The sequence below is a fragment of the Rhinichthys klamathensis genome, unplaced genomic scaffold, assembly GCF_029890125.1.
Source record: "Rhinichthys klamathensis goyatoka isolate OS25496 unplaced genomic scaffold, OSU_Roscu_1.1 h1tg000303l_1, whole genome shotgun sequence".
Lineage (NCBI taxonomy): Eukaryota > Metazoa > Chordata > Actinopteri > Cypriniformes > Leuciscidae > Rhinichthys > Rhinichthys klamathensis.
The window spans coordinates 346,180-593,102 of NW_026606822.1; the positions used below are offsets into that span (position 1 = coordinate 346,180).

The following is a 246,923-nucleotide window of genomic DNA, read 5'->3' on the forward strand; positions in this document are numbered from 1 at the left end:
AGGAAAATAGAACATCTAAAAATATTAATAAATACTACTATACATAATACTAAAATTGCACTGATTCAGGCAAGTTGTCAAATTATTTCAATTTTAATTTATTTAAATGTATTTATTATTATTTTTTTAATGTTATTTTTTAGAAATGACATCATTTACTTTTAAACTGTGATTCATTAACACAATGCATTATATCACTTCAAACATATGAATAAATGTATGTATGGCACAATGATTTTCCATTCACATGGTTATCTAACACAATGAGCTAGAGCGTTTCCCTGACATTTGCCCAAGTAATAGTTATAAATTGCATACGCGAGAGGCGTCAGACTGTCGCCTTACCGATGTTTCACAGTACATAGTTAACACAGTCAGTGGTCAACCTTGTTTGGAATCCTGCTGCGTGTTTATGCCTGGATATCTCTGGCATGCTATCCATTATATTGTCCCTTTTCTTTTCCATAGCGCAACAAGTGCTGCCGAATCCGTTTGTCAGTGACGAATGTGAAAGGCTTCCTCAGAGCAGGAGGAAGCAAAGTGCCTGCAGCCATTTTAAGCTCTTCTTAAAGGGAATCAAGACAGTGACTCTGTACACACGATGGCTCAGAAGCCAAAGACACTGGCAAGCGACTGGTATGCATATCCTGACGGGAGGGAAAGTGAAAGAGCTTGTTTTTTATGGACTAAGATGGTGCTTTTCAATCATCTAAGAGCCGAAGCTACCCCCGCAACACAACAAGAGCATCCCCCGTGGGAAAGACAAAGAGAAAACACCCACGTTGTGCAGCCATAAGCTTTCAAACATCACTCATTTTGCTGCCTCTCCCCCAGTATGTGTGTGTGAGTGTATGCATGTCTATCTAATATCCTTGGGGAGTTTGCCATTTTACCATTATCACTGTCAGATAGCATGCAGCTGGAGGAGCTGAATATCAAATGAGTGAGCCATGTTCTGAAATATGACAGAAATGCATTAACATGTTAAATTACTTAAGGATTTTCCTATTTGTCAGCTCTGATTTACATTTTATCAAATGCGTATCTTTATTTCAGAGGGCATTGTCTTCAACGGAAATGCACTTAAACCTCACTTGCTTTGGGGAGTAAAGCACTTGTTGACTTTTAACTGTAATACAAGGGTTACAACCCTGGTTGTATATACAGATAGATGAGGATAAGCGAATGACTAGCAGGATCTATTGCATTGCGGTAAACAAGTGCTTTCCTAGCTGGTCACATTAAAGATCCGCATAGTTGTCATCTATAAATATAACCAGGTTCATAACATTACACTACACTCGATGTGCAATCGGAGTATCAGGCACAAAAACAACACAGATCTCAATTAGGATGACAGGCAGCTTTAAATAATATTAGATTGATCAGTATACAAAATGCCACCAATAACACTAGAAAATATCATAGTAAACTCAAAAAAATCTAAATCTAGAGCAGCATTTAGCTAAATATACTGTATATTTTTGAAGATGGCATACATAAAATAAAATGTTGCTAATAAATACATTAATTTAAAAAATAAAATGCTGTTGTTTTGCGTTATATACGTACGTATATATTTCAACCATGACAACTCTCTATATATTTTTAGCATATTATTGAATATGGCTATGTTCGTTTTGTCTTAGTGGACTAGTTCTGCTATGCTGTTGATCATTGCTGCTGTTGCTACTGCTAATATACACAGACATGCTGCTGTTAGCATGTAAGATATGCTGCTGCTGCAGAAACAGACATAGAAAAATCTAGCAAATCTAGACAGGTGGAGCTGGGGAGGTGGAGGGTTTCAGAGTAACTCTGATTGCGCGCTGCAAACACTGACCAACTGTTTAAACGTTGAGCAGAAAGCTCATTGGCTGCAGGATGAGCAGAGGCCAATCAGCTTGTGCCATGTGGTAATGTGACTGCTTGCAGTTTGCATGTAAATGACAACTAGGTACAACTGCATCATTCAATAAAAAAAAAAAACACACACACACACACTATATTTCCAAGTGTCTCGTTTGTTTAAAGTATGGATTGCTTTTCTTTAAAAGTGAGACATTGTGATAATGCCCATTTTAAAATCATTACTGCTAATGCTAAATGTTATCCAGTATATCATTATTCAAAAACAAAATCACTCCGATAAGAAGAAGCCTGATAGCACTTGTTTTCCTTTTATTTTGGGCTTTTCTTTTTCTCCTGGGGTTTGTAAGATAGGTAGTGAGGGAACAGCGTGTGTATGTTTTGTTTTTATGGGATTTCTAAATTCTCTCATATAGATCTCTTTTTGTTTTATTGCTTTTGGTTGTGCGGCTCCTCTGGTAATTTGCATTCTTGTGGTTCTTTCTATTTGTGAACAGAGTGAAAGGGTGTAAATATATTGTAAGTAACGAAAAAGAGTTTTGACATCTCCCCTTGAGTTTTTCCTTTCCTTATGTTTCATATATTCTTCCATTGTGTGGATCTAGAACTGGCCGCATAAGTGGAATAATCAGATGCCGTGTGCTTTTGTGAGGAAGGTGTGAGGACACGTTCTGTAAAATCCAACAAAAACACTATAACAAGCACTTGCTGGACGCCTGAAGAATGTGTTCAAGGTAAGAGCATTATGCTCATCCTGGTCTCACCTACAGCGCCATGACTCCCTCAACACAGGTCTGACGTACTTCTCTGGGCCAGGAAAAGATCAGAGAACAGCCCCTGAAGCTGTGCTTCTGCAGAAACACTGATAAACAAAGGAAGAACTGAGTAATATATGCAGTGATGGGATGACGCCCCATGGATGCAGCAACCATCTTCATGTACTGCAATGCCAGAGAGTGAGAGTACACAAATCATTAACAACACAGTGTTCCTGAGACATGTATGGACTCCAGCAGGCTAGCCAATCCAGAGATGTCTTTAGACACATCTGAATCTCTAACATATCTTCATACAGAGTATGTTCTTCCTCAGAAGGATGATCTCAATAGATCTTAGATAGGGCAGACATAATATTTAATTTGACGAGGCTGTGAATGATGTACTGTCCAGCAATGTTTTGTCTAATTTCTATTTTTGCTCAGCAACACCCCTTTAAAAGTAATATAAAAATATAAATCAAAGTCAGACGTCCCACTCCATGTAACCAGCGCTGTGCTCAGGTGAAATTGGAATGAAATTATACAGCAAAAAAACCATCACTGTCAAAAAAGAAACAGACGCTCTTTTAATTTATTAAAATAATGTCTACTTTAATGTAGCATGCATTACAAGAAATCCACTACTATAAATGTGTTAACGTATGCGAAACAGGACTGTAAAATAAAGTGATACTGATATAACATTAAAGTCGGCAAGAAACGGAAGTTTCGATAGTCTTTTTTCCCCTATTGTGACGTATTATTTGAGTGAAATTGCTTCTCGAACAAGAAAAAATGTAGGGCGGGACTTGATTTTGGCCATGGGGAATTGATTGGATGGTTGTGGTTTGCTATTGCTGTGATGTCATGTGAGTGACAGGTTGTCCTGCCCTCGCGCCAGTAAACACATCATCAAAGAAGAGAAGAGGCGTTGCTGCAAAAGGAAGGGGAGGTTATTTTTAATAAAGATTACGAGGGCACAATAATAAAAAAAATGACAATATGCACGGATGAATCATTTATATTAAATACTGCAATATTACATTAAAAAAATCCATTTTGATTTCATGGTGACTTTAAAATACAACTTCCCTTACTTGCTTACCTTTGCATCTTAGTGTGTGAGATACACACACACACACACACACACAATAGTGTGTATTTTAATGTAACGTTCCTCATAACCGGTCTTTATCATTTCTTTTATGTATAATTGTAATTTTTAAATAATAACTGCTGTAATAAAAATGCTGATTTATGTATATTAGTATGTGTGTGCTGGTTGTGTGGGTATGTGCTCATCTATGGATACTGCATTCATAAAATATAAATATGAGATACTGAATTCAATGCCTGGGGTAGATAAAATGGGCCAGCGACTAAACAGCCTTTTTCATAGAATAATTAGGTTATTTTCCAAATCTCATCACTGTTTCTAATAGAAACCATCACAACATCATTCATAGTTTCTTCTAAATATATAAAGCTTATATAATAAATAAACCTTAAAAGAAAAGCTACAATTAGAATGTCGGCGCACATTCCAGCCTCTGTTTTTCCAGCCTCTGTAAAATGATTTGCCCTTCCCAAATTCAATCAAATCAATTGATGCATGTCTATTAGTGGCATTAAAATAGTATAGATATCGAATCCTTTAAAAGAAGTACGAAGACATCAAGATATTAAAATAAATAATAATATATACATGCCTTAGATTACTGTTGTTTTGAGAGAGAAAAATAACAATTTTAGAATTTTAAAATAACTTAGAATAGTAATTGTTATTATTATTTCATGGCAATAATGCATGACCTCTTTGGGCTTCCGAATGTGCCACTATGAATTTCTCGTACTGTTTGTGGATAGAGAAATTCTCACAGCTCCGGTTTCAGTGAGAAAAAAAGAACGGAAAAATCAATGGACATTCGGATGTGCTCCAATTGAAATGCTGCCCGTTCATTTAGGTCTGATTCAAGAAATCTCTTGCTTTTTCCCACATATGTTTTGAGCCTGCCTTCTGCGGATTTGCGCGGGAGCGACATGCATGCAGTTTAGAGGGAATATTGATGTGCAGCGTTCAACGGGTTGTACTCTTGTTGTGCTGAATGTGGTGCTGAATGCTCAACCGACGCTACATGGAAAACAAATCTTTCCACAAAATGTACCTTAGAATCTTAATACAGTAGTACCTAGGGACTTTACATCTATCCCTCACAGCATTGATTTTTTTTTGTGAAATTAAAAATGGCGTCTACCCTGTCCCTGACTAAGGTCTGCAGAAGTGCGTGCACATGCAAAGAGGGAGGCTTGGGAAGAAAACTAAGGGATTCATTAACAGCGGAGAAGCCTTTTTCCTCTAGTACACTCATGACAATTACCAGGCTTCATAATGCAGCTCTGGTGGAGAATTATAGCGCAACCCTTCTCTCTAGGTTGCAGACCATGCATTATTAATTGGGGCTGCTCAAAGTAAATAATTACATCTCATTATCAAAGCTTGGGTTTCGAGTATTGAGGCATGTCCTCTCTATTTCCTTAATGAGCATTGTTAGAGTTGTTAGGTTTGAAAGAGGCAACTCCTCCCCAACTGCGGGTTTGTATTGCGAAATCAGAAGGCGAAAGAGAACAAACTGCCGCTATCAGTTCACCGGCTCCAGTTCGCCATCAGGGCTGGGCTCACATTCAAGGGCTTCTTTCATTATTTTTGCCCTAACTTCTGCCATTCTGTTACATCTAGTGAATTTGAGAGATTGACTCTGGCTTTTTTTGCTCACTTCAAGAAGATAAAGGAAACGCAAAGAAAATTTGATGTAGGTCAGGAGCATGACTAGACTCAACATGAGGAGCTGAGCCCATGCTCAATTTTAGACATCAGAGATATAGCATGACTCAACTACTGAAAATGTTCTTAGTGTAAAACATTAAATTTGGCCCAACAGGCTTGTAAAAAACAAAAACAAAACAAAAAAGTGTCTGGTAATTCTAAAATCGAAATCATGGCATTAACCAATACTGATGTAACAAAGGGGATTTCCTTATTACATTCAGCAGTTTCTGTTACATACACATACCAGGATTATGTGCCATTAGGAATTGAGTCGAGAATGGTTTTGAATTTCATCTCAGTGACTTGATTTGAATTTCATTTGAACTGGGGTAGCAGAATTGCAATGAAATGTAAGTGTAAGCCAGGGCCAGCACCAAGTTACAAACGAGTTACTGTGTCCAACAATCAACATGAATTTCATAAAATATCTAAATTATTTAGTGAATTATAACAACAATATTGACAAGGGAGTTCACCCAAAAATGAAAATGTTGTCATCATTACCCTCAAGTTGTTCCAAACCTGCATGAGTTTCTTTATTCTGCTGAACACAAAAGCAGATATTTTAAAGAGTGTTGTTAATCAAACAGTTGATGGTAGCCATTGACTTCCATAGTAGGAAAAAAAAAAATACTATGGAAGTCAATGGCTACTGTCAGCTATTTGATTACCAACATTCTTCAAAATATCTTCTTTTGTGTCCAACAGAAGAAAGAAACGCATGCAGGTTTGGAACAATTTGAGGGTAAGTAAATGATGACAACATTTTCATTTTTGGGTGAACTCGTGAGGTTTTTTGTTTCGTTCCTATTTCTTTAATTGTCACATCACACTTACACATTAGAAAGGGTATAAAACACAGCAAAGGATATTAAATGAATTGCAATTAAATTTGCTGCAGTATATGTACATAAAATTGAAAAAAAGCCAGGGCTAGTCATGTTACTACTGTAGGTATAGGTCAGTGATTTCAAAACAGTCACACTTTGTGGCGAAAGACCTTTTCTTCCATTTAGGGAAGACACATCAAGTGATTTGTGTGAAAAAGAAAAAAAAAGGAGGAAAAAATCACTTATCGCAACAGTTCAGTTGACGCACTGAAAGCGCAAGTGTGAATGAAGCTCGCTTGCTCTATAAAGCATATAGTGATGTCCGTGTTCCCAGTCACCGTGGATTCGCTTCAGATGGTGGGCGAGGAGCTGATCGTTTTCATTTAACCTGTACATGAGGCCCCTCACCCCTGGAGTCAGAGACAAAAAGGAAATACATAATCTGGCAGCGTGAGATAGGCGGGAGAATATGATCCAATTGGCAGTGTCAGGACAGCAAGTCTTTGGCTGTAAGTCTGCCCCAGCCCAGGAATGAGCATGATGCTGGTGGGCTAGTTAAATGTGCTCATTTCACACACCATTTCACATGAGGCGCTCATACGGGGGTCCGCCGCTCAACCTGACATAAGGGACCGTTCGACAGACACAAAGTCTCCGCAGGACGCAGGCACTGTTGCATTGCTTTCTTGAACATCTGGGAATATGTAGAATATAGTTGAAATCACACTGCAGGATTCGTGTGGGCTGGGCTAATAAAGATCTTTGCTCAGGGTAATTCATGCTATGTGGGTAGCAAGGACAAAGATCAATACAACAGCACAGAATCTCCTCAGGTGGGTTAATGGTGAGTTTTACTCCAGAGGCAAAATTACAGCATACAGTCAATCAGATGATGATAAACTGTTGTATAAAACTGATATTTTGACTGAGTGAATCTTATATTTTGCATTCTTTTCTGATGAAAATCCAGTTTTGTATTTGTAACCGGTCCTACTTGACCCGCTTTCATAATCAGCGTGTTTGCGTTTAATAGAATAGCCTACTTCATGCTTAAATGTGAAAAAAAGAAAAGAAAAAAAAACATTATTATTCACATATTTTACATTGCTGCAGCACCTCTCTTCCTAGGCTTTTAGTAACGTTCTGTTGAGTTTCGGTCTCTATGAAGCCCCTTTTTCCGAAAAGTGCAATGTGGTCTGATTGGTTGGCTGGACTAGTGTGTTGTGATTGGTCAAATTCAGAAATGTCACGCCCCTTAACCTAACCATGAGTTTCAACACTAATAACTAACTCTTTTTTTTACTTGTATGCATTGGGCGGGAATTATTTAAATGAGGACTATTGTGATGTACGTTGAGTTCAGAAACAGTGCTTACTGATATATAGTCAATTAACCTTTATTTATATAGCGCTTTTTATATAGCGCTTTTTACAATACAGATTGTTGCAAAACAGCTTCACAGTGATAACAGAAAATTAATGCAACAAAGATTGTTTTGGCTGTACGGCAGCTCTAGAAGATAGTCCCAGTCTGGTTTGAGTAAGTTCATCATTGATTCATTTTCGTTGTAAAAAACATTAGTTATTATTTTAGTTTAGGGGGCTGTTTACATGACGCAGATGGCACCCTTTAGCATCAATATAGCATAAAAAGCATAATAGGTTCTCTTTAAAGGATTAGTTCACTTTAAAAAAAACTTTTGCTGATAATTTACTCACCCCCATGTCATCCAAGATGTCCATGTCTTTCTTTCTTCAGTCGAAAAGAAATTAAGGTTTTTGATGAAAACATTCCAGGATTTTTCTCCATATAATGCACTTTGCTGGGCACCAAACGGTTCAAGGTCCAAAAGACAGTTTCAGTGCAAACTGCAAACTGTTCAAAGGGCTTTAAATGACACCAGACGATGAATAAGGGTCTTATCAAGCGAAACGATCGCACATTTAAAAAAGAAATAACAAAGTTTAAGTTTTATAAGCTCAAATGCTCGCCTTGCTCTGTTCTGTGTGACTCTCCTGTTCGAACTCTTTTTCCGAGTCAATTCGTACATTTCGTTCGTTAAATGAACCAAATGACTCGAAAAAAGATTTGTTCATTTTGATGAATGAGTTCGAACAGGCGAGTCACGAACGTGCATCACAGAACAGAGCAAGGCGAGCATTTGACATTATTAAACTTAAACTTTGTCATATTATAACTTTGTGCATTATATGGAGAAAAATCCTGGTGTGTTTTCGTCAAAAACCTTAATTTCTTTTCGACTGAAGAAAGAAAGACATGGACATCTTGGATGCCTTTTAAAGCACTTTTAAAGTTTTTTTAAAAGTGAACTAATCCTTTAACAACAGCAGAACTCAAGCTGACATGAAACCTACAGGTTTGTGCAAAACATAATGATCCATACAGTTTATCATGATCTGAGAATGTTCTGGAAGCAATCTAGAGCATTGAGAATGTTACATACAAAAGACCACATGATCAACTTGTTTATTTGATTAGTGATCAAGAAAACACAGAATATTCAATATTGTGTCCTCATTTTACTTGTTAAAAAACACTTACTCTAAGATTTTCAATGTCTTTTGGAGCCCACTCTATATATTCTCGTTCATTCGCTCGATTTGACATTTATAAAATATTTTGATTATACCGATACCATTTCTATGCAGACGATCTCAAATTTTTAAAGTGTAAGATGATTTATTGCCTCTTCTTAATTTGCCTGTCATTGTTTTTTTGTCACTGTTCTGCCATATGACTAATGACCATTTACACACCATTTATCACTGTGGGTACCAAAAATATCTTTTTTTGCTTTTCAAGCAAGTCCTAAATCAAGCTCCGAGTGCAGTCAAGCAAACAAAGATGATTTAACAGAAAATTTGGAGAAAGAGGAGCACTTCTGAAGAGACGCACGTGCCTTGCATCCTGACGGCCATGCAGAAACGGGCCTAATGAGTTGGCTCCACCAGAGAGGTGGACAATACCCTGCAACCATCGCTCTGAAATGAACCGATGCAGAGCGCAAGCCAGACTACTGAGTTCTCTGTTTTATACAGTCCATTGAGTTCTTCTAGGGGGGGTACGATCTTGTGCCACAGTCAGATCCTCTTACCCAAAACACTACACGGCCCATTTGCGGTAATAGAGCACATAGGAACATTTTTGCTGTGTACGCTGTGGATTGAGAAACACTGTCGGGGACGGCGACGGCACTAGTGCTGCGCTCCCCCTAGTCTTCGAGCAGTTGGCCAGGGTCGCCTAAAGCAGATGGTCTGGAATGAAGACACTCAATATGACCCAATATGTCTCATTACACACTTACGCAATCATATACCGAAGCACTGGGCTATTTTCTATTATAACCCATCTCTCTTTTAATGAATATCTAGGTCTTGTTGTTGAGTAAAAGTACCTAAACATCATTACAAGATCAATCTAACTGAGAAGAAAATTGCTTGTTTTAAACTCAATACGAAAAGGCATTCATTCGCAAACCCATTTTGCCATCGGGAAATTATTACATTTTGAAAAGTGAGCATTTCATACCACGATGGTGCAAAAACAATGCCTTAATAGCTATTTGGCTGTCAGTTAATATAAACCAATAGCCAGGACACCCTATGTGAGCGGTTCAGAATATGAAAAAGTTTCAATATTATTTTAATTATAGATTACAAAAGACACACTTTTTTCTATGGAAATCTGACCAATAAGAACAGAAACATGTTAGAGTGTTAGTTCACCCAAAAATGAAAATTCTGTCATCAGTTACAAGACAATGAGGTTCATGCTCGTGTCACTTTAGCCATTGAGAACCATTGAGGTTTGTACTCACATGTCAAGCAAATAGGTTGAGCTTCTGTTTATGATCAATGTTTATATGTGAATGAAATTTTACTATCTTTTTATGAAGGTTTTGAAGCGTCAGAGTTTTGGGTGAATAGACTTTTAATGAAGGGACAGAAATCTCTTTGTGTTCCCAAGACGAATGAAAGTCTTATGGGTTTGGAACGACAGAACAACATAAATTGACAACAGAATTAAAGGTGCTCTAAGCGATGTCACACGTTTTTTAGGCCAAAACATTTTTTGTCACATACAGCAAACATCTCCTCACTATCCGCTGGCTGCCTGTCCCCTGAACAGACTGTAAAGAAACGCGACCTCTGTAGACAGCCCAGGCTCCACAAACAGCAACAAAAACAAACTGCGGCGACCCGCTCCCCGAAACATGACAAACAGTTCCAGCCAATCACCGACAAGAAGGACTTGGGGGCGGGGTTTGGGGGGTTAGTGTGCGGATGAGGAGGAGGGAGGGTCTAGCTAGCCTCCGTTTTGTTTGACAATACATTAAACGTCAACAAGAAGTGACGTCACCCGACATCGCTTAGAGAACCTTTAAAAAAAATGTCGGTGAACTAGCCCTTTAAGAGGGCAAATTTTTATTTTCCCACCATTGACAGAATTTTCCATCATTCATGGGCAACGCTTCCCCGCAGGGTATACAGTAGGGGACGCTATTACACATCTTACAGAATCTCAGACCAAAACACAGGCAAAAAGCAGAAAAAGAGATAGCAGATGCATATGTAAAATAACACGATAATTAAACATTAAACAGCATATAAATCAAAACTGCCCAACGTTACTGAATGAAAGGTTGACCCAGGTACAGGACGGCAGAGCTTGGGGGGTGTTGACAGAAGTGATCGACTCCATGGCTGCGTTTAAATAAAAGATTTCGTGCCCCTCTCTCGCTAACGTCTCATTGACTCGGATGTACGTCACTGCTTACGTTACACAAGTGCCCACTACTGGTGGAACCCTTGCAATGTGTTTCAATGGAACACCCTAAGCCCTTGATCACTTGGAATCCCCAATGGAGCTGATTTATTATTTACATTTTTTTTTTTTTTTTTATGAATTTCATGTTGCATTGTGGTCTATGGGTCTGCCTGAAGTACATATTGAGTAGACTCGCTCCCTCAGTCTGTCCTAATAAACTTCCCTCGTGCACTTGACGAAGTTAAAAAGCACTTCAAAACGGCGGCGGGGATTAGTGCTTAGGGAAGTTTGCGAGTGTTTGTCTAAAAGTGGAGTAAAACGCAGCCCGTATATGCTGTGATCATCGTTCTGAATCCTATCTGGACGTAGTCTTTGACAAAAACACGATTTTCTCAGCTTGTTGTTTAATATGTTGCTTTTTTAATGAAACTTTCCCACATTCAAGTGTTGACTGAAAAAAAAGACTCCATGAAGCTAGAATAAAATGGGTTTTTTGTTTTGTCTTGTTTTTTAAGAAGAGTTTGTCTGTTCTTTCTTTCAACATATTGCATGTTCAGATATTCATTCAACAAAATATTCCGGGGGCTATGAAAGTTTTGTGAAAATAATCAAAAAATGCTGACGGTGGCTGGCAATTTATAGCAGTTAATAAAGCATAAATCTGACTAATTTTATTATTTAATTTTCCTGACAGCAATTTTTGCTGTGAATCTTCACGGCTAACACTTCTGACTTAAGCTGTCATGTTGCAGCTTGCATCGCTTTAAATATGCAAGACCTGTTAATATTTGGCCAATGATCTTAATTTAAATTATCTCATGTCACAAGTCTACAGCAGACGCTGAATTTACCCAGCCTGTGAAGGCCAGGGCAAGAAATAGAGGCGAGAGATAGCGCAAGAAAAGGAGATGGGGAGTCTGCATCTGATAAAGTCATGCCACTCTGAACTGTGCTGATGTGAAAAACAGATGTAGGCGATGACCTGCTAAAGGCTATCACACTACACTCAATACACTGTCTCCTCTCCTAGCCCTCTGTGCCAGAGGGTGTCATCAGATAATGTGGGCAGAAAATCCATAAGCAGGAGCCTCTGACACAGGGCTAAATTGAGTCAGAATGTGTTTTTATGCTTAGTCGGTTGGTTTAAGTCATTAAGTTGCGATATCAGTCGAACTTCCTCAAGCAAAGGTTTTTGATCCTAAAGAAGGCCGTTCATTCTCTGGCCAACGATAGCGACTTTAACACATGCACAGAAGCTGAAAAAGAGACATTACAATAGTCTTATCCACATGCATGACAAATTTTTCCACATTCAAACTGTGATATTCAATCTAGGCCTGAGCTCTGGCCCTGAACAGCAGGCAACAGATTTAAAAATACAACATTCATAGCAACAGTGAAAATACTAAGACTGAGTTCCCACATCATATCATATCACAGTATGATCCCCTGACTGGTGCATTGGAATAAAGTAGGCCTGCCATTAACCACCCTCAGCAATGTTAAAAATATACTCATTATCATTTCAAATAAAATCCTCTATTTCTTTATCAAGCAAGAGTTCCGATCCAAAAAGAAGCATCGTTATAATCATTTCTGGTAGCGTTATGCCAACCCTCCAACATCAGAAGTCAATCTGAATTACATTTAATCTGAATCTAATTGCAGCTTCATTATCGGTAGTAGCTCATGACCATTACTCATAAGTAAACTCAAATAAGAGCAAAGCTTTATGGATCTCTGCCAATCTATTTCACACCACAGAAATACCATGAGTTGTTCCTAATACAAGGACTTTAGAAAATGGAAGCTGTTCACAGAGTTATTTAGGTGCTAACAAACAGCTTTTGGCCATCTGTCAGCAGTTGGTAACTATATTCAGTAACAAATGACAAACATTGACATACTGCCATGTATGATAATTCAAAATATATTTGGCATATTTGCTGCCTATAGAACAGAATGGTGGCAGAAGGTGAAGGACGAGCATTATGACTTATTTAGTTTATTCAGTCCGCCTCTGTGTTGTGAGATGGAGATAAACAACGTTAAACGATACAGACTCTCAACCCGGAGGAAACTCAGGGTCAAATGGCATTTACAGAGCTACAGTCCTAAGAAAAACTAATGAATAATGTATAAAACCTAGTATTGTTTCTCTTCTTTTTTCTTTTTTTTTTACACCTTGCAGAACTTACATGGCGGTGCGTGATCAGACTCATAAGGAGTGCAAACGCACACTTCAGCAATTGAAGTCATCCAGTGGCTAGAGAAAAGTACAAAATTTGTCACAGGACAAAACTTTACAAGTTGGCACCGCACCAGTTTTCCTGACTTCCCTATCGCCGTGATGGAAAAGTTCATTAGCTCATTCAATTATGTAATAGAGCCATCTTGGCGGAGTCTGAAATCGCCAGACCTTAGCGTTCCAAGCTAAAGCTCTTTCCATTGCTTTAAAAGCTTCTCTGGACTAATGAAGTCTAAAGACGTGACTTCATACTGCACTATACATGCAGAGAGACATGCTTCTCTGTTATACACCCTTTTTCGACAGCAGGTCCTGATGTTGATGCCCAACCAGAGGTCCTCGAAAACTCTTTTTGCAGTGGCAAAACAGGGAAATGCAGTACTCGGTGCTGCTTTATGATCAATGGGATTGTAGCGCTCTCACAAAGACCCAGGGAGTGAGTCATTGCTGCGACAGCCTCTCCATACTACAAAAGTCAGTGCAACTCCATCACACATTGTTGAAGCACATCATGTAGGTGTATGCTTTTGCATGGCTGACTCATTAGGTCTGACAATGCCATGCCATACGGTATTGTGGAACAAAGTTACAAGTCAAGGCTCCGCGACTTCCATGCCGCCCTCTCTCTTTCTTTCTCTCTCTGACTGACACCTCCCAACTCCTTTCAGGTGTTTCATTTAACTTGTCTCTGGTAATTTCCAGTGGCAATTATAGACACATTTAGATAGCAAGAGCTTTTATTAATGCCAAAACATCCATTAATGGTATTAAGGCATTTGGAGGTTTATACAAACCCATCTAACATGCTGTCTAAACTAGCCCATCTGGTCCAGATGGCCTCAAGGTTTGACATCTGCAAGGCTGATAAAAATCTTCGCTTCCTCTAGATCTCCACAGGCTAAATCTGGGTCAATGACATGATGTCGGCATCTATTAAATTATGAAACGATACGTTAAAATGCAACCTATATCCAAAAATTATTTCTATGATTAAACATGGCTTAAATTTCTGAATTCAAGTTATTGTGATAATCGTCGTCGTGCTTAGCCTAAAAAATGTATAGTTGTACAAAGATTGTAAATGAAATATGAAAAATATGAAAATGAAAAAGCATAATTAGAAAGCTGAAATTCTTTGGATGAAAGTGATGGAAGCCATTAATAAAAAAAATTTAAATATATATATTATGTACCAACATTTTGATGTCATGTAGTAACAAAAAAAACATACATGAATGTTACATTTTTGTCCTCAAATTGAAGTCAGCGTGGCATATAAGCATTTGTATGCATACATATATATAGCAAGCATTTTTATGCATACATTTTTTATGCATTATCTTGGTACAAAGATCATATAAGAACTTGTCACGTGTGCCTGAAATTGCATTTTTAAAACATCTCCTCCTTATCTTGTACATCCCAATGTCACTGACCCATCTTCTTTTATCTAATTTCTGTAGCTGCAAGTGACCAAGAGATTCAATATGTCAGACAAAATTAAGTATTATTCTCCGTTACAATATTCTCATTGCAATGAAGCCCACCTATCCGGTAAACCTTAATAAAAACATTCAATCCTGACAGGTGATTAGCGTATGAATCAGTGATATGCATTCAATCTAAGAGGCGTTGATGCACAACAGAAAAACCTGTTGTTTAGAACAAAGTGATGGGCACAACTTCACACTGCCTTTTTCACAGAGCAACGCAGAAAAAAATCAGATGATCACAGGAAAGTCAGATTTGCCAAAGTACCGCACTACTGGCCAAAATATAGGTTGAAGCCAAACGTCTCACAAACATCGTGCCTGCGCTGTTATTACGTGTAAACCAGCAAATGTCACTATTGATATCATCAACAAATCAACATCGACGAAACGAATCGAGCGATGCTTTTCCTGCAAGGAATCCGTGAGAGATGTTCAAAGTTGACCCATTTCCATGCACTCACCTTCTTCTTTCTGCTGCCGCTGTTGCCAAACACCTCCCGTGTGATCACCTAAACACAGTCGACTGCAGATTTTTGGGTATCTCGTTAATCGTTTGCTGTACGATGGCCCCCAATTCGACAAACTCCATTCCCCACGTATGGAAATCACATTCAAATCCCCCAAAGCACTATACCAAGTGGGAAAAGCTGTTGCGCTGTCCAGTGAAAGTGGTGCTGAAACGCTCTCGGGGCCGAAGTACTTTCCATTTCTCCAAGTGTCCGTGTTCATTCATTTAATAGAGGCAAATATTGTGCGTCTTGTGTTAGAAGCTCATACCTGAAGAGATAGTAGCCTACTGCACTGAGCATAACTGAGCAGAGCCGTGCTGAGATGTAGGCAGTGCTCTTCAGTCGAAGCAGTGTGTTCAACGCCCACACAGCCCACTCCATTTGATCACACACACACACACACACACACACCAAATTGATGAAAGAGCTTTCGTGCAGCTCACTAAGGAAGCTTTAACATTTTTTTTAATTTCTTTAATGAATATATGTCAAAAATCCTAAAGGAATTCTAATTTCTAATTGTATTCATAATTTTTAAGCAACTTTAATGAGCTCAAACAGTGTAAAAGATTTAATTATAAATGCTACAGCACAAACTATGACTAGTTACCTGTACAATAGAAGATTTATATTCAGAAAATAAGTCAGAAAATGTCATTTTACTGTAAAGATTTTATGGTAACAACCAGTAGTAAAAATGCTTTTTAGAAGTAGATATCTTACAGTGTTTTTACGTTTAAAAAAAATTCCCTGAAGGACAAATGGATTTTAATAGCTAAAATATAGGTTGGTTTATTAAAATTGTATAATTTAATATACAGAACTGTAAAATATACAATCACCAAAATGTCTCCTGTAAATATTGTCACTGTATTTTTTTACTGTAAATAAAAAGGCTCTAGAAAATCAAATACTGAATAAGCAACCATGTTGAGGGGATAATATTATTTCAGATTATCCAGTAGGATCTTTTTAAAGAAGTCTTGTTTGATCTCATTAGGATTGATTCCTCAGTTTTCTTATTCTTAAGGTTTGTACTACTGTATTCTTCACTCAGGAAAGGAAATTAGTTGAATACGCTTTTAAACCCCAGTGTAAATGTCCTGGAGACAATTGTACATCTTCTTGTACATGCAATATGTAAAATATAAAGCATAAAGATTCAGGGCATTGATAACCACAGTGCAGTGAGCAAAGGAGGAACTAAAAATACAGAATGTCCCGAAGGAGACTTTTTTGGAATGCTAAATATGCCCATTTGTGTGTTGCTGTTTTTTTAAGGACACATTTGGTCTCAAAGCACGTCAGTACAAATCTGGGCTTGAATAAAAGGCAGGCAAAGTCTACATTTGGATGGTGGTTTAGTGTTGCATTTGAGCATTCTCCCAGGATATATTCTTAATCTAATTTATTCACATACATGCCTTCAATGTCAGTATTTTCCAAACCATTTCCCCAAGGGGCTTATGACTATAAAATCATTCATGTAGAGTGCATAATATCTGATATCTGTCTATTGTTAACTTGCTGCTTGTGTTGTTTATAAAGGCAGACTGACATTTTAGGTTAAACCCTCTTCACGGTACCATGTATCAGTTGTTCGCAGATCATTTTTTATTTAAATTTATTCATTGAAACTCATGCAAAGTAATTTATAAAAGTCAAACTTACATCAGTGGACATGAAGAATGAGTTGCAGACCCTTCTTTTAGAAACGAGCTTGATATGAACTATTGTTTTCTGGTGTGTCATTTCTGGATTTTCAGATATATACCTAATTGCTTATCAAATATTTTTCTTATTCATTCTAGTCCCTTTATTGCTCCTTGCATCTGCATTTAATTATGTGGGATTTGTATAAATGTTTTACTGAGGACATTTGGCATTACCTCTTGTCCCATTCAGCTATAACTGAATGTTCTATGAGTAAAGCTAAGACACAGTAAATGGTAATTCTCCAATTAAGTTTTAAACAGTCCAAAATTCTGAGCTTATTGGCGTTTTGGGAAATCTCCGAGATAAGTGTAATTTTTAATGGTACACTAGCACTCCCTAGTGGAGAGAAATGCTTACTTATGGTCAACATTATTTTTTTACTGCCATTTCCACATACCAAAAACAGAAAATATCGTTTGTCCTTTTATCACCTGGAAAAAAAACCCATAGATATTACAATATGTAACATATATGTAATTTGCAAATACAATATAAATGTGTATAAATATGCATTTACAAAAAATACATGTATATATATATAAATATATATATATATAGGCTATATAAACATCTTTTTGTAGGCTATATATAAAATAACCAACTTTGTCACCAACAAACTTCTATTATTCCTCCTAAGTATGCTAAAAAACCATCAGTACTAAAGTATCACAAACAGAGATATATTTAGTACAGTCCTGCAGCAGTGTTTTGTCCCTGTCGGACAGAGCTCATGTCTCTTTGGTGTCTAGCCAAGAAGCTTTACTGTTCAGAAGCCAAGCTGCCAAGCCACTGTGGGAACATTGGCCAGCGTGTTACAGATAAACTCCTCAAGGTGGCAAATTGCAGTGCTGCCAGAATCTCTGGCACTACATCCAGTTTTAGTTCATATCTAGTGCTTTTGGATCATTGCATTACTTATATAGTAAGAAAATCTGCTGTTGTTCCTCCACGTGCTGCCAAAACAGCACTGACCTGCTGAGGCATGGACTCTTAAAGACCCCTGAAGGTGTCCTGTGGTATCTGGCACAAAGAAGTTAGCAGCAGATCCTTCAGGTCCTGTAGGTTGCGAGGTGAGCCGGCATTCACCATCTGTTTGCTCTGACCTGGGATAGCCTTCATTGCCCTTGTGCATCGATGAGCATTGGGCGCCCAAACCCTGTCGCCAGTTTGTGGTTTGTCCCTCCTCGGACCACTGTTGTTAAATTCTCACCCCTGCTGACCGGGAGCAACCCACAAGCCTTGCCGTTTCAGAGATACTCTGACCCAGTCGCCTTGCCATAACAATCTGGCCCTTGTCAAACTCCCTCAGATCTTTATTCCTGAACCTTCTATACTGAAACCAACACGTTGATTACGAGAACTGATTGTTTGCTTGCCATCTAATCTAGCAGACCTTAACATGTGGCCTTGTTAGGCGATGATCAACAATATTCGCTTCACCTCTGACTGGTCATAATGTTTTGGCTCATCAGTGTGTATGAGTAATAAGGCCTCTTCGTATCCAGGCTTTGTATTTTACAAGGTCCTTCCTTAAAACTTTCCTAAAAGATATTCTTTCCATTTCCATAGCATCTATTTTAAACTGTACTCTATGCACCAACTGCAAAACAAAGCGCTGAAGAGAAAGCAGCACAAAGATGGAATGAAGAAAAACAGAATAGGAAAGATTAAAAACAGTCATATTTTGTTTTTCAACATGCTGCAAGTAAAAATAAAAGAAATATCCAGACGTGACATTGTTCAGTGGTCTTATATTTTGTGTGACATTTAAATAAGCCTTGGATTTATGGGGCATATTTGACAGGCAGCACAGAAAGATATATACAGCTATAAGATGGATCATAGTGAGGACCCTTCGGAGGGAATAATTCACACTTAGCAGAGCTCATTGTGGACTACAATTATTAACTGACATTTAAATGTCCCTTGCTAATATTATGTTAAACTATACATCACCAGGTCCACGAGGAGGGGATAAATAAAACAAATGGAACAGAGAAAGGAAGGATGAGGCTAGGCCAGATTGGTTCATGTAAATCAGTTCCAGCTATTTCTTCCTCCAACACACACACACACATGTATGTCTAAATCTTTAAATGATTAGTGCACAAATTACTTTCTAGCACAATAATCATCATGCAATTTAGTGGCATCAGTCTAATGCAAAAAAAAAAAAAGCCTAACATTGCTAATAATTTCGAACTAATTGATCACGTACATCCTAAAATTCAAACTCTTTGAGCAAACTGGCATACCATCAAGTACATTTTCTCTGAACACTGTCTATTGCAAAAGTGTAAACTTTAATTAACTACTTCTGCACCATTAAACGGACAAAAAAAAGAACAAAGTGCAGGATGGTGGCTGTAGGAAATGACTCCATTAAATAACTTAAAGTGAGCTGGCAGGCTGATAATGTGAGCAGCTCCAAAGTAAATTGCTTTTCTACTGTTATTTGCTATACGCATAACCCTTGAAAAGGGTGCATCAGTTAGATAACAGCTAGAAAGTGTGTACTAGCCTTAGCCATACAGCAGATCATCATCAATAATCATTTAAAAAACTTTTAGATTGTTGGCAGATCAGTAATGAAATAAATGCAGTCTCATTCATTGGGTAACTACTGTGACATTAAAAACAATGGCATCATAAATCATAACATACAGATTTTTAGCTACTTTTCCATCATCCTGTGCAGTAAACATTGCTGGTGTAAGACAACGGTTTACTCTTTGCCCTAATCAATGAAAACATTTCACAATGAGTATTTCAATCTGTAGCATTATTCTTGAAGAACAGTCAATAGCTGCATAGTTCTTAAAATCTTAAAATTCTGCCACCAATCTCCTCTATGACTGCACAAGCTTCTCGTAATAACATAGCGCTCAATGATAAACAGTCTTCAATAATTGTATTTTTATGCCCCACAGAACACAGTTTCCAAACAGCACAGAAACATGAGGTATACTATGGGTTTGTCTTAATGCCTCTAGTCATGATTTCCACCGTGTAGTATGTTAGTCATATCATTTGGGCACAACAGATTGTGTGGACCACATCTAAAAATAAATAAATAAATACAAATAGTACCTCCCCAGGCCATAAAGAAACAAACTAAATGAGTTATCACACAACATTGCTGAGATTATACAGTATCATAATCATAATATATGTTTTTATCACTTAATTATTATTTCCTGAGGTCTACTTATAATGTTAATAATTATTTTTGCATGAAAAATATAGACTAATATATCACGACCCTTTTAGCTTTCTCTGGCCCATTATTTTGCTAATGTGCCTTCTATGTAAACACCCTTTATATGTGTATGTGTGTGTCTGTGTGTGTGTGTGTGTGTGTGTGTGTGTGTGTGTGTGTGTGTGTGTGTGTGTGTGTGTGTGTGTGTGTGTGTGTGTGTGTGTGTGTGTGTGTGTGTGTGTGTGTGTGTGTGTGTGTGTGTGTGTGTGTGTGTGTGTGTGTGTGTGTGTGTGTGTGTGTGTGTGTGTGTGTGTGTGTGTGTGTGTGTGTGTGTGTGTGTGTGTGTGTGTGTGTGTGTGTGTGTGTGTGTGTGTGTGTGTGTGTGTGTGTGTGTGTGTGTGTGTGTGTGTGTGTGTGTGTGTGTGTGTGTGTGTGTGTGTGTGTGTGTGTGTGTGTGTGTGTGTGTGTGCGCGCGTGTGTGTCTATTGAGAGAGAGAGAGAGATTCTGACAACATTGGGGATCACCTTACTGTAGTTATTACAAAGTGTCACATGAGAGTATAGTTCTGAACTTCGGACTATATTCTGTGAAGGAGAACATGTCTTTCACAGTGTTTCAGAGACCAGGCGTGTCGACACGTCCCATGCCTGATCATAACAGCTTCACCAATTAGGTCCATAGCACATTCAATATTGATGAATTCATTCTTCAGTTTTTCACATTTCACCACAGAGGAGTTATATCATACTCAATATGATACAAGGAGCCAACCTTGCAGATCTGTTCTGCACAAGTTCAGCAAAGTCATATTCACAAGAATCTAAAACACGAGTACATAAGACAGTTTTGCTTACACCACACTAGCACTATAATTGCTGCAGTGTCCCTGAGTTATAACTGCAACGGTGCAGATAAGCAACTGAATCGAGCTGCCGGTTCTATAACAATCACTCTCAAAGCAAGCAATATGTTCCTCTGACATTTTCTCCATTTGGGCTAATACAAGACTCTTAGACAACTCTTAACAGCAATTTCCTTGTTGTTACGTTTCCTATGGAAGTGCCATTAAGGCAGTCAAAGTTGATAAAAATCTACATAGTGCCTTGGATGTGAACTAGAGAGTGAATTGCTACAGAATGTTCATGAATATCCCAAGATGTCCTCTCATTCGGAAGAAAAGCTGATATGTATCTTTAATTTTGTCTTAACAAATTATTTCCATCAGCCCTCGTTGAAGGTACAAGCGAGTAATCGGCGAGCATAATGAGTTAATTGCTACATACTTCATTTACTAGGGCTTTTTTCTATTAAAAAAAAAATCACATCCTGCTCAAAGTTGTCCTACAAACAATGTTCATATTGAAGGCTGAGAAAACAAATATAGTGAATGTAACCATCAAGGCTATGCTATATGTGGAAAAAAGGGTTAAAATTACATTATATTCTATTGTAATAACATTACAATCTAAAAATAAATGCGTTCTAAAGCAGAAGTTAGAATCATTAAGTTAAAAATGTAACTAAATAAAAACAAAATCACATACTATAGGCTATATTAACTGATAGGAACACACATTCACTCATCTGAGCTTAGCCTATATTAGCCTACATAAAAATTCACAGTTAGTTAATAATTGTTATCATTTTCCAACGCATTGACTGATTTTTTTTATCCTGTGTTTTTCACTATTTAAAATCACCATCAAACAACATTCTCAACATATTTGACTTCTGTAATGTGTTGAATTTCAGAGTGAAACTGGATATTCAACAATGTAGGGTGGGACTTCATTTTATTGGTGGAGGAGAGAGGTTGAAAAATAAGACTGATCGGTGACAAAAAGAAAAATCGTTTCAGAGGCGGAGCAAGTTATTACACTTTAAAAGATTAGAGAGAAAAACATTTTATCCTCTTGAATATCATGCACTGATGAATTATTCACAATAGGACCAATGTGCATGAAATAGGCCCAGTGTACTGAGAGTGTTTCTCTGGGGTACTGGACTCCACATTGCACTGTAACTGTAAATATTTTGGTAACAGTGCTTACAGACTCACAATCTGTGCTTCACATCACACATTTTGCTATGCCTCGGGGTAAGACAGCTAATCATGGCTAACCTCACTCTCTTCAGAAGTTCCCATGGTGAATGAATGCCTATGGGCTGTAATGCATGAAATCCATTATAGTCTCTTTATTTTCATAAGCAGAAATGCAGAAGGCTGATGTATGCTCTCACATCCCCTGCTGTATTTCCTGTAATAATGTTACGCCACATACTGAGGTAACATTCAAAGACGTCCAAAATAAAAAAAACATTTAGCATCTAACATTTAACTCTGTTCTTCATATAAAGCGATCGAGTCTCTTCAGAAAATTTGGACTAAACCGCTCGATTCATATGGATTAGTTTTACCAACTCTTTATGAACTTTTGAAGCGTCAAAGTGGTAGTTGCGTAACTGTCAATGGAGGGACAGAAAGCTCTCAGATTTCATCAAAAAGATGTTCGGAAGATGAACGAAAGTCTTACGGGTTTAGAACGACATGAGGGAGAGTAATTAATGACAGAATTTTCATTTTTGGGTGAACTAACCCTTTAATAGCTTTCATTTTAGTTATCTTTATAGTTATAGTTCTTGATGTGAACTAGGCCTTAAATCTTCATTTCTAAACCACAGTAGTCCGTGCTCTCCATCTAGCCTACTTTCATTGAAAGAAAAGTTTCCGTTTATTCTGACAAATATCTTATTTTCTGTTCCACAGAAGAACGTCGTACTGATTTGAAACAACAGGAAAGTGAGTAAATGATTACAGTTTTTACGTTTTGGGATAAATGAAAAACAAAATCTCTGCACTTCTCAGATTAAGCAAGAACAATCATAGATCATAAATGGAATAAGCTACTTTCTCCAAAAGAAATCTCTTCAAGCTCTTTAAAATTCCATCCAATCTAAGCAGATTCCTCACATCTGCACAAGTTATGACATACTTCGTCCTCACGCCGATTTGGTTTTGATTAGATGACTTTGCTGTACCAGTATTGGTTCACAACAAGCAAGGAAAAAAGGCACATTAATTTCACACCACCATCCCTTAGACTAGAGATATGACTCCCACATCATTCCAGAATCACACTGTCATTCATCTCTTCTGATTAAACCCTGCAAACATCGAATTAAATCCAGCCTCAATAGTCACAGATGAAATCTACAATTATTAAGTATATCCAAAAGGAAGAATCATGATAGCATGATGACTATGCAGTATGGCACTTTCCATTCAGTAGGTCTGTACACTTTGATGAGTTTCTATTGTGAGCAGTATTAGATATTCGGTGTCCCACATTTCATGCACAGCTCAGTGACTGCATGACGTTCCACCTGCTAATATAGCAAATATCGCACATTTCAGCATTTGAAAATGTAGCGAAACATAATATAAAATTTGGTTTGACCTCAGGTTGATGGTCAACATTTTCAGAAATTTTCTTAAAGAATAACTTCTTTTTTTTTTTTACATTTTTAAGATGGCAGGGCTTGTTTTTTCCCTTCGTGCCATATACAATACGTTGTTCCATGTTAAATAAATATATTTCTAGGTGATCATGTTTCTATTTGTGCGAAATTAGGTTGTTTTCAATGCTGCAGTCTGATAAATACTAGTACCTAAAATGCATAAAGGTCCTTAAAAAATGTAAACAGCAGGGGGCAGCACTGTGTCCTAGTTTTATTGTAGCCAATGAAAACAGCCCATGAAACAATGAAAACAAATGCTTGCTTAAAATGTAGACAATAAAATACTAAAACCTAGATATGAACATCCTAAAATCACTAATTGTTAGTTGACTATTAAAGTCCCTTTAGTCTTTGCTATTGTTGGGTAACTTTGTTGTGTCTGGAAAGTAGGCTATGCATTAACATAAAACTAGAAATCGCAAAACACATTTGATTCTGTGGACATGCTGCTGGAACACTGCCTAAAAACACCATTATTATTTGTAATAATGCCATTTCTCATCCACTTTCAGATTAAGGTTTAGGAATTATAAAAGAACAAATGTTTACTTTCTGTGCTTTACACATTAACGTACATTTAAAATGCTCAAACACATATAACATAACAAAATATCCACACAAAACTATTGAAAACAATGTTTTCTTTTCCAGTGTTATAGGACTAAAGAGATAATATATGCTTTTTTACAATGTGAGTTCTCAGAATGGCATCATCACAGCAAGCTGATGTATAAATGTGCATTGATGTGGTCTCTATTCTGTCTCAATCTACATTTCAAAAGACTTAGAATCATACAATTGAATAAAGACACTATACTCCATAATTACAACACAGCTCGTGGGAATGAAGAAAAGAACAGAATCGAGTGAAAGAGAGAGGGGGGAAGGGCCACACTTGAATCTATAAGAGCACAGGCATTGGCTTTATCCCTCGTGTGACACTCTCAGTGAAACAAACCTAACCTCTCACACACACACCACATGCTGCACGACCGCTCGCTCAGGATGGCGACACAGAGAAAATGCCATAAATCCTCAGATGTTGCTTTCTTAGTCTGTATTTTTGCTGTATTTTTTCAAGGTGAGTACAATCTACTTTACTTGTGTTCTACTGCAGATGTTTGGATCTAACTTTGCATCACTCAAGATGTTGTGCAGCTTTAAGAGAGGAGTGTGTATTATCATTTTGCTATTAAAAAGATTTGATCTACTCCAAACTTTTAGTAACTATTAGTTAGTAACTAGTGTAAACGTTTCAGTGTGTGTGCTATCATGATGCATGCATTTCTTTTTTCTTCCTGCGAATCTACCACACCCCTTTGCATCACAGCAATACGCTTTAAATAAAGTTGTCGAGTTCCCTCTCAAGTTAATGGCTTGAGATCAATTGATTCGCTCTCTTCCACTCAGTGTATCTGTCTGTGCATATATTATATCTCCAGGTGGCTGTGTGTGCGTCTGTATGGGAAATAAAAAGTCCATCTGTTGTTATTCCATAGGCATAAAGAGGATTTTGTTCATTTGGCGGATTATGAAGCATCCAGGTGTTTCGAAGACCCTGGGCAGCAACAGTTGTGGGCCGTATGATGTAATACACATTCATACTCACTCAAGAGACAGAAATAAACACTGATGTTTACATTACCAAAACTGCAAATAGCAGATGCAGTGGTGCAAAGTTATTTTCTGAATCTACTCAACTTTTATTCATTATTAACACATCTTGTTTTCTAGTAAAATATCTAAACTTATTTGAAAAGCAAATTTGCTTTCAGAGAATATATCTTTTAGGTTAAATTAAGATTAATTTCTTTTAATTCACTTTAAATTAATTGTATTTCTTGTTTTAAGACCATATCTAACTAAAATGTACTTGATATTTATATCTTAAAATATGAAGGAAAAAAAGTATTTCTAAAATTATTCAAGATATTATCACTACTTCTCAATTTAATGTATCTTGTTTTAGGAATCTAGTTTTTATTACTGGAAAACAAGACAAAATACCAATTAAGAAAATGTATGAGCACAGTGTTGGCAATAAATCCTGCTAAATTGCAGATATGACCCAATAGTTGTTCATGAAAGATTCTATGAATATTGAGTATTATATATATATATATATAAGTAAACCATTTTAGGTAAAGAAAATGAGTAAAATAATGATATGAATTATGATAAGTCCATGCATAAAATTATATTAAACATTTATAAAAAATACTCTTAACCATGCATTAATTTGAAGAAACATGAATTTTTACATTTCAAATCCATTAAACATCAAAATAATAATGAGCAAGTTTCTGTTTGTTTCAGTCCTCGCGTCATTCCTGTCATTCAGTATCTTGTTTATTTTCCATTTGCATGCATTCCCTTACTCACGACAACCAAGAACAGATTTTGTTCTCATTGGCATAGGTCCCATAACTCAGTTATTGTAGCTTAAAGGGAGTATGAGCTCTGCTGATAATGATGCTTTGGCAGAGAGTGAAGGGGTTGGGCTGCTCAAGAAGTGTCTGATTAGAAACATAAGAGTGTCTTTCCTCCATATGTTTGCTGCCCTCCTTGTTTGGGTGGAGACAGTGTGGGCCCCACACTCCTTTACTGGGAGAGGAAGAGAGAGACTGGGGGGGTCAGAGGTCAGGGGGGCATGCTGTGAGAGAGAGGGGGAGAGAGAGAGATCCAAAGTTACACTGCTCCTTCCCTTTAAATGGATTGTTTGAGTCTCAAATTCCAGCATCCCGAAGGGAACGCTCAGTGTTGCAGCAGACGACCAGGCATCTTTTAGTAGAGCAGTGCAGAACTGAACAAAATGTCCTATATCGTTACATTGCATCAGAGAGAGAGAGAGAGATGATGAATTACAGTATGAATTACAATAAGGTTCCATTTAAAAAAAAATAATAAAAAAACATTAGTTAAGGCACTAGCTATCATGAATTAACAATGAACAATACTTTTACAGAATTTATGGTAACACTTTACAATAAGGTTCATTTGTTAACATTAGTTAATGTATTAACTAACATGAACTAACCATGATTAACCAATTTGTTACTGTATTTGTTCATGATCTTTGTTGACGTTAGTTACAGCTGTTCATTGTTAGTTCATGTTAGTTCACAGTGCATTAACTAATTTCAACAAGATTTGAATAAAGTATTAGTAAATGTTGAAATTAACATTAACAAAGATGAATAAATGATGTATAAGTGCAGTTCATGTTAACTAATGTTAACTAACGAACCTTATTTGTAGTTACCGAATGTATTTTACATACACATGCACGTTCAAAAGTTGATCAGTAAGATTATTATTTATTTATTTATTTTACTTTAAAATTTTAAACTTTTGTCAATTTAAAAAGTGATTGTAAAGACATTTAGGGGCCGTTTACATGACACTGTTTTCAACTAAAAACTTTTGAAAACGGGTTTCAAAGTGCAAGTTTTTGCAAACGATACCGTTATTGTCTCAACGAAACTACAAAAACATGAATTTGTGAAAACGGTGACGTCTTGCGCGTACATATTACATGTTCAGTCTTTAGGCGGCGGTGCATACTTTTTCTTTACAAAGTGACATCGCCAACTACTGGCCTGGCAGCATAACACAGCGTTTTTAGTCGTTTTCGCAGATCCGTGTGAACGAGTTGTCATCTGTACGTGAAAAACGTGAATGTTTTTAATACATCTTTGTCAGTTAAACAAAGTGAAACAAGCTTTTAATGTTGTTTAAATGTCTATGTGGTGTTTTTAATACGCTTCAGACAAATAATGTGAAAATTCATCAGTCAGAATATTTTAAACTGCAGTGTAGTCACAAAATGACTGGTTTTACTGTATTTTTAATATAAAAATATTGCCAACTACAAATGTTTAAACGATGTATACATGTTTAACATTTCATGTTGTCTAACAGATAATGTATCATAGTTTTTTTCTTTTTTACAATTTATGAATGAACAGTAACCTAGATTAATAAATAATGTTTTAGTTCATGATACCTAAAAGATTTTACAACTAGATTCAAACATTTACTGAATAAAATATGATATGTGCCTGTGTAAACTTGGCTAGTTATTGATTGTAGGGTGTTCTGGACAGTTGCTAGGGTGTTCTAAGTGGTTGCTAGGGCGTTCTGGATGATTGTTTATTCTCCCAAGTCGAAAGAGCCAATCCACAAGCCTCTGACATTCTGGTCCTCCTTCATTGCAAGTCAATTAAATTTTTGTTTTCCCACCAGGAAAAAAAAAATTGTTAGTCACTAAAAAAGTTCATTTATGAATGATATTTCTTTGCCTTCGATAGGAACAAGTGACAGATGCACTTGAGATGGGGATTGGAGGCATATGCTCATACATCTGCTGTCGTAAAGCTGATCTCTCATAGCAGCTGACAAACTGTCAGTGTTATCAAGTGTGAAGCAGGGCGTGATGTATCGAGCGTGCTGTCGACTCATAGAGAAGCTGCGACATGGGACATCGCCAAGTAGCGTGAGCAGCCTTGAGGATCACAGTCCAGATGTAGAACAAATACATAGCACTTTATTGACACTCCCACCCCTTCTGCCTTTCTTTCCTCGCATGATAGCTTCCTTTATCATTCCTTCTTGCCTACGGCTTAAAAGGAATCCATCCGATCCTGTTATTCAAGCATTCCTGGGGTTGGAATGTCGAAACATTCCTTGACTGGGAATTCCCAGAGGCTTTGAGGGAATGGAAGAGACAGTAAACGAATGAGGGATGTAACTTCCTGTAATGTGATGGGAAAAGTAGAGGGAATGGGGTGAAGATGAGTTGAGGAATAAGGGGGATGGGGGTGAATAGATATAACATCTGTGTGGAAGGGGGTTGTAGGAATGTTCCCTATGGTTGTAAGGGGTTCACTTGTAACGCTGAAGGGACTAGTGCATGTGTGAATTGGTCTATATGGCTGCGTCCTCCAGAGGTCATATTTGTTGGACACATAGAGGCTGTCACATTTCAGTAAAGTAACCATTACATTCTAAAGTCATAAGGAAATTACAACAATTCGCTCCACACCCCTTTAACGGTCCATTTTTATAATGTTACTTTTCTGAAATAAAACATCCTTGATGACGTATGTGTGCGGGTTATAAATGCGACCTCCGGAGGACACAGCCTTCGAAATGAGACACAACTAACATGTTTGTTTATGTTCGTCTGGACAAGGTTTTACCTTCATCGGTCCTTTCTAAAAGAACAGTCCTTTCTGTCCAAGAACAGTTGTACAGAAAGAAAAAGAGAAATGCAATTAGTATCATGCAAAATGTCACGGAAATTTTCAACAACAAAAAAATACAAAATCGTTAAATAACTAAAATATATGATTTTTTCTTAAAGGGACAGTTCTAAAATTCTGTCAGCTCTTTCATTCTTCTATGGATGCTTGTTTCCAATTGATAATTGCAACCTTTTTATCTCTATTTTTCCTTGCAATTGCGAGTTTATATCTCGCAATTCTGACTTCTTTTCTCAGAATTGTGAGATATACAGTAACTCGCAATTGCGGGTTATAAAGTCCAATTCTAAGGGGGAAAAAGACTGACTTTTTTCCTCAGAATTGAGAGTTTCTCTCTCACAATTCTGACTTTATAACTTGCGATTGCGACTTTATAACATGCAGTTTTGAGAAAAGTCAGAACTGGGTGATGAAAAGTCGCAATTACCTTTTTTAATTTTTTCTTCAGTGGCGGAAACAGGCTTCCATATTCATCTGTGGAACACTAAAAGTTTTATATATATATATACACAGTATATTTTGGGGTCCAAACAACACTGACTGGACCCCACTGACTTTAAATGTATGGCCAAAATGTATTCTTTGAGTTCCATTTGTTTAACTTTTTTAAATGCATTTCCCATCCATTCTTCCATTTAACCAAATATTCATTCCCTGCTGTTAATTCTCTCTCACTCACTATGGTGCGTTTTTAGATGTGTTAGATTTGTACCACCAATTCACCATAACAAAACTTTGTAAAACCGAGTAAAAACTGGGTCACTAATGTACCTTCTGCCAAACTGAAGCCATGCTTTCATATGATTGTTTAAGTAATGTGCCTTATTGTGCCTCAAGCCACTGCTATTCAGAGCTCTTGAAATGCTTTAATTTACTGTCAGCTACTAAACTATGTAGAGCTTTCAGAGCAAAGTCTCAATGTGTTTGTGCTGAAACTTTTAATGCTTTCAAAGTAGTTTCTACATGATTCAATCATTCAAGATATTCTCTAAACAGCCATTACCAGACAAAGGTCATATGGCAGATAGACAGTAGTGTTGAAAACCAGACCAAAGAGTGACAATATAGATCTCTTAGGAGTGTACGCGAGAAAACACTGTCTTGCATTTAAGTCCAAAAGTCACTGGTGTAGGCAAAGTGTAGCCTTGGCCTACTGCATAAAAGTTGCTGTCACCTTCATATTTGCTTTCTATTTTTTCTGTTAGCATGCAAATCTCAATGTTATCCTTGTCCAATGGTTCAACAACCCTCTTATATTAAGAAAATGTCACTGCCCTTTTTTTTTTTTTTACTCTTCTTTGTCCTCCAACCTCCCCCTCATTCCTGATGAAAAGATTAGTTATTATTGCTACTATTATTACCATTCTTACTTTTATTATATTTTTATAAGATTATATTATCATATCTTCCTCATCCTCCGGTTAATACCTTTTTTCTTTTTTTCTTTTCTATTATTATTTAGTTAATTTTTATCACGTCTGTGGTATCTGTAAGATGTTCCTCTTTTAAGTTATTTCCACTCACACATCCAGTAATACATGCACACACGCACACACACACACGCACGCACACTTTTATGTATGTTATGTTCATGTTTAAGTGTTGATGTTTATGTATGTGGCCTTGATGTTTTTTTGTTGTATCAGTCACCTGTAAGTATTGGATTGCATAATAAAGAAAAAAAAATGTCACTGTATACTAGGGTAGAGTTGGCTAAACAGAGACAAAAGTTATTGATGTTACATTATAAGTTCTTTAGATCAACAATTTGGTTTCTGGTCTCAATAAAGCACCAGTAAATAGATGGTTTAGAAGGTTCTCTAAAACGATCTTATAAATGGTGTCCATTGACACAAGACAGTAAAACCCTCTTTTACATTAAAAAGTTTGGGGTCAGTACAATTTTTTAAAAAGAAATTAATACTTTTATTCAGCAAGGATGCATTAAATCGGTCAAAAGTGACAGTAAATTCTATTTCAAATAAATAATTTTCTTTTGAACTTTCTATTCATCAATAATTTTTTTAATATTTACATCATTTTAAAGTATATTTTAAAAAGAAAACAGTTATTTGAAATTGTAATAATATTTCCTAATATTACTGTTTTTATTGTATTTCATATAATAATGAACACAGCCTTGGGGAGCATAAAATAATCATATTAAAACAATTAACACATTTTAGACCCCAAACTTTTGAAGAGTAGTCAATGTTAAGCATTATTACTATATAATATGGCCAATTCACTAAACAGTTTTAAGCAACAAGAAAACATGAACAAAAACAGATTGTACTTTATCAGAACTGCTGAAAGTTAAGCGTCATTAAAACCAATCCTTCTGTCATATTACAGGAAGGGAGGAAGGAAGTAAAGCAGAGTAAGTGATTCCAGCCAAGGGTCAATAAAGGTTACCTCTATGTTTTCTTTGCATACCTAATATAATATTTTAGTTGAGCAAACCTACTACTGTGCAAAGCAAATCTTCAAGAAAAAACAAAACAAACAAGAACATAAGCATCATTACATCTGTGTTGGTTAAGACGTTTACACAGTTGCTCTGTTTGCAAGTGCCTCTAAATTAAATTAAACTATTAAAACAATACGCCTCTGAATACCAGACACACAGAAACACACATGCCTGATAGCACACACACATTTGTCTCTGTTTAACCTATTAATGAGCAGGGAAATAAATAAAGCCGTATCAGGCTGGTAGGAGCCCAGAGGGAGCGAGTGAATGAGTGAATGTGAGGTCATGTTAGGAACAAAGGCTCAGAGAAGCAGGAGGAGGAGAAAACAAGATCTGAATTTGCCCATCGGATGATTCAGCTCATGTGATGAAAGTAAACCCCTTGGTGGAAATGAATCTGTAATGCTGAAAATGTATGTCAGAACAGGAACATTTACAACTCGGGTTGTCCTTTCATTGCTGAAAGTTGTGGTTGGTTGTCAGTTTGTGTGTAAATGTATGTTTTTGACCATGTTCTCTACTTCTGATGTCATTTCTAGCTAGAAATGACTATTTCTAGTAATTAAATATTTGTTTAGTTCTCACCAAAGCTCGCTCTATTTTGCTGTAGATCATTAAACCATTACACTGCCTCAGAAGAGTGTCTGAAATCAGTTTTGTGAGGTACCTTCACGCGCAGGTTTTCGGACACCTCCAGGCAGGTGTAGTTGTGGAGCAACACTCTGCAGGACAGTGGCCAAGTCTCCATTGAGCTCTATTTAATCTCATTGCTGGCAAGGAGACACATTTGAGAAATTAAAGATATCACAATTGTGCTTTTTTTCTTTTGGGAATATGCAAAAAGCTATGGAAGCTTGTTTGGAATAAAACCATTTAGAAGATAATTGCAACTTTTTATCTCACTTTTTTTCTTCTCGTAATTGCGAGTTCAAGTCCAATTCTGAGGGGGGGGGGGGGGGGGGGGGTGGAAAGACTGACTTTTTTTCTCAGAATTGCAATATCTCGCAATTCAGACTTTATAATTCACAATTATGAGTTTATATAACGCAATTGAAAAAAAAGTCAGAATTGCGAGATGTAAACTAAAGAGAAGAAAAGTCTGAATTGTGAGGCAAAAAGTCACAATTACCTTTTTTATTTTTTATTCAGTGGTGGAAAGGAGCTTCCATAAAAAATCATTGCTATATACTGTAGCCCAGGGGTGTCCAAAATTGTTGCTGGAGGGCCACTGTCCCGCAGAGTGTAGCTCCCATAGATATCCATAATAAAGGCTAGATGTCTTACGGCGGAGTCTCTATCGTCATCACCGGCGGCCATCTTATCACAGGCAAGCTTTCTGGTGGGCTCTGTGGTACCTGATGTAAGATGAGTGATCGAACACAAATACTCTTATCTCGTTGAAATCTTGACGGATTTACAAACGGTTTGGTTTCTTACAAACGTTATTAACGTGGCTATAATTCTGGATGATTATTTATTTATACACTTATTATTCATAAGTATGCAGTGTCATAACTACATCTCTGACGTTTATAACAAACCAAACCGTTTGAAAATCGGTAGAAAATTGAGCAAGTTATGGTTATTTAAAAAGTACATGCACCATTAAAACACAATGTTACGAGTGAGCGAGCTGCCTGTGACAAGATGGCCGCCAGGTGCGGACGTCGACCTCCATTGGCCAGCAGCGCGGACGAGACATCTAGCCTTTATTATGAAAATCTATGGTAGCTCCAACTTGCCTCGACACCCCTGCCCGGAAGTTTCTAGTATGCCGATAGTAAGACCTTGATCAGCTGGTCCGGGTGTGTTTGATTGGTGTTGGAGCTGAACTCTGCAGGACAGTGGCCCTCCAGTAGCAGGATTGAACACACCCGCTGTAGCCTATATCTAAAGCAAATCCTAGTTAGTTTAGTTTACACTGTACATTTCCTGGTTAAAAAGAAACCTTTTTACTAAATCAGCCAGTAACAAAATTGGAAAGTGTATTACAAAGAAGTGGAATGTATTATTCTTGGGGAGCTACTTTATCCTGCTTATAAATCAAATTTACAAAACACTGAGGGACAAATTCACTAAACAGTGCCTCCACAAACTAACACTCAAAACCAGTTTAAGAGATGGGGAATTGCATTGCGCAAATTGCATTCAGTGATCATTTTTGGCCGCGCCTTCCACATTACCGGAATTGCATAACTCTTTTAGTCAAAACAAACCAGACAGAAGGCAAATTAACTCAATTTATTCTTGGTGAATTTCGCCTTGAAACATTAGCATGGAAACATCTAGAGGCTAGCATCAGGAGACATTTTAAATAGACTTTTATAAAGACATACAAATATAACACAAGCCAAAGAAATTCATCAAAGAGAGAAAACCATACTCAAATAGTGCTACTGTAACGGAGGCCAGTTCTTTACACTACCATATCACATTTCACTTCTCATAGCTATTATTATTTAAAGACAAACATGGGAAATCTTGTTTATTGACTAGCAAAACTTTGAAAAAGGCCAACATTTAGTGGGTAACCAATCAAAAGATTGATTCAAAATAATTCTCCCATTCTGAACTTGCTCAAAAGAATTATGTAAATAATGCTAAACATTCAGCATTATAATGGATGGAACGGATGTCTTAAAGCGCACTAAATCATCCTGACACCTATCTAAATGTCTCACTTTAGGTTTCACGAGTATCGTGCTGAGCATTGAGCACATGACCAAAGACAAAAAAAAAAACTCTTTTAAAATAGAATCACTCTTTTATTCAAAACATCTCTTGCAGAAATTGTGTGCAAATGACAAATGGCTCCAGAAGGATCTCTAAGACATAAGAGTCTCTTTTATTTCCTCTATCCATCTCCCTGCCTCCTTTTCTTTCTCTATTCTTTTCTTTTTAACCTCTGACTGGCACTCTCTGCGGAGTGCAGAGGGGAGTGTGTTGAGTCAGGGTCGGGGTCAGAGGTCGGGACCTCTTGTTGCACGGGGGAGGGGGAAGGTTAAGGTTTTATTAGCTCAGTCTGTGCCGATTCATTCACGCTCAATCAGTACATGCATAAGTTCAGCTCAGAAATTCATACCAGCGCAGCCCTTTAGAGCCAAATAAATTAGGTCAGTATTCATTCCTCTAAAAAACATTATGCAATTTAATGGGCTATATGCACGCATAACTTCCGCGTTTGACGCAAGGATGCTCTTGCGTTTCCGGTTGGGGAGATTTAAAGCGGAGGGAAACCGTGGAAAACGGGATTATGGCAGAGTCTTCAAAATTTACTGTCCTCCCGTCTTTGAAATGAAACTTTAATACGTTTAGATGTAATTTTATATATAGTTATGTTTATTTAATATAATAAACACAGAAGCATAAACAAAATGAGGGGTGTCTGTTTTGTCTGTTTTTGTGACTAACGTTTCTTTAGTATAGCAATAGAGTATAAAAACCAATATAAATTCTCGGTATAGCATTGGACTCTACGATCGGCGGAAGTAATCCAGCATCCTTAGACCTTCACCGGAAATACCGCCGTGCATAGAGCCCATTGACTTGAAACCAGAGTTAAGCATGTTAAGAAAATGCCAAGCATACCGTAGTTCTTCAAAGATTCACTTTTGTAAAGTGCCACTCAATTTAATTAGTTTGGATGTGGTCAACTGAAAAAAATGAGTTACGTTTTCATTCAGCTCTCTAGTCAACCAGAGCCAGCAAGCATAACCTACTTCAGCACTAGCAACAGTTTAAAAGAAGCATAAGAGGACAGAATAAGTGTCAAACAAGCCTGATTCAAACTCACATCACCCACATGAGGACCATGGCTCAATGTGTGGGCTCTAACACAAGTGAGTTTTTTATACTCGTACACTAAAGTGCTTGTGGGTGATAAAGACAGAAAATAACTCAATTAAATGGGGGGGGGGGGGGGGGGGGGGGGAACGTACGTTCCCCTGAAATGCTAATTGGGTTTGAGTCTGTGGAACTCTGCCAAGGCCACAATATTGTGACAAGAGATTTGAAATAACACATCAACGTTCATGATTTACAGCTCAGTTTAAGCCAATTCATTTTAATCTAATTATCTATTATCGATACAGTTGAGAATAAAATGTGAGTGGTGCTTACCCTTGCAAAAGTCACAAAAGTGATGCTAGGCTATTAGGCTAGTTAGTATACTGTACTACCGGTTTGGGGACAGATTTATTCATGTTTTTGAAAGAAGTCTCTTATGCTCACCAAGGCTGCATTTATTATTTATTAAAATACAAAAACCGTAATATTATGAATTATTATTGCAATATTTCTGTGTACACTGAACCCATTTTGTTCAGGATTGCTTGATGGAAATATAGAAAGTTCAAAACAATACCATTTATTTAAAATTGATTTTTTTTTTGTCTTACTGTTACTTTTAATTAATTGAATGTGTCCTTGCTGAATAAATGTATTAAAGGGATAGTTCACTTTGAAATTAATTTTTGATATGTTTTAGCTTACCTCAAGGGCATCCAAGATGTAGGTGTCTTTGTTTCCGCAGTAGTTTCAATTTTGACAATTTTAGGTCAAACCGTTCTTGTCTGTCAGTCATATAATGCAGGTCTATGGTCACCACCTCAAAGAGCATGCACAGAGAAGTCCAAATTAAACATGATTTAATGACTCGTAAATGTAAGTACACATTGATAGCCTAAGACACGAAACGAGCGGTTTGTGTGAGAAAACGAACAGTATTTATATGGTTTTTACCTCTTGTAACCACTGCCACGTCCAAGTGATCTGAGGGCGCGGGCGCTTCGGTCTGTGCGTTACAAGAGGTAAAAACGATATAAATACTGTTCGTTTTCTCACACAAACCGCTCGTTTCGTGTCTTAGGCCATCAATGTGTACTTACATTTACGAGTCATTAAATCATGTTTAATTTGGACTTCTCTGTGCATGCTCTTTGAGGTGGTGACCATAGACCTGCATTATATGACTGACAGACAAGAACGGTTTGACCTAAAATTGTCAAAATTGAAACTACTGCGGAAACAAAGACACCTACATCTTGGATGCCCTTGAGGTAAGCTAAAACATATCAAAAATGAATTTCAAAGCGAACTATCCCTTTACTTTCTTTGCTTTTTTTTTAAGGAAAACCCTTTGAATGCTAGTGTAATGTAATATACTATATGATATTCAGAGGTCTAAGATCCCTCATTTAATGTACTGTAAGTCTATGGTTGTTTTGTTGTTTTGCTCGTTCCATCATCCGCCAAGTAAGAAAGATTATTATATCATGACACTTTGGATGCAGTTCGTGGATGCAGACACTCTGACAACATTTACCTTATATTTCAGCTGTGATTTGTCAAGAAGATTCGGAAAGAATCATCCGAGGAGATGGTGATCCAGTCACTCCAGCCGGAAAGGTGCACGGCAAAGGTAAAATAAATAATAATTACATATTAAATTCAACAAATAAATGAATGAATAATGAATACATTAATTAATTTATAAAGGTGCAATTTCTTCATTTTACCCTTCTGTGCATTCTTTGTAATTAAAGATATGAATCTTTATATTTTGCTCCTTTTCTTTTCCCTTTTTTTTTTTTTTTTTTTTTTGGAGCTGATTAACTTATACATCATTAGCCAGCAAACAAGAAACTAACTAGGTATTTATGACCAAAACAGGTGATGGCATTGCTTTAAATTAAATTACCATCCAAGTTTGGATTAGATGCAATGTAAATACATGCTATTTTAATGATATAGTCTCATTAACTTGCACACCGCGCTCCATTAACTTTTCATTTTCTAATCCATTCGTGCAAATGTTTGTGATCTAATCTTATGTTATACCAGTTGAAAGTCTAAAAAGTAGAATGTACCCTTCCTCCCTAAACTATGACCATGTTCTCACCATTTAAAATTAAACTGTATGAGAAAAACAGCTTTTTTTATGAGAATGATTACAACAATATGGCAAGTAACAACAAATACATTTCCCTCACAGGAGATTCTCAGATCCAGATTGTTGTTTTCCCCTCCATATCACCTGATTCAGAGACATCGGAGACACCAGGAGCAGACAGTGGGACCACTCAACCTAACACACAGACCCCAGATCAGACCCACTCACACCCACCTGAAAAAAACAGCGTTACTTCAAAGGTTGGGGACAACAGATATTGTACCTCATTAATATTATGTCAAAACATTTAAAATATATATATTTTCCAAAGGCTATACCCAGATTGTGTGTGCCATTCAGTTAAGAAGACATCTGGTCTTATATTTTTTGTTTATTTTTGTAGGGTAATGTGGTCTGTGTGGATAAAATACCAGAGCGCTACAAATACGATGTGCTGCTGAAACTCAAGGCCTCCTCCACATGTGTAAGTTCTGGGCTGCGTTTATCCTGTGATAACTGGGGAGAGTCTGGGGAAATAATATTATATAATGGGAGAGCTGATTCTATATCAGTGACTAGATTAGAGTTTGAGAACTCTTTAGTTAAATACAGTAGTGCTGTGCGCTGATTTATACTCCTATAGAGACTAAAACAGTTGAAACGTGTAGACTAGTTCTTAAAGGGATAGTTCACCTAAAAATGAATTACTCATGTCATTCCAAACCTGTAAGACTTTCGTTGAAGATCTTTTTGATGAAATCTGAGACTTTTCTATTCCTCCATTGACAGTTACGCAACTACCACTTTGACGCTGCAAAAAGTTCATAAAGAGATCATAAAACGAATCCATATGAATTGAGCGGTTTAGTCCAAAATTTTCTGAAGACACTCGATCACTTTATATGATGAACAGATTGAATGTAGGCTTTTATTCCTATAAAAGTTTTCATCCAATTAGCAAATAGGTTGCGGGTAGCCTATTTGCACCCACCTTGTCGAGGTAGATTATTTATGGGGGGAAAAACTACCAGAGGCATTACGGTAAAGAGAATTATGTAGTGTAATGTGATCTGTGCGTGTTTTCGTGAGAATCACCCTTTAGCACACACAGCAATCACTCAGACATACCCACACGCCTTTAAAATGTTAGGAAACCCACAACAAAGAGTGATCTGCATAATCTAGAATAAAAAGACATCATTGCTGAGCCTTTAGCTTGCCACACATTATAGACAGACTCCCAGATGTGACTTCATTTTGCCAACTATAACATTATAAGAAGTTGAAGCCTTTTTATAAGTCAGCCTTTAGAGACCCTAATAAGTGTGTTATGCCATGTGCTCAAGTCTCACTGGGTGGACCATCATAGAGGCCTTGCGGCCTACACTTCAATGGCATTCCATTACACGCTATGGGCGGCGGCGGTTCGGAATTCACGCCAGGAACTCTGCCAAGATACATACAGTAGACGGGCCTCTAGGTTTAGTTTCAGAGCCAGTAGAGTACCAAACTCCCAATAGAATGAAGTATTATACAGTAAAGTAGAAGAAAACACATCATGAGAGTAAATAACATGGATTAATATTGTGTGTGTGACTAAAACAGACATATTCATGACGTCTGATGATTCCAGCTAAAATTCAGCACAAATTTGACACTTTTTTAAGGAAAGTTAGATGTAGATCGTAGTCAAAAAGCTTCTGTCCCCAGCAAATATGCCTTATTTATTTTTAATTTTTGAAAGTTTGCTCAGTTTATTAGCAATATATTTATCTATTTCAGTATTTTGATATATATTTGTGTGTTCAAAATGGCATATTCTTATAAAGCTCTTATAGGAATTCTTCTATTCACCAATGTTCCCTTGGAGAACTGTGATTCAGCGGAAAGGGAGGCTGTTGCTATGAGGGAAAACCTGAACATACAGGTTTCATATTACACCCCATTCCAGGAAAGAAAGAAATATGAAAGAGAGAGAGAGAGAGAGAGAGAGAGAGAGAGAGAGAGAGAGAGAGAGAGAGAGAGAGAAGGGGGGGGAATGAGAGCAAGGCTTGATGCATCACTCCATTTGATGTTAAATATACATGACTTTTTAAGTGTCCAACATTTATTACAAACACTTTTTAATTCAAAACCCTTTCATCCAATAGGAAGAGACTAAAGCCAGGATACAGAGTGTTCTAGAACATCTCTGTGGTGAAGATTGCAAACTTGAAATCTATCAGAAAGACAACACAGATGAGGTCATGGTTTATGGAGACAGCATTGAAGGTTTGTATCGTCTTCTTTTCATTTATTTGCTCGTTTTATATTATTACAAAATATTCCACAAACACACTATCAATCCTATGGAATCACCAAAAATCAATTAATTAATATTAATCCAAATTCAATTTAAATGACCTTCATTAGTGTGAACTGAAATGTCCCCACCCCATAAAATAACAAAAGTTACCAATTTATTAAATATGATGCAATCGATCTATCTATCTGGCTTTTTAAAGCCGAAGTTTAAAATGACCGTCGAATTTCTTTGAATTTCTTTGAATTAATTCTTACAACTACAAAACTTCTGCTTACTGTTCGCTTCCTCAATTCAAATTCAGGAATTGAACTGGAATTATAAAATTCTTATTTAAATTCTGAATGGTGCACAACTCTGCTCTACAGACTACATCTGAACAATCAGACTAAACTCTCGTCATTTTTCTGTTTCATGAAGCTGATCCTGAAGAAATGGCTGGAAAGTTCAACAATGACAACATTACCGATAAGGTCAGCAACACTGAAAACTTTATCATGTAATAAAATATACAGGATGAAAATGAGAGAATGCACATACACATCTAAAAGAAATTACTCTTAAATGAAGTATGAAATAAGGAATGTAGCCTGGTACATCTGCTATTGGGATTTTGCATAGCAGTGGTTTAATAAAGCGTTACTCCCAGATTCCAGGACATGTGAATAATATGCACTCTGTTAGGCCTCTGAAACAGAAACACTACATATTGCCATGTGGTTTAGTTTAGGGTTAAGTTTGGGTGAGGTACGGCTGTAACTCATTATGAGGTAAATAGCTGTGCTGACAAATCAGATAAACACACTCTATGATACACATAAACTTAATTCACGCAATACTGGAACGCAATGCTATAAAAACTATACAACACCTGCCAGGTAAAAAAGAGAATGTGTTGGTAATGGTTTGTCTCTATAGGTGGAAGTCGATGAGGCGGTGTCTCGCGTGGGCCAGCGCTCGAAAATTGTCCTGATCTCTCTTCTGATTACGGGTTTGCTTCTTGCTGCTTTGCTAATAGCTGGATACCTTCTAAAGACTCATCGAGGACAATCCAAAGGGCTACGACTGGTGAGTGTGACCGTCTAATCACATACCAAATGAATCAAAATGAGGCTTGGGGTAGCGCCATTGCTCAGTGTATGTATAACTCTTGTCTTCATCAAGGCTGAGGACTCCTTCCAAGTGGATCAAGACAACCAAGGCAACACACTTCTGTCTGTGGCTCCTCTGCCTCAACAGGAGCCTTTGGACAAGCCCATCATTAACGGAGAGTCTCCAGACTCACCCCCCACCAATGGACACTCCGCCACCCAGACACAGGTGGCCGATACTCCGATGTAAGAGGCTCGGAGTCAACATCAATCCAATGACCAACAAGAGTGAACAGACTTCATGGGTCATCATACACAACAACATTAGGAGTGATGAAAACTACAACTGAGATGATGCCGAGGGACACAATGCTGGAAAAAAAAAACGTAATGTGAGAAGAGCCTTTTGTGTAAGTCTGCTCCAGTTGAGCCTGAAAATGTTAGCAGCATATGAATAACCCTTCAGAAACCACATCTATTATATACAAACATTTACACTTTCAAATCTGTTTAAAACTCCAACAATGCAAACATTCTTTAGAGATCATCCATGCCAAAGCTTCTCTTAAGGAATTCAAAAACGGTACAATACTAAACAGGATTTGTATTATACGTTTAGATGAGACAAAATCTCAAGTATGCATTTTCAGTATGAAAAACATTCTCAAGTCTACAACCGCTGCTACATTACTACATACAGTAGTAATGGTTAACAATCAAGTATGTTTGCATTAAGTTTCATGAAATAACTTGGTTACTCTTTATTTTAAGGTGTCAGTGTTACTGTGTAATTATACATTAAGTACTGAGTAATGTTAATGAACTACATGTACTTACTATAGGGTAAGGAATAGTAGCGTACTGTGTTGCCACTGTAAAATAAAGTGTTACTAAAAACTTTTACAGCATTTATTAATCTAGGTTAAGGCTAATTTGTACATATACTTTCTACATATTTTAACATATCAAGTTGTATAAATGAACATTAAAGTATTATGAATAAAGAATAATTAACAAACAACAATAGTATATTTCTTAATTAACATTAACTTAGATGAATAAATGCTTTAAAATGTAAAAGTTGTTCATGATACTAAATTCATAAATGTTAATGAATTGAGCCTGAAGTGTTGTCCTATTTCAGAACAGTTTACTGTTGTTTGCATTCAACGTTTTTTAAGATTAGGATAGCATGCGGTTATCAACCCTGGCCTTTCTTTGACATAAATGCAGTCAATGGCCTATGTTAGGGTTTTCCTCTTGCTACTTTTATTTGATTTATTTCAGTAATGTTCAGGATTTTTATGCATTTCAGACTATGTATTTGGCAGATGCTTTTGTTCAAAGCAACTCGTACATTCAAAATACGTTTATTCGGTATATGTGTGTTTTCTGGAAACTAAACTCAGGACCTTGCCATTTTTAAAATTATGCTCTACAAGTTGAACTATGGAAAATTGTGTATTAAGTAAAAAGCTTGAGTGGCAGAGCGGTAACTCATTACACAAGTACTGCTAAAAATCCTTGTGTGAGACACGTCACTCGCAAAAACACATTTGCATGTACAGTAGATCTTGATGGCAATGACTGATGAATCACTGTCAGCATCACTGACCAGATAGGCCACAGAACAAATGACATTTACCTTTATGTTTTTTTGTAATTGCCTATATTTTTATACAAAGTATATTTTGTTTTATACCTTTTTGGATTGGTGTGTAATCTAGACATTCAGTTACTCATGGGGGGATTGTAGGATTGTTGTTTTGTGCATGTGGAAGTGTGTATGAGTGAATAGTTGTATTGTTTGTCTCATTTCATTTACTGTGCAAGCCAAAGTTCTAAACTGCTACAGAATAAACACAATTTTTATAATGTTTGACCACCGTATCAATCATTTAGAGTGATTAGTATAGTATGTTTATTTGCTGTAATTATTTTGACATTCTGAGGAATCCTGAAAAATTTAATAAACTTCTGTTTACATCACATTTTACTATATTTAAATCAATTCCACTTCAGAGGATTTACCTCCAAAGTCAGCGCACAAAAGGGGGAAAAAGTCCACAGATTACAAAAAACTCAAATATACAACATCTTGCTCCTTTTACAGTTCATTAACAATCAACATACATTAAGAATCAGCACATAAATAATATAAATCTTTGGCTTTGAATGGTTGTTTAAGTAAACGAGTAAGCATAGTGAGGCTAGAGCAAAGAAAACACTAGTATGGCAGTAATAATGTCCCCTGGGCCACATCAAACTTGCTACATGCATTAAAGTTTCAGTGGATTCACACGGTCATGGGATCAAGTGAAGTGTGTTAAACTCTCTGTGGAGCCCCAGAGTGGAACATTTTTTACTATGGTATTCTCTCTCTCTCTCTCTCTGTGTGTGTGTGTGTGTGTGTGTTATGCATTCAGCAACAGCAGGAAAAAAGGCCTACATTGTGATGGCAAACTGGAGGCTGAGCGGATATTTCCCTCCAACTATGAACCAGTTAATGGGTGTCAAGAAGGGGAATACGGAAATCATTCACATTGCAAATCAATTTACCCAATGAAAATAGCCAAATTAACAACGTAGAAAATAATACCAATTTTGCTGTGGACATTAAGCAAAAACCAAGCATAAAGTGAAATTTATTCCCAGTTGCTCTTAAACTAAAGTTTTAGAAATTTAACTCATTAGCAACTAAATAAACCGTAATTGTTTCGAACAGTGTTGGGGGTAATGCATTACAAGTAATGCGAGTTACGTAATCAGATTACTTTTTCAAGTTATGAGTAAAGTTTTGCATTACTTTTAAATCTACAACAAAACATCTGAGTCACTTTTTCAAAACAAGTAACGCAAGTGACTTTGTTTTCCCTTGTATTGACTGACAGCTCTCCTGTCCTCATGATGAGAGAAATCGGGAGTGCAGAGGCGTTGTGTGATGATGATGATGATGATGATGGTTATTGTAGTTCTAGACTAAATGTGAACATGCATTAACTCCTCTCACTTGCACAAATTCAGTGTTCCTCAAAATGAATAAACAGTGAAACGCAAACTCTGAATATTACGCAAATGTATAATAATTAAATTACACAAATATACTTTATGTATTTAATCTCATTTTATTAAGCAATGTCTTTGCTTTGAAAGGTTTGTTTGAGCTGCGCCCTCTACTGTAATCTGCATTTCCTTCAGCCTGAGGATTATTCATTTCACATTTGGTGTGAAAGGGCCTTTATATTTTCCGAAAATAGAAAAAAAAAAATGTTATTAAAAAACAAACCAATCCCAGCCCAGGTGAGAAAAAAGGTAACGTAAAAGTAATGTAATGTAATGCATTACTTTCCATAAAAAGTAACCAAGTAATGCAATTAGTTACTTTTTTAGAGAGTAAAAAAGTATTACAATATTGTAATGCATTACTTTTAAAAGTAACTTTCTCCAACGCTGGTTTCAATAAACAGCATACTTCCCCCATTTTACCTTAATATGGGGGATGGTATACTGTTATGCTAAAATTTGCATATGAGTTTTCTATCCATTAAATTCATAATGTTTCAAATTACTGTACAGATGTATGTAATAATTTAGATGCACATTTGTTTATTAATAGTAGATCCTTTACAGACACTCAAGCAAATAGTCGTAATACCACAGATCTAAATATAGACCTTTAGTAAGAGCCAGCTGCAAGCCTCAGAGTTGGGATAGCAATGGCACGCTCACTGACACACCAGATCTAGTTCTGCAACAAACAAAGGGCTTAATGAATAAACTAAATAATCAGAGACGACTTCAAGTATGCCACTCATAGGCTGATTTCTATGAATGTAAACACTGGTGCTATCAAAACATGACTGTTTATTATATGAACTCAACACAGCAACACTGACTTGGGTTTAGGTGGTCTGCCACCTCAAAAAGATTGAGAAAAACTTGTATAGAGTAATATTTAATTACCAAGACAGCTATCTTTGTTCTGCAGAAGAATGCCTCAACCTCCCTAACCAGGCATGGGGATACATCGATTCATTTCACACACAGATAAACCTGTCAGCTATGAGAATGAACATGAGGGGTGGTTTCACCCAGATGTCATGCCCTCCCCTAATGCTCAGTTTTACAACCAACACATGTACACTTCATGCTCTATTCCCAGACACTTCCCTCTTTTTCACATATGTGCACTACTGTATATATAAGTCACTATGCTGCATTGAGAATGACAATGAATCGGTTGATTATGTCTTTGTTTAAAATATGGCTTTTGGAATAAAACGACCATGCTGCCCTATTTTTTATTATTAAATATAACATTGCATATTACATTAGTGGGCAACCTAGAAAATAGTCCACTTTGTAAGAGTGACAACAACTTCAGCAATGGCTTTAGTGAACAGTATTTTAAGTAAATATTGCCCCCTAGTGTGCATAAAGAGCTCTTGCATGGCAAGGATGTTACTGGACAATAATAATCTGCAATAATAATTAAACTTTTTTTATTGTCACAAACACTTTCTCAGCAAGCGCTTTAGTAATGTTTTCTCTCTATCAAGAACAAGAAATATGAAAAAACAAATTGGGGTATAAAAGTGATTTTGTTTTTTTGACCAGTAGCTATTTTCCTATTGTTGTCTAAAATTCTGATGCAAAAAGTATATACAAAAAATTATAATAATAATTATTATTATTATTAATACAATTGGTAGGCATAATGAACATGAAATTATTTAATTGAAAACTGTTCTTTCCTTATTGGTTGGTCAAACTATTTTAGAATGATATTGACAATACATAAACAATAGTCAAATAAGGATTTCATTTAGACTTTTAAACATATTATTTGAACAGCTAAAATAATTAGCAATGCAAAAACTCTTCTGTAAAATGACAAAAATATATACAATAATATAGTCTACTATGGAGTAACATAGTGATCTCATTAAAGATGAGATCAAAATAATTTGAAAGTGATCAAATAATTTGTCATACGCATGTGCTCTTATTTGATATTTGGTTAGTTAATGTGATTACTAAATGTGATAATATGATGTAATTAATCTAAACATTGAGTTATGAGATATGACCGAAAATGTTATTGCCAATTTTCCTTACTATATGATTACATAAACAAGCTAAATAGTGCTTCGGATCTTTTTCAACACGATGGAATGCAACAACAGATGGTTTCATGTAAACTTCATGTAAACTGTAAGCTCCGGACCTTTTGTTCTTTTCTATGAGACGTTGCGACAGTGTCCCAGCGATGCGCATTAAATGGTGCCCTGTACCATGTGACCTGTACAATGTTTGTAAACATGCGTCAAGCACATGTGATCCAGAAGTGTTTTGGAACGTGTAACGCGCTGCAGCCAATCAGACGCCGGGGGAGTGTCTGGGGGGGGCGGGGCTGGAGAATTTCGCACTGGAAAAATCGATAGGGATCTTGTAATGATGCGAGGAGACTATGTCTCAAGAAAGGAAACTGAGGAGTTGGGTCGGACTGAAACAAGTGAAGAGTGCAGGCATCCATGGCATGCAGGTAACTAAGAAAAGATTTCATTGGAAGTCAATCGTTTGAATGTAGGCTATCCATGTAAGTACAAGAATTATTTTTGATATGTAGGCTACGATTCATTTTTTTTGTTTGTAAACCAGGATAACAGGCTAATAGTTCTTTCCTTTTAAATACCTTAATATTTTAGTTACTCACAGTTAATAAATTATCTGACAAATAATGTTTGAAGAATTGATGTCATCACTTGAAATCTGAGAGCTAAATGTTGATAATTATTCCAACAGGCATTAGATATATTACTGCGTCATAGCTATTGCGACAATATGGAGATTCGTTAGGGAATTTCGCCTGCGTAGAGATTTCGTGGAGCGCTCCTTATTTATATTAACGCGTAGCGGCTGATCATGACATAATCATAAGTGAGTGTTCCACAGTCTCATCCAACTGGATGCGTCGCATTCAAGACAACGGCAGGAATGGGATGCTGCGCGAGAGATGCGTTGCGTACGTCAATATTAGAAGTGCGCACTTTTTGTCGATTCAGATTAATCCGTTTCAAAGAGCTAGTAAAGACCGTAAGTGTTATTGTCAAGAAATAATAGTGGATCACACATTAAAAGGGGCTTAACATACATTTGTTGCCTGTTTTAACACCACAACTTTTAAAGGATAGATACTTCATTTCAATAAATTAATGCTTATGACGTCAAACTGCGACATTGTCGGTCTTATTCAGCGAGTTTAACAATAAACTTGCAGTAGTTATTTGCTAGTGCGCACTTGACTATACGAGGTAAACAAATCATTAGCGCAGTGCTCACTTTTCCCTCTAGGTGGCGCAGTCAGACCGCATACGCTTGTTGAATGTACTGAAACAGGTAGGCATGTCGTAGTAATAATCTTTTGCCCATATTTTATTTATTTACTGAAATGCAATTTTACTAATAAAGAAGACGTTTAGACGTTATATTTGTGTTTTTTAAATCCCCCTAGCTTATTATTATGTTATATAAGAGTTAGGAGAACAGAGATAAAGAGTGGGAGAGATAATGTTATTAGTAATGCAGAGATCACTTCAAAACAAAGTGTTATATTTAGTATCCTGTCTGGCCTGACTGTTGTCCAAGAAAAATATATTGGCCTCTTTCATATCCTTTGCTATAAAAAAAGTAATTCTAGACCCAACAATACAATTAGTGATACGCCATACAGTTTAAGATAGTCCTAAATCAACAAGTCCCTGAAGACATCTTTACAGTCGCCTCAAGAAATAGATATTATATTGGGAATAATGCCTGTTCAATGCCGAGGTTAAATCATATTAAAAATTCTGTATTCCAAAATAAAAAGTCTGTTTAATCTTCTAACATACTGCATGTCTCAACTGTTTGCAATCTGCTGACTGTATATTTACTGTTGTATTTTCTCTTTTCCACCCCGTTTAAATGGCAGATTCTAAGCTTCAATAAAGACGCCTTTCCCTTTAAGAGCTGGATCAGCATTACACAAGCGGTCAGGTGCGCAGTTGCAGCAAACCAAGAATAAACTGATGTACATGAGTGAAAATGAAACTTGTAAACAAATGCTCTCCTTCCCTCTAGGTCACTCCCTATACTTTTCTATTGTACTCATTCTATTGACTTAGGTCTAAAGTAATTCAAACATTACACCTCTACTTTCAGGTATGGGTATAGGTGCACAAAATCTCACAGCTTACTTTCAAGGTAAAGTATAGGAAATAGTTGCACAGCAATAAATATTAAAAGAATGTATGGTTCAGACCAAACTGTTCTCTTCAAAACTATCTTTACAGATTGAGGTCTAAAAGCTCCAGTATGTGTAATATAGCATCTTTAGCATTTTGTTTTGCAGTGCCATCTCCTCATTTGCTGCTCCTGGAAGCTGGATTCAAATGGTGCAATAGAGTACTTTATGGCATCTAGCACCATTTGAAATCAGTGTTCTTGGGTCGGTGCTGACATCACATGGGACGGGAGACCTACAGTAAATGCTGTGGACTACTGATTCTACTGCAACATTTGTGATCCATGTCTTTGCATGTCTGATTTGCACAAGCTTTATAAATTGAATAAAAAATACTGATTCTTAAGTGCAACAAGTTCATGTAATTCCTCTACAATACTGCAGTACCACTGCAGGCAATATATCATAGGATCTCTGTTATAATAACATACCCAGTATCAAATAGTTTGTCATTGTGTTCTAAGCACCTGCAGTCGTCAGATATTTGTAGTTTGCACTATAGTTTTTAAAATGCCATGTATAAATATCAACTATGTGTAATAAATATCACGGAAATATGATGATATCCTTGTTAAATAATAGTTTCCTGGTTAAAATATTGGACATGAACACCCTCTCAAGTCAAAATTTGAATGAGATGAGCTCGTAATCACGACTTCAGAAGTGGGAAGTAGGAAATTTCCGATAGCATAAATCAATGATGTGAGCTTGGGAACTAAGTTACTTGTTTGAAAATGGAAAAGTTTGGAAAGTGATGGAAAGAGGGGGGGAGATATTATGGAAAGGGTGGGTGGAAAGAGGGAAGGTGGAAAGGGGAGTTCATATCATGGTTTACGAACAGTTCAAAAAGATATGATTCTAAAGAACAACGGAAATCGCTATTTAGAACGCCTTTGGAATCTTTTTTTATTCTTCGTGCCAAAAATGTATTACAGCAGCTGTAACTTATTAAATATCTTTACATTATTACCTGATACATTCATCTAGTAGTTAACCATGGACCTCCACTGCAGCACCAGAACCGTCTCAGAACCTCGCAAATAATACGCTTCTCCGTTTAATAAAATAAAAAGGTCAACAATGTAAGTGCAAAAATGACAACTGAATATTTTTTTTTTCCACCGTGGCACATGTGTGTATCTTAAATGACATTACTAGTCTACAGGTGGCGAAATTTGCCATTTATCGATTCATAATCTGCTTGTGGAACTGGTGACATCATCAACAAGCGCCTGACGCTCACTCGACACGTAACCGCACGTAACTCATTCACCGTTTCAATTATTCACCACTGGATGGCACTGTGTGACCTCAAAAGTGCATTATTATTGCCTACCTAACAGACAGACCGATCCAAAACTGAAACATGCGTGGAAACGGTTCTTCTCAATTTCTCCAGAGTCAGACGATCATAAGAGCTAATCTCCAAGTTACTCCACTCCGGGTTTGCCAACCGCCATTAAACCCTATAGAAGAAGTTACTCCACTCTGATCTAGCTCCCGATTCCTCAGACCTAATAATTTTCGATGAAATGAGAGAACGCTCAACAACTGGCTTTCAAGACCGACACACATTTAACTTTTGAACTTTGGATCACTTTCCCAACATCTGTAACTGATGCCAGTTGATTGCATTTAATGGTCTAACGCGTGGTTATATTAAAACCGGATGTATTCTGCTGTCTTGAGAGAGCGTGACACAGCTGATTGAACAACTGAGATCCCAGCAACTGTGAGAACCTCAGCATCGTGTGCTATTGTTAACTGCTGTCAAGTGAGCACCAATACCAAATTTCACTTTAAACAGACAGTCTTTTAGATATTTTATAAGTAGGCCTATCGTATTAAAATTGCTGTCCACAATTATGAGGGACATTGTGCTAAATGTGTTCTCGTTGTATGTTTGAGGCCCAGGAAATGTGCTGCATTCATCAATGTCAAATGCTAGAAGCTCTTTCCTTCAACAAGATAGCCTACTTCAAATAAATGAATAAAAAGGATGTGCATTTCCTTTCTGCCAGGAAGAGATATAGAGCAACACTATAAAAAAAAAAAGAACAATCAACAACAAATAACTCCTGAATCCCATAAAACCTGTTGCTTGTGAACAAAATGTCGACCATATGCATGAATCGGGCAACAGCAAGCATATTAAATGTCTTGTTTTTAGATGACCCTATAAATAAAACAGCCTACTGGTTTGAGTGGTCTGGTAAGAGCTGACGTATCCTTGTGGTTTTGTTTACCACAGCATGAGTAAATACACCTCCATTCAATATCCCTTCATTAATCTACAGCTAAGCATAGCCTACACCCTAAACACTGAATCATCTGCAGTCCTGCTTCATGTAGCCTTTCAGGAAGGTGACATACATTATATTAATTATACTACATTGATTTAATGGTTAATGGTTTCTCTGTAATTCTTCACTGCAGTCTCCTTACAGATGACCAACTGTTATTGGAAGTTGTGGACCCTCGACTGCAGTGTGAAATGATCCAGTGTAAATGAGGAGGCGTACTCAAACATTTAACAAAAGACCCGGGTTAGGCTACTATGAGATAAAAAAAAAATTTAAAACCACTGAGAAGTTTTAGCACTGATAATGGGTTCTTTCTTCCAAGTAAGACTGAGAATAAACCTACTGTATATGATCAGCAATGAATTTTACTAATTCAATTTGCCCCATTTCTTTCAGTGACACAAGAACTCAAGAAACCATTCTTTGCAGTTTGTGAAGGCACTTGTCCTGCTAACTGTTCTTAATGCAATTAGCGTGTTAGAAACCTTTTATTAGATTTGTAGTGGTGCTACATTCTTTTCAAAATGTTCACTGGGTTTCTATACTATAGCATTCTTATATTTATGTGATGTTTAATTCATTAAAATTGAATCAAAATAAAAAAATTATTAAAACAAAATGAATGAATTGAAACTAAATCCATAAAATGGTCCCATGATGGGAACCTGTCATCATTTACTCGCCCTCAAGTTCCAAACCTGTATGAATTTCTTTCTTCTGCTGAACACAAAAGAAGATATTTTGAAGAATGTTGGTAACCAAACAGTTGACTTCCATAGTATTTTTTAATTCTTCCATACTATGGAAGTCAATGGGGCCCGTCAACTCTTTGGTTACCAACATTCTTCAAAATATCTTCTTGTTGTTGTTCATACAGGTTTGGAACAACTTGAGGTTGAGTAAATGATGACAGAATTAGAATTTTTGGGTGAATGTCGGCTTTATGCTTCTATATGTAACCTTTTTTTAAGAGTTACCATCATATTGAACAAACTAAGGTTAGGGATTTAAAAAAATGACTAAGCCTATAGTTTTACACTTTAGCGTGTACTTCGACCCAATGTTTGTGCTACGCACAGCTTGAAGCGAGAAGCTTTTCTAAGCGATCTGACTTACAATTTAAAACCAGGAAACAATCAAATGGGAGGAAACAATTAGCAACCACATAACAACATCTTGTCCACCCAGTTTTCCACACTTGCCAAGCAGCAAGTTTTACTCTTCAACAGTTAAAACGTAAATGAATAAATAACATTTTATCGTTTTTTTATCAATGTCAGAAAAACTATTATTTTTTATAATTTGAAATCGAAATCTTGTTACAGCTTTTTGAGAACAACATTGAGACTTTCTTTGCTTTCGTGGGATTGGCTAAGGTCTCTGTATAGCACATTGTCTGAATGACTCTACAGTTGATGAAATATTTGACTTGAATAGCAGCAACTATCTCTGCCATTGTCCTGGTAACCACATTGTTGTTTGGTCTACTGCTGACGTAAAAGGACATGTTTGAAAGGGGAGTGCAACAATTATTATTACAGCTCACATCAAGAACGTCTGCTCATTCGGGATCAGGTTTCCTCACCATATGGTCACAGAAAACCTGATCCAGGCTGTGGTGCACTATCAATATCTCACTTTACAATGTCTGACTAAAACTGCACTTTTAAAAAGTGAAAAGACGTGAGTGGAAACATGAGCCTTTTGGGAGATCATTTTGGGTGGATACTTGACTACGAGATGGGGAAATTCTGAGGTCAGGATTTAATCATACTGAGAGGGAGAACACACTCAAGTATAAACATCTTTATTAACATATACAAAAATACCATCTTGTGTTTTCATCAATAACTGGAAGCAAAACATTATATAGCAATTATAAATAAATAAAATATCTAGTTTATAAAATACAACACTGAAGTTTAAAACTTCAACTTCAAGCAGTCCACTTGCAGGAACAGCGCTAGAACAAAGGAGCCGTCCGATTGTTTGCCCTGTGGTGGAGAGTCCAGAGAAAACACATTGAGGAAAATGAAACATCGCTGTTATTCAACACAAGAACACATTAAGAATAATTAATGGAGACTAGTTTGCAACTAATGCCAGAAAAAAAAACTCTCTACCTATGAGTGTATTAGTCTGAGATGAAGGCATTTGATTGTGACTGAACAACAAAAGAAACCCAATATTAAGCTTATGAAGATTTTGATGGGTAAATACCTTGGGTTTACAGACTTTGATTTAGCAATAACTCTTCTTTTGTCCTCTGGCCTTCTCCAGTATTGTATGAACTATGCACCATCATCAAACGAGGAGATAGAGTCATTATAATACATTATTTATTGGACACATTCATTTTTTGTTAATATTCAATTAGCCATCCGTTCTGCGTGCTGTTTGGATGTAATTAGTATCTGGTCAGACATGAACTCTGCCTAGTTATTTAGTCATTTTGTTAGCAGCACCAGCCCAATCTTTCCTTTGTGACAGCAGACCTTTTAAAGGTGCTCTATGTAACTTTTCTACTAAAATAAATCCTTTTTTTATTGCCTGTGTGTGAAGGGGTTGTAATCACACATTAAAATGATCCACTTGTCGAGTTTTGCTATTACCTCTGAAGGCCAGTATTCCTATTTCTATGTGAAGTCTCCGGGTCGGATTTACCGCGAAATCCAACGGATGTGACATGCATGCGCGCTCCCGAGCCTCTCTCCTTATATACAGTCTATTGTAGACGGTCAGGGAGTTAAGTCCGGTTAAAGGCGCACGTTTTTCGGCTTATATCTCAGTCAATCTTTGATCAATATTCCCAAGACTCTAATCGTTCGTAGTGCTGGACGGGGCCTTTCGAACGAGCCCACCCCCGAGGTCCAACTCGCCCGGCTCCCCGAGTTATAGCCGTTCGAAATCGGGGGTCCCAGCGAACGGCGATCCGGTAGGGGGCATCCCCGAGGCCCGCCACTCTAGCGTTCGGGCAAGGGTTCCCCTGGGACCTCCTCCCCCGAATTTGAGCTCTCTGGGTCTTTGCGTTCCAGAGATACGAGCGATTTTCTTCTGAGATCGTGACGTCACCGGCGTCCGCAATTTTGCAGCGCTCCCGATGGTTTTCTGCTAATATCTCCGCGAAAACACCACCAAAAACTATGGAACTTATATGGTTCTTTTCAGCTCGAGATGGTCCTCGGTGCTCGCCGAATCCGTCAAGTATTCGCCGAGATATTTGCGTAATAGACGGTATTGTCTATGAGTTCGAGCACGAGCGCTCTTGTAAAATTTGGTTGCAATCTGAAACATCACCACTAGAGGCCGCTAAAAGTTACGTAGAGCACCTTTAATTAAAATGTGTTTTTTTTTTTTTTTTACATTCTGCAGATCATTATGTGCCTAGACATACTGTAATGTTTGATGGTACATCAGCAATCATTTTCTTCTTGAGATTGAGGTTACTTGCCAATAGTTAGTGAGCCAACTTGACAATAGTTAATGAGCCAACCAACCTGGTGAGCATGCAGGGAAATCCCCCCAAAAATTAAGGGTGGACAGTTTAATGGACTTCCTTGAAACCTTGAACTTCTGTCAATGTACAACAGACACTAATTAATAATTGAGAATTTAAAGTGCCCCTATTATGCTATTTTAAAGGACCTAATTTTGCTTTGGAGGCCTCCTACAAAAGGTTTACATGCATCCAAGGTTAAAAAACACATTATTTTTCTCATAATATACATTGCAGCCTCAACTATTTTCTCTCAGTCTCTCAAATGGTTTGATGAAGGATTCAGTCTCTCAAAAAACTTTTTTTGCAGAGAGTTTACAATTCTCTGATTGGTCAGACGGCACAAGTCTGTTGTGATTGGTCAACTGCTTACAGCTCGTCAGAAACAAAAGCCCAATTACCATATCTGAGTTTCCGCACAGTGAAATGAACTGTAGCATTGCTGTCGATCAAACATCAATTCGAACCTGAGTCCTCATCTTTTGAAAGTGCGTGTAAAGTGGGTTTTCATCAACATGTCAACGGCACATAGCAGACTCTTCCAGGCCTCAGCTTACAGTGTTTGAGGGCGGGTCAAAGTAGACGTCGTTCATGGGCAGCCAACAAAGCTACAATTCCCTCAATAGTAACCCCTCTTTGACCAAGGCCATTAGAAATGTCAGACTCTCCCCCACCATCCAACAACCCTCCCCCACCCCCTCCCTCGTGGGAGACAATAACTCCATTTATCCTGCACTTTGATCTTTGGAACATTGCGGCCCTTTTACATTCACAAACAGCTATTTCATACATGAAAGGTAATATCCCAACAAAAAAAAACACATAATAGGGGCAATTTAAAAGTGAGCTGCAAATCAACTACAAATCCAGCACATGTCCACGCATGAAAAAACGTGAAAACACGCATCTAAGTGAAGCATTTTTTGTCCCCCCTTATCATAAACGAAGAGCATATGAAAAGATGGGATTCATGCAAGAGACAGCAAAAGAAAGCATCAGGTTAATGCATGTCTAAAGCAGCATGCAGTAGAAGCAGAGAGACCGTCTGTCATGCTTAGGTCAGCTGAGCTAGAAGGACTTTAAAGCATACGACAGATTAAAAGATATACTCACCCTCTCTGTTTATATTCACGATACGAACCTAAAATGATGAAAACAATGCCTGTGGACATTAAGAAAATATTAAAATATTATATTATAAAATATTAAACAGTGTCGTAAACAGTAAAAGGTGTATACACACTTTCGCTCAAAAGTATGGGGTCAGTAATATTTTTTTACGTTGTTGAAAGAAGTCTTTTATGATCACAAAGGCTGCATTTATTTGATCAAAAATGCAGTAAAAACTTTAATATTGTTTTCTATATTTTAATATTTTCAAATATAATGTATTCTTGTGATGTTAAAGCAACATTTTCAGCACCATTTCTCTAGTCTTTAGTCTCACAAGATCCTTCCTTAAGTGCTACTTAATATTTTTCTAGAAACCGTGATATATTTTTTCAGGATTATAAATAGAATGGTCAAAATAACAGCATTTTGAAACAGAAATCTTTTGTAACATTAAAAATGCATTACTGCACTTTTGATCAATTTAATGTGTCCTTGTTGAATAAAAGCATTCATTTCTTTCAACAAAAAAAAAAAAAATGCAATGACCCCAAACTTTTGAACAGTATATATAAAAATAAACATAATTTTATATAAAAGTCTATCGTTTAATCCAAATCATTCAGATGCTTACCGACAATTATAGGCACGGCAATCACAGAACCTGAAAGATCAACCGTTGTGTTATTAGAAATACATGAACAAAAGGAAATAAACATTTAATTGATATGTGGCCCTCGGTTACAGTAGTCATCACTCCTCTTACTTTAGACTTGAACAAGACAAAATAACTCATTCTCATCATTGACTGTTATTATATGGTGACATATGTTGCACGTCAAACACAGCTCTGACTTCAGTAACCGCATTTCTTTCCCTGAGGGGGGATGCATTCGGACATTTCATTCAGTAGCAGATGTATCATTGGCTTTAAAGGATGACTCACTCAGTAATTTAGAATTACGCTGTTCTTCATGTCTTCCTGCAATAAAATACATCAAATAACCATTACCGCATAACCATAACAAATGATCAGGAATCAGAATATAGAATGCCATATGGGCTGGACTTCTTACCATGTGAATGGGTGGTGGCTGTGGCTGTGACTGTTGCTGTTGTTGTGGTTTTGTTTGTGTTTGTGCTAGTGCTTGCTGTTGTCTGTGTTATGATGTCTGAAAGAAAATATCAGCATGTCATCATCTACTTTGCCACCTTCTTCAATACAACATTCCACATGTTGTAAACATCTCGGCAGTTCAGTTGATGGCAACATACAAAAAAGTATACTTCTCTGATTCATTTTATTAAGTAAAGTTCAAGCATATTTTTAAGTATGCTTTATGTAGTAAGCATACAGTACTAATATCAATGTACTTGTATTATTTCAGCCACCTCAACCTTGACATCAGCTCAGTTTGACACATTTTTCCAATAGAGAATGCAGCAGAGTTTCCCTTGGAATCAGCGCAGGAAACGCTGCAGATTCTGTACGGGTCTACTTATCACTCATTTCATGAATTCACACCTTGGGGAAAAAAAATCCCATCCATTTTAGCATTCAGAAGGTTAAGCTTACCTTGAACGCAGACAGGAAGGGCAGACCAGCCACTCTCTTCACACTCGGACGTAGCAAACCCTTCCATCCTGTAACCTGGCCAGCATTCAAACGTGGCTTTACTTTTATAAGAGTATGGAGGATTTCCTTCAGTCTGGTTACCGAACCTAATTTCAGGAACTTGACATTCAATTTCTGAGAATAGAAAGGAAACTGCATTTAAGTCGATAAAAATGTTTTCTGTAAAGCAGTAAATACTTGCAGAATGTAATATGCAAAATATAGTGATGAAACCACATAAGGACACACATCAGGGCATCTGGAACACTGTCGAATGCATGGAATGTCAGTAATGTTAAGTAGAGCCCAATAAAATGTCAAAACAAGATTCCAAAACGTTTTATAAACCAAGACTATAAAAGAATGTTTCTCTGGAAAGAAACATTTACAGAAAGATTTCTGTTTTAAACATTACTGAAATGTTTATCAGTTCTTCAATATCAGGTGTGCTAATAAATGGCTCAATTAACACCCATTAAACCACAACAGTGGAACAACAGTGTCAACTGGTGACGTGGGTTTTATTTTACTTTTTACATTTTAACAACCATTCAGTCTCAGGTCATAAACAGTAGCATTTTAAGTTTAATGAGTATATAGCCCAAAATCACATCAGAGATAAAAAATGACATTTCAGCTATTTAGATCTCAAAACAATATTGCATAGATATATTTGCATTTCAATGGTAATTAATAATAATTAATGTTTTAGTTCATATTAATATATTGACATATTGTAATAATAAATATGTACAAATATACATTTTTATTGTTAATCTAATTTGATGAGCCGAAAATAAATCTAGTAAAATTAATATAAAAAATTGATTCTGCATATTGGTTAGTGAACCTTTGCTCTTCTCCTCCCACTCTTTTTTTCTTTCTTTTTTTACTGCATACTCCATAGCACTGCTACACACAGCCACCTAATACCCCCAATCTGCCCTAGAAGGATACATCTACAGATCACATCCACATATACAACTAACATAATAACTTTAAAAAAAAATCCATAAATCATAAAAGGCCTGAAGGAACTGCTGAACAAGAAAAAGACGACCTTCAGGTATAGGTTACCTAGAGATGCAAGCTAAGGCAAACATAAATAAACAGGTAAGTAAGGGAACCAAACAATAAAATGCAATAAAGAGAAAGGGCAATGAAACTGTGTTGTGCAAGAAAAGCAAGATGAGTTGGGCAGGCTACTAGAGATGTTCCACCAGTCCTGACACGCATGCTTCCGCAACACCAGAGCAAGTGAGTCCAAATACATGCTCAGACTATTTAAGGGTCAGATTGAGGCACTATGGTAAGCATATTATAAGTGTTTACATTTTAGACCTGACGGGATGGTTTTCGTGGGAAATTGCGTACATACGTCACGTTTTTATTACTCATCAGATAAGTTGCCATATGTCGCTCTCTAACAGTTCATTGTAAAGCGTTACCTATTGTGAAGGGTCTTTTCATTATGGGTTGTTGTAGCGCTGGCTAATAGTGAATGGTTAATGAGCAGCAGGATAATCTCGCACTCTTTTTTTAGTTATGAGAAAAAAACATATTCAACCGCACAGTCACGCAGAGCCGAAGCACGACTAAAACAATGTACTTCTGCATAATACATGCAGTTTTGTTTTTTAAACACTAGAGGGCCAAAAGTTAGGGTGTTTCTCAAACGGAAGGCTGCATCCTACCGAGACTGCGTCCTTCCTAGTCCAGTCCTTCTGAGGCTTCTAGGCTAGAGTCTGCATTATTTTTGTCGTACATTTCATAATAAACTCAGACAAGCTCAGTACCATCCTTTTATTTTCATGAATTTAAATGTGTGCAAAGGATTGTGGGTGATTAAAGGCCACAAAGGATACATCCGATGCATCCTTCAAAACAGCTCATGCATTCCCTAGGAATCGAAGCCATGACCTTCGCGTCGCTAGCGCCATCCTCTACTGCTTGAGCGACAGGAATGCAGCAGTGTTGAGCATTTGATGATTGTGTGTGATTTTATGCGTGGAATATGCTGGAGTGAAAACTTGAATTCCAAAAACTAACCTATGCATTCTGGAGGTGGTGAATTATATTTCCAATTTCCCCCACATCTAATGAATCTGTTTCCAGAGAGGGTGTAGTTTTCATCGCAGGAATATTCAATGACATCATCAAACTCTGGAATCGTCCTGGGCATGGTGAAGTTTCCATGCTCAATTGGAGCTGGCTTAGCACACGTTATCACTATGAAAGACATGATGACAGAGGCTGTTACAACATCTCTGACTTTTTGTAAAGTTATTCTAGACAACATTGATGTTAATATTGAATGTGCATAAGGGTTATTATAGTTCACTAAAACTGAAACTATAAAAAACATTTTCCTTCCTCAAAATAAAATAAATGTTTAAAAAATTTAAAAAATAAATAAAATAAAAAGAATGCAAAGATGAGGACTCACATATACATTCAGACTTTCCGCTCCAGCCAGATACAAGACATTGCCTATGACTTGATCCTTCCAGGTCATATCTGGTTTCAAGACAAAAGAAATAAGTCGTTTGCTACATTTTGAGTGCAATATGGACAGCAGGGGCCGCAGCAGTTCTTACCCGCTCTCACATTTAGGTTGTATGAGGGAACCAAACAACGTTCCATCTGGGATGGAGTAGCTCATATGTGGTAAAACTTCAGGTAATCCACAGTCCATCTCTGAAATGGGTGCAAAAACAGAAGTTTACCACATATACCTTTCTGGACACCATTTTGTTTAGAGGGAACGGCCCAATTCAAAAATAAAAAATTAATTACTTTTACAGATTAATTCCACGGCACTCCAATTCCCATTCGTGCAGGTGGTTAAATTTGAACCTTCCTTTCTCTCCTGTCCTTTAGGACACTCCACAATTGCTTTGGAACCCTCTGGGAAATGATTCATCTGTATGGATTCCGTAGACAAGATAAATTTGCCATTCAAAACAGGAACCTGACAATCTGCTAAATAAACCACAGACACAAGATAGATGATCAACCAAAATACTTGATTTTAGTCATACGTTCAAAAGTTTAGGGTCAGTAAGACTTTTTTTTTTCTTTCAAATAAATAAATTATTTTATTTAGGACACTATGTCTGTTCAATTCAAATAAATGCTGTTCTTTTGAATCCTGAACAAAAAAACATATCATGGTTTACACACAACATTAAGCAGCACAGTTGTTTTGAACATTGATAATAATACGAAATGTATTTCTGAGCAGTAAATAAGCATATTAGAATGATTTCTGAAGGATTATCATTGTGGCACTGAAAACTGAAGTAATGGTGCTGAAAATTCAACTTTACTATCACAGGAAGAAATAGCAATTTAATGATTTTAAAATGCAATATGCCTAATATTTCACAATGTTACTGTATAGTATGAGAGACTTCTTTCAAAAATATAAACAATCTTACCAACCCCAAAATTAGGGCAGTAATGTTCCTTTTAATTGTATTTTAATTGTATTACAAAGCCTGAAAGCAGTATGCACTTGACAGTTGTATTGTGGCTCCACCTACAGGAAAGTTCGAAAAGAATGTAGTTTTATACCGTTATCAGAACGGGGTTTTTTTTCCACTTTATTAATTTTAGAGTTTCTGTCCAAAAAAAAAAAATCACATTTCAATCAAATTCAAACAAAAAGATCAACCAAATGACCGGGTTATCTCATGGTTTTGCAGTATCCGTTTTTTTTTTTTTTCACATAAAATCGTAATGAAAAGTATTAGGCTAGTGTTGTTATTATTTTTGTTTATGCTATTCAATTACATGCTAGGCTACTTTAGAAACACAAGTCTAACTACTTCAGAAACATCTCTTTAAAACTACACTGATAAGTTAATGTAGTTTAAACTTACATGGGTTTAAAAATAATACTCGTTTCATTTAAGTCACCGGTGAGGAAAAGCAACTTACCTTTCACCACAGAGAGCAGTGAAAACGGCAGCAGAAGCAGCGGCCAAGTCTTCACACATGTCATCGTCTCTTAAATAGATTTTTCTTTTTAAACAGTGAGTGAACACTTGTCGTGAATATACAACAACTGACAGAAAATTTAGCGGGCTGAAGGCATAAAGATTAAACAACAGGAAAGCACTACACGGACAAATATATTCCCCATGATAAGTTCACTGGTCACTTTCCCGGAGAATGAAATAAAACAGTTGACAAGGAAAAGGCGCTTCATAGATCCGCATGTACGAGCAAAACATTAGAAGGCAAGCAACCATAGAAACACGCCCATATGACGTCTAAATCCCCCCTCCTAAATCTCCTCCCCAGAGATTAAAATATCATTCAAATAAATGCTGTGTTACTCGCTATGAATACTTGCGTGCTTACTGTGCAGCTCAGTACACACTTTTAAACAAGTATGTATTTTTGACAGTGTGATATATTGGTTTTATTTGGCAACTATATGTAGGTCTATCTATGTACACAACCATTCAAAAGTTTGGGCCAGTAAGATTTTTTATTTAATTTTTTTTTAGAAATTAATATTTTTATTCAGCAAGGACGCATTAAATTGATCAAAAGTGATAGTAGAGACCGTTATATGTTGCAAAAAATATATATATTTGAAATAAATGCTTTTTGTTTGAAATTTATATTCATCAAAGAACATTTAAAAATAAACTTGAATGTTTTGGTATGTAGGCTATATGGGTACAAACAGAAAATATGCATGCACAGTACAGCCATACTGGAGAAATAGTAGTAGGATATTTTGAACATGCACGTTTTACATTGTGGATGACTTTGACATGTAAAACATGGCAAAAACATCTCCAAAAGCTGTGCATGAGCATGACTAAGAGTGTTTATTGAAAAAACATATAAATAAATGACTGCTGTTGCTATTGAACGCATGTATACGCCTATTTAAATAACAATAGTGTAAAAAATCAAATGAATCCAGTCTGGTGAGGTCTTGAAGGCAGTCTCCACTTTCCATACAGATTTAAATGGAATGTGTGAGTCATGTAAGGGTGTTCCCCAGCAAGAGTATGTGTGATTATGTTTGACACTGCCTAGTTACAAATTTGTTTTCCTCCTCTGTCCATTATGGTAACTATTTATCATATGTCTAATTGTTAACATCAGCATTATGACTTATTTTGTACTATTTTTGACATCTTTCTGTGTTTTGGGGATACATGGCTAACTTCAGTGTTTGTATTTCCATAGCAATCAAAACCACGGTTTATGTGGTTATATATTATGTTACATTTTCAACCACAAAAAAAGTTGAATGATTCAAACAGGGAACACCAGGCGCAGCTGAACCACTGCTGACCCTTCAGAAAAAAGCTCTGATCATCAATGTTAATATCTTTCCAGAAAGTCAAAGGAAAATAATACCAAGGAAAATGTGAAGCACACCCACGTATGGTCAATGTATTCGGCAGTGTTTTTTTCCCTCTTTTATCAGAGAATCTGAATGACCTCCTTTCCCTCAACTATTTGAAACGGCCAGAAAAGGGGTTAGGCATTCATAACAGACTCCAAATGTGCTCTCTGCTCTTATCTCAAAAACACGCACTCCACCCATTTTCTCCTCATCTGAGCAGGGAGATAAAACCTCATTCTGCCTTTCCTTATTTAAAGCAGAACCTGCTCTGTTTTTCATCAGCTTGTCCACATTAAGGTTCAAGGTGGGTGAAGTTCAAAAATGGAAAGTGGTTAGTTGTTCTTCCCATCGTTTCCTGAACACTGTAAAAAAAATTATTGTAATTTTAACTGTAAAAAAAATCTACAGTAAAAGATTTGTTAACAGTAAGGAAAACCTACTAGATATAACATTACGTGTAATTTTACAGTACTGTTAAATGTACTGTTTTGGGGATTAAAAAGAACAAATCATCTTATAATTTATAGTGAAAAGCCGTAAACTGACATTCCCAGAAGTCCATGTGTGACACTTCACATTGGATGGTTTTTCATTTTAATTCCTTATACTTCTTCTCAGTTTTCTTCTTGTTGTTGTTATCAGTTGGGTTTTATGTTTTATGACTCTTTCTCGTCTGCCCCAGATAGTTTGCCAACTGTTGCTTTTCTTTGATGTAATCGGTTGATATTAAGTGTGTGTTGAACTGAAAGTATTGGACTGTTTATGCCAAAAATTGAAAGTGCTTTGGTATACCTTTCGCTGACAGTTTAAAGGTGCAGTAAGCAATTTCTGAGAAACACTGTTGAAAGTGGATCAGACCGAGCAGCAAAACACACTTGTAGCCAATCACTCATGAGGGGGGAGGTGCCTGTGCTGCATAGTCGGAATTTTTTAAGGGCGGAGCTATCAAGATCTTTTTGGGTAGGGGCGTGTTTGTTTTGGTGATTTTAAATATCAAGAACGTTTCTCAGAATTCGCTTACTTTACCTTTAATTTGTTATTTCTTTTCTGTTATTTGAACTGTTTGGGGAAGTGGGTGCCATTTTCTTTGTATTTCATCTTTTTCTCCTGTTTTTTTTTTTTAAAGAAGCTGTTTTTCCTTTTATTTTTATTTTTATTATAGGTCATTTTAAAAGATTAAAATTCAGTAAGAACCTTTTTATTTATTATTTTGACCTTGCTCCCTCCTAAACCCTTTGTTTCCCTTACATGTTCTGTTTAAAAAATTTTGATAAATCTTTTTTTTTTGGTTGGCAGTGTTCTTTTTTTTAGAGCTGCGACTGGAGATGAAAAGTTCCCCACAGACTCTCTCTTCTTTTTGTTACATTGACCCTTAATCTTCCTGAAGGGAGTGTTCATTGCATTATTTTAGTGTAATGTTGCCATTGCGGAGAAGGTAAGGTAGGTAAGTAATGCATTACAGTATTGTGTTACTCCCTAAACCATACCTGTCAACACTCCCGTTTTTCCCGGGTTTCTCCCGTTTTTTAGCCCTATCTCCCGGACCCCTCCCGGTTTGTTATTTCTACCGGGAAACTCCCGTAATTTGCATGGCCCAAACTCCTTTATGAATAATCGGACCAATATGTTTGTCTAATGTTGACCAGTTGCCAGATCTTGTATTAAATGCATTATGTTCTCACAATTAGGGGTGTAACGGTACATGTATTCGTATTGAACCGTTTCGGTACGAGGCTTCCGGTTCGGTACGCATACAAACCGAACGATTCCTTGGACCGTTTTCCTGCCGACAAAATCCGCGCTGGCGCGACGGCGCGACCACCACAACGTTGGGCAACCAAGGGGGTAATCCATCGACCGGAAGTTGAAGCCGGCCAGGTGCCGCCATGTTGTAGCAAAACTTCACTTGCATTAGCATTTCCATTGACTCCCATTCATTTTGGCGTCACTTTGACAGCGAATAACTTTACATCTGAGGCGTTTAAAGACTCCATTTGTCCATTATTTATTTCTAAAGAAACACGACAATGTATAAAGGGGTCCATTACCTTCTATGTTACATTATGGCCCCGTAGAAACAGATTTTGTAAAAATAGGCTAACGATTGCGTCATAACCACTCGACTCTCTGTCGCGCTGTACAGAAATGACCGTACAGACAGGAGGAGAAGCTCGCAGGCAATCGGGGGGACGTCCCGTCAAGGGAGAAGCCCATAGATAATGAGTCCATAAAAGCAACGGAATACTCTTTGCTCAAGTTCCCCGTCTCTGCAAGATTAACGTTGGCAATTTTCACGCACAGCTACTAGAAGATTAACGTCTGTCAGACAGGTTGCTCACGTCATCAAGCTTAGTTTGAGTCGGTTTGAGTCTGCGCGTCAGGAACGGAAGTGCTCAAAAATCGCTAAAAATGGGCTTCAACTGTCTCAACTGAGTTCCAATGAGATGGCTCTGTCCACTTCTTATACTGTCTATGTGCGCAACATCAAATGGCTAACATAATGAAAGCAGAACGAAACTGCGCTACTCATTATATTGTGCTTCACGGATCGTTTATCAGTTCAGACCAGCAACATCTGTGCAGCGCCAGCCGATCTCGATCAAGCGACACTGTTACTACACAGCCCTAAGAGATCCAGTGAAGAAAACATTTGAATTCGCCTCTTAAGTAATAACATCGCTGCGAGATCAAGTGAGAAGCATTCAAATTTCTCCATTATTAACCGTAGATCTCTATTAGATCAAACAGCACTGACGTGGAAACCAGGAGAAACATTGTGCCGTGAATGATCTAGTTATAGGCTTTAAGTCCACAGATCAGCAACATTCACCATGGATTTAATATAGTAACACTACCTGTAACCATGGAAGTTTGGCTGAAATAGTGAAATGCTTTCAAGTAGGCCTACTTCACACATCTTTTCCCAGCACTTCAAAACTCAAATATTATCTAAATATTATATATATAAATATAGGCCTATATTTAAAAAAAAAATTAATGTGATGACCAAAACATTATTTGTTCATCCTTCAAAGATTACCCCCATTTATAAACCTGAAAGTTTCAAGATGTAGGAAAACAAACTTATTTAAAAATATTTTTTTCTTTTAATAACTAGGAAATTTCTCTGGCATTTCTTTCTTTTTGCTGTATCAAAAATGTATTGAACGTTACACCCCTACACACAATCCACACATCCCAGTTTCGCAGCATTTTGAAAACCAAATAAACAAGTAACTAATTGTGTTACTTAGTTACTTTTTACGTAAAGTAAACTGTGACTTTTTCTCACTCGGGCTGCGCTTGCTTGTTTTTTAACAAAATGTTTAACAAATTGAAAGGCCCTTTCACACCAAAATTTAAAAAAAAAATAAGCCTCGGCCTGAAGGACATGCAAAGTGAGATTAAATACAGTAAATGTGTGTAATTATTGCAGGTTTGCATAATATTCTGAGTTTGCATTTCACTGTTTTTATTCGAGGAACACTGAATCTGTTTTTGTGCAAGTGAGATGAGTAAATGCATGCTCTCATTTAGTTTAGATCTACAATAGCCATCATGTTCACACAGAGCACACAACACCTCTGCACTTACTCTTGATTTCTCTCAGCATGCGGGACAGGAGAGGTGTCAGCCAATAAATGGGGGAAAAAAGTCACTTGCCTTGTTGTTGTAACTTGCTGTTGTAGATTTAGTGAGGTAATGCATTACTTTCTAGTTACTTGAAAAAAGTAATCTGATTACGTTACTCACGTTAGTAATGCGTTATCCCCAACACTGGTTACCATGATGCCGTTTACCTCAGCTTGTACTTGTGATGAACTTTGATTCATGTGTCTTTCTTTTTAACCCCATTTTATGGAGATAAATGTAAATGTTTATGGAGATCATATGTTAAAGATAAGCCTTTCTAATTCAGATGGGGAAAAAAGTTGTTGGATTTAGCCTACCTGCTTAAAATGATTTATATGAGTGTGTATACAGTTTCAAACTGTAAAATGTACATGTTGTACTATAAATGGTTTATATTGTTACTGTATTTTCTTTTTACAGTATTTACAGTATTTATGACAGTATTTTTTTCTATAGGCTAATGTAATACAAATTTACAAATGTATTTTGTAACTATAGCACAGGTAAACATTTCAACTTTAACAAGAATACAGCTTTTATTATACCATACAAGCTAGTGTTTTTCTCACATTAGTAGTAACATGTTTCAACAGAAACGACTCGTTAGTGACACCTGGTGGCAGTTCACAGAATCCGTAAGGACTGCGTGTTAAATAATCCTAATACATTTCACCTGTCAGACATTTATTATCCATTCTCACCACTGCTCCGGTGGTTTGTGATACATTTATCTGCTCTTTTATATCTCTACTACCGCCTAAAATACCTCCTCCAGTCTCTACGGAACTGAGTACTTTTACACATCGCTGAGCAATCATGAAATGAGACAGCAGTGTTCTGCTTAACTCAGCAGAACAAATGCTGCTTAGACTGGCATATTTCTTTACTGTAAGCCATTAAAGTAGACTACACTTTGTGTGTGGGAGGCCATAGGTTTTATCATCTCTAGACAATGCTATAGGCGTGACAGACCGGGATAATACTTTCTGTAGACAACTTGAGCTGGGATAATAAATGTCACGGTCACAGTCATTGTGTTTTTTTTAAATCGTATGGCTTCGAGTCATCTTAAAATAATTTAATTAGTCAAACATATGTCTTATCTGTGCGTTCGGCTTGGTCACAGTGCCTTTTCTTTTCCAAAGCTCAGCAGAAAATGATCTTAATTGAAATGTGCTGATGTTAAATATAGAAACGATAGCAATTAAGGAATAGCCTAATTCATATACTATGATAACATCATTATTCTGAAGCGGCAAGTCACAAAATGTCGATTTTTCTGAGAGTTGGACACATTGTTTTATAGTTCAAATGAGACCACGTGTGCTTGCCTAGTAATCATTGAAGTTCATTTTCAGTAAAAGTAGACTGTTGACCCTTAAAGGGATAGTTCACCCTAAACTGAAATGTCTGTAATTAATTTCTCACCTTCATGTTGTTCCAAACCCGAAAGACTTTCGTTCATCGTCGAAACAAAAATGAAGATATTTTTGATGAAATCTGAGAGCTTTCTGTCCCTCCATTGACATACACAACTACCACTTTGACGCTTCAAAAAGTTCATAAAAAGGGACCGTAAAACTAATCCATATGATTCGAGCGATTTAGTCAAAAGTTTCTGAAGAGACACAATCACTTTATATGATGAAGAGATTGAATTTAGGCTTTTATTCACATATAAACATTCATCAACTCAAATCAGTTGTGGTAAACGGAAGCTCAAGCATGTTCGTTTGATGTGCGAGAACCAATGAGGTTCATTCTCGTGTTACGCAGCACGTTTGAGCTTCAGCAAGAACCAATGAGGATCATTCTCGTGTTACGCAGCACGTTTGAGCTTCAGCAAGAACCAATGAGGTTCATTCTCGTGTTACGCAGCACGTTTGAGCTTCAGCAAGAACCAATGAGGTTCATTCTCGTGTTTCGCAGCACGTTTGAGCTTCAGCAAGAACCAATGAGGTTCATTCTCGTGTTACGCAGCACGTTTGAGCTTCAGCAAGAACCAATGAGGAACATTCTCGTGTTTCGCAGCACGTTTGAGCTCCAGCAAGAACCAATGAGGTTCATTCTCGTGTTACGCAGCACGTTTGAGCTTCAGCAAGAACCAATGAGGTTCATTCTCGTGTTACGCAGCACGTTTGAGCTTCAGCAAGAACCAATGAGGATCATTCTCGTGTTATGCAGCACGTTTGAGCTTCAGCAAGAACCAATGAGGAACATTCTCGTGTTTCGCAGCACGTTTGAGCTCCAGCAAGAACCAATGAGGTTCATTCTCGTGTTACGCAGCACGTTTGAGCTTCAGCAAGAACCAATGAGGTTCATTCTCGTGTTACGCAGCACGTTTGAGCTTCAGCAAGAACCAATGAGGATCATTCTCGCGTTATGCAGCACGTTTGAGCTTCAGCAAGAACCAATGAGGTTCATTCTCGTGTTACGCAGCACGTTTGAGCTTCAGCAAGAACCAATGAGGATCATTCTCGTGTTACGCAGCACGTTTGAGCTTCAGCAAGAACCAATGAGGTTCATTCTCGTGTTACGCAGCACGTTTGAGCTTCAGCAAGAACCAATGAGGTTCATTCTCGTGTTTCGCAGCACGTTTGAGCTTCAGCAAGAACCAATGAGGTTCATTCTCGTGTTACGCAGCACGTTTGAGCTTCAGCAAGAACCAATGAGGATCATTCTCGTGTTATGCAGCACGTTTGAGCTTCAGCAAGAACCAATGAGGAACATTCTCGTGTTTCGCAGCACGTTTGAGCTCCAGCAAGAACCAATGAGGTTCATTCTCGTGTTACGCAGCACGTTTGAGCTTCAGCAAGAACCAATGAGGTTCATTCTCGTGTTACGCAGCACGTTTGAGCTTCAGCAAGAACCAATGAGGATCATTCTCGCGTTATGCAGCACGTTTGAGCTTCAGCAAGAACCAATGAGGTTCATTCTCGTGTTATGCAGCACGTTTGAGCTTCAGCAAGAACCAATGAGGATCATTCTCGTGTTACGCAGCACGTTTGAGCTTCAGCAAGAACCAATGAGGTTCATTCTCGTGTTACGCAGCACGTTTGAGCTTCAGCAAGAACCAATGAGGTTCATTCTCGTGTTACGCAGCACGTTTGAGCTTCAGCAAGAACCAATGAGGTTCATTCTCGTGTTACGCAGCACGTTTGAGCTTCAGCAAGAACCAATGAGGTTCATTCTCGTGTTACGCAGCACGTTTGAGCTTCAGCAAGAACCAATGAGGATCATTCTCGCGTTATGCAGCACGTTTGAGCTTCAGCAAGAACCAATGAGGTTCATTCTCGTGTTACGCAGCACGTTTGAGCTTCAGCAAGAACCAATGAGGTTCATTCTCGCGTTACGCAGCACGTTTGAGCTTCAGCAAGAACCAATGAGGTTCATTCTCGTGTTACGCAGCACGTTTGAGCTTCAGCAAGAACCAATGAGGATCATTCTCGTGTTACGCAGCACGTTTGAGCTTCAGCAAGAACCAATGAGGTTCATTCTCGTGTTACGCAGCACGTTTGAGCTTCGGCAAGAACCAATGAGGTTCATTCTCGTGTTACGCAGCACGTTTGAGCTTCGGCAAGAACCAATGAGGTTCATTCTCGTGTTACGCAGCACGTTTGAGCTTCAGCAAGAACCAATGAGGAACATTCTCGTGTTTCGCAGCACGTTTGAGCTTCAGCAAGAACCAATGAGGTTCATTCTCGTGTTACGCAGCATGTTTGAGCTTCAGCAAGAACCAATGAGGTTCATTCTCGTGTTACGCAGCACGTTTGAGCTTCAGCAAGAACCAATGAGGTTCATTCTCGTGTTACGCAGCACGTTTGAGCTTCAGCAAGAACCAATGAGGAACATTCTCGTGTTTCGCAGCACGTTTGAGCTTCAGCAAGAACCAATGAGGTTCATTCTCGTGTTTCGCAGCACGTTTGAGCTTCAGCAAGAACCAATGAGGTTCATTCTCGTGTTACGCAGCACGTTTGAGCTTCAGCAAGAACCAATGAGGTTCATTCTCGTGTTACGCAGCACGTTTGAGACCAAAAAATCAAAGTGGTAATTACGTAGATGTCAATGGAGGGACAGAAAGCTCTCAGATTTCATCAAAAATAACTCAATTTGTGTTCTGAAGACGAAAGAAAGTCTTACGGGTTTGGAACGACATGAGGATGAGTAATTAATGACAGAATCTTCATTTTTGGGTTGAAATATCCCTCTAAAGGTGCAGTAAGTAATTTCTGAGAAACACTGTTGAAAATTGAAATCAGCACTGTGTGAATATATGCTAGATGTCTATTCTGTGTGTGTGATGAAAAATTGTGTTTGTACATGGTCCTGGCTCTGTAAATAGGAGGAAAAACAAAGTGCATTCACCGAGCACAACACTCTTGTAGCCAGGGGAGGAGAGAGAGTGAGCAAGCGCAAGATATTTTGTAGACAAGAGTATGGAAAGAGAGATGGCTGAGATATTACCAAAGAGAAAAGGGTCAGTGGAATATATTGGAAGAAGAAGGGTTATGATCAGGCAAGTGTTACGCACGTTGATTTTGGAAAAGCACCGGAGAAACGTTAAAGTGGGAAGGCCTGAAAACAGACATTGAGGTTGCTTTGTTTCTGCTCAATACGTGAGTAACATTGGTTGTTGATGTTTCACAGAACCGAGATATGTTGTTGTTGAATCACAGCTGATTCGTCTGATGCGCCAGCTGCAGTTGCCTGTGTTGTTAGTGTGTTCCATTATTTTGGGGGGCGATGCAATGATGGGAGGTGTGTTTTTCTATTGGGTAGGGGTGTGTTCGTTTGAGTGTCGATTTCAAATATCAAGTGTTTCTCAGAAATCAAAAGACAGTTCAAATAATATAGAAACTCACTTGATTTTTCAAAAATACATTTGATTTGATTTTGCATAAAACTTTACATGACCAGAACACCAGGATATGACTTTATTTTCTTTACACTGACTTTAAATATTTCCTCCCATTATTAAATAATTACTTAGAAAAATAACAGCACAAATTTACATAATTCTATTCTTGGTTCTGAGAGAGCACTCAGCTATTTTTTATAAAGGTGCTGTACAATATTTAAACATTTACATGAATCAGACCACATTATATTGAGACCATATGTATTTAGTCTAATATGAGGTGATTCTAGGCCTAACTTTTAAATATGAACACTGATATGAGTTATGTACAGCAGATGCTAACATTGCTTTTATGACATTTCTTCACGTTGTCGAAGTTTCGAAGTCTGTCATATGCACAAAAACACAATGTAACACCACCACAACTTATCGTGTACAATAATCTTGTCTTTGTAATTAGTTTGCGTTCTCATCCTTTATATCAAAGCTGTGTCACACAGCTGTTAGTTACATATCCAAAGCCTGAGGTCATAGTCACTTTACACACATATGGAATGGCCACCAGTCCTTTGGTATTGATAGATCATTTCCTATGAATTCACACCTTACACATTAATCTTGGCCACATTTCAGACCTCAAAACCCCAATAAATAAGCCCTTTCAGAAACCTCCCACAACTGATCATGTGATGCAAGCATGTACAAAATTAGCTGATGATCATCAAATAGATAGTTAGAAGACATTATACCCGCAACAATCCTATTTTTAGGAGTGAAAATCATTTCTCCCCTACTTCAGACAGTGATTCTTTTCACATTAGGGTGAATCTCTCTCACACACACAAAACCTGCCTGGGTCATATTTCACCACATCAAAAGAAAAAAAAAATAAGAAACCTTAATTTGCATAAAGACAATGAAGCCTAATGAAGTCTATTCTTAGGATTTTTGGCATTGTGATATTACTTGCATAAATGTAAGCACATTTCTCCCCTAAAAAAATCTCTGTAATTGATCCATACAGTTTGATTTTGACGGCAATGATATGTTTTTATATTCTCATTATTTAGTGCAATATTAAATGTATTTATTTTAATATTAATATTAAGTAATTAAATTATATATATATATATATATATATATATATATATATATATATATATTAATATAAAATGCATGTGTATACTATACGTATATACACACACATCTTTTTATATTTTAAGTTCAAGTTAAAGGTATAACAGGCCTCATTTTCTTAATGCCAAATATTTTTGTATAAGTAAAACTTTACTTATTGCTTTTATATAAAATGCATTATAAAATCATTTTTAAATTAATTAATTATGCCTTTTAATGCTTCTTATACTGCATTGTATGGTGGAATAATTGTAACCACAGTTATAATAGATGATAATACTTATCTATCCATTAAACACACCTTTAGGAATTTGCATTAAAACATGACAAACTACCAATTTCAGATGTAACAAGGAATCTGCTAATATAATGCATTTTAACTTTGGTTACAATTATTTATGAGAAAATATGTAATGCATTATAATGTACTGTACATTATGAATACTTTTATAATGCATCATACTTCGAGTCTTTAAGTAAAGTGTTACCATATTTCCTTTTGAATTTGAGATGAAATATGACCCCTTTACATCCTTTACGAGGTTCACCCATGTACATTGGCTTCTGGTGGTCATAAATCAAAGGTTGACCAGCATAAAGTAAAGTATAGCTTCATAACTGAGGGCTTGAATTGCTTCCACTGCTTGTATTCATCTTGAGCAGACTGGACAATCCATGTACAAGAAAAAATAAATAAAACATAAAATAAATATTTACTATATTAAATCTGATTTCATAGAATATTTAAAAATACATTTGCATGTACCATTTGTTTTGTGACAAGTCAAAACAGTTGCTACAAGGTAAAACTACCATGGTGCTTAGCAAGAGCCTGGATCTCTACACCGAAATCAATGTCACAATCTGTTATAGCTACATGTATCTATTCATATTTCAATAAATAAAACATCTGATCATCTTCTTGGTATCTTAAAGCACAAGTTTCTGGTCGTTTGCAGTTATAATATTTGGAGATCAGGGAGTCAAAGACATGGAAGAGAAAGAGAACAGTCTGAAAAGTCCCTGGTAAAGCCCCCAATCATCATAACAGTTCTTATTTACAAGGTTCGGAAACATTAGAGACAACCTGCACGGGTCTAAAAGGCATGCAACAAAACAAGGAGTTTGTGTGTTTAACTTTGCATGCAGGAAAGAAAAAAAAAGTTTCTTTGGGGTAAGGACGTGCTGTTTTTAACCGAAACAAACTTGCATTGTCGTTTTGGTGACTGATGGGGCGTGCCGTGTTCTCTTAAATTGCATAAGGAAGGATTGCATTGTGATGTCAAGAGAGTCCTTGTGTTGCTTAATATCAGCTGGCTTGAAGGAAATTAAAATGGAGCTCCATGCGTTTGACCACAAAGCCTCAGAAATTGCCTGTCCAAGATGATTAAGCAATGATCTCCATAAAGCGGTTTGGATGAAGCCTCAGTCTGTTTGTGTAACAGTGAGACTCCTGATTACAAACATTTATAAATTATTTCAATGAGAAGCTCATGCTGACCACTGTCCAAAGAGAAGGACATGAACATGGTTCACGTCATAAGCTACTGTAAGCAGAAGTAAGCCTGGACGGGAGACCACCTGGAGAAAAACAAGGTGTAAGGCCAAAAACATATTTGTGGAAAGTATGTGAACAAACGTGAGAATGCTTGGCCTATGCACTGAAGGTACAGAGCTTGCGTTATTGTGGCGGCTATAAACCTCTCTATTCAATCAGGTGATAAAGGTAAGACCTAGGGATGTCTGTGCCTTTAAACCAGATTGTTTATTACTCAGATAGCTAGCTTTAAACAAGTCAAGAGCTAAAAGTTGGCATGAAATGAAAATTCACTGTTTATTGTGAACAATTCATTGACTGCATGCTCCCATTCAGACCTGCCTCCATCCAATCAAAATTTGATGGACAGAACCAAGTCCCTGACCAGCATTTGCTTTCTATGGATGCATGATTTCAGTTGAATGACCCACAATTTCAGTAATCGGATAATATTAGACATTTTCCACAACCTGAGTATACTCAAAAAAGTCCTGAAGCTGGTTGTATACGTTTTTGAGTTTTCTCAACTTGATTTTTTACAGTGTCGGCAACCCGTTAAGAGAAGTTAGGCAATAACATTCTGCACAAGTATGCAGGTTCTTGTAACACTGAGCCATTGGACATAGACTTGTAAAGAAAACTCCCTTGAGTACAAGATGTTTAGTCTTGTAGTCAAGGGGCCAATAGTTTTCTTCAAATGTATGTGACAATAAACCAGAAGTGTTGTAATTAAGCGATAAACACGTCGAAAGTTTACTAACTTGCTCAGCAAGATTCTCTTCCAGATGTTGCTCTACCATGACAGCAGATAGTTTCTGCTAATGTGCCTTATAATGCATTAAATCTTAGCTAGAAGAGTTTGCATTCACGTACATGCATATGTTTCTGGTCTTAGACCTTCTATTCCCAAGCATCATCAATCTGCTCGGAAACATCTCGCATCACTTCCTCGTGAGTGAGAATGCGAGCATAACTAGGGATCTTCCAACGGCCATCGTTTAAGGGTCCTGGGTGATCAAACACTAGACTCGCTCTAGCGGTTACTGAAGCTGCATCTGTGGTGACAATGTCGTCATTCCGGTGTTCACTCTCATTTCCTTTTCTTTTGTTTTCATCCTTGTCTGTAATCACTTCCTTCTTGTTTTCTTCCCTTTGATCCCTCAAAGATCCCTTATCCTTAGTTTTTTTGCTCTTCCTGTCTCCCTCCTGTTTTTTCTTCTTTTGGGTGCTTTTGAGCTTAGCTTCCCCTATTGGCTCAACCGCTTCATTCTCTTTTTTGCTCCTCACTTTTCTCTCAGCTCTCAACCTCTCCTCCCGTTCTTGGGCCTCACTTCGCTTCCTTCCTCTAGATTCCTGTTTTTTCCTCCTTTCAGCGTCACTTTTCTTCTGGTCCACGCTCGGTGTCCCCTTCGCACGGCGTTCCTCTTTCTGTCCAATTACCACTTCCTGTCCTTCACGCGTTGACTTCTGGGGGCTGACTGAGCGACTGTGTTGGCAGGACTTTCTGTTCTTGTGGGAGTCTTGAGTGCTTTGTTTCAGATTTTCTTTGTAGCTGCGAGCTTTGTCTTTGTCTTTGGATGGGCTTTTGGATTTCTCTGTTTCTCCGAGATCAAGGAGATTCTCTGCGGACCGACTCTTGATGCGGCGTTGCTGCGAGACTCTGGAAGAGCTGGTGTTTCGTGGTTTGGCACTTTTCTCCCTCTTGCTGTCTTTAGTGCGAGGATCCTCGCAGGCCAGATCCAAGGAGCCAAAGGAGCTTGTCAGGTCTGGCGTTCCCTTCTTCGCTGAGGTGGATGATGGATGAAGGAGAGGAGAACTGAGAGGAATGTTGGATGTGTTGGATTCCGGCGGATCAGGAAGGATAACATCTCCTGTAGAACCTAAGGGTGAAAAGATTTGCAACTAATTAAAGCCTTATTAAAAATTATCATAATAACCTATTTTTTTTTTTGGAGTGATTTTGCATACATGTGCTTAATTCCAGAATGCTAGGTTGTTGTGGTTGTCTGCACATGTAGTTGACAGAAAGTTATGGGTGGTTGCTATTTAATTGCTAGTGTATATATTAGAACTGCACGATTCTGAATATATCACAATTTTTTTTGTTTCAAATAGAGATCACGATTCTGAACAGCCAATTAAACAAAATAACATGTAATTTACTAGAGGTTCTAACAAAATATTAAGTACTGCAGTCAATTTAAAAATGTTTAATTAATATGAATGAATTATTATTATTTTTTAAATCAGTTTTGAATTGACTCACTCATAATTTTTTCACTTGTTTCATTACTGTATGAATCAGCGTTTTTGAACGAAACTCTTGAATGAATGATTCAATGACAATACATTTTTAACAGTCACCTGTCGCCTGGTAATGCAACGATGTAATCGATACAATCGTTATTTGAAGTGGCAGTATGATTTTGTCAAAGGTTTAATAGACAGGTGAATTGTTGTCGTTTAGGAATAAGATCGCGTGGGTGTTTGAATCAAGATTGCAATATTTTAATGATTAATCGTGCAGTTCTAATATAAATGTCCTATTAATATAAACTTGGACACTAAAGCAAAAAAAAAGTTTAGCAATTAGGAAGCATAGAAAGTGTAGTGAAAGTCCCATTACCAAAGAAAAAAGACCTAGAGGAAAAGAGGCTGTTAGTGATGATGTTCCTGGGGGCAGTAACACATCGCAGATGAGCTTACACAACCTGCACAGAAAAGAAAGAAAGAAGGAAAGAAGGAAAGAAGGAAAGAAAGAAAGAAAGAAAGAAAGAAAGAAAGAAAGAAAGAAAGAAAGAAAGAAAGAAAGAAAGAAAGAAAGAAAGAAAGAAAGAAAGAAAGAAAGAAAGAAAGAAAGAAAGAAAGAAAGAAAGAAAGAAAGAAAGAAAGAAAGAAAGAAAGAAAGAAAGAAAGAAAGAAAGAAAGAAAGAAAGAAAGAAGTTAGTAACTTGTGTGGTCTTGATGTTCTTACAGTATGCTTATATATCAGCACAGCAGTATCCTGAGTTTGTGTCATTACTCACTGTTCTCTGCTAAGAGGGCTTGTGGTCGCAGTAACAGTAGCACTTTGTTTCCTCCAGCTTGGATCAGCTCAATGGCTCTAGTGTGACTGATTCCTTGTGTCTGTTCTCCATTGATCTCAACTACCTGATCTCCTACCTGCAGAGACACAATCAGGCGTAAGATCATCAAACACATGAAAAACATTGTCACCTTCTTCTTATAAGGTTGTACTCAGTGTTGTGCCTGAACGTGTGGGCGAACGTGAACTGAACGTACTGTATTCCTGCCTGATGAACGTTACTGTGAACTCGTTCATTCTGGCGTCTGTGAACGCACGCTCTCTCAGTTTAACTTCGTTCAATAGGGTGCCAGATTTCTATAGAGCCTTCCAGGCGAAAACCCGGCTAAAACACGCGTAAACAGGCCTTAATATGTAGCGAAAAAAACACCCAATCTGGCAACACAAGCCACCAGTGTCGCACCGCCGCATGCGTCATCAAAACAAAAAGCAGCATGTAGTCGACAAAGCAGCGAGCGAGGAGGCGTCGTATGATTATTTAAACGAGTTTTATGACAAGGTCGGTGAGGATGGGAAAAATCTTACATTTCTGTGCAAACTTTGCCCGTCGATAAAATAATTGCTGTCTGTGGCAATAATAAATTTTTTTTAAAAAGCTCGCAGCAACATATAGAAAAAAAGAACTATGAACTAGTTCATTTTTTGAAGTATGAACTATGAACTGAACTAGTTCATTTTAAAATTTGTGAACTGAACTTTGAACTAGTTCATGTAGAAAATGAACTTTCCCAACACTGGTTGTACTTCACAGCACTTTAAAAAAAAAACATTTCTCAAGACATCTGTAAACAACGGTTTGACATATTTAGATTTTGATAAAAAAAGGTGTAGTATTCAGCTTTCCTTAAAATTTTACTACATTTAAATGCACTGCAGATGCTTCCCCAAAATTGCTGCAGAAGATGCAAAAAGTTTGCCGATTCAATCCACAATATATGAGTTATTAAAGAGTGGTGTTCTGTACTGACGTGTATCCTGCCATCTTGTAGAGCGGGGCCGTCCTCAGCCAGCCGCAGGATGTAGAGGCCCATGTTATACTCTGTTCCCCCTCTCAGACTAAAGCCGAAACCACGAGGACCGCGCTCCAACTCAACCGCAATACAGCCCTAGGTAGAAAATGCAATTTATTCCAGTGATGGCATGAATATATGAAGTATAACCCTGGATTAAATTAATTTAGTCTTGGCTTAAATACCTAGTATATGTATAAAGTATGACATACTGTATATTGGGGCTGCATGATATTATAAAAAACTGACATTGCAATATTTTGCTTTTCCGCAATATATATTGCGATAAGACAACAATTTCACCAGATGATTTGAATGGCTCTATTTGTTGAGACTCAATCGTTCTAGGATGATTGAGGTGATTTTGTAGCAGAGCACATCTGCATAGAAAATAATAAACACATTACAAGCATGTCATGTGGATGGAAGGAGAACCCAGGCGCAGACAGCAGATGACACTCAAATGATTTATTTTGGACAAAAACAGAAAACAAAACCCACGAGGGGGTAAAACAGGACTGGAGCAGAGTATAACAAGACTAAGACACGATGATAAACAAAGACTCTGACTTAACAGGAAACGAACTCACAATACTGATTAAACAGGTCTTCAGACAATATACTCACAGGGATTAACACGCAAAGTTAGACAATGTACCGACACAGGACAGCAAACACAAGGGGATTAAATAGGGAGACACTAATGACAAAGACAGGTGAAGCTGACTAGACAAGGACAGGTGAAACTGACTAGACAATAATGACGAGACGAGGATAACAAGGGGGCGGGGGTAACGTAACGAGACAACACAAGCACGTGGCCAAACAATTGGCCATGCGCTTGTACACAAAACATGATTCTGTCATGATCCTGCCACAAGACAAGAGGAATCAAAGACATGATGGCAGAATCATGACAAAGTATAGATAATAATAATAAACGGGGCAATTCCAAGAGCGTCCTCGCACGCACCATCAGTGCTCGGGCCCTAATACATACAATAGAACAAAGATACAAATGAAATAAGCAGTGCTTTATGTTTTTCCAGTAAATCTAACATTATTCAGGTACAGAAATTGAATTATCAAATGTAAAATAACATTGCAGTCTTCACTGTATAAATTAAATATAGTTAATTCATTCATTCATATAATTTACCTTTGTTAAAGCTACAAAAGTGTTTTTTTCTCTTTCTCTTTTGTTGTCTGATTAACATTGGTGACACAAACAGCTGCGGGTATACTTTAAAGGAACACTCCGACTTTTTGGGACTTTAGCCAATTCACCTTATTCCCCAGAGTTAGATAAGTCCATACATACCTTTTTCATCTCCGTGCGTGCTATAAGTCTGTTTGACGCACCCACCGCTAGCCTAGCATAGCACAAAGACTGGATGTAAATGGTTGCAGCTAGCATTAATCCAAATAAGTGACAAAATAACGCAAACATTTTCCTATTTAAATGTTGTGATTTGTATAGTCACAGAGTGTACAAAAAACAAAGTCACATGAGACACAGACATATTTTAACAGTATAAATACTGGGAACTATATTCTCAGAAGGCGAAGCACTGCTACTTGGGCGGAGTGATAACCGCAGCACCTGAGACGCGCTCTCTCTGCTCCTCACCACGGCGCGTCTCAGGTGCTGCCTTCTTAAATATAGTTCCCAGTATTTATACGGTTAAAATATCTGTCTGTGTCTCATGTGACTTTGTTTTTTGTACACTCTGCGACTATACAAATCACAACATGTAAATAGGAAAATTTCGTTATTTTGTCACTTATTTGGATTAGTATGCTAGCTGCAACCATTTACATCCAGTCTTTGTGCTAAGCTAGGCTAGCGGTGGGTGCGTCAAACAGACTTATAGCACGCACGGAGAAGAAAAAGGTATGTATAGACTTATCTAACTCTGGGGGATAAGGTGAATAGGCTAAAGTCCCAAAAAGTCGGAGTGTTCCTTTAAGATGAATGCACGGATCCAATATAATGATACGCATACGTTTTCTTTCTCCATTGTTTACAACACATAATCGACTGAGAATACTCAGCATTTTAACTTAATTTTGCGTGCACATGTCCGTTCGAGCTAAAAAAGAAGCGAAAGAGAACTGAATTTGGTGTTCACGTGCTGTCTGCGCGGCTCTGTGTGCGTTCCAGTCTGCTTGCGCTTGATGTTTAAACTGATAGGACTTTAAAAACACATGCAAATGATAAACTTTCACTCTATGATGTTTAAACTTTGCAATTAATCTGCGTTCCGAACTAGTGGGCTGTTGGACTACGATCCCTATGTTGACATCGCACATCCTGTGATGTGCGCACATCGCGATATCGATGCTAAAACGATATATCATGCAGCCCTACTATATATAATATAATATATTTTTTATTTTGCATCATATATTACATTAGATGTGATGACTTTAGATAAAGTTTAGGTACAGTTTATGATATAAGTGTGACTCTTACCTGTTTTGAGTTGGCGACACACAACGTTCCCTGTTCACTCATGGGAAGAGCTTTATACTCCGTCCAGATGAGCTCATCCCTGATCTCATCCATATCCAAATTATATCTGCACATAAGTAACATGTATTATAGATGAGAAGGCAGGGTAAATCCTCTTAAATCCCTTAAATCCTCCATATGTGATTGGAGGTTAATTATATTGGCTATATGGTTGTAGAATTTACATGAATTTACAACAAATAGGAAATAAGCACATTTATAGTGGTTTAAATATGTAATAGTGGACTGCACCTCTCATCCTGAGTGGATTTGAAAATCTTGTGCTGAGGTGCTGGACTTTGTTTGGCCGAGCTTGCTCCTGAGGGCGGACCTTTGTACTCTAAACAGCCAATCAAAACAGATGGATTGTCATATGAAATGCTAAACTTCAAGTGTTAAAAGTCCTTTTTACCTCCGTATTATGACATACTAATGATAAATAAATAAGATCAAGAACGTTTTAACTCCAAAAGCCCCTCCAATTAATGCTTTTTGTTGTATGATATTCATACCTAGGAGCCAACAGCAATTAAACATGACAGAGAAAAATGAACTGTGTATTTTCATGCTTTGTATTTGAAATAAGCTAGTAATTGGTCTAAGTGCCCTTTTTAAAATGTTAAATTTAAATATGCATGCATAATTAATATCAAATTCTGCTGTGGATATTAGCATTTTAATTGAAGCTACATCATTGCCCTAGTGTGACAAATCAAAGCATGAGGCACAGGTTGAGAATGCAGGAATATGTACTGAGGCAGTATTTATGTGACATTTCATTTTCTCACTCACCGTCCTCAGGAACCACGGTGAGCGTGACTGAGTTCCCTGCGTCTTTGATAAGCTGAACAATGTCGTTGTGGGAGAGCTCCACAATGGACTGACTGTTCACAGCGGATATGCGGTCGCCCACATTCAACAACCCGCAGCGGTCAGTTGGACTGCCCTCGATTATTCGACCGATCTTATGAGGAATCACTGCAACACACACTTAGGCAAATCACTTAGCAGAATTAGAACGGCTTGTGTTGTATTTATAGTAATAATGAATTCATCGTAGGAAATGTAACAATTCTGAGTTTATGCAAAACTAAAAAACTGCTGGATGGAGCAGAATGGAACAGAGCGCATGGGTCCCAAGACACTCTTTAAAAATTAAACTACTGTATTTTTAACATAACATGCCAAATGAAATTCTGGTGACACAAGATGCTCAAAAAACAGCAACAAGTTTTGATACAACTGCCACGGACTTCCATTTACATGTGTGTGGCTGTAGCGGTGATACAAAGGTATTAAAGAAACAACTTTGAGATGCAAAATGATAAACATTTAAAGAACAGCACATGGTCAACATGACATTAAACCACCACTATTAAGGTCAAATTTAATTTTTTAATAAAAATAAATAAATAAATACAACATCTAAAAGTAGTTGACTTTACTAGTTGTTGATTATATATAAAATAAAATCAAACTAAATCAAATAATAAAATCAAATAAAATGTAAAAAATCAGGTAAAATATTTTACTGTTTTTAAAAATTAAATATTCATATAATATATATATATACACTACCGTTCAAAAGTTTGGGGTCAGTGAGAATTTTATTTTTATTTTTTGGAGGAAAGAAATCAATACTTTTATTTATCAAGGACAGTAAAGACATTTATAATGTTACAAAAGATTCTATTTCAAACAAATGCTGTTCTTTTGAACTTCCTATTCATCAAAGAATCCAAAAAAAAACAAAAAAAACTGTACAACTGACAGACCAACAACTGTTTCAACATTGATAATAATAATAAATGTTTCTTGAGCATCAAATCCTCATATTATACTGATTTGTGAAGGATCATTTGACACTGAAGACACTGACACTGGTGATGCTGAAAATTCAGCTTTGATCACAGGAATAAATTACACTTTACTATATATTCACACAGAAAACAGCTGATTTACACTGGAATAATATTTAATACTATAACTGATTTTTGTTGTATTTTAAATCAAATAAGCGCAGCCATGGTTAGCAGAAGAGAATTCTTTTAAAAGTATTTAAAATCGTACCGACCCCAAACTTTTGAACGGTAGTGTATATATATATTTTAATTGCCCCCAAAAAAACTGTTCTGAATGTGTATTCTAACAATAGTTTTTCAAAATATGTCTTTTTAAACAACTAATTAAAAACAACCACAATATTCATTTAGCAGTGAAATTCTGGTGCAGGAAACAGTGTCCATAGTATTATGTAGTAAAAACTGAAGATTACATCAAATATTAGTATATAACCGTTCTGAATGAGAACCGGTTCTTGACTCCAAATCCTAGTGATATAAACATTTTATGTAAATAATGTCAATGAATCTGCTGTTACCTCCAGGTGGCGGTTTGCTCTTTGAGGTGAGAATGACAAATCCAAAGCCCTCATTATCTTTACGATGGAGTGTGATATCAAATGACTCCTGGTCCTTGACACTTGGCACCTGGATACGGGGAAGCCGGGGTGAGCCATTCACAAGTGTCATTGCCCCGCTCCCAACATCCACTTGGGCATCTATAGAGCAGAAGATTACACAGACTGACCTTTAATGAAAGCTATTCAGGCAGTTAATTACACTCCAGCACTGGTTTTTATGTCTAAGGCCTGTCAGTCAGCACTGCTCACCTCTGTAAATGACCTTCCTGCGCACTGACAGAAGCACTTGTCCGTTACGTGCTGCGTTAGTCATCAGATCCAGAACTTGTTTGTGAGATTTCCCCTTTACAATGATGCCATCGATGCCAACGAGCTCATCTCCGGCCCTCAGACGGCCTTCCTTCTCCGCCGCCCCCTGGGGAATGATGGCACCGATGTAGACCTAATGAAATTAGATGGATAGGTCATTTTAGAGCTAAGACACAAAGTCGATCTGCTAATAAATCACATAAATACAGTCCATGTATACAAATATTTAGTAATGTGGTTACAGAAGTATGAAGGACTTACTGGTTGTTCTGAACCCTCTCCCCCAAGCACACGGAAGCCAAAGCCTGTGTCCTGATCTCGCTTAATGAACACGTCCAACTCCTTAGAGTGAGGTGCTGCATAACAATAGACAGATTTACACGGAGGTATGATAAATACATTGGAATAAACCACATTCATCAATTCATCACAAAAAAGTAAAACCAATTCAATTCATGCATAGGGCTTTTTCAGTGTCTCTGCATTCAGATTAAAAAAAATTAAAGGATAGTTCTCCAAAATATGTCATTGTAAAATCTTTATTTTTTCCTCTTTGAAGCTCAAATGCCGATATTAACTTTTTCCCTGCCATTGACAAAACATTCCGGCTGTCTGTGTTTTCACTGTGACACCCTCTGAAAGAGAACTGAATCTCCGGATCAAAACACAGGCGAAAAAGAAGCAGAAGAAAGCGATAGCATATAAGGAGATGCATATGTAAAATAAGACAATCATCTGCATTAAACAGCATATAAATCAAAACGGCCTAACGTTGCCGAATGAAATGTCGACCCAGGATCAGGTCTAGCACTGTGCAACCTTAGGGGGTGTTGATGGACTCGATCTACTCCATCTATGTTTTGTTCATCGTTTTAAATCCGATCCAGATGTAGTCTTTGAAAAAAACTTGATTTTCTCAGCTTTTTGCTCAAAATGTTGCTTTTTTATGAAACTTACCCACATTCAAGTGTTAATAAAAAAGAATGCATGAAGCTAGAATACTTTTTTTTTTTTTTTTAAAGCAGAGGCTCTGTTCTTTCTTTTTATATATTGCATGTTCAGATATTCATGCAACAAAATATTCTGGGGGGCATGAAAATTTTGTGAAAATGATCAAAAACGCTGGCGGTGGCTGGCAACTTTCTTAAAAAACGCTGGCGGGGAAAGAGATAAGTAGTTGCTCTTTTCCATGCCATAGTGGTTGGTGACTGAGTTCCAAACGCACAAAAAAGTACCATAAAGATATCTTCCAAAGTATAAAAAGTCTTCCAAAGCCCTTTAATTGAAATTCATTGAAAATCTTCTGCTCATTTTAATCCTGTTTATCCTGGTGCAATATATGCAAGAACAATACATTTGCCCACAGCTCTTGTTTGTATTATGATTTGAACAGTGTTCCTCAGTGTTTTGTTCTTTTTGTCACCACTTTCGTTGTAAGACCAGGGTGACCACATTGCAAAAGTTTATTTTTATTTTGTTTCTGTGAACAACATGAAGATTTGTATATGATGAAAGAATTTTTTTTTTGGATGAACAATACCTTTAAAAACGAAGTGAAATATATATATATATATATATTTCTCAACTTCAATCCTGGCTGGGGACCCACCTACTAGAATGTTTTCAACATCATGGTGCTGTAACATAAAAGAGTTTCCTCCTTGCTGTCTCAGCTCAGCAAAGACTCACCTATGCTCTCCGGCAAAGCTTTGGGCTTGCTGTAGTGGAGGGAAGCGTCTTGTTTTGGAGAGCTACATGGCAGTGTGTTTGAGTGATAGGTCAAAGCCTGGGGAACCATGATGTCATGGCAACGGTCCAGAGTCTCAGTACTGGCACTCATCCCCGGTCTCTGTTGGAATACAAGGGGAATAAAACGTGTTTTAATACCACTTCACACAGTGACTCGCAGAGTGAACATAGATATGGACCTGAACAAGCAACATTTAAAACGGATTGCTGGGTGTGTCTTTTGAGAGATTGCAAGCATGTGTATACAGATAGATAGACTACAGAAAAAATGCTATTGTTGGATCTTGCCTTCATGGTCTGGTTAGTAGAAAAAATATTCATTACAGTTTCCATTTCAAGAGTGACACTGAAAAACACTGTCTTTCACGAAACCCATAGGAAAATAAAGCCCAACACGCCCATACTATTAATGGTTTTGTTTTTGGTAAAGTTACAGGATTTTTAAAGCATTACATTTTAATCAACTACATTTTTACATTTACTGTTGAAAATATAAGTGATGTTGTCCACACCCAAAACTCACCACCATGATATTAAGTTGGTTGCCAAGGATTGGGGGGGGGGGGGGGGGGGGGGGGGGGGGGGTTGTTATTGTGTTGCTATGTGGATTTAAGGGTGTTCTGAGTTTTCTGGGTGGTTACCAAGTGGTTTCAAGAGTGTCCTGGGTGTTTGATAAATGATTTCTAAGATTTTCCTTCTGGTCGCTAGATGTTTGTAGGTGGTTTCTAGGGTGTTCTGGGTGGTTGCCAGGGTATTTCTATGGTGTTTGGGTGGTTGTTAGGTGTATTGTTGTTAGTGTTTTATTTTTGTGGTTACTACAAGGTGGTTTCTATAGTGTCATGAGTGTTTGATAACTGCTTTTTATGGTTTCTTAGGTAGTTTAGGTGGTTGCTAGGGTGTTTCTAAGGTGTTCTGGGTGGTTGCTAGGGCATTTCTATTGTGTTCTTGGTGGTTGTTAGGTGTTTTCTTGATTTTTGCATGATTACTACAAGGTGGTTTCTATAGTGTCCTGGGTGTTTGATAACTTCTTCTTATGTGTTTTAGGTGGTTGCTAGGGCGTTTCTAAGTTGTTCTACGTGGTTTCTAGGGTTTTCTGGGTGGTTACTAGGAATTTCTGGGCTGTTCTGGATGATTGCCAGGTTGTTGTTTACAGCCCAGAGTCAAGTGCCCACCCACAAGTCTCTATGATATTCTGATCCCTCAAAATCCTTCTTCAATGTAAGTCTATGGGACAGTCTTGCCTGTTTTATCATACTCAAGTGAAAATTGTAAATCCGATCACTTAAAAAAAAAGTACAAGCCACAGGATTCATTTATGTCGCCAGTACAAATGGTGTGGAATGTGTTAGCTATCACACTTTAGTACTTTACAGGAAGGAGTTTGTTCAAATCCCAAACCCCAAGGACCAGCCATAATTGAGAAGATATTTCATAAACACAAAACAACATATTCTGCCATTTTCTCAGTTCTACAAGGTCATTATCACCTCTGAAAATCTATTATCATACTCACAGGTCGTAAACTCTTCACTGGTGATGTATGACCTAGAAACAGAAAAAAGGCAAATGAGAGACATGTAGCACTGAAAGAGAAAAAATGGGGGAACAGGCTGAGGCACTCATCAACATACAGATGGAAAAAAAAACAGGAACTCATTACTGAGAAAGTTTCTAGCCTTATTATAATGACAGCACTTCATGGTTGTTGCCTCTCAAACATGAAAAAGGCATGAGAATACATTGTTTCAGTGCTACATTATTAATTCCCATCCATCTAACTAAAAAGCTACTCAAAGAGGAAATGTCATTCAAGTGCTTTAAAGTGGGGCGTTTCCTGAGCCAATTCCGAGCTGAGTAAATCATGACACATGCGTCATCTAGGAGCCATTAAAGATGGATAAAATAAATGTACATAAGAGAAAATTATGATGGATACTACACATGAATTCTGCAGGGAGAGAGACTTTGCAAATGACAGAAGTCATGCGTAAAATAATGACGCAGCTACACTTCCATCTGTCAATTCAGAACCCACGCCGTTTATTCATTCCCTTTGTTTTCTCTGTCTTTATCTTGATTGGTGTGATTTCCATTGAATTTAATGGCTAAACCATAAATGACACAACTCACTCAGCCTTTGAGGGTTAATGGAACTGATTAAAGCATTGTCTCATTTTCCCCCTCCCTGTTTTGTTCCTCACAGAACTCTTTGCAGACACATCCTGATATTCCCCTGCCCTGTAATCTAGACTCATTTCCCAAATTCCCAGCCAACCCCACAGAGTGGGTGCAAAAATGCAAAGGGGCCTCTCCTGCCAACTGTGTCAGAAGCAACGGTCCATCATTCTTACATAATGTCTTCCTGAGAGACACAGCCTGAGTGTGATCAGTGAGCGTGGAGGAGAGGAGAACACGTCTGGCTAAAATGTAAAATTATGAAGAGGGAAAAGAATGGAAATGATTTCTCACCTGCTGAAAAATGGAGAGACAAAAGGGGAAAGAGCCTTTAGGCAATTCCCTGCTGAAAAGACCAGCATACTGGAGCTGCTCACCAGTATACAGTATGTTATGGATGCAAGTTGTTTTCTAAGAAATGTATAAATATTAAGTGAAGTGCATGTTTAAAATAAGGGGGGAAAATCTGACAATGGGGTTAGAATTCAATTCAACTTAATTTAAAGAGAAAACAAGTAGATTTTTCTTACCCCTTTGTCAGATTTTGTTATATTTATTTGTAAAAAAAAAACATAATAATGTTGATGTATTTCTCAGAAAAACAAAACTGCGAACACTGCCCATTTTAATATCAGTGTCAAGTAAGGTAAGGTATTTGTCTAGATTTCTCTGCTCACTTATACTGTTTTGTTATAAACGTCCACTGCTATAAACTCAAGAAGTTTACTAAATTGTATCAACAAATAATGAATTAAAAGACCTATACTTATACGTGATTAGAATTTCTACTCAAACGTCATTTAAAAAACTAGTCCTATGCGAATAGGGCTTAAGAATGTGAATTTTTGCAGTGTACTCTTTCTAAAAATTGGGAATTAAGTTAATTTTTCAATTTCTGAATTTTGACTGAATTTAAATTAGTAAACAACATGATACAGAATTTGAATTTAAAGAAGTAACAATAAAATAAACAGAAATGTATGTAACTGCAATAAGCAGGGGCGTAGAATTTAGTAGGGACGCTGCAGTAGTACCAATATCCAGTGACACTGATATATCCCTAGCAATATTTTCGATCAAAACTTTAAATATATTAAATATTGATGTCCCCGTCCCCACCAATTTCAAAATCAAACCTACGCCACTGGCAATAAGTGTAATTTTACTAAAAAAGAAGACGTATTGAATGATGGCTTGACAGAGACTTGTCTGAAAGTTCATAGAATAAATAGTTTGACTGTTTTATTCATGTTCGCCTTTATATACACTTCATGCTTGTCAAAGTTAAAGTCTTTAAAGTCTTTTCAGCAGGGTTTTTACTAGGAATGCTTAAGATCCGTTTTGAGTGTGTGTGTGTGTGTGTGTGTGTGTGTGTGTGTGTGTGTGTGTGTGTGTGTGTGTGTGTGTGTGTGTGTGTGTGTGTGTGTGTGGGATGGAGGAGAGCGGAGGAAAGTTTTAGTTTGAAAGTGAACAAAATACCAAAAATAAATAAATACATTTCTTAAAAGATAACAAGACCCCTTTACATTGTCATTGGTCACCATATGCGTACCTACTATAGCTACACTACCTAAACTCTATAACTGCCCAAATGCCCAAAACATACTCTACACAAGAACATTTACATTGATGCATTTGGCTGACACGTTTATCCAAAGTGACTTACATTGCAATCAAGCTATACATTTGTTTCAGTTCAGGTATGAATTTTGTGATTTAATGCAAGATTGACTGGTCATTAACCTGTTAAGGATGTATATCCATTGTTTCTGCCTTAAATGATTAAATTGTTTAAATTAATACATTTTTAGCTAACTGTGATTTTGTATATGTACATTTTTGAAATACATAAATTACACAGTTACCTCTGATAACAGATCGCTCTAAATTGTAATGTGGACTCGAACTTGAATGTGTAAAAAGCGCTATACAAATAAATGTGAATTGAATTTTCTGTAAAGCTGTTTGAAACGATCTGTATTGTGAAAAGTGCTACACAAACAAACATGAGTTCCCTGGGCATCAAACCTAGTGTTGCTAGTGCCATGCTTTACTGTTTAAGCTACAGGAACATCATGCAAAGGATTCTAGCTGCATTTTACATTATGCTGTGTTTTGTGTTTGAATGCACATCATAATGCAAAAGAAATGTGCATTGCATTCTCAGAATCGCCGCAAGAGCCACCATCAGTGTAAACGTTCGGCTTCTTCTGTTTGTGTAGTCCATGTTTATGGCCTAAACAGATCAGTGGGATGTTCCATACACCCTCCCGCTTTCTTACCTCCTCTCAACACCAACAGATTCACCTCGCTCCCCACAGGGAGGTCCTTCAGTATATCCACCACCTGCGCATGGCTCAGCGTCTGCACATTTTGCCTGTTAATCTCCTTTATCACGTCTCCTTTCAGCAGTCCTCGGCACCACTGCTCATCCAGGATCATTTTCACCTTCTGTCCCAACGGACAGTCTGCAATGGCAAAGCCAAATCCTCCAGGCCCCTTCACGATTGGAACGCTCACCAGCTCCGGTTGCAGCATCCCCGTCTCTGGCCGATCGTTGGCACTGATGCCTCCTGGAAGCGCAGCGACCACCGGCCGCCCGTTGGCATCTGTGGTTACATAGTGAAGCTCTTGGGAGGAACCGTGGAGGGCGTCACCTTTGACCAGCAGCGGCTGGCCATTGATGAGGGGTACGGCGGTTACGATCTCTCCTGTCGGAGGGGGAGGAGGAGGAGGAAGGTCCTCGCTGTCCGCGTTCACGTCAGGGGGGAGCAAGTATCCGTGACAGAGGACCATGTCCACGTACTGGTTAATTGGGATGCACTGGAACATGTGGACCACATCAGCATGCGTCTTGCCCAAGACAAGTGTGCCGTTGATTTCCACAATAACATCACCTTGGATTAGAAGAGAGGAAATTTGACAGCATGGGAATGAGTAAAGAAAGAACCGAAGAAAAGAATCATTACAAAGTGGATGAACACCTTTTCTAATACGTTTGTGCTTTTGAAAGATTATAGATAAAAGAAATAGTTCACACAAAATTGAAAATTCTTTCATTATTTATTGAGCCTTGTGTTGTTCCAAACCTGTATATTTCTCTATGAATCTTTTTGAAGATTTTTTCAAACAGATCTTTTTTATTTACACATCTGATAAGCTACAAAAATGACAGAAACACCAAGCAGTCTGTGTGACTTGTATGGCATATTCCAAGTTTTTTGGAATGGGATCAGTGAATGAATTATTCTTTTAAATTAGTTTCTTTTCAATGAATCGGCAGATCCAGTTCATGAATAAGACTTTTTTTTTTTTTTTCACTCATGGACTCAATGATCCACAGCAGTTCTCTAGATAACAGCTCACTGGAAGTGAATATTATCAGTGAATAAGGATGTAAATTTCAGACTTTTTTGGTTATCATGTGGAGTCAGAATACTATTTTAAAGGTTTTTGGGACTTTACCACTGTAATCACAATGAACTGTTGCTACAGTATATGCAACCAGGTGTTTGTCTTTAACTAAAACTAAATTTAAAAATGTATATATTTTTAATTGAAATATATAAATATTACATGAAAAAATGTAACTAAACAAAAGTTAGAAAAGTTGCATTGGCAACTAACTGAAATAAGTTGAAGTTGAAGGAAGCACTAAAATGGCTAATTAGAAATAAATAAACTATAGCCACCTATAGTAATATGGAAAAAATAAAACTATTAAACTGACAAAAGCACATGGCAAAATGACCAAAAGTTACACTTAAATTAAAGAAAATGAAATGAAAAAATGAAAAACATAACACTACAAGTTAATTCAAAATATTCATAAAAATATGACAGCATACATAATACTAAAACAAGACTATTGGAGAAAAATGATTCTTCAAAATATCAAACTTTCTATCTCACAGCAAAAAAAAAAAAAAGGTTTTTGAGCAATATGAAGGTGAGTAAATAAAGCTATAAGGTAAACGGACCGGTGTAGCTCTTTATTGTTAACATACTTCTCCTATCCCAGTTTAAGAATTATAATTAAGTCACAAGTAGGTTAACTTTCTAATAATCCATAATTTGAATTGCGGATGTTTCACTAAACACCTTTTACCAAACTAGGCATCACTCACCAGAGGCCATCTTGTTGTCCTGTGCGGCGGGGCCATCAGAGAGAACGTTCTTCACCTGCAGGAACTCATCAGGTCGGTCTCCACCAATGATGGTGAAACCAAACCCCTGCTGGCTCTTCCTGAGAGCCGTGTGATACAGCTCCCCCTTCAGCTGGGTGGCGTCCCGCGTGAATCCAGGCGTACCAGCCGCTCCACCTACAGAGACAGAAGAGAAGACGACTTCACATAAAATATGCACAAAGACGAAACTGTAAACAACTAGACATTGATATAGTACTGTAGATGTGTTTGATATATACAAGCAACAAATACACCACATGAAATGCTGTTAAACATGTTTTCAAAATGTATGACAGATCCATAAATAATCTGTGAAGTCCACAAACAAATGCACACATTTACTTTTTTCTATTATTTTCCTAATATCAGTAACCAAAGACCATTATGGGATACTTTCACTAATATGGTCCAAAAAAAAGAAATAGACCTGACACATAAATTAGACTTTTATTTATCTTTCTGAACAAATAGAAAAGAGGTGCCAAATTGACCATTAATCTCAGGAGGTCAAATTAAATGGTTTTATTTTCTATCAATTTTATATGAGGTTTGCACTTTTGCTGTAAATAAATTGTAGATTTTGTTTTAGAAAATTAAAGACACTATATATATAAATGGGTAACAGGGTTAAAAATATAACCTTAATTAAAATGTAATTAGGTACAAGACAGCCTGTTTGATAAACTTCAAATTGAGATTAATGAATGCAGTCATAGCAATGTTTCCATCCAAAGTTGCGAATATAAGTTCAAGAACAAAAATCCTCACTCAAAAAATCATCCATGTCAAGAAAACAAAATCATTACTTCCTGGGAAAATGGTTCTATGGGGTTTGAGGAATGCAATCATGTTTGGGAGGAAGTTAAACCAAATCATTTTGATGACAGACGTTGGCTGAGACATTTCAAAATGATCAAACCAACATTTGCGATGCTGTGCAATGAAATATGCCTACTGGTTAGTCCAGTTATCCAATCACATTCACTGTTGAGGCAAAGTCATGTGGGTTTTCTGTTGCGTATCGAGGAATTTGTTTGAGATAGATAGATAGATAGATAGATAGATAGATAGATAGATAGATAGATAGATAGATAGATAGATAGATAGATAGATAGATAGATAGATAGATAGATAGATAGATAGATAGATAGATAGATAGATAGATAGATAGATAGATAGATAGATAGATAGATAGATAGATAGATAGATAGATAGAACAACAGACAAATAGATAGACAGGCAGATTCCATGAAACCATCATTTATTTGAGCAGGAATGTCCTATGTATGACTGACATGTAATTAAAACAGCAAATCATTCCAAACATCTGGCGTAGTAAACATAACCATTAACAACTCTATCTTTGACAGAGTAGACAGGAACATTTATCATTAGCGACTCGACCTCACATACTCTTCTAATATACTGCCATCCTTTGGGTTCCCAGATGGACCGAGGGAGTGACAACATGTACATCCTCAGTATTGGATAACCTTCATAAACTTTCATCACTAGGGTGTGGAGTTTTCCAGCTAATGTTCCACTGCTGTAAGTGAAAGTTATAGGGGTAACTGTTTGTGTTTTACTCCCATGACTGCTCTCTGACTCACACTTTTTGTACTTCCTTTCAGGAAAGATGGAAACAGTTTGCCAAGTCACCAGTGAAGTTTAGAAGACTGTGAGCATCACACTGTTTTGATGAGCTATTGTATTGCTATTGTATTACAGGGAGGAAGGCCTGTCAAATCATTGATTTTGCCAGGACAGATTAGAGAAAAGAGAGGAAATTATGATAGTGAATGGGTTTTGAAAATTGTGCCAGCAAGACTCAAAGACAAGGGAATCTTCTGTTGATTTTCCCTTAATCAAAAGTAACTTTAGTTGTCGGTTAGTGCCACCTATTGTAACTGCAACCAATTGTAAGTTTGCTTGGGTTTATCGTTATATTAATCGAATATAAAAAATATATTAATATGTATTATTATGTATTAATATGTATTATATATATTAATAATAAAACAATCAATGTTATATTAATATTTTTGTTTTTAACATTCTAAATATTAGTATAATAATTAAATAGGTTATATAAAATAAATATAAATCACAAAATAATGTATATTTATTTTATTCATACTACCACTCAAAAGTTTGGGGTCAGTAAGTTTTTCTATTGTTTATGAAAGAAGTCTCTTCTGCTCACCAAGGCTGCATTTCTTTTTCAAAAAATACAGTAAAACATTAAAATGGTGAAATATTGTTACAATTTAAAATAACTGTTTTCTATTTTAATATATTTTTAAATGTAATTTATTTAATTACTCCAGTCTTCAGAGTCACATGATCCTTCAGAAATCATTCGAATATGCTTATTTGATGCTCAAGAAACATTTCTTATTATTATCAATGTTAAAAACAGTTGTGCTGCTTAATATTTTTTGTGGAAACCGTATTTTTAAGGATTCTTTGATGAATAGAAACAGCATTTATTTGAAATGGAAATATTTTTGACCAATTTAATGTATCCTTACTAAATAAATCTATTAATTATTGAATAAACATACTGACCCCAAACTTTTGAACGGTACTGTAATCTAATAAATATTATGGTAATATTTAGAAACTGTAAAAATGTAGGAACGTCACAACATTTGCAAAAGGTTTTAAACAGTAAAAAATATATATATATACTGTTCAAAATTGATAGGCCTATAACCCTTTTTGGGTGTGAGGGGCAACTGAGTTTATACATCCACTGAAATCATGTTGGTGAACATATTTCTGAGAAAGCTCTAGCATCACATGTCTGTAGATGGCACTTGATTTGCGGTTTTGTTATCTAATGCAATAAAACTTGACTCACCACTGCCATGGTAACTGACCGTTTCAGTAAAGTGAAAGAGAATGTGCTTTTCCCCCTTGTCTTTCCCTCAACCCATAATGACTGAATAGGGTCTATTTTACACTAGGCTCCATCCAATCAAAGCCCTCAGACTCATGTGTCATCCTTTTCCCTGCTGTTACTGTCATCTCTGCTTCGATAACCACAGTTCACTTCAGTAGAAATGGATTTACTGGCTCGAATGGACAGTGGTCACTGTTTCCAGAAATTCAGAATGAATATGAAGAAGTAAAGCCATGTTTTAGAGAGGGACTGATCAAAGAGAGGCAATGTGAATGCGTGATGGATGCTAATGTTCTCTTTTATGTTAATGCAGCCTGTGATGTGCTGCAAAGCAATCTCTAGAACATTTATATCCCCATCCATTCACCCTAAAACAGCACTCTCTCTTCCTCAGGTTTTTTTTTTTTTTTTTTTTGCGCACATGCTCAAACACATCTATAATGCATCCAGTGTAATGGAAGAATCTTTAATTCATCATATTGAGAATGGCAGATGACTCACTGTTCTTTAATCTTATCTTTCTGTCCTCTTTCCCTCACATACACAATCATTCACACAGCGAGCAGCCGGTGTGTTTGTCTCCGGGCTGCTGTCGGGAAATTCTAGCATGCTGAGTGTCTTTGCTGTTTCCTTTACACTCATAAACTCAGTTAAAATTCACAGACGGGGAGGTGTGCGCTTGTACCTGGAGGAGGTGCTGCCCTCTGTTGGGTCTGGGTTGCGACTGCAGTGTCCAAACCGAGTTTCCTCTTGGCCTCTAGAACCGGATTTTCGAACTGGGTTCTCTGGTTTACGTGACTGAGGAAGGCAAGAGAAACTTTGTAAGTACATCGCTAACCTATACTTTAATAAGCATAAAAAACAAATACAATCACATTCACAACACTTACTCAACGTAGTATGTGCCGTACTGCGGGTCATCAATCTCCTCCCATCCGTACGGAAGTTCTGAAGGAATGAGAGCATTGTGTTTATGCAAATCCACACAAACGCACGCTTCTGGCTGCCGCTACATCATTAACAACAGCATGCAGCATTTTAAAGGGGTCATATCATGAAGAATCAAATTTCCTTGATCTTTTGAATGTAAAAATACTCTTGACCTTTCAGAGGTTAGCCAACCATAACAAAGCTACGGTGTTTACCTAAAAGTAGCCTGGTTGGTATAAGGCTATTACAGAGGGTGTGAAATGGTCATAAGCTAAATTATGACAGTTTTTGTTTGGTGCAAAAATGTCACGTTAACTAACATTATATATTGACTTTTGAGGGGGGAGGTCGGGATAATTAAATAAATAAAAATTACCAGTTTGCAACATTTAGAGAGCAAAGTATTGAAATTATAATTAAATAAGTAAATGATATTGATTATATTTACAACATTTCCACAACATTATATTACTGTAACATTAAATGCAATATAGCACTATTTTATTAGATGCACTTTTTCCAAATAGAATATTTTCCTAACTTAATTCTGTTTCAAATAAATAATTTGTGTTCCTAACATATTTATTTAATAATGGAGAATATCTCTAGGGTATTTAAGATGTATTTCACAATTTTCATAAAAATACATATTTTATAATACTACCCTAAACAAGCAAAACAACTTATAGTGCTTAATAATGTGTCACTCATAAGATTTCAATAAATAAGATTTTGTAAACAACAATAAAAACAAAACAAATCATATATATATATATAAATGAGACTTCAAAAGATAGCATGTTTTGAAAGGAAATAGTTAAATAAACAGCCACTCTTTGTGTGTGTGTGTGTGTGTGTGTGTATCCCCTCTGCTGTACGTACATTATGCCCAAATGAACTAATGAGGAGGGGGAAAAAAGCTGTTCACGCTACAAAGAGCTTCACACACACTCAAAGAAAAGTATTGTGCACCAGTGAGCATATAGCACAGGACTATAAAACTCGCTTAAAAGAGCGGCTACATTTTGTTAGACATCATGTGTGCTTATGTGTGTATGTGAAAAGGCAAGAGGAAGCAAATGCATTCAGATGAGGTTATGCAATCATGCCCTCTGCTATGTGTGCCGGCATGTGAATGTGGAAGGCTGCACACATCTGATAGAATGAAATTGAATTTCTATTTGCATATGCATGTATCTGTCATACAGGAGCTTCATGTATAAATGTGTAGATGCAATGATTCACCTCCATCCTCACACTTTTCAGGGGGCTTGGCTTTTTTGACCAGCCGAGGGTCCAACCACGTAGTCGACTTTGTGTTGTGGCTATGAAACAAAAAAATGTAATTAGATAAAATACCTGTATATATAACTCAAATTGCAGACTAATTTTGCACCATAATTTTGCTAGACTGTTTTGTTCTTATTTCATTAAAATAAACTAGGCTGCTACTTTCAGCTAATGAACCTTCATGAACTGACTAATCGCTAGCATTGAATGTTCCCTGATGCAAATGAGTTACGTTATTAAATCGAAACCGCGGAAATACTTTATTTTAAAATGTATGCAACCATAATTAGTTAATTTATTGTTATGAGTAGAGCATTTAGTCAATTAATTCAATGTTAGTGCTCTTTATCAATAATTGTATTATTTAGGTCTATTTTTCCCATTGCATTAACTTTTGATTTGGGCTAATGTGATGCGTCAAAGAAAGTCGCATTACAAAGTCTTGGTAGTTCAAAGAGTGTGAGATTTTTAATGGACTGTAGTTATGAGTCTTATAAACTGAACTGGAAAATGTTTGGAACCTCTAAAATATTTATGATTGCGACCCCAAACGCACACACTGAAACAGAACTTTGACTCTGTTCTTTAAAGAGCATCTAGGCCACACTGCGAGCTATATTTATTCAGTCCTGACAGCTCTGCTCTTGACTTTAAAAAGCAACACTACTTTGAGAAAAAGTGAGAAAAACATCAGATATCAGCAAGACGGGGAGAGAAAGTGATAAAGTATGCTGTTTGTGAAAATAGAAATTGGAATACTATGTTGATGAAGTTTGAGATTCGACCTGAAAAGAAACTTGACAGCAGTGCTATGGAGGGGAAAATGCGCTGCCTGCTAACAAATATTGCTGCCTAAAAAAGGGAATATTGGGCAGCAAATAGTAAATAAAAGCTTTGTATAAATATACAATTTACATAAAATGTCTTTGCGTACTACTACTGCATTTAAAATATCCCTTTAAGAGCCTCCGGCAATAAAAAAATGAAAACACTCTGCAGTAATACTACAGTGGCATTATAAATGCAAAACAAAACACAAAAACAAACAAAAGAATATCCTGTGGTATTGTGTATAGTGCATCAAATCCCATATGACATTCAGTGGCATGAAAACCGTAATAAACACAGAAAACAATATCCCGTGATATACAGTGTTGTCAAATCAGACGGCATTAAGCAATGTGACAACAATAAAAAAAATCATCAACACTTCAAGGTGTACATTCGGTTCAAGGGTAGACAGACATTTGGTTCAAAGTATCCAAAAGGAAGTCTATAATGGATATTATTCATATTATTTACAGAATATATAAATAGATTTTTTCAATAACATAAAATATATTATTTTTTTGATAATTCAAAATTATTACTGAAAATTACTCAAATCTCACGAATAGTATCATGTAACTGAATGTTGAAATTCACCTTTCAAATACAATATTCTCAATGCTATGAACAGGTCTTATTATTTATGAACGCGGTAAACCAGAAGGTGACAGCAACAGACCTCATGCAGTTACTAAAGTCATAAAGGCTAAATCTCTCCTCTTATGGCCACACACTCACTCTATGAAGTACACCATGCCCGTCTCTGTGTAGGCCATTTCCCAGTTGTAGGGCAGGGGCTCCAGGCTGTCGTCTCTGGGTAAAGAGCTCCAGGTGCGGAGCTCCAGTGTCCCACTGCCTCCTGCACTGCCTCCACCACTGGACTGAGTGTAGCTGGGCACAGCTTTCCTCCACTCCTCTGTCCTCTCTACAGAGGGAAAGAAGATAAAAAAGTATAATGCAAAACTAAGGCCGCTGATATTTTGCATGTCAAAGTAGGACGGTGTGCAAGCAAGATATTTTCCTGTTTCAGGTACATAGCAGAAAAAATATATAGCCACAATTTAATGACATAATTAAATTATTATTAACACAAATTAATTATACATAAATATTTTTTGAGTTTTCATTTTTATATCATATTTGCATATATATATATATATATATATATATATATATATATATATATACGTATATATATACACACACACACATATATATAAACGTAAACCTCTTGCTAATAATATATAGCAAATGTCAAACTGCCTAATTGTTATATCATCAAAAAAATATAATACAAATTAAAATTAAAATTAAAAATTAAAAAAATTAATATATTGAAAGTTATATATATTGTACATCCTACTTAATCAGCATACATACAGTATACTCATGTAAAGTAATAAATAGCAATATATAGCAAACAATTGGATTTGTGATTGTTTATATCTTTACAAAATGTAAACTATTATCGCACAGCTCTTTATATATATTTGGAAATATATATTGAACAACATTCAGTTTTCGTCACTCTCTCAGCCCCTCATCTAAATTGAAAAGATCATTTTAAATATGAAACTGAAACCGCCAAATCGTTGTCTTAAAGAGTGAGTCATTGAATCATTCAGTCAAACAATTCGTTTAAAACGGATGATTCATTCAGGTACAAAGCAAATGTCTTTATGAGTGAGTTGTTGGGTCATTCATAAACATGGAGGGGCAGGGCTCTTTTTCGAGCACAAGTGGAGGCCCCTTCTGTTGCGAGGCCCGTTTCATGTGAAACATAGCAAAGTCCATACTGGGTCCAACTATATCCGCATACATATACAGTACACTCACGTAAAGCAATACACTGTATACTATAGCATTTTGTTTTTATATTTTATTTTGTTACTAAATGTAACTTTGTTATTGTCCAGCTCTATTTATAAAGTTGGATGTATAATAACCACGTCCAACTTTATCCGCATACATACAATACTCGCGTAGGGCGATATACACTATAGTATGCGTATCTCAACTGCTTGATTGCTTTTATCGTCACAAAATGTAAACTATATTATATCTAGGAGTGTAACGGTTCACAAAATTCACGGTTCGGTTCGATACGATACACTTGTGTCACGGTTCGGTACGTTTTCGATACAGCAAAAAGAAAGAAATGCCAGAGAAATTTCCTTGATTTATTTTTTTTCATTATATTTTTATTAAAACTAACATCATAAAGTATGATATTTTTTTACTTTGAGCAATGTTGGAGCTATACTTGACTTTTCTTAGGAGCTTATAAAACAAAACAGCTCCTTGGACAAAATGAAATGTAATATTGTAGTAGTTATAAACAAAGGTTTATTTTAGTTGAGATTAACATTTTAGGGCAGCAATTGTATTCATAATGTCAAAATAAAACTGATGTAATGTTACTTGAAAGCATTATAGCCTACTATTCCTGCCAAACTTGCATGGTTACAGTTAGTAGCCTAGTGTTACTACAGTAAACCCATGGTGAATGTTGCTGATCTGTGGACACTGGATAGTTCATTCATGGCACAATGTTTCTTCCTGGTTTCCACGTCAGCGCTGTTTGATCCGTTAATAACAGAGAAATGTGAATGTTTCTCACTAGATTTTGCAGTGGTGTTATTAATTCAGTGGCGAATTCAACATTTTTCTTTACTGGATGTCTCAGCGCTGTGTAGTAACATTGCTGAAGATCAAGATCGGCTCGCGCTGCATTGGTCCTCCAAACTGATAAACGGTCCGTCAACCACACAATAACGAGTAGCTCGGTTTCATTCCGCTTACATTACATTTTCCATTTGATGTTGGGCAATGTTGTGGTCACGCCAGCGTCTCTTACATTATGAGCGCGCTTGCCACGCGAGACGCGCCTACATTTGAAATAACGAAATTTTGGTGGGCAGGAAAAATGGTCCAACGAACCGTTCGGTTTAAAAATGCGTACCGAGAACCGAACCGAAAGCCTCGTACCGAACGGTTCAATACGAATACGTGTATCGTTACACCTCTAATTATTTCCCAGCTCTAATCTGCAAAATGTGACAATAAGGCATGAAAATATTAAGATATTACAAACATTAACATCACACTTTTCTGTAAAGTGGCTTTAAAACAGTATTGTGAAAAGTGCAACAACAAAAAAACATTTGACTTGGTTATTAGCACACAATAGGATTTACGGTATCTTACCAAGCGTTACTAATTTAAATCTGATTCTGATTCATTACTAATCTGATGGATTCTGCATAGATTTACACATCATTCAAAATCTGAAAATTGACTAAATGTACTGTACATAATTTGATGCAGTAATATGACAAGAGTTTAAAAAAATGGCTACAGCATAGGAAGAAATGCCCGTGGTAACATCAGCTCTCTGTGTTTGTATGTAAAAGCAGTAAGTATGTGTGTGCATGCATGATAACCAATTCACTGCCATTTTCCCTCTCTTTAAACACACTTGAAGTGGCAGAAAGCCTTTAAAGCAAATATCACACTATTCTGCAACAAGAACACTCCCCATTAAATGACTCTTTTAACATGAGCCAAGGGACTACTTACTTCAGCGAATATTCAACAACTATTCCCTCTTCACTGGCTTATGCCAATGCTGGGGGGAAAGACCTCACCAGTCCCAGCAGTCAAACATGGCTATACAAACACAACAGCTTTTAATTAATAGCAGGAAACAACAACCAGGGTTCCAGACTGCGACCAAATTGGTCGCATATGCGACCATTTTTTGAGGATGTGCGAGTTAAAATGTTATGTGGTCGCATTTGTGCGAGTGGACGCTTGAGCAACAGAACGCCGTTGTATCAGCAGCTGCAGTCCGTAACTTATGTTCAAAATGAACGAGGCTACATCATGAATCCATTTTCCAAATCGTGTTTTTGACTTATTCTGAATCACTACGGTACGCCTATAATAAGTGTTTATATTCGGACTATTTTATCCCGGGGTCGGCTCAAGTGCTGCGGAATAGCCCAGTGCCTGCGTGACTCGCCATAGACATTAACGGAGAGAAGTTCCGTCTACAATGTTCTTCCGCAAGACACGTGCAGTTTATTTATTGACGAACGTAGACGTCACGCGCATTGCACACTGATGGTGAAACGCGCCAATTACGAATTCACGAATTAAGGCATATAAAAACGATAAAAATGGTCTCACGAAACACAGAGCCCCTTCCTCCTACGTCTTTTCAGCGGATATATTTTCCTCTGTCGAGCGATTACTCTCATGATCACTCGACAGAGGAAAAGGAAATTATTATAAAATGCAGAAGGTAAGGAGTGTGAGATTTCTGCTTTTTGTTACAACTATAATGTTACTAAAATCTGTATCAGTTTATTATAATACTCTAATCTTTTAAAATGTAATGCATACATTTGAATGTTTAATGATTTTTAAAAGATAGAAAGATGATAATAGACAGATTATAGATAGATAGATAGATAGATAGATAGATAGATAGATAGATAGATAGATAGATAGATAGATAGATAGATAGATAGATAGATAGATAGATAGATAGATAGATAGATAGATAGATAGAATATGATTCAAATGTAAATAGATAGATTGTATATAATTCAAATGTTAAATGCTTAAAATTACACATTAAAATTACTGTCCAAAATCCATGAAAATCCTGAAATTTGGCAATGATAATTAATATATTACAGGTATTTCTGCTGCAACCCAGAAAGCCTTTGCTAGCCTTGGTCCATTAAAACCACTATTCATCAGCATGCATTGATTAATCCCATGGCATGTAGCAAAAAAAAAAAAAAAAAAAAAGGTGCGACCAAATCATATGCTGGTGCGACCAACTGAGAAAGTTGGTAGCACCAGTGCAACCAGTGGAAAAGTTAGTCTGGAGCCCTGACAACTGTGTCAAGGAGGCTAAGAGAAGGCAACCATATCTACAGAAAGATTAAACAAGGGTACTGTAGAGGTTCCATTGAAATACAATAGTAATTTGATCAATTCATTGCCATGGTACTTTATGTTGGTGAAACTCAAGGCCTGAAAGTTTAAATCAGTTTATACACCTTTATGTTCCACACATTTTATATACAAACCGATACACACAACAAAAGAATAGTATAAGAACATTTAAGGCGGAAAAAATACCGAGGGTATAAGCTTGGTTCTTCCCGGGGACACTTGTGGCTTATACCATATAAAGTCAAAAGCAAGGGTTAAAAGTTAAAGCCCTGTAAACATCTAAATAGCTCATTTATGTTTAAAGCAGATCCACAACAGGGTCATGGACATGAATCATTCACGCATTAGGCAAGCCATTATGGAGCAGTGACTCGCTTACCAAATGCAACTCTGAATTACTGCAGTACACAAATGGAGCATACATTTCAGGCCTCGAGCCTTGAAAGCACAACCGCTGATCTCAAAAGGATTATAAGGTTATACTGTGAACTAATGAGAGCATGTGAGCAGAGGGTTTGGCTCTTTTTTAAGCAAAGCTTGCCTTTCTGTGCTGAGTTCTCCTTGAGTAAAGGACAAGGATCTTCTCTGAGAGATCATGTAAGGCCTCAGACTGATCATTTGCACATGAGTTAAGCAGACTGCAGGTTAAAGCCTCAAGCACACAGCACGTTTGGAAAAGATTTGCTGTAGGGCAAAATCGGCAGTCTTTGATCACATTTGACATGCTCCCCGATAGCCAATCGCCTGTGCGATGAATCTTCATTTCCAATGAAGTTCTGCCAGTTTCACATATTTTGGGTCACAATCCTGCAGTATGACTACTTTAATTAAATAAAGAACTGGTAGTAAAATACAATATTAATATTAGAGGAAAATCTCAAATAAATGTTTAAGTTGAAGCACTTAAATGATTAAAACTAAAATAAAAATAAATTAAAGCTAAATAGAAATATATTTAAAAAATAAAAAAAGGTAAAAGCATATAGGAAAATTACAAAATCCTAAACTACAATTAAAATAAAAACTGAACATAGAAAAACAAAAGATAATTCAAAATACTAATAAATAATATACTACTAAAATAACACTGGGCCGAAGTCCTAAGATGTATATTGCAAGTTTTGACATTAAAAAAAAGGATGCACAGTCTGTATCAGTATGGGTGACTCATTTTTAAACCGAAATCTATCTCTGCAGACATACAGACTGTGGTTAACACAAGCACACACACATTAAAGTCAATCCACTGACCTGGGATGCCATTTGGGAGCTGTGGCCGTTCCTCATCCTCTTCCTCCTCAGGGACCACGCTGTCCTTGCGGTCCATCTTACTGACAGAGGTGGTTCGCTTCCGTTGGACTTCGGAGCCATAATCCTCCTCAAACAGGACCTGGTCCACCAGGTCAGGCTGAATCAAGTTTGGCTCCGCGGGAGGTTTGGGTGTGCCATAGAAGTTACCTGAAGAAATGAAGAACTTGTTTTGATTCATGACATCTTTAAAAAAGTCATGAAAATAGATACTTGTGAGGGTTTGTGTAACATTTTTGCTACATAAGCTTTGATTTATAAAGCCACAAATAGTTTAGTTTGATGAAACGGCTGATTTGGTAACACTGGGACAGGAGCTTCATGCAAATCTGCTTCTTTATCGCTACCTCCGCTTTCTTCCTCAGTTCCAGCTTTCTCAAAAAAGTAGATCTAGGTGTCGACTATCCAATATGCAGTGTGAAATGTTATACTTTCCATTCAGTGGCGCCTTGAAAGTAATTACACTCACCACTGGATTCAGTAATGAAACTTTTCCCACTATCTTCTCATGCAAAATTCAGTTCATTAATATGCATCAGAAACAATGGTACAGCCAATCAGTGGAGCAGCATTATGCATTTAAATTAATTACTAATTTGATGGTACATGTCAATGTACGTGTGTGTGTGTGTGGGGGGGGGGGGGGGGGGATGGGGGGTGCTTCATCATTCCCTCTTGATGTAAGACTAAAGAAATCACTCTCAGTATGATTAGATTCAGTCAATGGAAATCAACCATTCAACCTTCACCAATTATACACAGATTAATTTAAATTAACCAAATTTGTTGTTTTGTTTCTTCGCTCCCCTCATCCTGAAAATAAATATGCTGCCCCTAGAAATCATTAGCGTCTGTTTAAGAAAAAGAAAAAACAGCTTTTTAAGGTCACATTTTCATCTTTTGCCAATGTAAAATATAATCCTTGTAATCAGTCGAAAGATTAATCCTCTTCTTTTTAGATTGTAAATTCTAAAGAGTTTAATTAGCAAATAGAAACTGAAACCATGCGGGAATAGGCTTTTTCACAAGCAATTAACTAATGTTGACAACTTCGCTCACCTCTCATGAATATGCAGTGATGAATATTCACTCCTTCCCTCTCTGTCTTTCTTCATTATACAAATGGATCTCCTTCTTTCCAGTGTCACAGTGTAAGGAAAGTTTTAGTGCTGCTACCACAACATTTGTTATACATTATGTGCGTCATCATGCGAAAACAGCATGTTACCAAGACTATAGTCTCACTGAGAGATCAGGATAAATTCCGGTCCAGTTTGCAGCTTATTATGGTGAAGAAAATCAGCACAATTAGACAGGAAGGTTGCCTGAACAACATTTAAATCAACCAACTACAGTTGAACTTTCTTAAGTGGCATGCAACCCTAAAAAACATGTTTTCATCATTCTTACCCCCAACTTTTTTTAACAGCAGCATATATCACGGTTTTACACAAAAATATCAAGCAGCAAAAACGGTTTCCAACATTGATAATAACAAGAAATGTTTCTTGAGCACCAACATGTTAATGATGTCTGAAGGTAGTAGGGCTGTGCAAAAAAGTATTTTAGATTACTCGTTCAACCACATTTTTTAAAATGTGGTTGATTCAAAATCGATTCTCAAAGGCCAGAAAATTGATTTTTTTCAATATTTATTTATCTATCACCCAAAAGCCAGTATTAGTTTCCATACACTGTCCATAGGCTTGCAGCCTCCATGTTACAGCTAATGCTGTAAAATGTTATGTTTGTTTTATCTTAAACCTAAAATAACCTGACCCTGTTTGATCAAGGCATGCGACTGTTCTGACTTGTCCAATTTTCAGCATCAATTTTTCATCTTGCATCAAAACCCTGTCTATTCATTGTATGCATTTGAAATATAGAGTTGGGTTCTGTTTTAATGTACCCAATTGTACCTAAGAAAAAGAGTTTAATATACAGGTTTGTGGCTCTTAATTTCTTTTTATTAATTAACCACTTGTAAACTTATGTTCACTCTTTTTTATAAATATAGGATTTGTATTAAATCTATATTCATTGAGTCGAATCGAGAATCGAAATCGCAAATCGAATCAAAAATCGAAATCGAATCGAATTGTGATTGAAATCGAATCGAATTGGAACATCTGAATCGATCCCCAGCCCTAGTCTGAAGTAATGGCTGCTGAAAATTCAGCTTTGACATCACAAGAAATTACTTTTTAAAATGTATTCAAACAGAAAAATAAAACAGTTATATCAAATTTTAATCATTCAAACAGAAAAATAAATGCAGGATTGGTGATAAATATAAGAGGCTTCTTTTAAAAAACAAAAAATTCCAAACATTTCAACGCGAGAATAGATGTGATGCTAATAGTGCTGTAGAACTCAAGGCCAGTCTTGTCTCGGTCTCAACCCCTCAAAGTCTTGATCTTGTCTTGGTCTCGACACACACTGGTCTTGACTACAACAGCACTATTAATATTATTACAGTAATTTTATTTTTCATTTGCATCTTTATTCTTATTTTTAATAAAAAAGATCAAATAATGAAATAAAATAAAGTGAAATAAGGTTTTGGTCGTATCACTTTGATCGATGGTCTGTCATTGTTTTTAGTTTTTATTTTGTTACGTTGTAAGATCACATTTTTTAAAATAGGGAAATTAGTTTGGCTGCATTGCTCAGTGCTTTGCAAAACAGTCTTAAAATCCAACATAAAAAAGAATCGTGATCAGATTGTGGATTGTGATTCTGCCTGAAAAAATGTGTGATTGCCATATCACCCACCCCTAGCTGTAACCCTGATTAATCACCCCATATGCACTCAGCTAACCATGACAGAATCATAAAGGTATGTGCAACTCTTAGTATCTGAGCAGATTTACAGCATCATCTGTCGCCAGTAATCTGCAGAGAGCCATATAATCTGAGAACGAGGTGAACGTTGTCCCAGCGTTCTCTTAAAGGAGCACTTCACCCATTTCAACATTAATCTTTATTGAAAGTGGGTCATATATGTAGTCGAAATGTAAAAGAAATTTTGAATTTGGTGCCCTCTTGACCGAGAAAAGACAGAAAATAACTTTTGGGCGCATTTGTATGTAAGACAACAACTCCCACAATGCACCACATTGCACAGCTCCGCAAGCCACTCCCACTAATCCAGAACAGCAGCGCAAACATCACAAATCACTCTTCCGTCTACAAGGCTAACGTTAGCTGCCACCAGAGTTAGAAATTCATTTCACACAAAATTTATAGTTAGTTGGCTGTGGCGAGCAAGACGAGGGCGAGCCGAGGCACGTGAGATGACTGCGCGAGGCCGGTGGTGTGAGTGATAATGAACGACACCTGTGAGACGCGCCGGTCTCTCTCGCGTCTCTCACCGAGGAGCGGACGCATAAAACGAGGAGCGACGACAGGGCAGATCGAGTGAGGAACAGGCCTGATTTTATGTTGTGTTTTGTTTCTGTTGTGTGTGGCCAACAGTGAGGGGCTGCTGGCTTATACTTTTGTTTTGTATTTGTTTATTTTACTATTAAAATGTTTAAATGTTTGCCGGTTCCCGCCTCATTCTTCCCACAACAACGAACCCCGTTACATTGGCAAACTCATTACCGAATTACTCCTCGTTTGTATTTCTTTCTATATGGTGAATTATTGCATGATACCTGGTTCAGTCAGAACATGCGGTGCGACAGGAGGATGGTTCACATCACAACACAAACGTCCGTGTGCTCGTCTAATCAGAGAGAAATTGCTATCGTTGAAATTCTCTACAGCAGACGGAATCTATCTGTGTCCGTAGCGCACAGCGAGAGCACAGGCACCAGCAGTCCGCCCAGCTCGAGCCAGTCCGGGCTCCTCGTCCGCCTCCTGTTCCTCCATCAGCCTCAGCTGCTCTTCACTATATTGCGGCTCGTATAAATAGCCACGAACATCAGTTTCGAGCAAAAGATTTTCAAAATCCTCGTCTTCCATATCGTGTGTCGTAAATTCAGGCATTATGGTAAATCTAACTCCTTGAGCGCTTGTTAGCTTAGCTTGCTGTCTTCCAAGCAAGATGGCGGATTAATAGTTTAGTTTCTTCAGGTTTAGTCCCACCCACTGATCTGTAATAGGCCGGTGGGGTGAGTGGGTCCCACGCCCTTGAATAATAATGAGCTAAAGGCTGTAGTTTTCTTAATATGCAATGAAATTTATCTTCCGTCCTATCGTGACGCAAAATGACGATATTTACGTCACGATAGGACGGAAGTAAAACACTTAAATCCTTTTTTCTCCCATCTCAGAAAAAAAACAAGCAAAATTCCACCATCATTATAATATATGACTGCGTTTCTAACAATACAAACCTTAATGCAAATGGGTGAAGTGACCCTTTAATGATGTCAAAAATATTTTGGTGCACATAAAGTGCAGCTATAATATCAAAATAGATAGATATGGACAGATAACAGAGGTTTATAGGCTTTACACAACATAGGTGGACCAAAGTAGCAACCATACTTCATACATTTCATGAAATGTATACAAATTTTCTGCAAATTCATTTAGAAAACGTAAAAAAAAAAAAGAATATTTATTTAATCGCTATTAAAAAAATCGCTAAAACAGATTTCATATTTCACCCCATAAATCAAAAGAAAAAACATACTATGAATAAAGAAAAGGAAGAATATTTTAAGATTAAAATTTGTTTGCATTATTTGCATATTTAAACTGTTTAAAAAATGTTTAATGTGTCAGGACAGATTTTTTTCCCCATGTATATCTGTCACTAAACAACTGCAATCTGCCCTAAAAATAGACTTAAGTTTCTTAATCCAACATTTTTATCATGTATATTCGCTCTTACAATATATATGATCTTTCAATGAGAATTACTCCATGTGCGCAGAGAACATCTATCTATTTATTGGAATAAAATGGTGTTGATGTGTGACTCAACAGGCAGTAAGTACAGTGAATTGTGCCACAGCCTATTCATGTTTACAGATCGCCTCCATTGAGATTCTCTGTGTGCTTACAAGGAGCGCTAAATCTTTATTGATCAGGATCAACTCTTAATTCAACCAAGCTTGCTTAGACAGGATTACATTAAAAGCTGCCTTGAGGGTTGTAAATTTATCCACACTACTGGAATGAGGGAATCAGAAAGGCATAGAAACTGTTTGCTATTGCTCAAGCATGACCACATTGAGATGTTGTAATTCTATATAAAGCTGCATCAAAGGTAAAATCTAATATCATTCTTGCTCTAAAGTAAATATGTTGTAAAACCTGATTGTATCTGAGGGTGAACTATTCCTTTGAGGAACAGTTAGCTGGGATTAGAGTGTGTGTTTTCATGCATGCGTGTGTGTGTCCTAGGATCAGAATGTCTCCCTCTTCGAAAGCAGAGCACATATGGGCATTTCTTATTGGCATGGCTCCCTGTCCCAGCAGGCTTTGCCTGGCATGAGTCCCTGGTCCCACTATCGACATGGGCCACAGTGAATGCACTCGCCTGGCACGCTATCTGTCTCTCAGGACACGACAGAGACATTCAAACCAACTAGACTGCAGAGGGGGGGACAAACACGCAACGCTTTTAGTCTTTAAGGAAAAAGTAAAAAGAAAGTCCTCTGAAAAAAATTAAATATAGTGCCTTGCAAAATATTTTTAATGTTCTTTAAAAATGCCTCTTATGCTCACCAAGGCATGCATTTATTTGAATATAGTAAAAACAGCAATATTATGAAATATTACAATTTAAAAGAACACTTTCGATTTTAATATAATTTAAAATGTAATTTATTCCTGTGATACATTTTCAGCATCATTACTCCAGTCTTCAGTGTCACATGATTCTTAAGAAATAATTATAATATGCTGATTTGGTGCTCAAGAAACATTTCGTACTATCATCAATGTTGAAAAAATGATGAATTTTTGATGAACACTTTGATGAATAGAACATTTATAAATGTCTTTATACTGTCACTTTTGATCAATTTAATGCATCCTTGCTGAATAAAAGTATTAATTATAAAAAAAAAAAATCTTACTGACGCCAAACTTTTGAATGGTAGTATGTGTGTCTACTTCTTTGAACAATTCATAAATTAAAAAGTAAAATATTTGTTTATTATATAACAAAATATAATATAATATACAGTGGTGTGAATAAGTTATTACCCCCATGCTAAAGTTGCCTAAAAAGAGGAATAAAAAATCATCTTTTGGAAATTGATCTTAATGCCTTAATTAGAAAAATGAGGAAAAATCCAACCTTTAAGGACACCAATTTTCTTTGTGTATGAATAATGTATCATAAATAAATAAATGTTCTTCCTTAAAATACAGGGTGCATAAGTCAGGCCCCCCCTATGTTAAATTCCCATAGAGTCAGGCAGATTTTTATTTTTAAAGGCCAGTTATTTCATGGATCCAGGATAATATGCATCCTGATAAAGTTCCCTTGGCCTTTGGAATTAAAATAGACCCACATCATCACATTCCCTTCACCATACCTAGAGATTGGCATGGGGTACTTTCCATAAGATCATCTTTCAATGCAAATCAAACCAGCTATTAGGCTAACTGAAATAACACCATGCCAATCTCTAGGTATGGTGAAGGGAATGTGATGATGTGGGATATTTGGATTTTTCCTCATTTTTCTAATTAAGGCATTAAGATCAATTTCCAAAAGATGATTTTTTATTCCTCTTTTTAGGCAACTTTAGCATGGGGGTAATAACTTATTCACACCACTGTGTATATATATATATATATATATATATATATATATATATATATGCACATACATACACACACAGCTCATTTCATTGGCTACCGTATATTGCAATATACATACACATACAGTATATATCTATTTGTGGAAAGTGCCATTACAGGGAACAGACTGTGACTTTTGTCTTCCTTGTGTGTACTTTTTCAGCAGTTTGCCTCAAGCTCTGCAAAGCTTGTTTGCATGGTGTAAACCTGTGCTAACTGACTCACTGACTCTGCCTGTAAGATTTGGAGGCTAAATCCATCATACAGTACAGTTTTGAGGCTGCACTGTCATGAAATTCGTTTTGGACAAAATGAATGCCTAGAGGTTTTGGTGTCAGAGTTTATTTCAGTCAGATGTCAAATGTTAACACTAAATGTGCATTTTCCAGAACTAAGTTTTGGTTAAACTTAGATTTTAGGCTTTGGTTCTTGTAAATAAAAAACTGCTTTCGATGTGAATTGTTCACCCGTTACATTATATCGTCTACCAGGTAGACTTGGAAAACAAATAGCATCTTTACAACAAGCCACATGATCTGAGGTATCATTCATGTCCATGGTTTGGGATGTTTGTATGAAGAATATCAGTATAGAGTGTGTGTTTTATACCATCATATGTTCCGCTCTCCAGCAGTAATCCACTCTCTTCCAGGATGCGAAAATCCCCCACACTGATGAAATTATAGTCCACTCCTGGAACCTCCCCATCTCTGGGCATCCGAGTGGTACCTTCCAGTAAAACAAACACAATTAGTGACAGTAAACTAGTTCTGGTAAGAATATCCTATACACCCACAATCCCATTTGCTGCAAACTTTGTGTCTGTCTTTGTGTCAGCCTCAGATTGACCAAAATTAAAATTGGATTCCCTGGTTGCATTTCAGAATTTCCTTTGAGAACAAGTGCACTCCATTCGGAACTGTAAATAGAACTGATCTCAAACTCCCATAAATAAGATCTGGATACTGGGAAACTGGCTGGATGGGTTACAAGGAAAACTGGTTTAAAAAAGGAGGGATTGGCAATTTGTGAGGCTTTAAAGGATGAAAAATTACATGCTTTAACATAATTGCTATGAAAATGGTTTGGAGAGATGTACAATATTAGCCAAACTGAGTAGAACAAGGAGATATTACATCATATCAGAGGAAATCTTGTGTTCTTTAGTGTTATTCGAGCATAGTGTAGTCACAGATTGCTTTATTCACAAGGGAGACGGTGACACAGAGGTGGAAAGTGTGCACAGACTGTACAATGAGATTCAGTCTCTGAAGCATTTGACACTTTTGAAAATGTGTGTGTCTGCAGTGTAGTAATCTTTATATTTATAGTAATACTATATTTTCACCCTTCTGTTTCTCAGCCCAGACAATATTTACTCATCCTAATGTTGTAGCAAACTTGTATGAATTTCTTTCTTCAGCTAGGCACAAAAGTAGATATTTTGCAGGATGTTCAAGCTGATCTATAATCATAGGCAGAGGAACCAACTCCATGGTGACGCTAAAGACAGGCCCGGATTGGGAGCACTCGGAGAATTTCCGCTGCCTTTTTTTTTTTTATACAGGCCTATATATAATTATATATTATTACCTGCCCAATGCACTAAAATGATCATTTCCGAATTCTGCATTCGATAATAAATCGCTAATAAATCATGAATCGCTTAGTTTTGACTGGCAGCGATATGATTTGGCTCTCGCAAAGCTCTCCAAGAAGAAGCAGCGAAATGTAGCAACAAAAAAAATGAGCAAAATTACTGACTTGTTCAGGGCTTCAAGAGCAGCTTAGTTTCATCTTTAAATATACAAGTTTTTCTCTTCGTTACCTTAATTAAGCAATAAACCGCTAGCGAATTTTACCAGTAGCACCCCATATTATTATCATCGTTCAAAATAATGTATGCTAAAGTTCATTATTATTATATATTTGTATATATAGTTACAGTAATAATTTAGCTGACAGATATTCACATCGATTTATTGTATGTTTGGAGGGAACTAGGGCAGACAACAACAAAAATTATAAAAACTTATTAAAAGTCATAATAATGCAAAAAAAAAAGTTAAATATTAGGATTTTTCTCTAAAGCATGATGTAGTTATTATTGTACTAATTTTGACATTTAGGCAATTTAGAAAATTATTTTAAATATATTTGTATGAAATATAGTTTTGTTAAATTTGGGGTATTTAAGTCTTTTTAAGACAAAAAGACAACAACAACAACTACAACACATTGTCCTAATGTAAAACTTTGAGATTACTTAAAATAAATTAAGATTATGTGTTACAATGAGGTGGTTGTTTTGCAACAAGATTGAGACAGTGCTGTTCATTACAGTAGAACTGAATAAGATAGAAATTTATTATAGAAATGTAATGCTGCCTCTTGTTAGTGCTTTTTAGGTCTGTGTTTTATGATTGACAAAGTGTGTTTATTGGGTGAAACCTTTGCTAGTGTTCTGGAAGAATTACTTCATTTGTGACATTTTTTAAGTGTTTTCGTAGTTTTAGTGCATTTTGAATGTGAAATTAACTGTTGTGCCAAGTTGGAAGTTAGTAGGAGAACTGTGTGAAGAGTTTTGAAAAAATGACCTATTGAGAAATGTGTCCTAGTGGTTGTAAAAAACTGTAATTACAGTATCTTGCACGACCCCAGCCTAAGGATTTAGACATGTTTTATGTGACGGCCATACAAAAAATTGTTTATGGGATGGCCTGGATGAGTGTGAGATTTCCAGATTAAAAACATATTTAAATAGATTTCCTTGAAATACTTTCAAGTTACGTGTCACCACCGCACAATCTACAGATCACAACACGAACTGTCCTGATAAATTATTTGTTATTAAAGCATTTACGTTCACAAACCACTGTTAACTTTAAAGTCCCCGTGAACCGGAAGTTGCAAACGACTTTTCTCCAGTGTTGTGACATATTTCCGAGAGAAACGGAATACTAAATGAGGCAAAATAGTGGGCATGGCTTTTTTCCCAACTAGCACCGGATTGGATCTAGAAAAGTAGGTGTTTTCATTCAGCCTGTCTACTGTCAGTTGGAGGGGCGTGGTTACGGATTTTAAGAAGACGCCCAAACCGTGAAACCTACGTCATCAGGGAAGGTCCTCCAACGCAGAGGGGAGGAGAAATTTCAGATTTTGATTAAAGATTAGGAAGCCAAAAAATTTTTTTGTGTGGATTGACTTGCATGGATGAATTGTTCACCACAAAACGATCAATTTAGGCAAACAAAGTAAGTATGGTCAATTTTGAATTCATGGGGACTTTAACAGAAAAGCAAGCATACTGTACGCAGGATTTGGCATGGCAGAAAGCATGCAAAGAGAGCTCCCTTTATAATCACCAAAAAGCCGACACTCATCTTGGTTCATCGCAATCTCACAAAGAAACTGAACCAATAATCAGATAACAAGATGGGCGGGGTCAGACAATAGTCAAAAGAATAACGAGACAAGCCATGTGCTCACATCAAACATGAAATCACACACAAGCACATGACCATCAATAACCAATCTCTAGCCATGAGCTTACACAGAACAAGACACGAACATGCAGCTAATGAGGGACACTCATAAGCCGCGTGTTCACACAGAACATGATAACATGAACACACGCAGCCAGTGAGAAACACTAGCTGCGTGACACAGCACAAGACAGAAACACAACAAGACACACAGACAAAGACAGGAGAATACAGGAGTGTCATAGCCTGGTTAAAACCAGACCATTCTCAGTTGTAACTGAGTTATGGTCTGGCAAAGCTTCATAGACTAATCATTTCCAAAGGGGCGTCACCAACGGACGTAGCTCAAATGCCTCTGGGCACAATTGGATAGACCTAAAACCAATCAAAGCGATGAAGGAGATGACGTATGCAGAGCGACGTTCGTTTGTTATAGAACAACTTAGCTTGAATAAACAAGCAGACACTGATTAGCTACTTGCTCTACGTTTATTTAAAATTAACAGCAAGACAACTAGAAGTGAATGTGCTTTCCATTAAATAAATCACACACAGTAAACAAAACCTTAACAAAAAAAACTTTGCAATGAACTTTGCAATTTAGACGCGCAAACTGGGTGCGTACATATTCGGGCAGATTCGGCTTGAAGTCGGTCATCCTCGGACACGATGCCACGCGCGCTGTTACAAAAAAAGCCGTGCACACAGCCAAGCGAAATGGGGTCCTGATCGGTAAAGGGGCAGAGATTTCAGACCTCCGTTTATTAAGGAGATCTCCAAGATTTCTCTTCTTGGGAGGGGGGGTGCACAGACCTCTCCCGAATCATCTCCAGCAGTAGCAGCCTCCGAAGCACCACTAACCCCGCCTCCGTTTCCCTCGTAAGCTGATATTAGTATTTAAACATTCTCTAGGATAAAAAATGTTTGTGAAAAAAATATTTTAATAACATGGTTTTGGCGGTTATAGAGTTCTAATGACGGTGTTCAACTATAACCGTCACACCCCTAGTTCCACGGCGGCATCCATCTTTGTAAATGTACAAAATCTGCTTCACCGTCGCTGTGCTGTCGTCATCGAGTAAAGCCCGCCCAACATTTCTGATTGGTGCCGCGATTTCGACGGTTTAGAAATGGGCTTGAATGAGCTCTTTGCCAGACTAACTTGCAGAGCAAATCTAAATTTGCCGGAAGTTGTCTGGGTTTTCCCAGGCTAGGAGTGTCAAGGCTCTGTCACAAAACCAAGAAACACTAGACTGAGGTGACAGAACCCTGACACTTATTTACATAATTGTTTGTTATAATGAGAGGATTTGCGAGTGTGCAGAACTCAGAATCCACTCACCGCTCAGAACCCTGGAGTTTTTGTTCAGTGCATAAACTTAAACACCTCTGATTGGTCATTGCGTTCAAGAAATCAACAGATATGTTTGTGATTGGCTATATAGCTCAAGGCTGAAAACCATGATGTTAATAGAAACCTTTGAAGTTCTCAAGCGCAAACACAGACACGCACTGGATTGTTTGCCAAATATGTTTCACCAAAATGCTATCATTACGGAGAAAACTGATCCTAGACCAGCAGTTATGGGCAGCTTTTCTCTCTAAAAGTCATCAGAAGCAGCAGCAGGCAGTGGTTTGAGTGAGAAAATTCCACGCTAGTCTCAAGTGGTAAGGCTAAGCCTTACCCAGGCTTAATATATATATACGTATATACACACACTGTATATTTCTTCATTTGTGTCAACAAACAACAGTAATATGGATATGGGACAACATGATGAGAATTTAATTTTTGGGTGAACTATTTCTCCAATCAACTCAAATGCATGCATGCTTTTTTACCCCTAAACCAAGATAAAAAATGTTAATTCTGTGTGTTTAAGCCTGCGTGAGTGTGTTTGCTAAAAAAATATCAAACAAAAACAGTACACATTTGGACCTAATTTCAGAGGTGGGTTGTTTAGCAGCAAAATCCTCATAAGAGACATCCGAGGGTGGCATTTCTTGCGAATAAAAGGCCAAAAATAAAAGATGACATTTCTCGGCTCTGTTCATTTGTGTGCTAGGAAATGCCACCAGGCTCTACTGTCATTTGAAGGACATTTGCATTAGATGCAGCAAAGTGAAATGCCAGAGTCAAGTGTCTGCGGAGACTTGACTCTAACTTGAGAGCAAATAATATTAAAAACGGGCTCCTTTACATTTTCCTTAGGGAGCAACTGTGTAAATGCCACAAGAAGAGGGAATCGAAACAGCAGCGCTGCATAGATATGTGAATATCTACTGGCGAGGTTAAAAGGGGTTACCTTGTTCAATGTCCATTACATAATGATAAAGAAGGGAGTGGAGGAGAAGAGATGTTGCTAAATGTGTTCTGTTGCACAGATTTTCTCTCCCCTTTCAATTTTCCTTTCCAGTGTGATTCTTTTAGTTGCAAAAATTATATGTAAATTGAGTTGATTGTTATTACATTTTATGAACTTATTTTTAAATCTTAAAAAAAAACTTTTATTTAGCAATGATGCATTAAATTGATCAAAAGTCACATTAAAGACATTTACAATGCTCCAAAAGAATTATATTTCAAACAAATGCTGTTCTCATTAACATCAATATTAAGCAGCAAAAAACATTTTTTGTGCATATTTTACAATAATAAATGTGTCTTAAGCAGCAAATCAGCAGACTGAATGTGTTCTGATTTCTGAAGGATCACTTGACACTGAAGACTGGAGCAATGATTCTGAAAATTCAGCTTTGCATCACAGAAATAAATTACATTATTAAAATAGCAACGTTTTTTATAATCATAATAATATTTCACAATATTACTGTTATACTGTATTTTTGATCAAATAAATGCACCCTTGGTGAGAATAAGAGTGTCAGGATACAAAGACTTGCAAAAGTAGTGAGAAACAATAACAAACGTTTATTCAAGGTAAGTACACTCACCTAATGGATTATTAGGAACACCATACTAATACTGTGTTTGACCCCCTTTCGCCTTCAGAACTGCCTTAATTCTACGTGGCATTGATTCAACAAGGTGCTGAAAGCATTCTTTAGAAATGTTGGCCCATATTGATAGGATAGCATCTTGCAGTTGATGGAGATTTGTGGGATGCACATCCAGGGCACGAAGCTCCCGTTCCACCATATCCCGAAGATGCTCTATTGGGTTGAGATCTGGTGACTGTGGGGGCCATTTTAGTACAGTGAACTCATTGTCATGTTCAAGAAACCAATTTGAAATGATTCAAGCTTTGTGACATGGTGGATTATCCTGCTGGAAGTGGCCATCAGAGGATGGGTACATGGTGGCCATAAAGGGATGGACATGGTCAGAAACAATGCTCAGGTAGGCCGTGGCATTTAAACGATGCCCAATTGGCACTAAGGGGCCTAAAGTGTGCCAAGAAAACATCCCGCACACCATTACACACCACCACCAGCCTGCACAGTGGTAACAAGGCATGATGGATCCATGTTCTCAATCTGTTTACGCCAAATTCTGACTCTACCATCTAAATGTCTCAACAGAAATCGAGACTCATCAGACCAGGCAACATTTTTCCAGTCTTCAACTGTCCAATTTTGTTGAGCTCTTGGAAATTCTAGCCTCTTTTTCCTATTTGTAGTGGAGATGAGTGGTACCCGGTGGGGTCTTCTGCTGTTGTAGCCCATCCGCCTCAAGGTTGTGTGTGTTCTGGCTTCACAAATGCTTTGCTGCATACCTCGGTTGTAACGAGTGGTTATTTCAGTCAAAGTTGCTCTTCTATCAGCTTGAATCAGTCGGCCCATTCTCCTCTGACCTCTAGCATCAACAAGGCATTTTCGCCCACAGGACTGCCGCACACTGGATGTTCTTCCCTTTTCACACCATTCTTTGTAAACCCTAGAAATGGTTGTGCGTGAAAATCCCAGTAACTGAGCAGATTGTGAAATACTCAGACCGGCCTGTCTGGCACCAACAACCATCCCAAGCTCAAAATTGCTTAAATCACCTTTCTTTCCCATTCTGACATTCAGTTTGGAGTTCAGGAGATTGTCTTGACCAGGACCACACCCCTAAATGCATTGAAGCAACTGCCATGTGATTGGTTGATTAGATAATTGCATTAATGAGAAATTGAACAGGTGTTCCTAATAATCCTTTAGGTGAGTGTATATTGCAGGTAGACAACAACCATGAAGATAAGGATGAAGCTTAAGCAGTCCAATAGCGGTACGGTGCGTAGTAGTTGATAAATGTCTTAGTTTGAGTTTAATGTGAGACCAAATATTCACCATAGGGTTCAAATCTAGACTCTGACCAGGTCAAAACATGAGCCTGATGGACTTATTCTCAAACCACTTCTTGGTTGACTTTGTATTTTGGGCAGGAGCCCAAATTGTCTAGTTGAAAAATAACATCTGGTCATTTCTCTTTAGATAATAACTTTTCAATAGCGGGAAACAAACCATTCTGCAATATTCTCCTGTACTCCAAAGCATTAAATAACTTTTCACAGGGAAGTAGCTCACCAATACCAGCAGCTAGCAGGGCTCCCCACACAATGACACCTCTTCCTCTATGCTTCACTCTGGTAGAGATGCATTCATTATTATATTTCTCAGCAGATTTTCAAAGACACTGCTCTGGAGCATCACCATGCAACTCATGTTTCATTGACATTCCTCACTCCACACAACTTTGCTGAACCACTCAGAATCAAACTTCCCATATTCTGCCAAAAACTTCATTCTTTCTTTGATGTTTTTCTGAGACAGCAATGGCTTTTTAAAGGAACACTCCGACTTTTTAGGACTTTAGCCTATTCACCTTATCCCCCAGAGTTAGATAAGTCCATACATACCTTTTTCATCTCAGTGCGTGCTAAAAGTCTGTTTGATGCACCCACCGCTAGCCTAGCTTAGCACAAAGACTGGATGTAAATGGTTGCAGCTAGCATACTAATCCAAATAAGTGACAAAATAACGCAAACATTTTCCTATTTCCATGTTGTGATTTGTATAGTCACAGAGTGTACAAAAAACAAAGTCACATGAGACACAGACATATTTTAACCGTATAAATACTGGGAACTATATTCTCTGAAGGCGAAGCACTGCTACTTGGGCGGAGTGATAACCGCAGCACCTGAGACGCGCCGTGGTGAGGAGCAGAGAGTTCGTTCAGAGTGTTGCACTAATCACTGATTATTTTATCAGTCTACAGATAAAATAAAAATCCAATGTATAATATCATAGTTACATAAAAGTCACAAATAGACTTAGTTACATAGAACTTGTGGCCAGTTCCATAAACTGCTTAGACTAGTCATCTAAATTAAAGACGGTTACATAAAAAGGTAGATCAGTCTAATTTGAATTGGAAAAGTTGGATTGATTCTCTCTTGGTTAACTGCTAATTGGTCAAACTTCTTAAAGGGATACTCCACCCAAAAATTAAAATTCTTTCATCATCAGTGTTGGGGGTAACGAGTTACAAAGTAACGGATTACAGTAACGATATTACTTTTTTGGGTAACGAAGTAAAGTAACGCATTACACTAAAAATATCGGTAACTACACTACTTTACTATACTATAGGAACGCGCTTTCCTGCGTTACCCAAGCCGTGTTTGCTTGTGTGTAAAGTTCTGTCTAGTGGTGCGTGCGCACCGTTGCCATAGAGATCGATTTGAGTGACATAGCTGCCGGTGCGAAGGAGAGAGGGAAATGGAGACGGAGACGGAGACAGGGGGTCTCTGCAGCGCGAGTCTCCGCTGACTGCACGCGCACCTCCCCAAACGGACGAGGCGTTTATACTCGACGCGCTCGCCATTGTACTATTCTGTGAAACGACGGGGCGACTCGAGTAATTGTCCTCTTAACCATCAGGAATCAACGGTGAGAAGAAGAAAGGTCCACACGTGACGATGTTTATTTTAGTAGGCTACATCACCACCAATAACACTACAAAAAGAATCGTGTACGTAAAATCCAGTAAACCCTGAGATTATTACTTGTGACATTAGAACAAAATGTGGATATAAAAACATGTATGTAGACTATAGAACTAAATCAACGATCTCTTAAATGGTTTCTAATTTCACTAAACATTTCATTAAGTTTCGTGGACATTTGATAAAACATGGATCTTTCTATTAAAAATGCTTATTATGCTATTGTAGGCTCATTTTGTAAACATAAGCAACTGATTTAGACACGCAAACTGTGTGCCGATGCGGTCACGGTGAGACGTAGGCTACATGCTCGGGCAGATTCGGCTTCTTGAAGTCGTTCATCCTCGGATTCGGCGCCGCGCACGCTGTTACAAAAACTCTTCTCAAGTCTTGGAGCACAGCAGGTAACACAAAACAAAATGAACAGGCTTGTTGCAGGGTTCATTGTAGAGGAATGCTTCCCCTGCCGACTATTGAATCGCCAAGAAAAATGCATTTTAAATTAAGATCAAAAATGTAAAAGTGACCTTTATTTTATTATTTTTCATTGACCACTTCATTTTTTATTTTTATTGCCATGAGTCGAATAAAAAGCTTGTTTTGTTCTCAGGAGAAGAGTTTATTCTCATGTTTCCCAAAGCCTGTGTTTTAAAACTTGTGTGTTGACCCCATTTTAAAATGACCGCACCATAGCCTCCTTTATCCTGTTGTTTGTGGATTTTACAGTGAGATATATTTCCTTGTGCAGACAGGGATATTGTTCTTTCATATGGTTTTACATGCCATTTTGTATATATTTATACAATAAACACTATGTAGACAGGCAAAGTGATGATAGGGCTATGATATTTGTCCATAAATTAAGAAACGGGAAAGTAAAGTAATAAGTAGTGAAGTTACTTTTCAAACGCAGTAACTAGTAAAGTAATCTCATTACAATTTACAGAAGTAACTAGTAACTAGTAACTAATTACCTTTTTTGAGTAACTACCCCAACACTGTTCATCATTTACTTACCCTCAAGTTGTTGCAAACCTGTATGAGTTTCTTTCTTCTGCTGAACACAAAGGAAGATATTTTAAAGAACGATTGGAACTTTGGCACCATTGACTTCCATAGTATTTTTTTTTCTACTATGGAAGTCAATGGTGCCAAACAACTGTTTGGTTCCAATCGTTCTTCAAAACATCTTCCTTTGTGTTCAGCAGAAGAAAGAAACTCATACAGGTTTGCAACAACTTGAGGGTGAGTAAATGATCACAGAATGTTCATTTTTGGGTGGAGTATCCCTTTAAGGCGCAGTCTTAACATAGTGGCTAAGTTTATGCAATTGGCCCCAGGCCAGTTTAAAATGATGTGAACAATCAGGGAATTTGACTGTCTTAAACAAATACCTCATTTTTCAACAAATACCTACATCAGAGAATGTTCAACTATTCCAGACTTTTGGTTGCATAATGCAACGCCTCTTCCGCAAACTATTGTGTATTTCCCTTTACGTCCTTGCGACATACCGTCACAGAAGAAATGAATGCATTTGCAGTGCTTTCTGACGCGGTGGAAACTCTTGTGAGCCCAAAGACTTGTAAACAATGACTGTAAGGAGGTTTTGTAAGAACAGCCAGTTTCATCTTTGTTGGTCTCTGAAGTCAGTTTAATCACAGGCCGGTTCTGAAAGAGGTCCACAGATCCCCCGGGCGACGACCTGCCCCGGCACATTCTGGTGGAGAAGGGATATGAGTGGCACCTTAGGCTGCTCTTTATTCCTCTCCATCAGAGGAGCTTTTAAGAACTTTTTGTTCATAGCTCCATAAAGCAGCTTTGTGACTGCAAATACCAGAGGCTCTCTCTTCCTCCAACTCCCTTTTTCCTCTACTTTTCTGACTTTTTTCTTAATTTCTTCCCTTCTTTACTCTTTTCTTTACTTTGCCGTTTCAGGCTCTTCTCATAATATACTGACTAAGGTAAAGAGAGAAGAGAGAAAAGGGAGAGAGTAACTAGGCCAAGCACAGACTGACCTAAGGACAAGAGAAGACGATGCTTAAAATGGCACCCAATGGAAGTTCTTTTTGTCATGTTATGCTGATTCGGATTGTCTCCAATTTTCCAAAAACATCAAAGAGTAATTCTTCATTCTAATGGGGAATTATTTATAATTAATTAAACTTCAACGGATTTAGAAATAAAGCAAAAATGCGTTAATCAAAAAGTCTATTATTAGACAGTTCAACAGCTGGGATATAAAAGCTGATACGGTTATTGCCAGTGATAAAATGCACAACTAAACAGTGTCCGCTGGCTGTATTTCAAGTTGTTAAAATGGGTCACCTTCCCTCAAATCCAATTATAATATCAATTAAAGTTTATTTTTTACAACCATTTTCTACCTTCTCTTTCACCTTTAAAAATAAACAGCTTGTTTTGTTGTTACCGTGCCTTTAAGACGTCTATGCAGACGTCCTCTTTACACATGAAGTAACGGCGTTTTGCTGCACTTTTATTCGGGAGCTGCGCATTTGCTGTCAAGTCTAATATGGTTTGCACCGCCTCAGGATGCCTTCAGTAACAGACTCTTTGCAATAGTCTTCATTAGGTTGTGACAGGTTCACAGAAAAAATCTGTACTGGAATGTGGCAAACCAAACTGGTGATGATCGTGATGATCATGGATTGTTAAAAATAAACTTTTGCTGCTCATTTCTAACACTAAAATCCTTCAGAGGAAAATTTAGAGTGACAGGAGATACATAAAGCAGAAAACAGCTAGAGGTATGGAAAAAATGATCGGAGTATTCATTTAGCTGAACATTTACAACACTCCAAGCATAATCTATATCTTATGATATAGATCTTCTAATATTATATACAATATACACTACTGTTCAAAAGATTGGAGTCAGAAAGATTTTGCTTTAATAAATTAATAAGTATTATTATATTTAGCAAAGATGCATTAAATTGATCAAAAGTAACAGTAAAGACATTTATAATGTAACAAATGATTTCTATTTAAAAAAAAATGCTGAATCCGCAAAAAAATTGTTTCCACATAAAATATTAAGCAACATAATGATAATGATAAGCATTTTTTAATGATTTCTGAAGGATCATGTGACACTGCAGACTGGAGTGTAATGCTAAAAAATTCTTTGCCATCACAAATGTATATTTATATATATTAAAATATAACTGGTTTTAATTTTAATTGTAATATTTCACAAAAGTTTCACAATGTTTTTACTGTTTTTACTCATAGTGTCTACTAGGGTGTAACGGTTCAAATTACTCACGGTTCGCTTTTTATCACGGTTTTAAGGTCATGGTTTCGGCACGGTTCGGTTTCTGCTAAGGGAAAAAGGACTACTGTCAAAATAAGAACAAATAATCAAACTACATGCAACAGCACAAATAAATGCAATAGAGCAAAGATACAAACAAAATAAACAGTGCTTTTCATGTTTTTCAGGTATCTAACAGTAGTTTTCAGGTACAGAAATAGAATAAAGTAATCAAATGTAAAACAACATTACATATAATCTTCACTGTATAAATTAGAGATTAATCATTATTAAATTTACAAAAACTATTCAGTCAAGAGCAGTTGATGATCTCATTGTCTTTTGTTGTTTGATTAACATTAAAAATTCCACAGACAGCAGGAATATCAGGCTGCTGTCACTTTAAGACATAATGCACGGATTCAGTACATTGATGCTGATCCATATGCATTGTCTTTCTCGACTGTTTATGTTCACATAAGACATAACCTAGTATGTTTGCTAGGATTCTCGCCAAGACGGGCATGTGGACATCATTTTTGTGTGAAATTTTCCTACACTTGAAAGAGAACTCAATATTTGCATGCTGTCTGAGAAGCGTGCTTCGGATGAGTGAACACACAAATCTTCCCACAGCAAGTTATCTTTCGATTATTCTTTAAATGTTTAAATTGGCAAGGCTTAAATTAGTTTAGTTTAAACAGATTGCAACATGTGCAGTTCAGGTCTCACCAGCGCTATCAAAACACCCGGGTGATGACGGCGCAAATGACTGGTCATATTAGAGCATATTAAAGAGCATTAGCGCATTGAACAAAGTTTAGAAGAATGTGTATCCATCAACAGAAACATGCATTAGCCTAACTCTGTCTGTCTGTTCAACGCATTGTTATTTTTTAAACAAACCATACGTATGAGTCGTCAGATTTGAGATGAACCACCGTGCAAGTGCTTGCCGAACCATGGGTGGAGAACGGTACGGATCGTTTTTAAACCGAGAACCATTACAAACCGTTACCATAATCAGATATCAAACTGAATTGTCAACATTTTTCAGTTATTTTTTTGTTTACCAGATTAGCACAAATTTATTCTGCCGGTTCAGTTTGGTATAGTGACAAACCTGCATTAAAATGAATTTGTAAATCAATAACCAATTACTTTACCATGTTTGGACTTCTGGCGCATTTTATAAGAAGTTACAATTGCAAAGAAAGGTATGTTTTTCCCTAAAAAAACACTGAAATTATTTTATAAAACAAAACCTAATTCGAATGGGACTATCCAGATCATACCACAGGTACTATATGAATAAGATGCAGAATTTCTGTGCTGAAATACCACTTGCTAAAGTGTCATTGTGAATTCGCCCCCTCAGTGTGTTTTGTGACACATTTGTCACTGTCACTTATCAAATTAGACTAAATAGGGAATAACAAACTAGCTGAATGAGAAACTAATGAGCAGTGTGCTACTGCTTGGAGAAGAAACATGCTCTCAGAAACCCACTCCACAACTCTCCAGAGAAACAGCAAACATCTCACGGGGCGCATCAGAGGAGAGCTGCTGGTGTTCTGCAGAGGGCCAGAGAGCCTCTGTCTGCACAACTACACTAATAGACACACCAGTGTGAGAAATGGCCAAAGGATTCGCTCCAAACACCGAATGAGAAAACACTGAGAGGTAAGATAAGATAACCAGACTGCCAGAGAAAGATGGAGAGAACATATGTTCTTCTTAAATTTAATGATATGCTTCAATGATCCAAAAATTTGAATTCTGTCCAAGCAGAATTTGCATTTTTGGGTGAAGCATCCCTATATTATATTATATTATATTATATTATATTATATTATATTATATTATATTATATTATATTATATTATATTATACAGTCAAACCAAAACCAACATTTCTCACATTATCACAGTTTATTCGCTATAGTTTAGAAAATGGTAATAAAATATGACAAGAACTCAGAGTTATCAGATCAGTTGATATTTCACTGGTTTTGGCCATTCTTCTGTTAGACTGTCTCACAAATGAATTAGGTTAAATAGCTGTCAGCTGTTAAATTTAAGTACACAATTAGATAATACCAATTTAGGTCAACCAATTACCAAGCAATGCTTAATTTTGTTCAGTCTGTGGTGGAAAAAGGTTGCATTACCAATTAAGGAAAAAACACTTAAGCAAAACACGGTCAGGTCAAAGTGTCTGAATAATTTTTGGTCACAATTTTTTATACATTTTACTGGTAGTCCACTGTATGAAGGATTTTTGGGAATAATATGTCACAGTTTACTTTATTTTGCTATCCTCACTTACATAAATTAACTATAGTGTGCTGCATCAACTAGTAAAAAAAATCAATATCAAAAATTATATCTGGTGTGTGAATAATTTTTGGTTTGACTGTATAAAACAATGTTGCAAATAAGTGCATAAGTAAATAAATGAATAAAAATGAATAGATTGGGTGTGTATGTGTGTGTCTTACATGGAATGGTGCGCAGGTACAGGTTGTCTCGGATCACTTGCTGCAGTTTGTGGTCGATTGATCCTTTTTGGAACTGCAGGCTAAGATAATGCCTTAAATCAGAGTTCAGCACTTTACCTGCGGAGAGAGAGAGAGAGAAAGGGAAATTTATAAAATCCTTTCAAAGGTTATGGAAACAGAAGTAGGTAAGCTTGGCATTATAGACTAACTCCCGAAAGAGATACATTATTGCTCTGAGTATGCTCTTTCAAAGGATAAGGAGACTCAATGGGGTTCTCACTTGTGTTTTTTTAAGCATACTACTTAGAGAGAATAAAATGAGATGATTGTCTCTAAAAAATTAGACAAATGTTGACACAGTAAGAGCTCTGATCATTTGATCTTAGATCAAAATTTTCTCACTGAAACCATGAGCAGTTTTAGACATTGTTGAGATCAAACCTTAAAAGATTAACAAAAAATATACACTGAAAACCCTAATAAGTTGATTGAACTCAATTGATTTGAGTAAACTCGTTCCCTCAATTTAATTGAGTAATGGAGTAACACTGAGCAGTGTTAATTTTGCTGTGTACTTAAATATACAAGTACACTTGAAATCAACACTAAGTTAAGTGAACTTTATTGTTTAAGTACATTAAATAATCGTCAAGTTTGGTGAACTAAACAATTTAAGTCTACATAAGCACCAAGTTAAGTACACTTAAATATGCACGTTTTGGGAGACCTCATTACTCAATTAAATTGAGGGAACAGGTTTACTCAAATCAATTGAGTTCAATCAACTTATTAGTGTTTTCAGTGTTAACTTTCAGAACTTGTACAAATGATGCTCAATCATCACTCAATTAATCACTTAATTATCTCATTAACTTTAACACTGGTTCAGTGTTACTTATAACACTCTTAAGTGTGCACTTATATAAACACTGAGCAGTGTAAATTTACCACTGGGGATGTACTGTATTACAAAAACACTTGTATATGGGTATTAAAGTTTATTTATCAAGTTTAAAGTATCAGATTAAAAAAAAAATCAGTTTTTTTCCATTACGATCAATAATTGTAATATAATGAAAGCCATTTGTTTTCTGGTAAAATAAGAAAGACACCTTGCACTTGAAGAAAGCATGTATGAATGTATTCATTTCACAGTCAAGAAAACAACATTTGTGAAAATAACCTTTTGTAAGGATTAATCATGATTTTGAGCTCACAGCACTTGAAATCACAGCACTTGAAAGTTTATGTATTTTGAAGGTAAATAAGTTACTTGAACTTATATTTTTGAGTGACAGGGCCAAAATGCTAAATTTAAAGTAATGTTTAGTCAAGTACACTTGATTGTTTAAGTAGGGTTTCCAGAAAAATTAAAAAAATCATGAGATGAGTAGCATTTATGAGTAGCATAAAAATGGAAGCATTTACTCTCATTGCTGCAGAGGAAAACAAGTGAAATATGTCATACATGATTTTGCTTTCCTACAAGTACTTTTACGAAAAGTACTTTATATTAGTGTCCAATTGTTTTTTGTTCTCTAGGAGTAGAGTAACATCTTACTCTGCGCATAGACACGCACACTCAATGTGAGAGCCAGCTGCACAAAAACACACGGCGTAGGTCTCATAAGCTTTGCTAACTCAGAAAAGACTTCACGAACAAGCTGACACAGTGTCGAAAGCAGCAACTGTGAAAAGTGAAACCTAATGAAAACCCTACACAAAGAACTTTTAAAAGCCTCGCTTTCCCTCTTTCTGCCAAACTCCAAAGACGCAACTCTGGAAGAGTTCACCGAGAGTTGGGGAAAGTTGCTCTGCAGAGGAAGAAGGAGGTTGTTTGCTGATAAAAGACTGAGGGTGGAAAACAGAGAGAGACAGACAGAGGAAGAGAGAGAGTACAACAGCACAACTTCATTAAAGAGGTCATATGAGAAATCACATTTTCTTTCATCTTTAGTAAAAAATACATTTAAAAAAGTCAGATTAGTGAACGGATCATTCTTTTGAGTCGGATCTTTTTAAGTGAACAGATTGAACTCGTTCACAAAACCGGTCTAAATAATCTGATTTGTAACAAGAAACAATGAAGTTGGGTGAGAGGTAGAGATGCACTGATACTTCATTTCTCAGCCGATACGTTATAGCCGATTATTCAGAATAATATCTGCTGATACCGATAGTTTGATTTTCTTAAGGGAAAGAAAATCTCTCCCAAATAATGCTGCAAACTATACAGGGAACTCTCATTTGGTACATTACTACAATATTAAGAGGTTAAAATTAACATTATATTCAACGTCTGTTTATTTTCAGATATAATAATTACACTCAAAGAAAAACTGAAATGTTTGTATGCAACTCAGTTGCACATAAGGTCTTTCTGCAGTTGAAACACTGATTGAGCGATTACATGAGACATGATTCATTTCGTTAAGTTGTACTGTATCCTTCTACATACCTTTTTATGTTCATGCTTTTATCATCGGCTGTTTTTAAACAACTGGCTGATGGCCGATAGTGAAAATAATTGCTTTTATTGGCTGATACAGATACACTGGTGCATCTAGTGAGAAGTAAGATTTTTTTGCAGAAATTAGTCTTTTCATCACTAACAGATGATGTACAAACAATTGAACCTGACAGCAAATGGCCCAGCCGAGCAGTGTTGCTGATTTCATATTTAAAGAGGGAATTTTCACAGTCAGATTTTAGATTTTCATTGGTATTTTACTAGCCTGGTTAAAACCAGACCATTCTCAGTTGTAACTGAGTTATGGTCTGGCAAAGCGTCATAGACAAATCATATCCAGAGGAGCGTCACCAACGGACGTCGCGGATAGACCTAAAACCAATCAGAGGGATGAAGGAGATGACGTATGCAGAGCGGCGGAGAAACATCTCTAAGTGTTGTTCTTTGCTCGGTTTTTAACAAAAAGGAAACGTTCAAATCGCTTAAAACAGACGCGATAGCTGATTCGAACGAGTGATGTTCGACGGCGCCATCCATCTTTGTAATGCAGGCTACAAAATCTGCTTCAAAATACCAGCGCTGACGTCATCGTGTAAAGCCCGCCCCAACGTTTCTGATTGGTGCTGCGATTTCGACGGATTGGAAATGGGCTTGAATGAGCTCTTTGCCAGACTAACTTTCAGAGCAAATCTAAATTTGCCGGAAGTTGTCTGGGTTTTTCCAGGCTAGTATTTTACATCTCTCTGAACAAAATCATTTTCCACCGTGGCTTTTAAGAAACCCCCACTTTGGATAGGAAATGATAAACAGTGCAGTTCAGTGCTCACAAACCAGCTTGCAGCTTTTCTGTTGTGTGAAATATAGTTTTTAATTGTATAGACAACAGCTTGCATTACATTGCAACAAGATCACAAAACAATCCACGCTGAAATGTTCCGCACAAACTGTTAAGATCAGACTCTTTGGGCTGTGGAAAAGTTTTGAGTTTTGAAAGCTACAATATATTTTCATAGTTCATCAAGCTTTTTCATTTTAAAAGATCAAGGGGAAATTTGATTCCTTGTAATATGAATCCATTAAAGGAACAACAGAAAAAAAAAACAGGGACCACGAGCAAAAAACTATAATGATAAAACATTTATGACATGACCCCTTTAAGAAGGAAAGTGTGAACGTGTGCAGACAGATGCCATAAACCACTCAACCCCTCACCCATAATCTCTCATCCTTATCCCTGTGCGATGCTGCCAGGTCTCATAAAGCACCATAATCTCCTCATAAACACAGCATGACCTGTTATGTGTCATAACCTTTGGGTGGAAAGGCAGGTGTCCCCGTCAGAAGCCCTGAATTAAGCAGGATTTACCAACCACGAAAAGCTGAAATATCACATCATTCTAATTTATTTTGACAGGGATAAAACAGGAATTATCATAGTGTTGACATGAGGAGCAGATATAAGCAGCATTTTAATGGCTTGATGACTTAATGTGACTTGGAGATGAATGCAGTTTTTAAGCATGGCCATTGTAATACTTCACCAGCGCATTCTATATATATATATATATATGAGATGGATGAGAACACTGTGCTTCTTGAGTATTTTTCTGAAAATGTATGTATTTTACCTGAACGCAGCCTGGATGGGACAGAGATTGCATTGCATTGCATTGCATTGCATTGCATTGCATTGCATTGCATTGCATTGCATTGCATAAAATAAAATAAAATAAAATAAAATAAAATAAAATAAAATAAAATAAAATAAAATTAAATTAAATTAAATTAAATTAAAAAATAAAATACAATTTAATTAAAATTAAATAATAAAAACCGTACAAAAATGAAATAAGTATATAAAATAAGTATGCTTGCTTATATTGATTCCGGATTACAAAATAAGGTATGTAAGAAAGCATCGAGACCGCTCCAGAGTACTCTCAGCACACAATATTTATATCAGCATCCAAAATCGCTCATTCATTTGCATTCATTGCTTCCCAATATGGTGCACCATGTGGCACTGACTATACAGGGAATAGTAAATGAGTGTACGAGTGAGTGACTTTGACACAGCACATGTGGTCAAGGAGAGCGACATGGACAAGAAACGCTACTGAAGGGTCACACCAAGTGAATATGTCCCATCACTGACGCCGCTAAAAGTCCACCATCACCATGGATCTTTGTGGCCTTTATCTCACTTCCCAAATGATGATAATACCACTTTGTTTACTTTTAATTGTATGTTAATTTAATAAAAGCCCATCTGAGCCACATCATCTCTATTGCCGCTGTCTTCTAAGCACATTAGTCAGAGAAGACAGCATATTTGATTTGACCTGAATGAAAAGGTTTTCATTTGCATTGAGTAAAATAGTGTCATCTCTGAGGTTTATTTCTACTGCAATGTCAAGAGGGCTCCATTTAAACTACAAGATCCAATGCACAAATCCCATATTACATATCCAAATTGTGTCATGTTTACATTCACTTAAAAAATTATTATAAAAGCATTATGAAATTACAAACTATAAAGAAATACCTTAAATCAGACTTAGATAAAAAAAAATTGTTACACATGCAAATTCACAGTGAAATCTGTATTAAATCTGTATTAAACATCTAATATGTTCTAATTGTCTCTAACATGTGGCTAAGTAGCACTCAGCTAACATCCTGGGGTCAAAAAGGACCTCCGGAAGAGGACTTTTACTGTCTCTTTAGTACTCTATCTCCTCCTGGCCTCAACAGAACAAAGGTCTGAACTCTCTTGATCATTTTCAGCTTAAATTCTTGGATTTTGAGTTCTGAGGCAGAGCCGTCTGAGGCTATAAAACAGATGCTCTGTATCGCTCTTTCTCTCTCTCTCCCTTTGCTTTACCTACTTTCTTCTTCCTCCAATAAAATGAGGTAATAATATAATAATCCTGTCAAGGGAAGACAGAGAATTTGTTAGGGGGAAGACCAGAGGTTTTAGAGAACATTATCACTCTGCCACTCTATTTATTTCCCATTTTCATCTGTCAATACCTTTGGTCATTCCTCATCCCTGCATTTTTTTTTTCTCATAACCCTTTTAACGTTGACATTTTTTCCTTTAGTTTTCTCCTTTTGCTTATCTCTGTCCTTCTCTATTTTCTTTTTATAGGTATCAGGAGTGGCAGAGCAGCTTCATAATCTGCCTCAATTCCCTCCTGTCTCAGTGCTCACAAACCATGGCATGAACATACTTTTTTTTTTTAAATCAAACAAAACACATAACAAACAGAAGCCAAAGGAGCATTATAATTTGTGTTCTTTGTTTTAACATGAGAGAATAAATCTCCATTTACTACAGATCAGCCTTGTGCCATGACTTGCATTTCCATAAAAATACAGTTGCTGTTAACAGGGAAAAGTATACACTTTAGCTTATATCATCATTCTTTTCAAACACCATATATATTCTACTATTCAATATAGAACATCTTGCAGGAATGACAAGAATACCGCACAAACTTGAATTCTATTATAAACTGCATTCTGAAACACAATGCATGAAAGAGCATCAAGAATTCGGCTAAAAAAAAGAAAAAAAAAGATTACAATTAAATATGATAATTATTTTTATATTATTGCCAATTAAAATTATATTCTATTTAGTCTAAATAAATAATAATAAAAACATGAAAGAATAAAATCAATGAAAATAATTTGAATTGAATTTAGACATCACATTTTTATAATGTAAAATAAAATAAAAAATATTTATATTTTGACATTTGATAAAGACACTACATTTAACAGTGTTAAGGTGTAAAAAAAAATGAGCATCATGTACAACTAACATCCAATATTGGCTTATCCAATACATAAAAAAAAATGTAATAGCTGCTGATAAACAATATGGTATAGCATATCTCTACTAGAGGAGCTTGTGTTCATGTATTTGTGTACATGAATACAAAAAAATATATATATATTAACAAAAAGACATGCTTCAGCAGCCATAAATGTCCAATAAAGACCAATGATATAAATATATGTATACATACACACACACACATACAGTATATATATGTATGTGTGTGTGTGTGTGTGTGTGTGTGTGTGTGTATACTGTGTGAAAGACCCCTTCAAAGAGATCCCATTATAAGTCTTTACAATTCTGCTATAGTAACAATAAATGCAGCAGGAACCTTGGTTACCATGGTAAACTTTTATAAAGGCCATCCTACAGCCTTTTCCCCCCTCAGACGGCACATTTATCTAATTGGTTAAACTTCTATATACTGTACTGTTCAGGAGCAGATGGCACTTCCGCCTGATTTGGCTTGTTTGCCACCGACAGCTTAAATAAGGGCTCATTTTCTCAGCTGTGCTCCGATTCCCCATTGATTCTCTATACAGCACTGCTGAGGAGGCCTGTTACACATGCATCTATTAGACGTCACTGATTACGTGACTCAAATGATCCGTTTTTAGCTCTAAAATATTCCTGCAAATGTCTCCTGAAGCGTTCAAAGGTGACAGCACTTCTGAAGCTAAAACCGCGGTTCACAATCGTTGCAGGAACGAGAGAGTCGAAAAAACAGCTGGCTGCAGAACAGATTGAAAACAAGAGGTTGAGGAGAGCGGTAAGACAGCTGAATCACTATTTCGTGAACGCTCTCCCGACCTCTCCGAGACTGTGTCCCCGGAAGAGTCCTGATAAAGCTTCTCGCTGACGACAGATTTGAGCTATTACGACAATCGCTAAGACAGGCACATGAACACAGCACGCAGTTATTCTTGAAAGCAGTGTGGAGAGCCATTATTCGTATGTTTTTCATGGGAATGTGAAAGCTCGGCCTGTCACAACAGTGAGGCGAGGGAGTTATGATTTCTGCCTAATGGCACAATGACCAAAAAGCTGTTACTGATGAAGAGAACAAAGCTAATCAGAACAGAAAAATAGAGTTAGACAATGAGAAAATGAGGCACATAAGGAAAAATGGGTAACAGAAAATAATTCAAAGCTGACAGAACATACAATTCAATGTTGTTTCTCACTTTGAGAACAAACTCAGGTCATTCTCTCTAATCTGTCTTTCAATGATCTTTCCAAGTTTGATCTTGCAGTTGTTTCTCAGCACTATACAACCATTGAACAAAATGTAAGTGTCATGATAATATTCTGCTCCCTAGATAAAGCTAGATTTTTGCATAGTCTCGCATTGAAGGAAGGACCTAAATATTATTGAGACTTGGGGATGGGGTAACCACCTTGATGTCATATTGTCGTAACATAATATTGCTGATATATATCAAAAATTAATCCGAAGCCATATATTACAGCATTTTTTTTTAGGCAGGATGGGAAACCTCTTGTGGCTTGTTACTTTAATATACGAGGATAAGGAGAGCTCTCTGTGTCAGAATGCAGAGAGGAAGGAGGGAAGTTACAAAGGAAAAGACTGTCAAGCGTTTGATCCACTGAAGCTAAATAGGGAGCCATGTGGCAAGCCTGTTGCTGACAAAGAGAGAGATCGAGTTGTTGCAATGGTGGCAGCAGTTGCTGTCTACATGAGGATGGATTTATTGTATAACCAAGACTTTCAAAAGCCTCCACAAAAGGATTTCTAACATAAATATGAAAGGACTTTGGGAAAGGCATCTATCAATCTGTCAGACCATCTGATTGACTGAGCAAACGTCTGGCTATTTATCTGCAAGGGATGGTTAGCTAGTCATCCAGCAACTGACTAGTCAATAATAAGTCAAGTGGACAATTTATCTTTGAAAGTGTAAAGTTCTGTCTAGGTGTTTTTGAACATCCCTTTTAGATGTATTTTTACAGACCATCCATGAACCAAACTAACCAGCTTTGAGGTAAATCACAGCATTACAACAATTAATTCCAATATATATATATTTGAAAAATGGAAAAAAGACAAAGGTAAAATACTGTATTTAATGTATTTTATGAAACAACTTATTCCATGAAGATTTGAGTATAAGTAATTGATTTTGAGTATAAAATGTGAATTTCGGTAGCCTGGATGCCAGCCCGAACCCCGCCCACAACAAGTTCGGTCTGGACTCGATCCATTGAGGAGTAATTATGATCGGTTCAGAATTAGTCAGGCCGATCAAATTGCCAGGGCGGGATTTATACGATGATGGACAGATGATCTGCAGTTACGTAATCATCACGTTATCAAAGAGCGCTTGGGTTGAACTGGTTTCCCTCAGAGATGACTGCAGCTGGAGAACTGAGATCTATAGATTCCGCTATCGCGTCTGTTGTAAAAGAAATCGACAGCGCATTCATTTTAAAAGACAAACAGAGAACAGCAATCAAGGCATTTGTCAATCGGAAAGATGTGTTTGCCGTCCTTCCTACGGGATTCGGCAAAAGTTTATTTTATCAGCTGGCTCCGCTAAGAATGGTCGCTAAGAAGATGGGACGCAATGAAAACCCTGTGGTCGTTGTGGTTTCTCCTTTGGTCGCACTCATGGAGGACCAAGTAAAAGAAGCAACACTCATTATTTTACTACTTCTTCCAGCGTGTGTGCAGTTGAGGTCTGTTGACAATTTGCGTAGCTCATAAAAAAACACTTACTGCTTTGCTCTGATTGGTTGTAGGTCTATCCAATTGAGTGCAGAGTTGTTGTTTTTTTCCTGGTTCGGTTAAGACACGCCTCATAATCAAAGCCCTATGGAGCAGTATCAGACTCACATTCTGACTAGAATATGAGTATGACGAAGTCAGGCTAGAATTTCGGTGCTGTCGGGCAGAAATCTCGTCTCAAAAACACTACTTTTCAGGAAATGGGGAAAAAAAACTATGTATTATTTAAATAATTAAACACTGTGTTGTCAAAGTTGATGTTGTGGCTTTATATATGGTCAGACACTTCCATGTGTCATTATATTAACATTTTACTAAAATCAAGCTCAAATGAAGTTTTTGGCACATACGTGTTTTGTCATAAGAATGGCCACATCTGAGGCAGTAAGTGCATCGCATCACGTTTTCATCAACTTACAGGTTATAAAGTTTATTGTAACTATGTGGGTGCTCAGTTGTTTTCAGTCATTTGGCCAAAATTATTAAAGACGAAGTGCTATGCAAGGCCATTTAAGACAGTAAATCCATCAAATACATAAAACATTAGCCTATATATATATATATGTATATGGAGTTATGAGGTTTGACCGACAGTTTGAGGATCCAATGGAGTTACAAGGTTTAGTCACAAGCTCCTTTAAACTTTTCATTGGTTAAATATTTGCAAACATAGATGTAAAGGGTGACCAATAGTATTGATTTATGGAAAAAAATTATAATGGCGAAGACAGACACAGACTGACGATAGATAGATAGATAGATAGATAGATAGATAGATAGATAGATAGATAGATAGATAGATAGATAGATAGATAGATAGATAGATAGATAGATAGATAGATAGATAGATAGATAGATAGATAGATAGATAGATAGATAGATAGATAGATAGATAGATAGATAGATTTTGATCGGAAACAGTAGTACAATATAAAACTGAGTGTATACACATATCATTTCAGTGTAGGCAGACACAATTACGTCATTCGAAATGCTTTATGGGACTAGACGGACACTGCAGAACTCTTTAACATGGTGCCTTAAAATAAGAAGTTGAAATCACACTGACTTGTGCCTTCTCTACAAACATATATCATCATTTAACAACCTTGGACCTCACATTAGGTTCATCTTGAAAGGTTTCTACAGTATCCTTAAAAATCTATTTCTCTATGGAGAAAATGAATGGGACTTTTACTTCCTGCAACCTACCGTCGCACCTCCATACAGAGTGCTAATTTGTAAGGATGTTGCTGCAATTGTGTACGATTTTTCACCGTTGTTATTGATCCCCCTAACCCCCCCTTGTCTCTCTCTCTGTTCCTCCATCATTTTAAATTCGCCAACCAATGAGCAACGAGCAAAGAGTGCAAAAAGCCTTGAAGCTCAGAGAGTGAGAGGCAAGGTGAGGGGTTTATCGTGGAGAGGAGTGTGGTCGGGGTTGGAGATTTTGAACCAATCCGGTTAGCGGTCACAGTCAAAGTCAAAGTTGGTTTGTTTATCTCCTGGATAACAGGAGAAGAAACTAAATAAAATTGTCCAATATTTGCAGATAGTGAAAGTGTCTGTGTGATGAGGTAGTTACTGCTGTGCATGCAGAGGTCAGCATGTGCCATATTGTGCAGTGCTGCGATGGATAGCAGTCATAAAATACAGATGTAAAGTAATTCACAATACACAGGATAGAATGAAGAAATTCCAGTAAACTATAGAGACAAACAATCCAATAAAATACAAAACCGAGATTGCAGTAAAAACACTTAAATCTGGAAGATTAAAGGTAAATTAGAGTAAATAAACATTTGAATCAATACACTATAATTCACTGTTTACAATAAACGCTTGTCGAGAAACTTCAGGAATCCCAGAAAAGAGATGATCTACTGTATATTAGCACTTCTTTCAAATTGAGCTGAAAATGACCAAAAAATGCAGGGAAAAATAATAAATGACCATCAATTATCTAACAGGACCTGCATCAGACGTTTGTGTTTACCGGCTCTTTATTAAACTGTATGTAAATAAAAATCATGAAATTCTAATAAAAAAATAAATCTTTGTGTATACAGTAAAAAGATGCATTGCTTTTAGACTTTAGATGTGAGGAGGATGTGTATTCGGCAACCTGCTATGTCCAACTAATTTAAATATGGAATAAAGTACAAACTAACTTTGTCTGTTGTTCAAAAGGAAGCTATGATGTAATGATAATTTCATCTATATATAGAAACAATTGACCAGAAGTCCATTCAAAAGAGAATTAATTGGAACCAATGTTTTCTGTTACTCATAGAATGGGTTCTCTGAAGGAAAGTTGCCTGTGCGATTATAGATAATGTATGAAAGAGAGAGAGAGAGAGAGAGAGAGAGAGAGAGAGAGAGAGAGAGAGAGAGAGAGAGAGAGAGAGAGAGAGAGAGAGAGAGAGAGAGAGAGAGAGAGAGAGAGAGAGAGAGAGAGAGAGAGAGAGAGAGAGAGAAAGCACTTCCCTTCTCTTGCCCTCGTTAGTGAACTTTGTGTGCATGCATATGTTTTCTAACTGCTGTGTTATTAATAATGATCCCCTATTCAGAATGTCTCACCCTCTGCAGGTACACGAGAGAGCAAGTCTAAATGGGCAAGAGTGTGTGTTACGTGTGTATTCTAGAAACTCCCTGACGCTCAGCTTTACAAGGCAAGCTGGTGATAAATTATATAGTTAGTCAAAAACCGCACACCTGAGGACTTAAGTGTAACTGACAAAATAAATTACAGCAGCACTGTGAACTTGAAGATGACGATGTCAAATCTATTCTTAACTCTTCACTGGCCTGAATTTTACTTTTCTTATGTTGTCCTGGAAAATCGTACATCTATCTATCTATCTATCTATCTATCTATCTATCTATCTATCTATCTATCTATCTATCTATCTATCTATCTATCTATCTATCTATCTATCTATCTATCTATCTATCTATCTGTCTGTCTGTCTGTCTGTCTGTCTGTCTGTCTGTCTATCTATCTATCTATCTACCGTTCTATCGTTCTATCTATCCATCTATCTAACTGTCTGTCTGTCTGTCTATCGATCTATCTATCTATCTATCTATCTATCTATCTATCTATCTGTCTGTCTGTCTGTCTGTCTGTCTGTCTGTCTATCTATCTATCTGTCTGTCTATCTATCGTTCTATCTATCATTCTATCTATCCATCTATCTATCTGTCTGTGTGTCAATCTATCTGTCTGTCGTTCTATCTAGCTGTCGTTCTATCTAGCTGTCGTTCTATCTATCTATCTATCTATCTATCTATCTATCTATCTATCTATCTATCTATCTATCTGTCTGTCTGTCTGTCTGTCTGTCTGTCTGTCTGTCTGTCTGTCTATCTATCGTTCTATCGTTCTATCTATCCATCTGTCTGTCTGTCTATCTATCTATCTATCTATCTATCTATCTATCTATCTGTCTGTCTGTCTGTCTGTCTGTCTGTCTGTCTGTATATCTATCTATCTATCGTTCTATCTACACTCTAAACAATGCTGGGTTGTTTTAACCCAAATATGGGTCAAATATGGACAAACCCAAATGTTGGGTTAAAAATGTAATTTAAAATTTTAACCCAACTTCAACTTTCACTTTCAACTGTAAATTTTTTAATTACATTTTTAACCCAACATTTGGGTTTGTCCATATTTGACCCAAATTTGGGTTAAAACAACCCAGCATTTTTTAGAGTGTATCCATCTATCTATCTGTCTGTGTGTCTATCTATCTGTCTGTCGTTCTATCTATCTGTCGTTCTATCGATCTATCTATCTATCTATCTGTCTATATATCTATCTATCTGTCTGTCTGTCTGTCTGTCTGTCTGTCTGTCTGTCTATCTATCTATCGTTCTATCTATCCATCTATCTATCTAACTGTCTGTCTGTCTATCGATCTATCGATCTATCTATCCATCTATCTATCTGTCTGTGTGTCTATCTATCTGTCTGTCGTTCTATCTATCTGTCGTTCTATCGATCTATCTATCTCTGTCTGTCTGTGTGTCTGTCTATCTGTATGTCTGTCGTTTTCTCTATATATCTATCTTTCTATCTATCTATCTATCTATCTATCTATCTATCTATCTATCTATCTATCTATCGTTCTATCTATCCATCTATCTATCTGTCTGTGTGTATATATAATCTGTCTGTCGTTCTATCTATATCCATCCATCTATCCCGGATTTCTAAAACAACCACTTTAGAAATCGTTTATCAACCAACCTAGTAATGCCTTTCAATGCCTTAGCACACATCCACAACACCCTAGCAACCATTACCAACATCCTATCAACTACCCTAAAATCCCTTTAGAACTCTCAATAAGCTGCCTAGTACCACTAAAAACACCTTAACAACTGCCTAGCAACCACCCTGAAAGGAAATGCACTGCAATGCCCTAGCTTACACCCAAACAACCAGAACACCTTAGTTACCACCAGATCGCCCAAGCAACATCCTAGCAATGCATTAGCAACCATTCAAGCACCATAGTAATGGCTTAGTAACGCAAGTGATGTAACTTCGTATAAATTCAAATGTATGCTTTAATGTAATAATATACATTATTAAATAAATACCTTCAAACTTCAAGATTTTACCATGCAACATTCAAACTATCTTTCTAGTTCACAACATTCCGACAGAGTTCGCTGTATGTTACCTCAACTGCAGGTTAGTTCAAGTGTAAACAGCAAACAAACTCGGGTACTGTTGCTTTTAGCTGCCAAGAGAAGAGCATTGCTTATGTGCTGTCTCTGTTAAACGCTAATAGTTCAAACTCACTGCACCATGTGTTACAGCAAAGCTTGTTTGTCTTCTATTCTGACAAACAACGAAATTCCATTTCAGCCTCCCATTGTGGCATATAAAGTGTATTCATTATACTACAGAACAAACTGAGATGGGGGCGATCTGGATAGCCATCAGCTCCAACAAACCCATCTAGGGTGAGGGGTTGATGGGAGTTTGTGAAGATAGAGTTTATAGTTTTGACACGTTACATAAGCAGCCTTCTCAAAAGGTGTGCGCTCGGCACAGCTGTCAAATCTGAGAGGCATTTGGGCGGAAGAGTTTGCTGAGTAAATATCTCACATCATGCGATGAATTTTAACAGCGTGTGGCTCAGACTACATGCTCCTGTGTCTTATCCATCTAGACTGCAGCTGCAATGAGAGAAGCACGACTATTCCTCATTTAATTGACTTTTCACGCTACTAATCTGATTAAGCTCACTAATCTCATATTAATCTATAATTATCCTATATTTTTAGATGCTATCTGAGATTGTTTCTCATTTTCACAATCTTAACACAATGAGACTGCATTTCTGGTTTAGTCTTCTTCTGTGTTTTGAACACTCAGTTTAGAACTCTGCACAAAATAGAATTCAAAAGACTCGAGTAAGAATTCATTTCAGTTGAGTTTGATGTTAGAACACAAATATATTGGATGACAACCCATTTCAATTTTTATCTATATGTTTTATTTATTACAGAAGAGCATGTATTTTCCTCTCAATTGCAATGGACGCTTCTCATGATGCATGCAATGCTGTTTTAGTGTGTTCACATTTGGCATGTTTGGTTCGATTAAAACGATCTCTGGAGTGATGGCTCTGTTAGTGCGGTTTATTTGAATAAGTGTGAACGCTGCCATCCAAATAAACGGACCGAGACGCTGAAAAGATGGGTCTCGGTCCGCTTCTAAACAAACTCTGGTGCGGTTCGACTGAAATATGAATGCAACACGGACCAAAGACCAAAAACAGGAAGTGATGTTACAAGATGTAACCCTAAAAAGGACAGAATTCTCAACCATACCTGTTTTTCTAGTCATAGTCGCGATGTTGTCCTTCACAGTTCAGTACAGGCATTAGAACCGTGTCTCCTCGCAGCAGATCTTTGTTTGTGTGTGTGACAGAGGGATTCCTGCCGCTGTTTTGACTCCTTTACACATTTCATAAGCTTTTCACGAGTTGTCAGCTCCATCATATCGCATCATATGTACACACATACAGTGAGCGCATTTAGCCCAGCACACAGCATTGGTTTGGATGTTCGACGTCGCAAAATACGTCATAAAAGCAGTTTTTTGTTGTTGTTTTATCTTTAGGTTCGGCGTTAAAAATGACAGTGAACGCTAAGTGAACCAGGATTAAATGTATCATTTTCTTTTCTTGGTCTGTACCAAAATAACCAGAGAACCGAACTACAAGTGTGAAAACACCCTAAGAGTTTAGCTCACACAATGCATCTTAGCAAAACATCTACATTTTGGAAAAGCCTTGCACTTGGAGGGTGCCTATGTCATCTTAAAATGCTGTCTAGGTAGGCAATTTGCTAGGTTTTGGAACAGAGCTATTGTAACTTTACCAACTAAACTCAACTGAACTTAGACTCATCTTAAAGCAACAAATTTAAGTAAAGATATTCCCGATGGCAAGAGTAAATGGCCCCTCAGACAAAAAAATTCAGTAACTTATGAAAGTTAGCTACATATCTGAAAAAGTTTCTGGATAATGAGGTTTTGTTTTGTTTGGTTTTCATAACGCTCCAGCTGAGGACATCACAGTGAAGGATGATACTGTTTCACAACAGAGACACTTGGGAAGGAGAGAGAGCAGAATGAGGGACAAAACAACTCAATCTTCTAAAGGTTGAGCTCTACTCTCTATTAGTAAAGCCTCATTACCTACGGCCATTTACACAAACACAAAGACAACTTCATCCGCAAAAGGTTCTTGCAAAATTTGCATCTTTTCAGGACAACTGAGAACAACTTACACATCCATGTAAACTCATTAAAGGAATATTCCTAATTAAAGGAGTGAATACATACATTAGTGATTTTTCAACTCTGTGAAACTGTGCAGAAGTTATTACTGACATCACATATAACACATTTAAGCTCTATGGACAGCAATAATTTTGACTCCTCCATTAGTATACAGTAGTTTACAGAGTTTACAGTATAAGCTATATTTAACCCAGAATATTCCTTTAATGAATGCATTTACCACTTTCATGAGCGCTAATGTTGCAATTTTATAATTGCAGCGCTGCTACCAAAATAGATCTGCATAATGCAATATTATTTTCATTGAGGATGCAAAAGAAAAAGACAAAAACCGAGTTTGACAGCAGCCACACTTCGTCCTCAAGCTTTTGCTGACTCTTACTGCTCTCTCTGGACACAAGTGCCAAGATTCCCCTTAGCGGGGGTTGGATTAATTAAAGATTAATTAAACTGCCAGAAACCTTTATTTATTATGACAAATAGCCCAAAGAATGTTGTAGAAGAAGCGTCAGCGCTTTTTTTGGGGACGACAATGATGAATTTAATCAACTGTGCTAACATTTTGGAAATTTATACCACTTAACAATGTAATCCTCTTCCTGGAGTTCAGCACAAACATGGTTATAGCTTTCGGGGAGTCAGCATTTGTTGTGGAACTATTATGAACCATTAAAGACTTAATTCCTGGGATCCTTGACAACCATGTTTAGGAATAATAAAAGCATTCTACAATATAAATGGTGAATTCCAGGGAAGATATGAGTTGAATTGAGCCTTGCAATTTCTTTCAGTGGAGGGGAGACAAAAGGCCCCAAGGGTAACTGTTGAATACAATCAAAGACATTATAAGGAGGACAAGAAAACGAGGGAAAATTGAATGTGAAAAAAGTGACCTCAACAAACATAATAATATAGTGCACAAGTCTCATAAGGAGTACTTTTGTGTCCTGTTTAAGCTATAAAGCTCCAATTCACAGTAACTGCATTAAAAATGACCAGTGCATTCTACCCTACTGTATGTGTTCCACAGAAAATTAAAGTAATATGGGTTTGGAACGAAATGAAAGTGAGTAAACGATGGAGGAATTTTTATTTTTGGGTGAACTATTGCTTTAATATCTAGATAAATATCATTAGAGCAAAGTAAAGGCTGCGGAAAAGACTTCTCTGAAATGTCATATAAGCGACACAGGTTATTACCCTCCCAGCAGAACGCTGGACGCACAGTGATGGAGAGCCATGCCTGGTTTACCGAGGTGCATCCCATCAAAAGCCTGACACTGAAAAAAAATGGAATGAGTTTCTGTAAAAACTGGGCACATAACCTCTGCGCTCTCAAACGGTGGACTCCATTTTCCCACCTCATTGCTCCCAATATGATTGATCCTCCCATTACATGGGGACACAGGGATCAAATGAAACATTACTAATGGAGACAGTGTATATGTGTGTAAATGAGAGCTCAGGTTCGCCCCCTACTGGGACTACTAAACTTTTGATGTACTGTATTTAACTGCAGCGTGCATCACAGGTGTATTGAGCACTGAAGTTAGTCATGGGAGTCATGGGACTAAAATGTGCGTGTAGTAAAAATAGGCATCCGCACATTTGAAGAATTACTGAAATATTTTGAAATATTATTACATATTAAGTGCCCATATGGCTATTTTAAAGGATCCTAATTTTGCTGCCATTACGCAATTTTTTAACAAGTCTATGGGTTCGAGCAGGAAGTAAGACTGGAATTACTGACGACTCGCAGATCAGAATCTGCTCTTTCTTTTGGAAGACTCCATTTGTCATGCATTTTGTAATTTGAAACTTTGCAGACCTTTTATGTTCAACTATTGTTTAAAGTTTTCTATTGTAATATATTTTAAAATGTTTGGGGGTTTTTTCAGTGATGGCAAAGCTGAATTTTCAGCATCATTACTCCAGTCTTCAGTGTCACATTATCCCTTTAGAAAGAATTCTAATATGCTGATTTGGTGCTCAAAAATCATTTCTTATTATTATCAATGTTGAAAACAGTTGTGCTATTTAATATTTCTGTGGAAAAAAAAATCAATATTCTTTGATGATTAGAAAAAGAACAGCATTTATTTAAAATAGAAATCTTTTGTAACATTATAAATGTCTTTCCTTGTCACTTTTGATCAATTTCATTTTCATCCTTGCTGAATAAAAGTATTATAAAGTATCTGTCACCCAGTCCAGTGGTACCATCAGCAACCTGGACCATTTGTATGGGTCTCTCAGAATTTCACCCTCAACGTCCCCATTTTCTTTTCTTATCTGCTCTCTCTGTACCAATCAAGCAGTAAGCGATTCTCTCTCTTTGCCCCCTTTTTATCATTCCCCTCACGACAGCACTGATGGAGTGAAATGCTTTCTCCGCTCTCGCCCGCCATCGTTGTCCTCAACATGACCGCCCATTCCTCTTGTCCCACCTCTCTTTGCTTTCATGTGTTGTTCCCTCCCTCGTTTACCCTTGGGGAATGTGTAAGAGGGTGTGCTAACATTTGTAGTTCAGAAAAAAACACATTCAGAATTTCTCGATGGTTGCAGGATCAGGATGACTGTGTGAGCACATCATTGTCAAGCGTAGCTTTTGGCCAGAGTTATGATGACTTGTGCCAAAACAGCATTGTTGTTTGTGGCTGTGTATGCCGACGACACCTGGTAGTCATACGGTCCGTGTTCATATATCATATAAGAAACCTAGTCTCAAATGCCTAAGCAGTTCCCATGGCAATGGCATGCCTTTGGGTGTTGATGAATGTATAAGGTTGAAGAAAGACCTCTGTAATAATGCACCTTGCAAATCTTTGATTCAGGTAAGCCAAGCACACAATCGCTATTGTGTATCAGCATGGCTAAGATCATAGCTTCTATAAATTCTGTAAGCAAGAAGTTAATATAGAGTAATATAATATACTGCAAATAAAAGTTGTCAAAAAAGGGTAAAAAACTGTTTTTGTATTAATCATTGCACTACTAAGATGCAGAATCAAAAGATCAAAAGAAAAAAGGAAAGAGAAAATCATGGGTAGGGAAGGAGGGTCAAAATTTGTCAGTGAAAATATGTTTGCGCTAGAGACTCTAATTGCAAGACAATCAGTTGTGAATATGGGTGTAAAGTGCATCACAATGCATTGATACCATTAATATACTGTTACACATTTAATTCTTATTCAATAAAAAAACAATTATTTTCAGGTGAAAAAACATGCCCACACACACACACACACACACTAAATATAGATCCCCTTTGGTGTGAATTGATGCATCAGTGGCAAACACAATATATTAAACATTATAAATTTGTCTTCAGCATGGTTTTGAAAAATGATTATAAAGTGTACCAAATTACTTCAGATCAGATCAAATAGTGACAACATTTCTGATTTTGTGATCGACTGCATAACCTCGCAAAGAATCATAATGAAAAATATTTACATGTTGTGAAGTACTGATAGTATGCAGTGGTTAAAGCAATTAAAACAAAAGTTTATGCTATTTAAAATAAAAATAGCTTTACTACAACTTACAAACAAAAGAATAAAATTCATCTACATCTATGTTTTTTTATGTTAACGTATATAAAATATTATTGATTAATTACATTTAAAAAAATACAGACACACACACACAAAACAGAGCTAATTACTTAAAAAGCTACACAGTCACACTACTAAAAAAGTTAGTTGCTACATGTACTTAGGTTTATACTCCAGATTTATGGTGTGTGACAATTGAGACACACACATCTAATGTTTAGTAGCATACCATAATCAGCGTGTGGTGAAGGGTGGTGGTGTGTGTGTGTGTGTGTGTGTGTGCGTGCGTGCGTGCGTGCGTGCGTGCGTGTGTGTGTGTGTGTGTGTGTGTGTGTGTGTGTTGCCAGACAGCAGGGGTGCTACTGATGTCTGATGCCACTAAGGCTTGAGGGCAAACTGAGATGCCCGTCTGGGGCTCAGGGGCATGTTACACACACACGCACACACACACACGCAAGCAGGAGCTGGCATAGCTTGTCACTTCGTGTTGGATTGAAGGCTGAAAACATCTAGCTGGAAAACAGTGTGTCATGTGTTTACAAACGCTTATAGTCATGGTGATAACACCCAGCAATGATATGAATAAATAAATACCAGCGAATCCTCACCTTTAGTATGGCAACAAAATGTGCGTGTGGGTATGTGTGTCAAAGTGGATGGAAGAGGTGTGTGGTGAGAGACAAACACCACAGGTACAGGTCAAAGCAATTCACCCTCAGATAATTAAAGGTAGATACACTCTCGACCTTCTTGTGCGTATGCTTAGAGGCATGTTTGTGTGCTTCTGTGATGCTTAACGCTCTTTATGGAGAAAATGTTGCATGTTTAATAGCTAAGAGAGTCAAAACACATTACAGTCATGGGATGTTGACTTCTATTATAATAACTAGACTCTAACACTACCCCTATTAAAGATGTCACTTCATTTACTGTTTTAAAGGTGCAGTAAGCGATTTCTGAAAACCACTGTTGAAAGTGGATCGGGCCGAGCACCAAAGCACACCTCTAGCCAATCAGCAGTAAGGGGTGTGTCCATTCATGAGGGGGGAGGTGGGCGGAGGTAGGCAGAGCTATCAAGAGAAGGGGTGTGATCCTTTTGGGTAGGGGCATGTTTGTTTTGGTGATTTCAAATATCAACAGTTTCTCAGAAATCGCTTCCTGCACCTTTAATAAATCTTGATAGTATGGTAGGTGTAAGAAAGATGTGGTATTACCATATATATATATATATATATATATATATATATATATAGTCAAGCCAAAATTTATTCAGACGCCTTCAACATTTCTCACATTATCACAGTTTATTCGCTATAGTTTAGAAAATGGTAATAAAATATGACAAGAACTCAGAGTTATCAAATCAGTTGATATTTCACTGGTTTTGGCCATTCTTCTGTTAGACTGTCTCACAAATGAATTAGGTTAAATAGCTGTCACCTGTTAAATTTAACTACACAATTAGATAATACCAATTTAGGTCAACCAATTACCAAGCAATGCTTAATTTTGTTCAGTCTGTGGTGGAAAAAGGTCGCATTACCAATTAAGGAAAAAACACTTAAGCAAAACACGGTCAGGTCAAAGTGTCTGAATAATTTTTGGTCCCAAATTTTTATAAATTTACTGGTAGTCCACTGTATGAAGAATTTTTTGTGTATAATATGTCACAGTTTACTTGATTTTGCTATCCTCGCTTTACATAAATGAACTATAGTGTCCTGAACCCACACCATTTTTATGTGTATACACATACATATATTCAAAACTTGGTATTTCCATGGTACACACCAATGTTTTTATATGTACCCTAGAAATATCATGTTCAAAAACAGCCCCTCCAATTTCCTTTCTCTATCTCCTTTTGCTTTCCATTCCCCAGATCTCCATTTCTACAGTCCTATAGAATAATAAACACACTATTTGCGCACACATTTATCACACGGTACAGCAACCTGCCCTCAAATCTCCCACTGTAGTTATTTTAATGAGGGTCTAACACTGACTTGAAGCCCTCAGTGAGCGTGTGTGTATGTGGTGGGTGTTTGACAGGAAGACCTAATCACTGTGATACATCAAAGCACCAGGCCCGCTCTCACTGAGACAAATTCAAGCTCTGGAGAGACTAACACTACAGCGCTATACATTATACATGAGATTAGACCCGAGCCATAGAGCCCTTAATGAAGAGCAAGACGAATTCTGCAAATCATGAAGTATACAGAACAATGAGACATGGCGCTGCTACATCACATCAACCTCACACACACACATTTTTAAGGGGAAATCTACATTCATCATTAATTAGTGGCTCATTAAAGAGAGGCTCACCAGATAAACATGGTCAACAGCCTTTTATATCCGTCTCCCTCTCCTTTACACATACGCACACACATACACGGGGGAGATCACAGTGAATTATAACGTGGATAAGACATAAATAGCAAAAGAGTGTGAAACAAATGAATATGTATGATGATAAAATGACCTTTAAGAGCCTCATATAAAGCCATAACAGTGCAGATCACTTGCCTTAGATGGAGTATGTGTGTGTGTGTGTGTGTGTGTGTCTGATTTGACAATCATTTCTTTTGAACAATATTCTGTTATGCAGGGCTCAAAAATAAGGATGGTCCGATGGCCCGGGGCCATTGTGAGAGTGTCTCCAGCCAGTTGACAGTACTGCAGTGTCACTACAGTGATTTTATGCCTTGCAAACTTAAGTATTGGATTTTCTGTTTTGTAGGGCTGTCCTCGTCCAAAGGTCTTTCTAGTCGGCTAGTAGTCACTCATTTAAGCCATTAGTAGACTAGTCGCATGTTATGCTATTAATTTAATTACTTAAATATACACTGCGGGGTGGAAAATCACTCAGTTTGAGTGAGAAAGATTATAACATTGCTAACATTGTTCTACATTACAGAGAAATACTAAACCACAATAATGAGCCATTAAAATATAAATTAAGCGCTCAAGCGTACACATAAAGCTTGCTGCAGTGACCCGGCAAAAGTAACGATTATGAATTTGTTGGAAAAAACAGAAAGGGGACTGTCTGAACATTATAATAATTTAGCAATAAACGACTGTTTTCTGACGCTGACTCGTCATCTCCACAGTGAAGTGGATGCGCTCATAGAGAAAAATGCACAAGTTAAAGGAGTCATAATGTAGTATTAACTTTGATACCCACGCTCTATTATAGTCATTTCATGCCCTTCTAAAAAAGAAAAATTGGAAAAAAATAAACACAGAGCTCGTTTGACCCTTATTTCTGAATGCATTATTGTCTCGAGAGATCTGATGCGAGGTTTTGGCTGTCGTGGACGGTCATTTTAATAATGCAAATGAGGGGCGCGTTGATTGGTGGCAGGAAGGAGGGGGCTTGACACCGCAGGTAACTTCAGCATATCATTCCAAAAAGAGATCATGGCGCAAGTTGTGAATGAACCCGACCTGGCCGCGACCTACGGGATTCAACCGTACTACATGTTTGAGCCAGACTCTGAACCAGAGCTGGAAACGGAAGAGGAACAACAGTCAATTGAAGGACGTCTACATCAACATGTCTCTGAATGGTAAAGATAATTTATTTGACTGAGACATACATTAACATCAGTAACGAGCTAAAACGTTTTTTTGCTATTTTCTCCCACATAAGTTTAGCTTTTATTTAATGTAGATTACATTAACGGAGATGTAGTCTACTTTATTTTCAGTTTACAGTGGTTATAGAGATTAACGTTTGCTATGTGTTGTTTTTGCCTTTTTTGACGTTGTGGTTTTTTAGATATTTAATAATTTTCATCTGCAGACATGTAACGTTATGTTTTTCTTTATGTTTATTAATTCTTGACTGTTTTTTAAATTTATCTATCCTTATCTATTATATAAAAAAATCAATACAATGATATGTTGTCATTGTTATATTATATACGATTATATTAAATAATAGCTAACGTTACTGTAGTGTAAAACAAAGTGGAAAGATGTGGCTAGCATTCGTAGAGTCCATTCCCCGTGTTTACATCACATACATTAACCGCATTAGTAGTTAGCTGCTGTTTGTTACACAAAATATAGTAATAAAAACACATTCTTACCGTTTCAAATTCAGGCAAGTCCCTGATTGTTGGAATGGCACCTTTTTCCAAACTTAGCTTCGATGCCAACTTCGCCTGATATTGCCCCAAATTTGTAAAAGATTCTTTTGTGAAATGTTTAGCGCAGCACCTAACGTTGAGCAAGTTGAGATGGTTGTTGGAACAGCGTCATTAAAAATAAATTTCATCCACTTGTCCCTTGTAGTTTGGTCAGTTTTGGGTAAAGAAAAAACATTAGAATGTGGATTATGACAGTCAACCACAGAGCAACTCACGTGTGCACTACGTTTCTGCATCTTTCTTGACTGAATATGATGGGGAGAGGGGCAGGGCGGGCCTCCTCTGCGGTGTACATATATGGTATATCCGGCCCCGTCTTGACGTCAAGCCGGGGGAGAAATTGAAATCTCGTATTTGAGTGCGCGTGCACGTTGGCTAGTTTAAGAACCCTGGGGTAAACAAACGCTTCACTTTTGAATATCGGCATCCCGGCCAATGTATAATCGTTAGTCAATCATAACATACATTGATTCTCATGGAAAAGTGAAAATTGCACATTATGACTCCTTTAAACATTATGCATTAAGCACTGTACTAATTTAGCTTACACATAATAGAACATTTGGTTATGCGTCTAATAATAGTGCACACTGACGTTAGAGCGAGCGGCCATTTAAAGTGGCTAACATTAGTCTACTACCATGTTTCAAATGATAAGCCATGTTTTAGGCCGACACATGATAGGCTAATATTTGGTTCTCTTACGAGAGGTTCTCTCGTATTGCGTAAGCTAGCTTACGCTACGGGAAAGATTCATCTTTTCTGAGAAATTGAAGCCAAAAATTATCCTATAATTTTGTATCTATTGTCAACGCAGTTCAGCTGCAGCAGAGCATGAGCAGGCTAGCTAGCAGCTCATTGGCTCGCTCACAGGGAACTGCTTAAGCCTATGAGGAGACACGAATGAACTCTCGGCCAATGAGAGTCTGACCTGCTCTCATTGCGTCAGAGCCCGCCGAAACGGGCGTGGTCAGAGAGTATAAATTCGCCTCTCAGGCTGTAAATTCTGATTTTCATCTCTTCAGCGAGGCTACACGCATCTGCTGATCCTGAGAGAAGCCGCCGTCGTAGAAAAGGCACCTTCTAGCGAGCATCTGGGAGACTGAGGAAGCCGGCCGTCTTCGCCACCTTCAGCCGTCCTGCAAGCTAGCGCCATCCGACGGATTCATATCCTTTAATCAAAAGCTTCTTGTTTTGTGTGTGTGTGTGTATCTAAAAGAGCCGAGCGTCTTTGTAAAGATGTCTCGTTTTTCCTCCTGCGGTTCTTGCCGCGCTCCCCTCGAGACTGGAGACCGCCACGTCATCTGCGCTCTCTGCCTCGGATTGGAGCACGCCGAGCTCGCCCTCGCCGATGGCGGCTGCGATCTCTGCGAGGAGATGCCGTTATCGACCCTGCGGGCTCGACTTCAGGCCACAAAAGCTGCTTCCGCGCCGCCTTCGACTTCGCCGCGTAAGAAGAAACGCCGCTCGCAAAGGCCGCCGGAACCCCAGCCAGAAGCGTTCATCCCGCCGGAGCTTGTCGCCTCCCGCTCTCCTTCTCCGCCGCTTCCGGACATACGGTTGCCGCCGAGTGGCCGCTCTGTCGCCTCCGACGACGCCGCGGACATCAAGGAGACATGTTCGCTTCTCGCTTCAGACAGTGAGGATTGGTCCGGTTCTCACGCCTCTTCGGCCCGAGAATCCTCTAGGACCCGCGCTGGAATTGAGGAGGAATTAGTGCGCCTCCTCTCACAGGCCGTCGAACGCCTCGGGCTCGATTGGTCTCCTCCCCCCGAGCAGACCATCAACCGCATGGACGGCAGCTATTTCCGCCAGCGCTCGACTCCCGTCACTAAAGGGGCCGCGCCATTCTTGCCCGAACTGCACGCGGAACTCACAAAGTCCTGGAATGCCCCGCTCTCTGCCAGAACTCGCTCCGACTCTTCCGCCCCGCTTCGCGTTGTGGACGGAGCCGCAGAAAAGGGCTATCTTTCCATTCCCCCTGTAGAGGACCTGGTCGCCGCACATCTGTGCCCGCCCTCCACGAGATGGCGCTCATCACCTGTGCTTCCTTCTAAAGCCTGCAGAGCGACTTCGAGCTTCCACACGCGCGCTTACTCAGCCGCCGGCCAAGCAGCCTCTGCACTTCACTCCATGACCGTCCTCCAGATTCTACAGGGTGATTTACTGCGTGAGTGGGATGAGAGCGGAAAAAATCCCCCATCAGTCACGGATTTGAGGAGCGCTACGGACATTGCCCTTCGCGCTACAAAGTCTGCTGCTCAAGCCCTGGGGAAATGTATGGCCGCCATTTGTGTGTCTGAAAGACATTTGTGGCTCACGCTCGCCGACATGGGAGATTCCGAGCGCGCCGCTTTTCTCAACGCCCCGCTCTCTCCGTCCGGCCTCTTCGGATCTGCTGTCACGGGTATCGTTGACCGTTTCTCCGAAGTGCAGAAAGCCTCCCAGGCCATGAATCTTTTTCTGCCTCGTCGCGCTAGCTCCTCTGCAGGCCGCTCACGTGACCAGCCTCCTGCACGAGCCCCACCCCAGCGCCCAGCTCAGCACAGTCAGACTTTTCAGCGACGCCAGGGCGGCCGCCCTCGTTCTCGCTCCGACAGCCGCCACAGACCGCCGCCTCCCCGTGGGCCTCGGTCCAGGATCACGCTGAAACCCGATCACTCTAAGTCTGCCTAGCACAGCTGAGAAAAAGACGGCGCTCTCCCGCCGAGGCCGGACCGCCGTCAAAGTTTCGCCCTCTGTTAGTCCCCGCTCACGCGGCTACTACAGCAGTGTACCCCGCCATTACCAAGCCGGTTCCCTTTCCCGCTTGCATGAGCACAAACGCCGTTTTCACGGCGACCCAGAGAAATCTCAAAAAGAGCATAAAAGCCTCACGTGTAGAAAATGTGCCCACAACACTGTGTTCACTCATACACAAAAGCATTTCAGTTCCCGTGTGTCTCACAGAGCCCACTCTCATAAAGCGGTTCCTACCCGCTCGAGTGTCAGAGTACATAAGCGCGCCCACGAGCCCGTGTGCGCGTCCCACCTCTGCCCACTCTGTTACACGGCCCTTAAACTCATCTCTGAGTGTAAGTCCCGCTGTTATAAACACGATGAGCGCGCCCGCGCGGCCCGCTGTGTACAGCAACGGGGACCATGTAGCCATTCACCCCTTAGCGTTACGCTTCAAAGCGTGGGAAGCTATTCCGGGAATTTCCCGCTGGGTGCTAAACACAATAAGGCTAGGCTATCGCTTACAGTTTCACCGCCGCCCTCCACGTTTCCGAGCTCGGCTAGAGACTATTGTGAACCCAGAAGCAGTGACTCTGCTCCGTTCAGAGATAGCGAAACTATTGTGCAAAAGGGCTATAGAGAGAGTCCCTCTATCTATGAGCGAGTCGGGGTTTTACGGCCGTTATTTTCTGGTTCCAAAGAAAGACGGCGGCCTCAGACCAATCTTAGACCTCAGATTTCTGAACAAAGTTCTCATGAAGAGACCGTTCAAAATGCTCACTATCAGAAAACTCCTCGCGCATGTGCGCCAGGGGGACTGGTTCATTTCACTAGATCTGAAAGATGCTTACTTTCAGATTCAGATAAATCCCCTTCACAGACCATTCTCACGTTTCGCCTTCGAAGGCTCTCGCTCAGAGCGACGCACGTGCCGGGCCATCTGAACGACGGTCCAGACAGTCTGTCCAGGAACCCCATTCCCCCTGGCGAATGGTCCCTGCACACTCTTACAGTCCAAAAGCTGTGGCGAATATTCGGCAGAGCAGAGGTGGACCTCTTCGCCTCAGAAGAAAACACCCACTGCCCAATATTTTTCTCAAAACGCGAGGACGCGCTAGCCCAGACCTGGCCCAGCCGCCCGCTTTATGCATTCCCTCCGGTTTCTCTGCTACCACAGGTGCTTCAGAGAATCAGGGAAACATGCCACTCGGTGCTCCTCATAGCCCCGCGTTGGGAAGGTCAGACTTGGTTTCCGGAGCTCACTCAGCTGTCACAGACAGCCCCGTGGCCCATTCCAGTCAGAACAGATCTCCTCTCCCAAGCTCGCGGCACGATCTGGCATCCCCACCCAGAGCGCTGGGCGCTCCATGCGTGGGTGATCAACGACTACCCGTTGCTTTGCCAGAAGGAGTGTTAAACACGATCATGCAGGCTAGAGCGGCTTCTACTAGAAGGCTCTATGCGTCTAAATGGTCTGTGTTCTCTAAGTGGTGCACCGACAGAAACTTGGACCCACGGTCATGCGAGGTTCCTTCCTTGCTAGTTTTTCTCCAAGAGATGCTGGATAAGGGCAGGTCCCCTTCCACTCTCAAGGTGTATGTGGCAGCCGTCGCAGCGTTCGCTGAACCCCGGCGCGGCCAGTCACTGGGCAAAGATGGCTTAGTCATCCGCTTCCTCAGGGGAGCTAGAAGGATGAACCCCTCACGCCCCCCGTCGGTGCCGATTTGGGACCTTTCCATAGTTCTCGAAGCTATGAAAGCCCCCCCATTCGAACCGTTAAACACCGTGGAGCTCAAATACCTTTCGCTCAAGACTATCTTCCTGCTCGCGCTCGCGTCAGTGAAGCGTGTGGGGGACCTTCACGCGCTGTCCAGCAGCGCTTCCTGTCTGGAGTTTGGGCCCAATGACTCCTTAGTCGTTCTCAAACCTAGACATGGTTATGTCCCAAAAGCGATTGGTACCCCATTCAGGGCACAAGTTATTTCTCTATCGGCTCTGCCTGCATCCGATAGCGAATCTGACTCTAATCTCCTGTGTCTGGTCAGGGCCCTGAGATTATACTTTACTCGCACTGCTCCGGTCAGACGAGCTGAGCAGCTTTTTGTTTCGTTCGGTGGGCGCACCAAGGGGTTGGCCGCCTCGAAACAGTCTCTATCCAGATGGATAGTTGATGCCATTGCAGCCGCATACGCGTCAAAAGACCTGCCATGCCCTCTGGGCATCAGGGCCCATTCCACTAGAGGCATGGCCTCATCGTGGGCTTGGTCCAGCGGAATTTCCATTCATGATATTTGTGTGGCAGCGGGATGGGCTTCCCCCTCCACCTTTATCAGATTTTACAATCTGGAAGTTCCCGCCTTGCAGGCTAAACTACTAGCAGTCTAGTATGTTACAGCTCTTCTGGTTGAGCTGCACTATAGGGAGTTATTCACGCAGACCGGTCTCGTTCTGTCCCTCCTTATCATGTGCTTATGTACTTCACAAATCCCCGGCCCGCTCCGCTGGCCTTTGTCACATGTACATATTTTATTCCCACTCATAAGGGTTCCCCGGGGTCCCCCCTGGGACTCATAGTGGATGCTTAGCACGCACGGCGTTGACCAGGTGTTCCCGTAGCGTAAGCTAGCTTACGCAATACGAGAGAACCTCTCGTAAGAGAACGAATCGGTTACCTAACGTAACCTCGGTTCTCTCTAGATGAGGGAACGAGTATTGCGTTCCTGGCCGTGCTTGTGCTACTAGCGTTCTCGCTTCATTCTATGAAAACCAGAATTTACAGCCTGAGAGGCGAATTTATACTCTCTGACCACGCCCGTTTCGGCGGGCTCTGACGCAATGAGAGCAGGTCAGACTCTCATTGGCCGAGAGTTCATTCGTGTCTCCTCATAGGCTTAAGCAGTTCCCTGTGAGCGAGCCAATGAGCTGCTAGCTAGCCTGCTCATGCTCTGCTGCAGCTGAACTGCGTTGACAATAGATACAAAATTATAGGATAATTTTTGGCTTCAATTTCTCAGAAAAGATGAATCTTTCCCATAGCGTAAGCTAGCTTACGCAATACTCGTTCCCTCATCTAGAGAGAACCGAGGTTACGTTAGGTAACCGATTCGTTTTCCTGCCATAAGTAAATTGTAGTGGTGTCAAAAATAAATATTTCTCGATACATATCGATACTGAAATTTCTGAAACACTTCCAGCACTTATATTCCGCAGAATAGATACACATACCGCTTTCTCGCCCTCTCATCTCTCCAATAGCGAGATGACGCACAAACTCATCAGTCATTTTAAGTTATTTTGTTTATTAAGTAACGCTGTGGACGGTAGAACGTGTGATAGACAGTTACACGAGTTTGATTGGGGAATAAAGTGCGAATTGTGAAATGCCAATCGCCTCCGTGAGTCTGTCTGGCCTCTACAATGACTCCAACTAAGTGAGCTAGCTATCAATATTTTCCCTCCGGACACAGCGCGCAAGCCGCTCTGGAGAAAACAGTGATATCATCGTCAAGCTCAGTTCAGTTCTCATTTAATGGTGTCAATGCAAGGCAGATCAATAATATTGTTGATAATTAAAGGTAATGTTTAAGTGAACGTAAGCAGTTGGGGAAAAAATGCATGTGTAAAGTGTAAAATGGATCCGTACGTCAGGTCTGAAAGTGACAGCAGCCTAATATATCTGATACCAAATTATGAGATAATAATAAAAAAATATCTTTATGGCAGTTTTTCCCCATGGTATGGATGTCAAGTGATGGCCAGTGAAAATGCTAGTAACTTTGGAAAAGCACTTATATACAAACACACACACACACACATACAGCATACATAATTATGTGGTTAAACAAAACCCTATAATACCCTTAAAATATCCATTAAATACTTAAATGTATAGAAAAAGGGGTAACGCTTCCTTTTACAGTACAGTACTTACGTGTACTTACAGTGTACTTACTGGCTAATATAAGGTAAGTACATGGGTTAGGGGTAGGTTTAGGGGTAGGTTCAGGGTTAGTACCTAGTTATTACCCAGTAATTGTAATAACTATAATAAGTACATAACAGGAGTGTAAAAGGAAGCGTTACCAAAAAGGTCTCATCATTCCTATGTAGTTTAGTTTAAAAGCTTGTGCTGATGCATACAGTATGAAGCCATTGTGCTGCAGTTAGACAGACAGCATTAGGCTTTTTAAAATCTATACACAAGTCCATTTAGCACGCTGCTAAATAAATCTACTTTCTCTCAGAGGAGTCTAGCATGACCGCTAAAGAGCAAACATCAGGACATCTGCTAGTGCAAGCACTCTGGGAATGATCTCTTCGGTCCACTTTTCCACTGAACGGGTTTCATTTCCCTTCTCTGGCACTACTCTAGGAGCAATCAAACCCCTTCCCATATCAAAGACAAGCATTGTTACACTATTCATATATATTCAATTCTACGTTAAAAATGTCAATATTTTTGGCCCATTTTTTCACAGACAAGAAAATAAATTTTGAAACGTTATAAAACGAACCATATTGACTACACTGCTCACTGCCTTAAGGCTGTAGCTACATTAAAAGATACAAACACAGGTGCACACACTTTTGTGTACATGGAAACTTTCACATAATATACATTTGAACATAAAGCCATAATTGTTGTTACAGCCCAGCATTATATTGACATTCACAATATTCACATTCAGGGCTGGCTATGCATATTTTTGTGCTTTTTAGAAGCATAACTGGCGTTCGTCTTTCCATCTTGTTTCATCACACACACACACAAAAAAGATTATAAACTCTTGTAAACTCTCTTTAGATGCATTTAAATAATAAATAGTTTCCAAATCTATTGCATGTACGTATTTTATATGGCTGTTTATATATTGGGGTCCACTTTAGACATATAACTAAGTAACTTTGCAAGTACATCAACTAACTCTCATTAGAGTATTAGTAGACTGTTATGTTAGGTTTTGGGTTTGTAGCATGAGTTGACATGTAGTTGCAAAGTTAGTAGAATGTCTGTTTTGGACCATCAAAATAAAGCGTTAGCAGATATTAAGCAGACAGAATATTACTACTCTGAGAGTTAGTTGGCATGTAGTTGCAAGGTTACTTATAGTTAGTAGAAGATCTAGAGTGGACCATCGAAATAAAGTGTTACTGTATTTAAAATAAATAACATCCAGAAAAAAAAAAGAGAAATGTTCAAATAATATATATAAAATGTACCATAAAAAAAAAAAGTACGTAAATATTTTATATGGCCGTTTATGTATTATGTATGTACAGTGTCAGGTGGTGCTGGCCAGTAATCAGGTGATTGGGAGTGTGTGTAGAAATCTGGTGCTGAGGGTGTGGCTGACTCTGTGACACTTGACAAAAACATTCATTTTCCTTTTAATTAATTTTTTATATATAATTCTAATATATTTTAGTAATTTGTTTATTATATTATAATATATTAATTATGTTATATTATTATAGGATGAAAAATGCTGAGATGTTTTTCACTATATTGCCCAGCCCTACTTGTTGTTGAGCAGTACTAAATGTGAATCCATTACAGCTGAGGATGTGTGACCTACTTAGGACTCTCTCTCTCTCTGTCTCTCTGTCTCTCTCTGTCTCTCTCTCTCCCTCAACTCTGGAAGGTAGTGCCCGTGGGTTCCACTCTGACATCAAAGGTCTGTTTGCCACCCACTCCTTTTAGTGCTCGTTGGAAACAAAAAAAAAAAGTCTGTAACTATAGATTGTTGCTCAACGTGAGCACACCAGTGCGGTATGCCAGCTCTGCCGTCCTCTATTATTCAGTAGCTAATAAACAAGATTTGGCTAATGTGGTCTCTTAACAGTGCTTTGATAACCAGTGTGACATTCCCATCTGTTTCTCTCTTGTTCTCTCTCTGTTGAGAAAATTATGAACTCTAAAAAAGAAAATGTGCTAAATGTGGTTCTTGCACAAAATTTGCAAGATTGATGCCAGGATGTTGCTAGAGTGGTTTCAAGGGTGTTGCTATGCAGTTGTTAAGGTGTTGCTAGGTGGCCCAAGTCAATAGAACCTAATCTCAGTCTCTATGTAGGAAGGGAATCATATCTAGGGACCAAAATATCAGGGTAATTACATTTTTCCACCAAGTCTGACCTCTTAGAAAAGTAATACCACACCTCTGCTCAAGCTGTACGATTTGAGGTATCCTGTCCGTTGCACAAAAGGAGTGGGATGAGTTACATGCCAAAGTTTATTATGTTTAAAATGATAATCAAATGAATTGGATAACAGAATCTATTTCCCTCTCACAGATGGCTGCACAGCACTGGGAAACCAGGTTATTCTGACTACTTTCCCAAATGTAAATTATGTTATTATCATCACATTTTGACAACACAGACCCAGGGCTCATTGCATAGTGCCACTTAGAAACATTGTACTTCTAAGGGTATAATAGACAACATACTAGCACACAACACTGAAGTATAAAGTATATATGTATGTTTTGAAGTATACAGTAAGTATATTCATGTAATTTCTGTGTGCACAGCATGACCTACTAGATTTAAATGTACATTATACAATATGTGTCCCACACTGCACTCAAATTTTTTATAATCTCCTTGAAAATGTGACTGGACTGCCAAGAGTTAAGATATTTTTTATAAAAACCCACAAATCCAATTTTATCATAATCCACAAAATGGATTAAAACTGCTAAATAACATTTTATTTCTTCTAAATACACAGTCCTGCATACTACATTTGAAATATTTATCATTCCGTTGACCTTTTCACATAGGCTACTATTTATGGAAAAAATATGAATAAATTCACAGTATAATCACAAGGTTAAACCTGAAGGAAAGGTCTGGTTTCAAATTTAAAAGTATTAAAATAAGGGTAATACGGAGCTGCACAATGGTGCTAAAAAATAAAATAAAAACTGCAAAAAAAAAGACAGATTTTCAATCTCTATTCAATGTAGAAAATGTACTTGTATGCCTATAACCTACAAAAAAAAGCAAGCTGCCTGAGGACATTACCAAAATGGCTGCTGAGTGAACCGATTCGCCTTAAAGGGACCTCAATGTTGCTCTAGCGTTCGCCTTTTGACCATCCTTAAAAGGCGACCTTCCAATGGTTTACATGTTGGTCAGATACTGTCTAGACTGTCTAGGGTAAGAATGCCATAAAATGCCTGTAAGATATGGCAGAGAGCCCGACCGCAGATCAGTGGCCTGTCTGGTCTCTGCCTTCAAGAGCTTGTCTGTTCCTGTCCTGATTTAAAGTCCCTTTAACCACCAGGAGGGCATGTACACTCTTGCTTCAACATGAGCAGCTACCAAGAATATCAATCGCAAACTTATCCGCCTCTCCCTCACTTCATCTCATTCCCTTGCTTTTCCTCCCCTCCTTATCCACGTAAATGATTAAGCTCTGCCGTTTCAGGCACTCCCATTATCAGCAGCATTTCTAATTAAATCACAGTTTAATCACAGCAGCTTTTAAATCACACAGCCCATTAGTTTAAATCTTGACCAGTTATGTGTGCATACGCTCACAGATGTACAAACATACAGAGAATATTTTTAATACACGCTTAACCGCCTGAAGTCCACTTACAAGCTCAACCAAAAATGAAAATTCTGTCATTTTTTACTCTCCCTCATGATGCTCTAAACCTGTAAGACTTACTTGCTCTGCGGAACACAAAAGAAGATATTTACTGGGTTTTTAATCTATACAATAAAAGGCAATGAGGTTTAGTGGTGTAGAGTGCTGTCAAATCGATTAATCGCGATTGTACACATATATACTGTGGCGAGCAGGAAGAGGCCGAGGGACGTGAGAGACGTCCCGAGGCCGGTGCGTGATTGATAATGAGCGACACCTGCGAGACGCACCGGTCTCGTATCTCTCACGGAGGAGCGGAGGGATAAAGGAGGAGCGACGACAGTGAAGATCAAGAGAGGAACAGGCCTGATCCTGTGTTTTGTTTTGTTTGTGTTTTATTGTGTGCCAGCAGTCGTCCGTGAGGGGCTGCTGGCTTTTATTTTCATTTTGTATGTTTTATGTTTATTAAAACTGTTGAACGTTCGCCGGTTCCCACCTCCTTCTTCCCATAACATCTGAACTGCGTTACACTGGTGCCGAAACCCGGGAAGAAGGAGGGACACGCTGTCGGAGAGCCTCGCTGCTGAGGGGGATCGCGGTGCTGAGGAGGTTGGGCAGCACGAGGGAGCGATGGCCGCCGATTGCTGCCCGAGGCGATGGTGCTGGAGCGATTGAACAGCAGGTGGGACGGAGACCTCGCTGCCGTGCTCCTGGGTCGAGGAGGGGTGGCTGCCGTCCGAGAGGGAGCGGAGGAGTTGCTCCCGTTCGCCGTGGGCCGGAGCCTGTTGCCGTCGGCCATGATGGGGGCAGAGGAGGAAACGGAGGACTCGCTGCCGGCTGCCCTCGACCGGAGGAGCCATTGCCGTCCGCCAGGAGGCGGAGGAGCGTCGAGCCGTCCCCTACGGATGTCCAGTACCATCGCATGGCACCGCGAGTGAGTCTCTCAGCTGGCTAAGGATCGAGCGGCAGTGTGTCCGGGAACCGAAGCAAGATTTTTATTTTATTTTTTTCTCTGTCCCCTCTCTCGGATCTGTCGCTCCTCATGCTTCCGTCTCCATTTCTCTCGCCTCGTCTGTCCATACCCCCCAGGGATCGCAGCAGCCGCTCGGAGTAGAGCGCAGTCTCGTGGGTACCCCCTGGCCTGCAAGGGGCGATGGGGGTATGTGGCGAGCAGGAAGAGGCCGAGGGACGTGAGAGACGGCGCGAGGCCGGTGCGTGATTGATAATGAGCGACACCTACGAGACGCACCGGTCTCACCGTATCTCTCACGGAGGAGCGGAGGGATAAAGGAGGAGCGACGACAGTGAAGATCGAGAGAGGAACAGGCCTGATCATGTGTTTTGTTTTGTTTGTGTTTTATTGTGTGCCAGCAGTCGTTCGTGCAGAGGCTGCTGGCTTTTATTTTCATTTTGTATGTTTTATTTTTATTAAAACTGTTGAACGTTCGCCGGTTCCCGCCTCCTTCTTCCCATAACATCTGAACTGCATTACATATACATATACAAGTCAAGTCCCGTTTACTTTCTGTAAAGCTGCTTTGAAACAATATGCATTGTGAAAAGCGCTATACAAATACATTTGAATTGAATTGAATTACATAGCGCTTTTTACAATACAGATTGTTTCAAAGCAGCTTTACAGTGATAACAGGAAATGAATGCAACAAAGATTGTTTTGGCTGTACAGCAGCTCTAGAAGAAAGCCCCAGTCTGGTTTAAGTAAGTTCAGCACTGATTCATTTCCGTTGTAAAAAATCATTCGTTTTTAATTTAAGTGCTGTTAACACAACACTGTTTTCAACTGAAAACCAAAAATTGCCCGTTTTATATACCCGAAATTAATTACATCTCATGTTTAACCACTATCTACCTGCAAATTCCCGAAGGACTGGCCGAGCATGAGCGCTAGTGGCCGCCTGGAGCTCACATCTGCGAAAGCGTCGGAACTTATTGTAAAACAGGCGCTATGTTTATATATGTCACATATTTGAGGTCTAAATAATTACATTCTCGCCTAAAAAACTATTAAAACAACATTTAATGAATCCTGACACAACATCAGTAGTATTTTTTTTTTTAAATATGGTGGATTTGCTCAACCTCCATGACAGTCGCTGCAAGCGGAGTGATACAAACGGTGAAAAGGTTCCAGTGCTGATACTGGGGGAATATCGCACGACTGGAAAAAGCATATTTGAGAGCCAGTTGTGTGTGTGTGTGTGTGTGTGTGTGTGTGTGTATGTGTGTATATATATATATATATTAGACAATAGTAGATAGTAGACAACTTTGTTTTTTAATTACATGCCCGGATGAATTGTGCTGTAAGATGCATGTATTGATAATGAAAACAAAGTCACTTGTGATTACATGTTGACTTTAAATATACCCTGTTTCATCCAATATACGTGTACATGTATATAAATGTGCAAGATCTGCCTCATCAGTTTACGCAGGAGCTATGTAGGGCCTACCCTGGTTTCCCATCACTCACACTATACCCTTCATGCACCCCATATAAATCATGTAGATCATTGCTGCTGATTCTGTATAAATATTCATCAGTATGGCAGCGCAGTGCCTGGTGAGCTTTATTAGATGCCAGCTGTGCCAGGACAATGGGGCAGCATTCATATCCTGCTGTATTCATCCTAAAACACATACGCTGGTGCACGCGTGCACGCTACACACACGTCGGGTGCCAGGCTGCTGATAGAGTGTAGTTTACCCATGGCAAGTGCCAATCAGCCCTGCTGTCAAACTGGCACAATTCCCACAGCAACAAACACACAAGCTTCCTTCGTATTCCTCTGAATCTCATGTGTCCCTCTTCCTCATCTCTGTCTTAATCAATTCTCTCTTTCGATGTGCCAAAGGAGATAGTTATCTCTCCTCCTATAGAGACGTCTCAGATTAATACTCGTGCTTTGAATAAGTCAAAGCAGAGAGGAGAAACACAGATAACAGGAGTTTTCAAATCCCAAACGAAATTTGCAATTCAGAACTAAGGAAAAGGGGGGAGATCCAGAATGATGGAAAGCATCTCAAAGGAGGAATCGTGTGAATGACAAAGACTTGCTGACTTAATTAGCTCAGTGTCTCGCATAAGCCTCATTTGCAGCAGTGCATGCTGGAGGAAAAAGGCAGTGGCGCATGGATAAGATCAGCCCTTAATAATGGAAATGAAACAGGTAGATGACACAAGAAAGACTCGTCTGAAAGATTACAACTCTCGCTCTGGTTTCGATGAGGCACGCAAACTTTCATAACTGAGAAACAAAACACAGTTCTGGTGAAAACACAGCCTACACTATACAGTAGCTCTGGTCCAAAACCCAGTGTGCTACATAGTGTAGTAGCCATCACAAACATACAGTACTACTCAGGTAAAATGCTCAGTAAAAATAGACATCATTTCAAAATATTTCTTTTATTTTTACTTTTATAAATAATTAAATATAATATATATTTTGTTTATATTTTTATATTATTTATTTTTATGGGTCAGTAAAATTTTGTTACAAAAATTATACTTTTTATTCAGCAAGGATTGATCAAAAGTTACATTTATACATTTAAAACATTATACATTTAACCCTCATGTGGTGTTCGGGTCAATTTGACCCGGAGAAGATTTTCTTTTTCCCGAAAATACTAGTTAATGTTATCGCTTTGGACTGAAACTTAGTGACTTTGTTCCCAAACGGTTTAACTAAATCTCAGGTTTTTTTTGAAAATTTTCTTATTTTTTTGTGGGAGTTTTGTTACCTTGTTACACTTGTGGTGTTCCCGGTCAAAAATGACCGGCCTATAAAAAATAGCTTATAAGTCACTCATTATACCATATTTTCACCCAATCTTGGATTCAATCTTTTTGTCAACTTCTTCTCTTTCAATTAGGACTGGTTTTATATTTCTGTTTGCATCTGATTAATCGTGGGCCTCATTTGTCTGAAAGTAGGCATCTCATTTTTTGAGTAAAAAACAAATAATTTATGAGTAAATTTGGAAATATGAAAAAAAAAATGAAAAAAAATGGCTACTGTTGATTACACTAGTCTACTTTAATGTTTCACCAGGAATTTTGTTTTGAAACTTTTGTTTTGTAAAAAATATGGCACATAGTCACACTTGTGGTGTTCCCGGTCAAAAATGACCGGCCTATAAAAAATAGCTTATAAATCACTCATTATACCATATTTTCACCCAATCTTGGATTCAATCTTTTTGTCAACTTGTTCTCTTTCAATTAGGACTGGTTTTATATTTCTGTTTGCATCTGATTAATCGTGGGCCTCATTTGTCTGAGAGTAGGCATCTCATTTTTTGAGTAAAAAAACAAATAATTTATGAGTAAATTTGGAAATATGAAAAGAAAATATGAAAAAAATGGCTACTGTTAATCACACTAGTCTACTCTAATGTTTCACAAGGAATTTTGTTTTGAAACTTTTGTTTTGTAAAAAATATGGCACATAGTCACACTTGTGGTGTTCCCGGTCAAAAATGACCGGCCTATAAAAAATAGTTTATAAATCACTCATAATACCATATTTTCACCCAATCTTGGATTCAATCTTTTTGTCAACTTGTTCTCTTTCAATTAGGACTGGTTTTATATTTCTGTTTGCATCTGATTAATCGTGGGCCTCATTTATCTGATAGTAGGCATGGTCAAAAATGGTCACAATGGCCGACCATTGAAAGTGAATGGGAGAGACTGAAAATAACAGAACAATTTAGTTTTCAGGAGCATGTTCATTATTTTCATGTACACATATGAGCATGTGTGCTTGCAAACATCGAGCCCTTGGACCTGTGCATGTATCGATACATTTATACACACGCTACCCAGACACACACACGTTAAAACACACAAACTTTTTTGAGTATTACACACATTATTTTCCACAGAGAGAAATTTGATCCTACCCTAACCTGCATCTAGTATACATTTATCCATCTGACATTACCACACACACACACACACAAACTGGCCATGACTGCAGTGACCCGGCTTCAAAAGAATCTTTCTTTCATGGTCTTGTTTCATCACAGCTTTCAGACAAAATATTATGACATTTTGTTTTGGAACTGTGAGGTTCTCACACAGAACTAGACAATATTTACAAATATACATCATGTGATAGCACAGGCATATATAAAATGCCTCACAGCACCTTGCTTGTCATTCATTTGTGGCAGCACAATGGCAAAACAGCTCTGCACATGATGTTATTCATCAGATTTTTGACTCAGAAACTAGTGACGAGGAGGACATGCAGGATGCATCTTGCAGTGAAGATGTTTCTGAAGAGGAAGGCCTTCAGAAGAAAACCTGCCTTGCCTCATAGGTGGGGATGAAGGCCAGGACAAAGTTCCATCTTTTGACCAGAATGAAACGGTAAACCTCAGCTGGGCCCTCATCACTGGAAGACTGCTCCTCATCAGTTGTTTCAAGCTCCGTAGCCGATTCAGTGGTGCCTTCCTCTTCAGAAACATCTTCACTGCAAGATGCATCCTGAATTTCCTCCTCCTCACTAGTTTCTGAGTCAAAAATCTGATCACGGCCTGTGTGTGTGTGTGTGTGTGTGTGTGTGTGGTAATGTCAGATGGATAAATGTATAATAGATGCAGGTTAGGGTAGGATCAAATTTCTCTCTGTGGAAAAGAATGTGTGTAATATTTTAAAAAGTTTGTGTGTTTTAACATGTGTGTGTCTGGGTAGCGTGTGTATAAATGTATCGATACATGCACAGGTCCAAGGGCTCGATGTTTGCAAGCACACATGCTCATATGTGTACATGAAAATAATGAACATGCTCCTGAAAACTAAATTGTTCTGTTATTTTCAGTCTCTCCCATTCACTTTCAATGGTCGGCCATTGTGACCATTTTTGACCATGCCTACTCTCAGACAAATGAGGCCCACGATTAATCAGATGCAAACAGAAATATAAAACCAGTCCTAATTGAAAGAGAACAAGTTGACAAAAAGATTGAATCCAAGATTGGGTGAAAATATGGTATTATGAGTGATTTATAAACTATTTTTTATAGGCCGGTCATTTTTGACCGGGAACACCACAAGTGTGACTATGTGCCATATTTTTTACAAAACAAAAGTTTCAAAACAAAATTCCTTGTGAAACATTAGAGTAGACTAGTGTGATTAACAGTAGCCATTTTTTTCATATTTTCTTTTCATATTTCCAAATTTACTCATAAATTATTTGTTTTTTACTCAAAAAATGAGATGCTTACTCTCAGACAAATGAGGCCCCCGATTAATCAGATGCAAACAGAAATATAAAACCAGTCCTAATTGAAAGAGAACAAGTTGACAAAAAGATTGAATCCAAGATTGGGTGAAAATATGGTATAATGAGTGATTTATAAGCTATTTTTTATAGGCCGGTCATTTTTGACCGGGAACACCACAAGTGTGACTATGTGCCATATTTTTTACAAAACAAAAGTTTCAAAACAAAATTCCTGGTGAAACATTAGAGTAGACTAGTGTGATCAACAGTAGCCATTTTTTTTCATTTTTTTTTTCATATTTCCAAATTTACTCATAAATGATTTGTTTTTTACTAAAAAAATGAGATGCCTACTCTCAGACAAATGAGGCCCCCGATTAATCAGATGCAAACAGAAATATAAAACCAGTCCTAATTGAAAGAGAACAAGTTGACAAAAAGATTGAATCCAAGATTGGGTGAAAATATGGTATAATGAGTGACTTATAAGCTATTTTTTATAGGCCGGTCATTTTTGACCGGGAACACCACAAGTGTGACTATGTGCCATATTTTTTACAAAACAAAAGTATCAAAACAAAATTCCTGGTGAAAATGTTAAGTTGACTAGTGTGATCAACAATACCAATTTTCTTCAGATTTACTTTAATAAATCCAAAATGATTCAAAAATTGTAAAAAAAATTACTCAAAAAATGAAATGCCTACTCTCAAATAAATGAGGCCTATGGTTATTCAGATGCAAATCAAAATATAAAACCAGTCCTAATTGAAAGAGAACATGTTGACAAAAAGATTGAATCCAAGATTGGGTTAAAATATGGTATAATGAGTGATTTATAAGGTTTTTTTTATGGCCCGGTCATTTTTGACCGGGAACACCACAGGTGTTATAGGGTTTTGAACACCACATGAGGGTTAAAGACATTTGTAATGTTATAAAAGATTTCTATTCCAAATAAATGCTGTTCTTTCAAACTTCGAAATGAAATTGTCGAATTGTTTTTTGTTGTCATTATTCCTGTCTTGTGCTTCCCTGGTCTTGTGTTGACTTTTATGTTATTTTCTATTTTGCATCATGTTTTGTAGTCCTTTGTAGCTTTACTTGCGATTAGTTTCCGTTTGTTCCATGGTGTGTCTTGCTTGCCAATCACCCCTTGTGTATTCATTTATTTATACCCCTGTGTTTCCCTTATTTGTCTGTCAGTGGTTGTTTGCTGTATATGTTCTGTTTCTTTGTTTCCTCTCCCTGTGTTTGTTCTCTTTTTTGGATAATTATTATTATTAAACCTAACTGCACATGGATCCTCATCTCTGCCTGCTTCCTTGCCTATACCTTGTTGCATATAATAATAAGAAATGTTTCTTGAGCAGCAAATTAGCATATTTTAAGGATTTCTGAAGGATCATGTGACACTGAAGACTAGATTAATGATGCTGAAAATTCAGTTGTCCGTCACAAAAATGAATTAAATTATAAACTATATTAAAATAGAAAGCGTTTCAATTGTAATCATATTTCACAATATTCACAATATAATTTCTGTTTTTACTGAATATTCAAATAAATGCAGCTTTGGTGAGCATAAGAGACTTTTTATATATTTACACACACACACACACACACACACACACATTCAAACACATGCAAACACATAGTATATGTATATAATTGTGAGTATCGCAGTTTTAGTTCGGCAAAACACTAATGTCACTAACTCTATTGCAAAACACTATCGAAACACTAACTCTATTGCAATCATCTCTGATACACATCATGTGCGTGTATTTGTGTATATCACGCATTACTGCCTATGCAGATAACAATGTATCATAGCAGGTTTTATGACAAAACTTAAAAAATACATGTTCTAATTGGACGGGGGGTATTTAGGTATTCATTTGGAGATCTTTTTTTATCATCAAAGAACCATAAACGCCAACTAAAAAACTCAGGAGGGAAAAATGGGACTTCATAAAAAACAAGCTTGTTAAACAGCAAGGCGCTGCAAAGAACTATTGAAGAAACTTTATTTTGAATACACAATCCTGCTATCTAGTTTTAAAGGAATATGATTAATTTTTTACCTTGTGCATGCAATGTTTACTAATAAAATAACCATGCATTCAAAATCAATTAACCAAGAACCGCTGAACTTGGATCTGTTTGTACCAGTGTTTTGGGTATTTTTAGTCGTCTTCAACTAATACAGTGATTCTTGTAGAATGTTTTCCCTGGCCAGCCTCCTCATGAGACACAGAGGTAATAAAGACTGCTCTGAAACGGCAGCGTTTCACAGCACTTTTGTAATTATGGAGGAAATCAAACTTTCCCCTGCTCTCGGTGGACTCTGCTGGGAGAAAAAACTCTGCAAACTGTAATATAAGGGTGCATCTGGAAAGAAATTTAGGTTGAAGCCTCTTATAATGTCCCAGCACGCCTTCATCTAAAAAAGGAGACCACAGTATGTAATGTGCAATAATTCCCAAGTGGCCCTTGGTTTAAAATTCACCCGCTAATGCCTTTAAAAATGAGGAAAAGCCACAATTTTACAATCATTACACTGGCAGAGCAGGGTGAAAAAATGTAGCCAAGTTTAATCAAAACTTTTGCTGCCGTTTGGGATGCAAACAGCGCGCTTTTCGACACCTCCCGCTTTTTTCACGTCAGTTTGGGTGACTTATGTGAATCGTGCAGATCCGAAGAGATTTTTTTTTTGGGGGGGGGGTTTATTTAGTTTTGAGACTAAATAAACGCCAGGGCCGTTCACATATCGTGTCTTTTGTGCTCTCAAGTTCGTTATTTCAAATGTAGGCTCATAATTTAAGCGATTTTTCCAGGCGCAGCGAGATGAAAAAACTTCAACTTTTCAGAATGCCGCAAGCGCACCGCAGGTCATGTGACAAGAACCAACCAATCAGCTTCACCCTTTCCGTAACAACATTGAAAGCTCAGGCCCTGTCCCAAATGGCACACTCCGGACTTGTGGACTTCCTCAGAGTCCACACTTCGTTGACGTCATGTAGTGCAGACCTATACGGCCCTTAGCGCGAGTCCGCGAGGGCGCATTGAGAGGTATTTTTGGGACAGACTCGATCGTCACGCCGGAAACAGGAAGACGGTCTGATTGTTGTTATGGACAGGAGCTACAGGTTCGGGGAAATATGCTGCCTATTGTTCTGACTCAGTAAAGCCCTGACATTCTGTTCTATTTATTTAATGAATCATAATGCGATCATATTATTCAGCTCGCTATTATTAGCCTATGTTTGAGACATCATCAACCACTGGTCGATGATCATAATGTTTGTATAAACTTGTCATAAAAACCGTAATGATAATTACACTTAAATATTTTCTTCTCAGCCATGTTAACAATTGTCCGTGAGCGAAATCTCCTCCCATCCGTTGTCTGATTGGCCTTTCGCAAGGATTCCTGGGTAGTTAAAGTGCGTGGAACCTGCATCTATGCGGGCTTCGCGCAAGACCGCTTCAAGGGTACAAAGGGGGCGCTGCGGAACACACTTCAGAGCGTTAAAATGCTAAATGGGACGGCCTACGGACTCGTAGACTCGGCGAGCACGCGCAATTTAAGTCCACGAGACCGAAAGACCGCATGAAGTGCGCCATTTGGGACAGGGCCTCAGTCAACATGAAGGATGGGGATGCACCCAAACATACGGGTGTTTTTCTCTTCTCCGTAAATAAATCTTGTAGCAGAGCTACAGCAAGCATTTTTCGGTGGTGAAAATCTATTAGCTACTAAAACTTCTTTGTGGTTGTGGAGAGCGCAGTGCATGGTTGCATAGCAGTGACAGACGCCATGGGAAAATCGGACCGAATTTTACTATTAATAATAAAAGATAAGCTAATGTGCATTAATGTATATGTCAAGTTTTTTTTTTTTTTTTTTACTCATTCTTTTTATAAAAATTATTTAAAGGCTGAAATATGTGAGGTTTATCTTTTTATAAAACCTTTTTTTTTTGTGAAAAATGATTTAAAGGCTGAAATATGTGAGGTTTATCTTTTTATACAACCTTTTTTGTCAAAACTTTATTTGAATTTCATTTTACTATTTGTGCCTATAGGGGTGGGCCGGGGATGGCAGGGGTTGGTGGCAATGTGGATATTTGCCGCGAGGCAAGGGCTTCGATTACCTCTCTCTTTTTTGACCATACATGTGTTTGCATCCCTGAAGTGCGCAGTGTCCTTTTGATGAAGTTGTTTTCTATTTTGTGACGTCAAAACAAGTTTGTTCACATCACTGGCCGTGTATACACGACGTAGCTTTGTATTTGACAGAGATAAACTGATTCAAGGTCAGTAAATGATTGCACATTCCAGTCCGTGCGAAAATGAATGCAGTTGTACTTCAATCACTGACACTGAACAGCCATGAGATTTGTCACCGAAATTCACTTATTGTACCTGAAAACACGCCACAAATAACACTAGTGGTGTCATTGGAGGAAACAGATGGGCTGCGACACACTCTTTGAGACTTTCATCTCTGCTTTATCCTTTTACACCTCCACACAGCTATAGTATAGATCGTCCTTGTCGACAGCATAAATCAAGCGTCGCGGCGTAAGCCTGGGTCATGTGCCAGAAAATGCATAAACTTAATTAACTTGTACCTTACAAGATGTGTGCGCACAGAACTGTAATGAAAACGTAATGCAAGACCGGAATTAGCTATGAACTGGTGAAACAGATGTGAACTGCAATAAAGAGACTAAGGATGGAGAAATGAGGAAAGTGGAAGTCTCAAGGGGGTACAGGAAGACTATCAAAGGTAATTCATAGAGCCATAGCTCAACAATGGACCTTAGATTCAACTATGTGAGTTCACAAGCAAATACGGTATAAGCCACGAGAGACTGTTACACATTGATTTGACCATACTTAAAGGAATAGTCTACTCAAAATTAAACCCTCTCGTCATTTACTCTCCCTCATGCTGTTCCAAAACCCACATAACTTCCATGGAACACAAAAGGTGATATAAAAATACAACATGCTAAAGAAAAATAAATTAAATCAAATTTAAATAGTTACATTAAAATTGTTAATAGTTGTTGCACAGAAGGAGATTCAGAATGGATGACCTTCCATGGAATACAAAAGGTGATTTTTGTAGTGATTATTCAAACCACTCGTTACAATATAATAAAAATGAAATATTGGGAATGCAAAAGCACCATCAGGAAAACAAATAAAACCAGGAACATATAAAGTAAATAGTCAATTTTGATTTCATGTCGACATTATTTCCCTTCAATGATGGTAAAATTCACTGCAACACACAACTGGACTGATTTTATTGCAGTGCTATCGACCTTGATTACTGTGGATTATTGTATGAATATGGGAATAAATGTCAGTTTCAATAAATGTGTTAGCAATAATGATGCCAAAAAAACTATTATTCTGCAAAGTAGCAGAGTTCATTAGCTGAACCGTTAATGGCGAGCAAATGAGAATTATAAAATAGAATTTGTCTGATATGCAGTCATAGGTGTTTTTATCTTGGTTGTTTTACAGCAGCTTCAAATGTGGCTTATCCGGTCATATTACAGAGGCAGAAACACGTTTTATAAAAATGCAATCACCCAAACTCTCACACACATACACATTCATATTAGATATAGATACAACAAATGATTATTCCTCCTGAGCTTCAAACCAAGTCAGTTACAGCGCTGCTTTGCTCATTTCTATTGCTTCAATTTGCTCTGTGAAAATCATGGCTTTCGCAGGAAAACATTTCATTACAGTAATGATGGCACGATTCATCAAGCCCTCAACATGATCCATCACCGTATTATAAAAAGCCATCTGAGGTCCACAGATTTCATCCACCAGCTCACAGATAACCGCTTTGAAAAAATTTAACAAGACAACAAGAAAAAATTGGAACGCAAGGACAAATAACTGGGGACACAAAAGGAAAGCTGGGCAATGTGCTCAAGGTCACGGGATTCTGGAAAGAGCCGGCATTCTGGGGGACAGACTCTCTACGGAAGGAATACAAAAGACAGGGCGGGAGGAAGTCAGCTGCTTCTTGCTGAGCTGACATTTTCCATTATGTCTTTCTTCGAGAAATATCTAAACGGAAGCGCTTCCACATGACACTTTCATAGTTATTCATAGCACCAATTGTATGTTACATCAGTCTCAATTCATCGTATGCTGGGTCATTAATTTAAGACATTATCTACGGCATTATGTTGGAAAATAAACCGTTTGTCCTCTGTAATCTCAGTTTGTCCTTTCAGGATGACTTCCGCTGCATTTGACACACACCATCGGCCAGCAGTTTTGTCCTCCTGTGGATCATGAGGGAGAGCATGAGCCATGGAGTTTAGCCCTCCACGCTCAAAAGCCCTCAACTGCAACGTTAAAGTACTTCCAGGTCATTTTAGCAGTTTAAATGGATGTCTGGCACACTCACGCTGCAACGGTAGCATTTTCCTAAATTCAACAGATAGAAGAGCATCAGTACTTCAACAGTTTGTATGGCTCCTGTAATATCCTTCCAAATGAGATCGATTTTATGGAAAACAGCAATATAATATCTATAGAGTAGGGTGGTCAGATGGCATAAAGGTAACACTTTCTCAAAAGGTGACATAGTTGCACGTAACTACATCTTACTACGGTAATAACAATAAATTATACATAATTACAAGTAACTAACCCTAAACCAAACCCTAACCGTAACTCTATAGTAGGTATAGTCTACTATACCTTAAAATAAAGTGTAACCAACCTAAATAATGATAAATGCCAATCAATGCCACATAATACTTTAAAGATTGTGACAAATAATTTACTTGCAAAAAAATACACACTACTCAAACTTGCATCATCTCAAAATTTTATTTGCAATGTTTCAGACAATCAACTTACCTCAGCCTCAAGCCTGAGGAAGGCCGATCGACAGAAACGTTGCAAATAAAATATCTGATTTATAGGCTAAATCTTGCATCATCACAAAATTGTATTTGCAACATTTCGCTTGAGGCTGATGCTAAGGAAAGTTGATTGACCGAAAAGTTGCACATAAAATGTTGTGATGATGCAGGTTTGAGTAGTGTGCAGGATTTAGCCTATACATTTTTCATTTATATCAGACGTTTATCTGACGCACCTACTAATGAGTCGGGTGTTTGAAACACTATATTTTCTATATGACAATGATTTAGTGAAACACAAGTTTTAAATGAATAAATACATTTTAGTAACAGTACATTTGGCATAAAAATAGATCAATTATAATAAAAATCAAAGTTACTAAGTACAATTAAAATGTTATAATTAGGGCTGTCAGTTAAACGCGTTATAAACGGCGTTAACGCAAACCCATTTTAACGGCGTTAATTTTTTTATCGCGCGATTAACAGTCTTTTTGGCCTAGCAAACTTTGTAGTTTTTTCACATGCTTTTGCAACAGGACATGGCATGCGCAACGTTTTGTTGCTTCGTCGACCAAAGCGCAAGCGGATCTAGCTAGACCGGAAACAAAACAACAGGCACGCCGCGCACACTTGTTTGGGCTTGCGAGCCGGCTAAATAGTAGGTTAACGTTACGTTTTGAGTGGATGATGAGCGCGAGACGCCGAAATGGATGCCAATAAGATTCTGAATGGAAAGTTTACTTTTAAAAAGTTGCCAAATGGTTACATTGACAACACCAAAGTGATCTGTGTGTTTTGTCGTTGTGAACTGAGCTATCATCATCGCAGCACGTCCAATCTGAAATACCACTTGATGATGGCCAAGCACACACACACACACACACACACACACACAGCTGATGCGAATTCTCCACCCCCTCGTCAATATCAGGACCTCGTCAGTATTTCTTTCACCCTTTTATTGATGGACAGTGTTACATTGTGTGAGAGATTATTTGCTCCAAGTGAGAATGTTAGTGTGAAATTGAACACTGTATATGCCAATGTTGTTTTCAATAAAAAACATTTGCACTAAGCAAGCCGATCCACTTTTCCATGTTGATAAGAGCATTAAAATGAGAAAAAATAATGGGGCAAAAAGAAATCAAGAGAGATTTAGAATAGATAAAAAATGTGCGATTAATCGCAAGTTAACTATGACATTAATGCGATTAATCGCGATTAAATATTTTAATCGTTTGACAGCACTAGTTATCATTCAAAAGTATAATGGGCAGTTGGACTTATTAGCAATATATTTTATAATTATATAAAAACAATTCAGTGCAGAATTGTGTTCATTGTGGCACACGTGGAATGTCATCTTCATTTCGTACATGAAAAGCCATAAATCCATGTGAGGTTCATATCAACTGCAGCATAGATCTGATGTGCTTCACTGGTATCACCTTTCCTTAAAGCATGCAACATATCATTGTGAAGAATGTCTCTTATGTCCCTTTTTATTGTTATTTGCTTTGAGACCAGATGGCAACTGCAATTCCCACGCTTCCACTTTTTAAAGTTATGAGAAAACTCCCCCACTCTCGCTCAGAGACAAACATTCGCCCTGCCAGACGACAAAGCATTAAAGTCACCAATTAAATATTCACAATTTGTTCCAATTAACACTATTACTTTAATTCTCATTATGGAAAATGTGGAAGTGATGAGATAAATAACTTGAAGTATCATCTTCCCACACAGACAGCTACTTTTCTGAAATGAATCAGTTAGATTTGGGCGGAAGATCAGGTCAGACCCGAGAGATTATAAACTTATAGTGGTCAGAGGGTGACAGACTGGCACAGAGTGGCGGTGTGAGTCAATGCCGCCCATCAGTGTGGGGAAATCCTTAAGCAAACAAACCTTCATCAAAGCAAAACAACTAAATGTTAGTCTATTCAAAAAGACAGGCATCCTGTTTCATTGCATCACGCTGTTTCTTCGGCACTTAGAAGCGGTTTAACTGAATCTGTCTGTCTGTGTGAATCTGTATGGTAGGAAAATCCATACGGTTCAGTAGGCATGATTAAGGGGCCGTTTACACTACACCGTTTTCAACTAACGGAAAGCTTTTTATGCGTTTTAGCAGGTTCATTTGCATGACGACTGCGTTTTGGGAGCCTGAAAATGCAAACTTTTGAAAACAGGATTCAAACTGCAAGTTTTTGAAAATGACACAGTTATTGTCTCCCTGTAAACTACAAAAACACAAATTTGTGAAAAGGTTGACGTCATGTGCATTTGTATTACGTGTTCAGTCTATAGGCAAGTAGTGTTTCTTTACAAAGTGAGATCGCCAACTCCTGGCCTGGCAGTAGCCTATAACACATAGTTTTTAATCGGTTTCGTAGATCCGTGTGAACGGGGATCATTTTGACAACACTGTCATCTGTACGCGAAACAGAAAAGGAAAAACATTTCCGTTTTTAGTAAATCGGTGTCCCCAAAAATGTGTAATTTTTTTTGCACATTTTTAAATTGTCCTAAATTGCTACTTTCAATTGGCAGTCCTTTAATTTGGGCTAATCATTCTAACCTTCTCAAGGTAACATCTTCAATGAGCTTTTTCACATATTCTCCACTCTCCAGATGAATGCAGTCCACATTTGATAGCAAACAAAGCTAATTTGCTCAGGCCAATGGAGATGGTCTTTAAATTGGCAAAACAAGGCAATGAAGAAGTGCTATCAATAGCCTTGGTCGTCCGTAAACGCTTTCCAGTGCCGTAATTGGTGTTTGATTTCATGCGTTCAGCCGTGCTCATATCCACAGTGACAGGTGCCTATTGGAAATGAAAAGAAATGAGAGATGAAGGAGGGGTAAACTGAAGGGGTAAGGACCAACGAGAGGCATCTCATTAACCACTGATAGCACTCAACGAGTGTGAAATTGCGTTTTGTGAGTTGTCGTGGTGTGTTATCGCACTGATCTAATAACGACTCAGTGGAGACTGGCACGCTAAAACAACTCTGGCACATCATAATGACCCAAGTGTGACTCTCCGAGAGAGGACAAAAATGGGGATGATGTATGTTAGCATACTTTGACAGCACAACACCAGTTATAGATGACTGGAGTGTCGCAGGGGCAGTTCTGACAAGGGATGCAGAGGAATAACACATCTGCCTATTACTGTCCTGTCAAACCATAAAAAATGAACAAACAAACAAACAAATAAGTAAAAAAGCATGCTAAAAACAAAACAAGTGACCAAAATTAATGAATGAATGAATGTGGTATAAGTATATACTTTTGAACGTGCTTTTTCTATTACTGTCCTGACCAACAAAAACAAAAAAATTAACTTAAGGTGCTCAATCTTAAAAATAGTAAAAGAGAGGAAGATTTAGATATATTTAACAGATGTTTAATTTTTGTCCTGTTTAATATTTAACTACAGCCAAAAGCATCCTTTCAAAAACAAACTTTCTTGAAATCGGATCATTGTTTTTACCAAAGAAATTCCTCACTCCAGTCCAAAGTCCACAGTCCACAGTAGCAGACCGGGAAATATAAAATTAGCCATAACTCACTATGAAGAGAGCAATAAATCAGGTAGCACTAATTATTCCACCAAAAACTATTCCAATCCGAAGAACCCCTCTAATACCTTTTTTAATAGACACTCCAGAATGAACAAGCCTCTTGAGTAATGAATTTGCTGAAGCAGGCATATTGACCAGCACAATCCTATGTGTATCACTGGCTCAACAGTCATTTTGATACGGATTACACAAAAAAAGAAGTTAAAACAGTCAAGCTTAAAGTTGGCAAGAAACAGAAGTTTTTTTCTTCCCTATTGTGACATTATATCTGAGTGAAATTGCTTCTCGAACAAGAAAAAATTTAGGGTGGGACTTGATTTTGTCCATTGGGAATTGAATGGATGGTTGTGGTTAGCTATTGCTGTGATGTCATGTGAGTGACAGGTTGCCCCGCCCTCGTATCAGTAAACACATCATAAAAGAAGAGAAGAGATGTCTCTGCAAGAGGGAGAGGAAGTTATTTTTAAAGATTAAAGATCACAAGGGTATGTGCACTTTTAAAAAATAATTATGTGCACGGATAAATCATTTATAATAAATACTGCAATATTCCATTAAAAAAAAATAGGAATTGTCAATTTTGATTTCATGTTGACTTTAAATGGTAATTTACAGAAGAACACAAGTACCAAGATTCAAATCCAATTTCAAACAAAAATGAAAGATGTATCTTGTATGAAAGATGTTGTATCTGTATATGAACATATGAATCCTAATGATTTTATATCATGCAGAATATAAATGGAGCACTTCACTCCTTTCTTGTATTATACATTAAAAAAATGTTTAACCAAAAATAACAAGGCGCATGTTGCTATATAAACAAACTGTGTGGTTTCATTCACAAACATCCTCAAAATAACTGTGATAGCAGACAACTAATCCATGACATTGAATTCTTGGAAAGGGCTCATTCATTGTCTCTGGAACCATGGGATTCCAACTACAAGCAGGAATGCTGGGAAGTGCTTTGGTTTCTCTGTTGTGTGTTTGGTGGGATAATAAGATTACGTGTAACTCCTGGCAAATCTACCGCCTCAGAAGATAAGGCCAATTACTCCGTTGTCTGCGATGGCAGACGAGAAACCGAGAATAAGACGGCTTCTGTGGATCTTACGTGATGATGGGAGGGAAAGTCAATCTACTCAACAATAACGACGTTTTGAAGGATGTTTGTTGTTTGTTTATGTGGTGGGTGTTGACAAAGCTTCTTAGTAAAGCCAAGGTTAAGAAAGTAAAACACTCGGCTGTTTACTTTGAGATGCTGGAGGAAAAGAGAGAGAAAGATAAATGAAAGACTACAAGCCGCTAAGATGATAAAAGTGACACCTGAAAAGACTCAAAGCCACATAATCGCATTAAAACATTACAACAAACTTAGCCTGTTTGGTATGCTACAGGCGGTGGGCTGAGCTAAAGCTAAAAGGGAACAGCGGTGCTTTGGACACTAATGCTTTACAATAAATAAGTAAACACATGTATGTAGCCTCATAAACCATGTGGCTGAACACAAGAGGATATTAACGTGCCAACTGGATATTTCATGGGCATTTCAAATAACTGATCTCGTACATTCTGTTCTTTACATTTGGATACACACTAATATCTAACAATGTGTAAACCATTAAAAAAATTGTTGCATTAAACTCAAAACATCAATTTACACATTGGTTTTGCTGATGTTTCTGAGGCACAAAATCAACAAAAGGGTACTTCTGTTAGGACCACTATCTTCAAATACGATTGACAATTAGCATAGAGTTTGGATTGGAGGTATGGTTCCGGTCTGGGCAAGAACGCCCTGCGCATCCATGCAGCCTAGCATGAATAAGAGCAGGGAGAGCAGCAATAACCCCCCTTAGGGTAAACAGAACCAGCATGAATGTATTGCAGATATCATGCATTCATTCATATCATTTTAAAATGTATTCTGATGCAAGGGGAATCAGAATGCCAAATGCTGACTGGGCGAGAGGAGGAGCTGGGGATGGAGGAGGGTATTTAGCTCCTGAGAAACGCGATAGCTGCTGATAATACTGAAGGAGCTTATGTATGTATACAGTGATAGGCGTCGTATTTCTATAGGTAGACGTGGATCAGCTGAGAGAGTCAGCTGATGCGAGCTTGACTAACGTGACCTGCCAGAACTGACGCTACGCTTGATGTTTATATGACAGTGATGTACTAAAAACAGATATACATTTTTCCTTTGCATTTCACGTACAGATGACAACGTTGTCAAAATGATTTTACTGCCGTCACTATGTCTACAGGTCCATAGCTATGCAGCAAGCTTAACACTCCTCCAAAAAGTACCCAAGATAGAGCTGACTTCAAGTGTATTTAATGGAAGCGGTGTAAAACTGCAAAAAAAAACAACAATAGAATATGTACAGATGAGCATAAACATCGTTTGCACGATGACGATAATGGTATCATTTTCAAAAACTTGAAAAACGTAATGACCCGAGTGTGACTCTCGAAGAGAGGACAAAAATGGAGATGATGCATGTTAGAATGACGTAGTTCTCGTAGTTAGTGTAGTTTACTCTGAGACAATAATGGTGTCGTTTTCAAAAACGAAAGTTTTAAGTTTTTTTGTTGAAAATGGTGTCGTGTAAAACCTAATCCTTCTAATCAATAGCTGCGTTTATATGGACCCTTATAGTCGGATTGTAATCCGACTAGTAGCAGTCAGAAAAAAAAAGTCACATGTAATCACGTCAATCGGAATGAATTGGTCAAATCCGATTGAATTTCATTCAAATTGTAAGGGGTGGTTTAAAACTTTTCTAATCTGTTCGATGGGACATGTAAATACTTGATTGGATTGAAAACCGAAACTGGAAAGTTCTACGCATGTGCAATGACGTAGAAATAGTGTAATGACGTATGACGCACAAAACGAGCTGTTGTTGTTAAATATAGTGTTATAAATAAGTGTTGTGTCAATCTAATATTCTCCCTCTACTCATTATATGTAAAGTAGTGCAAGACAACATTGTCCCATGGCTCGCTTTGGACTCTCATACACAGACAGCTTGTTTTGGGGCGTGAGAAGGGGCATTTTTACTGCATGATTAGAAGCACGGCACAAAGCTTAGTGTGCTTATCTCCTCCTAATAAGGACCCAAAATAAATAAATATAAAGTTTGCTTTTCAAAACAAAGAAAAGGAGCAGTGGTAGGAGGATGGTTAGTGTAAACAGTGGGGAACTCATATATTCGTGCATGTCATAAGATCAATTATGATTTGAAGCTTGTGACTTATAAACGCGCACATCAACCCGATCGCTTTATTGAGCGTTCATGTAAACAGTGTGTTTGGATTCATCAACCGGAATGATTTCATAAAAGGTGTCCATGTAAATGTATAATGGTGCCTAATCCTGCTCCTGGAGGGCCAACACACCTGCCTGGAGGATTGTAGTAATCCTGAAGACCTTGATTAGCTGATTTAGGTGTGTTTAATTAGGGTTAGAGCTCAACTAACAAATATGTGATCATTGACCCTTTTATATATTGTATATTTGTATTCTGTTTTTTATGTGAGTACTGTGTGTTTATGTTGTCTTTTTACTTTTCCTTGCCCAGGGACCACAGATGTAAATTAGCCGTATAGCTAACTCTGGTACAGGGCTTGAACTGTGCATGGTCCCTGACAAATAAACTAATAAATAAAATAAAATAAACTCTGCAGAACATTGGCCCTCCAAAAGCCCTTAAAAAAGGACATAATATTTAATGTTGTTAAGAAATAGAATACAAAATAAATGTTAGATGGAGAAACAAAGAGTTGCCTTGGCAACTAACTGACTAACTAACAGTAATACTAACTAATTGTTAAAACTAAACTTAAAAATGACAAACAAAAACTAATAAAAAAATCACAAAATTACTAAAACAAACTAAAATCAAAATAAAACTGAAAATGTGAAAATAAAAGCTAATACTAAATATTAATGAATACTAAAATAACATTGTTAAAGTGCACTGTATGCAGACCTACATTAATCTGACATTTAAACTACTTAATTCTGTTCTGAATGATTTGTAGAGTCCAAATGACTAAATTCTGCCATACAAAAACTACCAATGACTGTATTTTTATTGGAAATCACATCTATAAATAAACTTGACATTAAAAGGATGCCATTTTCATAAGCAAGAGCTGTGTGGTGGAATCGTGTGCCTGAGTATTGAACTCTGTTACCTGTGATTCCATCAATTCCTGAGGACGTCCCTAAAGTTATTTAAATACATAGAAGAGCATGTATCAGCGTCCATTCAAACATAAAACATTTCAAGTTAAATGTGTAATTGCGGCTCCCCTAGCATCACCAAATGAAATTCAAGATTAGAAACAGACAGTCTGCTCCTAAACTCAGACCACTGGACGAACCAATAATGCTGTGTTGGGCTGGTTGGGATGCTCAAATAAATGGAACATTACAATTGCAACAGTTGAGTTCTGAAAGTCAAAATCCCAAATGTAAAGTTGTTATTCACCTTGCAGCTGGTTCGGTTAATCAAAGACTTTTCAAAAATCCCTGTGGGAAAATACTTCCAGAACCAAGCAAGCTGAAAAAGGCTTACTTATGCTATCTCAGCATAATATACAGAGACAACCACTTCTTTAACACACTCCAGCTTTAAGTGCACACTTTGTACAAGTACCATGTACAAATGCACATAGAAATCACATAGAAGTAGCACATCAATACTGCGCCTAACATTTTTACTGTTTATCTGCAAGGCAGCAGGGGGTGGCTATGCCCCTGAGATTTGTGGCCACGCTCTGTTGAGCAAAGACGACACACACGTAGTTGGCATACACAGGGTACTGGGTGAAGCTCTAATGCGTCTGTGTCCTCCCTCTCTCTTAATCAATCCAGAACAAATATCTGATTCCATCAGATTAACAGCTTCAGTTTCGACAATTGCCACGGCGTGCCTTGGGGAGACCGAATTCACGCTTTGTGTGCCAATATCCGTGTTGCTACAACTGTGCCAATTCTATATGTCAAGCTTATTTGGTGGCATTAGAGGACACCCATGGAAGAGAAACCAGGGAAACAGGCATGGAAAGATAAGGGGTAGAGGTCAATGATGAAAAAAAAATGACCCTCTCCATTTGAGTGACTTCATCATGACAAGACGCAAAAAGTTGTCTCCAAACCCAGCTGGGACTGATAACAACTCCTTTCAGTATTACAGAGACAATCAATAACCTAGTCTGAGCATGCATAATTATTACGGCAGGGGACTAGAAGAAACACACAAGTCAAAGAAGGGTCCTCAATTACAGGCAATGGAGCGGGCACCATGCTGTCAAATGATTGGTTTTCTTGGCAGCCCTGTGTATTCTACTGATCAACCAGGAACAACCAGGGGTGTCTCGAAGTCGGCACTGAATAAAAAAGCCATGAAGGTGACTAGCAGCACGGTCTGTATACTCTTAAACGGTCTGTATAAGTGACTGCGTTCTGTGAAAGGACTTCTTAATCAATACATTCTTGACAAGATATCAATGTAAACAGTTACATCTTAAGTGAAATAAAAGTGGCAAAAATGTGATATGTCACAACAGATCTGACAGACACACTTACACTGTGAGAGCTAACCTGTTGTCTGCCATGCCATTCATAATAAAAGCAATATTCACAAGATAAAGGGAAAAACGCTCAGCAGCTTTAATAAAGCCGTACCATTACATACTTGAAAAGCACTCATTACAACGTGATTCTTTGTTCTTTGTTTTCTAACTCACTGTTTACTTTTTTTCTGTCATTTCTGAAGTTATGTTTACATAATTGAAAATATACTCAAAGGCTGCATGCCTTGTTTTAATGTATGTTTTTATTTATTTAATTTAAAATACACTAAAAACCCACACACTATCTGTTAATTCGGTCCCATGAAACGTTGCGCTCAATAAATATTTTTTATAATAAATATGATATAATTTTTAATAATGTATTATGTTATATTTGACATTTTTGCAAGCATTGTTCTCTGTTTTTAAAATAAATCTCTTAGCCTTTCTATCGCACCTATCTTTTACCCGCAGGTGTGCAAGGTTAATTGTTCATCGATTGCATTATTTATTTCATTTAAAACATCAATATTTAACAACCCATATTTTTAGGTAATTAAATAATGAAATGGAGTGTTGATGATCGCATTTTATTGAGAACTTGAACACGCATATGCATGCATGCATATCCACCCCTACAAACTGTACACACTATACTTACACCTCTCAAAACACAGATTTTCTCAAAAAAGGACTGCTTCTACAATGTTGGCTCTTAATTAGAAAAGAGATGCTTCTAGATAAATTACATAAGTAATGCAATTAGAGATTATTCATTTCCATCCTCATAACAGAACTTAGTCACTTGAATAGAACACAAATGACATTTTAATAATGGCAGTGTTTTAAATTCATTCAATTTAATTGAACAGACTCTGAAATTAGTCACAGAACCACAACAACATAAGTGGTTTAAAAAGCAAAGCTTGCAGTATTAGTTTTAGCAATTTAGAAGCAATTGTACGGCAAAAATAAAGACAGACAGAAAGGTAAAGAGACAGAACCAAGCTGTGTGTTTGATTGGACTCCAACACAAACAAATGATACAGACACTTGCTAATCCAGCATGCCACTGTAGTTAATGAAGTTGTGCAGCTGTAGTGCTGAGGATGCCAGTTTTGGATCTGTAATTTGCATCCCTTCAGAGTTATTTCTCCCCAGTAACATCTTCCATGGAGCGATGGATTTTTCACACATTGTTTCACACAATTTGATTTAACATCACACCATATTAAGCCAGAGACAAAATATTGACCATGAACTTTGCAAGGCAAACTTATCTCTTTCCTAGCTGATGTCTTTGAAAGATGTTATCGGCGTATATATAAGGCGTCCCCCCCAAAAAAGTGTCATTATCAGGGAAAATCTATTTGACCAATCCACAGCCAAATCATTATTATGCATGAAACATATGGCCAGCAGCAATATCACCCTGTAGCCCAAGACTGGTTGCCCACTGAAGCTAAGCAGGGTTGAGCCTGGTTAGTACCTTGATGGGAGACCTGGGAAAACCAGCTTGCTGCTGGAAGAGGTGTTAGTGAGGCCAGTAGGGGGCGCTCACCCTGTGATCGGGACACTATACTGTCAAAGAGCACCGTCCTTCGGATGAGACGTTACACCGAGGTCCTGTCTTTCGAAACGAGTAGGGGTGTAACTTCGGCATCCTGGCCAAATTTGCCCATTGGCCTCAGTCCATCATGGCCTCCTAATCATCCACATATATACTGATTGGCTTCATCACTCTGTCTCCTTAGGAATATATAAAAGTATATACAGTAGGTATCATAAATGTGGTGGTATGTATGTACAATATTCTAAGTCTTTGATTTTACACAAAAGTTATTCAGAATGGTTTTGTGAACGGAATCACCTCAAGGTCAAGGTCAAGGTCAAGGTAAACTTTATTATCCACAAGTAGGAAATTCATGTGGTCACCATTACACGCTCCACTTTTAAAAAACCTGCTGCATACAAATAAAAACATAGATACAAAAGCATTAAATACAAAAGCATTAAAACATTTAAACATGAAAACATAAGAAAAACACAGACAAGACGGACAAAACAACAAACATTATAGAAACATGACAAGCATGTGTGAATAAATAAACTAGTTAAATGCTAGCTGATTGTTGTACAATCTAATTGCTGTAGGCACAAACGAATTGCTGTACCTTGTGGTCCTAATTTTCCTTTGCAGTAGTCTACCACTTGACCTGTTACTTCTTAAGAAACTCTGATGAAGAGGGTGGGTTGAATCATTTATAATTTGTTCTATCTTTTTAAGACTAAGGTCATTGTACAATTGGGCTACAGATACTTGATCAACTCCAATGATCTTGCTGGCTGTTGTGACGATTCGTTGCAATTTATTCTGATCTTTAATGTACATGTTACCAAAGGCACAAATAAGACCGAAAGATAAGACACTCTGCAAGAGAGCTTTATAAAACATCTGAAGAATACAATTGTCTATTCTAAAATGGTTAAGTTTCCTTAAAAAAAAATCCTCTTGGACTTCTTGCAACCTTTTGGACTTATTTTGTGCACATTCATTAAAAGTCAGTTTATTATCTATTTCAACACCCAAATATGTGTATGTTGTGACCCGCTCTACCACTACCCCGTTTATATTTGAGGGTGGAACTACAATTCCCTTTTTATTAAAATCTATGATTAACTCCTTTGTTTTTTTTGCATTAACCACAAGGAAGTTATCTGTACACCAATTGATAAAACCCTGCACCTCCCTCTCAAAGCCCTCTAGGGATGCAGTATTGGACTGTACAAAACCCACTAATGCTGTGTCATCAGCATATTTAAAAAAGGTGTGGTTTGAAATGGTTGCTTGGCAGTTGTTAGTGTATAAGGTGTATAGGACAGGGGACAGAACACACCCTTGTGGTGCCCCTGTGTTTATGGCTTTTAATGATGAGACACATGAGTTAAATTTGACTTGTTGGCTACGGTTCGTCAAAAAGTCAAAAATCCACAAAACTGGTCTTGGGTTAACCCCAAGGTGAATCAATTTTTTTACCATCAGGTGGGGTTGGATTGTGTTAAAGGCACTGCTGAAATCTATGAACACAATCTTAACAAGACTCTTTGCCTGTTCAAGGTGCTCATATATATTATTTGTCAGAGTCAGCAGTGCATCTTCAACCCCCCTATCGGCACGTTAAGCAAATTGGTTTGGGTCTAAAGATGGTGTGACCTCACATAAAAGCTTTTTTTGAATTATTTTTTCAAAACATTTCATTGCCGTAGATGTTAGGGCAACAGGGCGCAGGTCATTAAGTTCCCTAGGTTTATTATTTTTGGGTAGGGGCACGATCAAAGATTTTTTCCATAGACAAGGAACTACACCAGTGTCTATTGACAGCTGGAACAGCCTTTGAAAGGGCTGTGCCAGCTGATCTGCGCACACCCTTAATGTCCTGCTGCTAATACCATCAGGCCCACTAGCCTTACGGGGATTCACCTGTCTAAAGTAAGACTTAACATCGTCTATAGTCACCTGTCATCGTCACCTGATTCATTGAAAGTCAAGTCACCTTTATTTATATAGCGCTTTTTACAATACAGATTGTATCAAAGCAGCTTCACAGTGATAACATGAAAAAGAAATACAACAAAGTTTGTTTCTAGAAGAAAATTGCGTCATCATCCACCTCAAGTAATGAATGATTAATAAGAAAATAATGATTAATTAATGAATCAAACATCGCTACTTTTCTCGTGAATGTGCCGAGGTAAGCAAGGGCAGATGTCATGATTTCCATTAAACTTACAGCCTAGACTTGGAATATATTTCCATCGTGCTTTTTTTTTTTTTGTCAGTTTGAAACTTTTGAGCCCCAGTCCATCTCATTTTTTTGTTTGTTTTTAAGAAAACTGAAAAAAATGGCCTTTTAAAACAAAAAGTCATAAAGGTTTATAACAACATGCGGGTGAGCAAATGATGACAGAATTAGCATTTTTGGCTAAACTGTGTCTTTCAATTATTCTCAATTCGATTTTAGCAGGAGCAGAAAAAAATGTGTCACGCACTGTCGCTATGATGATCAGCTCAAAATGTTGGCGAAAAAGCACGCCACGTCAACCATACATCACACACATCTTACCAAGCTATGGCTAATTTCATCCCGGTTCCTCGAGTGCTTGCTGACCATCTGTGAGGTATGACTGAGCTGGAATGCTTTGGTTTTAATAGTGAAAGAGAGATAGACAGATGACGCTGGAAAAGTCCAGAGGCATTACTGTGTTTGATGGGACGCAAGCGGCACCACATGCACGTCTGAAATCCAGAGCTTAAAGAGGATTTATTCCGACTTAGAGACATTCATAGAGACAAGACAGCGCCTCTAGTAAACCCTCTCAAATACACACGCACAGATGTACAGTGGACGGAGATAGAAAATAAGCATTTGTATTTAGGCTATTATGACTATTTCCTCACCAGGTGAAACATGGAGTTGACAGGTTTTGAGTGTTACGACTAAACTAAACTGACAAACGTGGACTTCAACAAACAGACACGCATGCAAACGCAGCAAAGGCCCTGGGGTTTGATGTGAGAGTGATTAAATTGGGTTTTATGCATGTGTGAGGAACACAGGTGCTATTTTTCACCAACAGGAGGGGTGAGGTAGCCTAGATGAAAAGAATGATAAGTTTAGAGTTCAAGGATAAAGCAGGAAAATGGATTTCCACTTTTGCAGTATTCCCAATAAACATGCAAGAACAGGTGCTGGTTCACACATTATGATCTATCCCTTATGCCGTACGGCACACACACGTGTGTGTGTGTGTGTGTGTGCGTGTGTGTGCGCGTGCGTTTGCGTGAACATACACAGGTAAAAGGAACGGTATTCTGTAGAGAGTAGCGCTGGCAAGCTTGTCAGGCATTCATAATGCAAAAGGCTAAAAATACATCAGAGGTTCACCCACACACACACACACACACACACACACAGCATCTGGAATTCTCCTCATCCCACGATCAGAGCTAACGGAGAAAACCTGAGCTAACAACGAGCGTGTTATTGGCAGCATACAAACTAGGGTTGTGCAGTATCAAGAATTTGCCAGGGTTCGATATAAGAATCTGACATATTTCAGGACCTCATCCGGATAACAATGCACTGCTTTATCCAACACAGTTCAAACTGCGTGACGTGAAGCGTAAAAGTTGACATTCATTAAATATGTTTAGCAAATTTACAGTTTCTTTCTGTAATGTAAATGAAAGTCATTTGCACTCTATGGTGAATTTTAATTATCACCAAATCTCAACAAATATGAACCATCATATTTCAGTACAAACAATAATTAGAAAGCCATCAAATGACAGCTACAAAATCAATGTGGGGACATTTTTATTGAATTATTAAAGATTTGTTTGCATTTTCTGAATTTAAATTCAACAACAAATCTACATCTTACATTAAATTAGTAATTAATTGGTCAAAAGTGACATTTATAATGATGTTACAAAAGATTTCAATTTTTTTTTAAATGCTGTTCTTTTCATTAGATTAAAGAATCCTAAAAAAATGTATTACTGTTTACAACGTTGATAATAATAAAAAAAAATGTTTCTTAAGCTTCAAATCGGCATATTAGAATGATTTCTGAACGATCATGTGACACAGAAGACTAGAGTTATGATACTGAAAATTCAGCTTTAACATCACTGGAATTGAATACATTTTAAAATATATTAAAATAGAAAACTAGGGCTGTCAATCGATTAAAATTTTTAATCTAATTAATTACATACTCTGTAATTAATTCATCTAAATTAATCGCATACACAATCTTACAATGTTTACATGGTACAATTTCTGGTAAGCTACGTTTTTATTATTATTGCTTGACACAAATTTCACGATTTCAATTTAATTTAATTCTTGTGATTTGATGCAATATTGACTCATTTGGATAAATAGGTACACAAGATAGGCATTCATTTTTCTCAAGAAAAAAAAAATCTCACCCAATGCTGTAAAAATACAGAGAGCCATATCAGCTGGTAGTATTTAAGGTTAAAAATAGCTCAAATTAAATGTGTGTTTATTACAAATAACAACTTTGATAACGGCTAAGTAAAAATATAATACATATGTAATATAGTAGTAGGCTACATAAATTTAGAAAAATACTCTCTATAGCTCTTTTTTTTATAGCCAACTATAACGTGCTATGAAATGGCTTTCCTGAGGTAACTTAGGCTAAATGTTATGTGACATAATTGTTCTCCAGCTGTTTTATTGACCTCTTTTCGCGGTTGAAAAACACTGATTGATCGAGGAATATACATTTCGGTAAGTTTTAGGCTGCCCTACTGTATCTTTCAACATTGGTCATTCGTGTTTATTTACTATTAGCTAGAGAGATGATCGGTTCACGTGCCGCTAGGGATCTGTCATGTCACATTTACAAGCGCCAAAACGGTATTTATTGTTTGATTTGATGGAGATTTTTTTAATATCATAAGTAACGTGCTCTGTCTTGTCTGTTTCCGTGTCCTCTCTTTGGTGCGCGATTTTTCTGTGCGTGAGAAAATGGTTGTGTGACGTGAGAGCGCGTGAAAAGTTACAACCAGGTTACAACACACACAAGCGCGCTTTCTCTCAGACACACTCACCGACTCACGCACACACTCCTGGATACTTTGCATTGATGTGGTACTTTAGAGTTGACGAACTCTGTTTGTTATTAGTAAATGTTCCAAACAATGATCCAAGCAGCGCGTTCTTGTCTCCCTCCTTTTTACACGAATGGTGGCTACGGCTAGAACGGCTCCGCAAAGGTCAAAACGGAATGGATTAATCTGCGTTATTTTTTTTAACTTTTAAATGGCAATGTATATATTATAATTGAATATAGAATAATTTAAATATATAAATAAATGAATAAACACGCACAAGCACATCATAAAAAGACTAAACACCGGTGATACCGGTATACTTGTGTTGTCACAGATCGAGTAACTGGTGCGAAAATTTCCCTGACCGTCACATCCCTAATTGATACTGAGGTACCAGATGCTGATATCGTACCGGAGACCAAATTTTAGTATTGATCCAACCGTAACACAATCTGATTCTCCTAATCGTTCTATCACAACATTAAAACCTAGCTATTTGAACCAAATTAAACACTCAGCCAGTCCATGAGCCTGAATAACTGACTTTTGTTCAATGACATGGCTAATTCATTAATTACCATTCAATTGCTACATAAAAGCGTGCTTAAACACTGTTAATCACACGACTTAATGTGTTCAGAATGAGTAAACGTGTCAGTTTGATTACTATGCTCCAGACTAGAAACTGCTTCCCGCAACACCCACAGCCATCAAACTTCAGCTGTAAACAACTATTCCAGTTCAGACGTCAACATCGTATGCGGCTTTGCTCCTATTCCGTCATTTGTATGTGGGAGAGAAAGCAACATCAACACTATACGTAGAGCTTGTCAGCCGCCAGATGCCAAGCCGACGGAAACTGTGGCGCTAACATTGAGTGCTGACGTTGATCGGGCCGCTAATACGGGCAAAACACAAGTAAATGGGACCACCGCAGGCAGCTTAAGAATTTTTCCGGCTTGTTAATGTGTTGCATCCACTTCACTGACCATCATGGATGAGTCATTTGCAACAAATAGCTGTCTCACCAGCAGGCCACGATACCTCAAGTCACAGTGAGATATTTAGACATTTGCATCCTTTTTCGTTTTATGGCAGCTGGTTTCTAACCGGGCTCCCAGGAGCACATGTTGAATTGAAACAGTGCTTTGCTGTCGATATGCACAAACAAATCGATCCGATTCTAAAGAACTCCGCAGGGTGGACAAGTAAGAATCCAGATATTCAAGCAGTTTGTTTTCTATTTCCATGCAAGTGAGCTTCAATATATTGCTCGAAAAGCAAGTAAACATTCTTGCACAAATTTGCCATAGTTTCCATCAAAGGCCATGGTTAAAGTAATCATTTCTACTGTAATGACACACATATATATATATAGAAAGAATATAGAAATACTTAGGGTTCGGGATTTGAACCCACTAAAAACCACTTACCCTGCTAATAACTCATCACGAGTCGTTTGTGCTTCAGACAATGACTGATACCCCAAATCATGTGCTTTTGTTTTAAGCAATTTCTCTTATATGATATTCACCTTGTAGATGATAAAACTAAGAAAATCCCAGACTTACATTGGAGGAGGAGCCTGAGTCATATTTAGAGACCAGAATATCAATATTGACTTCTTTTTTTACAGCAGAAGTGGCTAATACCAAGCTATCACAGTTTTACTGTACTGGGACCATCAGCAACAACAGCAGCCGCACTATGACATTTTGGTTACTATTTACTACGGTTTGCAAACAATAAAAATGTTCTACTTCTATTCAAAAGAATATTGTCAACAACCGCAGCTGTCATGGCTATTTCTATTTCAGGAACACTTAAGACACGGTGTGTGTGTGTGTGTGTGTGTGTGTGTGTGTGTGCGTTTAATACACACCATACTGAACTTTGCCTTTAGCATGAGAAAGAATGAGAGCGATGTGGAGCAGAAAAAAGAAGAGCGTGCTCAAAAGAGTCAAATCTGCACTCAAAGAGATGCGATCATAAGTGAGGTGAAATCTACAGTAGAGCTTTGGCAAATGTCAGTGTGGAAGACTGAAACACTTCAAACATGGGTTTATGCCTGACTGCTATTGCAACATTAATAGGAGGTAAGAGAAGGGCAAAAACGTCGTAAAAGTTCAACTTTCTATACAGTGCTTTTTTTTGCCCTACCTACAGCTGAAATCGAAATACGTGCCTCTTAATACGAGCTGTTTAATATTGGAAGAACCACCTAAAAATACCTGCTAAAAAAACGAAGGTGATTATTTTCTTCTTGACAAACTATAGTGTTCTGTCGGTTTACACAGTTGTACCACAACAAAGCCAAAACTCAAATGTTTTGCATTTTTTACAGAATTTGCTCAGCCATCTCATTGTCTCTGGGTTTATGTAACTGAAAACACCCACAAAACACACACACATCCAGAAACAGGCCGAGCCAGTTTTCCTTAGCAGGTCACATACATTCGTGCACAGAGGTATGCAAAGCCAGTTGGCCTTGTAACATAACAAGCTATTCTCTTACTCTAAGAAATGTCTCAGTGTACATTCATTGTCAACCAATATACATATCTTAATTCTGAAGTCATGTTCGGAATGAAATACTAGAATTTTGAATCCTGCAAACGCAAAGTTTTCATTCAAGAGTGTGCTACACTGTGGTCACATCACCTCATTAAGTTGCATGTTAAATTCAGCAAGTGACATAAATACATTCATTTTGCATTTCATTACACTTTTGTATTAAAATGTCTTAGCAGTCAAATCAAAGGACATGTTGAAATGCAAGGTCAAGTCAAGCACACTGCATTACAGGATGGTTTTCACAGTATGACCTACTGCAGTGGTTCTCAACTTCCATGGGGACCACAGGATGACTTCAAATTATTTAATAATATATTCTAATATAAATAAAATCTCACTTTGAAAAATAAAAACACTATAGTCTGAAATAGTATGAGTAGTATGGTAGTGTGCTTTTCCGAACACAGAGAGAATATATGTTTGTGCAAGAGCAATAATAAACTGGTGCATTTGAAGCTATTTATATGCATATACACAAACACACACTAGGGAACTCTGGGAAGTGCAGATTATTCTGTTTTATTAGTATTTAAGTGTATAAGTAAATACTATATCACATATACTGACATGAATGCTGACATGAAATGCAACATTTATTTTGCATCACATCATCAAGGTTCTTATTAATATCCAGCCATATGCACAAACAATTTGGTATCACTGCACACACACACACACACACTCATTATGAGTATCATGAAAAGAGACTCACATCTTTTCAGCACCACTGGCCTCTGACTCCCCCGGAGGGGACGTAACCCATAGCAACACCCACAATGTGGAGACCGCTTGACTCTGAGAAGGATGTGCTGAGCTTTTCATATGATAACACACATGCATACATGAGAGGGGTTTAGAAATCCTGTACATCTAAAATAAAAGCAGTGACGTTTCGAATCACTTTGAAAGAAATGCAAAGAGAGAGAGAGGGAGAGAGAGAGAGAGAGAGAGAGAGAGAGAGAGAGAGAGAGAGAGCTCCTGGAGCAGAAAGCTCGGCTGCCTCTGTGGTCTGCCACTTTAAATCAGATGGCAGCGTCTGATGGCTCAATGTGAATGCTGCCCAATAATAGAAACAGTTTGGCGAGAAATACAGAGGAAAGAGGGCAAAGGAGAGATAGAGCGGGGAAATGAGGGAATAACAAGGACAAGCCAGACCTCCATCTGAAAGCCACTGGCCTCCGGGTCTATCATTCTCTCTTCTGCTCTCTTTCTGGTTTAGAGAGTTGAAAGGTGCAGGAAAACGCTATATTCTCCCACCCCAAGAATGAAGTAAGCTGCCGGGGGCCTGTTTAGATCAAATGTGATCTTTAAAAGCTGCTTTGAGTCAAAGTATGGCTAAATTGTGTTGCAGCCCCTTAATAACAGCGGAGAGTCAAATGAAGTTTAAAAAAAAAGGCCTGCTCTAATGCCATACGAAGAAACCTGAAACAACTATCGGATATGTGAATCAATCACAATGAGATCTGAACATTGGGACTCAAGTCTCACATCACCTGGTGCTCAGGTCTAATCGAATTACATCAAGCCACCAAGAGAAACTCCATCCTTTCCATCAGTTAGATTGCCACCACAACATTTTAAGAGACATTCAAGCAGTTTGTCTTGGTTTAGTATACATTATGCTGGCATACTGTTCCATCAAACAACAGGTTTAAGAGGAGGAGGAGCACATGGATATAATTCATGTGGACATTAAAATACAATGCAGTGGGTCCAAAAAGCATTTGGATGCTTAATGGCATAGTCACGGCATTAGAGACACAATTTCAAACCAAGTAGCATCCGTCTACATTGTGAACCATATTCAATTGTATGCTTGACTGCTAGTGCATTTTATATATATATATATATATATATAAATCCCCCTGGGTTTAAAACATTATCTAATGCAATGACATTTATACATTTTCAAAGTGTGACGTAGATGTCCAAATGCTTCTCTTAGGTCAATATGTGTACATTTGCAGATAAGAAATGGCATTTACATCCTCAGATATAAAGGCAGTAGAGATCTCTTCAATGTGCCACCCATTTTTAAACATTATGTTGACAAAAACAGATGAACCTTTCATGCTTCGTCATGCTTGTGTTTTCATTTAAAGGTTATGTTTAATGATGTGATTCCGTTTATGAGGATCTTAAACCATCATTAACAAGTGTAAATTGCCAAATACTCAATACAATTTTAGCTATAAATGGCGACATTTAGGGTCGAAATCTTCTTAAAGTTCACGCTTGCATCATCACTGTTTGCAAACAGTCTGGTAGTGTATTTTATAGAAATACTTAGGGTTAGGGATTAGAACCCACTAAAAACCACTTACCCTGAACGTTAGTATTGGACGTTAGTAACTCATCACGAGTCGTTTGTGCTTCATATCATGTGCTTTTGTTTTAAGCAATTTTTCGTATATGATATTCATCTTGTAGATGATAAAACTAAGAAAATCCCACAGCCATCATTGGAGGAGGAGTCATATTTAGAGACCAGAATATCAATATTGACTTCTTTTTTGACAGCAGAATTGGCAAATACCAGTTTATCACAGTTTTACTGTACTGGGACCAGCAGCAACAACAGCAGCCGCACTACGACATTTTGATTACTATTTACTAGCAAATAATAAAAATATTCAATATTTCAATATTTGGGTGTACTACACCTATAAACATTTGGTGAAAGTTTAAAACACACCTCCAACAGAGGGAAGTGTAGGTTTATTCAGTCTGCCCGTGACGTGTCTGTGGAAAAAATTATTTTAAAAAAATGAAGTATGTGATTAGCAACAAATGCTTGTGTCATTGCTCATGCCTCATTCGGGTCAGACCGGTTTTAAGTGAATGACGGACAGCAGACATACTTGAGGAGTGTGTGAAACAAACAGCAACTCTGAAACTCGGAGTGTAAAACTTTCCTGTCCAGTCTGAATTCCACAAATCAATTTTGGTCGGTTGCCCTTACAAAGAGGCAACACATTAAACTTGAAGAACCTTTATAATTAGTCTGGTTTCAGATTCATCTGACTCTGATCTATAGCACATTTCTTTGGGGGAGTTTACATAAGATGTGTTCTTGCATACAAAAACAGCACAATGGAATGAAACATTACAAAAATCTGGACTATTTTTAACTTCACACGCTGCTTTTAAATGAAATGCTCATGGCGGGATACTCAAAAATCATGAAACACGACGCAACTAACGTCACCTAAAGGAACAATAACATTAGTTTTAAAAACTGCATATTATTTGCAGGTTCATAACATTAGAAGCCAAAAAAAGTGCTCGAGCATCTAAGGAACATCCATTAATGGTTTATGGATGGCATAACCCTGTCATCCACAAACTAAATTAAATATTAAGATCCATATAAAACAACACTGTGATCCATCATTTATCACACATAAGGACAATTTCTGCTGAGCTCCGTAATTGTTTGGGACGACATTAAGGACGTTTTGATTGAATGTGTACCGATGGTGTAGACCTCTGGTGCAGTCAGCCGTGTTTACGAGGAAACAGGGTCTCTGAAAACACACACACACACACACACACACACACCTACACAAACAGTGTTAGCCTCAGAGAACAAGTCCAGATACTCGACAGCACATGATGCAACATCCAACAACATCAATTTGAGGGGAAAAGAAAAAAATGTTTCTGGCTAAGCTGCATACTAATCAACTAGAACAGTATTTTTCTTACTTTCTAATAGTGAAATCTTTATACATCCATTTACCAATCCAAAACAAAGCTTAAATGCCCAAATGCTTAAAGCCCACTTCCAAGTCAATATGCCTCAAGTACACTTTCATGGAACTGTATGACTCTTTTGCACATTTTATCGCCCACAAGGTAAAAATCATATGCCCAATTGCTTAGAAAACTAAAAGCACACAGTCTCTCATCAGCAAACACCATATTATTATTAATAATATTATTATTATTTAACTAGTATAAGTCAGCATGAGTTACATGCTAAAATTAAATTCTTAGGGTAAGTAGTAAGGGCAAAAAAATAGTACTAATAAATGAAAAGTTGATCAAATAAATGATTTAATTAATTAATTAATTAATTAATGAATAAACAAATAAATAGATAAATAAATAAATAATCCAGGTATAGACCCTTTTCACATTTTCGGGTTTAGTCGTCATAGTTGGGTAGAATTCCATTGCGGTGAATGAGAGAATACATTAAATATATTTTTTGTCTTCCCATTTGCTCAAACAGCAAAAAAACAACTTTCAAAAAGAGGAAATAAATAGAGAAAGATTGATAACGGCAGTCAGAGGAGAGAAAGATGTGAACTTTACCGTCACTCCGATAGCCACCGTATTAGAAAAACCCTCACAGCAGCGTTAACTAGTTTTTTTTAATTTGATGTAAAGGTAATATAAAACTAAGTATGGTGTTATAAATATACATACATATTTTAAAAAAAAATCAAATATAAAAAACGTTGCAAGATTAATGATGCTGATGACTGTTAAAGGGCGTCATCACGGCCCGTGAAAAGGGTCTTAAGCAGAATAAAGAAGAGTACAGAGATATATGATGCCATCTGTTCATAGCATAAATGTTAAGAAGCCAAGTCCTTGGTTATAGTAGATCAATCTGTAGATAATTATTTGTTTACCTATGTTGAAAATAGAAAATTACATTACATGGTATCCCTGAGGGTCCCATCAGTCTGTGTAGCTCTTATCCTACCACTTAGTCTATCCATTCTACACTGGCATGCCATTTTTGACCCATGTATGTCCAGCTCTTAATATTTATGACCTGCTGCCCTTCCACGTCAGCCCTGTTATCAGTCTCTGTCATGTTTAGGGACACAGCCGCTCTGGATTACTGCAAGCAAGCAGAAAGCAATGTCCCTGCGAGGACGTCTGCACGGGGGGGTTATATAATACTCCGTAATCCCCATATACTGCGTACGTGTATGTGTGTGCTAGAGAAAGAGTGAAAAGAGTGTGTTTGACAGCGACACAGAGAAAAAGCGTATGTCAGGGGGTCATAAAACTCTGCATACCCGACAATGTGTCTCCTTGTCCCACAGTAAGGCCACTGGCATCATCATTTTAATGTTAAAATACTTTCTATTATTATCACTGTGTACTGTGCAGAGATACCATTGAGTACTAAGATATAGTAGGTTTATACCCAACAAGCAAAAAACGTTTTCCCATAATTGCATTTTGGTTACATCATAGTTTAAAATGGTGTAGAAAACCAACCTATGCTCAAGATAAAACAAATAATGAACACATGAAGTACTGTTTACTGATTATGAATCCAAAGAAATCAATAACAAACTGCCAATTTAACGTTTTATCTTAGTTGTAGATTTTTTTTTTTTACCAAAATAAAACATTAGGGAAACAGGTTTTCTTTTAATAGCCAATATCCATGTTATAACATTTCGCCAACATTATGAAAATACATATTTATTATGACATCTAACATCTATCGCAATAATGAAGAAGGGTAATAATATCACAAACAACTAAAAAAAAAAAAAAAACAGTTGTGCTAGCTGGATCTGTGGCACATTGCTCAATTTGTTTGTCAACTAATCAGGCAAGCTTACAGCAGGACCACCTTTTTTTCCCTGAAAAATAGCAGACACGGAGAGGGCTGGAAGGAAGGCGCGTTTGAGAAGCAATTATTTTTGCAATTTTAATTGGTGCCACACTTTAATATCAAATCACACTCATAATCACATTCATTTTGTTGCTGAGATTAATCTTAGCATGTGTGGTTTGACACTGACTCTCTCGAATGCTATCCGGGAGTATGCGTTCATTTTACAATACATTGTGGGTAGACAGAGAACGTATCATCCTTCCCACCATTATGTCATTATTATTTACATACATAGACGTCAGCACAGACTTGCCCTTGCCAGCGTGACCAACTGTTCAGACAGCCAACTGTTGTTCAGCTCTTGTAGTGTGCATGCAGCAGGGCTCTGTGGGAAAGAAATGTTACGCCAACAGGACCTAGCTGGCATCGTGCCTGTTCCTGTGTTAACCACAACAAGCTACAAACTGATTCTAGGGTTTGATCTTAATCAGTTTTTGGTATTTGTGGAGATGACTCTGTCGTTTGTATTTGTCCAAGGGCTACCAACAGACTACAAGAATTCAGTCATTTGTGTATGTAATTTTGAACCCACCTCTGTATATTTTCTTTCCCCATTTCAGATTCACTTTCTGAGAAAAAGAAACAAAATAATAAGTACTAAAATACGTTTTGCAGCTAGCAGCAGTATACTGTTAGTTGTTTGCATTAAATTAATGAAAAGTTAAAGGTGATATACTTGTCTAAATTAACACATTAACAGGCAGCTCTAATTTGTTTATATGTTTATGGGTAAACAACAGAAATACCATAAATGCTTTCTGTATGTGGTGCATGTCTATAGCAGATGCCATGTCCAGCCTTTCGTTTAGGGATTAGAGCAAAACAAATAAACTACACACAGTCCACTCTTCCCCTATCGATTACTCAATCATGCCTCACTTCCCTCATTAGAGCTTCCTTTTACCTCTCAGTCACTCCATTTGCCTTCTCAAGGGTGCGTGTCACATTTCTTAAATGCATTTTCCTAGCAGGCTTTTTTTTTCATGTCTTCCTTTCTTTTCTTTCTAATGATTATGTGGCGTGTGGCCCAACAATGGCAGACGTGAGGAGTGTCAGAAATCTCCCAGATTTCATTCAAAATATCTTTATTTGTGTTTTGAAGATGAACAAAAGTCTTAATGGTTTGGAACAACATGAGGGTGAGTAAATGATGACATTTCACCTTTTTGGGTGAAATAACCCTTTAATATAAATAAAGCTGAAATAAAATTAAATATAATTTTTAGATGAAAAACAAACTTGAAATCTTGATTACAAAACGAGAACTAAGATAAATAAAATAAGGTGAAGTACTAAATAAGTAAAACTAAAATAAAAATAAATTAAAAGCTAAATAGAAATATTTAAAACTAATAAAAATGAAAAGAGCATATAAAAATCACAAAAATGTAAACTATGAGTTTAATGAAAACTAAACAAATATAATATAAATATTTATATATTGAATTAGCTTATATTTTTATATTTTCATATATATATATAAATAAATACTAAAATAACATTGAGGAGCACTAAATTCAGTTAGTATGGGACAAAAGCAGCTTAGATATTCTTTCCTGTCTGTTCAACACAAGAAATAAATGAACGGCAATAGCATTTGCCAAAGTCTCTCATATTTTACCTTTATACTCTAGATTTTCCCGGTTATTATTGATTTACGGGTTCCAAACCGAGAGCGAGAAATCTATTGGTTTGTGGAGAACACCCCTTGATACACTCAACATCTCCTCCCTCCCTCATTGATCTTGTTCTACAGCAAATCTGCCTTTTGTTATATGGCCACACCCCCTTAACAAACATCTACATAAAAACACCCCTACATCCTCGAAACCACACCCAAACATATATCACTCTCTTCCATGAAACATAAGCGCCTCCTACAAATCTGCTGTCTTAACGTTGCCAAATATGAAATCCAGTGACGCCGTCAGCACATATGGCACACAAAGAACACACACATGAAACATTTGCCCAGATTCATCAGTTTTATCCAGGCTAATGCTGGTAATTAACGACAGGACAAAAAGGCCACCACATGTGCCATTTGGAGGTGATACAGTATAATCCTTTGCACCATAAACACAGCTGGTGATGCTGTTTTATGAGCAAGAGGTTAGTGTACAGTCGGGCAGATCTGGTCACATGCACCAGAATCTTAATACCCTAAAAGGATACAACACAGAACAGAGACAGTCAGATTTTGACATTTTACTCTATATATTATGTATTGATAATTTGATACACCCAAATAATTTGATATAATTTACGTGATTTAATATGTTGAGTGTTTATTGCAATCCACACAGTCTGCACATTAGTGTTGCTTAGTATACTGTAATATTCCAGTACAAACCAAAGCTTAAGCTCGATTGCTGAAATGCATTGTAAACGCTGCATGAAAGTGAATATTATTTACAGTAATATTTTATAATAATAATTCATATAATAATATCTTTATGTAAAGTGTACAGAGCAGCCACAGCAATCTAAGAAAATTAACAACAAGCATCCAGGTATATTAATAAACGTACTGCACACAATCTATTGGTTTTCTGCATCTGCGACAGCTCACTAAATATGTAAATATAATCAGCAGGCACCACTAACTAGGAACTTCTGGCAACTTTCATTATAGATAAGTCAAATCCGTTTTCAGTTTGTATTATCAGGAATATTTCCCAAACTGGCAAGCAACTCCCATGGTGAAAGTTCTGACTGCAGCTCGGGCGAATTTCCATGCAAGGACGACTTCATCGGCGATGAATGAATTCGGTTTTTCAATCAGGCCTTTGACAAGTTACTGTACTTGACGGTTCATTTGGTTGACGTGCACCTGCCAACAAGATGGGATTAGCATCTTCAAAGGACAGAAACAGGAAGTTACGAGTGGAGAGAGTGAATAGATGGGGAACGAAGAGAAGCGGTTGAAAAGGAAGAGAGGAGAGAAACGCTAATAAAGAAGAGTGGATGTGCATTGCGGTATGTGTGCTGAATTCTTGAGTCCTAAAAGTCAGGTTTTTGCTTTGCCGCAGGCACGCATACTCCACGTTGGCGAACTCTCGATGCTCCTAGTTACACCAAGACTGTTGATTGCAGAAGTCTGCCGGTAGTTAAATTAAGCTAATTAGTGCATTCGTGACATGTGCAGATTTTTCCCCATAGCTTGAAAACAATACCACAAGGTCCTTCCCTTCCATCACATACTGAGGCTGCAATGATAATTAGAGTTTGCAGAGACATTCAGTACAAGGGGGACAGGACAAACAGCGTCCCTCTACTCCACAGTGGTTTATCTCCACGCTGCGATGTTTACCAAGGCACAACCCTGTAAGTAAATAAGCTGGAACGGTGCCTATACATTGTTCATTAGCATGAAATATAGCGTGGCTGCAGACAGCGCAAAGGATACATGATGGCTAACACCTATAAAGTAAGTGCTGATTCACAGTTTTGATATGCAACTGGATCGTTTATCAAAATAAATTAGCGTGCTGGGGAATATTTAATAAAACCTTTAACTAAAGCTTCAATAAGCTCATTAAAGTCAAAATAACACTATGCCCTGGTGTGCTATCCATTTAAAACAGTCAACCGGTGTTATTGCTCTTATCCTGAGTCATAGAGCTGCAAGGCCTCCATCAATTTAACATGTCTTTATATGCCTGTAAGTCCCTTAGGAGGTGATATTCCATGCAAGGAATGACTTAATTTGGCCCAGATGAAAGGTTGAATTAACCTTTCATATGTTCTAATCAAAGGTTCACTGTTTGGACAAAGCAATGCAGTTTCTCATTTTATGAACAGTGGAATTGCAGGCTCTGGGTGATTTCCATTTCAAAGAGCTAAAACTGTTGCTGCAATTACAATACTTCACTCCTAGAGAGATGAAACTATAACACAATTCAGAAGCACTATGTATCAGGATTGCTGTGAATTCCCACATCGATGCTATAGCTCTGAAAAACAACAGCGATGGCGTGCAGCCCACCTAAAGTAGAGGCGCGAGGTTTGAGTACTCAAGTTCAAGTTCTCCTGGGAAGTTTCTGTTTACGGTTCAGAAATCGAGATTACAATATGATGTGTTTATTTAAGTGATTTTAGTGTAATAAAATGGAACTTATGGGGACAATTTCATTTTTCTCTCTCTTTCACTTCCCGACAAAGACGAAAGGAATTTTAGTGCTCATGCAACATAATGAAGAGCAAAAGAAGCACATTAGATCTGCAATCAATGCTTTATCTTTGCATGTATCATTCTCAGGCTGCCACAAAGAATGATTGGAAATGTACTCTAGCTCAAACCCATCTGTCTTCTCATAAATCAGCTAAATAAATAGTATTTTCTGGCAAGCATTATTGCTACTCTTAATTAACACTACACAAAAAAACTGCATACAAATGCATCACAACTTCTGATTAAAAACCATTTATTTCTGCCAAGTTTCCTACTGATAATTACAAATTGATGGCGGTCATGTGCACTTAACTCGTAAACACAATCATTCCAGCATGATTTGAACACAGCAGTAACCATTTCTGATTTTAATCAAATAAACAACAATTTTCAGTTTTTCAAGTCCTCTGAGGTGACGTAAAGTACATCAAGTTTAAGGTCAAATCGCCTTAATGTTAATGCCAATCTGCAACCGGTTGTTAATTGCCACAGAAAACCCTCTCAACTCATTTGTCAGTTTGCAAAAAAAGCAGTAAAAGAATGGATATGATGCAAGGCATTGCGGGATAAATGTAAAAATATACACAGTTTAGAAAGTATAGCCATGTGAAGTTTTAACATGAGACTTGATCTGTGCATTTTAAAATCCAGCATTTTAACTCATGTCATCATTAAAATGATACTCGCAGTGACGCCAGAAATGCACTGTTTACATAAAGAAAAGTCCACACTCAGGAATCGTGTCAGTTTAGCCAGAAGCTAATCCACCTAGAACTAAAAGGACAATTTACAGTGCAAATAACACCCATTTCTGTTTTGAAGAATGAATATAAAGACTTGCCATTTAACCATTTATCCAGAATGTCTAGACTTCCATTAAGTGCTTTACTGTAAATGCAATTTTTTCTCAAAAAAAAAATGCCTGTGCACTGTGGTAATCAATATATGCAGTCAATGAAGCTGATCTTGCTTTAGCCATCAGCGAAAGCTTGAGGGATGAAGTCATAGATGCATTTTAATGATGGACCCGCTGCATAAAAAAAAAAACGACTGCAACTTTGAATCAGATGTGGACTGAGAAATACTACATCCCAATACGACTAAAGAAATAACCATAGCAATTCTCCAATGACACACAAAAAAATACCTTTGCTATACTACAGGAAAGCAAAGGTAGTCCGAGGTGGAGATGAAGCAGCCGGTGGAGGGAGAACTGCTGTTTTTGTGCCTGCGGCATCATTTCCTGTTATCAGCTGATCCTCAGTGTGTATAGGCATTTCACTCACTCCATCTATTATTCACATGCTTTGAATCCCATATGAGGCCTGGACATGGTAGACCGACATGCACATAAGCACACAAAAGCGGCCTACTACTGTGCTCACACCACAACAGAGGATACAGTAAGGTACTTTTTAAAGAACTTTTTTTTTTTTTTCATGAGCATTTCAAATGAGATTCTCTAGCAGCACTAAACAACTCCATTATCACAAAAGCACACTTGAACACACACAAACCCATTTAAACAGGGGCGGGAACTAAGAACCACTTATACATATAAAATAATAATGCATTGTTCAGCAGGATAGCCTTATTTACAAACAAAAGACATCTATGATAATGAACTGAATGATAGACACAATGTAGTCTCATAAGTATTGGTTTGAATCAATCTAAAAACTCATTCACTAACTAGAATGTATTGCTTTTAGAACAAATGGCTGTTATGAGCTAGAATCATGAGTGAGAATACTCACAATTCTGTCTCAAACTTGTGAATTATTACATAGTGATGGCATGAAACTCTGAATGGTGCAAGTCTTCAACTTATTGGTAGCAATCATGTCGTTATCTAGCACAGCTGATTGGTTGCTGTTGCATCAGCGGCCAATGAGCTTGCTGCTCAAACATTCAAATACTTGGCATTGTCTGCTGCTGTTACAGTCTGCAGTGCACTTTCAGAACCCCTTTCCCCAGCTCCGCATGTACAGATCTGCTACGGGGTTAATCCATGTGTTACATGTGCAGCAACATGTACATGCTCACAGCAATGTGTGTGAAGGTATTGGCAGTAGCAAGTCTCGGGAGTTGCTCTGCAGCAGCGTAGAAGATCTGTTCTGCCAAGACCAAATACATTAACATGACAGAATTAACTTAACTTAAAATAATCTCACAATTCACTTACTCATTAGATAATGAGTTTGTAAAAAAAATCTTCATTAAATCTTCCAACAACTCATTCACTAATCTTAACACAGTGTGAAACTAATAACTCTTATGAGCTAATGAATTGGTCCAAAACTCACAAATCAGTTCCAAACTTACTGGTTTGAAATGAATCAGTCCTAAAACTAGCCCTAAAACCTAAAATTCAATAGTTATCACTTTGAATCAGTCAGCAACTCTAATGAGCAAATTAATTGGTTAAAAAAAATTAGTCTCAAACTCATCAGTTTCTTAGAATCAGAATCAGTAAATTCCTTACAATTATCACACCCCTACAAAACCCCCACATCCACTCACCGTAACCACAGAAGACGGGATAAACTTGTTTATGTCCTAAAGGCCACAGGGCCTCAGCTGCCACTGATGTGGATGCTCTCAGAATCCCAGATACTTCTCATTTATTCAACAATCAACCATCCAGTTAATGCTATCCTTCTGTACCCTCTCCTTCTCTCCATGGCAACAACTCTCACATCTACATGCTAATAACATCCTCCTATCTCCATAACAACTCTGACATATTGTGCCTTTCCCCTCCTGCTGCTAAGAATACACTCATTCGACCCATCAATAATGCTAAGATATTCTGTGTCCATGGTAACAACGTCGTCCTCCCTTTTTTCATCATGCCCTCATATACCAGTAAGTACACACAGGCCTGTCCTATGTAAAGGTGATCCCCCTTGCTTTGATCAATACACACTCCAACAGTGAAATGACACTCATGCATTTATAAGATGTGTGTGGAGTGTTTACAACCTACCAACCCTAAGGCAAACGCTGTGCCTCCGAAACTTTAAGTGTAGCACATGTCAGAGCCAGGGCATGTAGTGCAACCACTATGGGGGAGAGAACAAAGACTCTTCTGGATGCTGTTCGGCAAAGTACTTGTCCATCGGCTGAGTGTTCCATGATGTAGAAATTACAAAGTCAGTCTTAAAGGAACAGTTCAACCTTGAGGTGCCAGAGAGGGATGATTTATTTCTTGCATGAAACAATAAAAAAATATGTTTTACAGAATGTTCACACTGCTTTGGTGGTGGACAGGGGCATGGAATGACATAGAATGACATATAAGCTAGACAATTTTTTAAAATGGTACTCCCCATTCCCCCAAAAAGGAAAATTATTAAATTTATTTGCCATCATGCCATTTCAAACCTGTATGACTAACTTTCTTCTGTGAACACTGGGGTCCAAACAACATTGGACGCCTTTGACTTTCATTCTATATGGACAAAAAAAAACAAAAAAAAACCAAGGCATTTTTCAAAAGATCTCATGTTGGATTCCACAGACGAAGAGATAGAGTCATTCAGATTTTAATTGACATCTGTATGAGTTAATAAATACAGAATTTTCTGTAAAACTTTACAATAAGGTAGTTAACGTTAGTTATTAAAAATACAATGGTTCATTGTTATTTCATGTTAGCCCAGGTTAATTAAATCATATTAACAAGTACAACTTTTGCTTTTAATAATGGATTAGTGATTGTTCAATATAAAATTAATGAAAACACTTTAGAGACCAATTCTCACTATCTAGTTGCTTATTAGCATGCATATTGCTAGGATATTGGTTGTTTATTAGTACTTATAAAGCACATTTTAATGCCTTATTCTGCATGACAATATTCTACATCCCTTAATCCCATACTCAGTACCTAAACTTAACTACCTTGCTAACTATTAATAAGCAGTAATTAATGGTTAGTTAACTTAATAGTGAGAATTTGACCTTAAAATAAAGTGTGTGAACAAATTAATTAAGTATTTTGGTTTGTTGTATGTGAACAAATGGAACTTTATTGTAAAGTGTAACCCAAATTTTCATTTTGGGGTGAACTATTACTTTAAGCTCGGTTCACGCTACCTGCGAAGCATGTCACTGCACGGTTATATAGCCCCAGTCCCCATCCACTTTATTGTTTGGATTGAATCGAGAAAAGCGTGAACATTCTGGATAAAAATAAATCAATAAACAAACTAAGTAATCACTTTTCGTGTTCCACAAAAGAAAGAACATCTTGTGCGTCTGCAAATGATGGTGTGTAGAGTAGACTACAAATTTTAAACATTTATATTTGGATGAAGTGTCCCTTTAAATGTAAAAATTAACGACAAGGTTGCGCTGCGAGCCACAACTCCCCTGGCAACAGTTATTGTTTGGCAACATTGACTTTCAACAACAACAACAGCAAAAACAAGTTCTCTCAGTTTACCTGGTTTGACAGTCTTAATACGAATCGGCTCCCGAAAGTGGCGCATCACCGCGTGCGTGTCTCGGTTCGTCAGCCCACTGACAGGTGTCCCGTTCACTTCCAATAACACATCCCCGTAGTACGGTAGTCTCCCGACGTGACACACCAGCACGTCCAAGTTCATCTGACCGAGGAACGGGAACTCCCCGTGCTCGGCGCCTCCAAGTATCTCCACAACATCACCGAACTCCCCAACGCTTCCCCACGACACGGCGCACTCCTGCACTTTAGTGGACCAGTGTTTCTTCCTCTTCAGCGTTTTAGACATTCTTTATCCTTTAAGTTTCAGTGCAGTTCCACGTTAACAGGTTTTGAAGCCCTTTTTCCCGGTGTGTCGTTCACTTTACCCGGTGTGGGGATGACAGCGCGCGGATGTGAAACGCCATCCAGCCCGTGATAACTCCATAGTTCAAGACAACATTTGATCAAATCATCAAAACGTCCTTTACGAATGCGCGAGGATACTATAGCTACATTATGCAAAATAATATCAAAAGTAAACAACAATCTATAGAAGAATGAAGTAAAACTGTTTACCTGTTAAGTTCACTCAGGTTTTGCATGCACAGCTTCAAGCGCACTAGACTGAAACACGGATAAACGTGTCTGTCAGTACAGCCGCGTGTCTAAAGGGAATTAGAGGCAAAATAGTGTCTCGCGGGTATAAAGAGCCAGCGAAGCGGCAGTCTTATGGAGATATTCGGCCGAAGCTCAGGTTAGTCTTCGAAACGCGATTCCCAGTCAGTGAGTAGATGCGTCTGACGCTTCTTCATTCCTTGCTAGTGCCCGAACCATCAGCTTTACACACATTATGAGCTCTTGATGAATAGCCTACTAGAGAAATAACTCGTCGAATGTGTGTTTATCGCCTCAAATGGTCGCTGCGATGCTGTCATACGCGGCGGTTGATCTCTCAGATCTCCAGTCACGGCGGCTACTGTTGCGCTCAGCTTCTATTTGTCAAATGAAGCGTGCGCGCGTGTGTGTGCGCGCGCGCGCTCACAGCGAACAGCCAGTGCGGCCTGTGACTGGATGGCTCTCGGGTGGAGGTTTATGAAAACTGAGCTTAACTGATTTAGTTATTAATGAAGATCCAAATGAACCAATTATAAAATCAGTTGAATTCTATAAAAAAATGGCAAGTTTCTCTACTTAGCAGCCAGCCATAAGCAATTGTTAGGCTAAAATTATGCAACATTTATGTAGCCTAATATTTCCATTGCCAGAGTTTATATATATAGCCTATACATCTCATGTATGTATATGTATATAATAAGCCAGGGACTGTTCTGCAGTAATTTTATCACAGTGAGGGGTTTTCTGGTTTATATTGAGGTAAAATCAGCAAATCATTATAATCAAATACTCTAGATACGATCAATTTTGCCTGTTGTCCTGCTCTGAAATGTTAAACGCAATTAATAACATAACGCAAGTACAAGCTGCTAAAGTAATGTGCAATAATTATTTAATTAATATTGAGTAACTTATATTTCTGAAAAATTGCCAGTATTTCCTTTCCACCAATGCAAATAGTTCTAAAAGTCAAAGCATCAGTTTTTGCATGTCACCAAGCAACACACAATCGTGCATGCCTTGCAATTCCTGCTCACTAGTGAGAAAAAAACAGCCACGCTTTTTGCTATACAAACAAAATTATGGTAATGAAATAATCATTAATGAAAGAAAACAGACACTTTAACTTGCTCTAATCTGCAAAGAATCACAAATGTCAAAAACAAGGTATTATACTACAAATCCCCCAAAATACCTTCTTTCTTTCTTTTAAGTATTATGGTCCTTTTTTAGATAATAGGATTACCATTATCTAAGATTCTTTCAGCTCAAACAATCAAACATGGTGCTAGCAACGCAAGGTCATGGGTTCGATTCACAGAGAATGCATGAACTAATCAAATGTATACCTTGAATGCAATAAGTCACTTTGCATAAAAGTGTCTGCCAAATAGCACATAAATGTATAAGAACATTTCAGAATTAGCTCCCATACCAGATATGATAAAGTAATAAATGTAATGTCAGTGCTTGCCTCTTTTCTTTCTCTCATATTAATCTGCTAAAGTAATTTAATCATAACTTAAGCCTAGGTGAGGATATCACAAGTAATCAGTGAATATTTAATCTTGTAATCAAATTATAGGGTCAATTATTTTAATAGCACAGTCCTCTAGCGTAAGACTCAAAGCTGCACCCTTATGGTGTGTTGTTGTAACTGCACTTGAGTTGCTTCATTCAATCTGTCATGGCTTAAGACAAATATATGACACATTATTCATGCGCTCGGTTCCCTTATTAATTACAGACAAGTCAAGACAAATCAAAACAGTGCTTTCTCGAGTTTGTAAAGGATCCAATTGAATTCCCAATCAGCCTCTGCACTTCAAAACCCAGAACACTTGTATTTCCCATGAGTATTGGGATCAGACACAGGAAACACAGCAGGAAGTGTGTAGACATGGTTAATTATTCTATAGCACAAGACCAGGCATAAAACTAATTTCAGTGTGTTAGGTAGATTCAAGCTCTGAGCTATTTATATACACTCACCGGCCACTTTATTAGGTACACCTGTCCAACTGCTCGTTAACACTTAATTTCTAAGCAGCCAATCACATGGCGGCAACTCAGTGCATTTAGGCATGTAGACATGGTCAAGACAATCTCCTGCAGTTCAAACCGAGCATCAGTATGGGGAAGAAAGTTGATTTGAGTGACTTTGAACGTGGCATGATTGTTGGTGCCAGAAGGGCTGGTCTGAGTATTTCAGAAACTGCTAATCTACTGGGATTTTCACGCACAACCATCTCTAGGGTTTACAGAGAATGGTCCGAAAAAGAAAAAACATCCAGTGAGCGGCAGTTCTGTGGGCGGAAATGCCTTGTTGATGCCAGAGGTCAGAGGGGAATGGCCAGACTGGTTCGAGCTGATAGAAGGGCAACAGTGACTGAAATAACCACTCGTTACAACCGAGGTATGCAGCAAAGCATTTGTGAAGCCACAACACGCACAACCTTGAGGCGGATGGGCTACAACAGCAGAAGACTCCACCGGGTACCACTCATCTCCACTACAAATAGGAAAAAGAGGCTACAATTTGCAAGAGCTCACCAAAATTGAACAGTTGAAGACTGGAAAAATGTTGCCTGGTCTGATGAGTCTCGATTTCTGTTGAGACATTCAGATGTTAGAGTCAGAATTTGGCGTAAACAGAATGAGAACATGGAACCATCATGCCTTGTTACCACTGTGCAGGCTGGTGGTGGTGGTGTAATGGTGTGGGGGATGTTTTCCTGGCACACTTTAGGCCCCTTAGTGCCAATTGGGCATCGTTTAAATGCCACGGCCTACCTGAGCATTGTTTCTGACCATGTCCATCCCTTTATGGCCACCATGTACCCATCCTCTGATGGCTACTTCCACCATGTCACAAAGCTCTAATCATTTCAAATTGGTTTCTTGAACATGACAATGAGTTCACTGTACTAAAATGGCCTCCACAGTCACCAGATCTCAACCCAATAGAGCATCTTTGGGATGTGGTGGAACGGGAGATTCGCATCATGGATGTGCAGCCGACAAATCTGCGGCAACTGTGTGATGCCATCATGTCAATATGGACCAAACTCCCTGAGGAATGCTTCCAGCACCTTGTTGAATCTATGCCACGAAGAATTGAGGCAGTTCTGAAGGCAAAAGGGGGTCCAACCCGTTACTAGCATGGGGTACCTAATAAAGTGGCCGGTGAGTGTAGACCAACCCACTCACACATATATGCAGTTGTGCTCAAATAACATATAGCCTACCAAATGCAGAACCTTTAAGGTGTTTTTTTCTTTCTATTTGGCAGAACAAATAACTACCACAAGACAAAATAATAACTGCATTTGCTCCAAAAAATCCTACTCAAACGTTTACACACATTTGGTCCTTAAAAGGATAGTTCACCCAAAAATGCTAATTCTGTCATCATTTACTCACCCTCATGTTTTTTCTGTGAAATAAAGGAGAAATTATTAGCAATGTTCCAGTCGCTTTTCCATGCAGTTAAAATTAAGTCAAGTCACCTTTATTTATTTAGCGCTCTATACAATATAGAATGTTTCAAAACGGCTCAGTGATGACAGGAAATTTTTTTTTTAATAATGCGAGCAATTCATTTAGACTGTAAATCAGTTCTAAAAAGAAAACTCATTGTTCAGCTGAGGTCAGTTTAGTATTGATTCAGTTGAATGGAGACAGGAGCCTTTTTTCAAGCTTTAGAAAAGGTCGAAAAACACAATAAAAGCATAATAAAAGTCTATTCGGCATGGGCTGGAGATCCAGCAACCAAAGACAATTGAAAGATTAATACTCTTTAAAAGGCATTGATGCTGCCACAATATTAAAACGAGTAATTTTGCATTCTAAAATATATTTAAATAGCTTATTCTGCACTCTAAGAAAAAGTATAGGGCCCAATTTACTGTTAATATATCAAAAAAATCCAGAATTTTCACAGGTGTATTTAAAATTATGCTATGCATTGTGTTGTGTTTTAGTCTTTTGTTATCTCTTGTGACCTATATATCCAATTGAATGGGCTCCTCGAACAAGAAAAAATGTAGGGCGGGACTTGATTTGGATGGTTGTGATTTGCTATTGGTCGATCTCATGTGAGTGACAGGTTGTCCCGCCCTCGTGCCAGTAAACACGCGTCATCAGAGCGAGAAGAGATGACGCCGCAAAAGGGAAGGAAACAAGGCTCTGGACACAAATAAACTAGTTTATTAGATCTCTACTGGTTGTTCAAAACCGAACAAGCCATTTTAACCAAGTATCCATCCAACACCTAAAGCATTCAAAAGCCTGAGATTTTTCTTGAGCGGTGCGTGCAGAGGACACAGCAAGTCCCCATTCGACTAGTGTAATAATCCAAAGCGAGTAGTGTTTGAATGAATTATTGATAAAGCCGAGTAAAGAGGGTTAGCAGCAGGCGGAGGTATGTAGCTACTTTGATCTCACAACTATAATTTCTCTCTCTGAACATCTCTTGGAGGATGGGAATGAAAATTGTCAGTTCAAGTATTTAGAGGGATTCAAAGTGGTCGGCATTTTAAACTCAGCGAAAACTTCCAGAAAAGTTCTGCAGTTCACTATATTAGCATAATTCAATCACACTTCGAGACCTCAATAACACTGGCACAGCGCTAACACAAAACACTTACAATAACAATACCATTTTCCCTCGACAAAGCGATATTATAAGATAAAAGGGATCAATTGAAAATAACCCCCCCCCTCCTCCTCCCTGCAGAATCAAACTCAACCTCAACAAATTTGATATGAACCCTGTAACACCTGACATATGAAATAATAGTTTTATGTAGGCCTACCTTTAGTAAAAATCTATTTTTATTATTATGTTATCATATTTGATAAATCAGACTTTTATGGCTATACAGTATGATATACGAGAAGATGGAGCTCATGATCGACGAGGCCCAAACTATATGCAACTTGGTGCAGTGGCCAAAAAGTAATGTGTCCATAGCATGAAATTCAGATAGCTGTAAAGCCTGTGTAATAATATTATAACATGATTTTTATAAAAAATAATGTACGGATAATCAACTGACAATAGGCTATAACGACCTAATGGTGCATTTTTAGAATTATACTAAAAGGCTTTTTTCCTCTTTGCTAATAAAGCAAAAGCTATCAATATCAATCAGACGATGGAAGGCATGTAGTAGATTGTGTACATTGTTCAGCAAAGTTTTGATAACGTTGGTAATTTAGAGACCTTAGAAATTTGCGTATTAAATATTATACACAATAGGCTTTATAGGGTTGAATATGAGCAATAGTAATAGTGCTTCTTAGCTAGCTTGACTAATAACAGTTTATTTGAATAACATGGCTACATCTTCACTCGTGGTGCATGTGAACTCATTTTATTGTTTAAATGTCAGCTAAATGTCAGAATTTTCTGAAACAATGTTCTTTATACATGCTTTACAGAATGTACAGGTACAGTATACAAAAAAAAAATACACAAAAAAATGAACAAAACATTTATAAAGCAGCATTTAAATATTGTCTAAGCACTTAAGCTAAACTTTGGTTTGCGGAAGGCAGGAATGTTTGATCCGTGTGGATTTTCTTTGGTGTAAATCGAAAAGAACTGGAAGTGAAATCATACTTGTTCATTTTGTAAAGATCCCAACAAAGTCCTGTATAATAAAACCGATGTCCTCTTAAATTACATTTAAACAAAACTGTTTTGCATTAATCTCCCACAAGCTGAACCAAGAGAGACCACAGTAAGAGGCCAAGCAAGCATTAACAGTAATTCGAAAAATGTAGAGGTTTTAAATGTGGCTGGAAGCCGGTGATGACACACACTGCTTTCCTTTCAGACAGGGAAATTGACGCAGCGAGCAGTCAGCTGCATCATCTGGCATCAATGTCTCTTGATTAGTGTAACTGTATAGCTAACTGCAAGGCAAGAGATTGTGCAAAAAGCAACAAATTAATATGCAAATCAAGGGGTAGTTATCGCAGTTGGAAAGTGGTTGATAAGAAATAATATGCATTAAAAGAAGACAGTGACCACATATCTGCCGCAGTGAAAGATCCAGCTTTTGTACGCTCAAAAAGTGCAAAATGTCAGTTGTACTACAGAATGAATGGTTAAGATGTAATCAGGGGGATCCATACAGATGGTTTGGGTCATCAAGCATTCAAGTCCAGACTGAGTCAAGATTAAATCAATGTGAAAATAGGTAATAGCACCCGTAAATGTGACCTTTATATTGGTCAAAGCATGATTTGTGTGTTCTAGGTTCAACAAACTCAAATCTAATGCAAAATCCATATGGGGATATGTTTCACCTCACACAAGATTCCAGATTGCACAGATTACTATTGAGATGACTGCATTTTGCCCACAGAATTTCGCCATACAAAGGTAAACGTGAGTGCACCTTTAAAGCAAGGTTGCGGCTAATATCCGAAACCTGAAAAATGCTGTTCTGGAGGCAGGAAGAGAACAATGCGTGTTCAAATCAAGATACTAAGATACCCAAATCTAGATAATTTGGTCAATTTTGAAATCCAACAATCCTGTGCATGCTTTTTAGCATAAGAATAAATTTGGACGGACTGACTGACTAAAAGCATTTATACATTTATTTTTCTCCAATTTCTAAGACATAAGAATTGTGGTCAATAAATATTCCCTATATATATCTCCAAAGCTCACTTGATCTTGAACAAATTCATTAGACGTGATGTTAGTGCCTTGAAAGTTTCCTTAAAAGGTGTCTGTAGAACAAGAGGGCGACAAGACCGATTTTAGTTTCGGACATAATCCACCTCTCTTAACACAATGTTTACAGGCTTAGAAAGTCAAAATCCAGCGGTCCTTCTAAGGCCAAAAAACCCACCTAACTGTCACAATTGTTCTTAAACATTAAATTGAGAAGATGACCTGAAAGCCTATCTGAGCTTCACAAAAAAAAAAAGGCAAGTACTCAAAAGGCAAGACGAGATTAGTTTGATCCAGCTGTAACAATTTTTTTTAAATGCAGCATGTACTGGACGGGTGAGACCGGGCAAGCTCAAAATTACGTATAGCAATACATTTGTTAACGGCACACAGGCAGATTTTAAAGGTGAAGTGTGAGATTTTCACATCACTATGGCAACCCCCAGTCTGCTATTGGTCAGACAAAATGTAGCCCCGCCTCCAAACTCACACCATTGGTGCTCAAACAAAAATATTGCAATTCCATTCAGTGCGCACCTGCAAGAATGCACATAGTGGGGTTAGACCAATCAAAGTGTTAACCCTTAAAAGTTCTGTAGCAAAAGACAAAATAGAAAGACGAAAGCATTATACGGGAAAGCAGCATAAAAAATAAAAACGAGTTTGCATATTACGATTGCATAAGGCTGTGCTGGGCAGATTGTCAAAGGTGCAATATATCCGGTCTTTCTTACTGTCTATTATAGTGCCAAAAGAAAACAGAGAGAGAAATTGAAGAATGTTTGGGTTTGTGAGAAGCACTACAAAAAAAAGGCATTATTAATGACAAATAAAGTCGTACAATAACAGTGGAAACAACAGAGTCTTCTACTCTGTTAACACATTATTGGTCATCAGTCAGTACCACTTGCAATAGGAATGAGAAATGCAGCACAGGTGATTGACCCTCTGATGTCACTCAGAGAACATCACTGCCCTATTTTGGCAGTCCAATCTTCACAGTCACTGTTCGTACAGGTTCTGTACCAGAGCAAAAGCAAGTTATAGGTGAGTCTGGGTCAAGCTTTGGCATACGCAAAAAGGCTCAACGCTCTTAAGTAGGTAGGAAAACCTAATATGGCATAATTTGTACGTCACAGGTTATGGTAGGACTAGCGGAGCTCTTGGAAATGTTACATTCAGGGCTCAAACCAGACTGGTAAATTGAGGAATCGTGAAAGCAGGACTTCTCTCTCCTGTTTCAAAGAGTTTTCCACAAAATGCACATCCAAGTGGGCTAACAAAGGAACATGGAGGGGAGGGACAGGAGAGGCAGTGTAAACATTGAAGAGAGAGGCGTTTCATTTGGCAGATAATGAGGCTTCTCAAAGGAGGTAGTGGGCTGAGGGCACTGGGAGGCGAAAGACAAGGTGGTGATGTTTGGGGAAGACAGGGCTGACTGGGGTTTATGTGGGCGCAGAGGCGCTTTCCTGTGAGTTAGTCCTGTATGAGCCTTCCTCCAGTGCCCCCCTCCTCTCCTCTCGGCTGTCCCCTGTGGACACACCCATCGGGGGCTTATGTACAGTTACTGAGGCCTGGGCAAGGATGGAAGAGTTGGATTCCTCCCCATCCCAAAATGACCTGCCCGGGACATCTGAGACAAGAAAAATAGAGATTGTGAAAATAGGCACATGCCCTAGCTCAGCTCCAAACATGGAAGAATATGGTTTGCTTGGTAATAGGATATTAGACTGAAATAAGGTGCATTTTTAAATGTTCATTTATGTATGTAAGGTGTTCATCTCACCAGTGCTATAGCGCTGTGACGCCGGTAGTCGTGGTTCATGGTCAGTGAGGAACACAGAGGCGTTCTGCTGACTTATAAAACTCTCCAGTGCTGTGTCCGTGTGCTCGGTGTGCTTATCCCGCTCTTGATGGCCGCTCTGGTGTCCGTCCCGAGAGATCTGAGCCACAAGTGGGTCGTCCTCTGTCAGGTAGGCGTATGGACAGTACTCACGCGTGCGCGAGTAGATATTGGCGTTGTCGTAGCAGTCTGAGCAGATGACTAGAGGGCCAGCTCCCCCTAAAAAGAAAAACAGGAGTCAGGATGGTCGACTGGTGAGGCAAAAAGCCGACTATGTAATGGCATGAATGATGACACAAAATTCCTTTTTAAGCAAATAAATAATAAAAATGTATGAATTCAAAATGTAACGTTACCATTGGGGACATTTGCCTGTCCCTCTCTGGGTTCACTCCGGTGGAAGCTGCTACTTCCAGCAAAGAAAGAGCCCACATGACTACCCAGCATTCCATTAGCGTCTGGATCAACATCACTGCTCACTTCACCGTAACATACTCCTGTTGAAACACATCACAACATGCATCCATTATAATGACTCGTCTAGAGACTTAATGAGTTGTAAAATTTGATCGGTTTTATTTTACAGCCTTTATGAAGAAATAAACTCTTGCTAGAGGAGCAGAACATGATATTACCATCAGTGCCTTTGTGGACATAACCGTTAGCATGAGAGGGCATGAGCTGCTGGTGGCTTCCGTTCTCTGAGTTACTGTATCCCTCCTGAGGCTCTGACAGCGTACCCTGAGACGAGAGGTAACTGGGAATGTCTGCTGGTAGGTTCATCTCATCTGGAATACACAACAACAAAAATGTATACATTACACTTGTCATTTTTGTGCATAAATTTGTAAGATTGTTACAAACTGTTATAATGCCCTTTCAATAGCATGGTAGAGCTGTTGCATTTATTGTGTAAAATCCTGATTGTGAACTTTTGAGATAATATAATATACTAAATAATATTATATTCAAACAATCTGGGTAAAAAAAAATGTGAAAGACTATTAAACCTTAACCAATTTAAAGCGGATTAAAAAGACATTTATTCTTAATATTAAAATATTTACAAAACTTAAGTAAATAGTATTTATTTAAATCATATTATATTTAATGAATATAATATATTTAAATAAAGTATATTATATTTTATTAAGTGTATTATTTATGTTATTCTACCCAGTGCAATTTTTGTTAAACAATTTTTTTATAAGAAATCATGTTTATTCTTACTAACATGAACAAAATAGGCTATTAGAGGTGGGAGAAAAAATCGATACAGCATAGTATCGCGATATTTTCTGTGGCAATACTGTATCGATACACGGGCGCCAAGTATCGATCTTTTATTATTTAAATTAGCTACACATGAGAATTTAACTTTGGTAGTAGAGTAGGGGTGGAACGGTACATGTATTCGTATCGAACCGAAACGGTACGGGCGTCACAGTTCGGTGCACCAATTTGCACGGAGAATACACGGCACAAAAGAAAACCTCTTAAATAGCGATAAATTTCGCTTTATTCGCTTTTGGTGTGACTGTGAACGCAGCAATGAACAGGCTGCGATTAGGGCTTGACCCGAATATTCGAATATTCGTTCGGTGGGTTGGTATTTGATTTGAAAATGTGACATTCGAATATTCTCTTTTTTTTCTGCACATCTGGCATCCCCCTCGAAACGGTTTTCATTCGGCTTGAATATGTTTTACACTCTAAAATCTGGTGAAACATAATACTCAACATAACTTAACATAGCTACTTAATAAATATATTTGCTTCTTCTTGGACTACTAAAAGTGTTCCTGCAACGGGAGTATTCTCTGGCTAAAGCGCAGAACAGCGGAGTGTGTGGACAGTGCATGCCTGAGCTTGTATTTTGGGTTAAGCTGCGTTGCTTTGACATTGTGGAAAATAGAATAATAGAAACAAAATGTATTATCCTTTTTACCCGTTATCATCAATCTAAATTAATCTACTGCGAAATATAGGAGACTTTGAGATTTTACTGGGACGTCACAATTTCGTTTTTATTTATTTAAATTTCGTTTTTCTATATTTAAATTTCGTTTTTATTTATTTAAATTTCGTTTTCATTTATTTAAATTTCGTTTTTATTTATTTAAATTTCGTTTTTATTTTATTTTTATTTAAATTTAGTTTATTTAAATTTCGTTCTTATTTAGCCTATTTAAATTTCGTTTTTATTTTTTATTTATTTAAATTTCGTTTTTATTTAATTAGGATGAACGTTTGGATGAACGGTTCTCGAAATTATCAAAATGCAAACGGACAGACAGACATAGGGCCTGTTCACATGTCGCGTCTTTTGCGCGCTCAAGTTCGTTATTTCAAATGCTCATAATGGAATTGACCGTAGCGACGCGGTCGCGGTGCTGCGCGCTTGTTTTTCCAAGCGCGTCCGCGCCGCATCGAGATAAAAACATCTCAACTTTTCAGAATGCCGCAAGCGCTTTGATTGCTTAGCAACAACAGACTCCTCCGGAGCGCAACCGGCCTAGCGCTTTGGGAAAAGGAGAACGCAGCGCGCCTAGCGTTTTCTACGGGTTTTTAGGCGCTATGTGAATGGCTATAGAGATTCCGAAGCTTCGAATATTCGATGTTCATTACTACCGAAGCTTCGAAGCTCAAAAAATGGTATTCGGACCAGCCCTAGCTGCGATCAAGATTGCAATGCTGGAGTGTGTGTGTGTGTGTGTGTGTGTGCGAGAGAGAGAGAGGCGCGGGCGCGAATCGCGCGATCAAACAGTGTGTGTGTGTGTGTGCGCGCGCGCAAGAGAGAGAATGATCTCTCCTGAGCGATCGAACAGTGGAAACATAAAAACATACTCCGTCATTTTTTTTATACAGGACATCATTAAAACTGCAAATTGTTACTTATATTTGTGTACACTCGCAATAAAACACTACATTGTGCTTTTGTCACACTCTAAACTCTTGTCGAACTGTAACCTACAACTGTTAACAAAAGTTTTGAATGGTAGAATTATTTTATACGGAAATCAACTATTTATAATTCAGATGCGAATAAAGTTAGGGTTAACTAAAATGAAGGAAAACAAATATATTGATCTGAAATAGCAAATTAATTTTAAATTCATTCAGGTACAATTACCAAACATATCTCAAGGTCTTTTCATCTTTTTAATAATTTAATTAATAAACTAATTATATAAAACTATTGTCAGTGCACTACAAATAAACTGGTTCTATGCCTTTATTAATAAAACTTATTTAAAAAATACAAGGCTTAAGACATTTATAAAAATGCCTTAAGCATTTTTGTTTTGCTTTACACTCCATTGTACCGAAATCATACCGAACCGTGACGTCTGAACCGAGGTATGAACCGAACCGTAACTTCTGTGTACGGTTCCACCCCTATAGTAGAGTGCGTGTCTTCGTGAGTGTTCAGCGGTGCCGCGTCTTCTATCTCTTCTGTCAAAATGTGTTGTGCAAGGCAAGCATCAAGCGCTGCGGCGATAATACACACTCGCGTTTAGGAGTCGGGACGTGACGGAATATTCACTTGCACAATCGGGCCAGCAGTGCATCGTCACTGAAGTTTACCATTTGCACGTCTTTTTAAGTCTTACCAGTTTAAACATTCAAGCGATTTTAAACTAATCAGTGTTCGCGCGCTCTGAGATTATTTTCTATGCGCACATTTATAGAAAATCCACCTCAAAAACAGCTGGCCAGTAACAAATGTTATTTTTCGCGGATTGTATTGCTTTAACATGCAAAATTGTGTCAATTTCGGTCTTCGTGAGTATACTCTAAACATAGTCGGTTTTGTCTTTAATAAGCATAAAACGCATGTGACAGTATAATGAACACAGTATCCGTACACTAACTCTTAAAGTGACGGCAGCCATATGTGTCTGTCATTAATTTTGTTGTCAAAAAAACAACAAAAGATAGCTTTAAGTTAAAGGAATCAGGATTAATAGCCTATGTATTTAATTTAGTCAGGACTAAAATACTACCCAGTGTTACTATCTGGGTAGTATACAGTGTTGTATATCCATTTGATTACATTATTCAGTTTCTGTATTTATCAATACTAGTGTTAGACCTATTCAAAAACTTTTCTCTTTATTCGTTATTATTTGTATCTTTATTCTATTGTATTTATTTGTGCTACTTTTTTCAATTTAATTAAACAATTTAAATCAAGATTCCTTGTGTTGTGTAAATTCTTAACAATATTACCCCCATTGTAAAAATTGCAATGAGCGCAAACATTTAGGCGATATAAATGTAATAATTTTGTTTGGAAAAAATGCAAAAATTGAAGTTGAAAAAAGGTAATAAATTGCAATATATTGCAGAATATCGCAATATGTTTAAAATCGAAATAATATCGTATCGTGGTGCCTCTGGTGATTCCCAGCCCTATAGACTATCAAATTGTTAATTTAATTATCTCTGCTAATAATTAGCCAACCAAAATTTCATAATCACAGAAGCCCTACTAGGCATTATTTTTTTATTAATTTTGTCTATCAACTGGACATTACATAACATCTTCAAAAACAAAAATGAGAATAATTTTATATTGTTTATACTATTTTCAGTTTTAAATGTTTAAACTGATACGTGCAGAGCTGTCCACTGACCTGTATTTGTTATGCTGTAGTCTTCACTTTTTCTCCTCATGTGGTAAATGACGATGACCCACACAAGCGAGGTGCCAACAACACAGCAAACGACCACCATCACAACAATGCCAACCGTTGTCCATCCATCCTGACCGTATACGCTGGTCACCGGGTCACAGTTGGCCGAGGGCAAGACGCTGAGGTAGATATGACCGCGCTCTGTGCCCAGCGTGTTGGACATAATACATGTGTATTTCCCTGCATCAGCAGGACCAGCATCAACGATTATGAGGAGCTGATTGGCTGCGGCGAAGAAGTGACGTTCTGTCAGTATTAACGGGGCGTCGTCTTTGGTCCAGTTGAGGCGGGGGGTGGGGCTACCACGAGCTATGCACTGGAGGACAGCAGTCTCACCTCGGGCAACATTACGGTCCTCTAGAGGGCGCTGAAAGGATGGGGTTTCTGTCAAAAAGACCAGATTTTAATTATTAAATACATGATTATCAAATATAAATAAGTCAGAAGAAAACTTTTGGCATTAGATCATTGTAAAATACAATACCTAGCACAGTAAGAGTGGCATTGGCCGACAGGCTGCCCGCCTCGTTTTTGGCCGTGCAGCTATAGACGCCCATATCCTCCGCCTTTACATTAGCAATGAAAAAAGTGTCATCGTCTGGCATGACATGCATCCTTCTTTCACGGGCAGCAGGGAAATTGATACCGCCATCTTTTTGCCATGCGATCTGGGGTGTCGGGTGTCCCTCTGCAGCACACTCCAACCTAGCGACCGTACCGGTGCGGATGGTCAGATCCATGGGTGTCTTCAGGAAGGTGGGGAGCTCTGGGAAAAGCCATTAGTAAGTTATTTTCACTGCTTTACACAGGTTAGTCCAGAAAGTCATACAAATATCTGGACTATTCTCATAAAATTGGACTACAACAACAACATTTTGTAACAAAAAAAGCACCATGGTATTACCATGATTTCTTACAACAGTAATAATTGTAGTAATTTTTCTTTAAAAGTAAGATAGAGTACAACTTAAATATGGTATATAAATATGGTACCATCTTATACCACTAATACTCTTATGTAAGGAAACTGCCAAAATAAAAGCAAGTGTAATACTAACATAAATATTACAAATTTTGAAATCAATCTATGAAATAGAACAGCAAATTCTGCCACATTTTGCCATTCGAAATATGGAGTAAATATGATTATCATTAAGGGCAATTACTATTATTTATTACTTAGTACTTCATTATTATTACTACCGCTATTGCCATTATTATTTATTAACCATTCGTCAAGTGGTCAAGTCAAGTCAAATATATTTATATAAGTGGACTGTGTTTAAAAAATGTGAATATTTTAATACTTAAATATATAATTTAATGTAGGGCTGGGCGATATGGCCAAAAACATTTATCACGATATTTTTTTTTATATCAGTCGATATCGATAATTATCACGATAAATGTCAAATCTTTATTTCTTTCAAGTTTAAAGGCAGATTTTTGCTCCCAAGTGATAGTAGTATCCAGAGCGTTTTGGTTTTAAAAATCTGAGGTAGAACATTCAAACATTTGTCATTTTTCCTTAACAAAATAAATATCTGAAAATAAAAATATTTCTTCAGCACAGTTTGCAGTGCAGGCTGCAATATTCAAATAACATGTTTTGTCTCGAAATGCATATTTGACAGTGAGTTGACAGTAAATCTACATCCTAACTCAAGCTAATGCTACTATGTTAAATTTATGTTCATTAACAAAAACAGTAACATCTGTTTTTTTTTGTTTTTTTAAGGACCACATTTTTATTTGGTAAAATGTAATATTCTGACTGTTTGAGTTTTATTAAAATTAACCATTGGTCATCCAGTATCATGCATTTAGATCATGATAACCACAGATAAAACCAGGCCTAGCCTATAGCACCTCACTATCATGGCAAAATGTCATTTTATTGTTTCTATGGTATTTGTATGAAAAACAGTAGCCTAACAGTTCAATACATTATTAAATACTGTAATTATATTCCATTAGTCATTTAATACATTGTCTACATTAATAATATTATACAATTCAATATGTATATCCCACATTTCATGGTGCAGTTAATATTACTAGGCTAACGTTACAGTAAATCCATGGTAGGCTAAATGGATTCAGTATCAATTCAGATTCTGACTGTTTCGCTGCGCAGTGTTTCTCCTGTTTGTCAGCGGTGTTTCATCTGCCTTTAAACTGATTTAAACTGGACATTTGTGTTCTTCGCTGAACTTAAGCGCTTCTCACTGGATCTCGTGAGCGAGACGATCAGAGTAAACGCGTCTGCTCTAGTGAGCTCGCGCTGCCAATTGGACTTTGAGCCGAACGGATAAACGGTCCATGTGGCGCGCGGTTCAAATGAGTTTCGTTCCGCTTTTGGCGCATACACATTATCGAACATTTATCGACCTCTTGATATCATTTTATCGAGAAAAATTATATCGCGATAGTTATCGTTATCGTTTTATCGCCCAGCCCTAATTTAATGTTATAATTAAACTAAGTATATTATTCTATTTTTATAAAGAATTGTATTATTTATATTACTCTACCTTGTGCAATATTTATTAAAGCCTTAAAATAATATTATGTACGGAAATTTATGTAAGCAAATATAACACTAACAATAAATAACTAATATTATCATAATTTTCAACTTCTGAAATGCAACGAGAATTCATATTTTGAATAAACAAGAAAGACAAGAAAGCCAATCAAAACCATAAATAGAACTGTTTGTTAAAGTGTTTACTTTGAGAATAATGTTTCTGTTATTGGCATTCTATTATTAGGTTACAAATCCAATCCACTCTTCTTCCATTAGCATCATGAACTGACATAAACAGAATAATTACATTGCTGAGGTCGGCATCCCAGAGGGCTGCTATGTTTGTTCAACGGACATGGAAAATTAAAAATGGACAGAGCTCCGAAAACAACCATGGAGAAATGAGGGGAAATAAGGGGAGGGGAAAAAACAATGCCAAACAGCTTATCAAAGCATTTGGAAAGATCATAGTGCTTTAGCAATACGCCAATAAAGACTACTTAAACCGTATCACATTTAAAACGGACCAAAAGAAGACATTTATTCTAAATATTAAAATATTTACAAAATTTAAGTAAATAGTATTTATTTAAAGGGGTGGTTGATTATGATCTCACTTTTCTAACTTTAGTTAAGTGTGTAATGTTGCTGTTTTCGCATAAACAACATCTGCAAAGTTACAATGCTCAAAGTTCAAAGCAAAGGGAGATATTTTCTTTAAAAGAAATTGCTTTTTAAACACTCTGGGCTTCTTCGGTCAAAAATGACCGAAACAGTATACGTTTTGAAATGTTTAATTTTTTTGCTTCATCGGAGGGGGATGAAACTTGGTGACTTTTGTTGTATTACCTATGTGAACACACAAAAAAATCAAGGAGATGATTCGGATATGTTAAAGGGTCGTAAAAAAAATAGTCACACTTAGCTTCCTTTCGGTCAAAAATGACCGACAGGAAATTAATGGGAAATACGAAAAAATAGGAAAACTCAGAGAAACTTTTGGTGGTACAAACTACAGATCAGCCACTGTGCAGAAAAAAAGTGTACAGCAATGAAGGGGTGACACTCTAAAACATCAAGAGTGCAAATAAGACACCTCCCCCCCACACACACACACCCACGCACACAAACACACACACACACACAGAGAAATGAATAGGAAAGACTGTAACAGCAAATGTTGAGAAAATGCTAAATAAAATCAAAAATTAAAATAAAGTACAAAAGATAGGCTACTCTTTCTCGCTCAAATGCACACACACACACCTCATCATGTCTAAAACAACAATATGAATCAAAAAGCCTTTCTATGTATTTATATAGGAAGCCTACAGGCGGTTACGGACATTACACACATTTATACATTTTTACTTATCTAAAAAAAAATAAAAAAAGTAGTCTTTTAGCATATCTAAATATATATCTAAATAAAAAAAAACGAATAAGAGAGAGAAATCATGTCTAAAACAATAGGAATCAAAAAGCATTTCTATGTATTTACATAGGAAGCTATGGGCAGCCTACAGGCGGTTACGGACATTACACACTTTAAAACATTTTTAAAGCCACTGGATGGCGGTATTCTCACTTTTTTTGCCTGCTGCCAGCATTATATTTTAATGTGCCACATTGAGTTTTTTTATTTATTTATTTTTATATAATAATAATAATAAATAAATAAAAACTTTCTAATGGAAAAAATAGCTCGTAAAAATTATATAAATAATGCAAAGTATCATAAAAATCTTTAAAAATTCTAAATAATAATAAGAAAATATTATTGAACAAAAATATATTTGAATGGTTTTCCTGGGGGGAAAAAAAGTTACATTTTAAGGCTTCGGTCTTTTTTGACCGAAAGGAAGCCAAGTGTAACCCCTAAACAAAGAAGCCCAGAGGGTTAAGGACTACAGCAAATGGCTGGTAGGGACTACACGACATTCCTCCCAGGTTAGTGACATCACCAACCCCAATATTTACATAAACCCCCGAAACACGATTTATAGATTTTCAAGACAGAATGTGCTAATCAATGACTAGAAGATAACTACACATAAGCTACCTAAATTAATCAACTAACCATTCACAAATGTTGTCTACGTGTCACTTCTTCTTGAGTCTCTCCATCTTTTTGACTCCGGTTTGAACATAAAAGGCTAAAAGTTTGTGAAATTTTCAGTGCATGTCTGTGTGAGTTAATCAAAGCGGCTAAGGACAAGAGCTCTTGAAGCTCCGCCCCCTGTTCTAGAATCAGCAGCTCATTTGCATTTAAAGGGACAGACACAAAACGAGGCGTTTTTGCTCACCCTGAAAAAGTGACAACTTTAACATGCTATATAAAAATATCTGTGGGGTATTTTGAGCTAAAACTTCACATACACACTCTGGGGGACATCAGAGATTTATTTTACATCTTGTGAAAAGGGCATTGTACCACCCCTTTAAATTATATTTAAATTCTATAATATTTAATTAATGTAATATATTTAATTAATGTAATATATTTAAATAAACATTAAGCACGTCCCGCTCTTTATATTCTCATTCATGCATTTCATCTCTCTGAAGTGTTAATAGTGCTATATATTTACATACCACAATATAGAAAAATCTCTAACAATAGACATTTTATACCGCGGTAACAATATATATAGTCATACAGACCAGCCCTACTCTAGACCCGTAGGAATATTGTAACAATCAATTTCCATGAGGCACTAACCATTAACAGTGAGCTTGGCCACAGTGGAGTAGTTGGAGCCAAAATGGTTTGAGACCACACACTGGTACTGGCCCTCGTCGGTGAAATTGACGTTGAGCAGGTGGAGTACGGTGGTGTAGAGAAGGAGCTGATCCTGGTACCGAGCGTAGTTCTGCACCTGAGCTTCATACAGCACCTCTCCGTCTTTGCGCCAGGCGGTGCTCATGGGAGAGTCGCTGCTGCTGAACGCAGAGCAGTTCAGAGTGATGTTGGTCCCGCGTAAGGCCACAACGGTCTTGGGGTGAGCGCTGATCTGGGGTTTAGGGAAGTCATCTGCAAGTGAGACCAAAATAAAGAGATCTTAATCCAAGATATAGCTAATACTTTTTATATCTAAAGTTTTACTTCTTAATCATAAAATTACTTTTATTTAAATGGCACAAGACACACCACAGTAGCCAAAAAGGTCAAAGACATTTCATTAGAGTGCTGTGAAAAGTGTTTTTGTAAGAGAACGCATGAGGTAAATGTCAGGTCACTCACTGCAGACAAACTCCTCCGGTTTAACAACAAGCACACTAGATCCTGCCAGGGATGCGGGATGAGCGCAGATGGCGGTGCAGGATTGCTGGAAGTGGCTGTCATTCAACCACTGGCCCAACCACTGCAGCTGACAGTCACACAGGAGACTGCTGGTGTTCAAATCACTGAGGAAGACCACGATACATGCATGATTGAGAATACAGGTGAAAAACATCATACTAACATACAGACAAAAATGCAACAAAAATATATTATGTAAAATGCATAGACACCGAACATACGTGAAATACATACAGTCTGTAGAAAAAAAACAATCACTTACAGTGTTTTAAGTTTTAAATGAGTGAAAGCGTCAGGATGAATAGACATGATGCCATTCTTACTCAGGTCCCTGTAGAACAAATTCAAAAAGATTATTCATATGGGAACAGTACAAAAGAGGAGGTCTTTGTGTTGTGTTGAATAATAGAAAGGATTAGATTATATTGGACTTTACTGCTGTCATTGTCTTTACATTGCAACGGCACAAATGCAAATAGGAACAATATAACAGCATTACCTTATAAATCTAAAATCCATAACCTAGAATCTTTAACAACCAATAGACATAATCAGATATATTGGTGAATGAAATGTTATTAGCCAAATTCAGATTAAAAAAATGTTATGGGGTCAGAGTGTAAAAGGGTTTAAAATGTTATACTTTTTTTTTTTTTTATTAAGTTTTGATGCTCAATTTCAATTGAATCAAGTAAAAGTATAGCTTTATGGAACCATGGCAGCCTATTTCTGCCTAAGAGTTAAAAAGGGCTTTTTACCTCACAATTGACCGTTCGCAAAAGCCACGCCCCCTAGTTATTGTTACTACGCCCGTCAAACAAATGGTCAAACACGACCAGCGCGACAGATTGCCATGACGGGAAGAGGTATACCCGTGCGTGTCAGTGACCCTTTTTTGGAGCAATACCTCCGCGATATCCTCCAGATCGGGACACAAGGGGTTACAGTATGCAGTGGAGGGATATATTCAAAATATAAAATTACGCAATGAAGGAGACACGACTACTATCGACTCGAGGCGAATGCCGGTCTCAAGCTAAATCTGAGAAACCCCATGACCTGTAACGTTACCTCAAATGCAACCAGCACAGCCTTGAAGAAGATTTTATAAGCTGGTTCAGTGGCTAATGCTTGGAGTTAGAAATATATAACTCGCGCTGCATATTTAGTAATTTTGCCTCAGATACAGGATTAACAAATTCGCTTTAACAAGCAGGTTGTTCATTACCACGGCAACCGCTTGCGTGTCATGCGATTTTCGTGTTTAAAAAGTAACTATACATAAGAGACGGAAAGATGCAGATAACCATACATTATTTAAGGTTATTTCTATTCGTTACGATATTGATATATGAACTGATGTTGTCAAGTAAGCTTCATGCTTTCCCCGTTGCGAGCGTGCACTCCTCTAAACTGTAAGTTAGTCTACGGGTGCTACATTGCTAGTGACTGCTGCTCATTTCCCCCCGAGAATATCATGTTAACAACAACCCTTTAGAAAACGTAATTCCTTTGTGGATCCTCTTGATCTGCTTTCTCCATGTTTCTTTGACTAATCTCAGTGTCTCAGTCTCACGCACGCTGCACGCGAGTTAACCATGTTCGACACATTTAACTGGGAGTGGGGCCGTCCACACTGTTTTATCCATTGTAGGCACCGCTCACGTTGTGTTTTCGGCTTTGGAAACGGAAAGAACAACTCCTCCAGACAATCTCTCGGGGTACCTATTGTCCGATTTACAAACGCTGTGGGCGCACCGCTTCACCATCTTGCTTGGAGTCAATGCTTGACGGACCTGCTCCCATAGTAATGGTTGCTATGATGTGTGATTGGACAATGGCCGTTTTGTGGGAGGGGCTTGCGAACGGTCAATTGCAACTGTATTGCTTATAACTGTGACTTTGAAATATCACAGTTTAAATTTAAAGTCTGCATGACATGAAAATTATATTTGTTACAGAGTTTCCACTAGAAAAAAATGGTGCCGGTCAAAGTGACCGGCAGAGGTTTCGTTTACGGACATTTTGATGATATGCCCGTCAAATATCGCCTCTTAATTAGTCAAGTTGAGGAAAACTGGAGGCAGGCTATGTAACTTAAAAAATGACATAATCAGGCCGTATAGAATGCAACGTGTTATTATTAGCCTAACTTTCAAATAGACGGAAAAAAACATGAAAGTCCGATTGGCGTCAATCAACACCAATTGTTTTTTACTATGGTTTCACACACATTCACTTTTTGAAACATTAGGCACGGATGTACCTAATACAAATAAATAAAACATCTCCAGTTAACTAGCAGATCGTTCATTTAGTTCGCTATTAAATAAGAGATCTAGCACTAAAATCAGTTGTTTTTGAAATCAAGCTGAGCGCTCGTGTCCGCTGCTATCAGTTGCAAGGACGACGCGCTGCGCGAATTGCGCAATCTTCACTCGGACGCGCGTTTCAATCTATCGCCGTTGCGGACAGGCGAATAGAGCAGGCAGCACATACAATTTATACAAGACGAAATAAACTTTAAAGAAAGGCTTTACAAAACTTAATAAGTGGTCAAAATCTGACCCATTCCAAATGTTTTCCGATATATTCCGGTCATCTTATGATCCTATCTTACTCATCTCATGCGGTTCTCTTTTCATATAGGCTAATCAACATAGATGAAATAAAAAAAAGAATAACATTATATTATTTATAAATATGAAACGTATGTTTAAGTTTTTTAACTTATAATAAGCGTCACACCGCTCCGCTTTGCTCACATGCTCTGGTGTGTAGCCTAATGCATGTGTGCGTGCATGTGGTGGAGAGGGGTGCGATTTTCGAATAATAATCAACCCAGCGATCTTCGAATATTATTTTTGCTTGAAAATTTCGTTTTGTATAAATTGTATCTTAATTTTAATCAATGTTTCATCAACAAATTTGCCTGGATTAGTAAATAAGAATCAAATATAGTGGACAATATACCGTATTTTCCGCACTATACGGCGCACCGGATTATAAGGCGCAACTTCAATGAATGACCTATTTTAGAACATTTTTCATATGTAGGGCGCACCGGATTATAAGGCGCATAAGATACTGCAGTCAAACGTTTGACTGGGTTTGCGTTATGCATCCACTAGATGTCAACAAATGTCAACAAAACAGTCAGATAAAGTCAAACTTTATTAAGCGTTCTGACAACTCCTTTCACTCCCATGGTAACGTTCAAACGTTAAAGGAAAACTCCGGTCAATTTTAACATTGAGCTCATTTTTTGTAAATTTGGAGTGCTGTCAGTACAGATAACAACGACAAAAACCGGTGTTGCCTACACCGTGTTATCCTCTTTTTAAAATTTGCACCCTGTTGACTTAAACGGGAAAAGTTTTAAACCTGCTTTTAGCCTCTTAACAACCTTAATGTGTCATTACAAGTGCACAGCCATGTGAGTGAACACGGTGAATCTGACTGCAGTAAATGTGAAAGATATGAATAAAAATGATGTTTATTCAGCCAGCTCACATACCCGTATTTTCTTCCTGTTTTCGGTCGAAGTCCACAGTAGGCGAATGTCGAGTGCGCGCGCGTGCGATCATTGGTAATTAAGCAACAGTGGAGACTCAGCCTGTCAGCTGTCAGCCGATGACGGTGCTGTGTGGTGTGCTGAGAATATCAGCTCAAATGGATAGTTCATCCGAATCAGATGTTGAACACACGGAGGAGGTTTGATCGCGCGCGCGCGAACTCGACAATCAACTACTGTGGACTTCGGCCGAAAACAGGAAGTAAATACGGGTATGTGAGCTGGCTGAATAAAGAGATTATTCCTGTCTTCGTGAAAGCTCGGATCACAGCTGAGACTGATATATCAGCCCAGGCATCCACGATCCATTGCCAGATAGTGGCGTAAGTCGCCCAGCGCTGTCTCCTCGTCTTGGTGAACTTGTGTTCACCATCCATATATAAGGCGCTCCGCATTATAAGGCGCACTGTCGTTTTTTGAGAAAATTAAAGGCTTTTATGTGGGCCTTATAGTGCGGAAAATACGGTAATCAGGACGGAGTCGCCGGCGCGTGCACCCTTCTCTCTATAGGCGCGTTCACTACTGCGAAGATGGCGAGTCTGCATCGTCAACTTTATCAATTTATCAATAATTCAAATGTTTCATGCATAGGCCTAATCATTACTTTCGCCGGTTTTGTGTCAAGCTTTATTTCAGGTGTTGCGTGATATCTCTGCGCCCAAGTATCAGTGCTTCGCCTGTGCTTCCAAAAATGCATTTGCCCACCTATCTATATGTAGGGGAGACCGTGAATAACTCCAATTTTTTTAAAACGGTGGAGTGTTCCTTTAAGGCTAGCCTGCCTGGGCCTGGCCACATCTGAAACATCTCACTCAATCGTTCGTTGTTTAGGTCTATATTACAGCCGTTTTAGGCGTGCGCTTTATTTGAAATGCAGCATGCAATGTTGTTTATTAACTTTCAAACGGTAGAGGCTGTTCCTTTATAACATAGCCAAAAGTCGGTGTATTTTTACTTTATACATTTTAGGCTTATTCTCAAATAAATTCAGATTGTGTTAGGGGGGCGGGATTATTACGCGATTTTAATCGGACAATTTGACTGGAGAGATTTAATTTTGTCGGACATTTTATTTCTTCCCCGGCCAATGTCCGGTAATTACCGGACAACGGAAACCCTGATTTGTTATATTAAATGCATGCATTATATCTTTGTGTGAACAATTCATCTGTGAATACGTTTCATTTAAAAAAAAATGTTTTGACCCTTTAATGTTTTTTTTAAATGTCAAAAATGGACCTCCCAGTGAAAATAAGACTTCTTTCTGGTGACATATGCAGAACAATATCTGGAATGATTTCTATATTACTGCATCTAGTAACAGAAGACATGACGTTCCCAAAATACTAAGGGCCAAAAGAGAGACTCACAAATGCTCCAGCTCCATCAGACCCTCGAATGCTTTCTTAGTGATGGTCCTGATTTTATTATTCTGTAAAACTCTGGAAAACACAGACACATGCTCATGTCAAACCACACTTCACATCTCAGAGTCAGATCAAACTGTTCATATTCACTAACAAACTTACAGTGAGTTCAGCCTCTTCAAGCCCACAAACATGCCAATGAAGTCCTCAATGGCGAGGGATATCTCGTTATTACGGATGTCCCTGGCATGAAAAAAAAAAGAAGAAAAAAAAAAAAACAGAGAACCATTAGAAAGTTAGCAAACTTCCACCTGCTGCTGAGTAGAATATTTTCTGTAACCTAAAATGTCAGAGCTGCTTTCTTTAGGAGATTGTACTTCTATATACAGATAATTATGGTTCTACGGCTCTAGGGAAGCTCAGAATCATTGTATGCTTATCAAGTATAATAGGGGGTTTTGTACGGACTGGCTGGTATGTGGGAGAATTGTGAGATAATCTTCACGCACTACTGGCTGTAAAAAGCTGTCATCGCTTTATAATTGTGCCAAAGGGACGAGGCTGAGGATACAAGAGGTGGGCAGGTTTGAATGCGCTGAAACGCAGAAACTAAACTAAAAGGACTTATATAGGGCTTAAACTAAATGGATAGACTATATTGTTTGCAATTATGGGCTCATCTTATTTTATAGAGATATGCTACTTCCATTTTCATTCAATCTGTTGTACACATTAACACACCTGTCTACATTTGAGAGCAAATATGCGATAAATTACAGAAAAATCAGCAATCATTTCAAAATCAGTACATCATAATTTTTAAGCAAAAGGGTTTATGAACTTATTGCTGCCCCCAGTTACATTAAATTATAACTGACATAAAAAAATATATATTTATAATTTTATTGTGAAATGAAAATGAAAAATAAATGAAGACAAAAGCCAAATTTGTTAAATACCAATTGAAGTGACTAAAGTGACATTTTTGAAAATAACACATTTAACCTTTTCATTGGCATCATTCCCATTAAAGGAAACTTGCAGAACCTAAACATAGGAGCCTGATAAAAAATTTTTTTTGCTAATTTAAAAGAAAAATTTAAGACAGACTTTGAAGTCTTTAAATGTTAACTCTGTTTTGTGGCTAAAAATATAATGTCCAATTTTTTTTTTTTGTAGTGGGACAAGTAAAAATGTTAGGAGGGCCAGTACAAATCTGGACAACTTTCCTGACCAGCACAGCAGGAAAAAAAGATGAATGCTGCATGTTGTATATAAACTACAGACTTATTTAGTGTTACCGAAGACCTGTATAATGTGAGAGACAAAAGCGGGATGTGGTTTATCTTACAATGTACGGGCGTTAGTCAGGCTGCTGAACACTCCTTCCCCCAGGTGTGTGATTTGATTGTCACCCAAGTTGAGATTCTGCAAGAGACTGAGACCAGCAAACACCCAGTCCTCCAGACGACTCAAGTGATTGAAAGACAAATCCCTGGAAACCAAACACACACACACACACGCATTAATCTAGTGGCAACAATCAAATTCAACACCTCGAGAAAAAACACCCAGAAAATAACGACTGACCAAGCATTAAAAAAAAAAAAAAAATTGCATTACATTATTGCATATAGGATAAATGTTTAAGGACAGGGGCTGAAGTCACTCACAATTCTTCCAAGCGATGGCAAAACTCCCAGGCATCGGCTCGGATGAGTCCGATATTGTTCTGATTGACCCGCAGAATCCTTAGCATGTGCAGTCCATACAGCCAGCCCTTATTCAGCTCCGTCAAATTATTATACTCCAACTCTCTGGAAAAGGACACATCATGTGGAACAGAAACTTAATAATAATTTAGCTAAATTAAACAACAAAAAAGAATCAACCCCTCCACTTTAAGTTGATGTATGGTTTAAAATAAAAATACTACTAAAACCAAGTCTCATTTAAATATATAGGGGTGGGCGATAGGGTAAAAATATCATATCACAATATTAATTAATCACAATTCTTTTTCATGTTGGTTTTAAAGACTATTTTGCATTCGAACTGTTTACAAGATATAAATGAATGTTTATGTAAACGTGTGTATTTGACAGTTTATGCGCAAAAAGATGTGAAAGAGAACTTAGTTCAGTACTAAGTATATATAAATTATATATATATATACACAAACACAGACTTTTTAGCAATATTTTAAGCATTTTAATTATTTATAAAGTCATTAATTGCTCTAAAATGGCTTAAAGGGTGTGTTTTTTCCCCCCAGAGGAACAACCACTTAAAATGATTGCCAAGTTGTTTAGTGTGTAGGTAGTAAATTATAGTTAAGATGTCTATAAAACAAATTTAAACGCTTACAAATATAGTAATAATTAAAAATAAATAATGTAAAACCCTGATTGCATTGACTCACAGCTCCTCCATGTTTTCCAAACCAAAGAGAGCTCCATCCATCAGCTTTGTGATGCCGTTACGCTGCATCTTCAACGATTTAAGAGCCTTCAGTTCTTTAAAAATAAGACTTTCCACCACACGGATCCTGTTGCGCCTTAACTCTCTGAAAAAAATGACGAAAACATAGAGAGGCACATTATAATAAGAACGTCTAAACCATGGCGCTAACAATCAGAGAGAGACAAGAAGACAAGGAAAAAACTCCCCACTTGATAATATCAGTTGCATTTAGCAAGCAGTAATTCTGTCAGATACAATCTAATTGAGCACTGCAATAACATCCAATTAATTAGCCATGAACACTCACAAGACTTGGAGCTGAGACAGGGTGAAGACTTTATCAGGCAGCAGAGAGAGTCTGTTCTGGTTTATCTTCAACACCAGAAGGGAGCTGATGTTTCCAAAACAGCCAGGCTCTAAGGAACTTATCTTGTTTTTGCTCAGGTTGCTGTTGTGATGGAGAAAGGAAACAGACAGTTATCCATAAACCTCAAAAGGAATCAGAAACTCCAAGAAAAACAAATTATTTAATGACAAAGTAAATATCAAAGCAACAACTGACGACATATAAAGGTTTAGTTCACCCAAAAATAAAAATGCTGTCATTAATTACTCACCCTCATGTTGTTCCAACCCTGTAAGACTTTCGTTCATCTTCTGAACACAAATTAAGATATTTTTAATGAAATCTGAGAGCTGTCTCACTCCTCCATAGGCTTCTAGGCAATTTCATTCTGCCGGCCCAGAAAAGTTAGTAAAAACATTGTTAAAATAGTCCAAGTGACTACAGTGGCTCAACCTTAAGTTTATCAAGTGACGAGAATACTTTTTGTGCGCAAAGAAAACTAAAATAATGACTTTATTCAACTATTCATTTTCTTCAGTGTGGGCACGAGAGCGCCACAACGCATGCGCAAGAACTGAGAAGATGACGCTCTCGATCATTTGATGGGAAAGTGTGAAAGGTAAGCCATTCATTTTGCAGCATTGGTAAGGCACTTTTACGTTTCCTCGTTGGATGGATTCTCACGATTCGGACATCCAGGAAATGCACACTTTAGAACCATTTTAAACACTACATCGAGACTCATCTGCGTCATCTTCTCAGTTCCCGCGCATGCATCGTGGCGCTCTCGTGAACTCACGTCAGAGGCCCACACAGAAGAAAATGAATTATAGTTATTTTTGTTGTTTTTTTGCGCACAAAAAGTATTCTCGTTGCTTATTTACTAACAATGTTTAACTAACTTTTCTGGGCCGGCAGAATGAAATTACCTTGCAGCCTATGGAGGAGTGAGACAGCTCTCAGATTTCATCAAAAATATCTTAATTTGTGTTCCGAAGATGAACGAAAGTCTTACGGGGATGAAACAACATGAGGGAGAGTAATTATTGACAGAATTTTCATTTTACGGTGAACTAACCCTTTAAGTGGTCACACTGTCCTACTGAAGTGTAGAAGATAACTTCTTTAGATAACTCTCTTTAACTACTTAGAAGTTCACTACCGTCTTACAAAAAGTGGACAATTCAGACAAGCCTGAGTACAAAAACCTGGGTAAAAAATTAAAAACTCACAGGTATTTCAGCTGCATGGGAGGGAAAGATCCAGCCTTAAGCTCAGATATAGAATTAGAGCTCAAGTCCAGACTTTCCAGAGATGAATATGGCAACAGCTGCTCTGCCATAACTTCAGAGATTCGGTTATGAACACTGAAAATAAACAACAGATGGTTATAGATGTACTATATGATCACACACTTATTGAAATGTAAAATAGTAAACAATCACTCAATCCATGTACTGTTACATTTCAGTAGCCTAGCCGTGTCTTATTTATTATCATCTTGTTTATTTTAAGCAACTGGAGCAATTTCACCAGCTATAAACTGCAGTAAAGAGTGAAAAAGGATGAACGTAGAAGTTAACTTACAGTGACAGCACAGTAATGTTGGACGAGGCATCTCCAAGAAAAGGCACCGCTGTAAGTTCGTTATGATTCATAGACCTATATTCACACAGAGTGAATTATTAAAACCTGAAAAAGCAGTCACCGAAGAAGAAAAAACTTTACAGAACAATTTAGCCCATATAAACCTGAAAACTGAGGAAAATGACTAAAGGAATAGCAAAAGGAATATCTGGTTGTATTCATATACAAAAAAAGTAATATGCCAGCAAGTGTGTAACCAAAAATATTTAAGACTGGGGGTCAAATGTCAAGTCTATAATTTGCACCCTCAGTTCAGATTTGGTAAAAAAAAATGTATGGCAAGGTAGTTAAACGCATAGGTACCTACAGTAAACCTCAAAACGTACTCTTTACACTACAGTTCTCTCTAAAATCCAGTTGAATAAAACATATAGTCTGTCATATGAAATAATAGTCAGAAAAACGTAATATTTTGAACTGGAACAACCTATTTAGACAAAACATTAAAGAAAATCTAAGTTTCCATTCGTGTTTTGTATAATTTTCATCAGTCTTTTCTGGCTTATATACTGTAGTATGATATAGTAAGAATATGGAGCTCATTCTCGCGAAGGAAACCCCCTTAATGTTATTCAGAGGCCAAAACTGAGCGGGAAAATATGCAATTTGGTCCAGATGTTGTTATTTATATACCTAAAAATAAAGATGAAATAGCTTATAAAGTAAACCAATTACAACACAAGATTTGATAAAAAGCAAATAAATACTACTATATGGAATAACTGTCAGTGGTGCGTTAGTATTGTGCACATGTGCAGCCCTGCAGGAGGATGACCATCAGGCAATGTAAACAACATCTCCTCTATTACTCACGCATGGGTGATCCAGGCTGGAGCTTCCAGAGCCGCAGAAGTCAGTCTTTTCCTATTGCAATCCAGCAGTTGAGCTGCACCTGGACCATCAGAACACGTACAGGGAGAAGGGCAAGTGTCCAGGCCCACGACACTCACTATGAGTAGGAACAGGGCCTGGGGGATGGGCCAGGCCTCCGCCATTTTGAGTTTCTTGATCACAAATGATCAATCCAAATTATGGCATCAATGAGACACAGAGATTAATCTGTGATTTAGAATATACATCTGATTTCATATAAATCCGAATTAAGCTGAAAAGCATAAAATCAATCCGGAGCCATCACTTTGCTCCCTTCGAAATTCCCTTCTTCCGCCTTACAATCTCTGCAGCTTCAAGAATTCCCAAACGGAGCGTCAAACAAGCTTCAAGATGTGGAAATGTGGCTCAGATATCCCAAAAGAGTTCATGGCCTATATTAGATTAGGACTTTGCATTTGAAGAAAATATATGATAGAACTGAAAAATCGCCTTTCCAAACATTGTTCCTCGACTTTTTTCCCAAGGAAAAACAAAAGCATCTTCTTCCGTTGACACGTGAGCCACCCCTCTGCCACGTGCTGCTGGAGGCCTCACGTCATTGGCCAGTCGACAAATCCATCAAACTTAGATTTTTTTCCACATTCTTTCTAAGTTTTTTTGTTTTAAAACAATTATTCTAGTGGTTATCCTTTCAATTTGATTGCGTCTCTATAATTATTTATTTAAAACTATGAGGTTTGCCAGATTTTCTTTAAGCTTGAACCCTACCCAGAACTTCAACTTCCCATCTGTAGTTATTAAAACGGGTTAAAATGTACTTAGCACTTGTAAGAATGTAAATATAAATCATATTTAAATTCACTTGATATTTATCTGTTCATTTTTTATAACAAAGAATTGTACTTTTTGCACAGTATACTGTCATCTTTTCAAAAACCCTATAAAATGGTAATCTGATTAAAAAATGTATGTAATGTAGCCTATGTAAAATATGTAATGTTGTTTTTCTCAAAATAATTATTTATTAACCTTTGTTAACTTTAGTTAATAAAAATACAGCTGTTCAATCATTGTTAATGTATCTGAACAATGAACTTGTAATTTGAATAATGTATTAATAATTATTTAAATTAACATAAACTTTTTTTTTAAGTATTTTTCATTGTTAGTTCATGTTAACATATGAAACCCTATTGAAAATTGTTGCTGAAATAAAATAATACTAATAATGAATTTGATTGGTTGCTATCTAAGAGTGATTCCCACAGCAACATCAATCAACAAGACATCATCAACACAGCAATGAAATTGTATTTATTGATGTGTAACAATGAAATGATCTAACTCATGTGTATGTGCTAAGGGCCATTTCTCTGACTACACTCTCGATGTAACTCAAAGTATAAATTAGACACTATAGTGAGAAGAGATATTTTTAAACTCTGTCAGCATTCTGACATCTGTAATATATTGTGCCCAATGATATAATAACAAAGTTATAAATTCTATTTTCCATATACATTTATTTCAGTTTAGTTTATCTTTATATTCTATTTTGTATACATGCAGCTATTGCATTGTGTAAGACATGTATTATAGGCCAATGGAAAGCAACTATTGATTCTAATTAAAAAATAATCAAACAAAAACTGAAATAAAAAATTGGTAGGCTACTTTAAGCTAAAGCATGTCTTAAATTGGGTTCCATTAGTAAAAAAAAAAAAAAACCTTGACTGCTTTGCATAAACAGACACATGCATTGTCTAACAGTTAGTGCTTGCAGGAATGAAGCCTGTACTTGCCCTACCAGAATTGCCCAGACATGTTAGTCATACATTATTTGATATGGTTATTGATGCGTGTAAGCAGATAATAAAAGAGTTTTTACAAAATATGAACAATTAATTTCATAAAAACATAAACTAATATACATTTAAATAATAATAGCTGAGTAAAGTTTGATCACAAACTTTGATGTTGACTTGACAAAGCCTTATCTGAAAATTTGAAAAACTTTTCAAAGTTTTTGCTCAGTCAATAAAATGTTGTTAACATGATCTCATGCATTGTTAACATGTTTACAGTTTTTTTCAGTCGCTAACAAGCGTTTGTCCAACCAGTAGTCACATTTTCAAAACTCTAAACACAATTAGAACAGCATCGGTCTATTGTGGCCATAACATTCACACATTTCATGTCGTTTTCACACAATATGCAGTCAGTGAACACATTTCCACAATGCTTACATTTTCTTAACAGACAAGTTATACCTCCCAACAAAATTATGGATTGTTTTTGTAGTATTTGCGAATGTTAACACACACCATCCCACAATAGCAAAAACAATATTCCAAACCTTAGATACAGTATAAAAACCTCTGCTCCTGCAATGATATCAGTTCAAAAACAATATATCTCAGCAAAATAATAAACAAACAATTGAATAATTGACCCACAGCTTATTTATGTTGGGTAAATTAGGCCAACCCAAAATTACCCTTTTTTTTCTATTACATTGACACTTATACAGTAAAATTAGGACTTTGAGGAGTGATGTTTTTGGAAACAGAAACAGAAAAAGACAAACACTGAAATGTCTGGACGAGGAAGAGTAAGAGCAAGGGGCCCAGGGAGAATAGCAGGAGCAGTGAGAGATGCAGTGAGAGGCACAGTGAGAGATGCAGTGAGAGATGTAGTGAGAGATGCAGTGAGAGATGCAGTGAGAGATGCAGTGAGAGGTACAGTGAGAGATGCAGTGAGAGGTGCAGTGAGAGATGCAGTGAGAGGTGCAGTGAGAGATGCAGTGAGAGGTGCAGTGAGAGGTGCAGTGAGAGGTACAGTGAGAGATGCAGTGAGAGATGCAGTGAGAGATGCAGTGAGAGGTACAGTGAGAGATGCAGTGAGAGGTGCAGTGAGAGATGTAGTGAGAGATGCAGTGAGAGATGCAGTGAGAGGTACAGTGAGAGATGCAGTGAGAGATGCAGTGAGAGGTGCAGTGAGAGGTACAGTGAGAGATGCAGTGAGAGGTGCAGTGAGATGTAAGGGGTATACAGTCAAAGACCCAGAACCAGATATGAGGAATGAAGACCCGGAGTCAGAATTATAAAAAATTAAAGAAAAGTTTTACTGAAGATAGTTTGCATTTTCATCAGCAGAAGCCAGCTTCAAGACTCACACAGGAGTTCGTAGGCCGCCCCTCTTACAGTTACAAAGATCACAGCAGTTATACCATTTCCAAGGTCTAAGCTACGTCATTGCTTACAGGTTGAATGATTCTCATTGGCTAAGAAACATTAAGAGCCTAAACAATTTAACACATGTGAGGAGATAGGGGTGCCTATCGCCATTAGTCAAGATAGTTGTCGTCCACTCATTAGATTTAGGTCTGTGGTGGCCTCGCAGGTTAGAGAAGGGCGCCGGGGTGTCTGGTCCGACCGTCCAGAACCTACATAGAATGTCATACGCACACACACACAAACAACAGACACTAGCAAATAACAGCTCCCATCAAGGCTGAAGAGAGTCTGAGCTCCTTATTATCAGTTAAGTATACCAAAACATAATGCTAAAACATTCACTCGTTTGGGAGAAAAACAGATAACTGGCATTTACTCCCAAGGAAGGAAATATACTGGAAAGAATACATTTTAATACAACAATTAAAGTTTGATAGTAACGCTCAATATAGCTTGACTATATGTCCAGCGAAGAATCATATGTGCCCACGCTGCCTTTAGGACCCTCTAACCTTTCTACTGATCCCAGAGAAAGAGACAAACGGCCTTGTGGGTTACGTGGCCTTCGTGTCCTGCGTGTACTACGTGCAATCTCAAAGTAAGATTGGGATGCACCTAAAAGAAACTGGTTACTTGCATCCATGCATTTAAGAAAATATAATTTCACAAGCACAAGAATATAAAAATTATTATGTGATAATGAATATATTTGATTATTGATTTTTATAAAGGAAGTATATAACCATTCAAAATGACATATGATTATATATGTATTTGAAGAGGCAAGGGATTTTGACCAACCCTTCAGTCCCCCGTTTTAGACCAATGTGGGGTCCAATACCGCCACGTCTGGTCTAACCAGTGAGGTCACTACGGAAGGGAGGAGTGGTGACGCATGCTCCCCTGACGGGTCACACTTGTCTCTTCACCTCGTCATGGACATGCTGGATACTAAAAATTCCAGTCCCCATTAAGAGGCTCTCCCACCTTCCACTCACAACAGGACATCAATGTCATTCTTCCTCAGTTTATCAGTCAGGTTAAAATTTTTATAAAACACATAACTGATTACGAAACAAGTACATATTTATTCTCTGGAAGCCAGGCTAAATAAGCAAGCACTATTGCTGTATTTCTAGCATGGGCTAGATCCACAGTCACTACTCAGATCCTAAATAAAGACATTGTCTATAATCATGAATACCAGAATATATGCACTAGTTTTTATTTATTTATAAAATTATGATTTCCAAATCCTTTTATTATAAACAAAGTTGGATGGTTAATCCATTATTTTCACTACCCCTTTTATAGACCCTTTAGGTTTAAAACACAATGGTTGTCTAACTAAAAAAATAAACAACAAACAATAAAATATTAATAATTAAGACCCATAATAATCGATGTAAGCACTTTAAGTCTTTACTGAAATCATCCTTCAGTTTACAGTCACATAGCATGTACCATTTTAATTGTATAACATCTTATACCCTTTTTTGTTTGTTTCAAAAAATAGAAATAAAATAAAACAAATTCACATCATCATTTCAGTCATTATTTTACCACTAAAATATAGGATCGTTCCCCATTCTGCTTAATAAAGCTTTTGTTCATTCCTTATCCTTATATCACTTGAATCCCTGTCAATCATACAATGTCTAACCCTAACCTTTTTCATACCATTTAAACTTAATTTGACTTCCATAAATCCTATCAGAAATTGTATTTTCATAACATACATTTTCTTCTACTATATTTCTTCCATCTTGCCCTACATGCCAGTTCCTTCTGCATCCGAGTCTCTCACCACTGTCAGCCTAGTGACACTTAAAGTTCCCTCGTTAGGGGAATCATGGTATTTTATTAATTCTTCAATACTCTTGTTTTCTTATCATTAACTTCAACTTTATTTTTCATTATAACTACTTCTCACAGTATTTGTCTCAGTTCCACTTATCTTTACAGTTTTACAGAAACCAAAATATTATGTTACTCAGATCCCAGCCAGCCATATAGCTGCTTTCTCTTTTTACCTTTATTAAATTGTAGTTTTCTTAGACATCTAATGTCATACATACATTTAATGGATTGAGAAATAAAACCTTTTCTTTTTAGAAGTTATATTCACTCCTTCTTTGTTCGCCCTCCGGCCTTTCAATAAAAATGAGGGAGCTCACTCTGGATAATTTGAATAGTGACTTAGCCAATGTGCCACTTTGTCTCTCTGCCGTCAAGTCTATATATATATATCTTTTTTTTTCCCTACGTTTATCCTTATGATCCCACCTAGTTGTCTATTTAAATTTAGACCCTCAGTTGAATTTAGACAAGAGTTTTACCCCATAATGGACGGCAATCTTCTTTACAATTCCAATTTATATAAAATACTAATCCAGTGAGTAATTCAGTTCAATATCATAAATGACAAAAGCATTCATAATTACCAATAGCAGACAGAGCTGGAAAACCACTCCAATTAAAGCTTGTCCCATGTTCTGCATTGTCTTTTCATCAGATTGACTTAGAATTATCAACTTTTCTAAAGTTGGTCATTACACTTAACCCATCTGTAATGATAAAACACTAATTCCAGAGGTTAATGACACAATATCCTCAAAATCAGGAAATAATAGTACCCCAAACTAATACATACAAGACATAAAGTGCTGTCACCATCATACGCACTCATACTAGACACACATATGTTAACTGTTCATTTTCAATATTCATTTTTCTTTATATTATTGCTAAAAGATTTAAATTTTAAATAAGATTTTAAACTTCCCATTTTCCGGTAGCTTCTACCTAATTTTACATGGTCTCCCAACCAGTTTCAAAGCATGTCTTGTTCATTATTCATTAGAATTTAACAAGGTCAGCTGGGTTGTTTTGTTTCATTATCATTATTTTGCTTCAGCTTGCTCTAGCAGGCCAATAATGGAAAGACAGACACAGTTACCATCCCTTCCTCTGCTCAAGCAGTCTCTCTCACTATAAATAAATAATCTTTTTCAACAGCCTTCTAAGGCTGTAACTTAGACATAATGTAATATTAAATTAATTACAATAACCTTTGACCATTCACCTTGTTATCCAGACTTTTCTCAAATCTACAAAAGCTGTCTTCATCTTTAGCCACCACTATGTCTAACGACCTTCAGGAGTTAAAACTATGTCATAGACCTATTAGTTCAAAATCAACACTATGATTTTCCTTGCCCATAAGGCAAACCAGTACATAAAAAGTTTTGCTACTGTCTCCACAACAACTAATGGGAATCACTTCATGGCCTCAGCTGGCTCTTGAAAGCCCACTCCTGTTAGCCCTTTATCTATAATCTCCATCAGGGTGTTTTCCCCTGGCATATTTGCAGACGCTTGTCACAATAAAAAAAACAAGCCATACAATGAATGCGGTTTCTGGTGATTGGTATTAGAGGAACACTCACGTTTCGGGGTCAGACTGTCTGTAACTCCTCACAGCTCATCCGCCCTAACGATAAAGGATGCTGCTGGCCTCACAGTCATCCGCTCCACTCTCATACCTTTCTCACATAAACACCTCCATCTTGAGATGCCCAGTGACTTTACGTGATCCACTCTGGCTTAGGTTGCCCCCTGTCTGGCCAATAGAAGGTCTTACCCGTCATTGAGTAGCCACTCGTGCCCACTGGTGACCGCTCTTTCCCATCACAGGCTGTTTGCTTCAACAGAACTCAGCTGTTTTCTAGAGCTTAGGAAAGGCACGTTCAAGAGTCACCAGAGCCATTCGGATTGCCTAATAGTGTTCACATAGGGAGACAGGTCAATAACAACAGTATTTAATCACTTAAATCCATTAACCATCTTAAAAGCAGCAACCTAGCTACTTGGATTATACTCAGTGAATTTAGATCACAACCGTACATTCAGTGTACATTTCCGTCGGCCCCTCCCCCGTTTCATGGTGGGGACTAAGATCAGACAAAGAAGTTACTGGTCCTAACCTAATCAAAGATGTCACTACAAATAGCTTATTATCACTTATGACACCGACTCAGGTAACAGCTTTTAGCTGACATTGACTGAGAGAGAGACATTGAATGAGAGAGGGACTGGTACACTGCACTCTGAACGTCTAACTTTATCTACCATCTTTTAACTCTATCCCAGCTTAAGGCATCTTTGCCAGATATTACTTACGGTTTCAAATAAACATATTATTTATATTTGTCTTTTGCCCATACATCAGGAAATTTAGGCATTACAAATTTCCACTCAGATTGAGTCTGTTGCACTGGCAGTTTCAGCCACAGCACACATCAGATTCAGATAAGCAAACTGTTTCATTACAGCCAATAACAAACTTATCTTTTGAAAGCAAAACATCAGCTTCTAGTTCTTTCATGGTCAACTTTTCAAGCTGTTTGTTTAATCAGCATTTAGCAACTGTTAATCCAGTACTGCTTCTGCTTATTTGTTCTTACATAAAAATAATTATTCTAGTTCTCAATAACGTTTCACATTTCTCAATCTCAATTTTAATTGTCAAGTTCTCAACCATAGTTTAATATTTGACTTAAGATTTCTCTTGGAGTTTATCAATCTCCAATTAGTATTCACACTAAGTTTGACGAGGCAAGCACTCTCTGCTTGTGATACTTTTGCAGTTATTGTAAATCATCTGTGAGATTAGTCTCTCTATATCATCTAAAACCTTTTTAAAAATTTTAATGGCAACACAATCATCCTTTTAGTTACTTTGATATATTTTGCAACTCACATTTGTTGGAGTCATTCATTTTACATCAACCTGTATTCATCAATTCACTTATAAAAATTAGTATTATAGATCTTTTCTTCAAAAGGATTCACTTTAAGACTTCAATCTTTTGACCTTGTTTTATCTCTTATTTCTCAGACGAAAAATGTCACTGTCGTCATTTAAACACTGATCTACTTTCAAACCAATATTATTACCAGAAATGTGTTGTCATTTTATCACATTTTTAAACACCTTCTCGGTGGGAATTTACAGTTACGTATTAAATGGTCCTGATGACCACCATTAAAACACTCTCTGTCATCTGGTGAATTTGTTTCAGCCTCAACTACAGCATCACACCCTTGAAACAGTGTGTCCCATTCAGGAATGCAAACAGAGCCACTGATTAAGCAGTTCTCTGTATTCTTTTACAGTCCACCAGTGGCGGATTTAATCATAATAGCCCAATCATAATCTTCATCATTATTATTGGCAGAACATTAATTTTCATAAGCTGCAAAATATTTTTTTCACAAAGTGTCTGTTTAACTTTAGTCGCTTGTCGAGGGAAATCATCCCTGACCCAGAATTTCTTTCACTTGCTTCTTGTAATCATCGTAAGCAATACGAGGCTAAACATTTTAATTTTTCTGTTTCTTTGTTTGTTTGTAGCCAGTCAAGTTGTTTAAATTTCCAATCAGAATCAAAATCCTGACTACCATTTACTTAATCATTTCTGCAAATTTATTTAAAGTGAGGGCTTTAGAGCACAGCTGCTTACAGCGTTTGCTTTTCCTGTCTCACTATTTGTTTCAGGACTCTTCAGGTTACTGATTAAGTTATTACATTTTTCTGCCATATCTTAATCATGGTTCATACTCACCTGAAGTTATTGCAGAAATGGAGGCGGCGATCTTTGAACAACACAGCTTGGCTTCTGCGTGATGAAACTGCAAAGTATACTCCAAAATCACAGTTACATATACTGGTCCATGCCAATTTGGGTCACAACTTTTTAAATTTTTCTCTCGGAATTGTTCCTGATGCATCCCTGGCAAACAACCCTATTATTGTTAGTATCCCTAACTGCCTGATTCACTTCACTAAGTTCGGGGATCCCCTATCTGAGATGGAAGAGATTGAGCAGGTTTACGGTGCCACTGGACCTCTAGCCCAGGGACGTGCTCTGCTGGGGTGGTGCTACACCAGTAATGCCCAGCGGGGCCCCCACAGAGCACGCTTCGCTTGCGCTGTCTGCTGCCGTTACCCTTAACGACGCTCTCAGCGACTTCTTATACTGTCAGCAGTATAATTAACTTACTCCTTCACTCGCCTCATCGGAGTGAAGCTCTCCCGCTCTCCTTCAAAATCTCTTCCAGTCAGACAGCCCTAACAATTAACAAAAGCTTACTACCTTGTTTGTTGATTTGCCAGGGGTGTCACCGAGAATAATTGCCCGCATTCTCCACCATAACTGTAAGGGGTATACAGTCAAAGACCCAGAACCAGATATGAGGAATGAAGACCCGGAGTCAGAATTATAAAAAATTAAAGAAAAGTTTTACTGAAGATAGTTTGCATTTTCATCAGCAGAAGCCAGCTTCAAGACTCACACAGGAGTTCGTAGGCCGCCCCTCTTACAGTTACAAAGATCACAGCAGTTATACCATTTCCAAGGTCTAAGCTACGTCATTGCTTACAGGTTGAATGATTCTCATTGGCTAAGAAACATTAAGAGCCTAAACAATTTAACACATGTGAGGAGATAGGGGTGCCTATCGCCATTAGTCAAGATAGTTGTCGTCCACTCATTAGATTTAGGTCTGTGGTGGCCTCGCAGGTTAGAGAAGGGCGCCGGGGTGTCTGGTCCGACCGTCCAGAACCTACATAGAATGTCATACGCACACACACACAAACAACAGACACTAGCAAATAACAGCTCCCATCAAGGCTGAAGAGAGTCTGAGCTCCTTATTATCAGTTAAGTATACCAAAACATAATGCTAAAACATTCACTCGTTTGGGAGAAAAACAGATAACTGGCATTTACTCCCAAGGAAGGAAATATACTGGAAAGAATACATTTTAATACAACAATTAAAGTTTGATAGTAACGCTCAATATAGCTTGACTATATGTCCAGCGAAGAATCATATGTGCCCACGCTGCCTTTAGGACCCTCTAACCTTTCTACTGATCCCAGAGAAAGAGACAAACGGCCTTGTGGGTTACGTGGCCTTCGTGTCCTGCGTGTACTACGTGCAATCTCAAAGTAAGATTGGGATGCACCTAAAAGAAACTGGTTACTTGCATCCATGCATTTAAGAAAATATAATTTCACAAGCACAAGAATATAAAAATTATTATGTGATAATGAATATATTTGATTATTGATTTTTATAAAGGAAGTATATAACCATTCAAAATGACATATGATTATATATGTATTTGAAGAGGCAAGGGATTTTGACCAACCCTTCAGAGAGGTGCAGTGAGAGGTGCAGTGAGAGATGCAGTGAGAGGTGCAGTGAGAGGTGCAGTGAGAGGTACAGTGAGAGATGCAGTGAGAGATGCAGTGAGAGATGCAGTGAGAGATGCAGTGAGAGGTGCAGTGAGAGATGCAGTGAGAGGTGCAGTGAGAGGTACAGTGAGAGATGCAGTGAGAGGTGCAGTGAGAGATGCAGTGAGAGGTGCAGTGAGAGGTACAGTGAGAGATGCAGTGAGAGATGCAGTGAGAGATGCAGTGAGAGGTGCAGTGAGAGATGCAGTGAGAGGTGCAGTGAGAGGTACAGTGAGAGATGCAGTGAGAGGTGCAGTGAGAGGTGCAGTGAGAGGTACAGTGAGAGATGCAGTGAGAGGTGCAGTGAGAGGTGCAGTGAGAGATGCAGTGAGAGATGCAGTGAGAGGTGCAGTGAGAGATGCAGTAAGAGATGCAGTGAGAGGTGCAGTGAGAGGTGCAGTGAGAGGTGCAGTGAGAGATGCAGTGAGAGGTGCAGTGAGAGGTACAGTGAGAGATGCAGTGAGAGATGCAGTGAGAGATGCAGTGAGAGATGCAGTGAGAGATGCAGTGAGAGATGCAGTGAGAGGTGCAGTGAGAGGTGCAGTGAGAGGTGCAGTGAGAGGTACAGTGAGAGATGCAGTGAGAGGTGCAGTGAGAGGTGCAGTGAGAGATGCAGTGAGAGGTGCAGTGAGAGATGCAGTGAGAGATGCAGTGAGAGATGCAGTGAGAGATGCAGTGAGAGGTGCAGTGAGAGATGCAGTGAGAGATGCAGTGAGAGGTGCAGTGAGAGGTACAGTGAGAGATGCAGTGAGAGGTGCAGTGAGAGATGCAGTGAGAGATGCAGTGAGAGATGCAGTGAGAGGTGCAGTGAGAGGTGCAGTGAGAGGTGCAGTGAGAGGTGCAGAAGTGCAATATTTGATGAAAACATGTGGCCTAACCCTGAAGATCGCGAGATTAGATACAGTAATTTTGTGCTTTTTTGTAAGCAATACTGTAAAACCTTTTCTGTTCTATCATACCGTGTTTCTACTGTATCTCCTGTTGTAAACAGTAAAGGGAAAAACTGATTTGCTTTTTACTAGAATGCTTTTGAATGTGAACATTACTGTACATGTGGACATACAGTTCCCAACCAAGAAATTTAGTGTAAAAAGGTTGGATTGCATGTTTTGCATGCAAATACCTGTAAAACTGAAACATCAAAGTCTATGCAGTTTTTGTAATGTCAACAATAGCCAGTATTTTGAAACCTGGTGTACTTTGATTGACTGCATGTACCGTGTGAAGTGAAAACAAGTGTTATTCTTTGACAGAATAATTTCATTTTGAGACAGATTTCCAGTGTTTTGGTAAAGTTAGTGTGTGCAGAGAAAGATGTGTTCTATTTTGAAATGAAGAGTTAGTATATATTTAACAAAATGTGTTTTTGAGAAGAAAATTAACCATTTGGCCAATTGTGTTTTGTAGGTGTGAGTCTGTGTTAAGAGTTTAGAAAAAGTATCTGAAGTATGGGTAAGCGCTTGTTAGCGATTGAAAAAAACTGTAAACAAGTCGCTAGCATGTTTTAGCACGTTGCTAGCATGTCTTTAGCATGATTAGCTCATTGTTACAGTAACATATTTTAGCATGTTGCTAGCATGATTTAGTATGCTGATAGCTAGGAGATAGATAGATAGATAGATAGATAGATAGATAGATAGATAGATAGATAGATAGATAGATAGATAGATAGATAGATAGATAGATAGATAGATAGATAGATAGATAGATAGATAGATAGATAGATAGATAGACAGACGACATTTGAGGATTTAAGCATAGGCTATGTTCTACAAAAAGAAAACCAGTTAATAAAAAAAGTACAGGAAGTGGAATAGTTAAAGTAGAGCAGGTACTAATACTGAATCTAATAGCCTACTGCA

The 246,923-nt window shown here is 37.7% G+C and overlaps 4 protein-coding genes and 1 long non-coding RNA gene across 7 annotated transcripts; 1 reads left to right on the forward strand and 4 right to left on the reverse strand.

The window, feature by feature from the left end:
- The first annotated feature begins 24,701 nt into the window (after window positions 1–24,701).
- On the forward strand, window positions 24,702–41,294 carry si:ch211-286o17.1 (uncharacterized). The gene is made up of 8 exons (XM_056270565.1): window positions 24,702–24,839; window positions 36,831–36,914; window positions 37,488–37,645; window positions 37,789–37,869; window positions 39,536–39,656; window positions 40,108–40,160; window positions 40,606–40,755; window positions 40,852–41,294. Exons 1-8 carry the CDS (start codon window positions 24,740–24,742, stop codon window positions 41,026–41,028), a joined length of 924 nt encoding a protein of 307 aa, XP_056126540.1. The 5' UTR covers window positions 24,702–24,739; the 3' UTR covers window positions 41,029–41,294.
- A 10,863-nt stretch (window positions 41,295–52,157) lies between these two features.
- LOC130104139 (uncharacterized) lies at window positions 52,158–55,190 on the reverse strand. The gene is made up of 3 exons (XR_008809437.1): window positions 54,976–55,190; window positions 52,587–52,657; window positions 52,158–52,360 (listed from the first exon to the last, which is right to left on the reverse strand). It is a non-coding gene; the product is annotated as an uncharacterized LOC130104139 (long non-coding RNA).
- Window positions 55,191–55,626: 436 nt separating this feature from the next.
- On the reverse strand, window positions 55,627–60,786 carry im:7151449 (zona pellucida sperm-binding protein 3 receptor). Its single transcript, XM_056270563.1, has 8 exons — window positions 60,530–60,786; window positions 59,384–59,569; window positions 59,185–59,284; window positions 59,034–59,104; window positions 58,637–58,816; window positions 56,549–56,722; window positions 56,049–56,144; window positions 55,627–55,954 (listed from the first exon to the last, which is right to left on the reverse strand). The coding sequence occupies exons 1-8, from the start codon at window positions 60,591–60,593 to the stop codon at window positions 55,875–55,877; spliced, it is 951 nt and encodes a 316-aa protein (XP_056126538.1). The 5' UTR covers window positions 60,594–60,786; the 3' UTR covers window positions 55,627–55,874.
- Window positions 60,787–72,286: 11,500 nt separating this feature from the next.
- LOC130104014 (membrane-associated guanylate kinase, WW and PDZ domain-containing protein 3) lies at window positions 72,287–205,256 on the reverse strand. Of its 3 annotated transcripts, none has more exons than XM_056270392.1 (22): window positions 204,605–205,256; window positions 124,798–124,914; window positions 110,194–110,313; window positions 102,757–102,963; window positions 97,273–97,459; window positions 95,662–95,741; window positions 94,377–94,434; window positions 94,172–94,284; window positions 90,522–90,716; window positions 88,677–89,291; window positions 85,733–85,764; window positions 84,160–84,319; window positions 82,732–82,826; window positions 82,411–82,603; window positions 82,120–82,299; window positions 80,532–80,729; window positions 79,992–80,079; window positions 79,701–79,806; window positions 77,183–77,320; window positions 76,156–76,291; window positions 74,003–75,009; window positions 72,287–73,157 (listed from the first exon to the last, which is right to left on the reverse strand). In XM_056270392.1, exons 1-21 carry the CDS (start codon window positions 204,909–204,911, stop codon window positions 74,030–74,032), a joined length of 4,305 nt encoding a protein of 1,434 aa, XP_056126367.1. In that variant the 5' UTR covers window positions 204,912–205,256; the 3' UTR covers window positions 72,287–73,157; window positions 74,003–74,029. The 3 variants fall into 3 exon arrangements, with proteins under 3 accessions (XP_056126367.1, XP_056126368.1, XP_056126369.1); XM_056270394.1 differs by lacking the exon at window positions 72,287–73,157 and adding an exon at window positions 75,756–75,840 and having other exon boundaries at window positions 74,890–75,009; XM_056270393.1 differs by lacking the exon at window positions 72,287–73,157 and having other exon boundaries at window positions 73,967–75,009; window positions 80,532–80,717.
- A 7,633-nt stretch (window positions 205,257–212,889) lies between these two features.
- On the reverse strand, window positions 212,890–235,093 carry lrig2 (leucine-rich repeats and immunoglobulin-like domains 2). The gene is made up of 18 exons (XM_056270374.1): window positions 234,501–235,093; window positions 233,628–233,702; window positions 233,273–233,407; window positions 232,002–232,142; window positions 231,654–231,797; window positions 230,905–231,048; window positions 230,583–230,726; window positions 229,394–229,474; window positions 229,235–229,306; window positions 224,553–224,621; window positions 224,231–224,394; window positions 223,709–224,020; window positions 218,941–219,222; window positions 218,397–218,840; window positions 214,392–214,544; window positions 214,113–214,253; window positions 213,700–213,975; window positions 212,890–213,546 (listed from the first exon to the last, which is right to left on the reverse strand). Exons 1-18 carry the CDS (start codon window positions 234,680–234,682, stop codon window positions 213,359–213,361), a joined length of 3,147 nt encoding a protein of 1,048 aa, XP_056126349.1. The 5' UTR covers window positions 234,683–235,093; the 3' UTR covers window positions 212,890–213,358.
- Window positions 235,094–246,923: the final 11,830 nt, after the last annotated feature.

What these genes read in the sequence shown, in the direction of transcription:
- LOC130104014 (XM_056270392.1), bottom strand. Translation starts at nt 204,911, where the DNA reads ATGTCTAAAACGCTGAAGAGGAAGAAACACTGGTCCACTAAAGTGCAG. An exon ending in GCTCCCAAATGGCATCCCAG is followed by an intron (nt 97,460 to 102,756) that starts GTCAGTGGATTG and finishes TTCCCTCTGTAG; the next exon opens with AGAGGACAGAGGAGTGGAGG. An exon ending in GGCATGGTGTACTTCATAGA is followed by an intron (nt 95,742 to 97,272) that starts GTGAGTGTGTGG and finishes TTTGTTTCATAG; the next exon opens with CCACAACACAAAGTCGACTA.
- lrig2 (XM_056270374.1), bottom strand. Translation starts at nt 234,682, where the DNA reads ATGGCGGAGGCCTGGCCCATCCCCCAGGCCCTGTTCCTACTCATAGTG. An exon ending in CCCATGCAGCTGAAATACCT is followed by an intron (nt 232,143 to 233,272) that starts GTGAGTTTTTAA and finishes CCATCACAACAG; the next exon opens with CAACCTGAGCAAAAACAAGA. An exon ending in ACCGGAGGAGTTTGTCTGCA is followed by an intron (nt 224,021 to 224,230) that starts GTGAGTGACCTG and finishes TCTCACTTGCAG; the next exon opens with ATGACTTCCCTAAACCCCAG.
- si:ch211-286o17.1 (XM_056270565.1), top strand. Translation starts at nt 24,740, where the DNA reads ATGCTGCACGACCGCTCGCTCAGGATGGCGACACAGAGAAAATGCCAT. An exon ending in TCAAGGCCTCCTCCACATGT is followed by an intron (nt 37,870 to 39,535) that starts GTAAGTTCTGGG and finishes TTCATCCAATAG; the next exon opens with GAAGAGACTAAAGCCAGGAT. An exon ending in AATCCAAAGGGCTACGACTG is followed by an intron (nt 40,756 to 40,851) that starts GTGAGTGTGACC and finishes GTCTTCATCAAG; the next exon opens with GCTGAGGACTCCTTCCAAGT.
- im:7151449 (XM_056270563.1), bottom strand. Translation starts at nt 60,593, where the DNA reads ATGACATGTGTGAAGACTTGGCCGCTGCTTCTGCTGCCGTTTTCACTG. An exon ending in CAACCTAAATGTGAGAGCGG is followed by an intron (nt 59,105 to 59,184) that starts GTAAGAACTGCT and finishes TCTTGAAACCAG; the next exon opens with ATATGACCTGGAAGGATCAA. An exon ending in CCTTCCTGTCTGCGTTCAAG is followed by an intron (nt 56,145 to 56,548) that starts GTAAGCTTAACC and finishes ATTTTCTTTCAG; the next exon opens with ACATCATAACACAGACAACA.